The sequence below is a fragment of the Oncorhynchus masou genome, chromosome 5 (assembly GCF_036934945.1).
Source record: "Oncorhynchus masou masou isolate Uvic2021 chromosome 5, UVic_Omas_1.1, whole genome shotgun sequence".
NCBI lineage: Eukaryota > Metazoa > Chordata > Actinopteri > Salmoniformes > Salmonidae > Oncorhynchus > Oncorhynchus masou.
Genome location: NC_088216.1, coordinates 83,015,703 through 83,220,702, shown reverse-complemented (window position 1 = coordinate 83,220,702; position 205,000 = coordinate 83,015,703). Strand labels below are relative to the sequence as shown.

The following is a 205,000-nucleotide window of genomic DNA, read 5'->3' as shown; positions in this document are numbered from 1 at the left end:
TACGCTATTACATCGCGTGTTTTTGTCTTTGAACGAAAATATAGTTAATAAATTAGATGTATTCACCTGCAATACTAGGCTGAATTATTAATTCAATGTTTGTTTTAAGAAACAAAGAAGCAAAGTCATACTTTTTTTCTCTCTCAAATGTTTATTAACTTGATAAAATATAAATTGTGCCTGTTTTCGATTATTTAATACATCTCTCACTATTCAGTGGTTGTGAAATAATATATGTATTTGTAAATAAGCTATTCTTCTTTCCCCATACTGTATTTCCACCGACCAACTTCAGTCTCTGTGCTGTTGCTGCCTCTTTTGTCACCTGAGGTACAGTAAGTAATTCACCTCTAGGTAAGTAATTCACCTAACGGTAAGTAATTCACCTCTAGGTAAGTAATTCACCTCTAGGTAAGTAATTCACCTCTAGGTAAGTAATTCACCTCTAGGTAACTAATTCACCTCTAGGTAAGTAATTCACCTAACGGTAAGTAATTCACCTCTAGGTAAGTAATTCACCTCTAGGTAAGTAATTCACCTCTAGGTAAGTAATTCACCTAGGTAAGTAATTCACCTAACGTAAGTAATTCACCTCTAGGTAAGTAATTCACCTCTAGGTAAGTAATTCACCTCTAGGTAAGTAATTCACCTCTAGGTAAGTAATTCACCTCTAGGGTAATTAACCTCTAGGTAACTAATTCACCTAACTAAGTAATTCACCTCTAGGTAACTAATTCACCTAGGTAAGTTATTCACCTAAGGTAAGTAATTCACCTAACGGTAAGTAATTCACTCTAGGTAAGTAATTCACCTCTAGGTAAGTAATTCACCTCTAGGTAAGTAATTCACCTCTAGGTAAGTAAGGTAATTAATTCACCTCTAGGTAACCTCACCTCTAGGTAAGTAATTAACATCTAGGTAAGGTAAACTACTAATTCACCTCTAGGTAAGTAATTCACCTCTAGGTAAGTAATTCACCTCTAGGTAAGTAATTCACCTCTAGTTAAGTAAATCTAGGTAAGCCTCTGCAATTCACCTCTAGTTTAAAGTTAAATGTGTATTAAATGTGTATTATTGCTATCTGAGTGTTAAATAATCATAACAATGCATATTGAAAAATAGGAATAAAAAAACCTGCATTACTAAAAGAATAGTGGAGTTTGCAATATACCAATTACAAACAGATAAAACTATTCAGAAATATGAAAATTTAACATCTTCCAAATAGAAAAGTTTCGTATAAGAAATTAGAATTACAGTGCTTGGAGAAAACGGGGATTATTCGAAGTTAGATGTGCAGATCCACGCTGTATGCATGGCGTTGGTTCATATTGTCGCACATTTTACAGTTACAGTGTGACTTCTTGAATGGCCCATGTTTACTTACGCGTTAAGTTAAGGAACAGGTTTCTAGTTTCTCCGTACTCTATTAACTGCTGCTACGGCGAAAGGCAAAAAGCAGAACAAAGTACCAGTGGCATGTAAATCACAGACCGTAGGCTCGGCATATGTTAAGTAACGTTTATTCTGTTACCAACGTTTTAAAATTATAAAACCTCTAGAAACCTTACAGGTCCAGATGCAGCAAAGTCAGAATTACAGTCAGCACTACACCTTCTCAATCATGCGAGATCTGCACATCAATATGAACGGCAGACAGCAATATCAACAATTTACTACACAGTGACAAACATTTCATACCTTGATTCCTTCTCGGGTTCGCTTGTTTCCGTCGTTTCCCCCGGCTCTCCTCTGCCATCATGTCGCTAAAGGCTCACTGCCCGGGTAACTTCTCTCTGGTGTGTCGGTGCCTGAGAATGAATGGTGTGAGATATTGCCTGTCCGCAGCCAGTAACCTGCTGAAACCTCAAGTCGATCAGCGGGAGGAGAGAAGTGAGTGATGTCATTAGAGGTTGGTCCTGTCCGCGCGTTCATTCAAGGTGATAATAACCGCGCCCGCGGCTACAAAACATTAGGAACACCTTCCTAATAATGAGTTACACCCTTTTTTTCCCCACAGAACAGCCTCAATAGGTCAGGACATGGACTCTACAAGGTGTCAGAGACAGCCTCAATTCATCAGGACATGGACTCTACAAGGTGTCAGAGACAGTCTCAATTCATCAGGACATGGACTCTACAAGGTGTCAGAGACAGCCTCAATTCATCAGGACATGGACTCTACAAGGTGTCAGAACAGCCTCAATTCATCAGGACATGGACTCTACAAGGTGTCAGAGACAGCCTCAATTCATCAGGACATGGACTCTACAAGGTGTCAGAACAGCCTCAATTCATCAGGACATGGACTCTACAAGGTGTCAGAACAGCCTCAATTCATCAGGACATGGACTCTACAAGGTGTCAGAACAGCCTCAATTCATCAGGACATGGACTCTACAAGGTGTCAGAGACAGCCTCAAATCATCAGGACATGGACTCTACAAGGTGTCAGAGACAGCCTCAATTCATCAGGACATGGACTCTACAAGGTGTCAGAACAGCCTCAAGGGATCAGGACATGGACTCCACAAGGTGTCAGAACAGTTCTCAGGGATTCATCAGGACATGGACTCTACAAGGTGTCAGAGACAGCCTCAAGGGATCAGGACATGGACTCCACAAGGTGTCAGAGCAGTTCCTCAAATCATCAGCACATGTTGTCTCCACAAGGTGTCAGAACAGCCTCAATTCATCAGGACATGGACTCCACAAGGTGTCAGAGCAGTTCCTCAGGGATTCATCAGCACATGTTGACTCCACAAGGTGTGGAGAGCAGCCTCAGGGATTCATCAGGACATGGACTCCACAAGGTGTCAGAACAGCCTCAATTCATCAGGACATGGACTCCACAAGGTGTCAGAGCAGCCTCAGGGATTCATCAGGACATGGACTCCACAAGGTGTCAGAGACAGCCTCAGGGATTCATCAGGACATGGACTCCACAAGGTGTCAGAACAGCCTCAATTCATCAGGACATGGACTCCACAAGGTGTCAGAGACAGCCTCAAGGGATCAGGACATGTTGACTCCACAAGGTGTCAGAGACAGCCTCAATTCATCTGGACATGTTGACTCCACAAGGTGTCAGAGACAGCCTCAAATCATCAGGGATGGACTCCAAGGTGTCAAGCAGCCTCAATGTTTTTCACACAGGACATGGACTATACTATATCAATAGAGTCAATCATCAATCATGGACTCTCACAAGGATTTACCTGGCAGCCTCAATTCATGGAAAGAACAGGTGTTACAAGGTGTTTGTACACTCAATTCATCAGGACATGGACTCTCAACCAGGGCATTCATGGTGACATTTCAATTCATAAAGGACATGGTTAAAAGTGTCAGAGACAGTAAAATCAGGTTATGGACTCTCTCCATGTCAGAGACAGCCACAATTCATCAGGACATGACTTGCTAAAAGACGCTGTGTCAGAGACAGTTGATATTTTCAGGACATGGACTTTACAAGGTGTCTGAGACAGCCTCAAATCATCATATCCACATGGACTCTACAAGGTGTCAGAGCAGCCTCAATTCAACAGGACATGGACTTAGTATTGTCCAGATACATTTTCAAATCATCAGGACATGGACTCAAAAAGGTGTACAGAGACAGTCATTATTCATCAGGACATGGAATAGCACCAAGGTGTCAGAACAGCCTCAATTCATCAGGACATGGACCTCAAGGTGTCAGAATTCAGCCTCAATTCATCAGGACATGAACCCCCAAGGTGTCTTGAGACATTCTCAATTCATCAGGACATGGACTCTCAATGTCAGAGCAGCCTCAACTCATCAGGACATGGACTCTACAAGGTGTCAGAACAGCCTCAATTCATCAGGACATGGACTCCCCAAGGTGTCAGAGACAGCCTCAATTATCAGGACATGGACTCTACAATAGAGCCTCAATTCATCAGTACATTTGGCATTCTAAACAGTCACCATCAGAACATGGACTCTACAAGGTGTCAGCATTCTCAATTCATCAGGACATGAACTCTACAAGGTGTCAGCATTCTCAATTCATCAGGACATGGACTCCACAATGGCATTCTAAGCCCATCATCAGGACATGGACTCTACAAGGTGTCAGGCATTCTCAATTCATCAGGACATGGACTCTCCACCAAGGTGTCTACACCTCAAATCATCAGAACATGGACCTCCACAAGGTGTCAACCCACAGCCTCAATTCATCCACATGGACTCTACAAGGTGTCAGAGCAGCCTCAATTCATCAGAACATGGACTCTCCAAGGTGTCAGAGCAGCCTCAATTCATCAGACATGGACTCCACCAAGGTGTCAGAGCAGCCTCAATTCATCAGGACATGGATTCTAACCCAGGTGTCAGAGCCCTCAATTCATCAGGACATGGACTCTAACACAGGTAGAAGCCAATCAATTCATCAGGACATGGACTCTAACCCATAGAGAACCAATAGAACCTCCACCTTGGAATTCTAACCAGGACATGGAGGTGTCAGAGACATCCCAATTCATCAGGACATGGACTCTAACCAAGGTATAGAGACAGCCTCCACCTTGGACATGGACTCACATAGTGTCAGATAACAGCCTCAATTCATCAGGACATGGACCCCAAGGTGTTTGGCAGCCTCTAAATCATCAGAACATGGACTCCATCTTGGTTCAACAGCCATTTAATCCATCAGAACACCCCCTGGCATTCTAACCCTCAGAATCATCAGGACATGGACTCTACAAGGTGTCAGAGAACTCAATTCATCAGGACATGAACTCCAGGTGTCAGAGACAACCCAATTCATCAGGACATGGACCCACCAAGGCATGTCAGATACAGCCTCAATTCATCAGGACATGGATTCTAGCAAGGTGTCAGAACAGCCTCCACCTTCATCAGGACATGGACTCATATAGAAGGTGTCAGAACCTCCCTGGCAATTCTCAGGACATGGATACAAGGCCTCAATTCATCAGAACCAATATAACGTCCACCCTGGCATTCTAAGGATATGGAACCAAGGTGTAGAGCAGCCCCAATTCATCAGGACATGAACTCAATAGGTGTCAGTGACAGCCTCAATTCATCAGGACATGGACTCTACAAGGTGTCAGCATTCTAATTCATCAGAACATGGACCACCAGGTTCAGAACATTCTAACAATTCATCAGAACATGAACCCCCAGGTGTGACATTCTAATTCATATAGGACCAATAGGCCCCCATCTTGGCATTCTAACCATTAGAACATGGACTCTACAAGGTGTCAGAGCATTCTAAATCATCAGAACATGGACTCTACAAGGTGTCAGATTCAACCCATATTCATCAGGACATGGACTCTCCAAGGTGTCATTCTAGCCTCAATTCATCAGAACATGGACTCTACAACCTGTCAGAGCATTCTAATTCATCAGGACATGGACTCTCCAAGGTGTCATTCTAACCCATATAGCACAAATATAACCTCCACTTTGTCAGACAACCCAATTCATAGGACATGGACTCTACAAGGTGTCAGAGACAGCCTCAATTCATCAGCCCCAACATGGATTCTAACAAGGTATCAGAACAGCAATCAAACATCCACATGGATTCTAACAAGGTGTCAGAGAAGCCCCAATTCTTCAGGACATTCTAACAAGGTGTCAGAGACAGCCTCAAATCATCAGGACATTCTAAGGTGTCAGAGACACTCAATATCATCCCCACATGGATTCTAATGTCAGAGAAGCCCAATTCATCACCCCCATGGACTCTACAAGGTATAGAACAATAGAACCCAAATCATCAGCATTCATAACCCAAGGTGTCAGAACAGCCTCAATTCATCAGGCATTCTAACCCAATATAGAACAGCAATCAAATCCTCCACCATGGCATTCTAACTCAGGTGTCAGACAACAGAACCTCAAATCATGGCATTGGACTCTACAAGGTGTCAGAGACAGCCCCAATTCCCAGGCATTCTAACCCATATAGAACCAATAGAACTCCACCTTGGCATTCTAACTCACGTATAAATAATAGAACTCCACATGGACTCTAACAAGGTGTAACCAGAACAGCCCCACCTTGGCATTCAGGACATGGAACCAATCAGAACCCCAAATCATCTTGGCATTCTACAAGGTGTCAGAACCAATAGAATCCATCAGGGCATGGACTCACAAGTGTCAGAGACAGCCTCAAATCATCAGGGCATGGACTCTAACCAAGGTGTCAGAACAGCCTCAATTCATCAGGGCATGGACTCTAACAAGGTGTCAGAGCAGCCCAATCATCAGGACATGGATTCTAACAATTTAGAACAGCAATCAAATCATCAGGACATGGACCCATAAGGTGTCAGAGACAGCCTCAATAGGTCAGGACATGGACTCTAACAATATAGAACAGCCTCAAATCATCAGCACATGGATTCTACAAGGTGTCAGAACAGCCTCAATTCATCAGGACATGGACTCCACATCTCAGGCAGCCTCAATTCATCAGGACATGGACTCTACAAGGTGTCAGAGAAGCCCAATTCATCAGGACATGGACTCTCCAAGGTTGAGACATTCTCAATTCATCAGGACATGGACTCCACAAGGTGTCAGATTCTAGCCTCAATTCATCAGGACATGGACTCCCCACCTTCAGAGCATTCTAACCCATATAGACATGGACTCTCCAAGGTGTCAGAGACAGCCTCATATCATCAGGACATGGACTCTCCAGGTGTCAGAGCATTCTAATTCATATAGAACATGAACTCTACAAGGTGTCTAAGATACAGCCCAATATAACCCCCAGCACATGGATTCTAACCAAGGTGTAGAGACAGCAATAAACCTCCAGGACATGGACTCTAAGGTGTCAGAGAACTAATAGAAACAACAGAACTCCACAAGGTGTCAGAGACATTCTAAATCATCAGGACATGGACTCCAATAGAAAGCCTCCCTTCATTCTAGCCCATATAGAACCAATATAACCTCCATCTTGGCATTCTAACTCACGTAGAACTAATAGTTCCCCACGGGATTCTAAGCCCATATAGAACCAAATAAGCCCCCATCTTGGATTCTAACCCATATATAACCAATGAGCCCCCACAGTGTATATTATTCTAATCAATAGAGTCAATAGCAACATCCACCTGGCATTCTGGTCCCATATACCATGGAAAGAACAGGTGTTCCAATTTTGTACATTCTAACCAATACAGTACCAATACAACCTCCACCAGGGCATTCTAACATTTAGAACCAATAGAAAGTTATGGCATTTAAAAGCTACAGACAGTAAAATATAAGTTATCCACCTTCCATTCTAACCCAGTTAGAACAAACAAACATGACTTGCAAAAAACCCATAAAGACCAATTAATCCATTTTGGCATTCTAAGGACCTTTAGTTAGAACCAATAGTTATCCCATCTGTGACATATCTAACCCATATAGGACCAATAGGCCCCCATGTTTTTTCATTCTAACCCATATAGAACCAATAGAACCCCTATTTTGGCATTTAACACATTTACTCTTTTCAACCAATAGAAAAAAAATGTGACATTCTAATTTGTCATTATAGGACCAATAGGCCCCCATAGTTGGCATTCTAACCATTTAGAACCAATATTACTCTTTTCACAATGTTAATAAAGCCATCTTTATGACCAATAGAACCCCCACCTTGACATTCTAACACATTTAGAACCAATAAACACCCCACAACAAATTGACATTCTAAATGCAAGCATGTATAGAACCAGGTACTATAGGAATACAATACCCTGATGCATTCTAACCCATATAGAACCAATAGAACCCCTGCCTTGGTATTCACCCCTGATATAGAACCAATAGGCATCACCTCCACCTTGGCATTCTAACCCATGATGCTTTGAACCACCACTGTTACAGGCATTCTAACCCATATAGAACCAATATAACCTGCCCTGCGCCCATTCTACACCTGATGACAATAGAACCCCACCTTGACATTCTAACACACATAGAACCAATAGAACCCCCACCTTGGCATTCTAACCCATATAGCACAATGGAACCTCCATCTTGGCATTCTAACCCATTTAGAACCAATAGAACCCCCCTTGGCATTCTAACCCATATAGAACCAATAGAACCTCCACCTTGGCATTCTAACCAATATAGAACCAATAGAACTCCACTTGGCATTCTAACACATATAGCACCAATAGAACCCCCACCTTGGCATTCTAACACATTTAGAACCAATAGAACCCCCACCTTGGCATTCTAACCCATATAGAACCAATATAACCTCCACCTTGGCATTCTAACTATATTTAACCAATAGAACCCCCACCTTGGCATTCTAACACATTTAGAACCAAAGAACCCCCATCTTGGCATTCTAACCCATTTAGAACCAATAGAACCCCCACGTGACATTCTAACCCATATAGGACCAATATAACATCCACCCTGGCATTCTAACCCATAGAACCAATAGAAACCCCCACATTGGCATTCTAACACATTTAGAACCAATAGAACCCCCAGTGACATTCTAACCCATATAGGACCAATATAACCTCCACCCTGGCATTCTAACCCATATTTAACCAATATAACCCCCACATTGGCATTCTAACACATTTAGAACCAATAGAACCCCCACCGTGGCATTCTAACCCATTTAGAACCAATAGAACCCCCACGTGACATTCTAACGCATATAGGACCAATAGGCCCCCACCTTGGCATTCTAACCCATATTTAACAATAGGCCCCCACCTTGGCATTCTAAACCATATTTAACCAATAGGCCCCCACCTTGGCATTCTAACACATTTAGAACCAATAGAACCCCCACGTGACATTCTAACCCATATAGAACCAATATAACCTCCACCCTGGCATTCTAACCCATATTTAACCAATAGAACCCACACCTTGGCATTCTAACACATTTAGAACCAATAGAACCCCACCGTGGCATTCTAACCCATTTAGAACCAATAGAACCCCCACGTGACATTCTAACCCATATAGGACCAATATAACCTCCACCCTGGCATTCTAACCCATATTTAACCAATAGAACCCCCACATTGGCATTCTAACACATTTAGAACCAATAGAACCCCCACGTGACATTCTAACCCATATAGAACCAATAGAACAATGTAACCCCACCTTGACATTCTAACCCATATTTAACAATAGGCCCCCACCTTGGCATTCTAAACCATATTTAACCAATAGGCCCCCACCTTGGCATTCTAACACATTTAGAACCAATAGAACCCCCACGTGACATTCTAACCCATATAGATCCCCCCCCTTGGCATTCTAACACATTTAGAACCAATAGAACCCCCACGTGACATTCTAACCCATATAGGACCAATAGGCCCCCACCTTGGCATTCTAACCCATATAGGACCAATAGAACCCCCACGTGACATTCTAACCCATATAGAACCAATAAGCCCCCACCTTGGCATTCTAACCCATATAGGACCAATAGGCCCCCACCTTGGCATTCTAACCCATATAGGACCAATAGGCCCCCACCTTGGCATTCTAACCCATTTAGAATCAATAAGCCCCCACCTTGAACCCCCACGAACCAATATAACACCACTCTCATTCTAACCCATATTTAGAACCCCCATTCTAACCCATTTAGAACCAATAGATCCTGCACCTTGGCATTCTAACCCATATAGGACCAATAGAACCCCCACGTGACATTCTAACCCATATAGAACAAATAAGCCCCCACCTTGGCATTCTAACCCATATAGGACCAATAGGCCCCCACCTTGGCATTCTAACCCATATAGGACCAATAGGCCCCCACCTTGGCATTCTAACCCATTTAGAACCAATAAGCCCCCACCTTGGCATTCTAACCCATATTTAACCAATAGAACCCCCACATTGGCATTCTAACACATTTAGAACCAATAGAACCCCCACCGTGGCATTCTAACCCATTTAGAACCAATAGAACCCCCACGTGACATTCTAACCCATCCAATAAGGACCAATATAACCAATCCACCCTGGCATTCTAACCCATATTTAACCAATAGAACCCCCACCTTGGCATTCTAACACATTTAGAACCAAATAGAACCCCCACGTGACATTCTAACCCATATAGAACCAATATAACCTCCACCTTGGCATTCTAACCCATATTTAACCAATAGAACCCCCACCTTGGCATTCTAAACCATTTGGAACCAATAGAACCCCCACGTGACATTCTAACGCATATAGGACCAATAGGCCCCCACCTTGGCATTCTAACCCATATTTAACAATAGAACCCCCACCTTGGCATTCTAAACCATATTTAACCAATAAGCCCCCACCTTGGCATTCTAACCCATTTAGAACCAATAGAACCTTGGCCCCCACGTGACATTCTAACCCATATAGGACCAATAGGCCCCCACCTTGGCATTCTAACCCATATTTAGGACCAATAGAACCCCCACTTGACATTCTAACACATTTAGAACCAATAAGCCCCCACCTTGGCATTCTAACCCATATAGGACCAATAGGCCCCCACCTTGGCATTCTAACCCATATAGGACCAATAGGCCCCCACCTTGGCATTCTAACCCATTTAGAATCAATAAGCCCCCACCTTGGCATTCTAACCCATTTAGAACCAATAGATCCTGCACCTTGGCATTCTAACCCATATAGGACCAATAGAACCCCCACGTGACATTCTAACCCATATAGAACAAATAAGCCCCCACCTTGGCATTCTAACCCATATAGGACCAATAGGCCCCCACCTTGGCATTCTAACCCATATAGGACCAATAGGCCCCCACCTTGGCATTCTAACCCATTTAGAACCAATAAGCCCCCACCTTGGCATTCTAACCCATTTAGAACCAATAGAACCCCCACCTTGGCATTCTAACCCATTTAGAACCAATAAGCATGATGGTGCCGACGGAGATGGCAGCATCGCGACTCGCTCTTCAGAAACTCTGCAGTACTTTGTTTGTTTATGTACCATTTTTTTTACGTTATTGGCTCAGGAATTGTTTTTTGTCATTACATACAGCCGGGAAGAACTATTGGATATTAGAGTGGCGGTAACTCACCAGAACTACCAGCATTATGACCAGGATTATGACCTCCCTGGAGCGGATCCTTTGTTTGCTCTCCCCAGAGCAATTGAACTTATTCCAAAGGCTGAGCCAAAATAACGCCGGCGGAGGAGACATACTCAAGGCGGTCTTCTGGTCCGATTTGGGAAGCGTGTACACCACCCACCACTCCTGAGTATTTAACTCGCTAATGTCCAATCTCTGGATAATAAAGTTGATGAGTTCAAGGCGAGCGTTGCTTTTCAGAGAGACGCCAGGGATTGTAACATATTATGCTTCACAGAAACATGGCTCTCTCGAGATATACTGTCTGACTCTGTAAAGCCAGTTGGGTTCTCAGTACATCGCGCTGACAGGAACAAACATCTCTCCGGGAAGCAGAACGGTGGAGGTATATGTTTTATGATTAACGATTTATGGTGTAACTGTGATAACATACAGGAACGCAAGTCCTTCTGTTCATCCAGCCTAAAATATCTCACAAATCAAATACCGACCGTATTATCTCCCGAGATCATTTTCGTCAATAATAGCCACAGTGATCTATATCCCCCCCTAGCGGATAACGCGACGGCCCTCAAAGAACTTCACTGGACTTTATGTAAACTGGAAACCACATATCCTGAGGCCACATTTATTGAAGCTGAAGATTTAAAAAAGCAAATTTGAGGAAAAGGCTCACGAAATTCTATTCACATATTAATTGTTGTACTCTCGCTGCTAAAACCCTCAACCATTGATATACTACCTTCCAGAATGCATATAAGTCCTTCCCCCCCCGCCCACCATGCGGCAAATTGGAAGACGATTCCATCTTGCTCCTCCCCTCCTATAGGCAGAAACTCAAACAGGAAGCACCTGTGGTGAGGACTATTCAACACTGGTCTGACCAATCGGAATCCACGCTTCAAGATTGTTTTGATTACGCAGACTGGGATATGTTCAGAGTAGCTTCAGAAAATAATATGGACACATATACTGATACGGTGACTGAGTTTATCAGGAAGTGTATAGGAGATGTTGTACCCACTGTGACTATTAACACCTTCCCCTACTGGAAACCGTGGAGAGATGGGAGCATTGTTGCAAAACTGAAAGCGCGAACCACCTCATTTAACCCGGGCAAGAAGACTGGGAATATGGAAGAATACAAACAGTGAAGTTATTCCCTCCGCAAAGCAATCAAGCAGACGAAACGTCGGTATAGGGACAAAGCGGAGTCCCAGTTCAATGGCTCAGACATGAGACGTATGTGGCAGGGTCTACAGACAATCACAGATTATAAAAGGAAAACCAGCCACGTCGCGGACACAGACGTCTTGCTTCCGGACATGCTGAACACCTTCTTCGCTCGCTGTGAGGATAATACAGTGCCACCGACGCAGCCCACTATAAAGGACTGTGGGCTCTTCTTCTACGTGGCCGACGTGAATAAGACGTTTAAGCCTATTAACCCTCGCAAGGCTGCCATAGGAAGGCCAAAAAGATCATCAAGGACATCAACCACCCGAGACACTGCCTGTTCACCCCATTATCATCCAGAAGGCGAGGTCAGTACAGGTGCATCAAAGCGGGGACCGAGAGATTGAAAAACAGCTTCCATCTCAAGGCCATCAGACTGCTAAACAGCCATCAATAGCACATGAGAGGCGGCTGCCTATAGACAGACATTGATTAGGAATCACTGGCCACTTTTATAATTTTCCATATCTAGCATTACTCATCTCATATGTATAAACTACACTCCACACTATTCTTCGGTATCTTAGTCACGTTTAAATTGTGTTTACATATTGCATCACCCATTTCATATGTATTTACTGTTTTGTATTCTATACTACAGCCATCTCCAGCACATCAGAGGCTGCTGCGTAAAGACATAGATTAGAAATCCCGGGCCACTTTAAGGAAATGAAACACGAGCCACAAACCTTGCTTCGGATTACGCCGGGATTCTGGATGTGATCATGATCATCCAAAAAAGGACGAAGGAGTCAACTTTTTCATTCCACATTGAGAATGACAATGTCATGGTAATTAAATATGTTTTGTGTCTTTGTTATAAAGTTATTTTTGAATAATATCCCCTGTCAAATTTATCAACAACAATCTCTTGCAAAAGATGTCACCTGTATATAAATAAAGAATACAGAAAAAGTTTTTTCTGTAAAATGATCAGCTTTAAAAACACATCAGTAAGTTAGGAAAACATCAGACTGAAGGTCCACTCCCAAAAACAGAGCAATGACATTAATGTAATTATTCTAGATATTCTACAACTTCTACTCTACTGTGCTACTGTAGCCAATCAGGAGCGGCAGGTGGCCTAGTGGTTAGAGCATTGGGCCAGGAAGGCGGACTAGTGGTTAGAGCATTGGGCCAGGAAGGCAGCCTAGTGGTAAGAGCATTGGACCAGGAAGGCATCCTAGTGGTTAGAGCATTGAGACAACAAAGTAGCCTAGTGGTTAGAGCATTGGGCCAGGAAGGCAGCGTAGTGGTAAGAGCATTGGGCCAGTGGTTAGAGCATTGAGACAAGAAAGTAGCCTAGTGGTTAGAGCATTGGGCCAGGAAGGCAGCGTAGTGGTAAGAGCATTGGGCCAGTGGTTAGAGCATTGAGACAAGAAAGTAGCCTAGTGGTTAGAGCATTGGGCCAGGAAGGCAGCCTAGTGGTTAGAGCATTGGGCCAGTAAGGCAGCCTAGTGGTTAGAGCATTGAGACAAGAAAGTAGCCTAGTGGTTAGAGCATTGGGCCAGGAAGACAGCCTAGTGGTTAGAGCATTGGGCCAGGAAGGCAGCCTAGTGGTTAGAGCATTGGACCAGGAAGGCAGCCTAGTGGTTAGAGCATTGGGCCAGGAAGGTAGCCTAGTGGTTAGAGCATTGGCCCAAGAAGGCAGCCTAGTGGTTAGAGCATTGGCCCAAGAAGGCAGCCTAGTGGTTAGAGCATTGGGCCAAGAAGGCAGCCTAGTGGTTAGAGCATTGGGCCAGGAAGGCAGCCTAGTGGTTAGAGCATTGGGACAGGAAGGCAGCCTAGTGGTTAGAGCATTGAGACAAGAAAGTAGCCTAGTGGTTAGAGCATTGAGACAAGAAAGTAGCCTAGTAGTTAGAGCATTGAGACAAGAAAGTAGCCTAGTGGTTAGAGCATTGGGCCAGGAAGGCAGCCAAGTGGTTAGAGCATTGGGACAGGAAGGCAGCCTAGTGGTTAGAGCATTGAGACAAGAAAGTAGCCTAGTGGTTAGAGCATTGGGCCAGGAACTGAAAGGTCGCTGGATTGAATCCCTGTGCTGACAAGGTAAAAATCTGTTGTTCTGTCTCTGAACAAGGCAGTTGACCGACTGTTCCCTGGTAGGCCGTCATTGTAAATAAGAATTTGTTCTTAACTGACTTGCCTAGTTAAATGAGGGTTGAATTTAAAAGCCTAGACACACCTTGAGTCATCCACAGCTATTTCATGATGTTTTAATGGCCATCTGCTTTACAGATCCTAGAAAAGAAAGCATCCTAGTTGCAGGGAGAAGGGGAGGGGGAAGGAGGAGGGTGGTGGAGAGCACCATAAACCCCCTGTCCTGTTGAGGGTCAGTGGACCGAACTGGGGCAGCAGCATGCACGGCAGAGGGTGCAGGGGTTCCTGGGAGATCATCTGGGTGCAGGGGTTCCTGGGAGATCATCTGGATGGCATTGTGGAAAAAGTTTATTTTCAGATATATTGTAATAATTGCTTTATTTTCAGAAATCCTCTGGGGCGTTTTGACTCGGATAAGGCTTACTGGTCCAAGGCTTACCGTTTCTTCATATTGCAGTGTAGTCATAGAACTTCACAAGGTGTTTTTAATTACTTTGATTGGTTCATATAGAGTTCAGGGGCCATAGCAAGTCAACGCAACAAGATCAATGACATGTGCAATAGAAATAGACACAAAAACAAATAGTTGTGTGGCTAATTGTCAGTGATTATGATGGAAGTATGAAGTGTGATTCAAAAAATAGAGTGGGTAAAAAAACACGCACGTACGCACGCACACACACACACACACACACACACACACGCACACATACACGCACACGCACACACACACATACACGCACACGCACACACGCACACGCACACGCACACACGCACACACGCACACACGCACATACACACACGCACACGCACACGCACACGCACACGCACGCACGCACGCACGCACACACACACACACACACACACACACACACACACACACACACACACACACACACACACACACACACACACACACACACATACACACGCACACACACACACACACACACACACACACACACACACACGCACACACACACACACACACACACACACACACACACACACACACACACACACACACACACACATACACACACACATACAAATACGCACACACACACACTTTCTCTCTTATTCTCTCTTTCTGTCTCTCAGTCCTTTCTCTCTGCCGGGTGGAGCTTGGAAGAAACTGTCTCACTGGGGTTTTGTCCCTGTCTGTGGCCTGGGTTCAAAGCTGGTAGCATTGGGAGGAGATCTCTTAAACAGCATATTAAGCACAAGTTAATTATATGCCAACCTTTGGGACAAAGACAAGAAAATAAAACAGCAATTATACTCAGCCTCTGAAACTTTTTTGCATTTGAAAAAAAACTCTGTTTTTATTTTAGGAGATTTCCATTTGTATTCTCTGAAAACTGTGGAGTTAGCTTAAGTCACGTTGCTGTAATTCAGTGCTGCTCACACTATCCTCTCATTAGCATCATTATTTTTAACCATAGATACCATTGCAAGTATACCAGGAAGTAGTTGCCTAAGGGCCTTGGCCTAGGAGAAGGACAGAACACATTTCCATTGCTCTCAAAAAATGAACATCAGAGTATATTTTCTATAAAGACTCTATTCTATAACCTACCTCTCTCTTTTTTTTCATGGTATAGATGAACCAGGGTATAGATATAGTAGCATTGGATTTCCTCACTATGCTGTTAGGTTAGCCATGATATAGATCTCCACATGAGGAGACCTGCATCACCCTATGGTTTCTCTGACCCCCATAAAATGATGACCACTCATTCACCCTGGAGAGAAGATCCGGGAAGTCAAACTGAGGTCGCACAGAAAAAGGGAGACGGGGAAAGAAAAGAGATTGGGATAAGTGATGGTAAGAGGAGAGAGTCAATGGTAGTGTCACAGCCAGGGTAACAGTCCAGCTCAAGGTACCAGGCCACAACCCCTGTGGCCCCACAGTAATAGCAGCCTAGGGGGCTATGCCAGAGCTGTCTCCACCTCAGTGCCATACCAGAGGCCACAGAGGAACATCTTTAGGTGCCAATCCCACTGACCACAATGGATACCATCCACACACTGATGTCACTCCCCGTGGTTATAACCACTTTATAACGGGCTTTTAATGAAGGGGGAAGGAAGGGGACATCATACAGAAAAACAGAAAAAAAAGTTTGTCTAATTACGGATGTACGATCTTAATATGATCACTCTTTTTTTTTTGCTAGTGAATGTTCCTCCACCGCAGGAAATGCAAACTTGTAGTATATTCAAGGTTTAAAAAGACTTTTAAAGATTGCAATTTCCACATAAAAATGTCAGACTTGTATCACCCCCATAAAACAATGGCATTAATTATAATCATCATAATAATAATTCACATTTCCTGTTGCTGCAGGATAATTTTCATGCTGTAGCAAACTGACTCAAATTAAAATTCTACATCTGTAAAGTTGAGGACATTTTTTAAAAACACAGTTAAAAGTGCCCTATGCAGAAATCGCTCCGCCATTTCCTGGTTGCTAAAATTCAAATAGTTTGCCTAATTTCAGTTTATGTGACAAAACAAGCAATGTATAGTGTAGAGAATCATTGTACCATCTAAACCACTGTGAAATATATTTTCCATAACCAAAAATATTGTATTTTCATCTGTTTGAAGCTGGTGTACAAAACTGAAAGTAAAAGAAGCAAAAACTAAACTTAAGAACAGGAAGCATAGAAATAGAGCACATAGAACAGATTTTTTATTTTATTTTACCTTAATTTAATTAGGCAAGTCAGTTAAGAATAAATTCTTATTTACAATGACGGGGGCTGGGATTTCTTTTTCTTTTTATATATAACATATAAGCATAGGACGAAACACACATCATGACAAGAGACACAACACAACATAAAGAGAGACCGAAGACAACAACATAGCAAGGCAGCAACACATGACAACACAGCATGGTAGCAACACAACTTGACAACAACATGGTAGCAGCACAAAACATGGTACAAATATTATTGGGTACAGACAACAGCACCAAGGTCAAGAAGGTAGAGACAACAACACATCACACAAAGCAGCCACAACTGTCAGTTAGAGTGTCCATGATTGAGTCTTTGAATGAAGAGATTGAGATAAAACTGTTCAGTTTGAGTGTTTGTTGCAGCTCATTCCAGTTGCTAGCTGCAGCAAACTGAAAAGAGGAGTGACACAGGGATGAGTGTACATTGGGAACCTTTAACAGAATGAGACTGGCAGAATGGGTGTTGTATGTGGAGGATGAGGGCTGCAGTAGATATCTCAGATACGGGGGAGTGAGGCCTAAGAGGGTTTTATAAATAAACATTAAACAGTGGGTCTTGCGACGGGTATACAGAGATGACCAGTTTACAGAGCAGTATAGAGTGCAGTGATGTGTCCTATAAGGAGCCTTGTTGGCAAATCTGATGGCCGAATGGTAAAGAACATCTAACACCCTTACCTGCCGATCTATAAATTATGTCTCCGTAATCTAGCATTGGTAGGATTGTCATCTGAATCAGGGTTAATTTGGCAGCTGGGGTGAAAGAGGATCGATTACGATAGAGGAAACTAAGTCTAGATTTAACCTTAGCCTGCAGCTTTGATATGTGCTGAGAGAAATACAGTGTACTGTCCAGCCATACTTGTATGAGGTGACTACCTCAAGGTGACTACCTCAAGTTCTAAACCCTCAGATGTATTAATCACACCTGTGGGGAGAGAGGCATTCTTCTTACCAAACCACATGACCTTTGTTTTGGAGGTGTTCAGAACAAGGTTAAGGGTAGGGAAAGCGTGATGGACACTAAGAAAGCTTTGTTGTAGAGCATTTAACACAATATCCGGGTAGGGGCCAGCTGAATTTAAGACTGTATCATCTGCAAATAAATGGATGCGAGATCTTCCTACTGCCTGAGCTATGTTGTTGATGTAAATTGAGAAGAGCGTGGGGCCTAGGATTAAGCCTTGTGGTACTTGCTTAGAATTAAGGGCAGTAGTCACATCATTGAGGACCTTTAAGGTTGCAGTGACACATCCATAACCTGAGTGGAAACCAGATTGCATACCAGAGCAAATACTATAGACACCAAGAAAGCCAGTCAGTTGTTTGTTTTTCCAACACGTTTTTCCAAAACTTTTGATAAACAGGGCAAAATAGAAATAGGCCTATAACAGTTAGGATCAGCTTGATCTCCCCCTTTAAATAAAGGATGAGCCGTGGCTGCCTTCCAAGCAATGGGAACCTCCCCAGAAAGGAGAGACCGGTTAAAAAGGTTGGAGATAGGCTTGGCGATGTTAGGGGCAGCAACCTTAACAAACACGCCCCCATAAAGAAAATTTGAATTAAAAACAGGTTCAGCCCCTGGTTCGACAGTGATCTTGCAGAGTTACTCCACCTCAATAATTGTATTTGGCGAAAGGCTCGGCACACGCATACTCAGGCTGACTGGCTTTCGTTCAAGCAAATTAGAAATAAGTGCACTCAGGCTATCTGGAAGACCAAAGTTAGTTACTTTAAGGAGCAGTTCTCTCTCTGTGGGTCTAACCCCAAGAAGTTCTGGAAAACGGTTAAAGACCTGGAGAATAAACCCTCCTCCTCACAGCTGCCCCATGTCCCTTAATGTTGATGATGTGGTTGTTACTGACAAGAAGCACATGTCCCTTAATGTTGATGATGTGGTTGTTACTGACAAGGAGCACATGCCTGAGCTCTTTAATCACCACTTCATTAAGTCAGGATTCCTATTTGACTCAGCCATGCCTCCTTGCACGTCCAACATTTCCTCATCTCCCACCCCTTCTAATGTGACTATCCCCGATGCTTCTCTCGCTTTTTCCCCTGCCCCGCTACAAAGTTTCTCCCTGCAGGCAGTCACTGAGTCTGAGGTGCTAGAGGAGCTCCGGAAACTTGACCCTAAAAAACATCTGGGTCAGATGGGTTAGCCCCTTTCTTCTTTAACAATACCACTGAAAAATCAAAAAAGAAGGTCCAAGTGTCTTCGACCGAGGGGATCAAGCTGATTCTATACCATTTTACAGAGGCCAGTTCATGAAGGTAGGCTAAGGTAGGCTTTTCTGTAAGGTCATTACAGAAAACACCAGACTGATACCTATCAGGATTATTTGTGAGGATAACATGGAGGACAGTAGCCTTTTCTGGGTGTTTGGAGTCAAACCTTGTGGGATTGGTAATAATCTGAGAAAGGTTTAGGGAGTTGCATTGCTTTAGGACATGGTCAGGTGGTTTAAGCATGTCCCAGTTTATTAGGTCACCTTGCAGGACAAATTCAGACTTGGTATGGGGGCCAGGAGAGAGCTTAGGGCAGGTAGGATACAGGCCGGTGCTGATGGTGGTTGATAGCACCTAGCAACAGTCAACAAAGAGCTATTTGAAAGTGTAATACTTAAAACCAGCAAATCAAATTGTTTGGGGACAGACTTGATGGATGGAACCGAGCACTGAAGGAAGATCTGTCTTGCCGAAAAAGGCTTTTATTTAAGGCTTGTATTTCTGAAGGCAGATTTCTTGTAGAAAATGCCAGTGGATGGTCTCTGAACAGGAGGAGGGGGAATCAAGGCCTCTGGATCTGGGCGGGGGGGGGGGTGGTAGCCTGCCGTTTGTTGGGCTCAAAGGCTTCGACACCTCTCGCTTCACACGTCAGTGCTAATTGAAGATGTAACTCTTTGTCCTAGCAAAGCTTAGTAGCCTGAGCATTCAGTCCTTACCAAGTAAAATAGATAATTGTAATTGGCTTTTGAAAGTAAAACAATTGCTTCAGACTAAGCATTAGTCACTCAGCTCCAGGTTGGATGGTGTTTGCAGGTCTCTGTTTGTTTCCCAGAGCATTTGATGTATAGTTTGGGAATAATAATCCTCGAGCGTAAAGTAGCATTCCAAGTAAATTCCATCCAAAAAGCAGGTTGTAGATTTGGAGTTTTGATTTGGAGTAAAGGTTATGTTGTTTAGGGTAAGCATCCTGTATATGTCCTGGTGACATAGTGAAGGTTATGTTGTTTAGGGTAAGCATCCTGTATATGTCCTGGTGACATAGTGAAGGTTATGTTGACATTGAAGGGATAAGCATCCTGTATATGTCCTGTGACATAGTGAAGGTTATGTTGTTTAAGCATCCTGTGTATATGTCCTGGTGACATAGTGAAGGTTATGTTGTTTAGGGTAAGCATCCTGTATATGTCCTGGTGACATAGTGAAGGTTATGTTGTTTAGGGTAAGCATCCTGTATATGTCCTGGTGACATAGTGAAGGTTATGTTGTTTAGGGTAAGCATCCTGTATATGTCCTGGTGACATAGTGAAGGTTATTTTGTTTAGGGTAGCATCCTGTATATGAGTGAGTGGATGATCTCTGCATGTGTGGTTCCCACCATGAAGCATGGAGGAGGAGGTGTGATGGTGCTTTGCTTTGACACTGTTTGTGATTTATTTTGTGCACACTTAACCAGCATGTTTGTACACCATCTCATTGATTTTTGGGACTATCATTTGTTTTTCAATCGGACAATGACCCAACACACCTCCAGACTGTGTAAGGGCTATTTGACCAAGAAAGAGAGTGATGGAGTGCTGCATCAGATGACCATGCCTCCACAATCACCCAACCTCATCTCAACCAATCCCCGACCTCAAACCAATTGAGATGGTTTGGGATGAGTTGGACCGCAGAGTGAAAGAAAAGCAGCCAAAATGTGCTCAGCATATGTGGGAACTCCTTCAAGACTGATGGAAAAGCATTCCAGGTGAAGCTAGTTGAGAGAATGCCAAGAGTGTGCAAAGCTGTCAAAGGCAAAGGTTGGCTACTTTGAAGGAATATATTTTGATTTGTTTAACACTTTTTTGCTTACGACATGATTCAATATGTGTTATTTCATAGTTTTGATGTCTATGCTATTATTCAACAATGTAGAAAATAGTAAAAAATAAAGAAAAACACTGTAATGGGTAGATGTGCCCAAACTTTTGACTGGCACCATATATATATATATATTGTTACGAATCCCTTTTGGCCCGACAGTCTAGGGGGGATGGTAATGAGACTCGTAACATAACTCATGCAAATTATTATTGTGACAAAGGAAAAGTTGCTACAACTACAGATTGCCCATTTAAGTCTATCAAAAGTGTTTCCAGTTTGATCATGTGTCCATTAGGCCTATGGATGTATTTAATCAGCATGAATTAGATTGAGCAATAGAAGCCCCACTTTTATTACACAGGCTGGGATCCTCACTATGCAGCTGTTATTCTATAGGCTGGGATCCTCACTATGTATTTAGCTGTTATTCCATATGCTGGGATCCTCACTATGCAGCTGTTATTCAAAAACAATACTCACAGGTGATCCTCACTACAAAACAGCTGTTATTCTATAGGCAGGGATCCTCAGACATGGCAGCTTTATTCTATAGGCTGGGATCCACACTATGCAGCTGTTATTCCATAGGCTGGGATCCTAGAACAAACACTATGCAGCTGTTATTCTATGAGGAGGGATCCTCACTATGCAGCTGATTATTCTGATAGGCTGGGATCCTCACTATGCAGCTGTTATTCTGTAGGCTGGGATCCTCACTATGCAGCTGTTATTCTATAGGCTGGGATCATCACTATGCAGCTGTTATTCTACAGGCTGGGATCAAAAGTGTTTCCAGTTTGATCTCACTATGCAGCTGTTATTCTATATAGGCTGGGATCCTCTCACTATGCAGCTGTTATTCCTATAGGCTGGGATCCTCATTATGCAGCTGTTATTCTATAGGCTGGGATCCCCACTATGCAGCTGTTATTCCACAGGCTGGGATCCTCACTATGCAGCTGTTATTCTATAGGCTGGGATCCTCACTATGCAGCTGTTATTCTATAGGCTGGGATCCTCACTATGCAGCTGTTATTCTATAGGCTGGGATCCTCACTATGCAGCTGTTATTCTATAGGCTGGGATCCCCACTATGCAGCTGTTATTCTATAGGCTGGGATCCTCACTATGCAGCTGTTATTCTGTAGGCTGGGATCCCCACTATGCAGCTGTTATTCTATAGGCTGGGATCCTCACTATGCAGCTGTTATTCTATAGGCTGGGATCCTCACTATGCAGCTGTTATTCTATAGGCTGGGATCCTCACTATGCAGCTGTTATTCTATAGCCTGGGATCCTCACTATGCAGCTGTTATTCTATAGGCTGGGATCCTCAATATGCAGCTGCTGCAAAGAGCACATTTTTCACTGGCTGTCCACTGGTTTCAAAAACAATTATTGATAGGCAGCATAAACTTCTTGAATTGAAACATTTTTGGGTTCAAATACCCATTTAGATTTGCGAACAGCCATCCACAACAACCACAATTCATAAGGCGCAAATAGCTAAATGAGAGAACAACAGTGTGATTCGCATCAATACGCTATGTAGATAAACATTATAAAGTGATATCCGTATCGCCGTAGAATCGACACCACTGCTCTCATCCTTTCCTCCAAGCGTTTATTCAAGTTGTATAATCTATGGATGCTGACAGCAGTCTCACCATTGGAAGAAATAGCTTGGACTGCAGCCTACAAAAGCCTATTCCTGCTCTTTTCATGCGATCCATCAAACACATTTGGTGTGTCATCATAGTGGTCTCTGACATCATAGTGGTCTCTGACATCATAGTGGTCTCTGACTTCATAGATGTCTCTGACATCATAGTGGTCTCTGACATCACAGTGGTCTCTGACATCATAGTGGTCTCTGACTTCATAGTGGTCTCTGACATTATAGTGGTCTCTGACATCACAGTGGTCTCTGACATCACAGTGGTCTCTGACATCACAGTGGTCTCTGACATCACAGTGGTCTCTGACTTCATAGTGGTCTCTGACTTCATAGTGGTCTCTGACTTGTGGTCAGACTCACTCAGGGGGAACAAAACTAGCGCCTTTTTTCAATGCTGATTTGAATGTCGTTGAGAAAACAGAGAATTGTCAAAGATGATTTTTTTTGCAAACCTCCTTTCTGAATTTAAAAGTAAATCCTCAAGTTTTTCAAAAGTATCTGTAATCTGATTACAATATTTGTGCTGGTAACGTAACAGATTACAGTTAACGTTTTTGTTTGTAATTACCTTAAATGTAATCCATTACTCGCCAACCCTGCTGTAAACAAACGGTATCCTTTCAGTTGAGCGTACTAGCGCTTTAGTCAGGCCGAGAGAGCTCTGAAATCGGAGAAGATAGCCAGAGCAAATTTACGAACAGACCCGAACGATTATACCACTCAGTTAAGTTATGAATGACATGAATAATCAAATAAATAAACGCTGGGTAGTTAGTTAGATATAGCATGAAGTAAATATACTGGCAAGTTTGATGTACAAGTAATGTTAGCCAACGAGCTAACATACCCGGCCATAACCCAGTCAGTCATATGTAATACCACATCTAATGGAATTCCCTTGGCTCTCGGAAGATGTGGCCTTAATCTCTTCTACCACCCATTCTTCTCAGTGTGTGTGTGTGTGTGTGTGTGTGTGTGTGTGTGTGTGTGTATACTGATGTTTTTGTGTTTTGTCAGGTCGTTAGTAGGTAGCTAACATACCCGGTACATACTGGTATAATGATATGCTATTTGAAAAGCAATTACTTTATTACATTTCTCAACATTTTAAGTAAAACATTTCTATCCACTCTCTTTGGACTTCGGCTGCATATTTTACGCAACTTTCTCAAAATCTGAAAACGTTGTGAAACCACGCCCATTTCCCGGAAGAATTGCATTATGGGCCCTAAAAGCACGGAAATAGTGTCCACTGCGTGTATACTTAGTATTTTGACGAATTTTGTACGACATCCGGGAACTTTTGGCATACTAACTGATATCCATACTATAACCAATAAGCATACTAACTATATCCATACTATATCCATACAATAAGCATACTATATCCATACTATATCATACTAACTATATCCATACTATAACCATACTATATCCATACTGACTCTATCCATACTATAACCAATAAGCATACTAACTATATCCATACTATATCCAACTGCTATATCCATACTATATCCATACTATAATCCATAACTATATCCATACTAACGATATCCATACTATAACCAATAAGCATAACTATATCCACACTATATCCATACTATAACCAATACTAACTATATCCATACTATATAAGCATACTGACTATATCCATACTATATCCATACTAACTCTATCCATACTAACTATATCCATACTAACTATATCCATACTATAACCAATAAGCATACTGACTCTATCCATACTATAACCAATAAGCATACTAACTATATCCATACTATATAACTATATCCATATACTATATCCATACTACTATATCCATAACTAAGCATACTAACTATATCCATACTAACTATATCCATACTAACTATATCCATACTATAACCAATAAGCATACTAACTATATCCATACTATAACCAATAAGCATACTAACTATATCCATACTATAACCAATAACATACTGACTATATCCATACTAACTATATCCATACTATAACCAATAAGCATACTAACTATATCCTCTATCCATACTATATCCATACTAACTATATCCATACTATATCCATAAGCTGACTATCCATACTATATCCATACTAACTATATCCATAACTATATCCATACTAACTATATCCATACTAACTATATCCATACTAACTATATCCATACTATAACCATAAGCATACTAACTATATCCATACTATATCCATACTATCTATCCATACTAATCCATACTAACTATATCCATACTAACTATATCCATACTATAACCAATAAGCATACTAACTATATCCATACTATAACCAATAAGCATACTGACTCTATCCATACTAACTATATCCATACTATGACCAATAAGCATACTAACTCCATATCCATACTATAACCAATAAGCATACTAACTATATCCATACTATAACCAATAAGCATACTGACTCTATCCATACTAATATATCCAATAACATACTAACTATATCCATACTAACTATATCCATACTAACTATATCCATACTATAACCAATAAGCATACTGACTCTATCCATACTAACTATATCCATATAACTATAACCAATAAGCATACTAACCAATATCCATACTAACTCTATCCATACTATAACCAATAAGCATACTAACTATATCCATACTAACTATATCCATACTATAACCAATAAGCATACTAACTATATCCATACTATAACCAATAAGCATACTAACTATATCCATACTATAACCAATAAGCATACTAACTATATCCATACTATAACCAATAAGCATACTGACTCTATCCATACTATAACCAATAAGCATACTAACTATATCCATACTATAACCAATAAGCATACTAACTATATCCATACTATAACCAATAAGCATACTGACTATATCCATACTATAACCAATAAGCATACTGACTATATCCATACTAACTATATCCATACTAACTATATCCATACTATAACCAATAAGCATACTAACTATATCCATACTATGACCAATAAGCATACTAACTATATCCATACTATGACCAATAAGCATACTAACTATATCCATACTATAACCAATAAGCATACTAACTATATCCATACTATAACCAATAAGCATACTGACTCTATCCATACTATAACCAATAAGCATACTAACTATATCCATACTATAACCAATAAGCATACTAACTATATCCATACTAATATATCCATACATACTGACCTATAAGCATACTGACTCTATCCATACTAACTATATCCATACTATGACCAATAAGCATACTAACTATATCCATACTATAACCAATAAGCATACTAACTATATCCATACTATAACCAATAAGCATACTAACTATATCCATACTATGACCAATAACTATATACTAACTATATCCATACTAACTATATCCATACTATAACCAATAAGCATACTAACTATATCCATACTATGACCAATAAGAATACTAACTATATCCATACTAACTATATCCATACTATGACCAATAAGCATACTGACTCTATCCATACTAACTATATCTAACTATATCCATACTATAACCAATAAGCATACTGACTATATCCATACTATAACCAATAAGCATACTAACTATATCCATACTATAACCAATAAGCATACTAACTATATCCATACTATAACCAATAAGCATACTAACTATATCCATACTATGACCAATAAGCATACTAACTATATGCATACTATAACCAATAAGCATACTATATACTCAAATTTATGTACATACAAATAGTATCCATACATAATCCAGTAAGCATACTGACTCTATATACTATCGAACACAGTTTAGCATATAACTATTCCATGTGTAAAAACATACAGTAGTTTCCTCTCCCATCTATAAAATAACTCCAGTGCCCTCTAGTGGCTGTACGGAGACATTGCATTTACTCAGACATTTTCAACAGAGGCAGTTGGGATATAAATCAATAAGAACGTCATAAAAATACACAGTAAGATACAGACATTTTTGACAGACATTTTGCATCCATCCCAAGTTGAACATGTTTATTTCTTAACTGGTAAAATATAGTACATTTGTATAAAATATATCATACTATAACGTGTATATAGTAAAACGCTACTATTATAGCCATTGTTGCTTAAAATAATATTATTTTGCCAGCAAAATGTCATGATTGAACATGACAGACAGGTGTCAAAACACACTACACAGAGAAAGACACATATCCATGATAAAGTGTCCATATAAAACCCCAAAATAGAACGTGTTACTTTTATTTAAAAAAAAAAAACAAATCATACATTCTAAGTAACCGGAATAACCATTCACACCTTCATCGCCGTACTGTGATTATTAGTATTGTGTCAAATTAATTGGTGCATCTTTTCTTTTTATTCATTGAATATTGTTAGTTCAAATCGTCTTTGGTTATCCGGATACTCTATACACAGTTTTCGCAAACTAGCTCAAATGTCAACGGTTAGTCATGGATAGGACCAGGAGTTTATGACGATATCTCTAGGCCCTAATGTTGTATTAACAACTACAGCACAGTACTAACTGTGACCAACAGGATTTTAAAAAAAGGCACCAATACTAAAATGAAAGACAGCCTCGTGGGATCTACCGTAAACGTGTGTAAAGGTGATCTAGAATTACAATTCAAACAGATAGATACTACTGTAAGGTACTTTTCATTGTCCTCCAAGGTGACATTTAGGTGAAATCATAGCCACATAGGCCTCCTGTATGTGTTGGCCTCTTGGGACTGTCACAAAGCCAAGGATAAGGATACCGTAACTGTATGGTGTACTTGCTGTGCTCCATCAGTGTAATAACGATATGATGTCCTGTCATGTGATATCAGTTCTACTGGTCATTGGTTCAGGCTGTCATCAGTATAAAAATATCCTCTATAACGTTATATCCATTTTTGTTTTGTCAACGACAGCATATTGGGTGGACTGATTCTATCTCTATAGTCAAAGGGCCACAAATCCTGCAGCTCAGTCCGATACACGTAAAGTACCTCAGAATCACTACCTCAACCAGTTCCTCATAAACCCTGTTGAACATGTTCAGGGTAAGTGAATCCATCTTAAGACCCTGTAAACAGCAGTACGTACGGCAGGTGATGGATCCTGTGAGACTGGTACTGCCCAAAAGCATACTTTATGTTTTAGTTCATTCGGTGTTGCCAACCTTTCATCTCTCTCCCTCCCCATCTCGCTTTTATTCTCATACCTCTTATGCCCCATTATTACGTTAAGACAAAAAATGCACTTTTTATATTCCTCCCCGATAACTCCTATAATTGTAAAATAAGTGAGCTGCTTTAAGAACACTTAACAAGAGTAAACGTGTAACTTGTATCCAAACAAGCTGTCTAAAAACATGGGGCTCTTTACCGTACAACACATTCAGAGTATGGAAGCAGATTCAGGCCAAAAGGCATACTGCGTGAATACTGATACGATATGTTTATCATATATGTCATACTAACTATGTATGTGTGTCATCACTATGTGTGTGTGTCATACTATTGTGTGTGTGTGTCATTACTACTATGTCCATGTGTGTCATCACTATCGTGTGTGTGTGACTCTGTGTCATCACTATGTGTGTGTGTGTCATCACTATGTGTGTGTATGTGTCATACTATCGTGTGTGTGTGTCATCACTATGTGTGTGTGTTTGTCATCACTATGTGTGTGTGTGTCATCACTAACGTGTGTGTCCATCACTATGACCAATGTGTGTGTCATTACTAACTATGTGTGTGTGTGTCATCACTATGTGTACTATGTGTCATCACTATGTGTGTGTGTCCCTGACAGTGTGTGTCATCATTTTGTGGGAACTATAGATGTGTCTTCAATCATTCAGGTGTCTATCAGTATTTTCTTTCCACAGTGTTGTCATACAGCTCTGTTTTCCTGTGTTCTCATCTCCAGAAGAGTCATCGGCCTATGTGTGTGGCTGTCATCACGAGACAGACATTACTATCGTGTGTGTGTGCCATTACTGTCAACATTGTCATATACACAGCATGTATACATGTATAACTCATTTAAGTCATACTGTCATAAAATTACTATGTGTAAATGACATCATTATGGTGATGATGTCATTACGGTGATGACAGGAGTGTGTCGTTAAGGTGATGACAGTTTCCATTTCAAACACTGGTCAAGCAAAGTTTCCTGTTCTCATTCCAGAACAGTATTGTACCAAGACAACAGTATCACTGTCAAGCAACATATACACAGCATATATTGTACTAAGCAACAGTATTTACCAACATGGTGGTAGTATTTACCTAAAGCAACCTCTATGACTGAGCAACAGTCATTATACATTTAGCAAATAACAGTATTTTACCAGAGCATTTTTACAAAGACATTCACCTTTGACATCCAGTGGAACAGCCAACAATATTGTGCAGCTAAACAGTATGATGTCATTACAAAACAGTATTGTACACAGAGAAAACAGTATTGTCAAGCAACAGTATTGTACCAAGCAACAGTATTGTACCAAGCAACAGTATTGTACCAAGCAACAGTATTGTACCAAGCAACAGTATTGTACCAAGCAACAGTATTGTACCAAGCAACAGTATTGTACCAAGCAACAGTATTGTACAAAGCAACGCCAAAGTCAGTCATCTTCTTGTGAGACAAGAGAACACAGTGATCAAGATCAGTAGGCACCTTTGGTTTGGCTTAAAGTCCTCTAAGGAGTAGCTACTGTGTATCTGTTCATCCTGGCCAGGGACAGAACACGTCTGCGTGAGGCCAAGAGAAAGGGGCCATCTTTTCAGTACCTTTAGTCTCCACAGTCATTTCCTGTAACTTTATATTAAGTGGTAAGCAAACACCAACGGGCTGTGGCCCTAGGGTCCACTCTAGGACAGTCTAGGTACTTGTACTACGACAGTATCTTCAGTTACTTAGTCTCTCGAGACAGATAGATGAGGCCCTCTAGTCAACTTTATGAGCGTGTTCAGGTTCTAAGACAACGTATTCAGGTACATGTTCTCATCAGCCAGAGAGGTGAGCATGGAGGTCATGTCCCCTACAGCCATGTTGGGGAGCACAGGAGGGCAGGGTGGTGGAGGTCTGTGGGGTGATTGAGGCTGAGACGAGGTCTGGGATGAACCCCCATGGAGAGGTGGATTGACGGGGCTGAAGGACGAGGTCTGGGATGAACCTCCATGGAGAGGTGGATTGACGGGGCTGAAGGATGAACCCCCGACGGGGGTCTGGGATGAACCTCCATGGAGAGGTGGATTGACGGGGCTGAAGGACAAGGTCTGGGATGAACCCCCATGGAGAGGTGGATTGACGGGGCTGAAGGACGAGGTCTGGGATGAACCTCCATGGAGAGGTGGATTGACGGGGCTGAAGGACGAGGTCTGGGATGAACCCCCATGGAGAGGTGGATTGACGGGGCTGAAGGACGAGGGGTCTGGGTCATCAATGATGGAGGTAAAGTCTATCTGGGCATTATCCAGATCCACGTTCTCCAGAGCATTGGAGATGGGGGGGGACCCATGGTCATGGAGGTAGCCCAGCTGGGCAGACTTGTTCCGCTGATGGTCCATATGGGTCACCAGGTGCCCCTGGTGCTGGTTGAGGCAGGGCCCGGTCTGGGTTGGGTCCTGGTGAGGATGGGTGATCCGCTGGATTTGGATCTGCTGCTTGTCCATGTCAGGGTGCTGCATGTGGATCTGGCCCGAGTAATACATGTTGCTATTGTTGGAGGGAGAGAAGATCTCCCGATGGGTCTGAGAGCGCTGGACAGGGGGCAGTCGGACTGCTCTCCTTGGGCTGGAGGTAGACTGGACTGGGCTGACATGTGGAGGACTGCCCAGGTACCCTCCTCCTGGCTGGGACTGGAGGCTATTCTGCCTGATGAGAGGCTTCCGGCCCTGGGGTGGTCTAGGGACCACAGGGACTCCCATTTCCTGGCTGTAGCAGGACCCTGGCCCTCCAGGCAGGCTCATCATGGGGACCTCGTTAGAGGGGATGGAGGAGCCGGAGCTGGGGCCTCCTCGGCTATGGCTTAGAGGGATCATCAGTTTCTGGTTGGTGGAATAGCCTGGGATGCTGGAGTCTGGCTTGGGGTAGAGGCTTTGTTGGTGTTGTTGCTGGGGCTGGTGTTGGTGTTGTTGCTGGGGATGGTGTTGGTGTTGTTGCTGGGGATGGTGTTGGTGGTGTTGTTGTTGTTGGTGGGGCTGGTGTTGGTGTTGTTGCTGGGGCTGGTGTTGTTGCTGGTGTTGTTGCTGGGGCTGGTGTTGTTGCTGGGGCTGGTGTTGTTGCTGGGGCTGGTGTTGTTGCTGGTGTTGGTGTTGTTGCTGGGGTCTGGTGTGGTGTTGTTGCTGGGGCTGGTGTTGTTGCTGGGGCTGGTGTTGGTGTTGTTGCTGGGGCTGGTGTTGTTTGGTGTTGTTGCTGGGGCTGGTGTTGTTGTTGTTGGTGGGGCTGTGTGTTGTTGTTGGTGGGGCTGGTGTTGGTGTTGTTGCTGGGGCTGGTGTTGTTGTTGTTGGTGGGGCTGGTGTTGTTGTTGTTGGTGGGGCTGGTGTTGGTGTTGTTGCTGGGGCTGGTGTTGTTGTTGTTGCTGGGGCTGGTGTTGTTGTTGTTGGTGGGGCTGGTGTTGGTGTTGTTGCTGGGGCTGGTGTTGTTGCTGGTGTTGTTGCTGGTGTTGTTGCTGGGGACAAGGCTGCTGATGCATCATGGCCACCTGAGTCAAATCAAATGAGATCAACATTTAGATTAAAGTGCTTTCATTAATAATTCAAGACAAGCAAGTAAACACATTATTCAGGAAATATCCTTTGAAAACTCCACATAACACATCTTACTATAAAAGAGGGGGAATAAAGAGGAGAAGAAGACACAGGGTGAGGGGAAATAGAAGACACAGGGTGAGGGGAAACAGAAGACAGAGGGTGAGGAGAAATAGAAGACAGAGGGTGAGGGGAAATAGAAGACAGAGGGTGAGGAGAAATAGAAGACAGAGGGTGAGGGGAAATAGAAGACAGAGGGAAATAGAAGCAACAGAGGGTGAGGGGAAACAGATTGTAAGACAGAGGGTGAGGGGAAATAGAAGACAGAGGGTGAGGGAAATAGAAGACAGAGGGTGAGGGGAAAGCAAGACATTGTGAGGAAACAACAGTAGGGTGAGCAACAGGGACAATAGCAACAGTATTGTGAGGGGAAAGCAAGAAGACAGAGGGTGAGGGAAACAGAAGACAGAGGGTGAGGGGAAATAGAAGACAGAGGGTGGGGAAATAGAAGACAGAGGGTGAGGGGAAATAGAAGACAGAGGGTGAGGGAAACAGAAGACAGAGGGTGAGGGGAAATAGAAGACAGAGGGTGAGGGGAAACAGAAGAAGACAGAGGGTGAGGGGAAATAGAAGACAGAGGGTGAGGGAAATAGAAGACAGAGGGTGAGGGGAAACAGATTACAGAGGGTGAGCAAACAGAAGACAGAGGGTGAGGGGAAACAGAAGACAGAGGGTGACTTGGAAACAGAAGAAGACAGAGGGTGAGAAACAGAAGACAGAGGGTGAGGGAAATAGAAGACAGAGGGTGAGGGGAAACAGAAGAAGACAGAGGGTGAGGGGAAACAGTTCTCAGAAGACAGAGGGTGAGGGGAAATAGAAGACAGAGGTGAGGGGAAACAGAAGAAGACAGATGGTGAGGGGAAATAGAAGACAGAGGGTGAGGGGAAACAGAAGGACAGAGGGTGAGGGAAACAGATGAAGACAGAGGGTGAGGGGAAACAGAAGACAGAGGGTGAGGGGAAATAGAAGACAGAGGGTGAGGGGAAACAGAAGAAGACAGAGGGTGAGGGAAACAGAAGAAGACAGAGGGTGAGGGGAAACAGAAGACAGAGGGTCTGGGAAATAGAAGACAGAGGGTGAGGGGAAGAAGACACAGGGTGAGGGGAGAAGACAGAGGGTGAGGGGAAACAGATGAAGACAGAGGGTGAGGGGAAACAGAAGACAGAGGTGAGGGGAAATAGAAGACAGAGGGTGAGGGGGAAGACAGGGGTGAAGGACAGAAGACAGAGGGTGAGGAAACAGAAGACAGAGGGTGACGGGGAAACAGAAGACAGAGGGTGGGATGAAACTCCATGGAACAGAAGTGACAGACGGGGATGAAGACAGAGGTCTGGGAAACAGAAGAAGACATGGAGGGTGAAGATTGAGGGGGGAAACAGAAGACAGAGGGTGAGGGGAAAGAGAAGACAGATGATGTGAGGAAACAGAAAAGACAGAGGGTGGGCATTATCCAGAAGACCAGGGTGAGGGGAAACAGAAGACAGAGGGTGAGGGAGACAGAAGACAGGGTGAGGGGAAACAGAAGACAGAGGGTGATGGGGAAACAGAAGAAGACAGGGTGAGGGGAAACAGTGAAGACAGGGTGAGGGGAAACAGAAGACAGAGGGTGAGGGCTTAGAAGACAGAAGAAATAGAAGACAGAGGGTGAGGGGAAACAGAAGAAGATTGGTGAGGGAAACAGAAGACAGAGGGTGAGGGGAAACAGAAGACAGACAGGGAAATAGAAGGGTGGGGGAAACAGAAGACAGACTGGGTGAGAAGAAGACAGAGGGTGAGGGGAAATAGAAGACAGAGGGTGAGGAAATAGAAGACAGAGGGTGAGGGAAACAGAAGAAGACAGAGGGTGAGGGAAGACAGAGGGTGAGGGGAAATAGAAGACAGAGGGTGAGGGGAAACAGAAGAAGACTCCAGGGTGAGGGAAATAGAAGACAGAGGGTGAGGGGAAACAGAAGAAGACAGAGGGTGAGGGGAAACAGATGAAGACAGAGGGTGAGGGGAAACAGAAGACAGAGGGTGAGGGAAATAGAAGACAGAGGGTGAGGGGAAACAGAAGAAGACAGGGGTGAGGGGAAACAGAAGAAGACAGAGGGTGGAAACAGAAGACAGAGGGTGAGGGGAAATAGAAGACAGAGGGTGAGGGGAAACAGAAGAAGACACAGGGTGTTGCTGGGAAATAGAAGACAGAGGGTGTTGGAAACAGAAGAAGACAGAGGGTGGTGGGAAACAGTTGAAGACAGAGGGTGAGGGGAAACAGAAGACAGAGGGTGTTGCTGGGGAAATAGAAGACAGAGGGTGAGGGGAAACAGAAGAAGACAGAGGGTGCTGGGGAAACAGAAGAAGACAGGGGTGAGGGGAAACAGAAGACAGAGGGTGTTGCTGGGGAAATAGAAGACAGAGGGTGTTGCTGGGAAACAGAAGACAGAGGGTGAGGGGAAACAGATGAAGACAGAGGGTGAGGGGAAACAGAAGACAGGGGGTGTTGGGGAAATAGAAGACAGAGGGTGAGGGAAACAGAAGACAGTTGGTGGGGAAAAGAAGACAGAGGGTGCTGGGGGTTGAAGACAGTTGGTGGGAAACAGAAGACAGTTGGTGGTGGGAAACAGAAGACAGGTGTTGTGCTGGGAAACAGAAGGTGGGTGAGGGGAAACAGAAGACAGTTGGGTGGGGAAACAGAAGACAGAGGGTGCTGGGGAAACAGAAGAAGGTGGTGCTGGGGAAACTGAAGACAGAGGGTGAGGGGAAACAGAAGACAGGGGTGGGAAACTGAGAAGACAGGGTGAGGGGAAACAGAAGACACAGGGTGATTAAAAGAAGAAGACAGAGGGTGAAAACAGAAGACAGAGGGTGACATAACACATCTTACTATAGACAGAGGGTGAGGGGAAACAGAAGAAGACAGAGGGTGAGGGGAAATAGAAGACAGAGGGTGAGGGGGAAACAGAAGACAGAGGGTGAGGGGAAATAGAAGACAGAGGGTGAGGGGAAATAGAAGACAGAGGGTGAGGGAAATAGAAGACAGAGGGTGAGGGGAAATAGAAGACAGAGGGTGAGGGAAATAGAAGACAGAGGGTGAGGGGAAATAGAAGACAGAGGGTGAGGGAAACAGAAGACAGAGGGTGAGGGGAAATAGAAGACAGAGGGTGAGGGAAATAGAAGACAGAGGGTGAGGGGAAATAGAAGACAGAGGGTGAGGGGAAATAGAAGACACAGGGTGAGGGGAAACAGAAGAAGACAGAGGGTGAGGGGAAACAGAAGAAGACACAGGGTGAGGGGAAATAGAAGACACAGGGTGAGGGGAAATAGAAGACAGAGGGTGAGGGGAAATAGAAGACAGAGGGTGAGGGGAAACAGAAGACAGAGGGTGAGGGGAAATAGAAGACAGAGGGTGAGGGGAAACAGAAGACAGAGGGTGAGGGGAAAAAGAAGACAGAGGGTGAGGGGAAACAGAAGACAGAGGGTGAGGGGAAACAGAAGAAGACAGATGGTGAGGGGAAACAGAAGAAGACAGAGGGTGAGGGAAATAGAAGACAGAGGGTGAGAAAAGAAGACAGAGGGTGAGGGGAAATAGAAGACAGAGGGTGAGGGGAAATAGAAGACAGAGGGTGAGGGGAAACAGAAGAAGACAGAGGGTGAGGGGAAACAGAAGACAGAGGGTGAGGGGAAACAGAAGACAGAGGGTGAGGGGAAACAGAAGAAGACAGAGGGTGAGGGGAAACAGAAGAAGACAGAGGGTGAGGGGAAATAGAAGACAGAGGGTGAGGGGAAACAGAAGAAGACAGAGGGTGAGGGGAAACAGAAGACAGAGGGTGAGGGGAAACAGAAGACAGAGGGTGAGGGGAAATAGAAGACAGAGGGTGAGGGGAAATAGAAGACAGAGGGTGAGGGGAAATAGAAGACAGAGGGTGAGGGGAAACAGAAGACAGAGGGTGAGGGGAAATAGAAGACAGAGGGTGAGGGGAAACAGAAGACAGAGGGTGAGGGGAAATAGAAGACAGAGGGTGAGGGGAAACAGAAGACAGAGGGTGAGGGGAAACAGAAGACAGAGGGTGAGGGGAAACAGAAGACAGAGGGTGAGGGGAAACAGAAGACAGAGGGTGAGGGGAAATAGAAGACAGAGGGTGAGGGGAAACAGAAGACAGAGGGTGAGGGGAAATAGAAGACAGAGGGTGAGGGGAAACAGAAGACAGAGGGTGAGGGGAAATAGAAGACAGAGGGTGAGGGGAAACAGAAGACAGAGGGTGAGGGGAAATAGAAGACAGAGGGTGAGGGGAAACAGAAGAAGACAGAGGGTGAGGGGAAACAGATGAAGACACAGGGTGAGGGGAAATAGAAGACAGAGGGTGAGGGGAAACAGAAGACAGAGGGTGAGGGGAAACAGAAGAAGACAGAGGGTGAGGGGAAACAGAAGACAGAGGGTGAGGGGAAATAGAAGACAGAGGGTGAGGGGAAACAGAAGAAGACAGAGGGTGAGGGGAAATAGAAGACAGAGGGTGAGGGGAAACAGAAGAAGACAGAGGGTGAGGGGAAACAGAAGACAGAGGGTGAGGGGAAATAGAAGACACAGGGTGAGGGGAAATAGAAGACAGAGGGTGAGGGGAAATAGAAGACAGAGGGTGAGGGGAAATAGAAGACAGAGGGTGAGGGGAAACAGAAGAAGACAGAGGGTGAGGGGAAACAGAAGAAGACAGAGGGTGAGGGGAAACAGAAGAAGACAGAGGGTGAGGGGAAACAGAAGAAGACAGAGGGTGAGGGGAAACAGAAGACAGAGGGTGAGGGGAAACAGAAGAAGACAGAGGGTGAGGGGAAACAGAAGAAGACAGAGGGTGAGGGGAAACAGAAGAAGACAGAGGGTGAGGGGAAACAGAAGACAGAGGGTGAGGGGAAACAGAAGAAGACAGAGGGTGAGGGGAAACAGAAGAAGACAGAGGGTGAGGGGAAACAGAAGAAGACAGAGGGTGAGGGGAAACAGAGAAGAAGACAAGACAGAGGGTAGAAGACAGAGGGTGAGGGGAAACAGAAGAAGACAGAGGGTGAGGGGAAAAGAAGACAGAGGGTGAGGGGAAATAGAAGAAGACAGAGGGTGAGGGGAAATAGAAGACAGAGGGTGAGGGGAAACAGAAGAAGACAGAGGGTGAGGGGAAACAGAAGAAGACAGAGGGTGAGGGGAAATAGAAGAAGACAGAGGGTGAGGGGAAACAGAAGACAGAGGGTGAGGGGAAACAGAAGACAGAGGGTGAGGGGAAACAGAAGAAGACAAGGGTGAGGGGAAATAGAAGAAGACAGAGGGTGAGGGGAAACAGAAGACAGAGGGTGAGGGGAAACAGAAGAAGACAGAGGGTGAGGGGAAACAGAAGAAGACAGAGGGTGAGGGGAAACAGAAGAAGACAGAGGGTGAGGGAAACAGAAGACAGAGGGTGAGGGGAAACAGAAGACAGAGGGTGAGGGGAAACAGAAGACAGAGGGTGAGGGAAACAGAAGAAGACAGAGAGTGAGGGGAAATAGAAGACAGAGGGTGAGGGGAAACAGAAGACAGAGGGTGAGGGGAAACAGAAGACAGAGGGTGAGGGGAAACAGAAGAAGACAGAGGGTGAGGGGAAACAGAAGAAGACAGAGGGTGAGGGGAAATAGAAGAAGACAGAGGGTGAGGGGAAACAGAAGAAGACAGAGGGTGAGGGGAAACAGAAGAAGACAGAGGGTGAGGGGAAATAGAAGAAGACAAAGGGTGAGGAAAAACAGAAGACAGAGGGTGAGGGGAAACAGAAGAAGACAAAGGGTGAGGGGAAACAGAAGAAGACAGAGGGTGAGGGGAAACAGAAGAAGACAGAGGTTGAGGGGAAACAGAAGAAGACAGAGGGTGAGGGGAAACAGAAGACAAAGGGTGAGTGGAAACAGAAGAAGAAAGAGGGTGAGGGGAAACAGAAGAAGACAAAGGGTGAGGGGAAACAGAAGAAGACAGAGGGTGAGGGGAAACAGAAGAAGACAAAGGGTGAGGAAAAACAGAAGACAGAGGGTGAGGGGAAACAGAAGACAGAGGGTGAGGGGAAACAGAAGACAGAGGGTGAGGGGAAACAGAAGAAGACAGAGGGTGAGGGGAAACAGAAGAAGACAGAGGTTGAGGGGAAACAGAAGAAGACAGAGGGTGAGGGGAAACAGAAGAAGACAGAGGGTGAGGGGAAACAGAAGAAGACAGAGGGTGAGGGGAAACAGAAGAAGACAGAGGGTGAGGGGAAACAGAAGACAGAGGGTGAGGGGAAACAGAAGACAGAGGGTGAGGGGAAACTGAAGACAGAGGGTGAGGGGAAACTGAAGACAGAGGGTGAGGGGAAACTGAAGACAAAGGGTGAGGGGAAACAGAAGAAGACAGAGGGTGAGGGAAACAGAAGAAGACAGAGGGTGAGGGGAAACAGAATACAGAGGGTGAGGGGAAACAGAAGAAGACAGAGGGTGAGGGGAAACAGAAGACAGAGGGTGAGGGGAAACAGAAGAAGACAGAGGGTGGGGGGAAACAGAAGAAGACAGAGGGTGAGGGGAAACAGAAAACAGAGGGTGAGGGGAAACAGAAGAAGACAGAGGGTGAGGGGAAACAGAAGAAGACAGAGGGTGAGGGGAAACAGAAGAAGACAGAGGGTGAGGGGAAACAGAAGACAGAGGGTGAGGGGAAACAGAAGACAGAGGGTGAGGGGAAACAGAAGACAGGGTGAGGGTGAGGGTGGGAAACAGAAGACAGAGGGTGAGAGGGTGAGGGGAAACAGAAGACAGAGGGTGAGGGGAAACAGAAGAAGACAGAGGGTGAGGGGAAACAGAAGAAGACAGAGGGTGAGGGGAAACAGAAGAAGACAGAGGGTGAGGGGAAACAGAAAACAGAGGGTGAGGGGAAACTGAAGACAAAGGGTGAGGGGAAACAGAAGAAGACAGAGGGTGAGGGGAAACTGAAGACAAAGGGTGACGTGAAACAGAAGACAGAGGGTGAGGGAAAACAGAAGAAGACAGAGGGTGAGGGGAAACAGAAGACAAAGGGTGAGTGGAAACAGAAGAAGACAGGGTGAGGGGAAACAGAAGACAAAGGGTGAGTGGAAACAGAAGAAGACAAAGGGTGAGGGGAAACAGAAGAAGACAGAGGGTGAGGGGAAACAGAAGAAGACAGAGGGTGAGGAAACTGAAGAAGACAGAAGGGGAAACAGAAGACAGAGGGTGAGGGGAAACAGAAGAGGGTGATGGGAAACAGAAGACAGAGGGTGAGGGGAAACAGAAGAAGACAAAGGGTGAGGGGAAACAGAAGAAGACAGAGGGTGAGGGGAAACAGAAGAAGACAGAGGGTGAGGGGAAACAGAAGAAGACAGAGGGTGAGGGGAAACAGAAGAAGACAGAGGGTGAGGGGAAACAGAAGAAGACAAAGGGTGAGGGGAAACAGAAGAAGACAGAGGGTGAGGGGAAACAGAAGAAAACAGAGGGTCAGGGGAAACAGAAGACAGAGGGTGAGGGGAAACAGAAGACAGAGGGTGAGGGGAAACAGAAGAAGACAGAGGGTGGGGGGAAACAGAAGAAGACAGAGGGTGAGGGGAAACAGAAAACAGAGGGTGAGGGGAAACAGAAGAAGACAGAGGGTGAGGGGAAACAGAAGAAGACAGAGGGTGAGGGGAAACAGAAGACAGAGGGTGAGGGGAAACAGAAGAATACAGAGGGTGAGGGGAAACAGAAGAAGACAGAGGGTGAGGGGAAACAGAAGACAGAGGGTGAGGGGAAACAGAAGAAGACAGAGGGTGAGGGGAAACAGAAGACGGCGGGTGTGGGCAAACAGAAGAAGACAGAGGGTGAGGGGGAAACAGGAAGACAGAGGGTGAGGGGAAACAGAAGACCGAGGGTGAGGGGAAACAGAAGAAGACAGAGGGTGAGGGGAAACTGAAGACAAAGGGTGACGTGAAACAGAAGACAGAGGGTCAGGGGAAACAGAAGACAGAGGGTGAGGGGAAACAGAAGAAGACAGAGGGTGAGGGGAAACAGAAGAAGACAGAGGGTGAGGGGAAACAGAAGAAGACAGAGGGTGAGGGGAAACAGAAGACAAAGGGTGAGTGGAAACAGAAGAAGACATAGGGTGAGGGGAAACAGAAGAAGACAAAGGGTGAGGGGAAACAGAAGAAGACAGAGGGTGAGGGGAAACAGAAGAAGACAGGGGTGAGGGGAAACAGAAGAAGACAGAGGGTGAGGGGAAACAGAAGAAGACAAGGGTGAGGGGAAACAGAAGAAGACAGAGGGTGAGGGGAAACAGAAGAAGACAGAGGGTGAGGGGAAACAGAAGACAGAGGGTGAGGGGAAACAGAAGAAGACAAGGGTGAGGTGAAACAGAAAAGACAGAGGGTGAGGGGAAACAGAATACAGAGGGTGAGGGGAAACAGAAGACAGAGGGTGAGGGGAAACAGAAGACAGAGGGTGAGGGGAAACAGAAGAAGACAAAGGGTGAGGGGAAACAGAAGAAGACAGAGGGTGAGGGGAAACAGAATACAGAGGGTGAGGGGAAACAGAATACAGAGGGTGAGGGGAAACAGAAGACAAGGGGTGAGGAAAAACAGAAGACAAAGGGTGAGGGGAAACAGAAGAAGACAGGGTGAGGGGAAACAGAAGACAAAGGGTGTGTGGAAACAGAAGAAGACAGAGGGTGAGGGGAAACAGAAGAAGACAGAGGGTGAGGGGAAACAGAAGAAGACAGAGGGTGAGGGGAAACTGAAGAAGACAGAGGGTGAGGGGAAACAGAAGAAGACAGAGGGTGAGGGGAAACTGAAGACAAAGGGTGATGGGAAACAGAAGACAGAGGGTGAGGGGAAACAGAAGAAGACAGAGGGTGAGGGGAAACAGAAGAAGACAGAGGGTGAGGGGAAACAGAAGAAGACAAAGGGTGAGGGGAAACAGAAGAAGACAGAGGGTGAGGGGAAACAGAAGAAGACAGAGGGTGGGGGAAACAGAAGAAGACAGAGGGTGAGGGGAAACAGAAAACAGAGGGTGAGGGGAAACAGAAGAAGACAGAGGGTGAGGGGAAACAGAAGAAGACAGAGGGTGAGGGGAAACTGAAGACAAAGGGTGACGTGAAACAGAAGAAGACAGAGGGTGAGGGGAAACAGAAGAAGACAGAGGGTGAGGGGAAACAGAATACAGAGGGTGAGGGGAAACAGAAGAAGACAGAGGGTGAGGGGAAACAAAAGACAGAGGGTGAGGGGAAACAGAAGAAGACAGAGGGTGGGGGGAAACAGAAGAAGACAGAGGGTGAGGGGAAACAGAAAACAGAGGGTGAGGGGAAACAGAAGAATACAGAGGGTGAGGGGAAACAGAAGAAGACAGAGGGTGACGTGAAACAGAAGACAGAGGGTCAGGGGAAACAGAAGACAGAGGGTGAGGGGAAACAGAAGAAGACAGAGGGTGAGGGGAAACAGAAGAAGACAGAGGGTGAGGGGAAACAGAAGACAAAGGGTGAGTGGAAACAGAAGAAGACATAGGGTGAGGGGAAACAGAAGAAGACAAAGGGTGAGGGGAAACAGAAGAAGACAGAGGGTGAGGGGAAACAGAAGAAGACAGAGGGTGAGGGGAAACAGAAGACAGAGGGTGAGGGGAAACAGAAGAAGACAAAGGGTGAGGGGAAACAGAAGAAGACAGAGGGTGAGGGGAAACAGAAGAAGACAGAGGGTCAGGGGAAACAGAAGACAGAGGGTGAGGGGAAACAGAAGAAGACAAAGGGTGAGGTGAAACAGAAAAAGACAGAGGGTGAGGGGAAACAGAATACAGAGGGTGAGGGGAAACAGAAGACAGAGGGTGAGGGGAAACAGAAGACAGAGGGTGAGGGGAAACAGAAGAAGACAAAGGGTGAGGGGAAACAGAAGAAGACAGAGGGTGAGGGGAAACAAAAGACAGAGGTTGAGGGGAAACAGAAGAAGACAGAGGGTGGGGGGAAACAGAAGAAGACAGAGGGTGAGGGGAAACAGAAAACAGAGGGTGAGGGGAAACAGAAGAAGACAGAGGGTGAGGGGAAACTGAAGACAAAGGGTGACGTGAAACAGAAGACAGAGGGTCAGGGGAAACAGAAGACAGAGGGTGAGGGGAAACAGAAGAAGACAGAGGGTGAGGGGAAACAGAAGAAGACAGAGGGTGAGGGGAAACAGAAGAAGACAGAGGGTGAGGGGAAACAGAAGACAAAGGGTGAGTGGAAACAGAAGAAGACATAGGGTGAGGGGAAACAGAAGAAGACAAAGGGTGAGGGGAAACAGAAGAAGACAGAGGGTGAGGGGAAACAGAAGAAGACAGGGGGTCAGGGGAAACAGAAGAAGACAGAGGGTCAGGGGAAACAGAAGAAGACAAAGGGTGAGGGGAAACAGAAGAAGACAGAGGGTGAGGGGAAACAGAAGAAGACAGAGGGTCAGGGGAAACAGAAGACAGAGGGTGAGGGGAAACAGAAGAAGACAAAGGGTGAGGTGAAACAGAAAAAGACAGAGGGTGAGGGGAAACAGAATACAGAGGGTGAGGGGAAACAGAAGACAGAGGGTGAGGGGAAACAGAAGACAGAGGGTGAGGGGAAACAGAAGAAGACAAAGGGTGAGAGGAAACAGAAGAAGACAGAGGGTGAGGGGAAACAGAATACAGAGGGTGAGGGGAAACAGAATACAGAGGGTGAGGGGAAACAGAAGACAAGGGGTGAGGAAAAACAGAAGACAAAGGGTGAGGGGAAACAGAAGAAGACAGGGTGAGGGGAAACAGAAGACAAAGGGTGAGTGGAAACAGAAGAAGACAAAGGGTGAGGGGAAACAGAAGAAGACGGAGGGTGAGTGGAAACAGAAGAAGACAGAGGGTGAGGGAAACTGAAGAAGACAGAGGGTGAGGGGAAACAGAAGAAGACAGAGGGTGAGGGGAAACTGAAGACAAAGGGTGATGGGAAACAGAAGACAGAGGGTGAGGGGAAACAGAAGAAGACAAAGGGTGACGGGAAACAGAAGAAGACAGAGGGTGAGGGAAACAGAAGAAGACAAAGGGTGAGGGGAAACAGAAGAAGACAGAGGGTGGGGGAAACAGAAGAAGACAGAGGGTGAGGGGAAACAGAAAACAGAGGGTGAGGGGAAACAGAAGAAGACAGAGGGTGAGGGGAAACAGAAGAAGACAGAGGGTGAGGGGAAACTGAAGACAAAGGGTGACGTGAAACAGAAGAAGACAGAGGGTGAGGGGAAACAGAAGAAGACAGAGGGTGAGGGGAAACAGAATACAGAGGGTGAGGGGAAACAGAAGAAGACAGAGGGTGAGGGGAAACAAAAGACAGAGGGTGAGGGGAAACAGAAGAAGACAGAGGGTGGGGGGAAACAGAAGAAGACAGAGGGTGACGGAAACAGAAGACAGAGGGTCAGGGGAAACAGAAGACAGAGGGTGAGGGAAACAGAAGAAGACAGAGGGTGAGGGGAAACAGAAGAAGACAGAGGGTGAGGGGAAACAGAAGACAAAGGGTGAGTGGAAACAGAAGAAGACATAGGGTGAGGGGAAACAGAAGAAGACAAAGGGTGAGGGGAAACAGAAGAAGACAGAGGGTGAGGGGAAACAGAAGAAGACAGAGGGTGAGGGGAAACAGAAGACAGAGGGTGAGGGGAAACAGAAGAAGACAAAGGGTGAGGGGAAACAGAAGAAGACAGAGGGTGAGGGGAAACAGAAGAAGACAGAGGGTCAGGGGAAACAGAAGACAGAGGGTGAGGGGAAACAGAAGAAGACAAAGGGTGAGGTGAAACAGAAAAAGACAGAGGGTGAGGGGAAACAGAATACAGAGGGTGAGGGGAAACAGAAGACAGAGGGTGAGGGGAAACAGAAGACAGAGGGTGAGGGGAAACAGAAGAAGACAAAGGGTGAGAGGAAACAGAAGAAGACAGAGGGTGAGGGGAAACAGAATACAGAGGGTGAGGGGAAACAGAATACAGAGGGTGAGGGGAAACAGAAGACAAGGGGTGAGGAAAAACAGAAGACAAAGGGTGAGGGGAAACAGAAGAAGACAGGGTGAGGGGAAACAGAAGACAAAGGGTGAGTGGAAACAGAAGAAGACAAAGGGTGAGAAACAGAAGGGAAACAGAAAAGAAGACAGAGGGTGAGGGGAAACAGAAGAAGACAGAGGGTGAGGGGAAACTGAAGAAGACAGAGGGTGAGGGGAAACAGAAGAAGACAGAGGGTGAGGGGAAACTGAAGACAAAGGGTGATGGGAAACAGAAGACAGAGGGTGAGGGGAAACAGAAGAAGACAAAGGGTGACGGGAAACAGAAGAAGACAGAGGGTGAGGGGAAACAGAAGAAGACAAAGGGTGAGGGGAAACAGAAGAAGACAGAGGGTGGGGGGAAACAGAAGAAGACAGAGGGTGAGGGGAAACAGAAAACAGAGGGTGAGGGGAAACAGAAGAAGACAGAGGGTGAGGGGAAACAGAAGAAGACAGAGGGAAAGGGGAAACTGAAGACAAAGGGTGACGTGAAACAGAAGAAGACAGAGGGTGAGGGGAAACAGAAGAAGACAGAGGGTGAGGGGAAACAGAATACAGAGGGTGAGGGGAAACAGAAGAAGACAGAGGGTGAGGGGAAACAAAAGACAGAGGGTGAGGGGAAACAGAAGAAGACAGAGGGTGGGGGGAAACAGAAGAAGACAGAGGGTGACGTGAAACAGAAGACAGAGGGTCAGGGGAAACAGAAGACAGAGGGTGAGGGGAAACAGAAGAAGACAGAGGGTGAGGGGAAACAGAAGAAGACAGAGGGTGAGGGGAAACAGAAGACAAAGGGTGAGTGGAAACAGAAGAAGACATAGGGTGAGGGGAAACAGAAGAAGACAAAGGGTGAGGGGAAACAGAAGAAGACAGAGGGTGAGGGGAAACAGAAGAAGACAGAGGGTGAGGGGAAACAGAAGACAGAGGGTGAGGGGAAACAGAAGAAGACAAAGGGTGAGGGGAAACAGAAGAAGACAGAGGGTGAGGGGAAACAGAAGAAGACAGAGGGTCAGGGGAAACAGAAGACAGAGGGTGAGGGGAAACAGAAGAAGACAAAGGGTGAGGTGAAACAGAAAAAGACAGAGGGTGAGGGGAAACAGAATACAGAGGGTGAGGGGAAACAGAAGACAGAGGGTGAGGGGAAACAGAAGACAGAGGGTGAGGGGAAACAGAAGAAGACAAAGGGTGAGAGGAAACAGAAGAAGACAGAGGGTGAGGGGAAACAGAATACAGAGGGTGAGGGGAAACAGAATACAGAGGGTGAGGGGAAACAGAAGACAAGGGGTGAGGAAAAACAGAAGACAAAGGGTGAGGGGAAACAGAAGAAGACAGGGTGAGGGGAAACAGAAGACAAAGGGTGAGTGGAAACAGAAGAAGACAAAGGGTGAGGGGAAACAGAAGAAGACGGAGGGTGAGGGGAAACAGAAGAAGACAGAGGGTGAGGGGAAACTGAAGAAGACAGAGGGTGAGGGGAAACAGAAGAAGACAGAGGGTGAGGGGAAACTGAAGACAAAGGGTGATGGGAAACAGAAGACAGAGGGTGAGGGGAAACAGAAGAAGACAAAGGGTGACGGGAAACAGAAGAAGACAGAGGGTGAGGGGAAACAGAAGAAGACAAAGGGTGAGGGGAAACAGAAGAAGACAGAGGGTGAGGGGAAACAGAAGAAGACAGAGGGTGGGGGGAAACAGAAGAAGACAGAGGGTGAGGGGAAACAGAAAACAGAGGGTGAGGGGAAACAGAAGAAGACAGAGGGTGAGGGGAAACAGAAGAAGACAGAGGGTGAGGGGAAACTGAAGACAAAGGGTGACGTGAAACAGAAGAAGACAGAGGGTGAGGGGAAACAGAAGAAGACAGAGGGTGAGGGGAAACAGAATACAGAGGGTGAGGGGAAACAGAAGAAGACAGAGGGTGAGGGGAAACAAAAGACAGAGGGTGAGGGGAAACAGAAGAAGACAGAGGGTGGGGGGAAACAGAAGAAGACAGAGGGTGACGTGAAACAGAAGACAGAGGGTCAGGGGAAACAGAAGACAGAGGGTGAGGGGAAACAGAAGAAGACAGAGGGTGAGGGGAAACAGAAGACAAAGGGTGAGTGGAAACAGAAGAAGACATAGGGTGAGGGGAAACAGAAGAAGACAAAGGGTGAGGGGAAACAGAAGAAGACAGAGGGTGAGGGGAAACAGAAGAAGACAGAGGGTGAGGGGAAACAGAAGACAGAGGGTGAGGGGAAACAGAAGAAGACAAAGGGTGAGGGGAAACAGAAGAAGACAGAGGGTGAGGGGAAACAGAAGAAGACAGAGGGTCAGGGGAAACAGAAGACAGAGGGTGAGGGGAAACAGAAGAAGACAAAGGGTGAGGTGAAACAGAAAAAGACAGAGGGTGAGGGGAAACAGAATACAGAGGGTGAGGGGAAACAGAAGACAGAGGGTGAGGGGAAACAGAAGACAGAGGGTGAGGGGAAACAGAAGAAGACAAAGGGTGAGGGGAAACAGAAGAAGACAGAGGGTGAGGGGAAACAGAATACAGAGGGTGAGGGGAAACAGAATACAGAGGGTGAGGGGAAACAGAAGACAAGGGGTGAGGAAAAACAGAAGACAAAGGGTGAGGGGAAACAGAAGACAGAGGGTGAGGGGAAACAGAAGACAAAGGGTGAGGGGAAACAGAAGAAGACAGAGGGTGAGGGGAAACAGAATACAGAGGGTGAGGGGAAACAGAAGAAGACAGAGGGTGAGGGGAAACAGAAGAAGACAGAGGGTGAGGGGAAACAGAAGACAGAGGGTGAGGGGAAACAGAAGAAGACAGAGGGTGAGGGGAAACAGAATACAGAGGGTGAGGGGAAACAGAAGACAAAGGGTGAGGGGAAACAGAAGAAGACAGAGTGTGAGGGGAAACAGAAGACAGAGGGTGAGGGGAAACAGAAGACAGAGGGTGAGGGGAAACAGAAGAAGACAAAGGGTGAGGGGAAACAGAAAAAGACAGAGGGTGAGGGGAAACAGAATACAGAGGGTGAGGGGAAACAGAAGACAAAGGGTGAGGGGAAACAGAAGACAAAGGGTGAGGAAAAACAGAAGACAGAGGGTGAGGGGAAACAGAAGACAGAGGGTGAGGGGAAACAGAAGAAGACAGAGGGTGAGGGGAAACAGAAGAAGACAGAGGGTGAGGGGAAACAGAAGAAGACAAAGGGTGAGGAGAAACAGTCACCTGTTGTCCTGTCATGTCCATGCTGTCTGACAGAGGAAGGGGTTTTCCCTCTGCTGCTATCCCCCTCTGGTCCTGCTCCTGACCCCACAGCAGTGCCTGCTGCGACTGCACATAGTTCCTCACCATCATCTCCTTCACCTGCATCATTGGTGTCTGAGACTGGCCCCCAGGCCCCAGACCAGCCGACCCCACGCTGAGGCCCCCGCTTTGCTGCTGTCCCTGCTGCATGGAGGCCTGGATCTGGTTCTCCATCCCTCCACCATGGAAGTTACAGGAGGGGTTAATAGTCCTCATCATGCCTTGGCCAGGTTGCCCCGGCTGGGGGTAACTCTGAGGGGACATGGGTCCCATGGGCATGGGCCTCTGCTGTTGTTGGTGTTGGTGCTGCTTTTGGCAGGCGTCTGGGTTGGCAAGGGCTGGATGATACTGCTGCTGCTCTGGTTTGATGTTCAGATTCTGGTGGCCTCCATCTGGGCCTTGGGTGTACAGACTCTGCTGGCTGCTGTAGAGACCCTGTGTCTGCACTTGGCCCTGTATAGAGCCCTGGCCCTGGTACTGCATCCCTGTCTGGAGAGCTCCATGAGGGGTCTGGACCTGATTGCTCTCCTCCCAGGGCCCTGCACCTCCATCGGGCCCTCCCTGGCCCAGGCGGGGGTAGTGTGGTTCAGAGGGGCTGAGCTGGCAGGTACTCATGCTGTACTCAGCCTGCTGTAACAAGGTGTTGGACATCCCCTCTGAGTGGATGGGTCCCCCTTGCCCCATCTGGCCCTGTCCTGGTCCCCTGGTAGTACCCTGGTAGTGCCCACCCTGCATGGACGTCTCTGTCACTCGCTGATAGCCCTGCTCCGGGCAGCCCAGGCTGTCGTGGCTGGGTGATAGCTGGCTGGAGGGACCCCCCATGTGGTGGTTCTGGTAGCCCAGGAAGCCTCTCTCTCCTGGGGGAAGCATCATGCCATGGTCCCTGGCATCCACGGTTCCACCATGGGCGTCCATGGCCATGGCCTCCATCACGACGTTCTCTGTGATGCTGGGTGGCCGCGGGGATAACATATGGCGGCTGATGTTGGCGTCTGACCCACAATGCTGCAGGGCGTTCCTCCGGCCCATCATGGCCAGGTTGTTCAGGCTATTGAAGCGTTGCACCTTGGGAAACAAATTCAAATCAACATTTGTTTTAAGTGTTTAACAAATACATGTTTCTACTACTACTACTACTACTACTACTACTACTACTACTACTACTACTACTACTACTACTGCTACTACTACCATTACCGCTACTCCTACTACTACCACTACTACTACTACCACTACTACTACTACTGCTACTACTATTACCACTACTACTACTACCACTACTACTACTACCACTACTACCACTACCACTACTACTACTACCACTACTACTACTACCACTACTACCACTACCACTACTACCACTACCACTACTACCACTACCACTACCACTACCACTACTACCACTACCACTACTACCACTACCACTACTACTACTACCACTACCACTACCACTACTACCACTACCACTACTACTAATAATAACAACAACCTTGGGAAGGGCATGGGGGTTGCCAGTGGAGCGGACGGGGTCACTGGAGCGCCGAGTGACATTCCCTGGGGCTTGGTGGGGGTAGATGACCCCAGTGCCATACTCTCCCGTGTTGGCCCGTTGTCTCCTGGGACCGCCATACTGCAGGAACGCTGGCAGCGGCTGACCCTGGGAATAATACAAATCATAATACACTTTATTTTGTATTAGGGAGCAGTCCAAATGTACACAATTGTTACCCCAGAGGAAAATGGGGGAGGGTCATGTCATTTGTAATCAATTACATGTCATATTGCTCTGGGTTTGAGAATTAGTTGCTTCGTGTCTTGATGTGTGCCCGATGATGCCCCACATCCCTGATTCTCTGCTGGGTGTACAATATCACACCCTGTGGCCTCCACAAGAAGTAGGAGCAAACATACCTTTTGAGCTTCGCGGAACACAGCTGTTGTGAAGGAAGTTGTCAAGGAAGTGAGTTTCTGTTTATACAGGTCCTCCTTTATACAGATCCTCCCGCCCCCCCACCTACTGTTAACCAATCATGTCGGTGCGTAGCTATACAGAGCCCTCTGCATAGTCAATCTGACGTCTCCATTGGCTGTGTAGCATTTACTGTGATACGGCTGATAAGCTGTATAAAAAATAATCAATAAATAAATACTTTGAATTTTAAAAATCCCATATTAGGCTATAACGGGGTTTCCCAAACTAGGGGTCGCGACCTCACGTGGGTTCGCCTGATATGACAATAGGGTGGCAGAAGAATTGCCAGAAATAAAAAGATATGCCAAAAAATATCTATTTTTTAATATCATCTTTGTCTATCAAAATGATTGTAATGTGGTTAACCTTAAAAATCGAAATTTTAATTATTCAAATTTAAAAAAGATTAAATTCAACCAGAGTGCCCTTAGATCATGGGAAAAGGCTACACTTAACTGCTGCACTTAAATCAGTGAATGGCCCGCTATGCTATGCTATGCAATGCTATGCTATGCTATGAAACCACACACTATTGCAGAGACTGTGATATTACCAGCCGCAATTGATATGGTGAAAATGCGTGGGGAGGCAGAGACACAGAAACTCACATCAGTAAGTTTTGTCATATAACACTGTTAAAACCTCTTGATGCTATGGGGTCGCTATTTCATTTTTGGATGAAAACCGTTCCCGTTTTAAACAAGATATTTTGTCACAAAAAGATGCTCGACTATGCATATAATTGATAGCTTTCGAAAGAAAACACTCTGACGTGTCCAGAACTACCAAGATATTTTCTGTGCGTGCCCTAGAACGTGAGCTTCAGGCAAAACCAAGATGAGACGGCATCCAGGAAATGAGCAGGATTTTTGAGGCTCTGTTTTCCATTGTCTCCTTATATGGCTGTGAATGCGAGAGGAGTAAGTCTGCCCTTTCTGTCGTTTCCCCAAGGTGTCTGCAGCATTGTGACGTATTTGTAGGCATATCATTGGAAGATTGACCATAAGAGACCACATTTACCAGGTGTCCGCCCGGTGTCCTGCGCCGGAATTGGTCCGCAAAAGTCAGCTGCAAGTATTTTTCCATGGAATTTAGAGAAGAATGCAAGCTTCCACGAACGATATATCAATGAAGAGGTATGTGAAAAAACACCTTGAGGATTGATTCCAAACAACGTTTGCCATGTTTCGGTCGATATTATGGAGTTAATTCGGAAAAAGTTTGACGTTGTAGGTGACTGAATTTTCGGTTCGTTTCGGTAGCCAAATGCGATGTACAAAACGGAACGATTTCTCCTACACACAGACGCTTTCAGGAAAAACTGCGCATTTGGTATGTAACTGAGAGTCTCCTCATTGAAAACATCCGAAGCTCTTCAAAGGTAAATGATTTTATTTATTTGGTTATCTGGTTTTTGTGAAAATGTTGCGTGCTAAATGCTACTCAAAATGCTAAGCTAGCTTAGCATACTCTTACACAAATTAGTCAATTTCTATGGTTCAAAAGCATATTTTGAAAATCTGAGATGACAGTGTTGTTAAGAAAAGGCTAAGCTTGAGAGCAGACGCATTATTTTCATTTTATTTGCGATTTTCAGAAATCGTTAACGTTGCGTTATGCTAATGAGCCTGAGGCTTTAGTCACGATCCCGGATCCGGGATGGGGAGTTTCAAGAGGTTTTAAACTAAGTATTTATGCTACTGCTGGCAGTCAACAGGGAACTCTGAACGACTCAAAAACTCCTCAGCTAATGCTCTCCAAATGGACGTTAGATGTGAGGGCCGAGATGCCCATAAATTATCTTTTGTTCGCTCAACATGCCGGGGGATTCACAAGGACATATTGTTCTTTTTCATGATTCCCGAACTTGCAAAGGCACTGTGTGCTGCGTGGCTATATTGATGAAAAACTGATTCCATGGGATTTAATTGTGGGCTTTAGCGTAGATGGGGCTCTATCTATGGCGGGATAGCGGGCAGACCTCTACACTCTAGTAATGAATGTGGATCACTCTACCATATGGACACATTGTATAATACACCCACTGAGCTAGAATGGATACACCGAGAGCAACCGGTGGCAAAAGAGCAGAGCGCAGAACTCAGAGATATACTGCACCAGGTAACTTCCATTGTAAACTACATCAAACCACATCCACTGATCACAAAACTATCTGGAGATATGTGATCAGAGCAAGACGTTGTTCCCACTGAGGCTTGGTGGTTGTTAAGGGGGAGTTTTTGGAAAGATTTTTTTTTCTCGCATTTTAAGAGTGGAATACAAAACACATAAGGAATAAGATATTAAGAAGACAAAGACAAGTGTTCACCTGGTACTCGCTGAGGAAGCCTCCTCTCCTCCTGGCTGTTCCCGGGCCCTGCTCCATACTAAGTAGTGGGGTGGGGGGTGGGCCGTCAGTAGCTGCTGCGTACTTAGCCTTCAGGCTGTACTGCTGGGCTGGCGTTAGACTAGACATCTCTGGTAACCCTCCTCCTGCCCCTCCTACACCACGGCAGGGTCCTCTTCTGCAGCTTGTCTCAGGGGGGAGGGGGTCACCTCCTCCCTGGTCAGAACCCAGGAATCCTGCTGGAAATGTAAAAAAAAAACATGGTGGAAATATAATGCTTATAAACGATCAAAATAACGAGAGTCCCACACTTCATATATAAACTCCATATATTTTTATTTTATTTAACCAGGCAAGTCAGTTAAGAACAAATTCTTATTTTCAATGACGGCCTGGGAACAGTGGGTTAACTGCCTATTCAGGGGCAGAACGACAGATTTGTACCTTGTCAGCTCGGGGTTTTGAACTTGCAACCTTCCGGTTACTAGTCCAACGCTCTAACCACTAGGCTACCCTGCCACCCCAAAGTTTATATATAAACTTCATATATAAACTCCATAAACAAACTCCTCGTCATTTATTGGGTATTTACCAACGTTTCAGCATCACTGTGTCTTCTTCACACAAACCATGTTTTCCTGCACCAGCTCATGTTTTCTTTTTCAAATAGAATGCTTACACACATTTTACTATAAAATCAATTTTATTGTAATACTTTCACAAACATTATAAATGCGACTTCGGAGTGCATTTTTGTTGTTGTCCCTAAATACATTTAGGTTATCATGGCATGGAACATGTTAGAATTACAAACAGCATGTTTTAATTTTGTGTCAAATGTCTGGTAGGGGACCCACCTCCTCCTCCTCCTCCTCCTCCCCCACCTCCCCCTCCTCCTAGCTGGGAGACCTCGCTGGAGCGTCGGCTGGAGAGGTAGGGCGAAACCATGGAGGAACGACGGCTCACTGTGTAGGCCGAGCTCATGCTGCTGGTGCCACTCCCCCTCCGGTCACTGATAGGACAGACCATGCCAGAGGATCCACCCCCCAGCTCGTGATTGGACAGTTCCATGACTCGGCGGTTGGAGAGGAGGGGCGAGGGAGAACACATCCCTCCCATCATCTCGCCTGGACCACCTGGAGGAACAAAGCAGGACTAGAACCATCATGTTAACAGTCTAGAGGTGGCACAGACAATACTACAACACGGAAGAGAGCTATACTTCTTTTAATCTTGAAACTCTGGGGGCAGTATTTCATTTTTGGATGAAAAACGTTCCCGTTTTAAACAAGATATTATGTCACGAAAAGATGCTTAACTATGCATATAATTGGCAGCTTTGGAAAGAAAACACTCTGACGTTTCCAAAACTGCAAAGATATTATCTGTGAGTGCCACAGAACTGATGCTACAGGCGAAACCAAGATGAAATTTCAAACAGGAAATGCCCCAGATTTTGAATGCGCTGTGTTCCAATGTCTCCTTATATAGCCGTGAATGCGCCAGGAATGAGCCTACACTTTCTGTCGTTTCCCCAAGGTGTCTGCAGCATTGTGACGCATTTGTAGGCATATCATTGGAAGATTGACCATAAGAGACTACATTTACCAGGTGTCCGCCTGGTGTCCTCCGTCGAAATTATTGCGTAATCTCCAGCTGCATGCACGTTTCCATTTGGTTCAGAAGAGAAAGTCAACTGCCACAAATGATTTATCATCGATAGATATGTGAAAAACACCTTGAGGATTGATTCTAAACAACGTTTGCCATGTTTCTGTCGATATTATGGAGTTAATTTGGAAAAAAGTTTGCGTTGTAATGACTGAATTTTCGGGGGGTTTTCTTAGCCAAACGTGATGAACAAAACGGAACGATTTCTCCTACACAAATAATATTTTTGGAAAAACTGAACATTTGCTATCTAACTGAGAGTCTCCTCATTGAAAACATCTGAAGTTCTTCAAAGGTAAATGAGTTTATTTGAATGCTTTTCTTGTTTTTGTGAAAATGTTGCCTGCTGAATGCTAGGCTTAATGCTATTGCTAGCTATCAATACTCTTACACATATTTTGAAAATCTGAGATGACAGTGTTGTTAACAAAAGGCTAAGCTTGTGAGCCAATATATTTATTTCATTTCATTTGCGATTTTCATGAATAGTTAACGTTACGTTATGCTAATGAGCTTGAGGCTATGATTACGCTCCCGGATACGGGATTGCTCGACGCTAGAGGTTAAAGTGAATATTATTTTTGTGTAATCTAGTGACACGTGTAAGATATGATCTTATCTTCATACTGATTTTATCACAATGAGAATAATTTGTTTAATTTAAATTAAATTTAAACTCTTCGAAGGATAATAAAGATGAAAATATGCATATTTTATCTAAAATCAAGTCAAATGTCTTCAGTCCAGTACCTGGCAGTTCCTTCCTAACTGTTAGGCAAGTTTAATACCTGTGAGTGCAAGCAGCTTGTTCCCCCCACCACAGCATCCGGGCGGAGTTGGTCTTCTGACCTGTTTCAGCTTCTCTATCTTCAGGTTCTCTAGTCTCTTCAGGGCATGTGCTGACATGCCCCCCATCCCTGCCCCTGAGCACCCCGCCTCGCAGCCTCCTCCTGCCCCTCCGTCCTCCAGAGCGGTCAGGTCCTCCAGACTGCCAGCTGCATTCAGGTTCATCTCCACACCGCTGTCGTTGTTGTTGGCGCTCCCCAGTGGAGAGCGCTCGCTACTGCAGGAAGACTGGCCACCCGGGCTGGGCTGAGACTTCTGGAAGATGGGAGAAAAGAGAGAGAGAGAGAGAGAGAGAGAGAGAGAGAGAGAGAGAGAGAGAGAGAGAGAGAGAGAGACAGAGACAGAGACAGAGAGAAACAACATGTCACTTAAAAACCCAATCCACAAGTTTTACTGTCAAAAACAGCCCCACCATTTGTTTTTCTATTATGGCTGAGGGATGAGGCTAGAGAAATGTAACCACTCTCAAATTCATAGACTCATAGAATCCACAAAATCAACATGAAACCATATTCAAAGGAATACATTGTTTATTTACAAAGACATGGACTCTCTAGTCTAAACTCACCAGAGTGCTCTCAGGTGCCATCAGTTTGCAGTCCTCCCTGTGTCCAGCCTCTTCTTTCTCCAGCAGCAGTTCACCACGCTGTCCACCAGGTGTCAGTGATAAGCCTGGCTGCCGAGGCCCAGTGTCTCCTCTATGCTTCTTGGTGATGTGAGCCTCAGGGCCGTGGACAGTCTTCACGTGCTTCCGCAGAGAGCTGGGGTCTGTGTAGCGCTTAGTACACCCAGAGATCTTACACACGTAAGGCTTCTGCAGAGGGACAGGAGGACACGACACAGCACACATGATGACACACGTCAGACGTTTTTTTTTCAATTTAAAAGTGATTTCTTAGGCCATCTGTTTTTCAAATAGTATTTCAGAAAACATTAGATACATCTGTGAGATACATTATAGATATTGATGTTATTCATATTTTATTCGTATTTTGTAAATTGATTTATTTAACGAGGCAAGTCAGTTAAGAACGAATTGTGCGCCTCCCAATCACGGCCGAGTGTCACTTAGCCTGGATACTGATAGATTATTCACTAGTTATTCATAACACAATTTAAATGTATAATTTGAGTGAACTTGAAGCAGGTGAGGAGTTAGTTAGTGTGATTGATTTACCTCGTTGGAGTGTGTACGGTTCTGGTGCTTGGCTCTGTCTGAGGCGTTGGAGAAGGCTTTGTTGCAGCCCTCGTGTTCACAGACGTATGGTTTCTCCCCCGTATGAGACCTCAGGTGGGTCTTCAGGTTCTCCAGGCGAGAGTAGGCCTTATTACAGCCCTCAAACTGAAACAACAGGCATCTCATTACAGCCCTCAACCTGAAACAACAGGCATCTCATTACAGCCCTCAACCTGAAACAACAGGCATCTCATTACAGCCCTCAAACTGAAACAACAGGCATCTCATTACAGCCCTCAAACTGAAACAACAGGCATCTCATTACAGCCCTCAAACTGAAACAACAGGCATCTCATTACAGCCCTCAAACTGAAACAACAGGCATCTCATTACAGCCCTCAAACTGAAACAACAGGCATCTCATTACAGCCCTCAAACTGAAACAACAGGCATCTCATTACAGCCCTCAACCTGAAACAACAGGCATCTCATTACAGCCCTCAACCTGAAACAACAGGCATCTCATTACAGCCCTCAAACTGAAACAACAGGCATCTCATTACAGCCCTCAAACTGAAACAACAGGCATCTCATTACAGAACTCAAACTGAAACAACAGGCATCTCATTACAGAACTCAAACTGAAACAACAGGCATCTCATTACAGAACTCAAACTGAAACAACAGGCATCTCATTACAGCCCTCAAACTGAAACAACAGGCATCTCATTACAGCCCTCAAACTGAAACAACAGGCATCTCATTACAGCCCTCAACCTGAAACAACAGGCATCTCATTACAGCCCTCAAACTGAAACAACAGGCATCTCATTACAGCCCTCAAACTGAAACAACAGGCATCTCAATACAGCCCTCAAACTGAAACAACAGGCATCTCATTACAGAACTCAAACTGAAACAACAGGCATCTCATTACAGCCCTCGACCTGAAACAACAGGCATCTCATTACAGCCCTCAAACTGAAACAACAGGCATCTCATTACAGCCCTCAAACTGAAACAACAGGCATCTCATTACAGCCCTCAAACTGAAACAACAGGCATCTCATTACAGCCCTCAAACTGAAACAACAGGCATCTCATTACAGCCCTCAAACTGAAACAACAGGCATCTCATTACAGCCCTCAAACTTAAACAACAGGCATCTCATTACAGCCCTCAACCTGAAACAACAGGCATCTCATTACAGCCCTCAAACTGAAACAACAGGCATCTCATTACAGCCCTCAAACTGAAACAACAGGCATCTCATTACAGAACTCAAACTGAAACAACAGGCATCTCATTACAGAACTCAAACTGAAACAACAGGCATCTCATTGCAGCCCTCAAACTGAAACAACAGGCATCTCATTACAGAACTCAAACTGAAACAACAGGCATCTCATTACAGAACTCAAACTGAAACAACAGGCATCTCATTACAGAACTCAAACTGAAACAACAGGCATCTCCAAGAGAGGATGACTTTCACTTTAGCAGTGATAAATTCATGAAATTCTTTGAGGAAAAGATCATGATTATTAGAAAGCAAATTACGGACTCCTCTTTAAAGTTGCGTATTCCTTCAAAGCTCAGTTGTCCTGAGTCTGCACAACTCTGCCAGGACCTAGGATCAAGAGAGACGCTCAAGTGTTTTAGTACAATATCTCTTGACACAATGATGAAAATAATCATGGCCTCTAAACCTTCAAGCTGCATACTGGACCCTATTCCAACTAAACTCCTGAAAGAGCTGCTTCCTGTGCTTGGCCCTCCTATGTTGAACATAATAAACGGCTCTCTATCCACCGGATGTGTACCAAACTCACTTAAAGTGGTGGTAATAAAGCCTCTCTTGAAAAAGTCAAACCTTGACCCAGAAAATATAAAAAACTATCGGCCTATATTGAATCTTCCATTCCTCTCAAAAATTTTAGAAAAGGCTGTTGCGCAGCAACTCACTGCCTTCCTGAAGACAAACAATGTATACGAAATGCTTCAGTCTGGTTTTAGACCCCATTATAGCACTGAGACTGCACTTGTGAAGGTGGTAAATTAACTTTTAATGGCATCAGACCGAGGCTCTGCATCTGTCCTCGTGCTCCTAGACCTTAGTACTGCTTTTGATACCATCGATCACCACATTCTTTTGGAGAGATTGGAAACCCAAATTGGTCTACACGGACAAGTTCTGGCCTGGTTTAGATCGTATCTGTCGGAAAGATATCAGTTTGTCTCTGTGAATGGTTTGTCCTCTGACAAATCAACTGTAAATTTCGGTGTTCCTCGAGGTTCCGTTTTAGGACCACTATTTTTTTCACTATATATTTTACCTCTTGGGGATGTCATTCGAAAACATAATGTTAACTTTCATTGCTATGCGGATGACACACAGCTGTATATTTCAATGAAACATGGTGAAGCCCCAAAATTGCCCTCACTAGAAGTCTGTGTTTCAGACACAAGGAAGTGGATGGCTGCAAACTTTCTACTTTTAAATTCGGACAAAACAGAGATGCTTGTTCTAGGTCCCAAGAAACAAAGAGATCTTCTGTTGAATCTGACAATTAATCTTAATGGTTGTACAGTCGTCTCAAATAAAACTGTGAAGGACCTCGGCGTTACTCTGGACCCTGATCTCTCTTTTGAAGAACATATCAAGACCATTTCAAGGACAGCTTTTTTCCATCCACGTAACATTGCAAAAATCAGAAACTTTCTGTCCAAGGGGTGCGTCACTTGGGGTGCGTCACTTGAGTGGGTTAAGTCAGTGACGTGATCTTCCTGTCCGGGTGCGCGCCCCCCCCACCCCCCCGGGTTCGTGCCGTGGAGGAGATCTTAATGGACTATACTCGGCCTCGTCTCAGGATAGTAAGTTGGTGGTTGAAGATATCCCTCTAGTGGTGTGGCGGCTGTGCTTTGGTAAAGTGGGTGGGGTTATAACCTGCCTGTTTGGCCCTGTCTGGGGTATCGTCGGATGGGGCCACAGTGTCTCTCGACCCCCCCTGTCTCAGCCTCCAGTAATTATACTGCAATAGTTCATGTGTTGGGGGGCTAGGGTCAGTATGTTATATCTGGAGTATTTCTCCTGTCTTGTCCTGTGTGAATTTAAGTATTCTCTCTCTCTCTCTCTCTCTCTCTCTCTCTCTCTCTCTCTCTCTCTCTCTCTCTCTCTCTCTCTCTCTCTCTCTCTCTCTCTCTCTCTCTCTCTCTCTCTCTCTCTCTCTCTCTCTCTCTCTCTCTCTCTCTCTCTCTCTCTGTGTGTGTGTGTGTGTGTGTGTGTGTGTGTGTGTGTGTGTGTGTGTGGACCTGAGCTCTTGGACCATGCCTCAGGACTACATAACTACATGGCATGATGACTCCTTGCTGTCCCCAGTCCACCTGGTCGTGCTGCTGCCCCAGTTTCAACTGTTCTACCTGCGGCTATGGAACCCTGACCCGTTCACTGGACGTGCTACCTTGTCCCAGACCTGCTGTCTTCAACTCTCTAGAGACAGCAAGAGCTGTAGAGATACTCTGAATGATCTGCTATGAAAAGCCAACTGCCATTTACTCCTGAGGTGCTGACCTGTTGAACCCTCTACAACCACTGTGATTATTATTATTTGACCCTGCTGGTCATGTATGAACATGTGAACATCTTGGCCATGTTCTGTTATAATCTCCACCCGGCACAGCCAGAGGAGAATTGGCCACTCCTCATAGCCTGGTTCCTCTCTAGATTTCTTCCTAGGTTCTGGCCTTTCTAGGGAGTTTTTCCTAGCCACCGTGCTTCTACACCTGCATTGCTTGCTGTTTGGGGTTTTAGGCTGGGATTCTGTACAGCACTTTGTGACATCAGCTGATGTAAGAAGGGCTTTATAAATAAATGTGATTGATCTCATTACACTACTCAAACTGAAACAACAGGGATCTTATTACATACAGCCTTCCATCTGAAACAACAGGGATCTTAATACATACAGCCTTCCATCTGGAACAACAGGGATCTTATTACATACAGCCTTCCATCTGAAACAACAGGGATCTTATTACATACAGCCTTCCATCTGAAACAACAGGGATCTTATTACATACAGCCTTCCATCTGAAACAACAGGGATCTTAATACATACAGCCTTCCATCTGAAACAACAGGGATCTTATTACATACAGCCTTCCATCTGAAACAACAGGGATCTTATTACATACAGCCGTCCATCTGAAACAACAGGGATCTTATTACTTACAGCCTTCCATCTAAAACAACAGGGATCTTATTACATACAGCCTTCCATCTGAAACAACAGGGATCTTATTACATACAGCCTTCCATCTGAAACAACAGGGATCTTATTACATACAGCCGTCCATCTGAAACAACAGGGATCTTATTACTTACAGCCTTCCATCTAAAACAACAGGGATCTTATTACTTACAGCCTTCCATCTAAAACAACAGGGATCTTATTACATACAGCCTTCCATCTGAAACATACATGCACTGTGAGTAAACTACCTGTACTGTACCCCTCTCTCTCTCTCAAACTGATCTTTGAAATGTCATTATTTGGTTAATTAAAAATGTGATTCTAAACTGAATTAAAATTCATTTAACAATTCATTTCAAAGGTCGGTTTGAAAGAGAGAGAGCGAGAGAGAGAGAGACCAGGCTACAGTAAGTAGCATACTCACAGTACACTTATGTGGTTTCTCTCCTGTGTGCCTACGCATGTGAACCACCAGCATGTACTGGGCTTTGAATGGTCTCTGCTCCCTGGAACACTCCTGCCAGTGGCACACAAACTCCTTCTTCTCTCCGTGGATGTGCTCATTGTTGATGTGCTGTGGAAGAGAGAGATATGTTAATGCCATGTCAAGAGTGTTCAGTCTTTACCAGGATGCTGTGTTATGTGTTCTCTAGACTAACTACTCTAGACTTAGAGAGTTAAAGACCACTCCCCTAGACTGAGAGATAGAGACCACTACTCTAGACAGAGTTAGAGACCACTCCCCTAGACTGAGAGATAGAGACCACTCCCCTAGACTGAGAGTAGAGACCATTACTCTAGACTGAGAGTTAGAGACCACTCCCCTAGACTGAGAGATAGAGACCACTACTCTAGACAGAGTTAGAGACCACTACTCTAGACTGAGAGTTAGAGACCACTCCCCTAGACTGAAAGATAGAGACCACTACTCTAGACTGAGAGTTAGAGACCACTCCCCTAGACTGAGAGATAGAGACCACTACTCTAGACAGAGTTAGAGACCACTCCCCTAGACTGAGAGATAGAGACCACTACTCTAGACAGAGTTAGAGACCACTACTCTGGACTGAGAGTTAAAGACCACTACACTAGACTGAGAGTTAAAGACCACTACACTAGACTGAGAGTTAGAGACCACTACTCTAGACTGAGAGTTAGAGACCACTACACTAGACAGAGTTAGAGACCACTACACTAGACTGAGAGTAAGAGACCACTACTCTAGACTGAGAGATAGAGACCACTACACTAGACTGAGAGTTAGAGACCACTACTCTAGACTGAGAGTTAGAGACCACTACTCTAGACTGAGAGATAGAGACCACTACTCTAGACTGAGAGTTATATCTATGCTTATTTATTTTATCTTGTGTCCTTTTGCACATTGTAAAAACACTGTATATATATATATAATATGACATTTGTAATGTCTTTATTGTTTTGAAACTTCTGTATGTGTGATGTCTACTGTTAATTTTTATTGTTTATTTCACTTTATATATTATATACCTTACCTGCTTTGGCAATGTTGACACATGTTTCCCATGCCAATAAAGCCCCTTGAATTGAATTGAATTGAGTTAGAGACCACTACTCTAGACTGAGAGTTAGAGACCACTACACTAGACTGAGAGTTGTCCCTATTCACGTGCACTAGCTGTTCCTGTCCCTATTCACGTGCACTAGCTGTTCCTGTCCAAATTCACATGCACTAGGCTTTCCTGTCCCTATTCACGTGCACTAGCTTTCCCTGTCCCTATTCACATGCACTAGCCTTTCCTGTCCCTATTCACGTGCACTAGCTTCTGCTGTCCCTATTCACGTGCACTAACTGCTCCTGCCTCTAATTTACTCACGTGCACTAGCTTTTCCTGTCCCTAATGTACTCACGTGCACTAGCTTCTCCTGTGCCTAATGTACTCACGTGCACTAGCTTCTCCTGTCACTAACGTACTCACGTGCACTACCTTTTCCTGTCCCTAACGTACTCATGTGCACTAGCTGCTCCTGTCCCTAACGTACTCACGTGCATTAGCTGCTCCTGTCCCTAACGTACTCACATGCACTAGCTGCTCCTGCCCCAAACGTACTCACATGCACTAGCTTCTCCTGTCCCAAACGTACTCACGTGCACTAGCTGCTCCTGCGTGTCAAACTCCTTGCTGCAGCTCTCCCAGTGGCAGTTGGTTTCATAGATGACCTCTGGCTCCGGTTTCTCCTCCCTATCCAGATCCTCCCGGCAGTCCAGCAGACCCAGCAGAGGATCCTGGGTACAGGTCAAGAGGTCAGGGTTCAACAACACCAGGACGTTCATGGTACTCACATGGCATTACATCAAGTAATGTATGGGTAGCAGTTGTTAAACACACACACACACACACACACACACACACACACACACACACACACCATCTCTGTCTCTCACAATGACCATCTCTCACACAGAGATCGTTAGCAATATTATACTATGTTTAGAGTTGTGATTGAGTGTTGAGTAGGTCGTGTTGTTATGTGTGTGTTATGTGTGGTTGAGGGTGTGTGTTTGTGTGTGTCTGAGTGTGTAGTGTTACCCGTGGTTGTGTGTGTGTGTTGTGTGGTTGAGCGTGTAGTGTAATTTGTTACCTGTGTGCCAGTGGAAGAAGGGCTGGCCATGTCTCCCTCGGATCTCTCCTCCAGACACGTAATGTTTATCCCATCCATCACATTGCCCAGTCCGGGTTCTGTCTTCAGCTACACAGCAACACAGACAAAGTCAGAATTACACTCTGTCCCATCCATGGTACGTTAGAATGGCTGGTAAACACCACCACACTGGCCTGCACCGCTTATTTCTACAGCTACACACAAAAAAACACGTCAGGACTATTCAACTTACATACTGTAGTTGTTTTAGAATGTCTTTCTGTTTCTCTGTACGACTTGTCTTTATCAGGTGGAGCCCGTAGCAGGTGTCTCAAGACAATCATGAATAGTCTTACGTGTCTATGTTTGGGTGGGTGGAGTCGGGGGTTGTGTGGGGGTATTCTGGTGGGAGGGGCGTGGCAGGGTCCCGGGGTGTGTCCACCGTACATTGAGCCTTGTTGTCTGGACTGGTAGTTCATGGAGTTGGAGAGACCCATAGACAGACTGCCATACAGGAGACAAGACATATGGCTATTATAGACAGATTACAGTTAAACATTCAACTGAATGGGGAATGGTTATAAACAATCATCTTGATGTCTATGGATATAACACTGCCCACATAGAATAAATCTGATGATAGTTGATGAAGTTCCAGATGCCTCACATGTCAATACAAAGCGACTATGAAGCCAAAGAGTCTGTCTATTATTGACTTTTATTGTGTTCCAGTTCTATAGGAAGTGTTCTGGAGATCTGACCTCATGGCAACAACAGACTGTTGGGTCTGTAGTACAGTACAGTACAGTACAGTACGGTATAGTATAGTATAGTATAGTACAGTATAGTACAGTACAGTATAGTACAGTACAGTATAGTACAGTATAGTACAGTATAGTACAGTACAGTACAGTACAGTATAGTACAGTACAGTACAGTACAGTACAGTATAGTATAGTACAGTACAGTATAGCACAGTACAGTATAGTACAGTACAGTACAGTACAGTATAGTACAGTATAGTACAGTATCGTATAGTACAGTATAGTACAGTACAGTATAGCACAGTACAGTACAGTATAGTACAGTACAGTATAGTATAGTACAGTACAGTATAGTACAGTATAGTATAGTACAGTACAGTATAGTACAATATAGTACAGTATAGCACAGTACAGTTCAGTACAGTACAGTACAGTATAGTACAGTACAGTATAGTACAGTACAGTATAGTACAGTAGCATACAGTATAGTACAGTATAGCACTGTACAGTACAGTATTGTACAGTACAGTATAGTACAGTATAGCACAGTACAGTATAGTATAGCACAGCACAGTATAGTACAACAAAGTACAGTACAATACAGTACAGTATAGTACAGCACAGTAGAGTACAGTATAGTACAACAAAGTACAGTACAATACAGTATAGTACAGTATTGTACAGTACAGTATTGTATAGTACAGTATAGCACAGTATAGTGCAGTACAGTATTGTATAGTACAGCATAGTGCAGCAGAGTATAGTAGAGTATAGTACAGTATAGTATAGTGTACTATAGTTTAGTGTAGTGTAAGGCTCTAACCTCATGGCACCAACCGACATATGTCCATAGGAGTTGGCTCCATTGGGTCTGTAGTATAGTACAGTACAGTATGGTATAGTACAGTATATTATAGTACAGTATAGTATAGTACAGCATAATATAGTATAGTATGGTACAGTATAATATAGTATAGTACAGTACAGTATGGTATAGTACAGTATATTATAGTACAATATAGTATAGTACAGTATATTATAGTACAGTATAGCACAGTATAGGATGGTACAGTATGATATAGTATAGTAGAGTACAGTATGGTATAGTACAGTATATTATAGTACAGTATATTATAGTACAGTATAATATAGTATAGCACAGTATAGTATGGTACAGTATAATATAGTATAGTACAGTATAGTACGGTATAGTACATTATAGTATAGTACAGTATAGTACAGTATGGCACATTATAGTATAGTACAGTGTAGTACAGTATAGTATGGTACAGTATAATATAGTATAGTACAGTATAGTACAGTATAGTATGGTACAGTATAATATAGTATAGTACAGTATAGTACAGTATAGTATGGTACAGTATAATATAGTATAGTACAGTATAGCACAGTATAGTATGGTACAGTATAATATAGTATAGTACAGTATAGCACAGTATAGTATGGTACAGTATAATATAGTATAGTACAGTATAGTACAGTATAATACATTATAGTATAGTACAGTATAGTACATTATAGTATAGTACAGTATAGTACAGTGTACTATAGTTTAGTATAGTGTAAGGCTCTAACCTCATGGCACCAACAGACAGATGTCCATAGGAGGAGCCTCCATTTGGTCCACATCGTGAGTTGACGAAGGCCACCAGTGAGTTAGGAGAGGTCCTGATGACCGTGTGGAGGTCCATGCTGGCGTCCGACAGAGGAGAGATGGACAGAGCACGCTTCTTACTCAGCTTCAGCATGGAGCGAGGCGTGGAGAACCGCGAACCTGAGGAAGAGAAAGGAGGGAGAGGGGTTGGGGGTAGAAAGGAGCAATAAGGGGGAGAGAGAGGTGAGTGGGGGATTGGGGGAGACAGGAGAAAGGAGGGAGAGGGGTTGGGGGAAGAAAGGAGCAATAAGGGGGAGAGAGAGAGGTGAGTGGGGGATTGGGGGAGACAGGAGAAAGGAGGGAGAGGGGTTGGGGGAAGAAAGGAGCAATAAGGGGGAGAGAGAGGTGAGTGGGGGATTGGGGGAGACAGGAGAAAGGAGGGAGAGGGGTTGGGGGTAGAAAGGAGCAAGAAGGGGGGAGAGAGAGGTGAGTGGGGGATTGGGGGAGACAGGAGAAAGGAGGGAGAGGGGTTGGGGGTAGAAAGGAGCAAGAAGGGGGAAAGATAGAGGAGTGGGGGATTGGGGGTTTGGGGGGAGACAGGAGAAAGGAGCCAGGAGGGGGGAGAGAGGGGGTTGGGGAGTGGGGAACAGGGAGGGGGTAGAGAGGGGGAGGGACAGGTAGCAGAGAGAGAGGGGATTGCAACGGAAAACATTTTTAAACCAAATTTACAAGTCCAGATTAGTCCCTCCCTGTTTCAGTCGTTTGGTGCCTAATGAACACCATGTTATTTTCTTACCGCCTCCCATGTGGTCTGATCCGTGGCCGTGGGGGAAGCCATAGTGGGATGACATGAGGTTGTTCTGACAGTAGGGGGAGCTGTTTCCACCTGGACAAACACAGAGAAGGAGAATAATCACATTATTACTGACTTTAGGACATGGCCATTCTGACTACTTTAGGACATGGCCATTCTGACTACTTTAGGACATGGCCGTTCTGACTACTTTAGGACATGGCCATTCTGACTACTTTAGGACATGGCCATTCTGACTACTTTAGGACATGGCCATTCTGACTACTTTAGGACATGGCCATTCTGACTACTTTAGGACATGGCCGTTCTGACTACTTTAGGACATGGCAATTCTGACTACTTTAGGACATGGCCATTCTGACTACTTTAGGACATGGCCATTCTGACTACTTTAGGGACAAGGCCATTCTTTCTTTCTTTCTCTCTCTCTCGGAGGACCTGAGCCCTAGGACCAAGCCTCAGGACTACCTGGCCTGATGACTCCTTGCTGTCCTCAGTCCACCTGGCTGTGCTGCTGCTCCAGTTTCAACTGTTCTGCCTGCGGCTATGGAACCCTGACCTGTTCACCGGACGTGCTACCTGTCTCAGACATGCTGTTATCAACTCTCTAGAGACAGCAGGAGTGATAGAGATACTCTGAATGATCGGCTATGAAAAGCCAACTGACATTTACTTCCGAGGTGCTGACTTGCTGCACCCTCGACAACTACTTATTATTATTTGACCCTGCTGGTCATCTATTAACATTTGAACAACTTGGTCATGTTCTGTTATAATCTCTACCCGGCACAGCCAGAAGAGGACTGGCCACCCCTCAGAGCCTGGTTCTTCCTAGGTTCGTGCCTTTCTAGGGAGTTTTTCCTAGCCACTGTGCTTCTACATCTGCATTGCTTGCTGTTTGTGGTTTTAGGCTGGGTTTCTGTACAGCACTTTGAGATATCAGCTGATGTAAGACGAGCTTTATAAATACATTTGATTGATTGATTGAGTTTAGTGACTAACATTGATGTTTAATATGAGGGTTTTAGCATGAAATATCCTTATTCATTTTTTAAAAACTGTCTATGTATTTGTTGTTAATGTATTTGCATCAAACTGGTGGCAGTTGTGAAAAAAAAGTCAACAGCTGAACGAGTTGTAAGTAATTGAAAATAATGCCATTGTTGATTAGATGCATTTTCCATTAATTAGTCTGTTTTCTCTTAAACCAAATGGGCCATCTATTAGAAACTCCTGGACAATATGGACACAGATATAATAAATTAATACTATATATGAATAAAAAAAAAAAAAGTTATTTAAGTATAAATTACAAAAGCGACAATAGATTTGCCATAGATTTTCTGTTAATTACCAAAATTCCTGAAGATTTTGGTAACTTTGGTAAATATTACCGGTAGCTCTGCAACCATGGAATTAATAAAGGACTGGCTCACCATCGGAGAACAGATTCATGCCACGGTGTCCCATCATGCTGTGCAGTGGGGGGGCCAGAGGGGGCCGCATGTACTGGTCCATGGGGTTGACCCCAGAGTTAGGGTTGGTCCTGGGATTAGGGGTCATGGGGTTAGGGGTCATAGGGTTGTACATGTTCCTGCAGTCCAGAGGCTGGCCGTTGTGGAGTGGAGCACGGAGCGATGACACATCACTGTAGGGTGACCTTCCTGATGGAGTATGACTAGACAAACAGACAGACACACAGAGACACACAGTATATAGACACACAGAAACACAGAGACATACAGACACACAGAGACATACAGCATACAGACACACAGAGACACACAGAGACATACAGCATACAGACACACAGAGACACACAGAGACATACAGCATACAGACACACAGAGACACACAGAGACATACAGCATACAGACACACAGAGACACACAGAGACATACAGCATACAGACACACAGAGACATACAGCATACAGACACACAGAGACATACAGCATACAGACACACAGTATATAGACACACAGAGACACACAGCATACAGACACACAGAGACACACAGTATATTGACACACAGAGACATACAGACACACAGAGACACACAGAGACATACAGCATACAGACACACAGAGACACACAGTATATAGACACACAGAGACACACAGAGACATACAGCATACAGACACACAGAGACACACAGAGACATACAACATACAGACACACAGTATATAGACACACAGAGACACACAGCATACAGACACACAGAGACACACAGTATATAGACACACAGAGACACACAGTATACAGACACACAGAGACACACAGCAGACAGACACACAGAGACACACAGCATACAGACACACAGAGACATACAGCATACAGACACACAGTATATAGACACACAGAGACACACAGCATACAGACACACAGAGACACACAGTATATTGACACACAGAGACATACAGACACACAGAGACATACAGCATACAGACACACAGAGACACACAGTATATAGACACACAGAGACACACAGAGACATACAGCATACAGACACACAGAGACACACAGAGACATACAACATACAGACACACAGTATATAGACACACAGAGACACACAGCATACAGACACACAGAGACACACAGTATATAGACACACAGAGACACACAGTATACAGACACACAGAGACACACAGCAGACAGACACACAGAGACACACAGAGACACACAGCAGACAGACACACACACACACACAGAGACACACAGAGACACACAGCAGACAGACACACAGTATACAGACACACAGTATACAGACACACAGAGACACAGACACACACAGTATACAGACACACAGAGACACACAGTATACAGACACACAGAGACACACAGAGACACGGAGATACACACAGAGACACACAGATACAAACAGAGACACACAGATACACACAGATACACACAGAGACACGCAGAGACATGCAGAGACACACAGATACAAACAGAGACACACAGATACACACAGATACACACAGAGACACGCAGAGACATGCAGAGACACACAGAGACAAACAGAGACACACAGAGACAAACAGAGACAAACAGAGACACACAGAGACACACAGCGAGATAAAGATATCAAGATCAGACAGTGCAGTTACACAACCAAATACGAGAGAGGGAGAGGGATAGAGAGAGAGTTAGAGGGATAGATAGAGAGAGGGACAGAGAGAGATAGAGAGAGGGTGAAAGAGATAGAGGAGAGAGGGAGGTTACCCTGCACTCAGCCAGACAGAGAGGAGAGAGGGAGGTTACCCTGCACTCAGTCAGACAGAGAGGAGAGAGGGAGGTTACCCTGCACTCAGTCAGACAGAGAGGAGAGAGGGAGGTTACCCTGCACTCAGTCAGACAGAGAGGAGAGAGGGAGGTTACCCTGCACTCAGTCAGACAGAGAGGAGAGAGGGAGGTTACCCTGCACTCAGTCAGACAGAGAGGGAGAGGGAGGTTACCCTGCACACAGCCAGACAGAGAAGAGAGAGGGAGGTTACCCTGCACTCAGTCAGACAGAGAGGAGAGAGGGAGGTTACCCTGCACTCAGTCAGACAGAGAGGAGAGAGGGAGGTTACCCTGCACTCAGTCAGACAGAGAGGAGAGAGGGAGGTTACCCTGCACTCAGTCAGACAGAGAGGAGAGAGGGAGGTTACCCTGCACTCAGCCAGACAGAGAGGGAGAGGGAGGTTACCCTGCACTCAGTCAGACAGAGAGGAGAGAGGGAGGTTACCCTGCACTCAGCCAGACAGAGAGGGAGAGGGAGGTTACCCTGCACTCAGTCAGACAGAGAGGAGAGAGGGAGGTTACCCTGCACTCAGCCAGACAGAGAGGAGAGAGGGAGGTTACCCTGCACTCAGTCAGACAGAGAGGAGAGAGGGAGGTTACCCTGCACTCAGTCAGACAGAGAGGAGAGAGGGAGGTTACCCTGCACTCAGTCAGACAGAGAGGAGAGAGGGAGTGAAAGGGACAAATGGGGAAGGAGACAGAGAGAGTGACATTGACCTCATCCATCAGTAGAGGATGCCTGGTTATTCTTTAAATGTGCCTTCCTCACCATTTTAAATAATCATTCTCCATTCAAAAAATGTAGAAGCAGTAACAGATACAGCCCTTGGTTCACTCCAGGTCTGACTGCCCTTGACAAGCACAAAAACATCCTATGGCGTTCTGCATTAGCATCGAGCAGCCCCCGTGATATGCAACTTTTCAGGGAAGTTAGGAACAAATATACACAGGCAGTTAGGACAGCTAAGGTTAGCTTTTTCTAGCAGAAATTTGCATTCGGAAGCACAAACTCCAAAAAGTTCTGGGACAAATCCATGGAGAATAAGAGCATCTCCTCCCAGCTGCTCACTGCACCGAGGCTAGGAAACACTGTTACTACCGATAAATCCACTATAATTGAGCATTTCAATAAGCATTTCTCTACGGCTGGCCATGCTTTCCACCTGGCTACCCCTACCCCGGTCAACTACCCGGCACAACCCACAGCAACTCACCCAAGCCTCCCCCATTTCTCCTTCACCCAAATCCAGATAGCTGATGTTCTGAAAGAGCTGCAAAATCTGGACCCCTACAAATCAGCTGACTTGGGCCCTCTCTTTCTAAAATGATCTGCCAAAATTGTTGCAACACCTATTACTAGCCTGTTCAACCTCTCTTTCTTATCGTCTGAGATTCACAAAGATTGGAAGGCTGCCGCGGTCATCCCCCTCTTCAAAGGAGGAGACACTCTTGACCCAAACTGCTACAGACTTATATCTATCCTACCCTGCCTTTCTAAGGTCTTCGAAAGCCAAGTCAACAAACAGATTACCGACCATTTCGAACCCCACTGTACCTTCTCCGCTATGCAATCTGGTTTCCGAGCTGGTCATGGGTGCACCTCAGCCACGCTCAAGGTTCTAAACGACATCATAACCGCCATCGATAAGCGACATTACTGTGCAGCCGTCTTCATCGACCTGGCCAAGGCCTTCGACTCTGTCAATCACCACTTTCTTATCGACAGACTCAACAGCCATGGTTTCTCAAATGATTGCCTCGCCTGGTTCACCAACTACTTCTCTGATAGAGTTCAGTGTGTCAAAACGGAGGGCCTATTGTCCGGACCTCTGCCAGTCTCTATGGGGGTGCCACAGGGTTCAATTCTCGGGCCGACTCTGTATACATCAATGATGTTGCTCTTGCTGCTGGTGATTCTCTGATCCACCTCTACGCAGACGACACCATTCTGTATACTTCTGGCCCTTCTTTGGACACTGTGTAAACTAACCTCCAGATGAGCTTCAATGCCATACAACTCTCCTTCCGTGGCCTCCAATTGCTCTTAAATACAAGTGAAACTAAATGCATGCTCTTCAACCGATGGCTGCCCGCACCTGCCCGCCAGTCCAACATCCCTACTTTGGACAGTTCTGATTTAGAATATGTGGACAACTACAAATACCTAGGTGTCTGGTTAGACTGTAAACTCTCCTTCCAGACTCACATCAAACATCTCCAATCCAAAGTTAAATCTAGAATTGGCTTCCTATTTCGCAAAAAATCATCCTTCACTCATGCTGCCAAACATACCCTCGTAAAACTGACCATCCTACCAATCCTCGACTTCGGCAATGTCATTTACAAAATAGCCTCGAACACTCTACTCAACAAATTGGATGCAGTCTATCACTGTGCCATCCATTTTGTCACCAAAGCCCCATATACTACCCACCACTGCGACCTGTACTCTCTCGTTGGCTGGCCCTCGCTTCATACTCGTCGCCAAACACACTGACTCCAGGTCATCTACAAGTCTCTGCTAGGTAAAGCCCCGCCTTATCTCAGCTCACTGGTCACTATAGCAGCACCCACTCGTAGCACGCGCTCCAGCAGGTATATCTCACTGGTCATCCCCAAAGCCAATTTTCTACTTTGGCCGCCTTTCCTTCCAGTTCTCTGCTGCCAATGACTGGAACGAACTGCAAAAATCACTGAAGCTGGAGACTCATATCTCCCTCAATAGCTTTAAGCACCAGCTGTCAGAGCAGCTCACAGATCACTGCGCCTGCACATAGCCCATCTGTAAATAGCCTATCCAACTACCTCATCCTCGTACTGTATTTATTTATTTATCTTTCTCCTTTGCACCCCAGTATCTCTACCTGCACATTCATCTTCTGCACATCAATCGCTCCAGTGTTTAATTGCTATATTGTAATTACGTCGCCTATTTATTGCCTTACCTCCATTATCTTCCCTCATTTGCACTCAATGTATAAAGATTTTTCTATTGTATTATTGACTGTATGTTTGTTTTACTCCATGTGTAACTCTGTGTTGTTGTGTGTGTGGAACTGCTTTGCTTTATCTTGGCCAGGTCGCAGTTGTAAATGAGAACTTGTTCTCAACTTGCCTACCTGGTTAAGTAAAGGTGAAATAAATAAATAAATAAAAAAGATGCAGAGAGAAACAGAAGAAGAACAAACGGATAGTTTAACTACTTCTGAACAGTAAACAGCCATGTTGGTTGACTATCCAGCACAGAATTTCATCGCTTCTGCGCTTTTCATTTACCAGCAGGTGGCGCCGCACTCTTATTGTTGTTATAGAGCCATAGACACTAACTGTTTTTTCATTTAGAAACTGAACAGACCAGGGAAGCCTCGTAGCAATGTTCTCATACATTTAAAGTTTACTCTCTCTCTCTCCCTCTCCACTCTTCCCCCTCTCCTTCTCTCTCTCTCTCCCTTCCCCCTCTCTCTCTCCCTGCCCCCCTCTCTCTCTCCCTGCCCCCCTCTCTCTCTCCCTGCCCCCCCCCCCACTCTCTCTCCCTGCCCCCCCCCCTCTGTCTCTCTTTCTCTCTCTCTCTCACTCTCTCTTCATTCATCCCTGTACCTTCTAAGTCTCCCTTTCAGCTCTCTAATTCTTTCTCTACGATGTGTATTCCTCCACACAGGAGCTTAGGCTGCTCCTCTCTGTCTAATCTACTATGGTGGCTTTCCCCCTCCGTCTCTCTCTGCCTCTCGCTTTCTCTCTCTGCCTCTCGCTTTCTCTCTCTGCCTCTCGCTTTCTCTCTCTGCCTCTCGCTTTCTTTCTCTGCCTCTCGCTTTCTCTCTCTGCCTCTCACTTTCTCTCTCTGCCTCTCACTTTCTCTCTCTGCCTCTCACTTTCTCTCTCTCCTCTCTCTCTCTCTCTCTCTCTTTATCCTGTCTTTCTCACCCCCTTATCTCTCTCCCCTTTCTCTCACTCTCTTTCCCTCCCTCCCTCAATTCTTTCACATTTCTCCCTCTGTTATTCTCACCCCATCTCCCTTCTCTCTCCCTATCTCTCTCTCACCCCCCCTCTCCCTCCCTCTAGCAGGGTAACCTGAGCAGAGTACAGGCGGGTGGTAGGGCGGGCAGTCATGCAGAGCCCAGCCGGGTCTGGCTGGCCTGTAATTAGCAGCTGTCAGAGAGAGAGAGAGAGAGAGAGACTGCCTCGCCCGCTCACCTCACAACCTGGGTGGTATATGGGGAGAGGAGGGGGAGGAAAGGGGGAGGAGAGAGGGAGGGGGAGGAAAGACGGGTAGAGCTCAGCTAACTCTCTCCACAACAATTGCTCCAGGACCTGGCCTTTTAGGCTTTTAGCTACTCTGAAAATGCTGGTTGTCTCTGGACTAGACAAGTCATCAAATCATTTTTTATTGGGTTTGGAGAGACAAGAATGAATCATTCATGTCTGTCTGTTAGTGTCTTTATAGTATTTTGTGACAGACTGTTCAAAGAACAATTTAACATGATATTCCAAAAGGTAGGAGAGGAGGAGTGGTTGTTGTTGTTGTTGTTGTTGTTGTCTTACCCTCTGGGCGGCTGGTTGGGTGTAGACTCATAATGATACAGCCTCTGATGTGGCTGCATGTCCACTGGCATTGGGGCTCTGCTCGGTTACAGGGCAGGACAAGACAGCCAGCAGCCTTTACGCCCTGAGGAGAGAAACACAATAAGAAGCACCGTTAGGAGACAGAACCACAATAAGAACTATTAGAATTCAGAATTAGAACCACCGGAAGGAAAACCGATAGGAAACACAATAAGAACTATTAGAATTCAGAATTAGAACCACTGGAAGGAAAACCGATAGGAACCACAATAAGAACTATTAGAATTCAGAATTAGAACCACCGGAAGGAAAACCGATAGGAAACACAATAAGAACTATTAGAATTCAGAATTAGAACCACCGGAAGGAAAACCGATAGGAAACACAATAAGAACTATTAGAATTCAGAATTAGAACCGATAGGAAACACAATAAGAACTATTAGAATTCAGAATTAGAACCACCGGAAGGAAAACCGATAGGAAACACAATAAGAACTATTAGAATTCAGAATTAGAACCACCGGAAGGAAAACCGATAGGAAACACAATAAGAACTATTAGAATTCAGAATTAGAACCACCGGAAGGAAAACCGATAGGAAACACAATAAGAACTATTAGAATTCAGAATTAGAACCACCGGAAGGAAAACCGATAGGAAACACAATAAGAACTATTAGAATTCAGAATTAGAACCACCGGAAGGAAAACCGATAGGAAACACAATAAGAACTATTAGAATTCAGAATTAGAACCACCGGAAGGAAAACCGATAGGAAACACAATGACAGAAAATCATAATAATGGAACTGTTAGGAGACAGAACCACAATAATAACTTAGTACCTAGAATTACAATTATATCACAGGAGGTTGGTGGCACCTTAAAGGGGGAGGATGGGCTTGTGGTAATGACTGGAGAGGAATCAGTGGAATGGTATCAAATACATGAAACACATGGTCTCCAGGTGTGAGACATCCCATATGTCCTGTTCTGGCCATTATTATGATCCGTCCTCCTCTCAGCAGCCTCCTCTGATTTAGATACACCATTCAGGGACAGATACCGTCTGAGGACTTGGAGAGAAACGCACACACACACGCACACGCACACACGCACACACGCACGCGCGCACACGCACGCACGCACACACACGCACCCGCACACTCACGCACACACGCACACACGCACACGCACACACGCACACACATGCACACACACACACGAACACACACACGCACACACAACCAGTACTTTTCATTCACACCCCTCCCTGTCACATTTTATTCATTAATTTTTTATTTAACTAGAAAAGTCTGTTAAGAACATATTCGTATTTACAACGAAGGCCAAAAGGACAGGGGCCTGGGATTTAAATAAATACATAAATACAATATACATACCGGACAAAACACACCACAACAAGAGAGACAACACAACACTACATAAAGAGAGACCTAAGACAACAACATAGCAAGGCAGCAACACATGACAACACAACACTACATAAAGAGAGACCTAGGACAACAACATAGCAAGGCAGCAACACATGACAACACAACACTACATAAAGAGAGACCTAAGACAACAACATAGCAAGGCAGCAACACATGACAACACAACACTACATAAAGAGAGACCGAAGACAACAACATAGCAAGGCAGCAACACATGACAACACAACACTACATAAAGAGAGACCGAAGACAACAACATAGCAAGGCAGCAACACATGACAACACAACACTACATAAAGAGAGACCTAAGACAACAACATAGCACGGCAGCAACACATGACAACACAACACTACATAAAAAGAGACCTAAGACAACAACATAGCAAGGCAGCAACACATGACAACACAACACTACATAAAGAGAGACCTAAGACAACAACATAGCAAGGCAGCAACACATGACAACACAACACTACATAAAGAGAGACCTAAGACAACAACATAGCAAGGCAGCAACACATGACAACACAACACTACATAAAGAGAGACCTAAGACAACAACATAGCAAGGCAGCAACACATGACAACACAACACTACATAAAGAGAGACCTAGGACAACAACATAGCAAGGCAGCAACACATGACAACACAACACTACATAAAGAGAGACCTAAGACAACAACATAGCAAGGCAGCAACACATGACAACGCAACACTGCATAAAGAGAGACCTAAGACAACAACATAGCAAGGCAGCAACACATGACAACACAACACTACATAAAGAGAGACCTAGGACAACAACATAGCAAGGCAGCAACACATGACAACACAACACTACATAAAGAGAGACCTAAGACAACAACATAGCAAGGCAGCAACACATGACAACACAGCATGGTAGCAACACAACATGACAACAAGATGGTGGCAACACAACATGGTAGCACCACAAAACATGGTACAAACATTATTGGGCACAGACAACAGCACAAAGGACAAGAAGGTAGAGACAACAATACATCACACAAAGCAGCCACAACTGTCAGTAAAAGTGTCCATGATTGAGTCTTTGAATGAAGAGGTTGAGATAAAACTGTCCATTTTGAGTGTTTGTTGCAGCTCGTTCTAGTCGCCAGCTGCAGCGAACGGAAAAGAGGAGCGACCCAGGGATGTGTGCGCTTTAACAGACCTTTAACAGAATGTGACTGGGAGAATGGGTGTTGTATGTGGAGGATGAGGGCTGCAGTAGATATCTCAGATAAGGGGGGAGTGAGGCCAACAGGGTTTAATAAATAAGCATTAACCAGTGGGTCTTGCAATGGGTATACAGAGATGACAGTTTACAGAGGAGTATAGAGTGCAGTGATGTGTCCTATAAGGAGCATTGGTGGCAAATCTGATGGCCGAATTGTAAAGAACATCTAGCGGCTGAGAGCAGCTTTACCTGACGATCTATAAATTATGTCTCCATGATCTAGCATGGGCAGGATGGTCATCTGAATCAGGGTTAGTTTGGCAGCTGGGTTGAAAGAGCAGCGATTACCAAGTCTAGATTTAACTTTAGCCTGCAGTTTTGATATGTGCTGAGAGAAGGACAGTGCACCGTCTAGCCATACGCCCAAGTACTTGTATGAGGTGACTACCTCAAGCTCTAAACCCTCAGAGGTAGTAATAACACCTGTGGGGAGAGGGGCAAACATTACCTTTGTTTTGGAGGTGTTCAGAACAAGGTTAAGGGCAGAGAAAGCTTGTTGGGCACTAAAAAAGTTTTGCTGTAGAGCATTTGACACAAAATCCAGGGAGGGGCCAGCTGAGTATAAGACTGGATAATATGCATATAAATGGATGAGAGAGCTTCCTACTGCCTGAGCTATGTTGTTGATGTAAATTGAGAAGGGTGTGAGGTCTAGAATTGAGCCTTGGGGTAGTCCCTTGGTGACAGGCAGTGGCTGAGACAGCAGATTTTCTGACTTTATACACTGTACTCTTTGAGAGAGGTAGTTAGCAAACCAGGCCAAAGATCCCTCAGAGACACCCATATTCCTTAGCTGGCCCACAAGAATGGAATGGTCTACTGTATCAAACGCTTTGGCCAAGTCAATAAAAATAGCAGCACAACATTGCTTAGAATCAAGGGCAATGGTGACATCATTTAGGACCTTTAAGGTTGCAGTGACACATCCATAACCTGAGCGGAAACCAGATTGCATACCAGAGCAAATACTATAGACACTAAGAAAGCCAGTCAGGTGATTATTGACAAGTTTTTCCAACACCTTTTGATAAACAGGGCAAAATAGAAGGCCTATAACAATATAGGCCTATAACAGTTAGGATCAGCTTGATCTCCCCATTTAAATAAAGGATTAACTGTGGCTGCCTTCCAAGCAATGGGAACCTCCCCAGAAAGGAGAGACCGGTTAGAAAGGTTGGAGATAGGTTTGGCGATGATAGGGGCAGCAACCTTAAAGAAGAAAGGGTCTAAACCATCTGACCCATTTTCAGGAGCTCCTCTAGCAGTGACTGCCTGCAGGGAGAAACTTTGTAGCGGGGCAGGGGAAAAAGAGAAGCATTGGGGATAGTCACGTTAGAAGGGGTGGGAGATGAGGAAATGTTGGATGGGCAAGGAGGCATGGCTGAGTCAAATAGGAATCCTGACTTAATGAAGTGGTGATTAAAGAGCTCAGCCATGTGCTCCTTGTCAGTAACAACCACATCATCAACATCAAGGGACATGGACAACTGTGAGGAGGGTTTATTCTCCAGGTCTTTAACCGTTTTCCAGAACTTCTTGGGGTTAAACCCACAGAGAGAGAACTGCTCCTTAAAGTAACTAACTTTGTCCTTCCAGATAGCCTGTGTGCACTTATTTCTCATTTGCCTGAACGAGAGCCAGTCAGCCTGACTATGCGTGTGCCAAGCCTTTTGCCAAATGCAATTCTTGAGGTGGAGTAACTCTGCAAGATCACTGTCAAACCAGGGGATGTACCTGTTTTTAACTCTCATTTTATTTATGGGTGCGTGTTTGTTAACAACACCAATGAAAATATCAAAAAAGAAGGTCCAAGCATCTTCGACAGAGGGGATGAAGCTGATTCAATACCATTTAACAGAGGCCAGTTCATGAAGGAAGGCTTGCTCATTAAAGTTTTTTACCAAGCGTCTATGACAAATCAGGACAGGTCGTTTCACTGAGCAGCCATTACGAACACAAGTTGTGTGATCACTAAGGTTATTACAGGAAACACCAGACTGATACCTATCAGGATTATTTGTGAGGATAACATGGAGGAGAGTAGCCTTTTCTGGGTGTTTGGAGTCATACCTTGTGGGATTGGTAATAATCTGAGAAAGGTTTAGGGAGTCCCATTACTTTAGGACTTGGTCAGGTGGTTTAAGCATGTCCCAGTTTAGGTCACCTAGCAGGACAAATACAGACTTAGTGTGAGGGAGAGAGCTTAGGGCAGGTAGGATACAGGCCGGTGCTGATGGAGGACGATAGCACCCAGCAACAGTCAACAAAGAGCTATTTGAAAGTTTAATGCTTAAAACCAGCAAATCAAATTGTTTTGGGACAGACTTGGTGGAGACAACCGAGCACTGAAGGTGATCCTTGGTAAAGATTGCCACTCTCCCACCTTTGGAAAATCTGTCTTGCTGAAAAAGGTTATAACAGTAAGGTTAACGTCAGTATTCAAAACACTCTTCCTTAACCACGTCTCAGTAATGACCAACACATCTGGATTGGAGCTGTGAAACCACACTTTCAATTGATCCATTTTAGGTAATACGCTTCTAGTGCAGAAAACCCAGGCTTTTACGGGAGCAGAAATGAGTGAAGCAGATATCAGAGCACAAGTCATAATTGGGTCTATTAACAGTAGATGGGCCAGGGTGTACATAGACATTTCCAGATATCATCAACAGTAATACAATCAATGCATGGCAGAGGACAGGGAGAGATCTGCAGTGCTGATTTATGACATCATTTGCGTAGACACATGCTGAATCCCAAACCCATGTGTTGTGTGTACATGAGGGACAGTGTGCACATGAGGGACAGTGTGTGCATGAGGGACAGTGTGTACACGAGGGACAGTGTGTGCATGAGGGACAGTGTGTACATAAGGGACAGTGTGTACACGAGGGACAGTGTGCACATGAGGGACAGTGTGTGTACATGAGGGACAGTGTGTACATGAGGGACAGTGTGTACATGAGGGGCAGTGTGTACATGAGGGACAGTGTGTGTACATGAGGGACAGTGTGTGTACATGAGGGACAGTGTGTACATGAGGGACAGTGTGTACATGAGGGACAGTGTGTGTACATGACGGACAGTGTGTACATGAGGGACAGTGTGTGTACATGAGGGACAGTGTGTACATGAGGGGCAGTGTGTGTACATGAGGGACAGTGTGTACATGAGGGACAGTGTGTACATGAGGGACAGTGTGTGTACACGAGGGACAGTGTGTACATGAGGGACAGTGTGTGTACATGAGGGACAGTGTGTGTACATGACGGACAGTGTGTGTACATAAGGGACAGTGTGTACATAAGGGACAGTGTGTACACGAGGGACAGTGTGTACATGAGGGACAGTGTGTACATGAGGGACAGTGTGTACATGAGGGACAGTGTGTACATGAGGGGCAGTGTGTGTACACGAGGAGCAGTGTGTGTACACGAGGGACAGTGTGTGTTCATGAGGGACAGTGTGTACATGAGGAATGGTGTGTACATGAGGGGCAGTGTGTGTACACGAGGGGCAGTGTGTGTACACGAGGGACAGTGTGCACGAGGGACAGTGTGTGTACATGAGGGGCAGTGTGTGTACATGAGGGGCAGTGTGTGTACCCGAGGGGCAGTGTGTGTTCATGAGGGGCAGTGTGTGTACACGTGGGGCAGTGTGTGTACATGAGGAACTGTGTGTACATGAGGGGCAGTGTGTGTACACGAGGGGCAGTGTGTGTACACGAGGGGCAGTGTGTGTACACGAGGGACAGTGTGTGTAGATGAGGGACAGTGTGTATACAGGAGGGGCAGTGTGTGTACATGAGGGGCAGTGTGTGTACACGAGGGACAGTGTGTGTACATGAGGGACAGTGTGAAATGGCTAGCTAGTTTGCGGTGGTGCGCGCTAATAGCGTTTCAATCGGTGACGTCACTCGCTATGAGCCCTGGAAGTAGTTGTTTGGGTCATGGAGTCATGTAATCCTGCTTTTGATATGCCTGGACAGGGTCTGAGAGATTAGCCTGGCTTTAGGGACACAAACCATTTTTACTGCAGTAAGTTCTACACTGACTGACTGACTGACTGACTGACTGACTGGCTGGCTGGCTCCAAACTGAAGACACAGGCCAAATGCTGCAATACACACTGCAAATGCTATGTATCTAACCAGAAACAAGAGATCAATACACACTGTCAATGCTATGTGACTGACCAGAAACAAGAGATCAATACACACTGATCGACAGATAATGGAGACACTTTTAAAGAAAATGTGTGTGTCTCTCTCTCTGTGTGCGTGTGTGTGCGTGTGTGTGTGTGTGTGTATAATTACAGAGCACCTTCTCTCATTACAAGCCCCCACATCACTCCAGGTACTATTAGTTACATCCTGCTGCAGCTACCGCTGTGGGCTCTGACAGGCACTTAGCACAGCAATTACTACAACATACACTACATATACACACAACAGTACGTGGACACCCCTTCAAATTAGCGGATTCTTCAAAAGTATTTCAGCCACCCCCGTTGCTGACAGGTGTATACAATCGAGCACACAGCCATGCAATCTCCATAGACAAACATTGGCAGTAGAATGGCCTTACTGAAGAGCTCAGTGACTTTCAACCTGGCACCGCCATAGCATGGCACCTTTCCAACACGTCAGTTCGTCACATTTCTGCCCTGGTCAACAACGGCTCAGCCGCAAAGGGGTCAGGCCACGCAAGCTAACAGAACGGGACCGCCGAGTGCTGAAGTGCGTGGCCCGTAAACACTCACTTCCCGGGTTCCAAACTGCGTCTGGGCAAGAACTGTTCTTCGGGAGCTTCATGAAAATGGGTTTCCGTGACCGAGGAGCCGCACACAAGACTAAAATCAAAGCCAAGCGTTGGCTGGAGTGGTGTAAAGATCGCCGCCATTGGACTCTGGAGCAGTGGAAACACCTTCTCTGGAGTGACGAATCACGCTTCGCCATCTGGCAGTCCGATTGGACGAATCTGGGTTTGGCAGATGCCAGGAGTACGCTACCTGTCCCAATGCATAGTGGCAACTGTAAAGTTTGGTGGAGGAGGAATATTGGTCTGGGGCTGGGTTTTTTTCCCGTCTAGCACCTTATGTCCAGTGAAGGTCTGCACAGAGCCTTGACTTCAACTCCATCAAACAACTCTGGGATGAATTGATATGCCGACTGCGAGCCAGGACTAATTGCCCAACATCAGCGCCCATCTCACTAATGCTATTGTGGCTGAATGGAAGCAAGTCCCCGCAGCAATGTTCCAGTGGAAAGCTTTCCCAGAAGAATGGAGGCTGTTATAGCAGCAAAGGGGGGACCAACTCCATATTAATGCCCATGATATTAGAATGAGATGTTCGATGAGCAGGTGTCCATATACTTTTGGTGTAGTGAATCACTGTACATCACTTTGCACACACAGAGAGAGGACACCAAACACACAGAGAGAGGACATCTCACACACAGAGAGAGGACACCAAACACACACAGAGAGGGCACCAAACACACAGAGAGAGGGCACCAAACACACAGAGAGAGGACACCAAACACACAGAGAGAGGACACCAAACACAGGACACCCAACATATTACCTCACACACAGAGAGAGGACACCTCACACACAGAGAGAGGACACCTCACACACAGAGAGAGGATACCAAACACACAGAGAGAGGACACCAAACACAGAACATCCTACAGAGAAACATGAATCCTCCATCACAAGAGAGACTGGTCCACAATTATGTTGTTTCTAGTCTATTCAATCTTCCTACCAGTTACGTTCTATGATTCTAGAACATTCTACCAGGTAGCAGATGTACAGCCACATTCGCATAGATAAGTGTCTTAGGTATTCTGTCACAGAAGTGTTAGAGAACACAAGACATCTCTGAGAACAGATCAGGCCACACAGGCTGCCAAAACCTACATCGCATCATAGAGCGCCTGTGTAATTGAGCACATTATTTGGCAGCAGTCTCAGATGTGTGTGTGATGATGATGGAGAAAGTGAGGTGCCAAATAGAGATCTCTTATGAACATCCAGCTGTCACCAACCAATAAATACCTCTCTCTTTCTCTCTCTCTCTCTCCCTTCCTCCTCCTGTTCCCACCCTGGTTTCTCCCCATGTCTCCCCCCCTGACTCCCCCTCTGACTCCTCGCTGGTTCCCCTGAACGCTGATATACAGCCTTCCACCTGTCAGCAGCGCGATAGTCCACAAGCTGCATGTCAAGTGTGTGTGTGTGTGTGTCAGTGTGTGTGTCTGTGTGCGTGCCAGTGTGTGTGTCTGTGTGTGCCAGTGTCTGTGTGTGTGTGTGTGTGCCAGTGTGTGTGTGTGTGTCTGTGTGTGCCAGTGTGTGTGTATGAATGTGTGTCTGTGTGTATGTGTGTGTGTATGCCAGTGTCTGTGTCTGTGTGTGCCAGTGTGTGTGTGTGTGTGTGTGCCTGTGTGTGTGTGTGTGTGTGCCAGTGTGTGCCAGTTTGTTTTTGTGTATGTGTGTGTGTGTCTGTGTCTGTGTGTGCCAGTGTCTGTGTGTGTGTGTGCCAGTGTGTGTGTGTGTGTGTGTGTGTGTGTGTGTGTGTTCAGACCAGACAGTGTTCAGACCAGACAGTGTGTTCAGGCCAGACAGTGTGTTCAGGCCAGACAGTGTGTTCAGACCAGACAGTATTCAGACCAGACAGTGTGTTCAGACCAGACAGTGTGTTCAGACCAGACAGTGTGTTCAGGCCAGACAGTGTTCAGACCAGACAGTGTTCAGACCAGACAGTGTTCAGACCAGACAGTGTTCAGACCAGACAGTGTGTTCAGACCAGACAGTGTGTTCAGGCCAGACAGTGTGTTCAGGCCAGACAGTGTTCAGACCAGACAGTGTGTTCAGACCAGACAGTGTGTTCAGACCAGACAGTGTTCAGACCAGACAGTGTTCAGACCAGACAGTGTGTTCAGACCAGACAGTGTGTTCAGACCAGACAGTGTTCAGACCAGACAGTGTGTTCAGGCCAGACAGTGTGTTCAGACCAGACAGTGTTCAGACCAGACAGTGTGTTCGGACCAGAGAGTGTGTTCAGACCAGACAGTGTGTTCAGGCCAGACAGTGTGTTCAGACCAGACAGTGTGTTCAGACCAGACAGTGTGTTCAGACCAGACAGTGTTCAGACCAGACAGTGTGTTCAGACCAGACAGTGTGTTCAGACCAGACAGTGTGTTCAGACCAGACAGTGTGTATATTAGAGGGTGGGGGTAAATTAAATGTAAAATTGTTGCGTGTGGACAACCTGCCGTACGTAAGGTAGCTCATGTTATAGTGTGTGTGTGTGTCAGTGTGTGTGTGTGTTGAAAGGAGAGAGAGGGTGGAGAGAGAGACAGAGGTAGAGAGAGAATCAAACTGCTAACCAAACAGATTGTGTGTGCTTGCACCTGTGTGTGTGTGTGTTTATAGGAGAGAGAGAAAGTCTGTTTTGCCTGAATCCCCAACCAATCAACCACCAACCAGTCTGGAACCCCAGGCGAGAGAGAGAGAGAGAGAGAGAGAGAGAGAGAGAGAGGTAGAGAGAGAGAGAGAGAGAGAGAGAGAGAGAGAGAGAGAGAGAGAGAGAGAGAGAGAGAGAGAGAGAGAGAGAGAGAGAGAGAGAGAGAGAGAGACCTCCAAGCTCCCACCTCCAAGCTCCCAGAGAGAGAGAGCTCCCATTCCCAAGCTAGAGAGAGAGAGAGAGAGAGAGAGAGAGAGAGAGAGAGAGAGAGAGAGAGAGAGAGAGAGAGAGAGAGAGAGAGAGAGTCTGTGTGTGGTGCTTAGACAGGTGTAGTGGCATCCTGTGCTCTCTCCTCTAGTTACGGTCAATATTTAATGAGAAACACTAAGCTACAGCCATAGTGGAGTGACTTCACACTGTTATTTTGTGGCGTGTGGGGTTGAAAGGGATGGGGCTGGTTCCATAAGTCCCATAAATCAAACTGCTAACCAAACAAGTCTCTCTCCTCTGTGGGTATAGGAGCTTGGCAGTGTTCTGCCTGTATCCCCAACCAATCAACCACCAACCAGTCTGGTACCCCCAGGCCTAGCCGCTCCCAGCTCCCACCTCCAAGCTCCCATTCCCAAGCTCCCACCTCTAAGCTCCAAGATCCCACCTCCAAGCTCCCATTCCCAAGCTCCCACCTCTAAGCTCCAAGATCCCACCTCCAAGCTCCCATCCCCAAGCTCCCACCTCCAAGCTCCCACCTCCAAGCTCCCAGCTTCCACCTCCAAGCTCCCAGCACCCACCTCCAAGCTCCCATCCCCAAGCTCCCACCTCTAAGCTCCAAGCTCCCACCTCCAAGCTCCCACCTCCAAGCTCCCACCACCACCTCCCAGCTCCCACCTCCAAGCTCTCAGCTCCCACCTCCCACCTCCAAGCTCTCAGCTCCAAGCTCCCACCTCCAAGCTCCCACCTCCAAGCTCCCACCTCCAAGTTCTCAGCTCCCACCTCCAAGCTCCCACCTCCAAGCTCCCACCTCCAAGCTCCCACCTCCAAGCTCTCAGCTCCCACCTCCCACCTCCAAGCTCCCACCTCCAAGCTCCCACCTCCAAGCTCCCAGCTCCCAGCTCCCACCTCCAAGCTCCTACCTCCAAGCTCCCAGCTCCCAGCTCCCACCTCCCACCTCCAAGCTCTCAGCTCCCCTCCCACCTCCAAGCTCCCACCTCCAAGCTCCCACCTCCAAGATTCTCAGCTCCCACCTCCAAGCTCCCACCTCCCACCTCCAAGTTCTCAGCTCCCACCTCCCAGCTCCCACCTCCAAGCTCCCACCTCCAAGCTCCCACCTCCCACCTCCAAGCTCCCACCTCCCACCTCCAAGCTCCCACCTCCAAGCTCTCAGCTCCAAGCTCCCACCTCCCACCTCCAAGCTCCCACCTCCCAGCTCCCACCTCCAAGCTCCCACCTCCAAGCTCCCACCTCCCAGCTCCCACCTCCAAGCTCCCACCTCCAAGCTCCCACCTCCAAGCTCCCACCTCCAAGCTCTCAGCCCTCAGTCCTCTGACCAAACCACCACTAAACCACCATTAAATACTAATACAGTATATAAGCGTCTGCTAAATGACTTAAATGTAAATGTAAATGTATAAATCCAACTATTCTCTAACTAAACCTCCTTCCTACACATACAGAAGGATGCCTTTTGATCTTATTGTGTCCATGTCATGGTGCTCTGTGTGTCTGTCTGTGTGTGTCTGTCTGTGTGTCTGTGTGTGTGTGTGTGTGTGTCGGTTCATGTGTGTGTTTGTGTGTGCTTGTGGGTGTCTGTGTGTTTGTGTGTGTGTTCATGTGTGTGTTTGTGTGTGACTGTGTGAGTGTTTATCTGTGTGTGTGTTTCTCTGTGTGTGTGACTGTGTGTGTGTTTCTCTCTGTGTGTGTGACTGTGTGAGTGTGTTTCTGTGTGTGTGTGTTTCTCTGTGTGTGTGTGTGACTGTGTGTGTTTCTCTCTGTGTGTGTTTGTGTGTATTTGTGTGTTTGTGTGTGACTGTGTGCGTTATATATTCCCATAGCAGCTCCTCCCTTATGAAACGTCCCCAGAGAGGACAGAGAGTAACACAGCTTAACTTCCACAGGTCAGTGATGTAACCTCTTCACATAGATCAATAGATATAACAGTGCCCTGCTCTCTCTGTCTGTTCCCCACCCGGGCAACACAAAACTACCTCTCACACTCACACACCTGTAAAAGGGGGCATTTATGACCAGTCCCATGTTAAAATTACCTTCTACCCCATTACTCTGTCTCATTCAGGCCCAATGTTCTTCCTGGAATGAAGAGGATTTATTAAGTTAGTTTCTTTCATTCCAATTTGGGAGAAAATATTAGGTGAATTTAATCTTATATTTTGGGTTGAAAATAAAACATACATTGACATGATGTACATTTGCAAATGAAAGTGATGAAAACACTTTCCAAAGTGATAACCAATGTATATCTATATACCTATATCTATATACAGTATCTATATATCTATATACCTATATCTATATACAGTATCTATATCTATAAATCTATATACCTATATCTATATACAGTATCTATATCTATAAATCTATATACCTATATCTATACATACAGTATCTATATCTATATACCTATATCTATATACAGTATCTATATCTATAAATCTATATACTATATCTATATACAGTATCTATATCTATAAATCTATATACTATATCTATATACAGTATCTATATGTATCTATATACAGTATCTATATGTATCTATATACAGTATCTATATGTATCTATATACAGTATCTATATGTATCTATATACAGTATCTATATGTATCTATATACAGTATCTATATGTATCTATATACAGTATCTATATGTATCTATATACAGTATCTATCTATCTATATACAGTATCTATATGCATCTATCTATCTATATACAGTATCTATATGTATCTATCTATATACAGTATCTATATGTATCTATATACAGTATCTATATGTATCTATATACAGTATCTATATCTATCTATATACAGTATCTATATGTATCTATCTATATACAGTATCTATGTATATATCTATATACAGTATCTATGTATCTAGAAGTATCTATATATCTATATACAGTATCTACGTATCTATATATATACAGTATCTATCTATCTATCTATAGACAGTATCTATCTATCTATCTATAGACAGTATCTATCTATCTATATACAGTATCTATCTATCTATCTATCTATCTATCTATATATCTATCTATCTATCTATCTACAGTATCTATCTATCTATCTATCTATCTATATACAGTATCTATCTATCTATATACAGTATCTATCTATCTATCTATCTACAGTATCTATGTATCTATATACAGTATATATGTATCTATCTATATACAGTATCTATCTATATACAGTATCTATGTATCTATCTATATACAGTATCTATCTATCTATATACAGTATCTATGTATCTATCTATATACAGTATCTATCTATCTATCTATATACAGTATCTATGTGTCTATATACAGTATCTATGTGTCTATCTATATACAGTATCTATGTATCTAGAAGTATCTATATACAGTATCTAGAAGTATCTATATATCTATATACAGTATCTATATGTATACAGTATCTATGTATCTAGAAGTATCTATATATCTATATACAGTATCTATATGTATACAGTATCTATGTATCTAGAAGTATCTATGTATCTATATACAGTATCTATATGTATACAGTATCTATGTATCTAGAAGTATCTATATATCTATATACAGTATCTATATGTATACAGTATCTATGTATCTAGAAGTATCTATGTATCTATATACAGTATTTATATGTATACAGTATTTATGTATATATCTATATACAGTATCTATGTATCTAGAACTATCTATATATATATATATATATATATATATATATATATATATATATATCTATGTATACAGTATCTATGTATCTAGAAGTATCTATGTATCTATATACAGTATCTATATGTATACAGTATCTATGTATCTAGAAGTATCTATATATCTATATACAGTATCTATATGTATACAGTATTTATGTATCTAGAATTATCTATATACAGTATCTATCTGTATACAGTATCTATGTATCTAGAAGTATCTATGTATCTAGAAGTATCTATATATCTATATACAGTATCTATGTATCTAGAAGTATCTATATATCTATATACAGTATATATGTATCTAGAAGTATCTATATATCTATATACAGTATCTATGTATCTAGAAGTATCTATATACAGTATCTATATATCTATATACAGTATCTATGTATCTAGAAGTATCTATTGGAGCAGACAGAAACACATAAAACTGCTGCATAAAACTAAAGCACATCTTTGGATCGGGACATAAACAGTCATCTGGAAGTATTTCCTTCTCTCCCTCTCTCTGTTTCTCTCTCTCCCTCTCTTGCTTTCTCTCTCTCCCTGTTCCCCAGCCCCCCTCTCTCTCCCTGTTCCCCAGCCCCCCTCTCTCTCCCTGTTCCCCAGCGACCTCTACCCCCCTTCCCTCTCTGGGCTGAGACTCTGAGCGGAGCAGCAGGCAAGGTGGGTGTTCTCCGGCTGCTATGACTTGGAAGACGATAATGGCAGCTCATGTGGCCAGCCATTCCTGATGTGGCGGAGCTTGTGGGGGATTCTGTTGTGTTAAGGCAAGAGAGAGAAGGAACGAAGGGAAGGAGGGAGGGAACGGAGGAAGGGAGGGGGGGGTGTAGGGAGAGAGAGAGAGAGAGAGAGAGAGAGAGAAGGGAGAGGAAAAGAGGGAGGAAGAGGGGCAAGGAGGGAGGAAGAGAGAGGACTTGGGGCATAGCCATTCATAGCAAGATTCTACCTCTTTTTTTCTCTCTCTTTCTTTCTCCCTCCCTGACTTTTTCAATCCTGTTGTTTTCCTTCAGTGGTAAACTTTGTTTTTAAAATCTGCCTTGTTTTAGTAACCCCCGACTCATACACTCCTCCTCCCCCCTCTTAGCCCCTCTCCCCCCCTCTCCCCTATGGCCACTCCCTTCCTGAATTGCTGTCAGCTGGTGTAATGGGGGCCTATCAGTGTCTATCTACACGACTTGAGGCCAGTGTGGAGACATCATAGCTGGACAGTGCAGCCACCTTTAACTTTATCTATTTTATTTATCTAATTTATCTACTTTAACACTATAACGGACAAAAATTCTATACAATGTATGCATGTATAAACCCTGCTGCATCAGTCCCACACAACACACACAGTCAACTATTTACTGGTGAAAACATGTATAATGACCCAAGAGGAAGCGTTGTAGCTAGTATATCATCAATACTACATATATGGAGTACCAGTAGCTAGTATATCATCAATACTACATATATATGGAGTACCAGTAGCTAGTATATCATCAATACTACATATATGGAGTACCAGTAGCTAGTATATCATCAATACTACATATATGGAGTACCAGTAGCTAGTATATCATCAATACTACATATATAGGGAGTACCAGTAGCTAGTATATCATCAATACTACATATATAGGGAGTACCAGTAGCTAGTATATCATCAATACTACATATATATGGAGTACCAGTAGCTAGTATATCATCAATACTACATATATATGGAGTACCAGTAGCTAGTATATCATCAATACTACATATATAGGGAGTACCAGTAGCTAGTATATCATCAATACTACATATATATGGAGTACCAGTAGCTAGTATATCATCAATACTACATATATGGGGAGTACCAGTAGCTAGTATATCATCAATACTACATATATATGGAGTACCAGTAGCTAGTATATCATCAATACTACATATATAGGGAGTACCAGCAGCTAGTATATCATCAATACTACATATATAGGGAGTACCAGTAGCTAGTATATCATCAATACTACATATATAGGGAGTACCAGTAGCTAGTATATCATCAATACTACATATATAGGGAGTACCAGTAGCTAGTATATCATCAATACTACATATATAGGGAGTACCAGTAGCTAGTATTTCATCAATACTACATATATGGGGAGTACCAGTAGCTAGTATATCATCAATACTACATATATATGGAGTACCAGTAGCTAGTATATCATCAATACTACATATATAGGGAGTACCAGTAGCTAGTATATCATCAATACTACATATATAGGGAGTACCAGCAGCTAGTATATCATCAATACTACATATATAGGGAGTACCAGCAGCTAGTATATCATCAATACTACATATATAGGGAGTACCACTAGCTAGTATATCATCAATACTGGGCAAACAAATGAGGAACATTAGGTTATTACTGTACACATCTATGAGCATCTGCCTGTCTAATTATTCCATCTATTTGAGCTCTGTGCCTGTTTGACCATGTGTGGTCCTGTGTGACTCCGGTTGGTAAGAGAGTGACGGTAGAAATGCCAAAGTTGTGGATTCAATTCCTGAAGGGATTACATGCACATACAAAACATTTATACCGTACATCCCCTGTACCGTACATTCCATTGGATAATAGTGTTTGCTAAAAGGGGCATATATGTGACTGTATTCATGTAAAACATGTTCTGTGTGTGTATGTGTGTGAGAGAGTGAGAGAGATAGAGAGTGTGTGCTACTGTTAGGCTGTGTGACGCAACAGGATCCAAGACCGCAATATTTTTGGACGGTTTCGTTCACATAATCTTTTTTGTTGTTGTCAGGAACTGGTATCTCTTGTGGCATGACATTTTATATATGTTCGTCCACTGTTTGGAATGTAAAAGTTGTAATCAAACTATTACAGTTAATTTGAGTTGCCTCCTAGTCAACCCCCCATCCCCTTTTCAGCGCCCACGCCTGATATACTAAGAATTGATTTGGGTTGGGCCGGCCCGTGCTTGGTCAAAATCAAATCTCATGCACCATATACAACAGGTATAGATTTAACCTTGAAGTGCTTGCTTCCCTCCAAAAAAGAGGAATTAAATACACAGGAATGGACCTATATACAGGAAGAAACATATCAATGTAGAGCTATATACAGGAAGAAACATATCAATGTAGAGCTATATACAGGAAGTAACATATCAATGTAGAGCTATATACAGGAAGTACCAGATCAAGGTAGAGCTATATACAGGAAGTACCAGATCAATGTAGAGCTACATACAGGAAGTACCAGATCAATGTGGAGCTATATACAGGGAGTACCTGATCAATGTGGAGCTATATACATGGAGTACCTGATCAATGTGCAGTTCTGTACAGGAAGTACCAGTACCACATGAAGGCAGGGTAAAGTGACTAGGCATCAGGATAGATAATAATAAGGTATTTGAGGTAGATATGTACATGAAGGCAGGGTAAAGTGACTAGGCATCAGGATAGATAATAATAAGGTATTTGAGGTAGATATGTACATGAAGGCAGGGTAAAGTGACTAGGCATCAGGATAGATAATAATAAGGTATTTGAGGTAGATATGTACATGAAGGCAGGGTAAAGTGACTAGGCATCAGGATAGATAATAATAAGGTATTTGAGGTAGATATGTACATGAAGGCAGGGTAAAGTGACCAGACATCAGGTTAGATATTAATAAGAGTAAAGAACAGATTAGCAGCAGCATACAGATGCAGGATCTTAATTTGATCACTTTTTTGTTGCTGAGAATTTTCCTGCACAGTAGGAAATGCAATGTGTATTCAATGTTTAAAACAGCGTCTGAAGTTTGTCATTTCCATTTTAAAATGTCAGACTTGATTTACCCTTACAAAACATGTATCAACCCCTACAATAATGTATTAAAATCCACATAATAATTAACATTCCCTGTCTGCTGTAGCAAACTGGCTCAAATTAAGATCCTGCATCTGTATGATGAGTGGAAAACTGTTTGTATGTATGTATGTACAGTGCCTTGCGAAAGTATTCGGCCCCCTTGAACTTTGCGACCTTTTGCCACATTTCAGGCTTCAAACATAAAGATATAAAACTGTATTTTTTTGTGAAGAATCAACAACAATTGGGACACAATCATGAAGTGGAACGACATTTATTGGATATTTCAAACTTTTTAACAAATCAAAAACTGAAAAATTGGGCGTGCAAAATTATTCAGCCCCTTTACTTTCAGTGCAGCAAACTCTCTCCAGAAGTTCAGTGTGGATCTCTGAATGATCCAATGTTGACCTTAATGACTAATGATGATAAATACAATCCACCTGTGTGTAATCAAGTCTCCGTATAAATGCACCTACACTGTGATAGTCTCAGAGGTCCTTTAAAAGCGCAGAGAGCATCATGAAGAACAAGGAACACACCAGGCAGGTCCGAGATACTGTTGCGAAGAAGTTTAAAGCTGGATTTGGATACAAAAAGATTTGCCAAGCTTTAAACATCCCAAGGAGCACTGTGCAAGCGATAATATTGAAATGGAAGGAGTATCAGACCACTGCAAATCTACCGTCCCTCTAAACTTTCAGCTCATACAAGGAGAAGACTGATCAGAGATGCAGCCAAGAGGCCCATGATCACTCTGGATGAACTGCAGAGATCTACAGCTGAGGTGGGAGACTCTGTCCATAGGACAACAATCAGTCGTATATTGCACAAATCTGGCCTTTATGGAAGAGTGGCAAGAAGAAAGCCATTTCTTAAAGATATCCATAAAAAGTATTGTTTAAAGTTTGCCACAAGCCACCTGGGAGACACACCAAACATGTGGAAGAAGGTGCTCTGGTCAGATGAAACCAACATTTAACTTTTTGGCAACAATGCAAAACGTTATGTTTGGCATAAAAGCAACACAGCTCATCACCCTGAACACACCATACCCACTGTCAAACATGGTGGTGGCAGCATCATGGTTTGGCCTGCTTTTCTTCAGCAGGGACAGGGAAGATGGTTAACATTGATGGGAAGATGGATGGAGCGAAATACAGGACCATTCTGGAAGAAAACCTGATGGAGTCTGCAAAAGACCTGAGACTGAGACGGAGATTTGTCTTCCAACAAGACAATGATCCAAAACATAAAGCAAAATCTACAATGGAATGGTTCAAAAATAAACATATCCAGGTGTTAGAATGGCTAAGTCAAAGTCCAGACCTGAATCCAATCGAAAATCTGTGGAAAGAACTGAAAACTGCTGTTCACAAATGCTCTCCATCCAACCTCACTGAGCTCGAGCTGTTTTGCAAGGAGGAATGGGGAAAAATTCAGTCTCTCGATGTGCAAAACTGATAGAGACATACCCCAAGCGACTTACAGCTGTAATCGCAGCAAAAGGTGGCGCTACAAAGTATTAACTTAAGGGGGCTGAATAATTTTGCACGCCCAATTTTTCAGTTTTTGATTTGTTAAAAAAGTTTGAAATATCCAATAAATGTCGTTCCACTTCATGATTGTGTCCCACTTGTTGTTGATTCTTCACAAAAAAATACAGTTTTATATCTTTATGTTTGAAGCCTGAAATGTGGCAAAAGGTCGCAAAGTTCAAGGGGGCCGAATACTTTCGCAAGGCACTGTATGTATGTATGTATGTATGTATGTATGTGTGTATGTGTGTGTGAGAGCAAGAGAGGGAGAGAGAGAGAGGGAGAGAGCTATAGAGGGAGGGAGAGAGGGAGAGAGCGAGAGAGGGAGGGAGGGAGGGAGGGAGAGAGCTAGAGAGAGAGAGAGAGCGAGAGAGAGACCAAAAGAGAGAGAGAGACCAAAAGACAGAGAAAGACCAAAAGACAGAGAGAGGGAGGGAAAGAGAGAGACAGAGACAGAGACAGAGAGAGAGACATTGAGCACAGCCTTGCCATTGAGAATGGTAGACACAGGAAAACCTGGCTCCCTGTAGACGAAAGGCTGTGCAACCACTGCACCACAGCAGAACCTGTCTCCCTGTAGAGGAAAGGCTGTCCAACCACTGCACCACAGCAGAACCTGGCTCCCTATAGAGGAAAGGCTGTGCAACCACTGCACCACAGCAGAACCTGTCTCCCAGAGGAAAGCAACCACTGCACCACAGCAGAACCTGGGTAGAGGAAAGGCTGTCCAACCACTGCACCACAGCAGAACCTGTCTCCCTGTAGAGGAAAGGCTGTCCAACCACTGCACCACAGCAGAACCTGTCTCCCTGTAGAGGAAAGGCTGTCCAACCACTGCACCACAGCAGAACCTGTCTCCCTGTAGAGGAAAGGCTGTCCAACCACTGCACCACAGCAGAACCTGTCTCCCTGTAGAGGAAAGGCTGTCCAACCACTGCACCACAGCAGAACCTGTCTCCCTGTAGAGGAAAGGCTGTCCAACCACTGCACCACAGCAGAACCTGTCTCCCTGTAGAGGAAAGGCTGTCCAACCACTGCACCACAGCAGAACCTGTCTCCCTGTAGAGGAAAGGCTGTCCAACCACTGCACCACAGCAGAACCTGTCTCCCTGTAGAGGAAAGATGTGCAACCACTGCACCACAGCAGAACCTGTTTCCCTGTAGAGGAAAGGCTGTCCAACCACTGCACCACAGCAGAACCTGTCTCCCTGTAGAGGAAAGGCTGTCCAACCACTGCACCACAGCAGAACCTGTCTCCCTGTAGAGGAAAGGCTGTCCAACCACTGCAACAGCAGAACCTGTCTCCCTGTAGAGGAAAGGCTGTCCAACCACTGCACCACAGCAGAACCTGTCTCCCTGTAGAGGAAAGGCTGTCCAACCACTGCACCACAGCAGAACCTGTCTCCCTGTAGAGGAAAGGCTGTCCAACCACTGCACCACAGCAGAACCTGTCTCCCTGTAGAGGAAAGGCTGTCCAACCACTGCACCACAGCAGAACCTGTCTCCCTGTAGAGGAAAGGCTGTCCAACCACTGCACCACAGCAGAACCTGTCTCCCTGTAGAGGAAAGGCTGTCCAACCACTGCACCACAGCAGAACCTGTCTCCCTGTAGAGGAAAGGCTGTGCCACCACTGCACCACAGCAGAACCTGTCTCCCTGTAGAGGAAAGGCTGTCCAACCACTGCAACAGCAGAACCTGTCTCCCTGTAGAGGAAAGGCTGTCCAACCACTGCACCACAGCAGAACCTGTCTCCCTGTAGAGGAAAGGCTGTCCAACCACTGCACCACAGCAGAACCTGTCTCCCTGTAGAGGAAAGGCTGTCCAACCACTGCACCACAGCAGAACCTGTCTCCCTGTAGAGGAAAGGCTGTCCAACCACTGCACCACGGCAGAACCTGTCTCCCTGTAGAGGAAAGGCTGTGCAACCACTTCACCACAGCAGAACCTGTCTCCCTGTAGAGGAAAGGCTGTGCAACCACTGCACCACAGCAGAACCTGGCTCCCTGTAGAGGAAAGGCTGTCCAACCACTGCACCACAGCAGAACATGTCTCCCTGTAGAGGAAAGGCTGTCCAACCACTGCACCACAGCAGAACCTGAGAGAGAGCTGCATTTCCTGACAAAATGTTAAAAATATAAAACAATTAGAGAATGTCATTTCCCCAAATTTGAAACCCTTACTCGAGGTTTCAAAGCCCTCTCTGATGAGATTAGGCTACCCTGCCTGCCATAAATTGAGGGACAGTGTCTGACAGACCAATCAACCTGCACATGTCCTCTACTGTATGCTTAATGTTATTGTTGAATGGCAATATGTACATTGTTACATCATGCCAATAAAGCAAATTCATTGAATTGAAATAATTGAGAGAGACAGAGAGAGGATGAGAGAGTGAGAGAGAGACAGAGAAAGAGTCCGAGAGAGAGGGTGAGAGAGAGTGACAGAGACAGAGAGAGAGAGACAGAGAGAGAGGGAGAGAGACAGACAGAGAGAAAGGGAGAGAGAGAGAGAGAGAGGGAGAGGGAGAGGGAGAGGGAGAGAGAGAGACAGAGAACGGGAGAGAGAGAGAGAGAGAGTGAGAGAGAGACAGAGTACGGGAGAGAGAGAGAGGGTGAGAGAGAGACAGAGAACGGGAGAGAGAGAGAGAGAGAGTGACAGAGAAAGGGAGAGAGAGAGAGACAGAGAGAGAGGGAGAGAGAGAGAGAGAGAGGGAGAGACAGGGAGAGAGACAGGGAGAGAGAAAGGGGGAGAGAGGGAGAGAGAGAGAGGGAGAGACAGGGAGAGAGACAGATAGAGAGAAAGGGAGAGAGAGGGAGAGACAGAGAGAGGGAGAGAGAGGGAGCGAGGGAGAGAGACAGAGAGAAAGGGAGAGAGATACCTCTACTCTATCCTTACCTCCCTCTCTCCTCCCTCTCATGCCTCTCCTCTCCTCCCTCTCCTGCCTGCCCTCTCCTCTACTCTCTCCACCCTCTATAGCACCTCCACAAGGGTTCCCCAACGCTACCGGAATCTTCCGTAATTTTGACAATTAACAGAACATCTATGGCATTCTATCGTAACTCTTAAAAAAATGATATTCATATATAGTATTAATTTATTTGATCTGTCTCCATATTGTCCAGGAGTTTCTAGTAAATACAGCATATGATTCAAAAGAAAATAGACAAATGATTGAAAAAAGCATTTAATCCACAATGGCATTTTATTTTAAACTCTTACATTGATTGACTATTTTACCACCAGTTTGACGCCAAAACATTGGCAACAAAGACACAGTGACAACAAAGACACATTGACAACAAAGACACATTGACAACAAAGACACATTAACAACAAAGACACATTGACAACAAAGGCACATTGACAACAAAGACATATTGACAACAAAGACATATTGACAACAAAGACATATTGACAACACAGACATATTGACAACAAAGACATATTGACAACAAAGACATATTGACAACAAAGACATATTGACAACAAAGACATATTGACAACACAGACATATTGACAACAAAGACATATTGACAACAAAGACATATTGACAACAAAGACATATTAACAACAAAGACATATTGACAACAAAGACATATTGACAACAAAGACCTATTGGCAACAAAGACATATTGACAACAAAGACATATTGACAACAAAGACATATTGACAACAAAGACATATTGACAACAAAGACACATTGGCAACAAAGACACATTCTCAACAAAGACACATTGGCAACAAAGACACATTGGCAACAAAGACACATTGGCAACAAAGACACATTGGCAACAAAGACACATTGGCAACAAAGACACATTGGCAACAAAGACACATTGACAGAGTGCAATACTTTTCTGGTAGTTTACTGGTAAACTTTGAAAGTTTCCAGTAATATACCCTTCCTATGCAACCCTAACCTCCACCCTCTCCTCTGATCTCCACCCTCCCCTCCCTCTCTCCTTACCTCCACCCTCTCCTCTGATCTCCACCCTCTCCTCTGATCTCCACCCTCCCCTCCCTCTCTCCTTACCTCCACCCTCTCCTCTGATCTCCACCCTCTCCTCCCTCTCTCCTTATCTCCACCCTCTCCCCCTCTCTCCTTACCTCCACCCTCTCCTCTGATCTCCACCCTCTCCTCCCTCTCTCCTTACATCCACCCTCTCCTCTGATCTCCACCCTCTCCTCCCTCTCTCCTTACCTCCACCCTCTCCTCTGATCTTCACCCTCTCCCCTGATCTCCACCCTCTCCTCCCTCTCTACTTACCTCCACCCTCTCCTCTGATCTCCACCCTCTCCTCCCTCTCTCCTTACCTCCACCCTCTCCTCTGATCTCCACCCTCTCCTCCCTCTCTCCTTACCTCCACCCTCTTCACCCTCTCTCCTTACCTCCACCCTCTCCTCTCTCTCTCTCCTCTCACCCTCTCCTTACCGCCACCCTCCTCTCCTCCCCTCCCTTCATATTCAACACTTTCCTTTCCTCCCTCTCTCCTTACCTCCACCCTCTCTCCCTCTCTCCTTACCCCCACCCTCTCTCTCTCTCTCCTCTCTCCTCTCACCCTCTCCTTACCGCCACCCTATCCTCTCTCTCCTTACCTCCACCCTCTTCACCCTCTCTCTTTACCTCCACCCTCTCTCTCTCTCTCTCTCTCCTCTCACCCTCTCCTCTCACCCTCTCCTTACCGCCACCCTATCCTCTCTCTCCTTACCTCCACCCTCTTCACCCTCTCCTCACCTCCACCCTCTCTCTCTCTCTCTCTCTCCTCTCACCCTCTCCTTACCGCCACCCTATCCTCTCTCTCCTTACCTCCACCCTCTCCTCCCTCTCTCCTTACCTCCACCCTCTCCTCTCTCTCTCTCTCCTCTCACCCTCTCCTTACCGCCACCCTATCCTCTCTCTCCTTACCTCCACCCTCTCTCTCTCTCTCTCTCTCTCCTTCACCCTCTCCTTACTGCCACCCTATCCTCTCTCTCCTTACCTCCACCCTCTTCACCCTCTCTCCTCTCTCCACCCTCTCCTCTCTCTTTCTCCTCTCACCCTTTCCTTACCGCCACCCTCTCCTCTCCTCCCCTCCCTCTCCCTTCATATTCAACACTTTCCTCTCTTCACTCTTCTTCTCTGTGTGTCTAGCAGAGCTCCGTCGCCCATCAGGTTAGCAACGCTCCTAACCCCAAACATCTCGTTCAACTCCTATCTAAGGAGGAGAGGCAGAGGAAATAGCAGAGGGGAGAAGAGGGAAGGAAGGAGGGAGGGAGGGAGGGATGGATAGAGCAGACAAGTGTGTGTAGTAGTAGACTGATTAACAGCTGTGGACCAGCTGCAGCTTCTCTCAGAGGGAAGTACTTCTAAACAACCTAAACCCAGACAGAAAAAAAAGACTGTCATCGTAAATCCACCAAAAAGCTCCTCCTCTTCTTACACACACACACACACACACACACACACACACACACACACACATTTTTCCACTCATCATACAGATGTAGGATCTTAATTTGAGAGAAACCAAACCAAATGATGTGTTCAGTTTATATTATATATTATAGTTCCAAGAGAAATAATAAATCTTAAGGGCTGGTCCTGGGTGGCCAGAGCAGAGCAGGAGGAGTATTTTTAGTCTGCCGGTTTCCACTTGTACAAGTCGAGCCCAGAGTAGAGTAGGCTACAACTAGAGAATATCAGGCAGCAGTTAGACACCTCTGGACGAAAGAGAGGGATTCTAGGGGTATGGGGATGGATAGTTTACACCGTGGAAATACACACCCTCTGTCTGTCTGTCTGTCTGTCTGTCTGTCTGTTTGTGTGTGTGTGTGTGTGTGCGTTTTGTGTGTGTTTCGGTGAAACCCCAGTGGACCCAGACCATTGGTTTAACGTGGCAGCGTGACGTGACATCATGACATCATAACAGCGTGACATCATGACAGCGTGACATCATGACTGCGTGACATCATGACATCGTGACAGCATGACAGCGTGACATCATGACAGCATGACATCATGACAGCATGAGAGACTTCCTGATATCTCAGACAGACACCCGGCAGATGGACGGCCAGACAGTCAGTTAGACAGGTGGAAATCCCAGACAGTCAAACAGACGAACAGACAGCATTACTCAGGCCCCTTACTGCATGTAAAGACAGCCAGACAGACAGCATTACTCAGGCCCCTTACTGCATGTAAAGACAGTCAGACAGACAGCATTACTCAGGCCCCTTACTGCATGTAAAGGCAGTCAGACAGACAGCATTACTCAGAGCCCATTACTGCATGTAAAGACAGTCAGACAGACAGCATTACTCAGGCCCCTTACTGCATGTAAAGGCAGTCAGACAGACAGCATTACTCAGGCCCCTTACTGCATGTAAAGACAGTCAGACAGACAGCATTACTCAGGCCCCTTACTGCATGTAAAGACAGTCAGACAGACAGCATTACTCAGGCCCCTTACTGCATGTAAAGACAGTCAGACAGACAGCATTTCTCAGGCCCCTTACTGCATGTAAAGACAGTCAGACAGACAGCATTACTCAGGCCCCTTACTGCATGTAAAGACAGTCAGACAGACAGCATTACTCAGGCCCCTTACTGCATGTAAAGGCAGTCAGACAGACAATCAGACAGACGGACAGACAGACAGCATTACTCAGGCCCCTTACTGCATGTAAAGACAGTCAGACATTTAGGTATAGTCCAGGGGCCTTGATGAGAAAATACCATTAAGTTTATTTTTTGCCAAAAAATATCTTCTTTGGGGAGCAGGTGACGCCGCGCTGAGCAGATGTTGACAAACCGAGCTCTTCAAAGTTATCCCATTAATACCCAAATAACAACGCTGAAACAGTATTCTAACATTGGCTGATACATTGTCAAGTACCTTCTGTTACGTTACCCAGTTTCTGTGTTATAACTTGTATATTTGAGTGTGTTTCAGGAGACGGCTTCCTGAATTCTCCCCAAGCAGTTGATTGGTCGACTCTACGGCTAATTGGAGAGCTGACCCCGCCCCCTCGTCAAGACGCAGCTGTCTCCAATTACCCATTCCTTCTGAAGCTATATAAAAGCCAGTGTTCTGTTCAGAAGAGAGATCATTGCTGGGAGGTCATTGCAGAGATATAGATTGCACAGAGATCATTGCAGAATGCATTTGCTGAGAGAGGAGGCTGATGGGTAATTTACTGTGTTAGTTGTTGCTGGGAGCAGTTGGTACGTCCTGTGTGAGTTGGTTGATCAGTCAGACAGAGCCTATTTGATGTCCTGTGTTTCTCAGTGTGTTTGTGAAATCGTTAATAATATTCTGATTCATTTGTTCCCAGGGGGGAAGGGGAAGGCACCTAGGGAGTGCTTAGGCAAGAGGCCCGCGGGCATACATATACCCGTAGTATATTCACTGCCGAGGCACACTAGGTAAGACCTGGGCGGACCACCCCTGTATTTTGGTTAGGGCAACAGGTGGTGCTAGTTAGGTAAGTAGTGGGTAGGCAGGTAAGGTAGGTAGGTAAGTAGTAGGTAGGTAAGGTAGGAGAGGGGGCTTTGAGATTTACTTTCTTAGCTTTGGTTCCGTCCAGCCCCTTTTCCCCATATTACCGTGTGAAGGATTAAATTCCCATTAAATGGTAAATTCTCTGCCTTTTGTCATCTTACTCGCACCTACAGTCCCAGACCTCTTTCACTCCACGGAGAGTTGAGTTGTAGCAGGGTGTTGCGTTCCCTCTTCACGGAGGCGTGCGTAACACCTTCCCAAAGAGCCATGGACCCCCGGCTGAGAGGCAAGAAGGACGACCAAAACGTTGTTGATTCCCAAGATAACGATAACGCTACAGCTAGCAAGATTAGCATTAGCCCTCATAACTCAGACGACAGTTCCAGACTGTTGATCTCAGCAGCCTCTTGCGAGCCGGTCGACATGCTCGCTACTCTCCTCCGGGAAATTCAGGGTGATAACAGAGGTCTTCTATGAAAATTGACAAGAAATCGGCTGAACTCCATTCTTCCATTGACGACCTGAAATCCTCCATGAATGATCTCCTTTTGAGAATGACTGAGGCTGAGTTGCACATTAGCACAGTTGAAGATACCGTCACTCGACATGACCAGGTTCTGATAGAACTGCAGAAGGACAATGCCTATCTCAAAAACAAGGTAGATCAGATGGAGAACCAGAGTAGACGTATGGTGGGATTGAAAGAGGACAGCGAGGGCCGTGACCCGGTCCGTTTCTTCACTCAATGGATCCAGGATATCCTAGGCATAATCAACTTCACCAAGCCGTTGGAAATCGAACGCGCCCACAGAACTTCAGCAGCAAAACCCCGGCCAGATGAGCCCCCACGGGCCATCCTGATCAGGTTCCTCTGTTTCCAGGACAGAGAGAAGATACTGCAACTCGCATGAGCCAAAGGGGACATCACCACTGATGGCATGAGGGCCAGCCATTTCCCGGACATGAGTGAGGATCTCGCCAGACGTCGCAGGCAGTTCAGACCTGCAGCCAAAGCACTGAAGGAGAAGAACATCACAGGCTACCTCATCCACCCTGAAGGAGAAGAACATCACAGGCTACCTCATCCACCCTGAAGGAGAAGAACATCACAGGCTACCTCATCCACCCTGAAGGAGAAGAACATCACAGGCTACCTCATCCACCCTGCGCAGATGAAAGTTCAGTACAAAGGCCGAAGCCATCTCTTCAACACACCGGGAGAAGTGTTCACTTTTCTCAAAGAACGGAACAGCATCCGAACCAGGACGGTCTCTCTGGGGGATAAGATGCAGTTTGTTTGTTTTTTCTCATCCTGGGACTGAACCGCTGATATCTTCTTGGAATTTGGATCTGTTGACCCCGCTATCCGGTCACTATAATTGATTTGTACATTTTCAACAAACCGTTTTTTTCCCCGTTTATTAGATTTACAGAAGAGTATATGTTGGTTTAGTCCACCGCTTTCCCCCCATTTATGTTTCTCCTCGCCCGAAAAGAGACTCAAGAAGCCCTTAATGTGTGCAATAAATATTCAGCCATAAATATCTATTCACAACGTTTGTTTTCAACTTAGAGAGCTTGCAGGTTTTAGTTGACGCCAAGGTTTAGCTAGTAAGAGCCAGATGGAAAGCGAGCAGCAACATATCCCTACAAGTGTCTTCATGTTTGATTGTTGGGATTGTTGTTTTAGTCTGACATTTGGGGTGGGTGGGGTTTCTGTGTTTTCTTTTTTCTATGTTTATTGTTGTTTCCTTCCTAAAGAGACACATACCTCACTTCTGTGTTCAAACTAGAGTTGAAACATTTCCTGACTATTTACATATGAGAGATTTCCATTCGGTTAATCATTTGAAACCCAACCCTTAATCCACTAAAATGTCACATTCAACGTAAAAGGTCTCAACAGCCCGATTTAAGAGGAAAAGAGTCTATACATGTATTTTTTATTTCACCTTTATTTAACCAGGTAGGCTAGTTGAGAACAAGTTCTCATTTACAACTGTGACCTGGCCAAGATAAAGCAAAGCAGTGTGAACAAACAACAACACAGTTACACATACCTTAAGAAATTAAAGGCAAGAAACACATCTTACAGCCAGTGAACACAAGAAATTGAAGAGGGAATGGGTAGGACAAGTTTTTGCGTACACTTGTAACTCAAAAGCAAGAGGAACTGCAATTTTGATAAGTAGACACATCCATCTCTGATCCCTCAGGCGTCAACAACACCATCTCTGATCCTTCAGAGTCAACAACACCATCTCTGATCCCTCAGGCAGGTTTGTTTGGGCAGGTTTGTTTTGGTCAACACCATCTCTGATCCCTCAGGCAGGTTTGTGTGATGCAGGGGCTTATGTTTTCAGAGTCAACACCATCTCTGATCCCTCAGGCAGGTTTGCAGGGGCTTATGTTTTCAGAGTCAACAATCCCTCAGGCAGGTTTGTTTTGGTGCAGGGGCTTATGTTTTCAGAGTCAACAACACCATCTCTGATCCTTCAGGCAGGTTTGTTTTGATGCAGGGGCTTATGTTTTCAGAGTCAACAACACCATCTCTGATCCCTCAGGCAGGTTTGTGTTGGTGCAGGGGTCAACAACACCATCTCTGATCCCTAGGTTTGTTTTCAGAGTCAACAACACCATCTCTGATCCCTCAGGCAGGTTTGTGTTGGTGCAGGGGCTTATGTTTTCAGAGTCAACAACACCATCTCTGATCCCTCGGGCAGGTTTGTGTTGGTGCAGGGGCTTATGTTTTCAGAGTCAACAACACCATCTCTGATCCCTCCAGGTTTGTTTTTCAGGGGGCAGAGTCAACAACACCATCTCTTTGTTTGTTTTGGTGCAGGGGCTTATGTTTTCAGAGTCAACAACACCATCTCTGATCCCTCAGGCATGTTTTCAGCTTAGTCAGAACAACACCATCTCTGATCCTTCGGGCAGGTTTGTGTTGGTCAGGCAGGTTTGTTTTGGTGGGGCTTATGTTTTCAGAGTCAACAACACCATCTCTGATCTCAGGCAGGTTTGTGTTGGTGCAGGGGCTTATGTTTTCAGAGTCAACAACACCATCTCTGATCCCTCAGGCAGGTTTGTTTGGTGCAGGGGAATATGTTTTCAGAGTCTTGGACCCTATTGAATATTTATGAGCTCTTAACTTCGATGACCATATGTTTACACAGAATGTCTTCCTTCAGGTCGCTCAAGCATCACCAGGATGGCTAGTGGCTGGAGGAGATTCAAATTTTTGTTTAGTGTTTAGATACAGTTCTTGATAGGTCCTCTGATAAAACCTCCCTTCTTACCAAAGCCGGCAAGCTCACCATGTCATTCATGAAAGATCTTCATTTGGAGACAGTTGCACCCACAGGATAGGGACTACTGTTTTTATTCACACCCACACAAGACACACACACGCATAGATAACTTTTTACTATCGACACAACTGTTTCATAGTGTTAGCTATCCAGTGTCTCCCCAGATTCTTAGTGACCATTCTCCCTGGTATTATCAATCTCCATTCCTACCAAGGTAAATGGAGCATACAGATGGAGACTAAATTCTACACTTCTAAAGCAACCTGAATTTTGTGCATGCATCAAAGAGCAGATCAATATTTTTACTTTGACAAACGAACCCTCCGCTCCTGACAGTTTCATTCTTTGGGACACATTGAAAGCCTATCTGAGGGGACAGATCATTTCCTATACTAAAGGGCTGAAGAGAGAACCCGGTGTGGAACTGAATGCCCTTGAATCTAAAATCTCTGAGCTAGAGAGAACCTACCAAAGAGGCCCCACTAAAGATCTATACAGGCTTTTGGTAAGTAAAAACCTGAAATATAATACCCTGAACACATATCAAGCTGAGAGGGCCATCACTAAATCAAAACAGCGTTACTACGAGCTTGGAGAGAAAGCACACAAAGTATTGGCATGGCAACTGAAAGCAGAGGAAAGTAAGAGGACAATTAATGCCATAGAAACTCTTACTAATGAGATATCTTTTGACCCTACTGAAATTAATGATACTTTTAAGAAATACTACGAAGACCTCTACACTTCCCAATCAAGCGATGATCTATCAGAGATCGACTCCTCTCTCAACCTCCCATGCCTGTCAGAGGAAAACAGAGTGCCTGAGTGAACAGTTCTCAGTTCCTGAATTGTTGCAGGCCATTAAATCCTTACCTTCTAATAAATCTCCTGGGGAGGATGGCTTCCCTCCAGAGTTCTATAAAGAATTTAGGGAGCTGTTGGTCCCCTACCTTATGGAGGTACTTAAAAAAGCCAGAGAAGACAAATGCTTTCCAGAGTCCTTCTCTCAAGCAGTGATTACTGTAATCCACAAGAAAGGGAAAAACCCGCTAAAGTGCGCCTCCTATAGACCAATCTCTCTCCTTAACACAGATTGTAAACTGGTCACCAAGATGCTATCTAAGAGACTGGAGTCATGTCTTCCCCTGTTGGTCAACTCAGATTAGACTGGCTTCATAATTAATAGATTGTCCTCTAATAATCTCAGAAGGTTCTTGGATATAATTCAGCTTGCTAACAAAAACAAAATACCTAGTGTCGCAGTCTCTCTCAACGCTGAAAAGGCCTTTGATAGGGTTGAATGGCCATATCTCTTTCGCGTCTTGGAAAAGTCTGGTTTAGGTAACGTGTTTAAAAATTTGATAAAAATCACTCAACAAATCTCCTAAAACTAGGATTGCTACCAATGGGATTACTTCCTCCTCTTTCCCTCTCTACAGGGGGAACAGACAAGGTTGTCCAATTAGCCCCCACCTCATCGAACCGTTGGCTGAGGCTATTAGAACGTGCCCTAACATACATGGCTTTGAGGTGGGCCCCCATACCCATAAGTTATCACTCTTAGGGGATGACCTTGTCTTATTTCTAACAAACCCAGAACACTCCCTCTCTCACTTGCAGATCCTACTACAGTGTTATAGTTCTTTCTCTGGATATAAGGCCAATTTTGATAAAAGCGAAATCTTACCGTTGTCTGTCTTTGACCATCATACCATCAAGCATCAGTTTCCTTTTAGATGGTCGCTAATGGGCTTCACATATTAAGGCATAATGGCGGATGGTGACCTGAACAACCTCTATAAACTCAATCTGGCCAGCTTGTTGTGAAAGGGGGATGGTGACCTGAACAACCTCTATAAACTCAATCTGGCCAGCTTGTTGTGAAAGGGGGATGGTGACCTGAACAACCTCTATAAACTCAATCTGGCCAGCTTGTTGTGAAAGGGGGATGGTGACCTGAACAACCTCTATAAACTCAATCTGGCCAGCTTGTTGTGAAAGGGGGATGGTGACCTGAACAACCTCTATAAACTCAATCTGGCCAGCTTGTTGTGAAAGGGGGATGGTAACCTGAACAACCTCTATAAACTCAATCTGGCCAGCTTGTTGTGAAAGGTGGAAAGTGACCTGAAGAACCTCTATAAACTCAACTTAAGCTCGTCTGTTAGTCACTTTGTCACTTTGTCACACCTCTCTCCCTACCGTACACCTCTCTCTCCCTACCGTACACCTCTCTCCCTACCGCCTCTCCTCTCCCTACGAGACGCCTCTCTCCCTACCGTACGCCCTCTCTCTCCCTCTATCGTACGCCTCTGCCCCCTCTCTCTATCGTACGCTCTCTCTCTCCCTACCGTACGCCTCTCTCTCTACCGACGCCTCTCTCCCTAGACGTACGCCTGCCCCTAGACTCTCTCTACCGTACGCCTCTCTTTCTACCGTACGACCTCTCTCTCCCTACCGTACGCCTCTCTCTCCTCTCTCTTTCTCCTCCTTTTCTACAGACGTACGCCTCTCTCCCTCTCCCTCACCGTACGCCTCTCTCCCTACAGACGTTACCGACGCTTAAAGACGCCTCTCCCTACTGTACGCCTCTCTCCCTACTTACCCTACGCCTCAGACGCCCTCTCCCTACTTCCTCTCTCTCCCTACCGTACGCCTCTCTCTCCCTACCGTATGCCTCAGACGCCTCTTCCCACCGTATGCTCTCTCCCTACCGTACGCCTCTCTCTCCCCCAGTACGCCTCTACACCTCTCTCTCCCTACCGTATGCCTCTCCCCCTACCGTATGCCTCTCTCCCTACCGTACGCCTCTCTCCCTACCGTACCCTACCGTACGCCTCTCTCCCCCTACCGTACGCCTCTCCCTACCGTACCTTCTTCCTCTCTCCCTACCATACACCTCTCTCTCCACTGTCCTCTACTCCCTACTCTGTACGCCTCTCTCTTCCGTATGCCTCTCCCTACACCTCTCTCCTACCATCTTCCTACCGTACACCTCTCTCTCCCTACCGTACGTCACCCTCTCTCCCTACCGTACGCCTCTCTCCTCCCCCACGCCTCCACCCTACCGTCTCCGTACCACCTTCTCTCTCCCTACCGTACGCCTCTCTCCCTTCTTCCTCTCTCCCTACCGTACGCCTCTCTCCCTACCGTACACCTCTCTCCCTACCGTACACCTCTCTCCCTACCGTACGCCTCTCTCCCTACCGTACACCTCTCTCCTTGCCGTACGCCTCTCTTCTAAACTAAACAGAGACAACTACTTCATACTCTTACTTCAAACCAAAGGGAATTGTATGGAATTAGTAGGCCCTATAACAACAAATCCAGCTGGAGCATTGAGTGTTTGTCCTTGGTTCCTTAATATTGCACATAAATCAACCTACCAGCAGTGTCTATGATGATCAGGTGATACAGTTGGCTCTCGTTTTTCTAAACCTCTTCCATTAACTTAAACAAACCTCAAGAACATACCCACCTGACAAATTACAGACTAACTCCTATAGACACACACACACAGACAGACAGACAGACACACGGCCCCTTACACACACACACACACACGGCCCCTTACACATACACACGTACATGGCCCCTTACACACACACACACACGGCCCCTCACACACATGCACATCAGCCGCAATTCGCACGCCACCCTCCTCATCAAAATGTGTGGTCCCTCAGTTCATTACTAATAAAGCCGTTTAATACCCAGATGTTACACACAGAGAGAGAGAGAGAGAGATGTATTAGATTGTAATTGGCAAGAAGCTCACTGAGCCGATGTTTGGGGCTTGGCAGCTCTGTTGCAAAAGTCTTGGCTTGGCCTCTGGTGTGTGTGTGTGTGTGTGTGTGTGTGTGTGTGTGTGTGTGTGTGTGTGTGTGTGTGTACTATTAGGGTATGCCTAGGCAGCAGGATGAGAAGTGTCAGTTTTGAAGGGAATGGGGGCAGGGGAATAGAACAAGGCCGCTGAGGATCATTACGGCGCATCATTAGGACCCCACACACACCACCGCATTGTACAGGCCTGACTCAACCCTTCATCACACAGGCCACACAGCCTGGCGGAATACTGCAGACTGCATTGTACAGGCCTGACTCAACCCTTCATCACACAGGCCACACAGCCTGGCGGAATACTGCAGACTGCATTGTACAGGCCTGACTCAACCCTTCATCACACAGGCCACACAGCCTGGCGGAATACTGCAGACCGCATTGTACAGGCCTGACTCAACCCTTCATCACACAGGCCACACAGCCTGGCGGAATACTGCAGACTGCATTGTACAGGCCTGACTCAACCCTTCATCGCACAGGCCACACAGCCTGGCGGAATACTGCAGACTGCATTGCCTGCCTTTTTCAAGGGGTCTTTGACAGATGATGAGTCATGGCAATGTCAGAATGTCCTACAGTGTTATTCCATATTTCTGACTCAAACTACACAAACAATCTAATGGGTTTTAGTTTTTTAGTGTCTTAGCTTAGGGGCTAGGTGTGGGTTTGGAGGAAGTGTCTTAGCTTAGGGGCTAGGTGTGGGTTTGGAGGAAGTGTCTTAGCTTAGGGGCTAGGTGTGGGTTTGGAGGAAGTGTCTCAGCTTAGGGGCTAGGTGTGGGTTTGGAGGAAGTGTCTTAGCTTAGGGGCTAGGTGTGGGTTTGGAGGAAGTGTCTCAGCTTAGGGGCAGTGTCTTAGCTTAGGGGCTAGGTGTGGGTTTGGAGGAAGTGTCTCAGCTTACAGTGCCTAGGGGCTAGGTGTGGGTTTGGAGGAAGTGTCTAGCTAGGGGCTAGGTGTGGGTTTGGAGGAGTGTCCTTAGGGGCTAGTTGTGTCTCAGACTAGGTGTGGGTTTCAGGGTCCTGAGGGCTAGGTGTGGGTTTCATCACACAGGCCACACAGTTTGGAAGGCTTAGGGGCTAGGTGTGGGTTTGGAGGAATTGTCTTAGCTTAGGGGCTAGGTGTGGGTTTGGAGGAAGTGTCTTAGCTTAGGGGCTAGGTGTGGGTTTGGAGGAAGTGTCTTAGCTTAGGGGCTAGGTGTGGGTTTGGGTATCATCTGAGTGTCTACCCTCCCTGACCATCTCTCCTCAGAGGGACACCTGTGGCCAGTGATGTGACACAGTGGAACAGATCTCCTCTCAGGGTGGACAGAGGGGGATTGAGGGTGGACAGCTGGGGATAGAGGGGGATAGGGGGTGGACAGAGGGGGGACAGGGGGACTAGATGGGGTTAGAGGGTGGATAGGGGGGACTAGAGGGTGGGGGATGGGGGTTAGAGGGTGGATAGAGGGGGACTAAGAGGGGGTTAGAGGGTGGACTAGAGGGGGGGACTAGAGGGGGACTAGAGGGGGACTAGAACATTGAACATTTCATTATTTATTTGAGGCTAAATTGATTTTTATTGATGTATTATATTAAGTTAAAATAAGTGTTCATTCAGTATTGTTGTAATTGTCATTATTACAAATCTTTTTTTATTTTTTTTTTTTAAATCGGCCGATTAATCGGTATCTGCTTTATTTGGGTCCTCCAATCAGTATCGGCGTTAATCTGAAAAAAAATCATAATCGGTCGACCTCTAATCTGAACACTCAGAAGATCTTGTCTAGCCCTGTGTTGATGGGATCTGAACACTCAGAAGATCTTGAGCCCTGTGTTGATGGGATCTGAAACATCTTGTCTCAGAAGATCTTGTCTAGCCCTGTGTTGATGGGATCTGAACACTCAGAAGATCTTGTCTAGCCCTGTGTTGATGGGATCTGAACACTCAGAATATCTTGTCTAGCCCTGTGTTGATGGGATCTGAACACTCAGAAGATCTTGTCTAGCCCTGTGTTGATGGGATCTGAACACTCAGAAGATCTTGTCTAGCCCTGTGTTGATGGGAGAACAAGAATATCTTGTCTAGCCCTGTGTTGATGGGATCTGAACACTCAGAAGATCTTGTCTAGCCCTGTGTTGATGGGATCTGAACACTCAGAAGATCTTGTCTAGCCCTGTGTTGATGGGATCTGAACACTCAGAAGATCTTGTCTAGCCCTGTGTTGATGGGATCTAAACACTCAGAAGGGCCTTCCACAAACTGTTGCCACAAAGTTGGGAAGCACAAACTTATTTAGAATATTTAGAATGTTATTGTATTCTGTAGTGTTAAGATTTCTCTTCACTGGAACTAAGGGGTCCAAACCATGAAAAACAGCCCCAGACCATTATTCCTCCTCTACCAAACTTTACAGTTGGTACTATGCATTGGGGCAGGTAGCGTTCTCCTGGCATCTGCCAAACCCAGATTAGTCCGTTGGACTGCCAAGATGGTGAAGCGTGATTCATCACTCCAGAGAACGAATTTCCACTGCACCAGAGTCCAATGACGGTGAGCTTTACACCACTCCAGCAGACGCTTGGCATTGGGCATGGTGATCTTAGGCTTGTGACATCTTGAAGCTCCTGATGAACAGTTCTTGTGCTGACGTTGCTTCCAGAGGTAGTTTGGATTGTTGCAACCGAGACCAGATTAATTTTATTCGCTATGCGCTTCAACACTCGGTGGTCCCGTTCTGTGAGCTTGTGTGGCCTAACACTTCACGGCTGAGCCGCTGCTAAATGAACATAAGGAAAACACTGAACGCCATTCCACATGTGACTACAGTAACTCCACTGTAACTAAAGTAACTCCACACTAACTACAGTAACTACAGTAACTCCACTGTAACTACAGTAACTCCACTGTAACTAAAGTAACTCCACAGTAACTCCACAGTAACTACAGTAACTCCACTGTAACTACAGTAACTACAGTAACTCCACTGTAACTACAGTAACTCCACAGTAACTACAGTAACTCCACTGTAACTACAGTAACTCCACTGTAACTACAGTAACTACAGTAACTCCACTGTAACTACAGTAACTACAGTAACTCCACAGTAACTACAGTAACTCCACTGTAACTACAGTAACTCCACAGTAACTACAGTAACTCCACTGTAACTACAGTAACTCCACTGTAACTACAGTAACTCCACTGTAACTACAGTAACTACAGTAACTCCACAGTAACTACAGTAACTCCACAGTAACTACAGTAACTCCACAGTAACTACAGTAACTCCACTGTAACTACAGTAACTCCACAGTAACTACAGTAACTCCACAGTAACTACAGTAACTCCACAGTAACTACAGTAACTCCACAGTAACTACAGTAACTCCACAGTAACTACAGTAACTACACAGTAACTATAGTAACTACACAGTAACTACAGTAACTCCACAGTAACTACATTCCACATTTAGCCGACAGCTGTGAGAGTGTGAACACAATGAATACGAATTGAATCAAACATTAGACTACTAAACACTGAAATACTGTGTTTGGTATTGTCACATAACCCCAGATGGAAAATATTTCAACCACATACCCTGTCTGATGAAGGATTATACAACAGGAAAGTCTAATCCTGGATGCTGATTGGTTAAAACCGCGTTCGAGACGTTATTTATTTAACGACTACCACCGGCTACGGTTCCGGGTTGGAGCGAGCGGTCGCATCTACACTTCGGTCCGCAGGTAGTATAACTTTTCATTACATTTCATTATAGTACAACGGTTTGATTTGTCTAATCTTAGCAATTTCTTCTTAGCTAGCTACATAGCCGTCTTTGTATCAAAGATAATTGCGTAATTATAGTATTTCGTCGTCCTAACGTAGTCTACACTGCTATCTGCCCAGCAGCTAGCTAACGTCCACTAGCACAGCAGCTAGCTAACGTCCACTAGCACTGTAGAAACTATTACACTCAACGACTCGATTAGTGTAGTGTTAGCTAGCTACATAGTTGTCTTTGCTGTCTTCGTATCCAAGGTAATTGTGTAGTTTAGAGTGTGTAGACTTAGAGTGATTATCTTAATTTACCGAGGTTAGCTAGCCAGCTATTTGTCGTCCTTAACGTAGGAGTCACTGCTAGCTAGCTAGCCAACAGCTAGCCAACGTCTTCCGAATTGAACTTCAACAACCCGGTCAACATTCCGCCTCGCTCCACAGGTAGTATCACATTTTCATTTCACTTCATTACAGTACAACGGTTTGATTTGTTTGATCGTAGCTAGCTAGCTACATAGCCGTCTTTGTATCTAAGACAATTGTGTAGTCTGGAGCGATTTTCTAGGTTAGCTAGCCAGCTATTGTCGTTCTTTTAACGTAACGTTACGTAATCAACACTGCTAGCTAGCCAGCTAGCCCCCGAATAGCAGCACTGTAGAAACTATTACACTCGACGGAACGACTTGATTAGTGTAGTGTCAACAACGTAGCCACTGCCAGCTAGCCTACTCCAGCAGTACTGTATCATTTCAATCATTTTAGTCAATAAGATTCTTGCTACGTAAGCTTAACGTTCTGAACATTCGATAAGTGTAGTCCACTTGTCATTCCAATCTCCTTTGCATTAGCGTAGCCTCTTCTGTAGCCTGTCAACTATGTGTCTATCTATCCCTGTTCTCTCCTCTCTGCACAGACCATACAAACGCTCCACACCGCGTGGCCGCGGCCACCCTAATCTGGTGGTCCCAGCGCGCACGACCCACGTGGAGTTCCAGGTCTCCGGTAGCCTCTGGAACTGCCGATCTGCGGCCAACAAGGCAGAGTTCATCTCAGCCTATACCTCCCTCCAGTCCCTCGACTTCTTGGCACTGACGGAAACATGGATCACCACAGACAACACTGCTACTCCTACTGCTCTCTCTTCGTCCGCCCACGTGTTCTCGCACACCCCGAGAGCTTCTGGTCAGCGGGGTGGTGGCACCGGGATCCTCATCTCTCCCAAGTGGTCATTCTCTCTTTCTCCCCTTACCCATCTGTCTATCGCCTCCTTTGAATTCCATGCTGTCACAGTTACCAGCCCTTTCAAGCTTAACATCCTTATCATTTATCGCCCTCCAGGTTCCCTCGGAGAGTTCATCAATGAGCTTGATGCCTTGATAAGCTCCTTTCCTGAGGACGGCTCACCTCTCACAGTCCTGGGCGACTTTAACCTCCCCACGTCTACCTTTGACTCATTCCTCTCTGCCTCCTTCTTTCCACTCCTCTCCTCTTTTGACCTCACCCTCTCACCTTCCCCCCCTACTCACAAGGCAGGCAATACGCTCGACCTCATCTTTACTAGATGCTGTTCTTCCACTAACCTCATTGCAACTCCCCTCCAAGTCTCCGACCACTACCTTGTATCCTCTCGCTCTCATCCAACACTTCCCAAACTGCCCCTACTCGGATGGTATCGCGCCGTCCCAACCTTCGCTCTCTCTCCCCCGCTACTCTCTCCTCTTCCATCCTATCATCTCTTCCCTCTGCTCATACCTTCTCCAACCTATCTCCTGATTCTGCCTCCTCAACCCTCCTCTCTTCCCTTTCTGCATCCTTTGACTCTCTATGTCCCCTATCCTACAGGCCGCCTCGGTCCTCTCCTCCCGCTCCGTGGCTCGACGACTCATTGCGAGCTCACAGAACAGTGCTCAGGGCAGCCGAGCGGAAATGGAGGAAAACTCGCCTCCCTGCGGACCTGGCATCCTTTCACTCCCTCCTCTCTACATTTTCCTCCTCTATCTCTGCTGCTAAAGCCACTTTCTTCCACTCTAAATTCCAAGCATCTGCCTCTAACCCTAGGAAGCTCTTTGCCACCTTCTCCTCCCTCCTGAATCCTCCTCCCCCTCCCCCCCCTCCTCCCTCTCTGCAGATGACTTCGTCAACCATTTTGAAAAGAAGGTCGACGACATCCGATCCTCGTTTGCTAAGTCAAACGACACCGCTGGTTCTGCTCACACTGCCCTACCCTGTGCTCTGACCTCTTTCTCCCCTCTCTCTCCAGATGAAATCTCGCTTCTTGTGACGGCCGGCCGCCCAACAACCTGCCCGCTTGACCCTATCCCCTCCTCTCTTCTCCAGACCATTTCCGGAGACCTTCTCCCTTACCTCACCTCGCTCATCAACTCATCCCTGACCGCTGGCTACGTCCCTTCCGTCTTCAAGAGAGCGAGAGTTGCACCCCTTCTGAAAAAACCTACACTCGATCCCTCCGATGTCAACAACTACAGACCAGTATCCCTTCTTTCTTTTCTCTCCAAAACTCTTGAACGTGCCGTCCTTGGCCAGCTCTCCCGCTATCTCTCTCAGAATGACCTTCTTGATCCAAATCAGTCAGGTTTCAAGACTAGTCATTCAACTGAGACTGCTCTACTCTGTATCACGGAGGCGCTCCGCACTGCTAAAGCTAACTCTCTCTCCTCTGCTCTCATCCTTCTAGACCTATCGGCTGCCTTCGACACTGTGAACCATCAGATCCTCCTCTCCACCCTCTCCGAGTTGGGCATCTCCGGTGCGGCCCACGCTTGGATTGCGTCCTACCTGACAGGTCGCTCCTACCAGGTGGCGTGGCGAGAATCTGTCTCCTCGCCACGCGCTCTCACCACTGGTGTCCCCCAGGGCTCTGTTCTAGGCCCTCTCCTATTCTCGCTATACACCAAGTCACTTGGCTCTGTCATAACCTCACATGGTCTCTCCTATCATTGCTATGCAGACGACACACAATTAATCTTCTCCTTTCCCCCTTCTGATGACCAGGTGGTGAATCGCATCTCTGCATGTCTGGCAGACATATCAGTGTGGATGACGGATCACCACCTCAAGCTGAACCTCGGCAAGACGGAGCTGCTCTTCCTCCCGGGGAAGGACTGCCCGTTCCATGATCTCGCCATCACGGTTGACAACTCCATTGTTTCCTCCTCCCAGAGCGCTAAGAACCTTGGCGTGATCCTGGACAACACCCTGTCGTTCTCAACTAACATCAAGGCGGTGGCCCGTTCCTGTAGGTTCATGCTCTACAACATCCGCAGAGTACGCCCCTGCCTCACACAGGAAGCGGCGCAGGTCCTAATCCAGGCACTTGTCATCTCCCGTCTGGATTACTGCAACTCGCTGTTGGCTGGGCTCCCTGCCTGTGCCATTAAACCCCTACAACTCATCCAGAACGCCGCAGCCCGTCTGGTGTTCAACCTTCCCAAGTTCTCTCACGTCACCCCGCTCCTCCGCTCTCTCCACTGGCTTCCAGTTGAAGCTCGCATCCACTACAAGACCATGGTGCTTGCCTACGGAGCTGTGAGGGGAACGGCACCGCAGTACCTCCAGGCTCTGATCAGGCCCTACACCCAAACAAGGGCACTGCGTTCATCCACCTCTGGCCTGCTCGCCTCCCTACCACTGAGGAAGTACAGTTCCCGCTCAGCCCAGTCAAAACTGTTCGCTGCTCTGGCCCCCAATGGTGGAAAAACTCCCTCACGACGCCAGGACAGCGGAGTCAATCACCACCTTCCGGAGACACCTGAAACCCCACCTCTTCAAGGAATACCTAGGATAGGATAAAGCAATCCTTCTCACCCCCCCTTAAATGATTTAGATGCACTATTGTAAAGTGGCTGTTCCACTGATGTCAGAAGGTGAATTCACCAATTTGTAAGTCGCTCTGGATAAGAGCGTCTGCTAAATGACTTAAATGTAAAATGTCTTAAATGGCTATGACGGCGAAATGCCTATTTACTGTCCAATCAGACCAGCCAGGTAATTCATCCACTGTCCAATCAGACCAGCCAGGGAATTCATCCACTGTCCAATCAGACCAGCCAGGGAATTCATCCACTGTCCAATCAGACCAGCCAGGGAATTCATCCACTGTCCAATCAGACCAGCCAGGGAATTCATCCACTGTCCAATCAGACCAGCCAGGCAATTCATCCACTGTCCAATCATACCAGTCAGGTAATTCATCCACTGTCCAATCAGACCAGCCAGGCAATTCATCCACTGTCCAATCATACCAGTCAGGTAATTCATCCACTGTCCAATCAGACCAGCCAGGTAATTCATCTACTGTCATCCACTGTCCAATCAGACCAGCCAGGCCATTCATCCACTGTCCAATCAGACCAGCCAGGCCAGCCATTCATCCACTGTCCAATCAGACCAGTCAGGCCATTCATCCACTGTCCTCAGACCAGTCCATTCATCAGATCCAGTCAGGCCATTCATCCACTGTCCAATCAGCCATTCATCCACTGTCCAATCAGCAGGTAATTCAATTCATCCACTGTCCAATCAGGCCATTCATCCACTGTCATCCACTGTCCAATCAGACCAGCCAGGCCATTCATCCACTGTCCAATCAGACCAGTCAGGTAAATCCACTGTCCAATCAGACCAGCCAGGTAATTCAATCGTGATATTAAATATTATCTCCAGTGCCTTCAGAAAGCATTCACAGCCCTTCCCCTTTTCAACATGTTGTTGTGCTACAGCCTGAATTTAAAATAGATTTTGTGTCACTTATCTACACACAATACCCCATAATGTCAGAGTGGAATTATGTCTTTATAAATGTTTACAAATGAATTACAAATTAAAAGCTGAAATGGACTCGGTGCAATAAGAGTGTTCGACAGTCGACTGTCTAATAAAAGCTGTCTGCCTCATTCTGACACATTCTTTCCTCTATGCTATTGGGACACTGGAGATCACATTTCATTATTGAAACAATGTTGCAAAGAGACAGGCAGCAAGGTTTCTACAACTCCGACATTTGCAACATTGTTTCAGCATCATCTTTATGTAGATACAGTACCAGTCAAAGGTTTGGACACACCCACTCATTCAAGGGTTTTTTTTTATTTTACAAAATTTCTACATTGTAGAATAATAGTTAACGACATTAAAACTATGAAATATATATATATATTTTTTAAATCATGTAGTAACCAAAAGAAAGTTTTAAACAAATCAAAATATATTTTATAGTTGATATTCTTCAAAGTTGCCACCCTTTTCCTTGATAACAGGCAAAAAATATATATAAGTCTCCAATGCCCAGTGCTTTCGTTCCTTAGCCCACTGTAACCACCGTTTCTGCTCACTGCAACCACCGTTTCTGCCCACTGCAACCACCGTTTCTGCTCACTGCAACCACCGTTTCTGCCCACTGCAACCACCGTTTCTGCCCACTGCAACCACCGTTTCTGCCCACTGCAACCACCGTTTCTGCCCACTGCAACCACTGCAACCCGTTTCTGCCGTTTCTGCAACCACCGTTTCTGCTCACTGCAACCACCGTTTCTGCCCACTGCAACCACCGTTTCTGCCCACTGCAACCACCGTTTCTGCCCACTGCAACCACCGTTTCTGCCCACTGCAACCACCGTTTCTGCCCACTGCAACCACCGTTTCTGCCCTGCAACCACCGTTCTCTGCTCACTGAAACCACCGTTTCTGCCACTGCAACCACCGTTTCTGCCCACTGAAACCACCGTTTCTGCTCACTGCAACCACCGTTTCTGCCCACTGCAACCACAGTTTCTGCCCACTGCAACCACCGTTTCTGCTCACTGCAACCACCGTTTTTCATCCCACTGCAACCACCGTTTCTGCTCACTCACCGTTTCTGCTCACTGCAACCACAGTTCCTTGTTTATTGCTAAAAGAAGCGGAACTCTACAAGGCCGTTGGCTGCCATATCCCATTTGTGTCAATGTAAGATGAGTTGTGCATTCTTTTATGGGTCTTTGGGCATCAATGTTGTCCTGGACTGTCAGTTGACTAACTGTAGCCTGTCTGTTCCTCTTCACAATTCGTGTCAGCCTCCTTTGTCCTCATCAATGACCCGTTTTCGATCACTGGACTGCCGTTGGCTGGATGTCCTTTGGGTGGTGGACCATTCTTGATACACACAGGAAAATCCAAATGTAGTAGTTCTTGACACACTCAAACCAGTGCACCTGGCACCTAATACCATACCCCGTTCAAAGACACTCAATGGCACACATAGATAATCCATGTGTAACGGTTCTCGTCTGGTGGAAGAGAAGCAGACCAAAATGCAGCGTGGTATTTCTGATACATGTTTAATGACGATGAAAAATGATAATACAAAAACAACAAATGGACCGTGAAAACCTACACAGCCTATCTGGTGACAACAAACACAGAGACAGGAACAATCACCCACGAAATACTCAAAGAATATGGCTGCCTAAATATGGTTCCCAATCAGAGACAACGATAATCACCTGACTCTGATTGAGAACCGCCTCAGGCAGCCATAGACTATGCTATACACCCCCAAGACAAAACACACTACAAAAAAACCCATGTCACACCCTAGCCTGACCAAATAAATGCAGACAAACACAATATACTTCGACCAGGGCGTGACACCATGTCCTAATTGACTCTTAAAAATCCTTCTTTAACCTGTCTCCTCCCCTTCATCTACACGGATTGAAGTGGATTTAACAAGTGACATTAATATGGGATCATGACTTTCACCTGGATTCACCTGGTCAGTCTATGTCATGGAAAGTGCAGTTCCTAATGTTTTGGACACTCGGTGTACAGCCGTGTCAATATATCCTCCAAACCACGACTTCTTCTTCAATTAATGTAGAGTTTTCAGATGTAAACACGGAACACATCTCATACTAGTAGATATTAGCGTCACAAGAAGGAATTCCCCTCGACCCATATGACCACACAATGGGGAAAACAAACAGTCTTTCCCTTTGACCCCTATTGTAAAAGAGCCAACTTCGTTGTTGATTTTCAGTTAAACAGAAATAACAAAACATGCTGAAACGCTGCTGTGTTGTTCAATGTGTGACCAGGCCAAAAAATATGGTTTGCAATGGACCAATGTAGTGAAATAAAGCCTATGAGAAAAGCCCTGTGGCTTGAAGCTATTCGATGTGGGAGAGTGGGAAATGTGGCTAGCTTAAATGTTCAGGTTGGTAGCAAGCTAGCATTGGGCTGCTAGCACTGGGCTGCTAGCACTGGGCTGCTAACACTGGGCTGCTAGCACTGGGCTGTGAACACTGGGCTGCGAACACTGGGCTGCTAGCACTGGGCTGCTAGCACTGGGCTGCTAGCACTGGGCTGCTAACACTGGGCTGCTAGCACTGGGCTGCTAGCACTGGGCTGCTAGCACTGGGCTGCTAGCACTGGGCTGCTAGCACGGTCATGAAAAGGGGGAAGACTAACAATATCATGTTAGTAGTGTAAAGGCTTGAGAGCAGGCAATATTGAAAGTCGTCTTTTGACATGTTATACTTTTCTTAAATGTAGTTTTGTAATTAACTAAAACAAGCAGACAAAAAGGAAATTTGAGTTTGAAAAAGGTCAAGTTTTTTGCTGTGAGCCAGCGGAGTAACCTAGGTAACCACAGGTTGTTTTCCCCACAGGCAGGCAGAGCCACGATGCTCTATCTAATAACGACGGGGACTATGAGAGAAGAGAAGCTCCTTCTCTGAGTTCCTTTTGAAAGATTCCAATTCTAAATTCCAAATCTCAACTCTCCAAGATTTAGTCAGTGAGGCGCAAGGAGCAGGGGCAGGGCACAGACGCTGAGTCAAGGCGCAGGGCGCAGAGGCAAGACGCAGAGGCAAGGCGCAGAGGCAAGGCGCAGGGGCAGAGGGCGCAGGGGCAAGGCGCAGGGGCAAGACGCAAGGGCAAGACGCAGGGGCAAGGCGCAGGGGCAAGGCGCAGGGGCAAGGCGCAGGGGCAAGGCGCAGAGGCAAGGCGCAGGGGCAGGACGCAGAGGCAAGCGCAGAGGCAAGGAGCAGGGGCAGGACGCAGAGGCAAGACGCAGAGGCAAGGCGCAGGGCAGAGGCAAGGCGCAGGGCAGGACGCAGGGGCAAGGCGCAGGGGCAAGACGCAGGGGCAAGGCGCAGAGGCAAGGCGCAGAGGCAAGGCGCAGGGGCAGGCACAGAGGCAAGGCACAGGGCAAGGCGCAGGGGCAAGACGCAGGGGCAAGGCGCAGGGGCAAGGCGCAGGGGCAAGACGCAGGGGCAAGGCGCAGGGGCAAGGCGCAGGGGCAAGGCGCAGGGGCAGGACGCAGGGGCAAGGCCCAGGGGCAAGGCCCAGGGGCAAGGCACAGGGCAAGGCGCAGGGGCAGGACAGGGGCAAGGCCCAGGGGCAAGGCGCAGAGGCAAGGCGCAGGGGCAAGGCGCAGAGGCAAGGCGCAGGGCAAGACGCAGGGGCAAGGACGCAGGGGCAAGGCACAGAGGCAAGGCGCAGGGGCAAGCGCAGGGGCAAGACGCAGGGGCAAGCGCAGGGGCAGGACGCAGAGGAAGGCAAGACGCAGGGGCAGGACGGAGGGGCAAGACGCAGGGGCAGGCGCAGGGGCAAGACGCAGGGGCAGGCGAGGGGCAAGGACGGAGCAAGGGCAGGGAGGGAGAGGCAGGACGGAGAGGCAAGACGCAGGGGCAAGGCGCAGGGGCAAGGCGAGGGGCAGGGCGCAGGGGCAGGGCGCAGGGGCAAGGCGCAGGGGCAGGACGGAGGGGCAGGACGCAGGGGCAGGACAGAGAGGCAACTACCAGCAGTGTCTATGGTGATCAGGTTTTTCTAAACCTCTTCCATTAACTTAAACAAACCTCAAGAACATACCCACCTGAGAAATTACAGACTAACTCCTACAGCCAACACACACACACACACAACTCTGATGTCCAAGATGTAAAGGAGAAGACATGTCAACTTTTCCCTGTGCTTCCAGCGGACTGAAATGAACAAGCAGAGCACTTAACATTAAATGGGAAAAAAAACGGTGTGTAGAGCTGCTAGCAGTGCAGCAGAGTATGAGGAATCAATGACTGTGTTCATTCATACCCCCCCTTTCTTCCACTGAGAGACGGGGAGCGAAAGGGGGAATAAGAGAGAGAGAGAGAGAGACAATGAGAGAGAGAGAGAGAAAGAGAGCAGAGACAGAGAGAGAGAGAGAGAGAGAGAGAGACAGAGAGAGCAGAGAGAGACAGAGACAGAGAGAAAGAGAGAGAGAAAGAGAGAGACAGAGAGAGAACAGAGAGACAGAGAGACAGAGAGACAGAGAGACAGAGAGACAGAGAGACAGAGAGACAGAGGACAGAGAGACAGAGAGAGAGAGAGAGACAGAGAGAGAGACAGAGAGACAGAGGGAGAGAGAAAGAGAGAGAGAGAGAGAGAGAGAGACAGAGAGAAAGCGAGAGAGAGAGAGAGAGAGAGGGAGAGAGAGCGAAAGAGAGAGAGAAGAGAGAGAGCACAGAGGAGCAGGCATCCTATGACCAATGCTATGCTTGACCAGTCCCTTTGAGTGACATGAGAGACTGAGGTCTATTGTTGGTGGCCAATCCTCACTGTGTTGTCTGACCTTTGTCAATGTAGTGTCATCAGCACTGGGCCTCCCATTCCACAGCTGAGTTTTGTGTTATCACCTCATTGACCCACCCATTCACATGGTTTCTGAGAGAAACAGCATCTAAATGATATTTCTACATCATTTTACATTCAGATTCATGTATTTCCGTAAAGCATGGCAAGGTACATATTATATACACTATGAAGTGCTGGAAGGGACACAGACAGTCATAGATGCTGTTGAGTCATAACTAATTCATTTACTCAATAACATTTCCACAAGATACAAGATAAAGAAAAATCATGAATAAACCAAAAGAGAAATGTTACCTGAGTGATGAAAATCCATAATTTCCTAATCATTAGGGAAAGACAGACCAAGAGAGGGGACTCTCTCTACTCTCTCTCTCTCAATTCAATTCAAGGGGCTTTATTGGCATGGGTAACATGTGTTAACATTGCCAAAGCAAGTAAGGTAGATAATATATAAAGTGAAATAAACAATAAAAATTAACAGTAGATATCACACATACAGAAGTTTCAAATCAATAAAGACATTACAAATGTCATATTATATATATATATATATATTGATATATTTATATATATATATATATATATATATATATATATATACAGTGTTTTTACAATGTACAAATGGTAAAGGACACAAGATAAAATAAATAAGCATAGATATGGATTGTATTTACAATGGTGTGTGTTCTTCACTGGTTGCCATTTTCTCGTGGCAACAGGTCACAAATCTTGCTGCTCTGATGGCACACTGTGGAATTTCACCCAGTAGATTTGTTTTCAAATTCTTTGTGGATCTGTGTAATCTGAGGGAAATATGTCTCTCTAATATGGTCATACATTGGGCAGGAGGTTAGGAAGTGCAGCTCAGTTTCCACCTCATTTTGTGGGCAGTGAGCACATAGCCTGTCTTCTCCTGAGAGCCATGTCTGCTTATGGTGGCCTTTCTCAATAGCAAGGCTATGCTCGCTGAGTCTGTACATAGTCAAAGCTTTCCTTAATTTTTGGTCAGTCACAGTGGTCAGGTATTCTGCCGCTGTGTACTCTCTGTGTAGGGCCAAATAGCATTCTAGTTTGCTCTGTTTTTTTGTTAATTCTTTCCAATGTGTCAAGTAATTAACTTTTTGTTTTCTCATGATTTGGTTGGGTCTAATTGTGCTGTTGTCCTGGGGCTCTGTAGGGTGTGTTTGTGTTTGTGAACAGAGCCCCAGGACCAGCTTGCTTAGGGGACTCTTCTCCAGGTTCATCTTTCTGTAGGTTATGGCTTTGTTGTGGAAGGTTTGGGAATCGCTTCCTTTTAGGTGGTTATAGAATTTAACGGCTCTTTTCTGGATTTTGATAATTAGTGGGTATTGGCCTAATTCTGCTCTGCATGCATTATTTGGTGTTCTACGTTGTACACAGAGGATATTTTTGCAGAATTCTGCGTGCAGAGTCTCAATTTGGTGTTTGTCCCATTTTGTGAAGTCTTGGTTGGTGAGCGGACCCCAGACCTCACAACCATAAAGGGCAATGGGCTCTATGACTGATTCAAGTATTTTTAGCCAAATCCTAATTGGTATGTTGAAATTTATGTTCCTTTTTCCCTAATTGGTATTTGATGGCATAGAATGCCCTTCTTGCCGTGTCTCTCAGATCGTTCACAGCTTTGTGGAAGTTACCTGTGGCGCTGATGTTTAGGCCAAGGTATGTATAGTTTTTTGTGTGCTCTAGGGCAACAGTGTCTAGATGGAATTTGTATTTGTGGTCCTGGTGACTGGACCTTTTTTGGAACACCATTATTTTGGTCTTACTGAGATTTACTGTCAGGGCCCAGGTCTGACAGAATCTGTGCATAAGATCTAGGTGCTGCTGTAGGCCCTCCTTGGTTGGTGACAGAAGTACCAGATCATCAGCAAACAGCAGACATTTGACTTCGGATTCTAGTAGGGTGAGGCCGGGTGCTGCAGACTTTTCTAGTGCCCGCGCCAATTCGTTGATATATATGTTGAAGAGGGTGGGGCTTAAGCTGCATCCCTGTCTAACCCCACGACCCTGTGTGAAGAAATGTGTGTGTTTTTTGCCAATTTAAACCGCACACTTGTTGTTTGTGTACATGGATTTTATGATGTCGTTTGTTTTACCCCCAACACCACTTTCCATCAGTTTGTATAGCAGAGCCTCATGCCAAATTGAGTCGAAGGCTTTTTTGAAATCAACAAAGCATGAGAAGACTTTGCCTTTGTTTTGGTTTGTTTGGTTGTCAATTAGGGTGTGCTGGGTCTGTTGTACGGTAATTTTGTAAAAAGCCAATTTGACATTTGCTCAGTACATTTTTTTCATTGAGGAAGTGTACGAGTCTGCTGTTAATGATAATGCAGAGGATTTTCCCAAGGTTACTGTTGATGCATATTCCACGGTAGTTATTGGGGTCAAATTTGTCTCCATTTTTGTGGATTGGGGTGATCAGTCCTTGGTTCCAAATATTGAGGAAGATGCCAGAGCTAAGGATGATGTTAAAGATATTTAGTATAGCCAATTTAAATTTGTTGTCTGTATATTTGATCATTTCATTGAGGATACCATCAACACCACAGGCCTTTTTGGGATAGAGGGTTTTTATTTTGTCCTGTAACTCATTCAATGTAATTGGAGAATCCAATGGGTTCTGGTAGTCTTTAATAGTTGATTCTAAGATCTGTATTTGATCATGTATATGTTTTTGCTCTTTATTCTTTGTTATAGAGCCAAAAAGATTGGAGAAGTGGTTTACCCATACATCTCCATTTTGGATAGATAATTATTCGTGTTGTTGTTTGTTTAGTGTTTTCCAATTTTCCCAGAAGTGGTTAGAGTCTATGGATTCTTCAATTACATTGAGCTGATTTCTGACATGCTGTTCCTTCTTTTTCCCTAGTGTATTTCTGTATTGTTTTAGTGATTCGCCATAGTGAAGGCGTAGACTCAGGTTTTCCGGGTCTCTATGTTTTTGGTTGGACAGGTTTCTCAATTTCTTTCTTAGATTTTTGCATTCTTCAAACCATTTGTCATTGTTGTTAATTTTCTTCGGTTTTCTATTTGAGATTTTTAGATTTGATAGGGAAGCTGAGAGGTGAAATATACTGTTAAGATATTCTACTGCCAAGTTTACACCTTCACTATTACAGTGGAACATTTTACCCAGGAAATTGTCTAAAAGGGATTGAATTTGTTGTTGCCTAATTGTTTTATGGTAGGTTTCCAAACTGCATTCCTTCCATCTATAGCATTTCTTAATGTTACTCAGTTCCTCTCCACTCTCTCTCTCTCACACACTCTCTCTCTCTACTCTCTCTCTCCCTCTCTCTACTCCCTCTCTCCCTCACTCTACTCCCTCTCTCCCTCACTCTACTCCCTCTCTCCCTCACTCTACTCCCTCTCTCCCTCACTCTACTCCCTCTCTCCCTCACTCTACTCCCTCTCTCCCTCACTCTACTCCCTCCCTCACTCTACTCACTCTACTCCCTCTCTCCCTCACTCTACTCCCTCTCTCCCTCACTCTACTCCCTCTCCCTCACTCTACTCCCTCTCTCACTCTACTCCCTCTCTCACTCTACTCCCTCTCTCACTCTACTCCCTCTCTCACTCTACTCCCTCTACCCCCTCTCTCTACTCCCTCTCTCCCTCACTCTACTCCCTCTCACTCTACTCCCTCTCTCCCTCACTCTACTCCCTCTCCCCCTCTCTACTCCCTACCCCTCTCTCTACTCCTCCCACTCTACTCCCTCTCTCCCTCACTCTACTCCCTCTCTCACCTACTCCCTCTCTCCTCACTCTACTCCCTCTCTCCTCACTCTACTCCCTCTCTCACACTACTCCCTCTCTCACTCTACTCCCTCTCTCACTCTACTCCCTCTCTCACTCTACTCCCTCTCTCACTCTACTCCTCTCTCACTCTACTCCCTCTACTCCCTCTACTCCCTCTACCCTCTCTCTACTCTCTCTCTCTCACTCTACTCCCTCTCTCCCTCACTCTACTCCCCTCACTCTACTCCCTCTCTCCCTCTCTCACTCTACTCCCACTACACCCTCTACTCCCTCTCTCACTCTACTCCCTCTCTCACTCTACTCCCTCTCTCACTCTACTCCCTCTCTCACTCTACTCCCTCTCTCACTCTACTCTCCCTAGCCCCCCTCTCTCTACTCCCTCTCTCCCTCTCACTCTCTCCCTCTCACTCTACTCCCTCTCTCCCTCTACTCCCTCTCTCACTCTACTCCCTCTCTCACTCTACTCCCTCTCTCACTCTACTCCCTCTCTCACTCTACTCCCTCTCTCACTCTACTCCCTCTCTCTCTCACTCTACTCCCTCTCTCTCTCACTCTACTCCCTCTCTCACTCTACTCCCACTCTCTCCTCTACTCATTCTCTTCTCTCCTCTCTCTCACTCCCCTCTCTCTCTCTCACTCTACTCCCTCTCTCTCACTCACTTAACAGTAAACATTACCATACTCTCTCTCACTCTACAAAGGGTTAAAGGACACAAGATAAAATAAATAAGCATAAATATGGGTTGTATTTTCTCTCTCAGACTCTACCCACCCTCTCTCTCACTCTACATTAACAGTAAACATTACACATACAGACTGCCTTTGTCTTTCTACTCCCTCTGTCTCTACTCCCTCTCTCTCTCTCTGCTCCCTCTCCCTTTCTCTCTTTCTACTCCCTCTGTCTCTACTCGCTCTGTCTCTACTCCCCCTCTCTCTCTCTCTACTCCCTCTGTCTCTAATCCCTCTCTCTCTACCTCCTCGTCTCGTGTGGAGTCTGTGGCCAGAGCAGAGAGAGGCCGTGTGGAGTCTGTGGCCAGAGCAGAGAGAGGCCGTGTGGAGTCTGTGGCCAGAGCAGAGAGGCCGTGTGGAGTCTGTGGCCAGAGCAGAGAGAGGCCGTGTGGAGTCTGTGGCCAGAGCAGAGAGAGGCCGTGTGGAGTCTGTGGCCAGAGCAGAGAGAGGCCGTGTGGAGTCTGTGGCCAGAGCAGAGAGAGAGTCTGTGGCCAGAGCAGAGAGAGGCCGTGTGGAGAGGCCAGAGCGTGTGGAGTCTGTGGCCAGAGCAGAGAGGCCGTGTGGAGTCTGTGGCCAGAGCAGAGAGAGGCCGTGTGGAGTCTGTGGCCAGAGCAGAGAGAGGCCGTGTGGAGTCTGTGGCCAGAGCAGAGAGAGGCCGTGTGGAGTCTGTGGCCAGAGCAGAGAGAGGCCGTGTGGAGTCTGTGGCCAGAGCAGAGAGAGGCCGTGTGGAGTCTGTGGCCAGAGCAGAGAGAGGCCGTGTGGAGTCTGTGGCCAGAGCAGAGAGAGCGACTGCCAGGCAGGGACACCTGAAGAGGGTCAAACATTTACCCCTAAGGACCCGGCTCATCAATAAAGGAAAAATATACAGTGGTCCAAAGAGCCAGGGGCTGCTGTGAGTGGTGTGTAGTGCCCAAGAGGGGATGGGGTCTGCTGTGAGTGGTGTGTAGGCCCCAAGAGGGGATGGGGGCTGCTGTGAGTGGTGTGTAGGGCCCAAGAGGGGATGGGGGCTGCTGTGAGTGGTGTGTAGGGCCCTTGGGAAGTTTGTCTAGTAATCGAGTCAATTGTTGACCTCCTGTTCAGCACTAAAGGAACGTTGGGAAGAAGGGAAGGTCTGCAGAATAATAAATGTTCTCTCCCTCCCTCTCTCTTCATCCATCCATGCTCCTTCTCCTCTCCTCTCCTCCTCTCTTCCGTTGTCTACAGAGGTGATTGTGTCGTGAGTCAAAGGGCTGTGATTTAGGGGGAGCTGTTCAGGGATCCGCAGGGTTACAAGGGAGGTTTACAATCTTTTCTTCACCTACATTTTCCCCTCTCCACTCTCTCCACTCTCTCTCCCGCATTCTCTCTTTTTTCATTCCTCCTTTGTTTGCACCGTGGGATGAATTTTAATCACCCTCTTTCTCTCTCTAGATTGAGTCCCCCCATTTTCTTTCTCTCTCTCTCTCTCTCTCTCTCTCTCTCTCTTGAGTCTCCTCGCTCATCCCATATCCTCACTGTAAATCTCCTTTCCTCTCTGCTCTTCAACTTGTGAGACCATGATTCACATAATTTCCCTCCTCAGATAATACCATGTACCACCATGACTATTCATGAAGAAATAATGATCCAGGTTTAACACAACAATGGACTACATCTGTCTCAAACAAGGAGGGAAAGTGACGGACATGATCTGACAGCGGAGACGAAGAAGAGAGATAATTTTTTGAATGGCCCCGTCATTCAAGAACTCTATGTTTGCACAAGAGCTTTAGCATTCTAACCCTGACACCCCCTATTGTAGTGGTTTATCCCAGAAGACCAGGGGCCGGACCAAACCACTTCTGTTGACTTCCTAGGATGGGGGGGAAGGGGCATTAGTTCATTCCACTCCAACAAGCTGTCACACTTGTTACGAGGGTCCACTTTCCTTTCACATCCTCTCTCTCTGTCCTCAGCACAACTGATAGATCAGAGCAGAGTAGAGCAGTAACATTTGTTGCCGTCACACAATCGCCACCTGACACCATGCCAACAATCCCTAGTAGTACACAGTAGCCTCGTACTCAGTACAGCTCTTCTATTTGTGTGTGCGTGGGTGTTGCCATGCTGTGGACGGATGGGGAGTTGGCAAGGGTGGAGAATCAGGACGCAACCTAAGTCAGACCCTGTGGACCGCTCTGTCTCTTTCTCTCCAAAGGCTCCATTTTTCTCTCTCTCTCTCTCTCTCTCTCTCTCTCTCTCTCTGTCTCTCTCTCAACCGAAGGCTCCATTTCTCTCTCTCTCTCTCTCTCTCTCTCTCTCTCTCCCTCTCTCCCTCTCTCCCTCTCTCCCTCTCTCCAAAGGCTCCATTTCTCTCTCTCCCTCTCCCTCAACCACTCTCTCTCTCTGCTCCTCTCTTCTCTCGCTCAACCACTCTCTCTCTGCTCTTCTCTTGCTCAACCACTCTCTCTCTCTGCTCTTCTCTTGCTCAACCACTCTCTCTCTCTGCTCTTCTCTTGCTCAACCACTCCCTCTCTCCCTCCATCTGACTCTCTGTCCTTGTCGAGTGTTTGTTAGGAAATCCTGAGCAAACCCCAGCTGTTTGTTCACTCTTTGTCAATGAGCTTTTTTTATATAGACTTCTACTATTGACAATCGCACGACTGCTGTTGGCCCTACATAAACTGGATAACACTGTGCAAATATGTGTATGTACACACACTCGACCGACCAGCAATCTACCAAACACACACACTCAAGTGCACTGCTACTGCCTGCAGACGTAAGTGGCTAAGAGAAAAACTAGGGCTCTGTGACACCTATCCTATCAGGCTTATTGATAGGAAATGAGAACCTATAGCTCATCTCTTGGCAGTAGTACTGTAGACTACTTTATCACTGACCTCAACCCAGAGTCTCTCAGAGCGTTCACAGTCAGCCCACTGACACCCCTATCAGACCACAGCAAAATCAGTCTACTTGAACAGAGCAATACTCAATCACGACAAGTGTGCTGTTAAAATTGGCAAAAAAACCCACAAATTTCTTCACACAGGGTCGTGGGGTGAGACAGGGATGCAGCTTAAGCCCCACCCTCTTCAACATATACATCAACGAATTGGCGCGGGCACTAGAAAAGTCTGCAGCACCCGGTCTCACCCTACTAGAATCCAAAGTTAAATGTCTACTGTTTGCTGATGATCTGGTGCTTATGTCACCAACCAAGGAGGGCCTGCAGCAGCACCTAGATCTTCTGCACAGATTCTGTCAGACCTGGGCAGTGACAGTACATCTCAGTAAGACCAAAATAATGGTGTTCCAAAAAAGGTCCAGTCGCCAGGACCACAAATACAAATTCCATCTAGACACTGTTGCCCTAGAGCACACGAAAATATATCCATACCTTGGCCTAAACATCAGCGCCACAGGTAACTTCCACAAAGCTGTGAACGATCTGAGAGACAAGGCAAGAAGGGCATTCTATGACATCAAAAGGAACAAATTTCAACATACCAATTAGGATCTGGCTAAAAATACTTGAATCAGTCATAGAGCAAGACTTCACAAAATGGGACAAACACCAAATTGAGACTCTGCATGCAGAATTCTGCAAAAATATCCTCAGTGTACAACGTAGAACCACAAATAATGCATGCAGAGCAGAATTGGGCCGGTACCCACGAATTATTAAAATCCAGAAAAGAGCTGTTAAATTCTACAACCACCTAAAAGGAAGAGATTCCCAAACCTTCCATAACAAAGCCATCACCTACAGAGAGATGAACCCCTAAGCAAACTGGTCCTGGGGCTCTGTTCACAAACACACCCCACAGAGCCCCAGGACAGCAGCACAATTAGACCCAACCAAATCATGAGAAAACTACTTGACACATTGGAAAGAATTAACAAAAAAACAGAGCAAACTGGAATGCTATTTGGCCTGAAACAGAGAGCACACAGTGGCAGAATACCTGTCCACTGTGACTGACCCAAACTTAAGGAAAGCTTTGACTATGTACAGACTTAGTGAGCATAGCCTTGCTATTGAGGAAGGCCGCCGTAGACAGACCTGGCTCTCAAGAGAAGACAGGCTATGTGCTCACTGCCCACAAAATGAGGTGGAAACTGAGCTGCACTTCCTAACCTCCTGCCCAATGTATGACCATATCAGAGAGACATATTTCCCTCAGATTACACAGATCCACAAAGAATTTGAAAACAAATCCAATTTTGAAAAACTCCCATATCTACTGGGTGAAATTCCACAGTGTGCCATCACAACAGCAAGATTTGTGACCTGTTGCCACAAGAAAAGGGCAACCAGTGAAGAACAAACATCATTGTAAATACAACCCATATTTATGTTAATTTATTTTCCCTTTGTACTTTAACTATTTGCATATCATTACACTGTATATAGACATAATATGACATTTGTAATGTCTTTATTCTTTTGGAACATCTGTGAGTGTAATGTTTACTGTTCATTTTTTATGGTTTAGTTCACTTTTGTTTATTATCTATTTCACTTGCTTTGGCAATGTAAACATATGTTTCCCATGCCAATAAAGCCCTTAAATTGAATTGAGAGAGACGGTGAGAGGGTGAAAGAGAGAGAGATATAGTGAAAGAGAGAGAGAGAGTGAGGAAGAGAGGGGGAGAAAGAGGGAGAGGGATTGTAAGAGCGAGAAAGAGAGAGAGAGCAAGAGAGAGCGAGAAAGAGAGAGAGGAGCTACCATGCCATTCATGTGAATAAGGGAGATCATGGTTGTTGGTAGGGGGGGGGGGGGGGATCAGCACAAACAATGGACCCCCGACTGAGACAACTCCCTCAATATCTATGCACCCATTTCACACCATCTTTACAAATCCACTATAGTAGCTAACACCCCCTCACACCTTCTCTCCACCACCTCACTAACCACTACCACCACCACTCCACAACACCCTTCAAGACCAGGGATCAAATACTTTAACTCAGTTTGATTGAGCTTGTCTGTTGTGAGGGAACCCAATAGAAACATCCCAAAAGTGTAAACCCCATCCATCTGGTACTCCAGGTAGACAACATGAAACACTCAATGTATTTTGAAATATTTTGAATAGTATTTGAACCCAGGTTTGCTCTCTAGTAGCCACACCTCCCGACAACACCCTACACCTCTATCCCACTGCTCATATCTCAGATCAAATCACAGCCACATGACAATTCTCACCAGTATGGTGGGGACCATCAGGTCAATGGTGAGAACAGCAGGTCAATGGTGGGGACCATCAGGTCAATGGTGAGAACAGCAGGTCAATGGTGGGGACCATCAGGTCAATGGTGAGAACAGCAGGTCAATGGTGGGGACCATCAGGTCAATGGTGAGAACAGCAGGTCAATGGTGGGGACCATCAGGTCAATGGTGAGAACAGAAGTATGGTGGGGACCATCAGGTCAATGGTGAGAACAGCAGTATGGTGGGGACCATCAGGTCAGGGGAGTAAGAGGGGAACAGGGGAGTAGAGGGGGGAACAGTGTGCCATCAGAGCAGCAAGATTTGTGACCTGTTGCCACGAGAAAAGGGCAACCAGTGAAGAACACTCACCATTGTAAATACAACCCATATCTATGCTTATTTCTTTTATCTTGTGTCCTTTACCATTTGTACATTGTAAAAACACTGTATATATATATATATATATATATATATATATATATATATATATATATATATATATATATATATATATAATATGACATTTGTAAATAATATGACATTTGTAATGTCTTTATTGTTTTGAAACTTCTGTATGTGTGATGTCTACTGTTAATTTTTATTGTTTATTTCACTTTATATATTATCTACCTTACTTGCTTTGGCAATGTTAACACATGTTACCCATGCCAATAGAGCCCCTTGAATTGAATTGAAAGGTAGATATATAGAGAGAAGTAGATGTACAGAGAGATAGATGTACAGAGAGATAGATGTAGAGAGAGATAGATATATATAGAGAGAGAGATATATAGAGAGAGGTAGATGTAGAGAGAGAAGTAGATGTAGAGAGAGAAGTAGATGTAGAGAGAGAGGTAGATGTAGAGAGAGAGGTAGATGTAGAGAGAGAGGTAGAAGTAGAGAGAGAGGTAGAAGTAGAGAGAGAGGTAGAAGTAGAGAGAGAGGTAGAAGTAGAGAGAGAGGTAGATGTAGAGAGAGGTATATGTAGAGAGGTAGAAGTAGAGAGAGGGGTCGAGAGAGAGGTAGATGTAGAGAGAGAGGTAGATGTAGAGAGAGAGGTAGAAGTAGAGAGAGAGGTAGATGTAGAGAGAGAGGTAGAAGTAGAGAGAGAGGTAGAAGTAGAGAGGTAGATGTAGAGAGAGAGGTAGAAGTAGAGAGGTAGATGTAGAGAGAGAGGTAGATGTAGAGAGAGAGGTAGAAGTAGAGAGAGGTAGATGTAGTAGAGAGTAGAGATTAGAGGAGGTAGATGTAGAGAGAGGTATATGTAGAGAGGTAGAAGAGAACAGAGAGGGGTGAGTCTTCAATATTCCAAGGTAAGAGAGAGGTAGATGTAGAGAGATGGTAGATGTAGAGCCCCTACCTGGGAGAGGTAGATGTAGAGAGAGAGGTAGAAGTAGAGAGAGAGGTAGAAGTAGAGAGAGAGGTAGATGTAGAGAGAGGTATATGTAGAGAGGTAGAAGTAGAGAGAGGGGTCGAGAGAGAGGTAGATGTAGAGAGAGAGGTAGATGTAGAGAGAGAGGTAGAAGTAGAGAGAGAGGTAGAAGTAGAGAGAGAGGTAGAAGTAGAGAGGTAGATGTAGAGAGAGAGGTAGAAGTAGAGAGAGAGGTAGATGTAGAGAGAGAGAGGTAGATGTAGAGAGAGGTGGATGTAGAGAGAGAGATAGATGTAGAGAGAGAGATAGATGTAGAGAGAGGTGGATGTAGAGAGAGAGGTAGATATAGATATATAGAGAGAGGTAGATGTAGAGAGAGAGGTAGATGTCGACAGAGGTAGATGTCGAGAGAGAGGCTGGACCCAAAATTAAGGAAAGCCTTGACTATGTACAAACTCAGTGAGCATAGCCTTGCTATTGAGAAAGGGCACTAAAGGCAGACCTGGTTCTCAAGAGAAGACAGGCTATGTGCTCACTGCCCACAAAATGAGGTGGAAATTGAGCTGCATTTCCTAATCTCCTGCCCAATGTATGACCATATTAGAGAGACATATTTCCCTCAGATTACACAGATCCACAAAGAATTAGAAAACAAATCCAATTTTGATAAACTATCATATCTACTGGGTGAAATACCACAGTGTGCCATCACAGCAGTAAGATGTGTGACCTATGAGTGCCATCTGATGAAGATCATCAAAGGTTAGTGATTCATTTTATCTCTATTTCTGCTTTTTGTGACTCCTCTCTTTGGCTGGAAAAATGGCTGTGTTTTTGTGTGTCTAGGTGCAGACCTAACATAATCGTATGGTATGCTTTTGTCGTAAAGCCTTTTTGAAAGTGGACACTGTGGTGGGATTAACAAGAAGTTTATCTTTAAAATGGTGTATAATACATGTATGTTTGAGGAATTTTAATTATGAGATTTCTGTTGTTTGAATTTGGCGCCCTGCACTTTCACTGGATGTTGACCCTAGAGAGGTTAACATATGTTTCCCATGCCAATAAAGCCCCTTGAATGTAATGTAATGTAATTTGTGAGAGAGAGAAGAGAGAGAGAGAAGAGAGAAGAGAGAGAGAGAGAGAGAGAGAGAGAGAGAGAGAGAGAGAGAGAGAGAGAGAGAGAGAGAGAGAGAGAGAGAGAGAGAGAGAGAGAGAGAGAGAGAGAGAGAGAGAGAGAGGAGAGAGAGAGAGAGACTGGCAGAGAGCTGTGTCGGAGGCGGAGCCGAGTCCTTGTTGACAGAAATTGGCAGCAGTTTCCTAACATGTGTCCTTACTAGACCTCAGTATGAACAGGTGAAACGTCATAATGATGCCATGATTTGTACTGCTAATCTGGCTAGCGGAGAGCTATGTCAGAGCCTGTGACTAGCCAGGATACACAGAGGGCGTTACCATTTTAACTGTTTGGTCTGCGTCACGGCTAACCCTCCATGATGGCTGGTTCTAGAGGACCCCCCCACACACACTCCTTCTCTGTTCTCCCTCTTCAACAGCCGGCTGGTAGCTAGACAATGTGGCTTGGTTATGTGGGTTATGTAAATACCCTTCTTACAGACAAAAGCCAATGTGGGAGCCTGTTACGCTGCAGCTCTTCAGACGGCCTGGGTCAGATCTGAGAGGAACGGACGCTACTCTCCAAGTGAAGTTAACACAGTTTGCTCTCCTCCTTCTGTGGTGTGCTTGCAAAGAGGGGAGGAGAGCCGAGGCAGTGTATTATCCCTGTCTGAGGGATGTGGGGAAGAGTGTGTGTGTGTGTGTGTGTGTGTGTGTGTGTGTGTGTGTGTGTGTGTGTGTGTGTGTGTGTGTGTGTGTGTGTGTACATGTGACAGGAGAGAAAACCATCCTAGCCAATCCTATGACACAGCGGTAAGCCACACGCCCAGACACCTCAGCAATACCAACAGTCCTCTTGATGGGCGAGAGGGAAGACCAAGCAGAATGGAAACACTGTAATCTAATGAGCCTACAGATGAATTGTGTCTGTCTATAGATTCTCTGTACTGGATTAATTGACACCACCTTAGATAAGTGGAAAATAAGGTAAAATGTAATAAACGTGAACTATCTACTAATGTATCTACAATCTTGTACTGTAGTTGCTGGAATATACAGTATAATGTATCTACTATCTAGTACTGTAAAACATCTAATTCCCAGACATAGAGGCAGATGTAGAGAGAGGTAGATGTAGAGAGAGGTAGATGTAGAGAGAGATAGATGTAGAGAGAGAGGTAGATATGTAGAGAGAGGTAGATATGTAGAGAGAGGTATATGTAGAGAGAAGTAGATATGTAGAGAGAAGTAGATGTAGAGAGAGAGGTAGATGTAGAGAGAGAGGTAGATGTAGAGAGAGAGGTAGATGTAGAGAGAGAGGTAGATGTAGAGAGAGAGGTAGATGTAGAGAGAGAGGTAGATGTAGAGAGAGAGGTAGATGTAGAGAGAGGTAGATGTAGAGAGAGGTAGATGTAGAGAGAGGTAGATGTAGAGAGAGGTAGATGTAGAGAGAGGTAGATGTAGAGAGAGGTAGATGTAGAGAGAGGTAGATGTAGAGAGAGGTAGATGTAGAGAGAGGTAGATGTAGAGAGAGGTAGATGTAGAGAGAGGTAGATGTAGATATATAGAGAGAGGTAGATATATAGAGAGAGGTATATGTAGAGAGAGGTAGATGTAGATATATAGAGAGAGGTATATGTAGAGAGAGGTAGATATATAGAGAGAGGTATATGTAGAAAGAGGTATATGTAGAGAGAGGTATATGTAGAGATATGTAGATATATAGAGAGAGGTATATGTAGAGAGAGGTAGATGTAGAGAGAGGTAGATGTAGATATATAGAGAGAGGTAGATATAGAGAGAGGTAGATATAGATATATAGAGAGAGGTATATGTGGAGAGAGGTATATGTAGAGAGAGGTAGATATATAGAGAGAGGTAGATATATATAGAGAGGTAGATATATAGAGAGAGCTAGATATATAGAGAGAGGTAGATGTAGATATATAGAGAGAGGTAGATATAGAGATAAGTAGATATAGAGAGAAGTAGATATATAGAGAGAGGTTTATGTAGAGAGATGTAGATATATAGAGAGAGGTATATGTGGAGAGGTAGATGTAGAGAGAGGTAGATATATAGAGAGAGGTAGATGTAGAGAGAGGTAGATGTAGATATATAGAGAGAGGTAGATATAGAGAGAAAGGTATATGTAGAGAGAGGTATATGTAGAGATGTAGATGTAAGACCAAAATAATGGTGTTCCAAAAAAGGTCCAGTCACCAGGACCACAAATACAAATTCCATCTAGACACTGTTGCCCTAGAGCACACAAAAAACTATACATACCTTGGCCTAAACATCAGCGCCACAGGTAACTTCCACAAAGCTGTGAACAATCTGAGAGACAAGGCAAGAAGGGCATTCTATGCCATCAAAAGGAACATAAATTTCAACATACCAATTAGGATTTGGCTAAAAATACTTGAATCAGTCATAGAGCCCATTGCCCTTTATGGTTGTGAGGTCTGGGGTCCGCTCACCAACCAAGACTTCATAAAATGGGACAAACAACAAATTGAGAGACTGCACGCAGAATTCTGCAAAAATATCCTCCGTGTACAACGTAGAACACCAAATAATGCATGCAGAGCATTACGCTGGTCCGACCAGTCCGAACAACGCTGGTCCGACCAATCTAATTCCACGCTTCAAGACTGCATCCCCAGCCGCGTCCTCAGAGCATGCGCAGACCAGCTGGTTGGTGTGTTTACGGACATATTCAATCAATCATTATCCCAGTCTGCTGTTCCCACATGCTTCAAGAGGGCCACCATTGTTCCTGTTCCCAAGAAAGCTAAGGTAACTGAGCTAAACGACTTCTGTCATCATGAAGTGCTTTGAGAGACTAGTCAAGGACCATATCACCTCCACCCTACCTGACACCCTAAACCCATTCCAATTTGCTTACCGCCCTAATAGGTCCACAGATGACGCAATCGTAACCACACTGCACACTGCCCTAACCCATCTTGACAAGAGGAATACCTTTGTGAGAATGCTGTTCATTGACTACAGCTCAGCATTTAACACTATAGTACCCTCCAAACTCGTCATCAAGCTCGAGACCCTGGGTCTCGACCCCGCCCTGTGCAACTGGGTACTGGTCTTCCTGACGGGCCGCGCCCAGGTGGTGAGGGTAGGTAACACCATCTCCACCTTGCTGATCCTCAACACTGGGGCCCCACAAGGGTGCGTTCTGAGCCCTCTCCTTGTACTCCCTGTTCACCCACGACTGCGTGGCAATGCACGCCTCCAACTCAATCATCAAGTTTGTGGACGACACTACAGTGGTAGGCTTGATTACCAACAACAACGAGACGGCCTACAGGGAGGAGGCGAGGACCCTCGGAGTGTGGTGTCAGGAAAATAACCTCACACTCAACGTCACCAAAACAAAGGAGATGATTGTGGACTTCAGGAAACAGCAGAGGGAGCACCCCCCTATCAACATCGACAAGACAGTAGTGGAGAGGGTAGTACGTTTTAAGTTCTTCGTACACATCACGGACAAACTGAATTGGTCCACCCACACAGACAGCATCGTGAAGAAGGCGCAGCAGCGCCTCTTCAACCTCAGGAGGCTGAAGAAATTTGGCTTGTCACCAAAAGCACTCACACACTTCTACAGATGCACAATCGAGAGCATCCTATCGGGCTGAATCACCGCCTGGTACTCAACTGCTCCGCCCACAACCGTAAGGCTCTCCAGAGGGTAGTGAGGTCTGCACAACGTATCACCGGGGGCAAACTACCTGCCCTCCAGGACACCTACACCACCCGATGTCACAGGAAGGCCACAAAGATCATCAAGGACAACAATCACCCGAGCCACTGCCTGTTCACCCCGCTATCATCCAGAAGGCGAGGTCAGTACAGGTGCATCAAGAGACTGAAAAACAGCTTCTATCTCAAGACCATCAGACTGTTAAACAGCCCTCACTAACATTGAGTGGCTGCTGCCAACATACTGACTCAACTCCAGCTCACTTTAATAATGGAAATTGATGTAAAAAATGTATCACTAGCCACTTTAAACAATGCCACTTTTATATGTTTACATACCCTACATTACTCATCTCATATGTATATATTGTACTGTACTCGATACCATCTACTGCATCTTGCCTATGCCGTTCTGTACCATCATGTTGCTGGAATATACAGTATAATGTAGTTACTTTCTAGTACTGTATTTGTGGTATATACAGTATAATGTATCTACTATCTAGTACTGTATTTGTGGTATATACAGTATAATGTATCTACTATCTAGTATTGTATTTGTGCTATATACAGTATAATGTATCTACTATCTAGTACTGTATTTGCTGGTATATACAGTATAATGTATCTACTATCTAATACTGTATTTGCTGGTATATACAGTATAATGTGTCTACTATCTAGTACTGTATTTGCTGGTATATACAGTATAATGTGTCTACTATCTAGTACTGTATTTACTGGTATATACAGTATAATGTATCTACTATCTAGTACTGTATTTGCTGGTATATACAGTATAATGTATCTACTATCTAGTACTGTATTTGTGGTATATACAGTATAATGTATCTACTATCTAGTACTGTATTTGTGGTATATACAGTATAATGTATCTACTATCTAATACTGTATTTGCTGGTATATACAGTATAATGTATCTACTATCTAATACTGTATTTGCTGGTATATACAGTTGCTACAGATTTTCTTCTAGATCATTCCTTGTAACTGATGATCTATCTTAAGAGACCACCGAGGCTTCAGTCTTCATTGAACGGAAGGATCATTTGAGGAGAGAATAGGTTGTATTAAATAAGGCATCTCCTCTAGACTGTAGCCAAGCTGCCATTCCCTGTTTATTTTCCATTGTAACCAGAGACAGTAAATGTTTGACTGGTTCTTAACAGTTTGCTGAGACCACGCTGTCTGACGAATAAAACTCACAAACAAAACCTTGTGTTTAAGAAACCTGAAACAGTTGATTCAGAGCTCCGTGTCCGTTTGCAAATTAATTCCAATCTTCATTTTGTAGACAGACAGACTCCCCCCACCCATGTAAGAAAACACACCTATGTTTACCACACACACACAGACACACACACACACGCACGCACACACACAAACACGCACGCACGCACACACGCACGCACGCAGACGCACGCACGCGCACACACACCTCTGACAAGCTACGACACGTGTGGCTCAACTCATTCTCTTTTCCCCCAGGCTTACAGAACACAGAGAAGACAGAACGGGAGGCTGGTGCAGGACACACAGGAGAGAGAGGTATGGAGCTCCTTGGCTGAGCTCTCTCCCTGACCCTATAACCCCATGTAGAGTCCAATACACTACGGTACCTAACATTGGCCTTGGCTGAGCTCTCTCCCTGACCCTATAACCCCATGTAGAGTCCAATACACTACGGTACCTAACATTGGCCTTGGCTGAGCTCTCTCCCTGACCCTATGACCCCATGTAGAGTCCAATACACTACGGTACCTAACATTGGCCTTGGCTGAGCTCTCTCCCTGACCCTATGACCCCATGTAGAGTCCAATACACTACGGTACCTAACATTGGCCTTGGCTGAGCTCTCTCCCTGACCCTATAACCCCATGTAGAGTCCAATACACTACGGTACCTAACGATGACCTAGCCTTGGCTGAGCTCTCTCCCTGACCCTATAACCCCATGTAGAGTCCAATACACTACGGTACCTAACGATGACCTAGCCTTGGCTGAGCTCTCTCCCTGACCCTATAACCCCATGTAGAGTCCAATACACTACGGTACCTAACGATGACCTAGCCTTGGCTGAGCTCTCTCCCTGACCCTATAACCCCATGTAGAGTCCAATACACTACGGTACCTAACGATGACCTAGTCTTGGCTGAGCTCTCTCCCTGACCCTATAACCCCATGTAGAGTCCAACACACTACGGTACCTAACGATGACCTAGCCTTGGCTGAGCTCTCTCCCTGACCCTATAACCCCATGTAGAGTCCAATACACTACGGTACCTAACGATGACCTAGCCTTGGCTGAGCTCTCTCCCTGACCCTATAACCCCATGTAGAGTCCAATACACTACAGTACCTATCGATGACCTAGCCTTGGCTGAGCTCTCTCACTGACCCTTTAACCCCATGTAGAGTCCAATACACTACGGTACCTAACGATGACCTAGCCTTGGCTGAGCTCTCTCCCTGACCCTATAACCCCATGTAGAGTCCAATACACCACAGTACCTATCGATGACCTAGCCTTGGCTGAGCTCTCTCCCTGACCCTATAACCCCATGTAGAGTCCAATACACTACGGTACCTAACATTGGCCTTGGCTGAGCTCTCTCCCTGACCCTATAACCCCATGTAGAGTCCAACACACTAAGGTACCTAACATTGGCCTTGGCTGAGCTCTCTCCCTGACCCTTTAACCCCATGTAGAGTCCAATACACTACGGTACCTAACATTGGCCTTGGCTGAGCTCTCTCCCTGAGGATCCCTATAACCCCATGTAGAGTCCAACACACTTATTACGGTACCTAACATGGCCTTGGCTGACTCTCTCCCTGTCCCTATAACACCCATGTAAGTCACACAACATCCTCCCACTTCCTAACCCTGTCCCTTCCCCTATAACCCCACAACACACAACACACAACATCCTCCCACTTCCTCACCCCTGTCCCTTCCCCAACACCCATGAACAAACATCCTCCCACTTCCTCACCCCTATCCCCCTGTCCCTTCCCCAACACCCACGCAACACACAACACACAACATCCTCCCACTTCCTCACCCTATCCCCCTGTCCCTTCCCCAACACCCACGCAACACACAACATCCTCCCACTTCCTCACCCCTATCCCCTGTCCCTTCCCCAACACCCACGCAACACACAACACCACACACACATCCCCCTGTCCCTTCCCCAACCACACGCAAACACACAACATCCTCCCACTTCCTCACCCCTATCCCTCTGTCCCTTCCCCAACACACAACATCCTCCCACTTCCTCACCCCTAAAGCTTCCCCAACCACCACGCAACACACAACATCCTTCCCTGTCCCTTCCCCCAACACCCACAACACACAACATCCTCCCACTTCCCCCTGTCCCTTCCCAACAACACCCACGCAACACACAACATCCTCCCACTTCCTCACCCCTATCCCCCTGTCCCCCAACACCCACAACACACAACATCCTCCCACTTCCTCACCCCTGTCCCTTCCCCAACACCCACGCAACACACAACATCCTCCCACTTCCTCAATCCCCCTGTCCCTTCCCCAACAACGCAACACGCAACACACAACATCCTCCCACTTCCTCACCCCTATCCCCCTGTCCCTTCCCCAACACCCACGCAACACACAACATCCTCCCACTTCCTCACCCCTATCCCCCTGTCCCTTCCCCAACCACCACGCAACACACAACATCCTCCCACTTCCTCACCCCTATCCCTCTGTCCCGCAACACACAACATCCTCCCAACTTCCTCACCACGCCACACAACACACAACACACATCCTCCCACTTCCTCACCCCTATCCCCCTGTCCCTTCCCCAACACACACACAACACAACAACGCAACACCAACACCAACATCCTCCTCACCCTATCCCTCTGTCCCTTCCCCAACACACAACACGCAACACGCAACACAAAACATCAACACGCAACACACAACACAAAACATCCTCCCACTTCCTCACCCCTATTGTCTGTCCCAACCAACACGCAACACGCAACACGCAACACACAACACACAACACACAACATCCTCCCACTTCCTCACCCCTATCCCCCTGTGTCTTCCCCAACACGCAACACCCACGCAACACGCAACACACAACCTCCACTTCCTCACCCCTATCCCTCTGTCCCTTCAACCCCAACAACACGCAACACTGGAAACACACAACACAACACACAACATCCTCCCACTTCCTCACCCCTATCCCCCTGGAAGCAGGTCCCTGTCACACCCAACACGCCACTGTCACAACAGGGCTCTGGTGGAAACAGGTGACTTCCTGTCACCCTGTGGAAAGCAGGTGACTTCCTGTCCCACAAGGGCCTGGTGGAAAGCAGGTAACACTGTCTGTCAACCCATTAGGGCCTGGTCCTGAGCTCACCCCTCTGTGACTGACCCTGGTGGAAAGGAGGTGACTGACCCAACATTAGGGCCTGGTGGAAAGCAGGTGACTGTCTGTCAACAGGGCCTGGTGGAAAGCAACACACTGGTGGAAACATGACCTCCAGGTGACACTTACATTAGGGCCTGGTGGAAAGCAGGTGACCTGTCACTACATTAGGGCCTGGTGGAAAGCAGGTGACCTGTCTGTCACTACAAGGGCCAGCAGGTGACTGACACTGTCACTACACAGGGCCTGGTGGAAAGCAGGTGACTGACTGTCTGTCACTACATTAGGGCCTGGTGGAAAGCAGGTGACCCCTATCCCCCTGTCACCTTAGGGCCCCAGGTGACTGACTGTCTGTCACTACATTAGGGCCTGGTGGAAAGCAGGTGACTGACACAAGGGCCAGGTGACTGACTGTCTGTCACACTTAGGGCCTGGTGGAAAGCAGGTGACACCTGTCACTACGTTAGGGCCTGGTGGAAAGCAGGTGACTGACTGTCTGTCACTACATTGGGGCCTTGGAAAGCAGGTGACTGTCTGTCACTACATTAGGGCCTGGTGGAAAGCAGGTGACTGACTGTCTGTCACTACACAGGGCCTGGTGGAAAGCAGGTGACTGACTGTCTGTCACTACATTAGGGCCTGGTGGAAAGCAGGTGACTGTCTGTCACTATAGGGCCCCTGACTGTCTGTCCTTAGGGCCCCAGGTGACACTGTCACTACGTTAGGGCCTGGTGGAAAGCAGGTGACTGACTGTCTGTCACTACTTTCAGGGCCTATCCCCCTGGAAAGCAGGTGACACGTCAACACAGGGCCTGGTGGAAACAGGTGACTGACTGTCCACACTTAGGGCCTGGTCAGGTGACCCCTATAGGGCCCCTGTCTGTCACTACTTAGGGCCTGGTGGAAAGCAGGTGACTGACTGTCTGTCACTACATTAGGGCCTGGTGGAAAGCAGGTGACTGACTGTCTGTCACTACATTAGGGCCCCAACAAGCAGGTGACTGACACTGTCAACATTAGGGCCTGGTGGAAAGCAGGTGACCTGTCTGTCACACGTTAGGGCCTGGTGGAAAGCAGGTGACTGACTGTCTGTCACTACGTTAGGGCCTGGTGGAAAGCAGGTGACTGTCTGTCTGTCCTACGTTAGGAGGGGCCCAACTGTCTGTCACTACATTAGGGCCTGGTGGAAAGCAGGTGACTGACTGTCACTAACAGGGCCTGGTGGAAACACTGACTGTCTGTCACTACATTAGGGCCTGGTGGAATCCCAGGTGACTGTCTGTCACTACATTAGGGCCTGGTGGAAAGCAACTGTCACTGTCACTCACACTGTCTGTTACTGGTGGAAAGGAGGTGACTGTCTGTCACTACGTTAGGGCCTGGTGGAAAGCAGGTGACTGACTGTCTGTCACTACATCAGGGCCTGGTGGAAAGCAGGTGACTGACTGTCACTACATTAGGGCCTGGTGGAAAGCAGGTGACTGACTGTCTGTCACTACATTAGGGCCTGGTGGAAAGCAGGTGACTGACTGTCTGTCACTACATTAGGGCCTCCAGGTGACACTGTCACTACGTTAGGGCCTGGTGGAAAGCAGGTGACTGTCTGTCACTACATTAGGGCCTGGTGGAAAGCAGGTGACTGTCTGTCACTACATTAGGGCCTGGTGGAAAGCAGGTGACTGTCTGTCACTACATTAGGGCCTGGTGGAAAGCAGGTGACAACTGTCACTACATTAGGGCCTGGTGGAAAGCAGGTGACTGACTGTCTGTCACTTACATTAGGGCCTGGTGGAAACACTGTCTGTCACTACATTAGGGCCTGGTGGAAAGCAGGTGACTGACTGTCTGTCACTACATTAGGGCCTGGTGGAAAGCAGGTGACTGACTGTCACTACGTTAGGGCCTGGTGGAAAGCAGGTGACTTCCTGTCACTACATTAGGGCCTGGTGGAAAGCAGGTGACTGTCTGTCACTACTTAGGGCCTGGTGGAAAGGAGGTGACTGACTGTCACTACCCAGGGCCTGGTGGAAAGGAGGTGACTGACTGTCTGTCACTACGTTAGGGCCTGGTGGAAAGCAGGTGACTGACTGTCACTACATTAGGGCCTGGTGGAAAGGAGGTGACTGACTGTCTGTCACTACGTTAGGGCCTGGTGGAAAGCAGGTGACTGACTGTCACTACATTAGGGCCTGGTGGAAAGCAGGTGAGCACTACATTAGGGCCTGGTGGAAAGCAGGTGACTGTCTGTCACTACGTTAGGGCCTGGTGGAAAGCAGGTGACTGACTGTCTGTCACTACATTAGGGCCTGGTGGAAAAGGTGACTGACTGTCACTACAAGGGCCTGGTGGAAAAGGTGACTGTCTGTCACAGTTAGGGCCTGGTGGAAAGCAGGTGACTGTCTGTCACTACATTAGGGCCTGGTGGAAAGCAGGTGACTGACTGTCTGTCACTACATTAGGGCCTGGTGGAAAGCAGGTGACTGACTGGTGGAAAGCAGGTCTGTCACTACGTTAGGGCCTGGTGGAAAGCAGGTGACTGACTGTCTGTCACTACATTAGGGCCTGGTGGAAAGCAGGTGACTGACTGTCTGTCACTACATTAGGGCCTGGTGGAAAGCAGGTGACTGACTGTCTGTCACTACATTAGGGCCTGGTGGAAAGCAGGTGTGACTGTCTGTCACTACATTAGGGCCTGGTGGAAAAACTGTCTGTCACTAAAGGTGACTGACTGTCTGTCACTACGTTAGGGCCTGGTGGAAAGCAGGTGACTGACTGTCTGTCACTACGTTAGGGCCTGGTGGAAAGCGGACTGGTCACTAACTGACTGTCTGTCACTACATTAGGGCCTGGTGGAAAGCAGGTGACTGACTGTCTGTCACTACATTGGGCCTGGTGGAAAGCAGGTGACTGACTGTCTGTCACTATTAGGGCCTGGTGGAAAGCAGGACTGTCTGTCACTACATTAGGGCCTGGTGGAAAGCAGGTGTGACTGTCTGTCACTTAGGGCCTGGTGGAAAGCAGGTGACTGACTGTCTGTCACTACATTAGGGCCTGGTGGAAAGCAGGTGACTGACTGTCTGTCACTACATTAGGGCCTGGTGGAAAGCAGGTGACTGACTGTCTGTCACTACGTTAGGGCCTGGTGGAAAGCAGGTGACTGACTGTCTGTCACTACATTAGGGCCTGGTGGAAAGGAGGTGACTGACTGTCACTACATTAGGGCCTGGTGGAAAGCAGGTGACTGACTGTCTGTCACTACATTAGGGCCTGGTGGAAAGCAGGTGACTGACTGTCTGTCACTACATTAGGGCCTGGTGGAAAGCAGGTGACTGACTGTCTGTCACTACATTAGGGCCTGGTGGAAAGCAGGTGACTGACTGTCTGTCACTACATTAGGGCCTGGTGGAAAGCAGGTGACTGACTGTCTGTCACTACATTATTAGGGCTGACTGTCTGGTGGAAAGCAGTGACTGACTGTCTGTCACTACGTTAGGGCCTGGTGGAAAGCAGGTGACTGTCTGTCGTTAGGGCCTGGTGGAAAGCAGGTGACTGACTGTCTGCCTGGCCTGGAAAGCAGGTGACTGACTGTCTGTCACTACGTTAGGGCCTGGTGGAAAGCAGGTGACTGACTGTCTGTCACTACGTTAGGGCCTGGTGGAAAGCAGGTGACTGACTGTCTGTCACTACATTAGGGCCTGGTGGAAAGCAGGTGACTGACTGTCTGTCACTACATTAGGGCCTGGTGGAAAGCAGGTGACTGACTGTCTGTCACTACGTTAGGGCCTGGTGGAAAGCAGGTGACTGACTGTCACTACGTTAGGGCCTGGTGGAAAGCAGGTGACTGACTGTCTGTCACTACGTTAGGGCCTGGTGGAAAGCAGGTGACTGACTGTCTGTCACTACATTAGGGCCTGGTGGAAAGCAGGTGACTGTCTGTCACTACGTTAGGGCCTGGTGGAAAGCAGGTGACTGACTGTCACTACATTAGGGCCTGGTGGAAAGCAGGTGACTGACTGTCTGTCACTACGTTAGGGCCTGGTGGAAAGCAGGTGACTGACTGTCTGTCACGTTAGGGCCTGGTGGAAAGGAGGTGACTGGGCCTAGGGGTGGAAAGCAGGTGACTGACTGTCTGTCACTACATTAGGGCCTGGTGGAAAGCAGGTGACTGACTGTCACTACGTTAGGGCCTGGTGGAAAGCAGGTGACTGACTGTCTGTCACTACATTAGGGCCTGGTGTCTGTCACTACATTGACTGACTGGCCTAGGGCCTGGTGGAAAGCAGGTGACTGACTGTCTGTCACTACGTTAGGGCCTGGTGGAAAGCAGGTGACTGACTGTCTGTCACTACATTAGGGCCTGGTGGAAAGCAGGTGACTGACTGTCTGTCACTACATTAGGGCCTGGTGGAAAGCACTGACTGTCTGACTGACTGTCTGTCACTACATTAGGGCCTGGTGGAAAGCAGGTGACTGTCTGTCACTACATTAGGGCCTGGTGGAAAGCAGGTGACTGACTGTCTGTCACTACATTAGGGCCACAGGTGACTGTCTGTCACTACATTAGGGCCTGGTGGAAACTGTCTGTCACTACAGGGCCTGGTGGAAAGCAGGTGACTGTCTGTCACTACATTAGGGCCTGGTGGAAAGCAGGTGACTGTCTGTCACTACATTAGGGCCTGGTGGAAAGCAGGTGACTGACTGTCACTAGGGCCTGGTGGAAAGCAGGTGACTGACTGTCACTACATTAGGGCCTGGTCAGGTGACTGTCTGTCACTACATTAGGGCCTGGTGGAAAGCAGGTGACTGAAAGCAGGGCCTGGTGGAAAGCAGGTGACTGACTGTCTGTCACTACGTCAGGGCCTGGTGGAAAGGAAAAGTCACCTAATAAGGTCAACAAATAGTCAATAAATGTGCCAGAGAGGAGCAACTGTCCATCCCAGGCAGCTGAAAGTGGACAAAACAAGACAACTGAAAACCTGGGGCCCCATTCCACAGTCTCTTAGTTCCTGTCCCAGCAAGCGTACTGTCATCAGCCATAGAGCACTTGTTACCCCATGTGGATCAAGGTTGGGGTCAGTTCAGTTTTCTATTTAGTCAATTCAGGAAGTGCAGTAACTGCATCCCTGTCTTCTCATGTCTGTTGGGTAACTAAGTGACAGAGCTTCCCTCATGTGGACAAGGAAGGAAGTGTCTGAGATTCTAAGATGGAATGTCAATATGGGCCTGTTACCTGGCGGACCGTACATTTTTATTTCACCTTTATTTAACCAGGTAAGTCAGTTAAGAACAAATTCTTATTTTCAATGACGGCCTGGGAACAGTGGGTTAACTGCCTGTTCAGGGGCAGAACGACAGATTTGTACCTTGTCAGTTCGGGGGTTTGAACTCGCAACCTTCCGGTTACTAGGCCAACGCTCTAAACACTAGGCTACCCTGCCACCCCTGAGGGTCTCAGGTATTACCTCAAGTGTTTGGCCAGGTCTGAGGGGAATCCGCATGCAACCCCTGACTCACACACCTCCACCAACTCAGGCAGAGCCTAGAACCACAATAGACTCAAGATACAACACAGATAGAAACATCTTTATAACTCTCTCAGAGTGAACTCCTCTGTCAAAACATCCTGAATATACTATTCTACAAGCAGCGTAGGTACAAACTGCGGCTCTGAGAAGATAATTGCTCTACGAACACCAGACAGGCAGAGAGAATGAGCAGAGGGACTTGCCTATGAGAAGAGAACATATTGGAGCAGAGCTGGATAGAACAGAGCCTGTATCCACAAAGCCTCCCAGCGTAGGAGTGCCGATCTAGGATCAGTTAAGTTGTTTAAGTTATAATGAATACGATTATATGGACAGATCCTAGATCAGCACTCATACTCTGAGACAATGTCGTATTGAGCCTGTCGTATTGAGCCTGTCATTACTGAGCCTGGCAGGGTGAGTACTATAAGCAGGGTGAGTACTATAAGCAGGGTGAGTACTATAAGCAGGGTGAGTACTAAGCAGGGTGAGTACTATAAGCAGGGTGAGTACTATAAGCAGGGTGAGTACTATAAGCAGGGTGAGTACTATAAGCAGGGTGAGTACTATAAGCAGGGTGAGTACTAAGCAGGGTGAGTACTAAGCAGGTTGAGTACTAAGCAGGTTGAGTACTAAGCAGGGTGAGTACTATAAGCAGGGTGAGTACTATAAGCAGGGTGAGTACTAAGCAGGGTGAGTACTATAAGCAGGGTGAGTACTATAAGCAGGGTGAGTACTATAAGCAGGGTGAGTACTATAAGCAGGGTGAGTACTATAAGCAGGTGAGTACTGCAGGGTGAGTACTAAGCAGGGTGAGTATTATAAGCAGTGTGAGTACTATAAGCAGGGTGAGTACTATAAGCAGGGTGAGGGTGAGTACTATAAGCAGTACTATAAGCAGGGTGAGTACTATAAGCAGGGTGAGTACTATAAGCAGGGTGAGTACTATAAGCAGGGTGAGTACTATAAGCAGGGTGAGTACTATAAGCAGGGTGAGTACTATAAGCAGGGTGAGTACTATAAGCAGGGTGAGTACTATAAGCAGGGTGAGTACTATAAGCAGGGTGAGTACTATAAGCAGGGTGAGTACTAAGCAGGGTGAGTACTATAAGCAGGGTGAGTACTATAAGCAGGGTGAGTACTATAAGCAGGGTGAGTACTATAAGCAGGGTGAGTACTAAGCAGGGTGAGTATTATAAGCAGTGTGAGTACTATAAGCAGGGTGAGTACTATAAGCAGGGTGAGTACTATAAGCAGGGTGAGTACCATAAGCAGGGTGAGTACCATAAGCAGGGTGAGTACTATAAGCAGGGTGAGTACAGGGTGATACTATAAGCAGGGTGAGTACTATAAGCAGGGTGAGTACTATAGGGTGAGTACTAGGGTGAGTACTATAAGCAGGGTGAGTACTATAAGCAGGGTGAGTACTATAAGCAGGGTGAGTACTATAAGCAGGGTGAGTACTATAAGCAGGGTGAGTACTATATGAGTACTATAAGCAGGGTGAGTACTATAAGCAGGGTGAGTACATAAGCAGGGTGAGTACTATACAGGTTGAGTATAAGCAGGGTGAGTACAGGGTGAGTACTAAGCAGGGTGAGTACTATAAGCAGGGTGAGTACTATAAGCAGGGTGAGTACTATAAGCAGGGTGAGTACTATAAGCAGGGTGAGTACTATAAGCAGGGTGAGTACTATAAGCAGGTTGAGTACTAAGCAGGGTGAGTACTAAGCAGGGTGAGTACTATAAGCAGGGTGGGTACTATAAGCAGGGTGAGTACTAAGCAGGGTGAGTACTAAGCAGGGTGAGTACTATAAGCAGGGTGGGTACTATAAGCAGGGTGAGTACTAAGCAGGGTAAAGCCATCCGCACTCTTCGGTTCGGGTGGCGCTTAGCCGAACTTGGTGAACCAAACAAGTGTGCTCGTATTTTCCCCTAAAAGACATTTGCTTGAAAAACAAGAAGAACAAAAATCGCCCCTCAGTGCTGTTGGTCCATTTTGAGACGCGGTAAAATAGTCCGAATTAATCTAAGATAACTCAAGAAATCTGTCATACATTTTTATGTTTTCGCAGAGGAGATCTTAGTCGCACAGTTTTACATCTAACTAAGATGTTTGATAAAGTATTCCTCAAGTGAAAACATTTGCATGTTCCACAACGAGCCGACACACACACAGACAGAGAGAGAGAGAGACAGAGAGAGACACAGAGAGAGAGACAGAGAGAGAGAGACAGAGAGAGAGAGACAGAGAGAGAGAGAGAGAGAGAAACCACATCAAAGGGCCGTAACACACTCTCACAGCCTCTCTCTCACACACACACCATCAACTCTCTCTCACACACACTAACTGATCCTCAAAAGTCTCACACAATAACTGGGATATTTTCCTCTTCTCCCCTCCTTTTCTTTCCCCTTTTCCGTTCTCCCACGCTTCCCCACTCCTCCAACGGCGGGTGCACTCCTTCCGTCCCCGTGAAGAGGTAGAGGAAGGTGGGGGGGGGGGGGGCACCAGGAGGGGAGATAAGGAGGAGGAATGGATGACAGGTTGGGAGGGAGGCTGTAACAACAACAGCTGCAGAAGGCAGGACAGCAGGACAGTCACGTTGTCTGTGTCCCTAATGGATGTGTCCCTCGTCAAAAGTATTGCCCTAGATAGGGAATAGGGTGCCATTTTTGACAGTCGCATCATCATTACACGGTCTTAAGAAACCAAAAAATGGGTTCAATTCCATTTCACTTCAGATATTTAAGGAAGGAAACTCAGATTGCAATTTCCCCCCATTTATTTTCAATGAGGGAAAATTGGAATTTCATTTTACGTCCCGAATTGAAATTGAATTGCGACAAGTTACATAGCGTCAACAAGATCTTATTACTGGAAGTCACAAATGAACAAGTGATGGTTGATGATTGTAGACCTGGGAAAAGGTCTTGCTGCAGTAACACACAAACAGTAGCTCCCTCACAGTAGCTGTCTCAAGCCAATCGTTTGTGTTAAAGCTCTTCACACCCCAACACACCTGGCTCCATCAAACCACAACCCTGGATCTTGGTGTGAGCTCACCAGGACTTTTTAGTCCCCAAAAGGCCAGACTCACTGTCTACCCTGTCTCTTTTCATTATCTATGTTTCTGCTAGTTACTGAAGAGGCATTTGTTGTTTACTGAAGAGGCATTTGTTGTTTACTGAAGACTCATTTGTTGTTTACTGAAGACTCATTTGTTGTTTACTGAAGAGGCATTTGTTGTTTACTGAAGACTCATTTGTTGTTTACTGAAGACTCTGTTGTTTACTAAAGAGGCACTTGTTGTTACTAAAGACGACTTTGTTGTTTACTAAAGACGACTTTGTTGTTTACTAAAGAGGCATTTGGTTATTGATGTTGGTGTGATGCATGCAGTCATGTTATTGATGATGGTGTGAGGCATGCAGTCATGCTATTGATGATGGTGTGAGGCATGCAGTCATGTTATTGATGATGGTGTGAGGCATGCAGTCATGTTATTGATGATGGTGTGAGGCATGCAGTCATGTTATTGATGTTGGTGTGAGGCATGCAGTCATGTGCTTCGCCAAAGATGTGTCTTCCGGTTATTGCAACACGGTTGACTAGGCCTTAACATTCACATAGAGTCTGCAGTTCTATATTTAACCAATAAGGCCCGAGGGGTTGTGGTATATAGCCAATATACCACGGCTAAGGGCTGTTCTTATGCACAACGCAACACAGAGTTCCTGGATACAGCCCCTAGCCATGGTATATTGGCCATATACCACAAACCCTGAGGGGCCTTGTTGCTGTTATAAACTGGTTACCAAGGTAATTAGAACAGTAAAAATACATGTTTTGTCATACTACAGCAGACAGCCAATCAGCATTCGGGGCTGGAACCACCCAGTTTACAACCCTCTTTAGATGCCCCTTTAGTTAGTGAGGGAGACAGCCAATCAGCATTCGGGGCTGGAACCACCCAGTTTACAACCCTGTTTAGATGCCCCTTTAGTTAGTGAGGGAGACATCATTAAAGAACGTCTGCACTGAGGTATTTTCATTGGAATTTTGTAAAAAGTTTACTCCATTATTAATGGATTACCTTTGGTCAACAAACCACAAATACCATGAGAAACTACAGTTAGACGTAGGTGGGGGTTTCCCCTTTTCATGCCCTTCAGTAAGGCGCTACACTAGAACCACAGGCTACTGTGACACCGTGTACTGTGTGAATTAGCTGGCTCAGCTGAATGAACAAATAATCTAAAGTGAAGATGTTGGTTCCACCACAGCATACACTTTAGACACAAGTGCCTTTCGAAGTGTTGAAAACGGGAGAGACAGACGTTTTCATTTTTCGAACTTCAATACTTGTTAAAGGCTTTTGTTCAACAACAGTCGACCCCGCAGAAAAAGCAGCGCTGCCGCCAGGCACATATTTACCCTCCTGTCCCAGACCTGTCCCAGACCTGTCCCAGAACTGTCCCAGACCTGTCCCAGACCTGTCCCAGAACTGTCCCAGAACTGTCCCAGAACTGTCCCAGACCTGTCCCAGACCAGTCCCAGAACTGTCCCAGAACTGTCCCAGAACTGTCCCAGTACAGCTCAGCCTGTCTGTCTGCCTCTCTGTGAGGTCATTCAACATGGGGGTATTATAACCATTAAGTTATCATTTACTAACGTAGGGCTCTGGGGGACTGCTGGGGGACTGGGCTTCGGCAACGTTCTGGTCAAAAGTAGTGCACTACGTAGGGAATACGGTGTTATCTGGGACACAGTCTTGGTATACAGGGTGACCCCACTGTAAGTGTTGGAGAACAACTGAACTGTAGAGATACCAGACCTGGGCCGGGCAGGGAGACATCTGGTATTCATTGAAGACTAGAGTAAAGACCTCCCAGACCCCTCCTCCAATGCCTCCATTGCATCATTGTAGCCATTCATTACTAGGAGAGCTTATTCAATTCATGCTGGCCAATACTAAAAACACAGGGCAAGGAAAACGATCTCCAGAACCATAGGTTGGTGTACAGAGAGCAAACAGAGAACCTGAAACATAGTCCTTCAATGGAAGAGAATGCAGACTCAGGTTACTCGAATTCAAACTAAAATAGATGGTTTGCACAAGGATTCTATTATTGAAAGGAAATGGTTGTAGTACACAGTTTTTCAGCCAATTCATTGCAGTGCTTAAAACAGTAGAGCCGTTTTACTGCAGACCCATTTCAGTTGGTATCCCCTTCTCATATAGATATAGACATACACACAGAGAGAGATATAGACATACACACACACAGAGAGAGAGAGAGAGATATTTGACCTCTCAGCTTCCCTATCAAATCTAAAAATCTCAAATAGAAAACCGAAGAAAATTAACAACAATGACAAATGGTTTGATGAAGAATGCAAAAATCTAAGAAAGAAATTGAGAAACCTGTCCAACCAAAAACATAGAGACCCGGAAAACCTGAGTCTACGCCTTCACTATGGCGAATCACTAAAACACTACAGAAATACACTACGGAAAAAGAAGGAACAGCATGTCAGTAATCAGCTCAATGTAATTGAAGAATCAATAGACTCTAACCACTTCTGGGAAAATTGGAAAACACTAAACAAACAACAACACAAAGAATTATCTATCCAAAATGGAGATGTATGGGTAAACCACTTCTCCAATCTTTTTGGCTCTATAACAAAGAATAAAGAGCAAAAACATATACATGATCAAATACAGATCTTAGAATCAACTATTAAAGACTACCAGAACCCACTGGATTCTCCAATTACATTGAATGAGTTACAGGACAAAATAAAAACCCTCCAACCTAAAAAGGCCTGTGGTGTTGATGATATCCTCAATGAAATGATCAAATATACAGACGACAAATTCCAATTGGCTATACTAAAACTCTTTAACATCATCCTTAGCTCTGGCATCTTCCCCAATATTTGGAACCAAGGACTGATCACCCCAATCCACAAAAATGGAGACAAATTTGACCCCAATAACTACCGTGGAATATGCGTCAACAGTAACCTTGGGAAACCCCTCTGCATTATCATTAACAGCAGACAATGTACACTTCCTCAATGAAAACAATGTACTGAGCAAATGTCAAATTGGCTTTTTACCAAATTACCGTACAACAGACCATATATTCACCCTGCACACCCTAATTGACAACCAAACAAAACAAAACAAAGGCAAAGTCTTCTCATGCTTTGTTGATTTCAAAAAAGCCTTCAACTCAATTTGGCATGAGGGTCTGCTATATAAACTGATGGAAAGTGGTGTTGGGGGTAAAACATACGACATTATAAAATCCATGTACACAAACAACAAGTGTGCTGTTAAAATTGGCAAAAAACACAAATTTCTTAACACAGGGTCGTGGGGTTAGACAGGGATGCAGCTTAAGCCCCACCCTCTTCAACATATATATCAACGAATTGGCGCGGGCACTAAAAAAGTCTGCAGCACCCGGCCTCACCCTACTAGAATCCGAAGTCAAATGTCTACTGTTTGCTGATGATCTGGTGCTTCTGTTACCAACCAAGGAGGGCCCACAGCAGCACATAGATCTTCTGCACAGATTCTGTCAGACCTGGGCCCTGACAGTAAATCTCAGTAAGACCAAAATAATGGTGTTCCAAAAAAGGTCCAGTCGCCAGGACCACAAATACAAATTCCATTTAGACACTGTTGCCCTAGAGCACACAAAAATATATCCATACCTTGGCCTAAACATCAGCGCCACAGGTAACGTCCACAAAGTTGTGAACGATCTGATAGACAAGGCAAGAAGGGCCTTCTATGCCATCAAAAGAAACATAAATGTCAACATACCAATTAGGATCTGGCTAAAAATACTTGAATCAGTCAGAGCACATTGCCCTTTACAACCACCTAAAAGGAAGCGATTCCCAAACCTTCCATAACAAAACAATCAGCTACAGAGAGATGAACCTGGAGAAGAGTCCCCTAAGCAAGCTGGTCCTGGGGCTCTGTTCACCAACACAAACACACCCCACAGAGCAAGAGGACAGCAGCACAATTACACCCAACCAAATCATGAGAAAACTAAAAGATAAATACTTGACACATTGGAAAGAATTAACACAAAAAAACGGAGCAAACTAGAATGCTATTTAGCGCTCTCTCTCTTTCTCTCTCTCTGTCTCTCGCTCGTCCTCTCTCGCTCGTTCTGTCTCTCTCTCGCTCGTTCTGTCTCTCTCGCTCGTTCTGTCTCTCTCTCGCTCGTCCTCTCTCTCTCGCTGCGTCCTCGCCGCTCGCTCGTCCTCTCTCGCTGCTCCGTCCTCTCTTCGCTGCTCGTCCTCTCTCGCTGCTCCGTCCTCTCTCTCGCTCGCTCGTCTCTCTCTCTCGCTGCTCGTCCTCTCTCTCGCTGCGTCCTCTCTCGCTCGTCCTCTCTCTCGTCTCGTCTCTCTCTCGCTCGTCTCTCTCTCTCTCCTCGTCCTCTCTCTCTCCTCGTCCCCTCTCTCGCTCTCTCTTTCACACTTTCTCTCGTCCCTTCTCTCGCACACTTTCTCTCGTCCTCTCTCTCTCGCACAGCTCTCTCTCTCTCTCTCTCTCTCCACACTTTCTCACGTCCTCTCTCGCTCTCTCTCTCTCGCTCTCTCTCTCTCTCGCTCTTTTCACTTTCTCTCGTCCTCTCTCTCCACACTTTCTCTCATCTTCTCTCGCTCTTTCTCTCTTCCCTTGCTCTAGCCTATCCCTCTCTCTCTCTCTTCCCCTGCTCCAGTCTCTCTCTTACCCTGCTCCAGTCTCTCTCTTACCCTGCTCCAGTCTCTCTCTTCCCCTGCTCCAGTCTCTCTCTTCCCCTGCTCCAGTCTCTCTCTTCCCCTGCTCCAGTCTCTCTCTCTCTCTCTCTTTTCCCTTGCTCTAGCCTATCCTTCTCTCTCTTCCAATGCACCAGCCTCTCTCTTCCCCTGCTCCAGCCTCTCCCCCTCTCTCTCTCTCCCCTGCTCCAGCCTCTCCCGCTTTCTCTTTCTCTCTTCCCCTGCTCCAGCCTCTCCCTCTCTCTCTGCTCCAGCCTCTCCCTCTCTCTCTTCCCCTGCTCCAGCCTCTCCCCCTCTCCCTCTTCCCATTTTCCAGCCTCTCCCTCTCTCTCTGCTCCAGCCTCTCCCTCTCTCTCTTCCTATGCACCAGCCTCTCTCTCTTTCTCTCTTCCCCTGCTCCAGCCTCTCCCCCTCTCTCTCTCTTCCCCTGCTCCAGCCTCTCCCCCTCTCTCTCTCTCTTACCCCTGCTCCAGCCTCCTCTCTCTCTCTCTGCTCCAGCCTCTCCCCTCTCTCTCTTCCTGCTCCAGCCAGCCTCTCTCTCTTTCTCTCTTCCCATGCTCCAGCCTCTCCTTCTCTCTCTGCTCCAGCCTCTCCCTCTCTCTCTTCCCCTGCTCCAGCCTCTCCCCCTCCCCTCTCTCTCTCTTCCCCTGCTCCAGCCTCTCTCCTCTCTCTTCCCCTGCTCCAGCCTCTCCCTCTCTCTTCCCCTGCTACAGCCTCTCCCTCTCTCTCTCTTTCCCTGCTCCAGCCTCTCCCCCCTCTCTTCCTATGCACCAGCCTCTCTCTCTCTCTCTCTCTCTTCCCCTGCTCCAGCCTCTCCCTCTCTCTCTCTCTCTTCCCTGCTCCAGCCTCTCCCTCTCTCAGTGAGAGATCCCTCTCTCTTCCTCTCTCTTCCCTGCTCCAGCCTCTCTCTCTCTCTCTCTTCCCCTGCTCCAGCCTCTCTCCTCTCTTCCCTGCTCCAGCCTCTCCCTCTACAGCCTCTCTTCCCCTGCTCCAGCCTCTCCCCCTCCTCTCTCTCTCTACCCCTGCTCCAGCCTCTCCCTCTCTCTTTCCCTCTCTCTTCCCCTGCTCCAGCCTCTCTCCTCTCTCTTTCCCTGCTCCAGCCTCTCCTCTCTCTCTCTTTCCCTGTCTCCAGCCTCTCTCTCTCTCTCTTTCCCTGCTCCAGCCTCTCTACATCCCTCTCTCTTTCTCTCTTCCCCTGCTCCAGCTCTACAGCCTCTCCCCTGCTCCAGCCTCTCTCTCTCTCTCTCTTCCCCTGCTCCAGCCTCTCTACTCTCTCTCCCCTGCTCCAGCCTCTCTCTCTCTTTCTCTCTTTCCCTGCTCCAGCAGTGAGATCTCTCTCTCTCTCTCTTCCCCTGCTCCAGCCTCTCTCTCTCTCCAGTCTACTACAGTGAGACTCTCTACAGCCTACTACTCTCTCCCCTGCTCCAGCCTCTCTCTCTATTTCTCTTCCCCTGCTCCAGCCTCTCTCTCTTTCTCTTCCCCTGCTCCAGCCTCTCTCTCAGCTCTCTCTTAGCCTGCTCCAGCCTCTCCCTCTCTCTCTCAGCCCTCTTCCCCTGCTCCAGCCTCTCCCTCTTCCCTGCTCCAGCCTCTACCTACCCAGTACTACAGTCTCTCTCTCTTCCCCTGCTCCAGCCTCAGCCTCTACAGTGAGATGCACAGTCTACCCTGCAGTGAGATACAGCCTCCTCTACTGCAGTGAGATACAGCCCCAGCCTACTACAGTGAGATGAGCCTACAGCCTCTCTCTACGCCTCAGCCCCAGTGCTGCCTGCAGCCCACCCAGTGAGATGCAGCCCATGCCTACATACATTTGATACAGCCTACAGCTGAGATACAGCCTACACTACTGCAGTGAGATTTAAAACAGATCTACAGCATCTACAGTGAGATGCAGCCTGTTTCATTACCACTTGATTCTCTCAGTTTCAGTACCACTGGAGATTCTCTCTCTGTTTCAGTACCACTGGATACAGCCTACATTACAGTGAGATCTCTCTGAGATACAGTTTCATTACCACTGAGATTCTCTCTACAGTGAGATGGAGTTTCAGTACCACTGGGATTCAGCCTACAGTCGACTACAGTGAGATGCAGTCTCAGTCTACTCTGTTTCAGCCTACCACAGTGGGATTCTCTCTGTTTCATTACCAGATGAGATACAGTCTACTCTCTACAGCCTACTACAGTACACCACTGCAGTGAGATACAGCCTACAGTCTACTACAGTGAGATGCAGCCTACAGTCTACTTCAGCCTACACCAGTCTACAGTCTACTACAGTGAGATACAGTATACAGTCTACTAGTCTACAGTCTACTGATACAGTATACAGTCTACTACAGTGAGATACAGCCTACAGCCTACTACAGTGAGATTCTACAGCCTACCAGTGAGATACAGCCTACTGCAGTGAGATACAGCCTACAGCCTACTACAGTGAGATTCAGTGAGATGGAGACTACAGTCTACCAGTGAGATGGAGAATACTACAGTGGATTCTACTCTACTGCAGTGAGAGATACAGCCTACCTACAGTGAGGATTCTCTCTCAGTGATTTCATACTGCAGTGACCACAGCCTACTACAGTGAGATGCAGCCTACAGCCTACTCAGCCTACTGCAGTGAGATACAGCCTACAGCCTACTGCAGTGAGATACAGCCTACTGCAGTGAGATACAGCCTACTGCAGTGAGATACATAGCCTACTGCAGTGAGATACAGCCTACAGCCTACTACAGTGAGATGTGAGACTACAGCCTACTACAGTGAGATACAGCCTACAGCCTACTACAGTGAGACAGTCTACTACAGTGAGATGGAGACTACAGTCTACTACAGTGCAGATACAGTGAGATACAGCCTACTGCAGTGAGATGCAGCCTACAGCAGCCTACAGCCTACAGTCTACTGCAGTGAGATACAGCCTACAGCCTACTACAGTGAGATACACACAGCCTACAGTGAGACAGCCTAGCCTACAGTGAGATGCAGCCTACAGTCTACTACAGTGAGATACAGCCTACAGTCTCTACTGCAGTGAGATACAGCCTACTACAGTGAGATGCAGCCTACAGCCTACTACAGTGAGATGCACAGCCTACAGTCTACTGCAGTGAGATACAGCTACTACAGTCTACTGCAGTGAGATACAGCCTACAGTCTACTGCAGTGAGATGCAGTCTACAGTGAGCCTACTGCAGTGAGATGCAGCCTACAGCCTACTACAGATGGAGAGATAACAGTCTACTACAGTGAGATGCAGCCTACAGTCTACTACAGCCTACTACAGTGAGATGCAGCCTACAGAGATACAGTCTACAGTCTACTGCAGTGAGATACAGCCTACAGTGAGATGTCTACTACAGTGAGCGCAGATGCAGCCTATAGCCTACAGTACTACAGCCTACTGCAGTGAGATGCAGCCTACAGCCTACAGTCTACAGTCTACTACAGTGAGATACAGCCTACAGTCTACTACAGTGAGATGCAGTCTACAGCCTACTGCAGTGAGATGCAGCCCACAGTCTACTACAGTGAGATGCAGTCTACTACTGCAGTGACTACAGTGAGATGCAGTCTACTACCACAGTCTACTACAGTGAGATACAGCCTACAGTCTACAGTCTACTACAGTGAGATGCAGCCCACAGTCTACTACAGTGAGATACAGCCTACAGTCTACTACAGTGAGAGTGAGATGAGATACAGCCCACAGTCTACTGAGACAGTGAGATGCAGCCTACTACAGTGAGATACCTACACTCAGTGAGATACTACAGTCTACTACAGTGAGATGCAGCCTACAGCCTACTACAGTCTAGCCTACAGTGAGATACAGCTCTACAGCCAGTGAGATACACAGTCTACAGTGAGATGCAGCCTACTGCAGTGAGACAGCCTACAGTCTACTACAGTGAGATACAGTCTACAGCCTACTGCAGTGAGATACAGTCTACTACAGTGAGCCTACAGTCTACAGTGAGATGCACAGCCTACTACAGTGAGATGCAGCCTACAGTCTACTACAGATGCAGATACAGTGAGATACAGCCTACAGCCTACAGTGAGATGCAGCCTACAGTCTACTACAGTGAGATGCAGTGAGATCTACAGTCTACTACAGTGAGATGCAGTACTACAGTCTACTACAGTGAGATGCAGACTACAGTCTACTACAGTGAGATGCAGCCTACAGCCTACTGCAGTGAGATGCAGTCTACAGCCTACTACAGTGAGATGCAGCCTACAGCCTACTGAGCAGTGAGATGCAGTCAGTCTACAGCCTACTACAGTGAGATGCAGCCTACAGCTACTACTACAGTCTACTACAGTGAGATGCAGTCTACTACAGTGAGCAGCCTACAGTCTACTACAGTGAGATACAGTCTCTACTACAGTGAGATGCAGTCTACAGCCTACTACAGTGAGATGCAGCCTACAGTCTACTACAGTGAGATGCAGCCTACAGCCTACTACAGTGAGATACAGTCTACAGCCTACTACAGTGAGATGACTACAGCCTACTGCAGTGAGATGCAGTCTACAGCCTACTACAGTGAGACAGCAGTGAGATACAGCCTACTGCAGTGAGATGCAGCTACTACAGTGAGATGCAGCCTACAGCCTACTACAGTCAGATACAGCCTACAGATCTACAGTCTACTACAGTGAGATGCAGCCCACAGTCTACTACAGTGAGATACAGCCTACAGTCTACTACAGTGAGATGTAGCCCACAGTCTACTACATTGAGATGCAGCCTACAGCCTAGTCTACTAGTGAGATGCAGTCTGCCAACAGTGAGATGCAGCCTAGTCTACTACAGTGAGATGCAGTCTACAGCCTACTACAGTGAGATGCAGCCCTACAGCCTGAGATACACTACAGTACAGTGAGAGATACAGCCTACAGTCTACTACCAGTACAGTCTACAGCCTACAGTGAGATGCAGTCTACAGTCTGACTACAGTACAGACTACAGTGAGATGCAGCCTACAGTGACAGTCTACTACAGTGAGCCTACTGCAGTGAGATGCAGCCTACAGCCTACTACAGTGAGAGATTACAGTCTACTACAGTCAGATGCAGCCTACAGTCTACTACAGTGAGATACAGTCTACAGCCTACTGCAGTGAGATGCAGTCTACAGCCTACTACAGTGAGATACAGCCTACTACAGTGAGATGAGATGCAGTCTACAGCCTACTACAGCTACTGCAGTGAGATGCACAGCCTACTACAGTGAGATGCAGCCTACAGTCTACTACAGTGAGATACAGCCTACAGCCTACAGTGAGATGAGATGCAGTCTACTACAGTGAGATGCAGCCCACAGTCTACTACAGTGAGATGCAGCCCACAGTCTACTACAGTGAGATACAGCCTACAGTCTACTACAGTGAGATGTAGCCCACAGTCTACTACAGTGAGATACAGCCTACAGTCTACTACAGTGAGATGCAGCCCACAGTCTACTACAGTGAGATACAGCCAGAGTACAGTCTACTACAGTGAGATACAGTCTACAGCCTACAGTGAGATGCAGTCTACTACAGTGAGATGCAGCCACAGTCTACTACAGTGAGATACACAGTCTACAGTGAGATGCAGCCCACAGTCTACTACAGTCTACTACACAGATGCAGCCTACAGTCTACTACAGTGAGATGCAGTCTACAGTCTACGACAGTGAGATACAGTCTACAGCCTACTGCAGTGATATACAGCATACAGCCTACTAGAGTGAGATGCAGCCTACAGCCTACTACAGTGAGATGCAGTCTACCTACTGCAGTGAGATGCAGCCTACAGTCTACTACAGTGAGATACAGCCCACAGTCTACTGCAGTGAGATGCAGTCTACAGCCTACTACAGTGAGATGCAGAGTACAGTCTACTACAGTGAGATGCTGACTACAGTCTACTACAGTGAGATGCAGACTACAGCCTACTACAGTGAGATGCAGTCTACAGCCTACTACAGTGAGATGCAGCATACAGTCTACTACAGTGAGATACAGCCTACAGTCTACACTACTGCAGTGAGATGCAGCCAGTGAGATACAGTCTACAGCCTACTGCAGTGAGATAGCCCACAGTCTAGTGAGATGCAGCCTACAGCCTACTACAGTGAGATGCAGCCTACAGTCTACTACAGTGAGTGAGATGCAGACCTACAGTCTACTACAGTGAGATACAGCCTACAGCCTACTACAGTGAGATGCAGCCCACAGTCTACTAGTGAGATACAGTCTACTACAGTGAGATGCAGCCTACAGTCTACTACAGTGAGATACAGCCTACAGTCTACAGTCTGAGACAGCCTACTGCAGTGAGATGCAGTCTACAGCCTACTACAGTGAGATGCAGCCCACAGTCTACTACAGTGAGATGCAGTCTACAGTCTACTACAGTGAGATGCAGACTACAGTCTACTACAGTGAGATGCAGCCCACAGTCTACTACAGTGAGATACAGTCTACAGATTAAAGTCTACTACAGTGAGATGCAGCCAGACGACAGTGAGATACAGTCTACAGCCTACTGCAGTGAGATGCAGCCTACTAGAGTGAGATGCAGCCTACAGCCTACTACAGTGAGATGCAGCCAGCAGTGAGACAGTCTACAGCCAGTGAGATACTACAGTGATACAGTGAGATGCTGACTACAGTCTACTACAGTGAGACGCAGACTACAGTCTACTACAGTGAGACGCAGACTACAGTCTACTACAGTGAGATGCAGCCTACAGCCTACTGCAGTCAGATGCAGCCTGTGGCCTGTGGTATGTTGTCCCACTCCTCTTCAATGGCTGTGTGAAGTTGCTGAATATTGGCGGGAACTGGAACATGCTGTCGTTCCCGTTAATCCAGAGCATCCCAAACATGCTCAATGGGTGACTTGTCTGGAGAGTATGCAGGCCATGGAAGAACAGGGACATTTACAGCTTCCAGGAATTGTTTACAGATCCTTGCGACATGGGGCTGTGTATTATCATGCTGAAACATGAGGTTATGAATGGCAAGACAATGGGCCTCAAGATCTCATCAAGGCATCTGTGCATTCAAATTGTCATTGATAAAATGCAATTGTGTTCGTTGTCCGTAGCTTATGCCTGCCCCTTTCTATAACCCCACCGCCACCATTGTGCACTCAGTTCACAATGTTGACATCAGCAAACTGCTCATCCAACATGACTTCATACACACTGTCTGCCATATGCCCGGTACAGTAGGTTCCGGGATTCATCCGTGAAGAGCACACTTCTCCAGCGTGCCTGTGAGCATCTCAGGTGAGCATTTGCTCACTGAAGTCGGTTACGATGCCGAACTGCAGTCAGGTCAAGTCCCTGGTGAGGACGACGAGGATCTTGATGAGCTTCCCTGAGACGGTTTCTGACAGCTTGTGCAGAAATTCTTCGGTTGTGCAAACCCACAGTTTCATCAGCTGTCCGGGAGGCTGGTCTTAGACGATGCTGCAGGTGAAGAACCCGGATGTGGTGGCCCTGGGTTGGCGTGGTTACACGTGGTCTGAGGTTGTAAGACCGTTGGACATACTGCCAAAACGATGTTGGAGGTTGCTTATGGTAGAGAAATTATAACATTCTCTGGCAACAGTTCTGGTGGACATTCCTGCAGTCAGCATGCCAATTACACACTCACTCAAAACTTGACACACATGTGGCATAGTGTGGTTTAGAGTGGCCTTTTATTGTCCCAATCACTAGGTGCACCTGTATAATGATATGTAATGATGCTTTTTAATCAGGTACTTGATATGCCACAGGTGGATGGATTACCTGAGCAAAGGAGAAATGCTCACTAAAAGGGATGCAAAACATTTGAGAGAAATAAGCTTTTTGTGCATATGGAACATTTCTGGGATATTTTACTTCAGTTTATGAACCATGGGACCAACACTTTACATGTTGCATTCATATTTTTGTACAGTGTAGTTTGAATCACACTAAATGACAATAAACATCCATGTTCAAATGAGTAATCAATCATTCTATTCTCCTCGAAAATCTTCTTGTAAAATCCCCCTCAAATACCAGTGGGATTAGTTGCGCTTTCCTCAGGTGCAGCTTAGTTCTTCTGTGCTGACTGAACACGTTTCTCAAAAAGGAAATTGAGTCCTCGCATGTGCAGAGCATTCGGAAACATATTCAGACCCCTTCCCTTTCAACACAGTTTGTTACTTTACAGCCTTACTCTAAAATAGGTTAAATTGTTTTATTTCCTCATCAATCTACACACAATAACCCTCAATGACATCACAATACCCCATAATGACATCACAATAACCCTCAATGACAAAGCAAAAACAGGTTTTTAGAAATCTTTAGAAATAAATTCTATATAAAAAAAACTGAAATATCACATTTCCATAAGTATTCAGACCCTTTACTTAGTACTTTGTTGAAGCACCTTTGGCAGCGATTGCAGCCAAAGTCTTCTTGGTATAAAGCTATAAGCTTGGCATACATGCATTTGGGGAGTTTCCCCAATTCTTCCTTGTAGATCCTCTCAAGTGCTTTCAATTTGGACGGGGAGCGCCGCAGGGTCACTCAAAGACATTCAGAGACTTGTCCCGAAGCGACACTGAGTTGTCTAGGCTGTGTGCTTAGGGTTGTTGTCCAGTTGGAAGGTGAACCGTCGCCCCAGACTGAGGTCCTGAGTTCTCTGGAGCAGGTTTTCATCAAGGATCTCTCTGTACTTTGCTCCATTCATCTTTCCCTCGATCCTGTCTAGTCTCCCAGTCCCTGCCGCTGAAAAACATCCCCACAGCATGATGCTGCCACCACCATGCTTCACCGTAGGGATGGTGCCAGGTTTCCTCCAGACGGGACGCTTGTCATTCAGGCTAAAGAGTTCAATCTTGGTTTCATCAGACCGTATAATCTTGTTTCTCATGGTCTCAGTACTTTAGGTTCCTTTTGGCAAACTCCAAGCAGGCTGTCATGTGCCTTTTACTGAGGAGTGGCTTCCGCCTGGCCACTACCATAAAGGCCTGATTTGTGGAGTGCTGCAGAGATGGAAGAACCTTCCACAAGGACAACCATCTCGACAGAGGAACTCTGGAGCTCTGTCAGAGTGAACACAGGTTGCTTGGACACCTTCCTAACCAAAGGCCCTTCTCCCCAGAGTGCTCAGTTTGGCCGGGCGGACAGTTCTAGGAATGGTCTTGGTAGTTCCAAACTTTTCCCATTTAACAATGATGAAGGCCACTATGTTCTAATCAATTGAATTTACCACAGGTGGACTCCAATCAAGTTGTGGAAATATCTCAAGGATGATCAATGGAAACAGGATGAACCTGAGCTCAACTGAGTCTCATAGCAAATGGTCTGAATACTTATGTATTTATGTATTTACTTATGATATTTCTTTTTTTTTGCCATTATGGGGTATTGTGTGTATATTGATGAGGGGGGAGGGGACAATTTCATTCATTTTTTAGCACAAGGCTGTAACGTAACAAAATGTGGAAAAAGTCAAGGGGTCTGAATACTTTCCGAATGCACTGTACATACCATTTCTTGCCAGCTGCCCACCATTAACAAGTGTTGACACCTCAGTACCCATACCCAAACTTGTTTTTCTTCCCACAATCCAGTGCATTTCAAATGCTCTTCGCTTGATGCGTGCCTCGCCAATCCTTTGGTACTATCAATAGCATGCTTCCTGTTAGAACACCCAGCTTTTTCTGCTTGGCAAACTTTGCCTACCACTGATGAGAAGCCTTTCCCCCGCTTTCTATGGAAACCAAAAGGAGTCATACCTAACCGCCCAAGTGGTTTATCCTCGTCCCCCTACACACACCGCAGTGCACTCTGTTCCTTGTGCTGACAGCGCAAGTGGATACACATTTCGCTACAGCTGAAGGGGCACAAGTTTTAACTAAGGGCACTATAAGCCCCCTTTTGGCCCCTCGTGGAGCCGCTCCACAGTCAGTTGTAGTAAGCAGTAGGAAGCTTGTGGACATTACTTCATACTGACTGCTCTCCACAGTGACCTCTAACCCACAGGGGATTGATGTCCCCATCTACTGGCACTTAGTCGCGTGTCTGTACAATACCTTACTTCCGACACTGCTGGACTGGTTGTCTGAACAGACCAAAACTCAATTTATGACTTGTTTGGGGTGACTGTGCTCGTGGCATTTTAGTTGTCACGTGTGTGTGTGTGTGTGTGTGTGTGTGTGTGTGTGTGTCCTTTTGCTGACGACATTGCTCTGTAAACACCTCGTAACATATCTAGTCATGTGTGTCACTTCGAACATTACTCTATAAACACTTTGTAAATGATCTATGATTACTTTACGATAACCTGTGTGCTGATTTAGTCTGATTTAAGTGGGGTGCGATCATGGGATGACTTTGTCTCAAACAGCTACTCGTTTTGTAGGATGTGGAACTGGGTCTGGTGAGGACAGACTCTTCTTCCTGTAGTCAGGGTGTGGGACTGGGTCTGGTGAGGACAGACCCTTCTTCCTGTAGTCAGGTTGTGGGTCTGGTGAGGACAGACCCTTCTTCCTGTAGTCAGGTTGTGGGTCTGGTGAGGACAGACTCTTCTTCCTGTAGTCAGGTTGTGGGTCTGGTGAGGACAGACTCTTCTTCCTGTAGTCAGGTTGTCAGGTTAACCGCCCAAGTGGGTCTGGTGAGGACAGACTCTTCTTCCTGTAGTCAGGTTGTGGGTCTGGTGAGGACAGACCCTTCTTCCTGTAGTCAGGTTGTGGAACTGGGTCTGGTGAGGACAGACCCTTCTTCCTGTAGGCAGGTTGTGGAACTGGGTCTGGTGAGGACAGACTCTTCTTCCTGTAGTCAGGTTGTGGGTCTGGTGAGGACAGACTCTTCTTCCTGTAGTCAGGTTGTGGGTCTGGTGAGGACAGACTCTTCTTCCTGTAGTCAGGTTGTGGGTCTGGTGAGGACAGACTCTTCTTCCTGTAGGCAGGTTGTGGAACTGGGTCTGGTGAGGACAGACCCTTCTTCCTGTAGTCAGGTTGTGGAACTGGGTCTGGTGAGGACAGACTCTTCTTCCTGTAGTCAGGTTGTGGGACTGGGTCTGGTGAGGACAGACCCTTCTTCCTGTAGTCAGGGTTGTGGGTCTGGTGAGGACAGACCCTTCTTCCTGTAGTCAGGGTGTGGGACTGGGTCTGGTGAGGACAGACCCTTCTTCCTGTAGTCAGGGTGCTGGACTGGGTCTGGTGAGGACAGACTCTTCTTCCTGTAGTCAGGGTGTGGGACTGGGTCTGGTGAGGACAGACCCTTCTTCCTGTAGTCAGGTTGTGGGTCTGGTGAGGACAGACCCTTCTTCCTGTAGTCAGGTGTGGGAACTGGGTCTGGTGAGGACAGACCCTTCTTCCTGTAGTCAGGTTGTGGGTCTGGTGAGGACAGACCCTTCTTCCTGTAGTCAGGTTGTGGGTCTGGTGAGGACAGACCCTTCTTCCTGTAGTCAGGTTGTGGGTCTGGGTCTGGTGAGGACAGACCCTTCTTCCTGTAGTCAGGTTGTGGGTCTGGGTCTGGTGAGGACAGACTCTTCTTCCTGTAGTCAGGTTGTGGGTCTGGTGAGGACAGACCCTTCTTCCTGTAGTCAGGTTGTGGTTGTGGGTCTGGTGAGGACAGACCCTTCTTCCTGTAGTCAGGTTGTGGGTCTGGTGAGGACAGACCCTTCTTCCTGTAGTCAGGTTGTGGGTCTGGTGAGGACAGACTCTTCTTCCTGTAGTCAGGTTGTGGGTCTGGTGAGGACAGACTTCTTCCTGTAGTCAGGTTGTGGGTCTGGTGAGGACAGACTCTTCTTCCTGTAGTCAGGTTGTGGGTCTGGTGAGGACAGACTCTTCTTCCCGTAGTCAGGTTGTGGGACTGGTGAGGACAGACTCTTCTTCCTGTAGTCAGGTTGTGGAACTGGGTCTGGTGAGGACAGACTCTTCTTCCTATAGTCAGGATGTGGGTCTGGTGAGGACAGACTCTTCTTCCTGTAGTCAGGTTGTGGAACTGGGTCTGGTGAGGACAGACTCTTCTTCCTGTAGTCAGAATGTGGGTCTGGTGAGGACAGACCCTTCTTCCTGTAGTCAGAATGTGGGTCTGGTGAGGACAGACCCTTCTTCCTGTAGTCAGAATGTGGGTCTGGTGAGGACAGACTCTTCTTCCTGTAGTCAGAATGTGGGTCTGGTGAGGACAGACTCTTCTTCCTGTAGTCAGGGTGTGGAACTGGGTTTGCTGAGGTCTGTTTAAGAATCAGAAGCTCTGCTGGCCAACTCCCTCCCTGCTCTGGCTCTGGATCCTTATCTCTCTGCTGTGACACGCAACGTGGTAACCGCCAGCCGAGGAGTGTGCATATGTGTGTGTGCGTGTGCGTGCGTGCGTGTGCATGAGGCTCCTTCCAATTCCACTGCATGAAAGTCGGAAATAATTGTTCCAACAATAAAATGTAATAGCTTATCACATAAAAGCTGTGGAAATGAGGTGGACTGTGTATTAATTAACTTCTTGCCTTCTCTACCGAGTCTACTGGAAGTTAAACTGGAGTGTGTGTTTACATGAAGTAGGTGGAGATGAAGAGAAGAAGATGACAGAACCCTCAGAACATCAGAGTGTTCTAATGACGGAACCCAAACGCACGGTGGCCATGGAAACCAGAGGAAATAATAAACAGCGCCTGCTCTTCTCTTTCAGTCCTCAGAGAGAAGGACGACACCGTGTGAGTCATCATTCCATGAGAGAACACACACACACACACAGACACACACACACACACACACACACACACACACACACACTTGCATGCACACACACACACACACATGCACAAACAAACACGCTCCAAGATTTGAGGTAGAATGTTTACGTCTGCCTGTCGATGTGAATGACGTACTGACTAATGGAAACAGCATTTAAAACACAGACCTCTTGAGAGATGAGGAGATGAGGACTTATGGTTAACCTACAAATATTAATCCAATTCAACCATTTAGATTTGCTTGTTTACCTCACTTGAATGTAAAAAAACAAACAAAATAATATGTACACATTAAATGAGATTGAAATGAAGCCATGAAGGCCTATACATGTAATACATTGTGCCATAACCTAGTTAAATACAGGTTCAATTAAACACTAAAAACAACCAAGATGATGGTTGATATAGATCATTTATGACCCATTTAACCTGATGATCAGCCAACCCCCTCAACATAAGTCAATGCAAGTTGTGATCTGAAGACAATAAACCCAGAGGTAGTAGCTAGGCAAGTAACCCCCATACATCCACTAACTATAACATGTAGCCTGTAGACCCTGTTCAGTACCAAGACCTAAGATAACACAACAGGAAATGAGCACAGATCACTGTGGCATATGACTCCAGTGTGTGTGTGTCCTCACCTGTTTCCCATCACCACCCGCTTTATTCTAATATCTACCACATGAGAAGCCTGACTCCCTCTCTCTCCCTCCCTCCGTCTCCCGGTTCGCCACCATCATTTGAAGGCCGAATGGATCAGAGAGAGAAGAGGTGGATTCTTCTGTTACTGTCAGTAGCTCTCCGCTCTCACTCCTTCTCCCTCTTCACCACGCTCTCACTCCTTCTCCCTCTTCACCACGCTCTCACTCCTTCTCCCTCTTCACCACGCTCTCACTCCTTCTCCCTCTTCACCACGCTCTCACTCCTTCTCCCTCTCACCACTCCTTCTCCCTCTTCACCACGCTCTCACTCCTTCTCCCTCTTCACCACGCTCTCACTCCTTACCACGCTCTCACTCCTTCTCCCTCTTCACCACGCTCTCACTCCTTCTCCCTCTTCACCACGCTCCCACTCCTTCTCCCTCTTCACCACGCTCCCACTCCTTCTCCCTCTTCACCACGCTCTCACTCCCCTTTCACTCCTTCCCTCTTCACCACGCTCTCACTCCTTCTCCCTCTTCACCACGCTCCCACTCCCCTTCACCACGCCCTCTTCACCACGCTCCCTCCCACTCCTTCTCCCTCTTCACCACGCTCCCACTCCTTCTCCCTCTTCACTCCTTCTCCCTCTTCACCACGCTCTCACTCCTTCTCACTCCCTCCCTCTTCACCACGCTCTCACTCCTTCTCCCTCTTTCACTCCTTCTCCCTCTTCACCACGCCTCACTCCTTCTCCCTCTTCACCACTCCTTCTTCCCTCTTCACCACGCTCTTCACCACTCCTTCTCTCCCTCTTCACCACGCTCTCACTCCTTCTCCCCTCACCTTCACCACGCTCCCACTCCTTCTCCCTCTTCACCACGCTCCCACTTCTCCCTCTTCACCACGCTCCCACTCCTTCTCCCTCTCACTCCTTCTCCCTCTTCACCACGCTCTTCTCACTCCTTTCTCCCTCTTCACCACGCTCCCACTCCTTCTCCCTCTTCACCACGCTCCTCACTCCTTCTCCCTCTTACCACGCTCCCACTCCTTCTCCCTCTTCACCACGCTCCCACTCCTTCTCCCTCTTCACCACGCTCCCACTCCTTCTCCCCGCCTTACCACGTTCTCACTCCTTCTCCCTCTTCACCACGCTCACTCCTTCTCCCTCTTCACCACTCCTTCTCCCTCTTTCACCACGCCTCACTCCCTTTCTCCCTCTTCACCACGCTTCTCCCTCTTCACTCCTTCTCCCTCTTCACCACGCTCTCACTCCTTCTCCCTCTTCACCACGCTCCCACTCCTTCTCCCTCTTCACCACGCTCTCCCACTCCTTCTCCCTCTTCACCACGCTCCCACTCCTTCTCCCTCTTCACCACGCTCCCACTCCTTCTCCCTCTTCACCACGCTCCCACTCCTTCTCCCTCTTCACCACGCTCTCACTCCTTCTCCCTCTTCACCACGCTCCCACTCCTTCTCCCTCTTCACCACGCTCCCACTCCTTACCACGCTCCCACTCCTTCTCCCTCTTCACCACGCTCCCACTCCTTCTCCCTCTTCACCACGCTCCCACTCCTTCTCCCTCTTCACCACGCTCCCACTCCTTCTCCCTCTTCACCACGCTCCCACTCCTTCTCCCTCTCACTTCACCACGCTCCTTCTCCCTCTTCCCCTCTCACTCTTCTCCCTCTTCACCACGCTCTCTCTCCCACCCTCCTCTCTCACGCTCCCCTCCTTCTCCCTCTTCACCACGCTCTCTCCCACTCTCTCACTCTCCCACTCCCTCCCTGTTCAACACGCTCTCTCCTTACCCTCCCTCTCTCCATCTTCTCTCTTCTCCCCCTCTCTCCCACTCCATCTCTCTCTCCCTCTCTCTCCCTCCCTCTCTCTCCATCCCCATCTCTCTCATTTTTGGAATGAGGATATGTAAATGCATATTCTTTAGTTTATAAAAAATGCAATTTCATTTTTCAAGACATTTAACTGCACCATTCACCCAGCAGTGAAAACAGATATTTCCCATGAATATGACATTTCCCATTCTGTGTGACCCGCTGTGAATGCCATTGAACCTTTTAAAATGCCTAATGCTGTTGTCCTCTTGCGTTAACCAACTACTTAGTAAAGTCAAGCTCCACCCCCCTCGTATCCTCCTTGAGCTAGATAATAAACAAAAGTGAAATAAACAATACAAATGAACCGTAAACATTACACTAACAGAAGTTCCAAAAGAATAAAGACATTTAAAATGTCATATTATTTCAACAGTCTTGTAACGATGTTTAAATAGTTAAAGAACAAAAGGGTAAATAAATAAGCATAAATATGAGTTGTATTTACATTGGTGTTTGTTCTTCACTGGTTGCCCTCTTCTTGTGGCAACAGGTCACAAAAGCTTTCCTTAAGTTTGGGTCAGTCACAGTGGTCAGGTATTCTGCCGCTGTGTACTCTCTGTTTAGGACCAAAGAGCATTATAGTTTGCTCTTTTTCTTTGTAAATTCTTTCCAATGTGTCAAGTAATTATCTTTTAGTTTTCTCATGATCTGGTTGGGTCTAATTGTGCTGTTGTCCTCGGGCTCTGTGGGGCTCTTTTTGTGTTTGTGAACAAAGCCCCAGGACCAGCTTGCTTACAAAGTAATTACAATTTACCAGATTAACACTGGAGTGATATATGAGCAGGTGATGATGTGCAAGTGAAATACTGATGTGCAAAATAGTAGAAAAGTAAATAAAAACAATATGGGGATGAGGTCGGTAGATTGGATGGGCTATTTACAGATGGGCTATGTACAGCTGCAGCGATCGCTTAGCTGCTCAGATATGTTGATGTTGTACACTGAGGATATTTTTGCAGAATTCTGCGTGCAGAGTCTCAATTTGGTGTTTGTCCCATTTTGTGAAGTCTTGGTTGGTGAGTGGAACCCAGACCTCACAACCATAAAGGGCAATGGGTTATATAACTGATTCAATTACTTTTAGCCAGATCTTAATTGGTATATCGAATTTTATGTTCCTTTTAATGACATAGAAGGCCCTTCTTGCCTTGTCTCTCAGATCGTTCACAGCTTTGTGGAAGTTACCTGTGGCGCTGATGTTTAGGTATGTGTAGTTTTTTGTGTGCTCTAGCAATTCAGGAAAGGAGAGGGGGATACCTCGGCACTTGTACAACTGAATGCCTTCAACTGAAATGTGTCTTCTGCATTTAACCCTGAATCAGAGAGGTGCGAGGCTCTGCCATAATCGACATCCTTGTCTTCAGTGCCCAGGGAACAGTGGGTTAACTGCCTTGCTCAAGGACAGATTTTTACCTTGTCAGCTCAGGGATTCAATCCAGCAACCTTTCGGTTACTGGCCCAATGCTCTAACCACTAGGTCCTGGCAGCTGGACCTTTTCTGGAACACCATTATTTTTTATCTTACTGAGATTTACTGTCAGGGCCCAGTTCTGATAGAATCTGTGCAGAATATCTAGGTGCTGCTGTAGGCCCTCCTTGGTTGGGGACAGAAGCACCAGATCATCAGCAAACAGTAGACATATGACTTCAGATTCTAGTAGGGTGAGGCCGGGTGCTGCAGACAGTTCTAGTGCCCTCGCCAGTTCGTTGATATATATGTTGAAGAGGTTGGGGCTTAAGCTGCATTGATGTCTCACCCCACGGTCTTGAGGGAAGAAATGTGTTTTTCGCCAATTTTAACAGCACACTTGTTGTTTGTGTACATGTATTTTATAATGTCGTATTTTTTTCCTCCCAACACCACTTTCCATCTATTTTGTATAGCAGACCCTCATTCCAAATTGAGTGAAAAGCTATTTTGAAATCAACAAAGCATGAGAAGACTTTGCTTTGTTTTGTTTTGTGTGTTTGTCAGTTAAGGTGAGCAGGGTGAATGCTTGGTCTGTCATACGGTACTTTGGTAAAAAGCGAATTTGACATTTGCTCAGTACATTGTTTTTGTTAAGGAAATGCACAAGTCTGCTGTTAATGATAATGCAGAGGATTTCCCCAAGGTTACTGTTGACGAATATCCCATGGCAGTTATTGTGGTCAAATGTGTCTCCACTTTTGTGGATTGGGGTGATCAGTCCCTGGTTCCAAATATTGGGGAAGATACAAGAGCTGAGGATGATGTTAAGGAGTTTAAGTATAGCCAATTGGAATTTGTGGTCTTTATATTTTATCATTTCATTGAGGATACCATCAACACCACAAGCCTTTTTGGGTTGGAGGGTTTGTATTTTGTCCTGTAGTTAATTCAATGTAATTGGAGAATCCAGTGGGTTCTGGTAGTCTTTAATACTTAATTCTAAGATCTGTATTTGATCATGTATATTTTTTTGCTGTTTGTTCTTTGTTATAGTGCCAAAAAGACTGGAGAAGTGGTTTATCTATACATCTCCTTTTTGGATAGATAATTCTTTGTGTTGTTTTTTTTTGTGTTTTCCAATTTTCCCAGAAGTGGTCAGAGTCTATGGATTCTTCATTGATGCATTGCACATTCGCGAAAAAGGACTGTCGTTGCTCCAACGTGTACCTAACCATAAACATCAATGCCTTTCTTAAAATTGATACACAGAAGTAGATATTTTTTAACCTGCATATTTAGCTAAAAGAAATCCAGGTTAGCAGGCAATATTAACTATATCTCTTGCGTTCATTGCATGCTGAGTCAGGGTATTTGCAACAGTTTGGGCCGCCTGGCTCATTGCAAACTAATTTGCCAGAAGTTTACGTAATTATGACATAACGTTGAAGGTTGTAACAGGAATATTTAGACTGACGGATGCCACCCATTAGATAAAATACGTAACGGTTCCGTATTTCACTGAAATAATAAATGTTTTGTTTTCGAGATGATAGTTTCCGGATTCGACCATATTAATGACCTAAGGCTTACATGCACCAGCAGGCTCATAAGCATTAATTCAAACAGCACTTTCATGCGTTTTCCCAGCAACTCTGCTGTTTATGACTTCAAGCCTATCAACTCCCGAGATTAGGCTGATGTAACGATGTGATGTGAAATTGGCTAGCTAGTTAGCGGGGTGCGCGCTAATAGCGTTTCAAACGTCACTCGCTCTGAGACTTGGAGTAGTTGTTCCCCTTGCTCTGCATGGGTAACGCTGCTTCGAGGGTGGCTGTTGTCGTTGTGTTCCTGATTCAAGCCCAGGTAGAAGCGAGGAGAGGTACGGAAGCTATACTGTTACATTGGCAATACTAAAGTGCCTATAAGAACATCCAATAGTCAAAGGTTAATGAAATACAAATGGTATAGAGAGAAATAGTCCTATAATTCCTATAATAACTACAACCTAAAACTTCTTAGTTGGGAATATTTAAGACTCATGTTAAAAGGAACCACCAGCTTTCATATGTTCTCATGTTCTGAGCAAGGAAATGAAACGTTAGCTTTCTTACATGGCACATATTGCACTTTTACTTTCTTCTCCAACACTTTGTTTTTGCATTATTTAAACCAAATTGAACATGTTTAATTATTTATTTGAGGCTAAATTGATTTTATTGATGTATTATATTAAGTTAAAATAAGTGTTCATTCAGTATTGTTGTAATTGTCATTATTACAAAGACATTTTAAAAATCGTACGATTAATCGGTATCGGCTTTTTTTGTCCTCCAATAATCGGTATCGGCGTTGAGCTAACGTAGGCTAATGTGATTAGCATGAGGTTGTAAGTCATTTTTTTTAAATCCCAGGACATAGACATATCCGAAATTATTGTTAATCTTGCTGCATTGTCCAATTTACAGTGGCTACTACAGTGAAATAATACCATGCTATTGTTTGAGGAGATTATTTATCAATTATGAACTTGAACATGTAGTAATACACCAATTAGGCACATTTGGGCAGTCTTAATACAAGATTTTGAACAGATATGCAATGGTTCATTAGGTATCACCCTCAGGGAGCCTGTTTCTGGTCTCAGGTTTAGGAATGGCTGAAAAAGCATAACATTGATCTAAAATTGACCCTAGAAATAGTACTGTTAGGAGATCTGGAGAGACCGGGTCAGTCAATTACTAATATACTAACACTCTTAGTAAAAGTATTTTATCTTCAACTCGCAATCTGTGGATTCTATTCCATTATATAGATTGAAATTGTACGTTTAACATCACAGCATAGTTGAAAGATATGTGTTGCGTAGAAACCCGAAGTGGGTGGCCAGCAGAGATAGATGGGATGGGCTGAGGGTGGCCAGCAGAGATAGATGGAATGGGCTGAGGGTGGCCAGCAGAGATAGATGGGATGGGCTGAGGGTGACCAGCAGAGATAGATGGGATGGGCTGAGGGTGACCAGCAGAGATAGATGGGATGGGCTGAGGGTGACCAGCAGAGATAGATGGGATGGGCTGAGGGTGACCAGCAGAGATAGATGGGATGGGCTGAGGGTGACCAGTAGAGATAGATGGGATGGGCTGAGGGTGGCCAGCAGAGATAGATGGGATGGGCTGAGGGTGACCAGCAGAGATAGATGGGATGGGCTGAGGGTGACCAGCAGAGATAGATGGGATGGGCTGAGGGTGGCCAGCAGAGATAGATGGGATGGGCTGAGGGTGACCAGCAGAGATAGATGGGATGGGCTGAGGGTGGCCAGCAGAGATAGATGGAATGGGCTGAGGGTGGCCAGCAGAGATAGATGGGATGGGCTGAGGGTGACCAGCAGAGATAGATGGGATGGGCTGAGGGTGGCCAGCAGAGATAGATGGGATGGGCTGAGGGTGACCAGCAGAGATAGATGGAATGGGCTGAGGGAAGCTGAGGGTTGGGATGTGGAATTGGAGACAAGTGGGAGTGGAGAGATAGAATGATGGCCAAAGATAAAAGTACATTTTTTTAAATGTAGTTAAGTCAAAATAAAACTTCATTTAATAAACTACATTTGAATGACACTAAGGGGCAGTGTTTTTAACTAATGCCAGTTTGCCTGAGGCAAACACTCTCATCTCACACTCTCATTCAAATAAACACATACAAGAACACACACATACATAGTGCCAGACATGCACACAAACATATACAGTTGGCTGTTATGATTTTAGTTGTCCTTGATGTCCTTTGTTTTATTATTTTTTTTGCATTTCTTACCTTTATTTAACTAGGCAAGTCAGTTAAGAACAAATTCTTATTTTCAATGACGGCCTAGAAACAGTGGGTTAACTGCCTGTTCAGGGGCAGAACGACCTTGTCAGCTCGGGGGTTTGAACTTGCAACCTTTCCAGTTACTAGTCCAACGCTCTAAACACTAGGCTACCCTGCCGCCCCGGCATTGTTGTTTACTGTTTTCTTCTGTCTTGTCCTTTTCTCTCTTTAGTTCATTCTCTTGGTTTTTGGCCTGGTGGGAGAAAGATGAGCAGGACATTAACCCTGGATTTTTTTAAGGGAGTCTGGTGGATAGTTATGGGAGTCAAGTTGTTGAATGGGAGTCTGGTGGATGACTGGTACGATGTAGTTATTGAATGGGATGGTGGATGAATATGATGTAGTTATTTGAATGACACTATGGGACAGTGTTTTGTCTGGTGGATGACTGGTATGCCAGTTGAATGCCTGTTGGATGACTGGTGTGATGTAGTTATTGAATGGGAGTCTGTTGGATGACTGGTATGATTGAAAAGTCTTAAACTGGTATGATGAGTTATTGGATGACTGGTATGATGTAGTTGTTGGATGACCAGTTATTGGATGACTGTTGGATGACTGGCATGATGTAGTTGTTGAATGGGAATCTGTTGGATGACTGGTATGATCATTGTTGGATGACTGGTATGATGTAGTTATTGGATGACTGGTATGATGTAATGACTGGAACACAGTTGTTGGATGACTGGTATGATGTAGAATTCTGTTGGATGACTTATGATTTCTTACAAACTGGTATGGTAGTTGTTGAATGGGAGTCTGTGGATGACTGGTGTGACAGTTGGATGACTGGTGATATGAATTGTTGGATGACTGGTTGTCCTGTTGGATGACTGGTATGATGTAGTTATTGAATGGGAGTCTTTGGATGACTGGTATGATGTAGTTGTTTGGGATGACCTTTGAATTGGATGACTGGTATGATGTAGTTGTTGAATGGGAGTCTGTTGGATGACTGGTATGATGTAGTTGTTGAATGGGAATCTGTTGGATTTGAAGGGGAGTCAATGACTGGTATGATGTAGTTATTGAATGGGAGTCTGTTGGATGACTGGTATGATGTAGTTGTTGAATGGGAGTCTGTTGGATGACTGGTATGATGTAGTTGTTGAATGGGAGTCTGTTGGATGACTGGTATGATGTAAAACTAGGAATGGGACCCTGCCGCCTGGTGGATGATGATGTAGTTGTTGAATGGGAGTCTGTTGGATGACTGGTATGATGTAGTTGTTGTGGGAGTCTGTTGGATGACTGGTATGATTTAGTTCATTCTGTTGATGACTGGTTTTGGATGACTGGTATGATGTAGATTGAATGGGAGTCTGTTGGATGACTGGTATGATGCAGTTGTTGAACCCTGTTGGATGACTGGTCTGATGTAGTTGTTGAATGGGAACCTGTTGGATGACTGGATATGATGTAGTTATTGGATGGGAGTCTGTTGGATGACTGGTATGATGTAGTTGTTGAATGGGAGTCTGTTGGATGACTGGTATGATGTGAGTTGTTGATGGGAGTTGTTGATGACTGGTATGATCTGTTGGATGACTGGTATGATGTAGTTGTTGAATGGGAATCTGTTGGATGACTGGTATGATAGTTGTTATGGGTTGGATGACTGGTATGATGTAGTTGTTGAATGGGAGTCTGTTGGATGACTGGTGGATGACTGGTATGATGTAGTTGTTGAATGGGAGTCTATATTGGATGACTGGTATGATAGTTGTTGAATGGGAGTCTGTTGGATGACTGGTATGATGTAGTTATTGAATGGGAATCTGTTGGATGACTGGTATGATGTAGTTATTGAAATCTGTTGGATGAGTCTTGGATGACTGGTATGATGTAGTTGTTGAATGGGAGTCTGTTGGATGACTGGTATGATGTAGTTGTTGAATGGGAGTCTGTTGGATGACTGGATGTGATTGAATGGGAGTTATTGGATGACTGGTATGATGTGGATGAGTTGTTGAATGGGAATCTGTTGGATGACTGTATGATATAGTTGGATGACTGGTGTGATGTAGTTATTGAATGGGAGTCTGTTGGATGACTGGTATGATGTAGTTATTGAATGGGAGTCTGTTGGATGACTGGTAGGATGTAGTTGTTGAATGGGAGTCTGTTGGATGACTGGTAGGATGTAGTTGTTGAATGGGAGTCTGTTGGATGACTGGTAGGATGTAGTTGTTGAATGGGAGTCTGTTGGATGACTGGTATGATGTAGTTATTGAATGGGAATCTGTTGGATGACAGGTATGATGTAGTTGTTGAATGGGAATCTGTTGGATGACTGGTATGATGTAGTTGTTGAATGGGAGTCTGTTGGATGACTGGTGTGATGTAGTTATTGAATGGGAGTCTGTTGGATGACTGGTATGATGTAGTTATTGAATGGGAATCTGTTGGATGACTGGTATGATGTAGTTATTGAATGGGAGTCTGTTGGATGACTGGTATGATGTAGTTGTTGAATGGGAGTCTGTTGGATGACTGGTATGATGTAGTTGTTGAGAGGCTTCACTGCAAGTATATTGTATGTTTCGAATAATCAATAAAAAAATATTTTTAATTTATTTTAAGAATATGCATATCCTAGCTTCAGGTCCTGAGCTACAAGAAGTTAAATTTGTGTAATATAATTTTAGGCGAAAATTGAAAAGTCTGATCCTTAGTAAGGGGAATCTAGTGGGGGGGGGGATATAGGTAGCACACAGGAGGACATTGTTTTCAGTTGAGATCATTTTCATTTTGAATTTCTAGAAAAAAAGAAAAAAAAATGTTTCCCTGTTTTGATTAATTTAATAGAGTGAGTTAGGTCTGCTCTATACGAAAGTAGCATACCCCCTGAGTCCCTTCAACTGTTTCACATCTGGTAATTTGGTGGAATGGAAAAGCAGCTCTCTGTAACCGAGAGGGCAACCAGTGGGTCCATCTCCTCTATACCAGGTTTCTTGTAGAAAAGACACTTGTCTGTTTTTCCGATTTCTTTGATGAAGTCCAAGTTCCTGCTCTTTAGGCTAAAGGCAGATGTCCTCAGGCCTTTGGATATTGTATTCTATTCTATTCCTTCCCTCCCCCTCCCCCACTCCTTCCCTCCCTCCTCCACCTGAGGCAGACTAACGACACAAGCCTCTGTCATCAAGGTTTTACGGTGAAGAGGTTAATATGATGAGTTATTATGCAGATGATCTTTGCACATGAAGTTGAGTAGGTATTCAAGGAATGTGATCAATGACTTGGTCATTATATCAGAGCAAGCAAAACAAACTGGAACAACAGCTATCCATTGGTTGACAGGAGCCATTCAATGAGGTAGAGAACGAGACAGAGAACAAGACAGAGAGAGGAACAGACTGACTGAACAACAGTGAAAAGATGTATGAACAGCAACACCACAGTGCAAAACGTCTGTCAGTCCCAGTCCCTCTCTGCACCACACATCACTGCCTGTAGCTGCCCAGTACTACAGACAGTCCCAGTCCCTCTCTGCACCACACATCACTGCCTGTAGCTGCCCAGTACTACAGACAGTCCCAGTCCCTCTCTGCACCACACACTGCTCCCTGTAGCTGCCCAGTACTACAGACAGTCCCAGTCCCTCTCTGCACCACACACCACTGCCTGAAGCTGCCCAGTACTACAGACAGTCCCAGTCCCTCTCTGCACCACACACTGCTCCCTGTAGCTGCCCAGTACTACAGACAGTCCCAGTCCCAGTCCCTCTCTGCACCACACACCACTGCCTGTAGCTGCCCAGTACTACAGACAGTCCCAGTCCCAGTCCCTCTCTGCACCACACACTGCTCCCTGTAGCTGCCCAGTACTACAGACAGTCCCAGTCCCAGTCCCTCTCTGCACCACACACCACTGCCTGTAGCTGCCCAGTACTACAGACAGTCCCAGTCCCTCTCTGCACCACACACCACTGCCTGTAGCTGCCCAGTACTACAGACAGTCCCAGTCCCAGTCCCTCTCTGCACCACACACCACTGCCTGTAGCTGCCCAGTACTACAGACAGTCCCAGTCCCTCTCTGCACCACACACTGCTCCCTGTAGCTGCCCAGTACTACAGACAGTTCCAGTCCCAGTCCCTCTCTGCACCACACACCACTGCCTGTAGCTGCCCAGTACTACAGACAGTCCCAGTCCCTCTCTGCACCACACACCACTGCCTGTAGCTGCCCAGTACTACAGACAGTTCCAGTCCCAGTCCCTCTCTGCACCACACACCACTGCCTGTAGCTGCCCAGTACTACAGACAGTCCCAGTCCCTCTCTGCACCACACACCACTGCCTGTAGCTGCCCAGTACTACAGACAGTCCCAGTCCCTCTCTGCACCACACACTGCTCCCTGTAGCTGCCCAGTACTACAGACAGTCCCAGTCCCTCTCTGCACCACACACTGCTCCCTGTAGCTGCCCAGTACTACAGACAGTCCCAGTCCCTCTCTGCACCACACACTGCTCCCTGTAGCTGCCCAGTACTACAGACAGTCCCAGTCCCTCTCTGCACCACACATCACTGCCTGTAGCTGCCCAGTACTACAGACAGTCCCAGTCCCAGTCCCTCTCTGCACCACACACCACTGCCTGTAGCTGCCCAGTACTACAGACAGTCCCAGTCCCAGTCCCTCTCTGCACCACACACCACTGCCTGAAGCTGCCCAGTACTACAGACAGTCCCAGTCCCTCTCTGCACCACACACTGCTCCCTGTAGCTGCCCAGTACTACAGACAGTCCCAGTCCCAGTCCCTCTCTGCACCACACACTGCTCCCTGTAGCTGCCCAGTACTACAGACAGTTCCAGTCCCTCTCTGCACCACACACCACTGCCTGTAGCTGCCCAGTACTACAGACAGTCCCAGTCCCAGTCCCTCTCTGCACCACACACCACTGCCTGAAGCTGCCCAGTACTACAGACAGTCCCAGTCCCTCTCTGCACCACACACTGCTCCCTGTAGCTGCCCAGTACTACAGACAGTCCCAGTCCCAGTCCCTCTCTGCACCACACACTGCTCCCTGTAGCTGCCCAGTGCTACAGACAGTCCCAGTCCCTCTCTGCACCACACACTGCTCCCTGTAGCTGCCCAGTACTACAGACAGTCCCAGTCCCAGTCCCTCTCTGCACCACACACCACTGCCTGTAGCTGCCCAGTACTACAGACAGTCCCAGTCCCTCTCTGCACCACACACTGCTCCCTGTAGCTGCCCAGTGCTACAGACAGTCCCAGTCCCTCTCTGCACCACACACTGCTCCCTGTAGCTGCCCAGTGCTACAGACAGTCCCAGTCCCTCTCTGCACCACACACCACTGCCTGTAGCTGCCCAGTACTACAGACAGTCCCAGTCCCTCTCTGCACCACACACCACTCCCTGTAGCTGCCCAGTGCTACAGGCAGTCCCAGTCCCTCTCTGCACCACACATCACTGCCTGTAGCTGCCCAGTACTACAGACAGTCCCAGTCCCAGTCCCTCTCTGCACCACACACTGCTCCCTGTAGCTGCCCAGTGCTACAGACAGTCCCAGTCCCTCTCTGCACCACACACCACTGCCTGTAGCTGCCCAGTGCTACAGACAGTCCCAGTCCCTCTCTGCACCACACACTGCTCCCTGTAGCTGCCCAGTACTACAGACAGTCCCAGTCCCAGTCCCTCTCTGCACCACACTGCTCCCTGTAGCTGCCCAGTACTACAGACAGTCCCAGTCCCTCTCTGCACCACACACTGCTCCCTGTAGCTGCCCAGTACTACAGACAGTCCCAGTCCTCTCTGCACCACACACCACTGCCTGTAGCTGCCCAGTACTGGTACAGACAGTCCCAGTCCCAGTCCCCTCTCTGCACCCACACTGCTCCCTGTGCTGCCCAGCTACAGACAGTCCCAGTCCCTCTCTACTGTAGCTGCCCAGTACTACAGACAGTCCCAGTCCCTCTCTGCACCACACTGCTCCCTGTAGCTGCCCAGTACTACAGGCACGCTGAAGGCCCATGAGCCGGAGACAGACAGCTGATTGTTTCAGGTTCACAGGGTGTGAAAGGGCCTCTGATCCCAGTGAGGGTGGTCCCTCTCTCTCTCCGTCTCTCTCAGAGGTGGGAGGAGAGACGAGACCAATGCCGTGAGTCACGTGACGTCTTCCACGCTAAGCAGACAGACCAAAATGGAATCTGCTGTACAAAAACACACCACTTGTTGCAGTCGGCCTGTTCTGCCTGGAAGTGGTCTGCTCTGGTCAGGTCTAGTCTAGTCCGGTCTGGTGTAGTCTGGTCTGGTGTGGTCTGGTCTGGTCTGGTCTGGTTTGGTTTGGTCTGGTCTGGTCTGGTCTGGTTTGGTCTGGTCTGGTCTGGTGTAGTCTGGTCTGGTGTAGTCTGGTCTGGTGTGGTCTGGTCTGGTGTGGTCTGGTCTGGTCTGGTCTGGTATGGTCTGGTTTGGTCTGGTCTGGTGTAGTCTGGTCTGGTGTAGTCTGGTCTGGTGTAGTCTGGTCTAGTGTAGTCTGGTCTAGTGTAATCTGGTCTAGTGTAATCTGGTCTAGTGTAATCTGGTCTGGTGTAATCTGGTCTGGTGTAATCTGGTCTGGTGTAATCTGGTCTGGTGTAGTCTGGTCTGGTCTGGTCTAGTATGGTCTGGTGTAGTCTGGTCTGGTCTGGTGTAGTCTGGTCTGGTCTGGTGTAGTCTGGTCTGGTCTGGTGTAGTCTGGTCTGGTCTGGTGTAGTCTGGTCTGGTCTGGTGTAGTCTGGTCTGGTCTGGTGTAGTCTGGTCTGGTCTGGTGTAGTCTGGTCTGGTCTGGTGTAGTCCGGTCTGGTGTAGTCCGGTCTGGTGTAGTCCGGTCTGGTGTAGTCTGGACTCCTGTGTGTTCTCTGCAATGCTAACTGTCCGCATCCAAAAGCGTGTTTCTTTTACGTCTTTGCTCTCGCCTTGAGTACCGCTATTCGCTTTGATTAAATATTCTTTGGTTTCTTTTTAGGAAGACCTATGGTGACTTCCAGAATAACACAATCCCCAGAGTATGTCTAACGCTCCCTGGTTGAAAACTGCAATCATAATTCAAGACCAGTTCCCTACATTTACATAAACATTGAACCATTTACATAAACATTGAATAATAATAAATCTATATTGATGATCAAACCATTTATCAATGATAATGTAGTTAAAAATAACATTGATCATTTTTTTTTATTTAACCTTTATTTAATGTGTTCTTCACTTAGCCATCTGGTTAAATCAATAGGTTAAATATCAATATAAATAGATAGATAAACTGAGGTAAATGAAGAAACAAACGTCATCTTGATTGTGATAAAACGTTCTGGTCTGAGAGGCAGCTAGCAGCATAAAGAGGAAAATAGTTCCTTCCTGTATGCTTTATCTGTTTAGGCCCAGTCCTAACGGGGACCCTTTTGGCCGTAACACAGGGCTATTAGACTGATAAATACCAGGGGGGAGGAGGAAGATCCCCTGCAGAGGTTTTCACACCAACCAGACCACAGTTATGGGACACGTGCAAATATCTCCTGTCCTCTTTTCTTCTCTTCTGTCTTCTCATCTTGCCTTTTCTCTCCATCTATCCCCTCTGTCCTCTCTTCTTGGCTTTTCTCTCCATCTATCCCCTCTGTCCTCTCATCTTGGCCTTTCTCTCCATCTATCCCCTCTGTCCTCTCTTCTTGGCCTTTCTCTCCATCTATCCCCTCTGTCCTCTCTTCTTGCCTTCTCTCCATCTATCCCCTCTGTCCTCTCTTCTTGCCTTTTCTCTCCATCTATCCCCTCTGTCCTCTCATCTTGCCTTCTCTCCATCTATCCTCTCATCTTGGCTTTTCTGTCCATATATCCTCTCCTCTCTTTTCTTCTGTCAATCTCAATCCCTTTCCATTTCTCTTATAGTAATAATGTCCCATCTTGTCCCATAAAGTCAGGAGATCGTTCTTGTTAAGTTGCAGGGTCAGTAAATCCTGCACGCTCCACATGCAAGTACACATATTTTTGTCCTGACTGTGTGACCAGAACAGGAAAACATATATGTCCTTAAGCGTAGATGTTGAATTATATTGTGACAGTGGTGTGGAGTGTGTTGATTGACATTTATTTTGGCTCTCCTCCTTGTTAATAAAGGATAAAAAGGTGATTGATTGGCTGTTGAGCTCAATCTGGATTTGACAAACCCTCAACACTAGTCTAATGTTGTGTAATGGTCTTAATCTGATCACATTAGCAGATTAATTTTTATAACCTATTTAAGAGTAATTACTGAGATTAACAAGTGTTACGCGTTATTTCATATTAGCGGTTTGCGCCCATTTACTCAAAAGACACACAGAATAAAAGAAATAAAAAACTCATTTCAAAAACAAGACCACTCTAAAGGACTTGGCGTTTATGAAATAAGCCTGCAAATCTCATCACCTTCGACAATGAATGCATTATTTTTCAAGTAACTTCCTTCAACTCTGTAGGCTATTTTTCGTATGAAAATAAAACATTTACTGGGTAATCTTTCACTTTTCAAAGACTCACCTTAGAATCCTGTGGTAGGCTACTATAATGATTTCGTTTTGCTGTGGGTGTCCTGACATAAGCACATTTGGAAACGATATTGGCACCTGAAGTATTTCAGGTTACAAGAAACAGCTGTTCTCAAGCGCCACCACGACCCTCCATGGAATTCTGTAACGCCGACATAGAGACACACACAGCGAGGCGAGGAGCTGCAGGCCAGGCCGATGTCTTTTGAGTGTGTGTGGCTGTGGCACAGGCCGAATATAGAGGATGGAAACCTCAACTACCACATATTATGTTTGGGTGGTGGTGGGAGACGTGCAATTCCAAAATTCTCGACAGTGATTTCTTTTTGTTGTTATTTTACGCTCGTGCCAATGCGTCATCAGCACGAGAAGCAACATCTCCCTAATGTATAGACCAACTCCAAGACATGCATTGATTCTTAAAAGCCTATTTTCAACAATCAAAAGTTTAAGATAGAATTTACAAGTTCAGAAAAGAAGAGAAGGCACGTTGGGAATGTCCAAAGTTTTTTTTTAAACGAGAGGCATTCTTCAATAGTCTAAATAAGGTATTGAAATGCACAGTGCACTGAAGATATTTCAGATGTTCTCCACTGAAAGCAATAGCCTATTATCAATCAATTTAAATAACGAAAGCCACTGAATATGGCTAACATTTATCATTTTGTTTATTCAATGTAAACACTGCACGCACCGCCATCGCCTATTAGATTGAACATCCCATTTCGACCATCATCCCCCGAAGTGACACCAATCTGACAATACCTTTAATATACTCAACATAACATATTACATGACTGCTAAATCCAAATTGAACTTGCATATAAACAAACACACTTTTACCACCACTATTAGGCCTAAATGTAAAAATCTCTTCTATCAACGACTTTAGCTTACTTGGAATTAGAAACAGAAACTGAATAGGATAAAGCAAAGCAATTGTACCTTTTATGAAAAGTTGAAGAAGTCTGCATCAGTTTGTTGACTTGATCCTCAGGGCTTTGGGACTTTTGGAAGCTCGGTGGCTGAAAACGAGACAGTCCCGCTGGGGGTTCCAGAATGTCCAATCTCTCTCTCCGCGTTCTTCTGGCACACAGATGGGACAGCCGGAATTAACCTGTATCTTCTCTCTTCTATTCCACCTCCCGTGTTCAAACCACGTCTTTATCCACTTTTTTTAGGAGCTTCTTTCCATAGTCTTTCCATAGTTACTTTATTCACAAATTTCACGAAATCGGTGTGCAGGACAACATTGAACGAAACCCATTTTAGGTAACCGTAAACCCGAAGTTGGTTGCTCAGTCAATGGGGGAACGCTCGACCTCTCTTCTCCTCCCCCCTCCCCACCCTCCCTCACTTTTTTTCAAAGTCTGTGGACCACCCCGAAACAGGAAGTTCACTTCTTGTTTTTCTTGAGAGAAAAAAAGACCATGCTGTCTGGTTGGTGGAGTTTTCTTAGTGGCGTAGTTAACAGTTTCTTCCACTGGCTGAAGACCTTGAAATGCACTCGAACAGAATAAATAATCGGTTAAACCAGATAATAACAGAACAATAATCATTACATAACAAAACATGTTACTGTAAATGTCAATCATAATTCACTATCATTTGCATCATAAGAAAATTATCTGTCATAGGGTGGTTTGTAAATTATACGGGGTCTCATTTGACTTTTATTTATAAAACTTGTAGAAATGTTTGAACTTTTTTCTTTCTTGGGCAGCAGCATATGTGGCACTAGGGATGTTGATTGTTTGAATGTTATACGCCTTAGTGGAATTCAAGGTAGGCTACAACGCAAAACCTGGCCTGGAGTCAGGCCCCCACGTCCTAGAACAGGATGCATGCAGTAGGTTAGGAACGCTGTTTGAAAATAAATTGAAGGCGCATTGCATAAGATGTATTGTCATACGCTAGGTTTCCATCCCATTTGCGACAAATTTTCATGCGAATATTCAAAAATCTGTACAAAACAATAGGACCATTTTCCCACCAGAGATGCGTTTCCATCAAGTTGACTTTGTGCTGATAAAAGGCTGTGCGTGATGACGAATGCACATACAAATAACTTGTGCCATTAGATTCCCATGTACATAATTAAAAATACAAGTCAGTGTGTTAATGTTGCATAGGCTTACATTTTAAGTCATGATTTTTTTTACAAATCTGAGCAGTAGATATTTGCTTGTATTTTGACTCAGAATGTGCTCTTCACTCAGAAAAGTTTGGTGACCACTATTTTGATCATTTCTGTGGATTTTGACATTAAAAGACACTTAGGTCTGAAGAAAAATCTAAATTCGTCACAAACCTTCAAATAGGTATGTAATGACACATTTAAACTTTTTATAGTGTTTTCTTTACATTTTAGAGGCGATACGGTGATAAGTTGGACAGATCGTGTGAAAAAAAAGGGTGTTTTCACACACATCTCCTCTCCTTCTCACTATCACGCATTAGTTTTGCTTCCCCGCCCGCCATTTTTAAAAAGACCCGAAGGAGCTCATTGCCTGCTTCAATCATGCAGAAACGGGCAGCGTGGAGGTCTCGGCATGAATTCGGTTTGGAAAGGGGAGAAATTGTGCTTTACAATGGTATTGACATTACAACTTGATCTGGAAGTATTACGCTTTTGGGCTCTAAAATAAGGTCAATTGTATGGACCAAGGCTATGTACAAAAGTGAGTGAGTTTATGTTAAGTGTTCAGCGAAATAACACCACCATTTTAAATACAGGTAGCCAAGTCATATAATTAACATCCAATCACATTAACCGTTACTCTCTCGCAGGAATTACATGAACAGTCCGTATGTAGCCAAACGTTTCTCAACTAGCCTACCTGGTTAAATAAAGGTGAAATAAAAAATAAAAATAAAAATGTAGCTGCTGCTCATTCCGTTTGCTCGAAAATCCATAAGTGGTTAAAAAAGGTTAGGCCTGCATCAATGGAGACACACACCAGCTCTACTGGTGGTACTGCTACTACCAGCAGTACTGCACCTGCCGACGACTGGTTCTCCTGCTTCCACGAACACATCCAATGCTAGCATCAGTAATTCTACATTTGTTGTTAGCCCAGCTAGCATGGACACTGACCGTTCTGAATCTGATGCGGCCGAAGATCTACTGCCGCCTTACTCGGGAAAGCACCTAACAACAGACAGGGACGTTGGACCATCGAAACCTTCACTCTTGCTCAGACATTTAGAAACAATTTGAAAAATAAGCCACAGGAGTTTTTGAGCGAGGATTAAGACGACTTTCGAGTAGTAAGACATGTATAAAAGCAACAGACACCATTAATAAGAAGGGGTGAGTTACCGAGTGGCTGGGACAGGAAAGCCCCATACTATTGTGGAGGACTTAATTCTTCCTGCTGCCACAAATATGGCTGGGACAATGCTGGGAGAAAATGCCCCAAAAACTATACAGACAATTCCTTCATCAAACAACACTGTTTCACGATGCATCAGTGACATGGCAGTAGATGTTTTGAAACAATTACTGCTTCTCGTACAAGCCAATGAATTCTATGCGTTACAGCTGGATGAGTCAACAGACGTAGCGGGCCTGGCACAGCTCTGGAGTATGTCCGTTAAGTTTATGGGGGATCAATTAAGGAAGACATCCTCTTCTGCAAACCACTGGAAACCAGGACAACAGGAGAGGATATTTTTAAAGTACTGGACAGCTTTGTGACATCAAATGGACTTCGGTGGTCAAGATGTGTTGGTATCTGTACTGATGGAGCAAAAGCCACGACAGGGAGACATAGTGGAGTGACATAGTGCAAGTGAACTCAAGCTTACGGACAATTTTAAATGTGATATAGCGAAGCACCTGAGTGAGTTGGGTGCACAATTACGCAGGTAATTTCCCGAAACAGATGACACAAACAACTGGAGTCGTTATCCCTTTCATGCCCTGCATTCAGTCCATTCAGGGGAATGAAAATATTCTGGGTAGCCATTTGATTAGCTGTTCAGATTCTGAGGGCTTTGTAGTAGAAGCTGTTAATAATTATTTTGGACCGAGACTTGGCACTCTGGTACCGCTTGCCGTGCGTAGCAAGGAGAACAGTCTATGACTGGGGTGGCTGGAGTCTTTGACAATTTTAGGGCCTTCCCCTGACACTGCCTGGTGTAGAGGTCCTGGATGGCAGGAAGCTTGGCCCCAGTGATGGACTGGGCCATACGCACTACCCTCTGTAGTGCCTTGCGGTCGGAGACCAAGAAGTTGCCATACCAGGCAGTGATGCAACCAGTCAGGATGCTCTCGATGGTGCAGCTGCAGTGGTGGGCCATCAGGGCCAGCAAGGCCTTCTCTGCTGGCCTAAACATCATCAGAATATATATATTTTTTTTAAATATATTTTCCCACAAATATGTATTACATTATTCCCAGAGTAAGAGTTACACTCTTCATTTCATAGCATTCCTCTTGGTATCACTGCTTCCAGCCCCAGGTTGAGATTTGGAGGGCTGGTCTTTATGTTAGATCTTTTATCCAATCATATTCAGCCATCATGTGTTGCTAGGGTCTAAAAATCTGCCCTCAGGCCTTCAGAATCAACAGTGCGGGCGCGTGTAGCTTAAAGTGAATGGAAATTAAAATTTAGTGTCAACCAATCAGCTTTAGAGTTGGCTATTGCACGCCTGCTGGCTGGCTCCAGTGTTACACAGGAGCCAGCTAGCAGGCGTAGTGCGTGCACGTCTTTTGATTGGATTACCAATATTGAGAGGCAGGTCCTATATGGGCAGGTCTCAGAACTAGGAAACTGAAATTGATCAACGAATTAATTTGCGTACTACTAAGCTGTTTTTTCAACCCACAATGGTGGAAGGAGAAGATATCGATTTGGTCGAGGATATAATTATAACACCATTCTCAAGACAATCTTTTCTTTTCAAGAAAAGTTAGACATTGTCAGGAGACGTAGACGCCGATGCTACAAAGCCTGTCACAGGCGGGAAAGGGGTTTGTTCGCCACTTTCAACTATGGGCGCTATCAATGACTCACAGGCTCCGAGAAGCACTGCAAACTGTACTGCTGGGAATGCCTATTATTTGCAAGTGATCAATTTGGTGTTTGGAGCCACACTGGCTTTGCAAACCTGAGTTGTCTAACCAAGGCAGCAACGAGACACCAAAGTACGGCTGGGCACTTACAAGCAATGGTGCTTTTGAAAACTTTTGGGGACACCCGAGTGGATCTACAGCTCAACGAACAAGCGCGCAGGGCAACGAAGCTGCACAATGAAAAGGTATTGTACTCTTCCCCTGCAATTCTCTGAATAAAAATGTCAATTTCAAGGTGACGCAACGCCGGGTTATACTGTGTTTCTGTCTAAATGTATAGTGTCTAGAGCCATGGCATCATAATGATGGTAATAAGAGGTGGATTAATTCGGGTGGGACTGTGTAGGACTTCACTGAAGGCCCAGGCCCCAGAACCACGGCACGCTACTGTGCAGCTGTATAACCTTTTGAGGATCTGGGGACCCATGCCAAAATGTTTTAGTCTCCTGAGGGGGAACAGGCTTTGTGCCCTGTTCACGACTGTCTTTGTGCCCTCTTCACGACTGCTTTGTGTGTTAGGACCATGTTAGCTTGTTGTTGGATGAAGACACCGAGGAACTTGAAGCTCTCAACCTGCTTCACGACAGCCCCGTCGATGAGAATGGGGGCATCCTCGGTCTTCCTTTTCCTGTAGTCCACAATCATCTCCTTTGTCTTGATGAGGGAGAAGATATGAGGTCTATGATGAGGGAGGGAGAAGATATGAGGGCGATGATGAGGGAGGGAGAAGATATGAGGGCGATGATGAGGGAGGGAGAAGATATGAGGGCGATGATGAGGGAGGGAGAAGATATGAAGGCGATGATGAGGGAGGGAGAAGATATGAGGGCGATGATGAGGGAGGGAGAAGATATGAAGGCGATGATGAGGGAGGGAGAAGATATGAAGGCGATGATGAGGGAGGGAGAAGATATGAGGGCGATGATGAGGGAGGGAGAAGATATGAGGGCTATGATGAGGGAGAAGATATGAGGGCTCGGTGAGTTAGTGAGAGGAAAGGGCTGCAGTTAGTTTAAAACAGGTTTTATTAGCTTAACACTGCCATTGGGTGTTCAGGCACCGTCTGACCATGCTGACCATAGCACAGCCTAGTGGTTGCTAACTGCCATTGGCACTTGGATTGGGACCGGTGCGATGGTCATTATGACGCGAAAATAGAGGTCTTGAAGAGAACAGTCCATATGTGGAGTCAAAGGATATCAAGGATCTGGAAATATTCTGTATGGAGGAGTTGTCTAAGATCCCTTCCGATGTGTTCTCCAATCTCATAAAACCTTTCAGAAAAAAAGGCTCAGTGGTATTATCCTTGCAAGGACAAGGTGCTGGAGAATTGAAAACAGGGGATCCAATCATTTTGACCCTTATCTTCTTTAGATGTGTTGTGTTGTTAAACAACATTTCTTTCTCTGATCAATTGTATTAGTATATATATATTTTTATTTTTATTTATTTTTTATTCTGAGAATACAATATATCTCAGTATTTGTATTATTTATTTATTTTACACTGTCTTGTTTGCTCCTCTTTATCAGCGGTGGCGATAATGTTGTACATGACTGTATGTACAGTAATTTTGCGCTCCAGCAAATAACGCTACAACAATTTGCGATAGTGACAGATGTGTCACGTGTCACAGACAGTTGGAAATTTAACAGCGTTAATTAACTAATCCATTTATTATTCCTATTGCCTGAATTTAAAATGTTCAGCCTAATATATCCACTCAGCAATATTATTGTTTTATCAACCACAACCATTCAACTACATCGATAAAACCAGACACTGGGCCGAATTTACATCGAAGGTGTGTGGCACCACTATGACGCGGCGTCAATTCGCACTTCATAGGACTGGGACAATATGACGTTTCTGAACAGACCTTAAAATGTTGCAAATCCGAGAAACTTTTAGTTGCCACTAAACAACTGAGCTGCATAGGTGGTCAACAACGGCAAAAAAAAAACGGGACTCGAAACGATGACGTCCCGTTAACTTGTATTAGTTTTTTAGACTACCGGAGATGAGGCTTCAGCCAGAGGAAACAGCACCACCTGAAGTTGCTCTCATGATTTCCCGGGCTGGCGATCAAGGTAAATATGATCAGTGATTTCGGAATGTCCAATTTTGACCCGGTCATAGCCTATACATATTTACCTGGAAGACGATTTATTTTTATTTTTAATTATAACTTTTCTATTCTCTTCTACATAGTGTAAGAAAGAAAACAAAGTAGGCGACCAGTACTATGCAGGAAAAATTTGAGTTACTATTTACAAGTAATACATACAGAGAATACATGTAAAAGAAGTTCAGCCTATATATATTTACTATCGGGACGCACAGCAAATGCAAAGCGTTTTGACTGCTATAGCAAAAGCTGTTGATGGATTTTGCAAATGCTATATAGGCCTAAATAGTATAATTGATGATATACGACCTAAAAACATAAATGTTCGATATTTTGGATTCACGTCTCCATCGCAATCAAAAATCAAAGTTAAAGAACTGGACTAAATCGAATCACTTTACATAAAGTAAAGTGGCGGCAGGTGTTTAGAGTCCTGGAGCTGACAAGGTAAACATCTGTCGTTCTGTCCCTGAACAGGCAGTTAACACACTGTTTCTGGGCCGTCATTGTAAAAAAGAATTTGTTCTTAACTGATTTGCGTAGTTAAATAAAGGTTAAATAAAATAAATGTAGTCATATTCTTTAACTTTGATTATTGGTTGAGATGGAAATGTGAATCCAACATATCAATTATTCATTTGTAGACAAAATAGAATTAAAGCCAGATTAAGTCGGTGGCACAAAATATACATTTCCTTCAAATGTTGATATGGGGTTGAATATTTTCCGAGTATTTTAGAAATGTTCCAAGCAGAGAATAAATCACTTTCTCCCAGGAAACACGGTATTTCCCGACAGAAACAGGAAGTGTCATTCAAAAGCGTTATAAAGTACATACTATGAATATATCTGGATTTGATTGGAGCTTTGATCAGCATGGACATTCTAATCTGAAGCTACCTGAGCTTGATGCGACATATATTAAATACATTTGATGAGCTCTACATTAACGACATTTAAATTAATGAGCCCAAACCCCAAAAAAATCGCAAATGGTTGTGCCGTTATCCATTATGATTAAAGACTACTGCACATTACGCACGACAGAGAAACATAAAAACCCATAGATGTAGCTAGCTATATGCGCTCTTCGGTAAATAAATTACACAAGTTTCAGTAGGCTAATCATTTTGAGTGTGCACTGTATTACTGCACTATATTGTATTATAAGGACTGGAGTTACGCACATCATTAAAACCATTTTGAAGCAGAAGCCTACAAAGTTACAAGTATAGGCTAGCTACTTTGATTATAATTTTCAAATATAATAGGTACCTATTTGTATAATTATACGGCTGAGGCATATATATATATATGTATCTTCCATAATATTTCCCTTAATGTTATCAGCCTACCACCTCTTTGTTTTTCTATTGTTATTTCATTCATTCCTGGCTTTCAACAGTTAAAAAAATACTGTCAAGTTGTCCTTCTCGTCATCATTCTTGTCACGTTCTGACCTTAGTTCTTTTGTCATGTTTTTGTTTTAGTATGGTCAGGGCGTGAGTTGGGGTGGGTAGTCTATGTTCCTTTTTCTATGTTGTGGTTATGTGTATGGCCTGGTATGGTTCCCAATCAGAGGCAGGTGTCGTTTGTTGCCTCTGATTGAGAATCATACTTTGGTAGCCTTTTCCCCATCTCATCATGGTTACTTTTTTCTCTTTTTGTGAGAGACAGGTAGCCCTACATTTTCTGCAGCGTCGTCTATTTTACAGTGATATAAATGTTTGTCTCCATTTACCCATCTCCATCTGGCTTTTTGGGGGTCACCTTGTTTTTAATTGTAAAGAAAACATTTTTATTTTATTGCAGCTGCAGAGTTTTAAAACAGCCTGTCACTCGATTATCGTTGCTTTAAAACACTATGTTTTGGGGGGCTGATTGCTTAGGCACTATTTGTGAAAGGCACTCCACACTGAGATGCACTGTCTGTCCCCAAACTGAGTGTTGATTCATCATGCAGAGGCCATAGAGAGAAGCAGGATTTTGACATTGCATATCATTTAACAGTTCCATTTCAAGCCATGCTGTTAATAAAAATCATCTTTATCCCGGGAAAAGGGAGTGGTTTTGGCCAGTAAATCCCGGTAAATGTTGGGTAATTGGGTTCCCGCTGTCACGCCCCATTCCAGTGCTCTACGTCGTCAGTCTACTAACCACTGTCCCTGGCAATCATCATTACCCACACCTACTCCACATCATTACCCACACCTACTCCCCACCACACCTCCTCCCCGTCATTACCCACACCTCCTCCCCGTCATTACCCACACCTCCTCCCCGTCATTACCCACACCTCCTCCCCGTCATTACCCACACCTCCTCCCCGTCATTACCCACACCTCCTCCCCACCACACCTCCTCCCCACCACACCTCCTCCCCGTCATTACCCACACCTCCTCCCCCCATTACCCACACCTCCTCCCCGTCATTACCCACACCTCCTCCCCACCCACACCTCCTCCCCACCACACCTCCTCCCCGTCATTACCCACACCTCCTCCCCGTCATTACCCACACCTCCTCCCCGTCATTACCCACACCTCCTCCCCGTCATTACCCACACCACACCTCCTCCCCGTCATTACCCACACCTACTCCTCACCGTCATTACCCACACCTACTCCTCACCATTACCCACACCTACTCCTCACCATTACCCACACCTACTCCCCATCATTACCCACACCTACTCCTCACCATTACCCAGACCTACTCCTCACCATTACCCACACCTACTCCCCACCATTACCCACACCTACCCCCCACCACACCTACTCCCCGTCATTACCCACACCTCCTCCACACCTCCTCCCCACCATTACCCACACCTACTCCCCGTCATTACCCACACCTACTCCCCACCACACCTACTCCTCATCATTATCCACACCTACTCCCCACCACACCAACTCCCCACCATTACCCACACCTCCTCCCCGTCATTACCCACACCTACCCCCCACCACACCTACTCCCCGTCACTACCCACACCTACTCCACATCATTACCCACACCTCCTCCCCACCATTACCCACACCTCCTCCCCACCATTACCCACACCTCCTCCCCACCACACCTCATCATTATCCACACCTACTCCCGTCATTACCCACACCTACTCCCCACCAACTCCCCACCACACCTACTCCCCATCATTACCCACACCTACTCCCCACCACACCTACTCCCCATCATTACCCACACCAACTCCCCACCATTAAATGTTGATATTTGGTTGTGTTGTCAACAAAACACAATTCAATGTTACTTTTGTAATACATTAAATAGCCTGAAGTTAAGGCTATCTTACAGACCGACGTAACAGCATTTATTCAACCTTAAAGAAATGAGTAACAAATCCATGGCCACGTTGAAGCTTAGTCTCCTGTAACTAAACCTGTCTTCTTATGTAATCATATAATGCATGCATGTGTAACGGATGTGAAATGGCTAGCTTAGTTAGCGGTGGAGCGCGCTAAATGGCTAGCTTAGTTAGCGGTGGTGCGCGCTAAATGGCTAGCTTAGTTAGCGCGCTAAATGGCTAGCTTAGTTAGCGGTGGAGCGCGCTAAATGGCTAGCTTAGTTAGCGGTGGTGCGCGTTAAATGGCTAGCTTAGTTAGCGGTGGTGCGCGCTAAATGGCTAGCTTAGTTAGTGGCGGTGTGCGCCAAACGGCTAGCTTAGTTAGCGGTGGAGCGCTAAATAACGTTTCAATCGGTGACGTCACTTGCTCTGAGACCTTGAAGTAGTGGTTCCCCTTGGTTCCCATATGGCAACATATTTAATCCATTTGTGGCATCATCTTCATTCAGCTTTGACTTAACTATCTCCAGATCTTTGTTACGGACACATTTCTCAACCACGTAACCTTTTAGAAAAGAAAGACAACCACGTAACCTTTTAGAAAAGAAAGACAACCACGTAACCTTTTAGAAAAGACAGACAACCACGTAACCTTTTAGAAAAGACAGACAACCACGTAACCTTTTAGAAAAGACAGACAACCACGTAACCTTTTAGAAAAGACAGACAACCACGTAACCTTTTAGAAAAGAAAGACAACCACGTAACCTTTTAGAAAAGAAAGACAACCACGTAACCTTTTAGAAAAGAAAGACAACCACAAAAGACAACCAATTCTAACTTAAGCCATTAGCAATCATCTGCTAACAGAGGTCACAGAAAACAACACAGAAAAACATTTGATAAAACAATGTTATTCTTACCAACAATGGCCTCCAGTATCATGTAGAGTGCCTCCTTGACAGCTGGTCAAAGGAGGTAGCGAAGTAGAATGGGTAAGTATACGAATATGAACATATTATACATTTGCATACAAACACATATACTGAACAAAAATCTAAACGCAACATGCAACAATTTAAAATAAAATTCAGAGTTACAGTTCATATAAGGAAATAGGTCAATTGAAATAAATAAATTAGGCCCTAATCTATGTATTTCACATGATTTCAGTACCTCAAGCATAATGTTTTCTGCAGGTTTCCTCATGGTTCTATTTAAAGCCATGTTTCCAGAACCTTCAGAACACTTTCCATAAAAACCACAAGAAAACATTAGTAACATTCTAAGAATGTTATTTAATCAAAAGAAACATTCCGTTCTCAGCGTCGACAAAACCCTCTCTATCCTCTATCTTGTGAAGTGTGTTCAGGTGTGTTGGCCGTGTCCACTAATTGGCCACACCTGTTCTTAATGGCCACACCTGTTTGTTTCCTTTGAAATGCGGTTTGTTTGAATAGCCTTGAAATGAACAAAGTTTATTTTAAACATGACATGGCAGCTCCATCCTGATTGTGCAGTGGACTAATTACTAATGAATTACATGGATAGAGAGCAGAAGATCTCACTGATGCCATGCTGCAATAATAGAAAAATATATGTTTGTATGATTAATGCCCAAGAAAATTAATTTCCATGTGTGCTTAGAGTTTAAAACAGTTAACCTAAGCCAGCAGTGTTAGTAAATGTATTATTGAAACATTTTCTAAGAACATTATTTAATTACGTTAAAATAACCTGTAATCTCCGTTCTCAGGACATTCAGAAAACCTCCCAGGAAAACTTTCAGGTAACCATAGAAAAACATTCTCAGAACCTCCGTGCAACCTAAAAATGTAACGTTCCCAGAACAGGCAAAATTCGACTTCATTCTCAGAACTTTTAGAAAACGTTCAGTTTTAACAGTCAAGAAACGTATGAATCCGGTCCCAAAACCAATGAATCTTCCGTAGGAACCAAATGTGCTTGATAGGAGATGATTACATTCGGGATTGTTAAACAGTAGCTAGCTAAGAACAACCAACTACTCCTGTTGTGTCTTCTTCTGTGGTCATGAACACAGGTAGTGCAGCCACGAGCTGCACAACTCTACTGAAAACCCAATGTAGTCTGCTTGCAGTGTTTTGAATTCACATTCACTACACAAACAAGTAGCAAAACATCTACCTGATCACTATTGATAAGCCTGTATAGTAAAGCTGTAGTGTTTTGAATTCACATTCACTATACAAACAAGAAGCAAAACATCTACCTGATCACTATTGATTAGCCTGTGCAGTAAAGCTGTAGTGTTTTGACTACTTATTTACTACAAGTAGTAAAAATATTTCCCTGATTACTACTGGAAATACTACAGTACCATATTCCTACTGAAAACTACAAAACTCTACTTATGTATCTTCAGTCGTGTTAAAGTAGTAGCAAAAGTAGTAGCAAACTACACATTCACTACACATTTCTTAAACCTCTCTACATACAGTGCATTTGGAAAGCATTCTGACCCGTTGACTTTTTTCACATTTTGTTACATTGCATTCTAAACTTGATCAAATTATAAATGTTCCTCATCAATCTACACACAAATACTCCATAATGACAAAGTGAAAACAGGTTTTTGGATTTTTTTTTGCAAATGTATAAAAAATAATAACAGAAATACCTTTTTAACATAAGTATTCAGACCCTTTGTTATGAGATTCAAAATTGAGCTCAGGTGCATCCTGTTTCCATTGATCCTCCTTGAGATGTTTCTACAACTTGATTGGAGTCCACCTGTGGTAAATTCAATTGATTGGACATGATTTGGAAAGGCACACACCTGTCTCTATAAGGTCCCACAGTTGACAGTTCACGTCAGAGCAAAAACCAAGCCCTGAGGTCGACGGAATTGTCCGTAAAGCCCAGAGACAGGTTTGTTTTTAGGCACAGATCTGGGGAAGGGTACCAACAATCCTGCAGACATTTTTTGGTCCCCAAGAACACAGTGGCCTCCGTCATTCTGGGGCGACAGGGAAGCCTAGTGGTTAGAGTGTTGTACTAGTAACCGGAAGGTTGCAAGTTCAAACCCCCGAGCTGACAAGGTGCAAATCTGTCATTCTGCCCCTGAACAGGCAGTTAACCCACTGTTCCTAGGCCGTCATTGAAAATAAGATTTTGTTCTTGAATGACTTTCCTGGTTAAATAAAGGTAAAATAAAATTTAAAAAAATTCTTAAATGGAAGAACCACTGAGGCTTTGGGCGCCCAGCCAAACTGAGCAATTAGGGGAGAAGGGCCTTGGTCCAAGAACCTGATTATCACTCTGACAGAGTTCCTCAGTGGAGATGGCAGAACCTTCCATCTCTGCAGCACTCCACCTTTATGGTAGAGTGGCCAGACGGTAGACACTCCTCAATAAAAGACACATGACAGCCCTCTTGGAGTTTGCCAAAAGGCACCTACGGAATACACTCAGATCATGAGAAACAAGATTCTCTGGTCTGATGAAACCAAGATTGAACTATTTGGCCTGTTGCCAAACGTCACGTCTGGAGGAAACCTGGCACCTCCCTACATGTACATATTACCTCAACTAACCGTTGTACCAGTACCCCCTGTATATAGCCTCCACATTGACTCTGAACCGGTACCCCCTGTATATAGCCTCCACATTGACTCTGTACCGGTACCCCCTGTATATAGCCTCCACATTGACTCTGTACCAGTACCCCCTGTATATAGCCTCCACATTGACTCTGTACCGTTACCCCCTGTATATAGCCTCCACATTGACTCTGTACCAGTACCCCCTGTATATAGCCTCCACATTGACTCTGTACCGGTACCCCCTGTATATAGTCTCCACATTGACTCTGTACCGGTACCCCCTGTATATAGTCTCCACATTGACTCTGTACCAGTACCCCTGTATATAGCCTCCACATTGACTCTGTACCGTTACCCCCTGTATATAGCCTCCACATTGACTCTGTACCAGTACCCCCTGTATATAGCCTCCACATTGACTCTGTACCGTTACCCCTGTATATAGCCTCCACATTGACTCTGTACCAGTACCCCTGTATATAGCCTCCACATTGACTCTGTACCGTTACCCCCTGTATATAGCCTCCACATTGACTCTGTACCGGTACCCCCTGTATATAGCCTCCACATTGACTCTGTACCAGTACCCCCTGTATATAGCCTCCACATTGACTCTGTACCGTTACCCCCTGTATATAGCCTCCACATTGACTCTGTACCAGTACCCCCTGTATATAGCCTCCACATTGACTCTGTACCGGTACCCCCTGTATATAGTCTCCACATTGACTCTGTACCGGTACCCCCTGTATATAGTCTCCACATTGACTCTGTACCAGTACCCCCTGTATATAGCCTCCACATTGACTCTGTACCGTTACCCCCTGTATATAGCCTCCACATTGACTCTGTACCGTTACCCCCTGTATATAGCCTCCACATTGACTCTGTACCAGTACCCCCTGTATATAGCCTCCACATTGACTCTGTACCAGTACCCCCTGTATATAGCCTCCACATTGACTCTGTACCGTTACCCCCTGTATATAGCCTCCACATTGACTCTGTACCAGTACCCCCTGATTCAGCATTTCACTGTAAGGTCTACTACACCTGTTGTATTCAGAGTTTCACTGAGGTCTACTACACCTGTTGTATTCAGCATTTCACTGAGGTCTACTACACCTGTTGTATTCAGAGTTTCACTGAGGTCTACTACACCTGTTGTATTCAGCATTTCACTGAGGTCTACTACACCTGTTGTATTCAGCATTTCACTGAGGTCTACTACACCTGTTGTATTCAGCATTTCACTGAGGTCTACTACACCTGTTGTATCCAGCATTTCACTGTAAGGTCTACTACACCTGTTGTATTCAGCATTTCACTGAGGTCTACTACACCTGTTGTATTCAGCATTTCACTGTAAGGTCTACTACACCTGTTGTATTCAGCATTTCACTGTAAGGTCTACTACACCTGTTGTATTCAGCATTTCACTGTAAGGTCTACTACACCTGTTGTATTCAGCATTTCACTGTAAGGTCTACTACACCTGTTGTATTCAGCATTTCACTGTAAGGTCTACTACACCTGTTGTATTCAGCATTTCACTGTAAGGTCTACTACACCTGTTGTATTCAGCATTTCACTGTAAGGTCTACTACACCTGTTGTATTCAGCATTTCACTGTAAGGTCTACTACACCTGTTGTATTCAGCATTTCACTGTAAGGTCTACTACACCTGTTGTAGTCAGCATTTCACTGTAAGGTCTACTACACCTGTTGTATTCAGCATTTCACTGTAAGGTCTACTACACCTGTTGTAGTCAGCATTTCACTGTGAGGTCTACTACACCTGTTGTATTCAGCATTTCACTGTAAGGTCTACAACACCTGTTGTATTCAGCATTTCACTGTAAGGTCTACTACACCTGTTGTATTCAGCATTTCACTGTAAGGTCTACTACACCTGTTGTATTCAGCATTTCACTGTAAGGTCTACCTACACCTGTTGTATTCAGCATTTCACTGTAAGGTCTACTACACCTGTTGTATTCAGCATTTCACTGTAAGGTCTACTACACCTGTTGTAGTCAGCATTTCACTGTGAGGTCTACTACATCTGTTGTATTCAGCATTTCACTGTGAGGTCTACTACACCTGTTGTATTCAGCATTTTACTGTGAGGTCTACTACACCTATTGTATTCAGCATTTCACTGTAAGTTCTACTACACCTGTTGTATTCAGCATTTCACTGTAAGGTCTACAACACCTGTTGTATTCAGCATTTCACTGTAAGGTCTACCTACACCTGTTGTATTCAGCATTTCACTGTAAGGTCTACTACACCTGTTGTATTCAGCATTTCACTGTAAGGTCTACAACACCTGTTGTATTCAGCATTTCACTGTAAGGTCTACTAAACCTGTTGTATTCAGCATTTCACTGTAAGGTCTACTACACCTGTTGTATTCAGCATTTCACTGTAAGGTCTACAACACCTGTTGTATTCAGCATTTCACTGTAAGGTCTACCTACACCTGTTGTATTCAGCATTTCACTGTAAGGTCTACTACACCTGTTGTATTCAGCATTTCACTGTAAGGTCTACTACACCTGTTGTAGTCAGCATTTCACTGTAAGGTCTACTACATCTGTTGTATTCAGCATTTCACTGTGAGGTCTACTACACCTGTTGTATTCAGCATTTTACTGTGAGGTCTACTACACCTGTTGTATTCAGCATTTCACTGTAAGTTCTACTACACCTGTTGTAGTCAGCATTTCACTGTAAGGTCTACAACACCTGTTGTAGTCAGCATTTCACTGTAAGGTCTACTACACCTGTTGTAGTCAGCATTTCACTGTAAGGTCTACTACACCTGTTGTATTCAGCGCATGTGACAAATAAAATAACATTTGATTTGAACCTGACAGAGATTGAGAGGAACTGCAGTGAATGGGAGAAACTCCCCAAATACAGATGTGCCAAGCTTGTAGCGTCATACCCAAGAAGACTCAAGGCTGTAATCGCTGCCAAAGGTGCTTCAACCAAGTACTGAGTAAAGGGTTTTAATATTTACGTAAATGTAATATTTCAGTTTTTTGCAAAAATGTCTAAAAACCTATTTTCGCTTTGTCATCATGTTTTATATTGTGTGTAGATTGATGAGGGAAAACATTTATTTAATCCATTTTAGAATAAGGCTGTAATGTAACACAATGTGGAAAAAGTCAAGGGGTCTGAATACTTTCTGAATGCACTACTGCACTAATAGGTTTTGTGTATTCATTCAGTAGCACTTTGTTTTCATGAGAGCCAGCAGAAACAGTGTATGTGTGGGAAATGGCCTGTAGGGGGTGGCAGGGCATTGATAGTGTTTTGTGTGGATATGTCAGATGTTTTGTACAGTTTGTCCCTGAGGTTGGTGTTCGTTCTGAGAGCAGAGGGTTTATAAAATTAAGTTAATGTGCATTTGGAGGACGTTGTTTAGGATTCTGCATATTTCACACTTCTACAGTCAATATGATGGATAAATAGCTACACAGACCCAGTTCACCTTGTATATTTATTGACCTTTTACTTCAAAATTTTCACATTCAGTCATGGCCAAAAGTTTTGAGAATGACACAAATATTAATTTTCACAAAGTCTGCTGCCTCAGTTTCTATGATGGCAATTTGCATATACTCCAGAATGTTATGAAGAGTGATCAGATGAATTGCAATTAATTGCAAAGTCCCTCTTTGCCATGTAAATGAACTGAATCCCCCCAAAAACATTTCCACTGCATTTCAGCCCTGCCACAAAAGGACCAGCTGACATCATGTCAGTGATTCTCTCGTTAACACAGGTGTGAGGGTTGACGAGGACAAGGCTGAAGATCACTCTGTCATGCTGATTGAGTTTGGATAACAGATTGGAAGCTTCTGAAGGAGGCTGGTGCTTGGAATCATTGTTCTTCCTTTGTCATCCACGGTTACCTGCAAGGAAACACATGCCGTCATCATTGCTTTGCACAAAAAGGGCTTTACAGACAAGGATATTGCTGTCACTAAGATTGCACCTAAATCAACCATTTATCGGATCATTAAGAACTTCAAGAAGAGCGGTTCAATTGTTGTGAAGAAGGCTTCAGGGCACCCAAGAAAGTCCAGCAAACGCCAGGACTGCCTTCTAAAGTTGATTCAGCTGCGGGATCGGGGCACCACCAGTACAGAGCTTGCTCAGGAATGGCAGCAGTTAGGTGTGAGTGCATCTGCACGCACAGTGAGGCGAAGACGTTTGGAGGATGGCCTGGTGTCAAGAAGGGCAGCAAAAGAAGCCACTTCTCTCTTGGAAAAACATCATGGACAGACTGGTATTATGCAAAAGGTACAGGGATTGGACTGCTAAGGACTGAGTAAAAGTCATTTTCTCTGATGAATCCCCTTTCCGATTGTTTGGGGCATCTGGAAAAAATCTTGTCCGGAGAAGACAAGGTGAGCACTACCATCAGTCCGGTGTCATGCCAACAGTAAAGCATCCTGAGACCATTCATGTGTGGGGTTGCTTCTCAGCCAAGGGAGTGGGCTCACTCACAATTCTTCCTAAGAACACAGCCATGAATAAAGAATGGTACCAACACATCCTCCGAGAGCAACTTCTCCCAACCATCCAGGAACAGTTTGGTGATGAACAATACCTTTTCCAGCATGATGGAGCACCTTGCCATAACTAAGTGGCTCGGGGAACAAAACGTTGATATTTTGGGAAACTCCCCAGACCTTAATCCCATTGAGAACTTGTGGTCAATCCGCAAGAGGTGGGTGGACAAACAAAACCCCACAAATTCTGACAAACTCCAAGCATTGATTATGCAGGAATGGGCTGCCATCAGTCAGGATGTGGCCCAGAAGTTAATTGACAGCATGCACGGGCGGATTGCAGAGGTCTTGAAAAAGAAGGGTCAACACTGCAAAATATTGACTCTTTGCATCAACTTCATGTAATTGTCAATAAAAGCCTTTGACACTTATGAAATGCTTGAAATTATACTTCAGTATTCCATAGTAACATCTGACAAAAATATCTAAAGGCTCTGTGGAAACTTTGTGGAAATTAATATTTGTGTCATTCTCAAAACATTTGGCCATGACTGTACATAGTTAGCTTACACTTACAGATGCAAACCTTATTGATTTTGCATAGTCTCACACTGTGGTAGGCCTACGTAAAATTGCCTTGTACCTGGTGGTCTGGATCTCAGTCTTTTGGTTTGGCCTCAAACCCTAATCAATCTCTCAATGCAATATGGGAAGCTGTCTTTCATGCTATGGTGGTAGCATTATGTCAAACATTGAGCAGAGTTGAGGTAGCTCTGCTAAATACTTTGATACCCACAAATTATTGATGAGTCTCCATTGTATGGGGGCCTTAGTTATCCTAGAGCATACACTGCATGACCAAAAGAGCCTCTCGGTGGATGCTGCAGTGTACCCAAGAGTCTCTCGGTGGATGCTGCAGTGTACCCAAGAGCCTCTCGGTGGATGCTGCAGTCTACCCAAGAGCCTCTCGGTGGATGCTGTAGTGTACCCAAGAGCCTCTCAGTGAATGCTGCAGTGTACCCAAGTGGCGTCGGGATCAACTGCTTGCTCGAGCGTTACCACTCTACTATGTCTCCTTGTCGTGGCTTTTGCTCCATCAGTACAGATACCAACACATCTTGACCACCAAAGTCAATTTGATGTCACAAAGCTGTCCAGTACATTAAAAATATCCTCTCCTGTTGTCCTGGTTTCCAGAAGAGAATGTCTTCCTTAATTGAAATAATTTAATTTTAATGTAATTAAACGTAACAGACATATCAGGAGCTGTGCCAGGTCCGCCACATCTGTTGACTCATCCACACACACACACACACACACACACACACACACACACACACACACACACACACACACACACACACACACACACACACCTCGGAAGGGTACAAAGTCATTATAGTGGTCCAGTGATGCTGGAGATGTCGACACTAGCGTGAAGACAACAGATGTCGACACTAGCGTGAAGACAACAGATGTCGACACTAGCGTGATGACAACAGATGTCGACACTAGCGTGATGACAACAGATGTCGACACTAGCGTGATGACAACAGATGTCGACACTAGCGTGATGACAACAGATGTCGACACTAGCGTGAAGACAACAGATGTCGACACTAGCGTGATGACAACAGATGTCGACACTAGCGTGATGACAACAGATGTCGACACTAGCGTGATGACAACAGATGTCGACACTAGCGTGATGACAACAGATGTCGACACTAGCGTGATGACAACAGATGTCGACACTAGCGTGATGACAACAGATGTCGACACTAGCGTGATGACAACAGATGTCGACACCAGCGTGAAGACAACAGATGTCGACACTAGCGTGATGCAAAACAGATGATGACACTAGCGTGAAGACAACAGATGTCGACACTAGCGTGATGACAACAGATGACGACACTAGCGTGATGACAACAGATGTCGACACTAGCGTGATGACAACAGATGACGACACTAGCGTGATGACAACAGATGTCGACACTAGCGTGATGACAACAGATGTCGACACTAGCGTGATGACAACAGATGTCGACACTAGCGTGAAGACAACAGATGTCGACACTAGCGTGATGCAAAACAGATGATGACACTAGCGTGAAGACAACAGATGTCGACACTAGCGTGATGACAACAGATGTCGACACTAGCGTGATGAGAACAGATGTCGACACTAGCGTGATGACAACAGATGTCGACACTAGCGTGAAGACAACAGATGTTGACACTAGCGTGATGCAAAACAGATGATGACACTAGCGTGAAGACAACAGATGTCGACACTAGCGTGATGCAAAACAGATGTCGACACTAGCGTGATGACAACAGATGTCGACACTAGCGTGATGCAAAACAGATGATGACACTAGCGTGATGACAACAGATGTCGACACTAGCGTGAAGACAACAGATGTCGACACTAGCGTGAAGACAACAGATGTCGACACTAGCGTGATGCAAAACAGATGATGACACTAGCGTGATGACAACAGATGTCGACACTAGCGTGATGACAACAGATGTCGACACTAGCGTGATGACAACAGATGTCGACACTAGCGTGAAGACAACAGATGTCGACACTAGCGTGATGCAAAACAGATGATGACACTAGCGTGAAGACAATAGATGTCGACACTAGCGTGATGACAACAGATGTCGACACTAGCGTGAAGACAACAGATGTCGACACTAGCGTGATGCAAAACAGATGATGACACTAGCGTGATGCAAAACAGATGATGACACTAGCGTGAAGACAACAGATGTCGACACTAGCGTGATGACAACAGATGTCGACACTAGCATGATGACAACAGATGTCGACACTAGCGTGATGATAACAGATGACACTAGCGTGATGACAACAGATGATGACACTAGCGTGATGACAACAGATGTCGACACTAGCGTGATGACAACAGATGATGACACTAGCGTGATGACAACAGATTTCGACACTAGCGTGATGACAACAGATGATGACACTAGCGTGAAGACAACAGATGTCGACACTAGCGTGATGACAACAGATGACGACACTAGCGTGATGACAACAGATGACGACACTAGCGT

General features: G+C 45.7%; 2 protein-coding genes across 2 annotated transcripts; both read right to left on the bottom strand.

Annotated features, from left to right (window-relative positions):
• Positions 1 to 29,605: 29,605 nt before the first annotated feature.
• LOC135540387 (zinc finger protein GLI1-like) lies at positions 29,606 to 184,553 on the bottom strand. The gene is made up of 18 exons (XM_064967004.1): positions 184,226 to 184,553; positions 72,970 to 73,093; positions 66,584 to 66,825; positions 65,130 to 65,219; positions 64,315 to 64,513; positions 62,311 to 62,458; positions 61,955 to 62,062; positions 61,461 to 61,598; positions 59,757 to 59,906; positions 55,079 to 55,243; positions 54,470 to 54,715; positions 53,844 to 54,156; positions 52,242 to 52,520; positions 51,367 to 51,623; positions 48,555 to 48,722; positions 46,988 to 48,130; positions 30,388 to 31,139; positions 29,606 to 30,129 (listed from the first exon to the last, which is right to left on the bottom strand). The coding sequence occupies exons 2-18, from the start codon at positions 73,038 to 73,040 to the stop codon at positions 29,976 to 29,978; spliced, it is 4,623 nt and encodes a 1,540-aa protein (XP_064823076.1). The 5' UTR covers positions 73,041 to 73,093; positions 184,226 to 184,553; the 3' UTR covers positions 29,606 to 29,975.
• On the bottom strand, positions 165,307 to 189,005 carry LOC135530078 (protein TsetseEP-like). The gene is made up of 2 exons (XM_064958468.1): positions 188,912 to 189,005; positions 165,307 to 165,950 (listed from the first exon to the last, which is right to left on the bottom strand). The coding sequence occupies exons 1-2, from the start codon at positions 189,003 to 189,005 to the stop codon at positions 165,307 to 165,309; spliced, it is 738 nt and encodes a 245-aa protein (XP_064814540.1).
• Between the last annotated feature and the right edge of the window lie 15,995 nt (positions 189,006 to 205,000).

Coding starts and splice junctions, on each gene's coding strand:
- LOC135530078 (XM_064958468.1), bottom strand. CDS start 189,005: ATGATTGTGGACTACAGGAAAAGGAAGACCGAGGATGCCCCCATTCTC. Junction 165,951..188,911: donor TGAGAGCTTCAAGTTCCTCG/GTGTCTTCATCC, acceptor TGTCCTCACCAG/ACCCACAACCTGACTACAGG.
- LOC135540387 (XM_064967004.1), bottom strand. CDS start 73,040: ATGCCAGTGGACATGCAGCCACATCAGAGGCTGTATCATTATGAGTCT. Junction 64,514..65,129: donor ATCAGACCACATGGGAGGCG/GTAAGAAAATAA, acceptor TCTCTTCCTCAG/GTTCGCGGTTCTCCACGCCT. Junction 30,130..30,387: donor CCACCTCTCCATGGGGGTTC/ATCCCAGACCTC, acceptor TCCACCTCTCCA/TGGGGGTTCATCCCAGACCT.